Here is a 227,971-nt window from a genome sequence, read left to right on the forward strand (position 1 = left end):
TTGTATGTTAGCCTCCACATATCAGAGAGAACATTCAACCTATGGTTTTTGGGGATTGGCTTATTTCACATAGTGTGATGGTCTCCAGTTCCATCCGTTTACCTGAAAATGCCATAATTTCATTCTTCTTTTTCGCTGAATTATATTCATTGAGTATGTATACCGTATTTTTAATCCATTTATCTGTTGAAGAGCACCTAGGTTGGTTCCATAGCTTAGCTATTACGAATTGAACTGCTATAAACACTGGTGTGGCTGCATCACTGTAGCATGCTGATTTTAAGTCCTTGGGGTATATACTGAGGAGTGGGATAACTGGATCAAATGGCAGTTCCATTCCAAGTTTTCTGAAGAATCTCCATTCTGCTTTCCAGTGTGGTTGCACCAATTTGCAGGCGCTCCAGCAACGTATAAGGAGTGTTCCTTTTCCCCCACATTTTCACCAACATTTATTGTTATTTGTATTCTTGATAATTGCCATTCTGACTGGAGTGAGATGAAGTCTTAGTTTTAATTTCCATTTCTCTAATTGCTAGAGATGATGAACATTTTTTTCATATATTTATTCACTGATCATATTTCTTCTGTGAAGTGCCTATTCAGTTCCTTTGCCCATTTATTAATTGGGTTATTTCGGGGTTTGGGTGTTAATTTTTTTGAGTTATTTATCATGGAGATTAATGCTCTATCTGAGGTGTAGGTAGCAAAGATTTTGTCTCAGTCTGAAGGGTCTCTTTTCACATTCTTGATTGTGTTCAGGTAACTCTTAATTTACTTAATAATAGCTTCAAAGCTCCAGAGTAGTGATGCTGAAAATTTCATTATGCCAAAGAGAAGTCATAAAGTGCTTCAAGTGAAAAGGTAAAATTCTTGCCTTACAACAACATTAAAAAAATCATATATTAAGGTTTCTGAGATCTACAGTAAGAACAAATTTTCTATCTGTGAATGAAATTGTGAAGAAGGAAAAGGAAATTGGTGCCAGTTTTGCAATCACACCTCACACTGCAAGAGTTATGGCTAAAGTATGTAAAAAAATGGAAAGGAGTTAAATTTGTGTATGTATATATAGGAAAAAGCATAATGCATAGTTTCGGTACTGGAGGTGGTTTCAGGCATTCATTGAGGGTCTTGAAGCATATCCCCAGAGATAAAAGGGACTGTTTCACTATTCTCTCCATTTTTGTGAAAATAGAAATTGTTCCATAAATAAGAGTTTAAAGAAAAAAAAGAATGATGAATTAAAAGCTACTTGGAAATTCAGAAGACATGAGTTCTGGATTAATAAATAGTCTTCAGACCATCAGTGAGTCATTAGGTTGAGGAACCTTTGGGTCTTCCCACTGGCTGGGCGGGTGGAGCAATCTAAATAGTTTAGGAGCTAAGCAGGTGTAAAGGAATTAGGGGCCTCAGAGTCTGGGATATAAATTGAACATTTGCAATGTGGTACCTTTACCCTCAGTTCTGGTATTGTCAATCCTAAGACCTATTTTTATTTCCTCAAGGGAATAAATAAAGCCTCTTTTGCCTGATGAAGAAGGGGCAGCGGAAAGCTGAGTTGGGATAGGATCTAGGAGTCCTGCTTTTTTGGGGGGTGGCCGGAGGGATCGTACCAGGGATTGAACTTAGGGGCACTTAACCACTGAGCCACATCCCCAGCTCTCTTTTATACTTTTTATTTTGAGACATAATCTCACTAAGTTGCTTAGGGCCTTGCTAAGTTGCTGAGGTTGGCTTTGAACTCGCCCTCCTCCTGCCTCAGCCTCCTGAGCAGCTGGGATTACAGGTGTGCGCCACCACACCCTGCCCTGTACTTCTTAAACTTTCAACCAAATTTTCTTACCTTTAAGCTGTTTCTTTACCCCTACTTCTAGAAATATCTGGCACCAATGGTTCTGAGCCTTTTGGGGACTCTTCTGTGTAAAACAGGCTGCCTCTCAGCTTTCCACACTGCCAATTTACCATCCATTCTCTTACATCTAAGCCATTTCCCACTCAAATAGGTTCCTAACTTCCAAGCATTTCTTGCTGTTGCATTTCCCCCTGTTATCCCTCTCCGTATGTTTTAAATAAAAGTCCTTTTACACACTTTTTCTGAGGTTTCAGGAGGAAGAAAATGCAAAAACTTGTGTTCAATCCACTATTTGTGCTTATACTTTTATGTACTTTTATATACTTTGTGGGGGATGAGGGGTGGCTACAGGGGATTTAACCCAGAGTTAACCACTAAACTACATCCTTAGACCTTTTTCCTCTTTTTTTGAGACAGGATCTCGCTAAGTTGCCAAGGGCCTCGCTAAATTGCTGAGGTTGGCCTACAACTTGCAATCCTCCTGTCTCAGCCTCCCAAGTTGCTGGGATTAAAGGGATCCCATCACTCCTGGCCTAAATGGTTGGAAGGCCTATTTTTGGAGAATGTGTTTTGTAGTGCCGTTCTTCCCATCCACACTTCCACTTCCATGCCCAGCTAAGCTTTTGTACAGTGACACCTATCCCTTTTTTATGGTCTTGGATTGCAGAGCCCGATCAAGGGGTGATTCACCTGGGCAACTGTTATTCACCTCTAGAGAGCCCCCAAAACATTGCTAGAAAACTAAGAAGATGGAGAAGATTTTATCTACCAAAACTCTGGGGGAGTTTTACACAGGATTGGAAAGGGTATTTGGGCATACTAATTGGTTTGGGGGGTGGAAGTAGAAAGGGTGGAGAGCTGCTCCAAAGAACAATGTCACTAACAACAGATGGTGTGTTCAACTGCTTTCTAAGGAAGGAGGGTCCTGTTAGGTGAGGGCTCTGCTCAAGCACAGCACAGCATGTGAGTAAAGTCAGAGATCAGTTCTCTGAACCACAGAAGAGAGACTGCCATTCCAGCAGCATCTTCCTCCTCTGCCTCTGCCCATGTACTGCTCTGCCCCTTCTCTGTGAACATATTAAAGACAGATTTAACGAATACGGTGTCCATGGGTTTCTGTTCTCTGAGTCCGTGGCCCTGCCTGACATACCCTTCTGCTTCTCCCATGTGGTTGGTTGGTTCAAAGAGTGGTAAGCTATTCTGCCTTGAAAATGTCCAAGGACCCATTTTATAGCCTTGAATAACTGAAACTGGTAGTCTTGAAGACATGGGCAGGCCAGAATCATTGACAAAAACATTAATAAAACAAATGACTATTGAGATATGCCAAAATGACCACTATGCCAAATGAAGACTGCAGACCTATGTGCCCAGATAGGTCACCAAGTAAAAAGAAAGACAAATATTCAGATGATAAAGAACATTTTGTCATACACCATATGATGGCATTTCAATCAACGGTGGACTGAATGTACAAATGATGGCTCCTTAAGTTTATAATGGTGCTGAAAAGTTTTTATTGCCAAGTGACAGCATATCAGTCATAATATCATAGTTCAATGCATTAGTACTCAACTGTTTGTAGTGATGCTGGTATGAACAGACCTACTATGCTGCCTAGTATCTAGAAATGTAACACATAAAATTGTATATTATACATAATACTTGATATTTTGGCGGGGGATACTGAAGATTGAACTCAGGGGCACTAGACCATGAGCCACATCTCCAGCCCTATTTGTATTTTATTTAGAGACAGGGTCTCACTGAGTTCCTTAGCACCTCACTGTTGCTGAGCCTGGCTTTGAACTCGTGATCCTCCTGCCTCAGCCTCCTGAGCTGCTGGGATTACAAGCACACTCCACCACACCCAGCTCATGATGCTTGATATTAATAAGTGACTGTGTTACTGGATTATGTGTTTACTATACTATGCATTATATCATTATTTTATTTATTTTGGGGGCGGGTGTTACTGAGGATTAAATCCAAGGGCACTTAACCTCTGAGCCACTTCCCTTGCCCTTTTCATTTTCTATTTAGAGACAGGGTCTCACTAGGTTGCTTACAGCCTTGCTAAATTGCTGAGGCTGGCTTTGAATCTGCAATCCTCCTGCCTCAGCCTCCTAAGCCACTGGGATTGCAGGCCTGTGCCACTGTACCTGACTTATCATTATTTTAGAATGCACTCCTTCTACTTACTAAAAAAAAATTACTGTGAAATGATATACCATAATCATACTGACAGCAGCCCCAAACATCTCTTGATTATTGTGTCTCTTGATTGCATCACAAGACAATGTCAGGTAATGACCTATAGCATCTAGGTTTGTGTACTCTGTGATGTTTGCACAGTGACAATATTGCCTAATGATACATTTCTTGGAACATGTCCCGTTGTTAAGAAATGCATGACTGTACATAAATAAATATGAGTTAACTTTCTTTAAAAGAAAGAGCTTACATAATGCCATGTATATGAGGAAGTACAATTTATTTTTTTCAACATTTGTATAGCAATATTTCTTAAGTTCTTAAGATAATGTATGTAAGTTATTTTCAAAACAGTCCTCTATCAAAACAGTCCTCTAAGAAGGGTATTAATCATATCCATTTTACATAAAAGACAAGTAAAGAAATGAAAGATTAAGCAGTTTACTATACAATCAGTTGGTCAAATTGCTGAGACTAGAACAAAGAAACAAGCTCAGAACGGGCTTGAACTCTGAGCTCAGTCTATCCTGTACTCTGATGTTGAAGAAGGGTGTCACTGGAGATCACTGGGGACATTGTATTTTACATTACATATTACATATGCCTAGCATATGCCGGGAGGTAGACAGGTCTATACAACAGAAAGAAAACAGAAAGCAAATTCTTCCAGCTTCAGTGAAACTGATTCTTACTCCGTGTAACTTTCTGTGAATATCAGTTGTGTCATAGATTAAGCTAATTTATCCTGATAACAAAGGACATGCAATATGGGTTATGTACCTCAAGACATATGAATATTTATGCTCTCACACAGATACTGTAGGCATCCAGCTTGATATTAACTACAGCCATCTTGCCTACAGCATGCATTCAAAACCCTTCAGAAAAACAAAGTCAATAAGATAGTCAGCTGAGCATTGTACATACCAGTCACTGATTCCCAATTTTTTTTTTTAAAGATGGGGTCTCCGGGCTGGGGTTGTGGCTCAGCAGTAGAGTGCTCACATAACACGTGTGAGGCCTGGGTTCGATCCTCAGCATCACATAAAAATAAAAATAAAAAATAAGTTCAACTACTTCTAAAAAATAAATTTAAAAAAAAAAGGTGACTCAGGCTGGCTGAGTTCAAGTGATCCTCCTGCCTCAGTGTCCCAAGTAGCTGGGATGACAGGCACATGCCACTGTACCTTGTTCATACTGTTTCATAACTGAAATTTGCCATATGAATAGTTTTAAAGAAAAACCAGGTACATCCTGGTTGGCCACAGCCCTCTTTGTCTAGCTTAGCCTTTGCTCCTTCATTGGACTGTGGGAATCCTCCTGTTCTGCTGCCACCAAAGATATTTCTGTCTAATATTAGTCCCTAGTAGGCTGAACTTTCTACAATCCTGATCTATCTGGTTTTTCCTTCAGTTTTTCAGTGCCTTCTGCCTTTGGCAGTAATTTCTCTTACACAAAGACCAGGTTTTTCTGAAACAGATACCTACACCCACACAGAGAATGGCACATTCTCAAAAACGTATATGCAGAGAGTAAACCCATGATCATCTCATTCAAATCCATGCAGGTTCCCCCACCCAGCCACCCCCACACTGGATACTCTGTTTTTCTCTCCTTGTTTTGAATGAATGCAGCTATTCATATGGCACTCACCATACTCCATTCAACTCCTTGCTCATAGCAGGAGCTGCCCCTCTCAGTCTCTGGTCCAACCCTGAAGAGACAGTTATATTATTTTTAGTCTTCACACTCCCAGTACTTACTACATGCACCTGATGCCTTCCATTCCCCTAGAATCAGGGGTGGTTCTCAACCAGGGGTGATTTACCCCTGGTGAACATTTGGCAATGTCTGGAAACATTTTCAGTTGTCATAACTTTTCAGGAGAGGTCAGTGCTGGAATTTGCCAGGTAGAGGCCAAGGATGCTGCTAAACATCCTGCAATGCACAAGTTGATCTCCTATAGAACAGAATCATCCATCCCAAGATGTCAATGTTGGGAAAACTTATCTTTGAAGAACCACTGGACCATTGTCCTGCCTTTAGTCACCTACTAATAAACTACATGGTGATGCTTTCACCAAAGTAACTAACCATGGTTTGTACCATGAGAACCCACACTGGATACTTGGGCCAGAACGGGCAGGCGCTTATTCTAGGGTCACCAGTGTGCAGGCTAGCCAGTTCCTCCTGAGTCAAACTGGCAAGAAAGCTATTCCAACAGAGACTTGCTGACCGGGCCATCTCTTGATTATTTGAACTGGAGATTAGAATGGAGAACCATGCAAATGGTAGTGATAGCAAAAGTTGAAAAACAATGAGAGAAGGCAGCTAGAGGGGACCATTAGGACTAGAGACAGTGAAAGCCACCAGGTAAAGAAAGATACACAGAATGAAGGCAGTTGATTGGGAAAGGTAAAGGAGAGATGGAGGGGGCAATGGAAGCAGAGGCAGAGGGACTGGGGCATCACGACGTTAGATGATAGCAAGAGTTGATTGTTAGCAAGAGTTAATGAGAACATATTGATCTTGAGGAAGCAATTCACCTTGTTCCCAATCTGCAGGAGCCTGGAGAAAAAGTGGGTTTTGTGAACATGAGACTTACCTCTCTTGTCACCACCTATGACTCGTTGATATATTCTGTGGTAGGCTGAATTGTTTCCCTCAATAAATATATGTTGAAGTCCTCACCCCCAGCACCTCAGAATGTGACCTTGTTTGGAGATACAATCATGAGTTACTTAACATTGGTAAGATGTTCTGAGAGATAATTGAACAATTTTGTCCCATTTAAACATCATATACTTAAACAGTCCTAGATGGCATAGCCCATTACACACCTAGGATGTGTAGCATATATATGGTGTCTGTATACACACACACACACACACACACACATACACACACACGCGTATTATTTATATAATGATATATGGTATATATATAAGATGTAATCAAGCAATACAGTAAACACAAGATGTATGAGGATACTATCAGTATAATACAGCACTGTCCTACAGTACACTAAAACAACAACAAAAAGTATAGTAAATACATAAACCAGTAACAGTATTATCAAGTGTTATGTACTATACATAATTGTGTATGCTATAGTTTCATCCAACTGGCAGAGTAGTAAATTTGTTTACACCAGCATCACCAAAAACATGTAATACCTTGTACTATGACATTATGATGGATATAATATCATCAAGTGACTAGAAATTTTCAGCTCCATTATAATTTCATGGGACTACTGTTATATATAACATCCAATGTTGACCAAAATGTTGTTGCCATGCATGATTATACTGTTATCACAGGTATAATGTTACAATGAGATCATCCTAGAGTAGTGCAGGCCCCTAATGCAATGTGATTGGTGTCCTTATAAGAAGACGGCCATGTGAAAAACACAGACATACAGGGAGAACACCATATGAAGACAGAATTGGAGTGAGGTATACACAAGCCAAGGAATGCCAAGGATTCTCAGCCGCACCAGAAACTATAGAATAGATCCTCCCTCAGAACCCTCAGAAGGAACCAATCCTACTGATGTTTTGATTGTGACCTTCTACCATCCAGAACTGTGAGAAAATAAGTTTTTGTCATTTTTTTTGCATACAAAAAGAATATTGTGTATTTGAGAACTATAGTTAACAGTACTGCATCAAATTCTGAAAATCCCAAAGACAGTAGAATTTTAGGTGTTCTTAATACAGAATAAAGTAATTATGTGGGATGATGGATTTTATTAACATAAAAGTATACATATTAATGTGATTCAGTGTAATATTTTATACATACATTCACATATATTAACAATATCAATATACACTTATTACATCTTTGATACCTTATTACCCACCCTAGCTATAGTAATCAATATTCTATTTTAACAAAATTTTATTTTAGTTATCATGAATAAAAGATGTAATAGTTTTCTGTGTCTTTCTTTACTTACAACACATCATCCAATTTATTTTTATTTATGTCTGGGTAATACTGCATTATGAATATATATTATACTTTCTGATAGATATATTAAGTTGTTCAGATAAAACTGATTTTTCTCTTTACATGTATTGTTAAGCACAGTTATACAACTTAAACTTATACAACAAAAGAAAGAAACAACAACAACTTAAAAAATAGAAAACTTCTTTTTGGCCTATTTTTATCAAACTTAAAAGAAATAATCCAAAACATAGAAATAAATAAATAAATAAATACAGTTTCTTTTACTTTAAATTTATCTGTAAACAAGATATCAATATGTTAATTCTCTTTGTGCCTGTCACACACAAAACTAATTTTAGAGTGTTCAGTAGATTTTATTATATTACACAGAAAACCTACTCTAGGGCAAACAATGAAATAAAACATCAGTGTGATAGGGAATGTATGATTCATACTCTTTCTGCACATGTATACTTTCAGGGTTACAATTATTTGGCTCAATACTCCCAAGTTTACATCATCCATCAATATATCTATAATTGAAATCTTCAGTTATTTGTGTATGTGTGCATGCATGCATGCACAAGAGACAGAGATAGAAAGAAGAGAGAAAGAGAGATAGAGAGACAGAGAGAGAGAGAGAGAGAGAGAGAGTTGGTTCTGAACTTTGTCATTCTATTCTGATAACTACCACAGTCTAGGCAAGGAGTTCTGCCCATGGTGATCCCCAAGTACCACTGCCACGCACATTTCTCTTCAAGCAAGGTTTTCTTGAGCAGAGTTTGTGTGGATGGTGGAAGGAGAGAGGGTCATCATTATACAAAATACATGTATGAAGATGTGAATTTGGTGTTAACATACCTTATATACAAACAGAGATATGATAAATGGTGGTATAAAGGTGTATTAAGAATTGTATGCAAAAAAAAATAAGAGCACTCATGTATAATGGCATAATTTGGCGTGAACATACTTTATATAGAGTTACAAAAAATGTGCTGTGAATTGATAATTATGAATGTAATGCCCTCCACTATTGTCATCTATGTGATAAATAAATAAATAGGAAAAAATGTAGACAATGCAGTGGATGCATTTAAAAAAATTATTATTGATAGGACTTGGTCAAATATCTTAAGTTTTTGTCACTTTAAGCCATGCATTTGTGGCACTTTGATACAATCAATCTAGAAAATTAATTCAGGCCTCCTTACCTACAGTAACCCAAGTGCACCCCTGTGCCTGTCAACACTTCAGACCTGATCCTGGACTTTATGAGATTCCAGAATTCTGGATGTCCTCTCATCATACCTATCCCTAGTGGGTGAAGAGTCTACTGCTCTCTGAGGCTATGCCACTGAGACTATACTTTCCTTCTAGACCATGTTGTCAGTACCTAGAACCCCATAATTCCCTGAAAAAGTAGCTCTGAGACAGCAGTAAGTCTGTCCTCCTGAAAGTGGACCAAGTACCATTATGATATTCTTTGGTCCAAAGGGTGCCTCAGGGGCAGCTGTGAGTTAGCCAGGGACTTGGGAAACCTTTGTCTATTTGTACTCTGTGCTCCCAGGACAGTCAGATTAACCTAAATTCTCACCCTCACAGATCAGGATCAAGTTTCAAGAAATGGGCCCTGAGGGTGTTTATTCATCATTCTTCCTTGTGTGCTGCTGCCTCATTTCTCTCCCTGAGTTCCTACCCACCCCCCTCTGAGTCACACTGTACCCAACCAACCTCAGCATCTGGGCCAGCTCCAGCTCCCGGGCCCTCTTTCCACTTCCTCACCACTCTAGGAAAGGGATCTGCATTGGGCTTCTTAAGAATCCCAGCCAACTCTCATAACTGGAGCCCCTAAATGTGTCAAAATGGAGGTCACAAATTCAGCTGCCTCAGGGTCCAGGTAAGTATCACAACTGAGTATATCTGGCCAGGTATAAGTACCAGAAAGAGGAAAAGTATTCAGTAAACTGCAATAAGAGTCTAAGAGTCAGCTAGGCTCCTACTAAAGTGGCTCTGGCTAATTGCTGTCATGGAGATGGTGGACTTGATGTTAAAAAAAAAAAAAATCTTTTTTTTTTTAAAGAGAGAGAGAGAGAATTTTTTTAATATTTATTTTTTAGTTTTTGGCGGACACAACATCTTTGTTTGTATGTGGTGCTGAGGATCGAACCTGGGCCGCACGCATGCCAGGCCTGCGCACTACCTCTTGAGCCACATCCTCAGCCCCCCAAAAAATCTTTAGATATTTTTTATAGTCTGGAAAAGTTAATTGTATTATGTGAAAATTCCTATCCAACTAATTTAATACTAATACAATATACACCAAATAACACCCAATCACAGAAAAGCCAGATAAGGTGGAAAGTTTATTACCACTAACGAAAGCAAATACCTAGACTAGGTCTAGTTGATAAGCTGAGTCAAACACGGAGCTTTCCTCCATTTGGTTGAACCTGACCTCACTGAACCCCAGAGAGTTTGAGGAACTAATGGATTTTCACAAGTTGTTATTTTTATAGCCTGATATGACCTTCCCGCCCACTTCTATCTGGCAAACTCCAAAACCCCTGTTATGACTGACTCATCTCTGTCATCTCCTCCCAAATGTAAACCTGGACTGACCCATCCACCCCAGTCCAGCCTCTCCACTGACACCACTTCCTGCTCAGTGCTCCTTATTTAGCCTCTGTTATAGCTCTTGTCACATTGCTTTATAACTATTTGTCATCTATGCAGTGAGCACCTCAAAGTCTAGGAGTTTATCATAATCATCCTATGTTCCCAGCCCCCTGGCACTCAGCTGACACAATGCCGGTGGAATGAATGAATAAAGAAACTCGATGTATAAGTAATGAGACCAACGTCATGAAACTACTAGCTAAATTCCAAATTAGTATTCATGACAGTCAGTTTATCATCATATGAAATTAGTGCCAGGGCCAAAAAATGTTGAGCAGGATGGCTAAGAAATTTGCATTCAAACTGGGAAACTGATTCTCATGGGAAGGCAAAGGAACAAAGGAAGTACACTTCGGGAATGAAACCAGAAGACTCAAAGGACAGAAAGTATGGGGTGAGCTCTGAAAGGGAAGATGCTGGAGTGGTAAGAAAATCAATAAATGAAATAAAGTGATTGAAAGAGAGGGTTCTTGGAGGGAAGGAGTGGGAAGAGGACTGAGTAGGTACAACTGAAGTGGAGGGGAAAATAAGAACAAGAAAGTGCTGCCAGGATTCTGCTGTCGGCCATCTTGAACAGTGCCACACTGTACCAGGGGTCTACGTCACCTTTTTAATATAGTCCTTGCTGCTTATTTTAAGAGACACGTGTTTTTCTTTTCCTCTTCTCCCTCTCCCCCTCCCTAACCTGGGGGTGGGGTATAAGATCACCTTGAATTATCTGTCCTTGAGCATGTACCTGCCACAGGAAGGAGATGTCACCTGAAAATCTAGGAGGTGACTATCTCCCAAATGAATGAGTAAATTTCAACACACCATTAGGGAACACCTGGAATCCCCTCTCAGGGTAACCTGGATGTAGCATCTGAAGAGTTTCTTTAAAAGCCCTCTGTTGGGGCCAGGGCTGTGGCTCAGTGGTACAGTACTTGCCTAGCATGAGACTTGAGTTTGATCCCTGGAACCATATAAAAATAAAAACAAATAAAATAAAGGTATTGTGTCCATCTACAACTAAAAAAAAAAAGGGAATATTTAAAAAATAAAAGCCCTCTGTTTGCCCTGATGGGCAGAATCTTAGCCCGTTCTTCTCCTTTGCTAACAAAGCATTAAGTTTCTTTTTACTTTTTCTTAAAATCATGTCCTTATTATTGGATTGGCATCTGAGAAAAGGATGAGCTTTTGGTAACAAAATTGGCATGCCAGATAGGACCCTGCTCCAGCTTTCTTTTGGACAAGGCCTGGCACTCTAAGCAACCCACTTCCATGTTGAAGATGTAAGGTAAATTTGTTGAGAGCTGACTACCAGAGAGTTAGGGGATGGGCAAGTTTGAGTATGCCTCAGGTGGAAACAGAGGAGCCATTCCTGAGAGTAAAGGGAGGGACTGAGGTGGCTTAGGAACCAAATTCCTCAACAAGACTCCTAAAGCACCGAAGTAAAATCAAGAATCAATCAATAAATGGGATGGTCTCAAACTAAAAATCTTCTTCACAGCAAAGGACACAATCAAGAATGTGAGGAGCCTACAGAATGGATAAAATCTTTGCCATCTGTACCTCGGATGGAGCATTAATCTCCAGGATATAAAAACTCAGAAAACTTAACACCAAAAAAACAAATAACCCAATCAATAAATGGGCAAAGGAACTGAACAGGCACTTGGCAGAAGAAGAAATATGAAAGGTTAACAAATATATGAAAAAAAAATCAATACCTCTATTAGTTAGCCTCACAGAGTTGCCTTCACATTTGAAAAAATCTTATTTGGGGTCCATTACACTCACTGTCTGATGATCAACTAGCTTTTCTCAGGGGGCTCGGGGTGAAAGCAGCCAGTCACAAAGAACATAGCAATGGGCTCCAATGCTCTTAAATTATAACCTGGGACAAAATAGTCTCCCATTTTTAGATCTGACAGGATGCCCCATTTGACCAGGGGGCTCTTCTGGGTGAAACCCTGCCTTTTGCCCACAGATCTAAAATACAAGGACCTCCCAGAGTCTCCATATATGGCCCTGATGATTTCTCTAGAGAGAGGTCCCTAACAGTCTCCATATGATCAATGTGACCTTCAAAATGTGTGTGTCTCTCTGTGTTTGTGGGTGTGGGTGTGTGTGACATATGGAAATGGGGGGGAATATCTCAGGGTATAATTGACAGTAGGGAACCTACTTAAAGCTTAAAGGTGATACATTATGATGGTGATGAGGGAGACTAGTCAATGATATCCTGTGCTCCAACCCCCAGAATTCAAACTAGGGGAAAAATAAGATAAAGTCACAGTTTTTTGTATATGCCAGATTGTCCTGATCCCTCTCCTAAGATAAAATTTGTTATGTAAATTCAATGTATAGATAACAGTCTCACTCCAAAGGCAACAACTTCATTTGTAAGTGCCTCCCAGGAAAAGAAAAAGGTCTATAGGTCTGCTAAAACTAAGTAAGCTCTTTTCATCCTGAGAAAGGGACCCTGAGAAAGTTGATCAATGTTATCTGAACTAAGATTCTGTTTTAGGAGAAAATAACTTGCAGGGGTCAGGGGTCAGGGGTCACCCCTTAAGAGAGAGGCATTAATGGGGATTCATTCGCTTCTGGACAAATTTTTAAAATGTGAATTGAGTCAGCTTTGCCTGATACCCTACAATAGGCCTATTCTGCCTGTTTAAAAACAAACAAAACCCTCATACTGATGAGAACCAATTTCTGCAAGTCTTGAGAGATAAAAAATATTTCAAGTGTAATGTTCATTGCTTTTAGAATTTTTCTTTGTCAGAGAAACTGATGACTTCCAATTTTAACCAGGCTTGACTTTCATGAATAACCTAAATATATGTGACTCAAAATATGTATGCGTCTGAAACTAAATAGGTTTGTGTGAGCCCTATCTAAATGTTCTGTAAGATTATAAATGAAAGTTCATGTAGGTTTAACCAACAAGTGCTCTATTTTTTACATTGCATCTGGCATAAAAGGGCCATACTGCCATTTGAAAAAATGGTTTATACATGTCTGCTTTGACTAAGTCTACATCTGATCATTAACACCGTTCTCTAAATGTATAAGAGGTTTAAGGCTATCCTTGATTTTTGCTAGTACTGCTAAACTCTGTATAAAGTGGCACCCCCTTTCTCCACAGAAAATCCCTCTTCACCATGGCTGATTTTAGGACTATCAGCAAAAGAGTCTCTGAGAAATAGTCCAATGTAAATAAACTTCCTATTTTCGTGTTGCCCTGTTTTACTTGGCCACTGGCCGGGAAGATACCAGCATTCCAGGTGCTGGACACCCCCTACTAGTTTTTCACAAACGTATCCAATATAGTATTTTGTTGAAATGTGCAAACAAGGCCTCTGGCCTTGAGCTGGACGTCCACTCACAGAGATGTCTACATTTTTTAAGATAAATTACAAATGGGCCCATGGTAACAGCTGGCAGGGGGAGGAAAGAAAGGGGAGATGAAGCTCTCCCCTTCTCAGGTGTTGTCCTTGAAGAGTTAACTTGCTCAGAACAGTGAAAGAAAAAGCTGCTTTTATGTGAACTTCTGTAGACTGTGAACTTCTGAGCCCCTCCCCTTACACGCTGGGTATAAAACTCTGAAACTCCCTGAACTCAGGGTTCAGGGGATTGATTGATTACAGCAAAGGCTGTACCCTCTGAACCTGTCTGCAGTCAAATAAAACTGTTTCCTGCTGTCTTCGGTGCCTTGCCTCGTTTGTCCCTACAACATGTAAACCTGTAATTATCTGTGGATTCTGAATTTTGCTATGAAAATTAAACCTAGTTAATATAAGGACATTGTGCAATTGTGACGCTATTACTTCTTCATGTATTAAATATATTCATGTCCTTCTAGTATCCAAGTTTTAAAATATAAAGCTTAGGAGAACACTTTACCAAGCTAGGATCCTCCTGTAATGCCAGATTCGTGGGACCCCAATAGACCTCCAGGAGCCGAATCCGATGCAATCACACAAGAGTCTTTATTGCAAGCTGGAGCCTGGATTCAACCATTTCTGACGCAGCAGTCCCAGGGAGAGAGTCCAGGTCCTTTGTTCAGTGAGATTTTATAGGTTTTGGGGGATACTCTATACGTCACAACATCACACAGCAAATCATTCCATACCACAGGAAAATCAAATAACAAACTCTTAACATTCACTGGTGGGAACAAGTTGGGTAGGGGTGATTGGTTAGTACAAGAGGGGGATTCCTTTGAACTGATTGGTTTAAGCCATGAGTGGTGTATGTGCTAAACTACATGGTTTCCCAACGTGTTATTAACCATCATAAACTAGTGGGGGGTCATCTGGCATCCCAAGTATTTTCCCTGTCTCATGCTGATTGGTGATTGCTAGGGGGTTGTTATGGATCCTCACCTAGCCTAACTGAGTCAGGGACACCTGGCACCACAGATCTCTCCTATTATTTGTAGACAAACAACTCATCAGGGTGGGTATGTGCTTAGGAGTGCTCTGTGCGTTTGTCCAAGGACAAGGGTCACGCCCCCTTCCTTGGACAGGCTTTGCTCTGAGGTAGATGCTGGTTTCTCAAAAATGGAGTCACATCAGTTCCTCCCTCCAAACTAAAGTTGTCTGCAATGGCAATTTTGGATTTATGGAAATAGCCAATTTAATTGGCTACTTATGTCATTTAATGTTCTATAACTGGATAAAAGTAACCTGTTATCAACAAGATGTATATAAAATTTTGTGTTACTTTTTACACTGGGGTGGAAAATTGAATGTATTTTTGAATGATGAGAGTCCAATCTGTTTAAAGGTTAACATTGCGAAAAATGAAAACATTTTGCCACTCTCCCACAAAAAGGGGTTAGAAGCTTGTTTGATTCATGTCTCAGATGTAATACTGTATTTTGTTAACAGACATTCATATAGACTCAGGAACCAATATGTGAGAACTTTGTAAAATGCTATTTAAGAAAGAAGCAAAGATCAGCTTCAGAAATAAAATAAACTTTATCTAAGGAATACAATAAACTTTATCTAAGATTTGTCAAGAACCCCACCTCACCATAGTTAGGACTCTGCCTCTCGCCTTACTCCATGTTAGAATGGTTCCAAAATAGGCTAGACTTATATTCATTTAAAGTTATGTTCAAAGGATAATTTTTATTGTAAAGACTACTGTGGTCTTGAAATAAACAGGGGCTATAATATATAATTAAGTGAGGTTTGGGATTATGAAAATTATGTTTCTTGGATCATAGCTATTATACAAACTGAATATGTTTTTGCTATTATGAATTTTATTTTATATTTTTCTTATAAACTGTATAACTGTTACCTGTTGGTGTTTTGCAGAGGTACTCCTTTTTTTCAGATATAAAGAATATTTTAATAATTAAATATTGAAATTGACTATCATACATATCCATCAATTCTTACATTTTATTGCCCATATCTCAGGAGATATTTAAAGTAAGATTAATTTGGTGAAGCATTCTCAGTAAATCTAGAACATATTTCATATCCAAATTTAGTCGGGCCCTTTAATAATATTCGCTGTTTTGTAGTATACATGAAATAAGTTAGTGCGATACATCACTGGGGTATCATTTAAGAGGTAAATACCTTATAGATTTGGATTTCTCATTCCAATTCCTTGGAATTCAATAATATAAGTGTCTTTAGAGTAATCTTAATCTTCTTATTTCTTCACAGTAAATTTAGCCTTTGCTAGTTGTTCAGCAAAATGTATAGCAGTTTGTGTATGGAGCGTAACTGGTCCTGTTTTTATTCTGGAAACTCCATTGGCTAATGCCATGAAAATAATCAGCTGGTCTTGCAGAAACTCATCCACAGTTCCACCAAGTCTAAGATTAGCTAACAGCATTTCAGCAGCATCAATTCCAACCTTGTCTGCATTTACACCTCGTTTCCCAAGCAATGATCCAGCAAACAAACAGCCTGTGGATGTCTCAGCAATAATTATTATTCCATTTCCATTGCCAAATGCTTGGTCTTTGGGTTCCTGAACAGGCTGGATGTTAACATATAGATCTCTGATCTCCTTTCTGATGGATGCATCTCACAGCCACTGCCGCCATATATTTTGCTACTTTAAATGGCAGAACACCAGCAACAAAAGCTCTTCCATATGTCTTAGTCACAGAGCCACAATCAGTCAAATTTATTGGGTTCAACTGTGTAACTGGTGACATTCGAACAATCACTTCATCACCACCTTTAGGATAACAGCCCCTCATTTTGATGTCACAATTAAAATTAAAACCAAGTTTTTCAACAATTGGCTTGAAGGCCATCACTGTGTAAACGATCTGTGGTGCCATTTCAACATTAGTTCCAACTTTCAAACGAAGTTCTGATGGAGAAGCACAAACAGAACACATGGCATTGAAACCTGCATCAAGAGGCACACACTCCTTGCTGTCTTGGTATCTGCTGTGTGGATTCCACCTTTGATCTTCTCTGGTGTGAAGGTTACTTCAGTTGAACCAATTTCTGGCCCCTCCAGTTGCCCATCACACAAATCTCCAAACATTTCCCGTCCAGATAAATGTTGAGGCCTTCAGGTCATAATACTCAGGCCCGGTGTGCTGCAGCCTGCCCGGATCTTCTGCACCTGCAAGTGGAGGCCCAGGACACAGCTGGGGGTGGGGGCGGTGGAGACCCTGAGGATCTGGCTGCCCCCTTCCATGATCCCACCATCCATCTCCACCTGCTGCCCCGACATGAGGGGCACCCTGGGGCCTAGCCTTTGTAGCAGAAAGAATAAATGCCACGCAGCTCTGAAACTTCTATCCAGGCCTGGGCTGCGGTGTCTTGCGCATAGGCAGAAGAAGCAAGAAGCAGAGCCTCCTGCGAACCCAATCTGCCTGAATAAAGGTACTCCTTCTAATAGAACAACCTGAGTTAATTGGAAATAATAAGTCATCATCTGTAAGACACACCGAATATAAGACTGACTTCCAGTGCTAATACTGACCCAAATTAAATGGAAGGAACTGTAAAATTAAAACCCATTACTCCCACTTTAAGACTGGTGAAACCGGCTTACACCAAAAACTTGGAGACTACAGTCAAGGGAAGTAAAAGGGTCAAGGAGAAAAACAGCCAATATTTGGCCCTTGCCCTCTAGGGTTAGCCAGGATCCAAGGAAAGACAGGAACCCTCTCTGTGTCCTACAAGTCTGGTGAGTCACCCAATCTGCCCATCAAGAAGATCAAGAGGACCCTAGAAAACAGGAAGCCAACCAGTGCACATTCTGCAAAGAGGAAAGTTACTGGAGATGGAAATGTCTATAATGTTTCTAAGGGAAGCCACATGTAGTCAGCAAGATTCTGACCCATCCTAGCAGATGGCACAATTGGTAGAGGAAGACAAAAGAAGTCAAGAGGCTTCACACATGTTCCCAAGAGTGATCTCTAAGGAATCTCAGCTGACTCTTAATAGTAGATAGAAACAAGGTCAGTCAAAACTGAGCCATAGCCAAAGCAGAGCCATACATGAACATTTAGAAAAAAAGAAAAAAATTTTAAATGCAACTAAAGATGTACACTTGTATCAGCCCTACCAAAAATAAGTAAAGCTGGAGACTACATAGAAGAGTTCTTATGTGAGAGTACCTAATAATAACCATCATCAAAGGACTCCAGAGTCACAGGTTTGTCCTGAGTCAATTTGAAGCCTGATCTCACAGACCTACAAATCTTCTTAACACCCTAACACAGAGAAACTCAGTCTGTTTTTCACTGTAATAATTATGAGCTACTATGTTCATCAACTCTAGTAATTAGAGAAATGCAAATCAAAACTGGTCTAAGATTTCATCTCACTCCAACCAGAATGGCAATTATCAAGAATACAAGCAATAATAAATAAGTGTTGGCAAGGATGTGGAGGAAAAGATACACTCATTCATTGCTGGTGGGACTTCAAATTGGTGCAAACACTCTGGAAAGTAATATGGAGATAACTCAGAAAACTTGAAAAGGAACTCTCCCACTCCTTGGTTTATACCCAAAGGACTTAAAATCAGCATACTACAGGGACACAGTTACATCAAGGTTTATAGCAGCAATTCACAATAGCTAAAATATGGAACCAAACTAGATGCCCTTCAAAAGATGAATGGATAAAGAAAATGTGGTATGTATATATATATTTTTCTCAGTAAAATATTTATATGGATAATTAGCTCACATGATAATATTTTAAATATATTGGATTGAATAAAATACATTACTACTAAACTTGATTTCACCTTTCTTGGTGTGGCTACTAGAAAATTTAAAATGACCTCTGTGGCTGGCATTATGGTTCTCTTGGCCAGTGCTGCTGCAGTGGGGAGTGAATTTCAATAAGGATTTTTTAAAATTTGTTTTAATTAGTTATACATGACAATAGAATGCATTTATGCACTTTGATATATCTTACATAAATGGGGTATAATTTCTCATTTTTCTGAGTGTACATGTTGCAGAATCATATTGGTCATGTAGTCACATATATACATACAATAATCATGTCTATTTCATTCTACTATCTCTCCTATCCCCACATCCCCTAACCTACCCTTCCATCACTTCCATCTACCTAATCTAAGGTAATGCTATTCTTCCCTAGTGCCCCCGCCTTGTTGTGAATTAGCATCCGCATATTAGAGAAAACATTCGGCCTTTGGTTTTGTGGGATTGGTTTATTTCGCTTAGCATGATATTTTCCAACTCCAACCATTTACTAGAAAATGCCATAATTTCACTCTTCTTTAAAGCTGAGTAATATTCCATTGAGTATATATACCACATTTTTCTTTATCCATTCATATATTGAGGGATAAATAGGTTGATTTCATAGTTTAGCTATTGTGAATTGAGCTGCTATAAACGTTGATGTGGCTGCATCACTATAGTATGCTTATTTTAAGTCCTTTGGGTATAAACCAAGGAGTGGAATCGCTGGGTCAAATGATGGTTCCATTCCCAATTTTCTGAGGAATCTCCATACTGCTTTCCATATTGGTTGCACCAATTTGCAGTCCCACCAGCAATGTATGAGTTTACCTTTTTTACCACATCCTCACCAACATTTATTGTTGCCTGTATTCTTGATAATTGCCATTCTGAAAGAAGTGAGATGAAATCTTAGAGTAGTTTTGATTTGCATTTCTCTAATTGCTAGAGATCTTGAACACTTTTTCATATATTTGTTGATTAACATTAGCCCATGACCCACGCCAGCTTCATGAAAGAAGGTTCGAGAAACCACTAAGGAGTTTTGAATTAAAGAGACAAGACTCTAATTACTTTTAAACCAGCTCCAGGACGGCTCCTCCTAGCTCCAGCCTCTAGCCACCTATTGTTGTAGCAAGGTTTACTGAAGAGGCTAGCAAGAGAGAGAGAATCCACCAGGGAGTGGACTTTTATTGGGGAACAAAAAATTCTGGGGAAAATCCCATCCAATGAAGATTAAGGGGGACAGCATCCCAAGGTCAGAGGCAACGATTGGGTCTTTGGGATAGTGGCCAGACACGCCTCTGGACGGACAAGCCCTAGGACTTGGAGAAGGGTGGGGAAAGCTCTGACACAGCTGTGCCTAAGCACCTCTTGCCCAGCCAGGGAGGTAACTCAAATCATATGCAAGGATGGCCTCCCACAATCAACTATATTTCTTCTTTTGTGAAGTGTTTGTTTAGTTCCATCGCCCATTTATCAATTGGGTTATTTATTTTTTGGTTTTGGGGTGTTCCTTCTTTTACAATGTTGAGGTATGTTCCTACTATCCCTAGTTTTACTAGTGTTTTGAACATGAAGGTGTGTTCTTCTTTACCTATCTGTAACTCTTCAAAGTTTTTTGAGTTCTTAATATCTTAATATATCCTAGAGATTAATGCTTTATTGGAGGTGCATGTGGTAAAGATTTTCTCCCAATCTTTAGGCTCTCTTCTCATGTTATTAACTGTTTCCTTTGATGAGAAGAAGCTTTTTAATTTGAATCCACCCCATTTATTGATTCTTGATTTTACTTCTTGTGCTTTAGGAGTCTTGTTAAGGAAGTCAGATCCTAGGCCAATGTGGTGAAGATTTGGGCCTATTTTTACTTCTAGTAGGTACAGGGTCTCTGTTCTAGTGCCTAAGTCTTTGATCCACTTTGAGTCGATTTTTGTGCAGAGAGGTAGAGGTTTAATTTCAGTTTGCTACATATGAATTTCCAGTTTTTCCAGCACCATTTGTTGAATAGGCTATCTTTTCTCCACTGAATGTTATTGGCACCCTTGTCTAGTATGAGATAACTGTATTTATGTGGGTTTATCTCTGTGTCCTCTATTCTGTATCATTGATCTACAAGTCTATTTTGGTGCCAACACCATGCCATTTTTTGTTACTATAGCCCTGTAGTATAGTCTAAGGTCTGGTATTTTGATGCCTCCTGTTTCACTTTTCTTGCTAAGGATGCTTTAGCTATTCTGGGTTTCTTATTTTTCCAAGTAGATTTCATGGTTGCTTTTTCTATTTCTATGAAGAATGTCATTGGGATTTTAATAGGAATTGCATTAAAGCTGTATAACACTTTTGGTAGTATGGCCATTTTGACAATATTAATTCTGCCTATCCAGGAGTCTAGAAGATCTTTCCATCTTTTGAGGTTTTCTTCAATTTCTTTCATTAGTGTTCTGTAGTTTTTATTGTAGAGGTCTTTCACCTCTTTTGTTAGATTGAATCCCAGGTATTTTATTTTTCTGAGGCTATTGTGAATGGAGTAGTTTTCCTAATTTCTCTTTCAGTGGATTTATCTCTGATGTATAGGGATGTGTTTTATTTATGGGTGTTGAGTTTATATCCAGCTACTTTGCTGAATTAATTTATTAGTTCTAGTGGTAAAAGAGGACATCCTTTTCTTGTTTGTTTTTAGTGAGAATTCTTTCAAATTTTCTCCATTTAGAATGATGCTGGCCTTGGATTTAGCATATATAGCTTTTACAATGTTGAGGTATGTTCCTACTATCCCTAGTTTTTCCAGTGTTTTGAACATGAAGATGTGCTGTATTTTGTCAAATGCTTTTTCTGCATCTATTGAGATGATCATATGATTCTTGTTTTTAAGTCTATTAATATGATGAATTACATTTGTTGATCTGTATATTGAACCAACCCTGCATCCCTGGGATGAATTCCACTTGATTGTGGTGCACTATCTTTTTAATGTGTTTTTGTATGCAATTTGCCATAATTTTATTGAGAATTTTTGCATCTATGTTCAATCAGGGATATTGGTCTGAAGTTTTATTTCCTTGATGTGACTTTGTTTGGTTCTGGTATCAGGGTGATATTAGCCTCATAGAAATGAGTTAGGAAGAATTCCTCCTTTTCTATTTCATGGAATACTTTGAGGAGTATTGGTGTTAATTCTTCTTTGAAAGTCTTGTAGAACTTGGCTGAGAATTCACCTGGTCCTGGGCATTTCTTTATTGGTAGGTTTTTGATGGCATTTTCTATTACATTACTTGAAATTGTTTTGTTTAAAGTTTGAGTAGGTCATGTGACTCTAGAAATTTGTTGATGTCTTTGATATTTTCTATTTTATTAGAGTATAAATTCTCAAAATAGTTTCTAATATCTTCTGTATTTCAGACGTGTCCATTGTGATATTTCCTTCTTCATCTTGTATTTTAATAATTCACGTTTTCTCTTCACTAACATGGTCAGGGGTTTATCTATTTTATTTATTTTTTCAAAGAACCAATTTTTTGTTATGTCATTTTTTTTCAATTGTTTCTTTGTTTCAATTTCATTAATTTTAGCTCTGATTTTAATTATCTCCTGTCTTCTACTGCTTTTGGTGTTGATTTGTTCTTCTTTTTCTAGGGCTTTGAGATTTAGTGTTAGGGCATTTATTTGTTTACTTTTTTATTCTTTTAGTGAATGCTTCAATGCATTTCCTCTTTGTAATGCCTTCATAGAGTTCCAGAGATTTTGATATCTTGTACTGGAGTTCTCATTTAACTCTAAGAATTTTTTTATTTCATCCTTGATTTCTTCTACTATCCATTCATCATTCATTTGTGTATATTTAGTCTCCATTTGTTAGTAGTTTTTATTTTTTATTTTGTCATTGACTTCTAATTTCATTCCATTGTGTTCTGATAGAATGCAGGGTAGTATATCTGGTTTTTGTTTTGTTTTGTTTTGTTTGTATTTACTAAGAGTTGCTTTGTGGCATAAGATATGGTCTATTTTAGAGAAGGAGCCATGTGCTGCTGAGAAAAAAGTATATTTGCTCATTGGTGGATGAAATATTCTATATATGTCTGTTAAGTCTAAATTATTAATTGTATTATTTAGTTCTATAGTTTTATTTAGTTTTTGTTTGGAAGATCTGTGCAGTGAGAGAGGTGTGTTACAATCACCCAGTATTATTGTATTGTGGTCTATTTGACTCTTGAAATTCAGAAGGGTTTGTTTGTTGTACAAAAATGCTCCATTGTTTGGGGCATAAATATGAATAATTGTTATGTCCTGCTTATATATATATTTCCCTTAAGAAGTATTTCCCTTCTTTGTCTCTTCTGATTAACTTTGGTCCGAAGTCTACTTTACCTGAAATGAGAATGAAAAAGCCCTGCTTGTTTAAACAATCCATATAAATAATAAGTTTTTTCCCATCCTTTCACCTTCAGCCTGAGGATGTCTTTGCCCATGAAGTGAGTCTCTTGAAGACAGCATATTGTTGGGTCTTGCTTCTTAATCCAATCTGCCAGTCTATGTCTTTTGATTGATGAGTTTAACCCATTAACATTCAAGGTTATTGTTTAGATATGATTTGTATTCTCTGTCATTTTGATTTATTTCTGTTTTTTATTTGTCATAGTTTCTCATTTGGTTGAATGTCCCTTTAATGTAGATCTTCCCTTTGCTGGTTTTTCACTTTTTTTTTTTTTTTTTTAGAGACAGAGAGAGAATTTTTAGTTTTCGGTGGACACAACATCTTTATTTTATTTGTATGTGGTGCTGAGGATCGAACCCAGCGCCCCGCGCATGCCAGGTGAGCACGCTACCACTTAAGCCACATCCCCAGCCCCCCACTCTTTTTTTCCACTTCATCCTCATGGAATATTTTGTTGAGAATGTTCTGTAGAGTAGGTTTTCTAATTGTGAATTCTTTTAATTTTTGTTTATTATGGAATATTTTAATTTCATCTTCAAATCTGAAACAATTTTGCTGGATATAAAAGTCTTGGTTGGCATCCGTTTTCTTTCAGGGCTTGAAATATATTAGTTCAGGACCTCCCAGCTTTGAGGATCTGGGCTGAAAAATCAGTTGAGATTCAAATTGGTTTCCCCCTATATGTAATTTGATTTTTTTTTCTCTCACAGACTTTAAGATTTTATTTTTATTCTCTGTGTTAGTCATTCTCATTATAATGTGTCTTGGTGGGGTCTGCTGTAATTTTGTACATTTGGGGTCCTGTAAACCTCTTGTATTTTATTTTTCATTCCATTCTTTAGGTTTGGGAAATTTTCTCTATTATATCATTGAAAAGATTGTGTATTTCTTTGGTTTAATCTCTGCTCCTTCACCTATTCCAATAACTCTTAAATTTGGTCTTTTCATGTTATCCCATAATTCTTGGATGTTCTTTTCTTGGTTTCTTACCATCTTCACTTCATGTTCAGCTCTACTTTCAAGATTTTATATTTTGTCTTCATTATCTGAGGTTCTGTCTTCCAAGTGGTCTAGTCTGTTGGTGATGCTTTCTATTGAATTTATACTTGGTTTACTAATTCCTTAATTTTAAAGATTTCTATTTTTCCCCCACATCTCTCTTTATTGAAGTGGTCTTTCACTTCCTGTATTTTTTCTTTGATTTCACTCCTTATACTACCCTTTACTTCACATATCAATTGAACTACATACAATCTGAACTCCTTATTGAACATTTCTTCTACTGTGTTATCAGTGGCTTCTGTTGTTGAAGAATTTTGTTTTGTTTGGGGAGCTTTATTCCTTTATTTCTTCATGTTGTTAGTGTGTTTTCCCATCTAAAAGTAAGAAAATTGTATATATACACAATGGAATATCACTCAGTCATAAAGAAGAATAAAATTATGGCATTTGCAGGTAAATTGATGGAACTAATGAATATCATGATAAGTGAAGTAAGCCAATCTCAAAAAATCAAAGGTCAAGTGTTTTCTCTGATAAGCAGATGCTGATCCATAGTGGAACAGGGGAGTAGGGAAGAATGAAGGAAATTTGGTTTGTGTAGAAAGGGAGTGAGGGAAGGAATGGGGCTATGGGGATGAGAAGAAAGGTAGAATGAGATAGACATTATTACCCTATATACATGTAATATTACACCACTTGTGTGACTCTACACCATGTACAGCCAGAGGAATGAGAATTTTTGCTCCATTTGTGTACAATATGTCAAAATGCATTTTACTATAACAAATTTTTAAAAATAATAATTATGAGTTACTATCTTTATGGTTTTCAGAGACTGGCTGAAATACTAATTGCTTTTGTATTGTTTATGAAACAAAGTAATGCTTTGCTATCTTGTTTATTATTGTCCATGCCCCACCTGAAAGAGAACAAGGATTTGTGTCACTTCCCCTCAACTTCACCCTCTCTCAGCAGGAAGCAGCTTAGAGATGTCATATTCATTTTTCTATAGAAATGGCACGTGGACATTGACAGCAGGGTAAATGTAACAGTGGTCCACTTCACCTTTTGAATTTGTCCTTGCTGCTGAATTTAAAAGGCACATGTTTTTCTTTTCCTCTTCTCCCTCTCCCCCTCCCTAATTTGGGGGTGGGGATAAGATTACCTTGAGTTATCTGTCCTGGAGCACATGCCTATCACAGGAAGGAGATGCCACCAGAAGATCTAGGAAGTGACTATCTCCCAAATTAACAAGTGAATTTCAACACACCATTAGGGAACACCTGGGACTCCCCTGTCAGGCCATGCTTGGAATATAGCCTTTCAAGAGCTTCTTTAAAAGCCCTGTTTTCCCTGATGGGCAGAATCACAGCTTCTGAGACAGGAGTCCCCTGTTCTTCTCCTTTGCTAGCAAGGCAATAAACCTTCCTTTTCCTTTGTCTCAGAACTGTGTCCTCGTTTTTTTTGGGTTGGCATTGGGCCAAGAACCGAGCTTTCTGTAGCATTTGTAGAGGTGTCTGTTTCCTCCAGCGATACGATCTGAAAGGACTTGTGACACCAGCAGCTGCTCTTTTCTTTTAGGTATGCTGCCACCGGGAGGTGGGAGTGTGTAGCTGCAGGACACACTGACAGCTCATGGTTACCTCAATGCAAGTGATGGAAACGGTACAGTTTCAACTTTAATGACATTTAAATATTATACATTAGCTGAAATCAAGCAAAAGAGAGACCAAGTGCCACCCATTTTACAATCAGGCCCTCACTCCCTAATGTTTACTTTTTTTTTTCTTTGCTGGTTTGTAAAACTTTTCAAGAACAGAGGTTTCATTCATCCTTCCAAAGAGCCTTGCACATTGCAGGTGCTTTAAAAATTTCTGCATTAGGTATGGTAGTGCCCACCTGTCATCCCAATGACTTGGGAGGCTGAGGCAGGAGGATTGCCAAGTTCTAGGCCAGCCTCAGCAACTTAGTGAGGCCCTAAAGCAATTTAGTCAGACTCTGTCTCAAAATAAAGAATAAAAAGGGCTGAGGATGTGGCTCAGTGGTTGAGAACTAGAGTACACCTGGGTTCAATCCCCAGTACCAAAAAAAAAAAAAAAGAAAGAAAGAAAGAAAGAAAGGTAAAATAAAAGTGGATATATATGAAGATTATATTTTATAACAAGTTGGTTTTGTTTTAACCTAGGGGTGCTTAACCACTGAGAAAGCCCCAGTCTTTTAAAATTATTTATTTTAACTGCTTAGGGCCTTGCTAAATTGCTGGGGCTGGCCTCAACCTTGAAAACCTTCTGCTTCAGCCTCCTGAGTCTCTGGGATGATAGATACCACACCTGGCTAACAAGCATATTTTTAAGATCCAAAAACATTTTTTGCAAAAAAGTGAGAGTAAAAATGTCTCACACATAATCCTATCACCCAGAAACAGTCATTGATGATTAACAATCAATTCAAAAGAATTAGATGTGTTCATACTCTCTGAGGACTGTTAGACCTATAAAGTTGTTGGACCACATATATAAAAATATAGAAAGAGGTTTATTTCAGTTTAAGTGAAAAACAATTTTGGTTAGAATGCTATTCACTTTAACAGAGAACCCAAATGAAAATTAGTTTAAATAGAGATGCATTGGCACATGTGCTCATAAGTTCAGAGATCCAATGGGATTCAGTTATAGTGTGTTCAGTGCTTCACTCTCAGGAAGAGTCAAGCTTCCTGGTGAGAAAATATCAGCTCCAGAAGATATAGACGTCTCAGATATAAGAATGTAAGGCCTCCTCTTGATGACATTTGGCCCTTTTCCCATTTCTTACCAATTAAACCAGCCAACTAGCCTAGGATATGTAGAGTCAGCTCGGGCAACCTTCCTAGTTGTTCATTATTAGATATGGCTCCATACAGTTGAGGTAATCCTATACATAAAAGATGGAAGTGAAAAGGGAAAAAATGACACCCCAGGGAATAAGGATGATTGAGGAAATAGGAAAAATTTTTAAAAACTGTCCATACACATCATCATTTACAGTCAGTCACTTCAAGGAAAACAAGAATCTTAGATATATACTTCATTTGGTATGAATGTTTGTATCTCTCCAAAACTCATACTGAAGGGCTGGAGTTTTAGCTCAGTGGTGGTGCACTTGCCTAGCATGTGTGAGGCACTGGGTTCGATTCTCAGCACCACATATAAATAATTAAAATAAAGGTCCAGAAAGAAAGCTTCATCAGACACCAAATATGCTGGTACCTTGATCACTAAAAATAGATATCTAAAAAATTCATATTGAAACTTAATCCCTGCTACAGTGTGGATCTGGAATGTCCCCCAAAGGCTTATGTGTTGGAAGTGTGGTTCCCAGTGCAGCAATCACTGCAATAGCCCCTGGAATCACACTGAAGATCAGAAACAGATTTTTAAAGGTCTCAGTTCTTTTCTACTCCTTTAATTATCAAAGAGGTGGTAGATTAATCCATTGATGGATTCATAGCTGAAGGGACTATTGGAGGTTGGGCCTAACTGAAGGGAGAGCCTTGGAGGCATGTTCTGGGAGAATATGTCTTGTCCCTGGCCATTTTCTCTAAATTTCTGCCTCATGTTTGCCATGAACTGAGATGTTTTCTCCATCATATGCTCCCTGCCCTGGTGTTCTACCTCATCATGGGCCCAGAAGTAATGGAGCCAGGTGACCATGAACTAAAGTCTCTGAAACTATGACCCCAAATAAATCTTTCCTCCTTTGTTTTCCTCAGGTATTTTGTCACAGTGACAGAAAGCTAACAATCCTAGTGCAAAACATTAAAGATGGTGCTTTTAGGAGGTGACTAGGACTTGAGGACTCATCTTCATAAATGGGATTAGCACCATTATAAAAAATTTTAAGGAAATCTGTTAGTCCCTTTTTACCTTCTACCCTTCTACCTGTGAGGATGCAGCAAGAAGGCACCATCTCTGAAGCAGAAAGAAAGCTTCATCAGACACCAAATCTGCTGGTACCTTGATCACAGATGTCCCAGCTTCCAGAACTGTGAGAAGTGAATTTCTACTATTTCTACTATAATTACTCAGTCTAAGATTTTTTGTTATAGCAGCCCAAATGGATTAAGATGTTTTAAAAATAATTTATTGAGATGAATTTACATAACTTAAAATTTAATATTGTAAAGCAAAATAATTAAGTGGCATTTAGTACCTTCATCATGTTGTGTAACTACCACATACTATATTCCATAGGAATGGTAAAGAAGCAAGAAAGAGACCATCTCTTTGATAGTAAAAGGAGTAGAAAGTAAATGAGACCCTCAAAATCTGTTTCTGATCTTCAGTGCGATTCTAGGGGCTTCTGCAGTGATAGAACAAGAATAGGTTGTATTTCTCAAAAAAAAAAAAGTAATCTAACAAAAAGAATAACAGCTATACTTAAAAATGCAAAGAGATAATGAGTTTAAAATAAACATTGCTTGAAACCAAAATTGGCAAGTTCAGAAACTAAACTTCATAAAATTAAAAACGAAAATTAAGACATGCTTTACCTATCATTTCATATTACTATTATGCAAAGAGATAATATTTTCTGCCTTGTAAATTGGTACAATATTTAAACTCTCAACAGCCCAAATGTCAATCAATTAAAACACACACACACACACACACACATACAAAAAGGAAACTGTTTTGTAAAATCAGAATTATAACCAGGCGTAGTGGTTATAGGGAGGCTGAGGCAGGAAGATCACAAGTTCAAAGCCTGTCTCAGCAACAGCGAGGCACTAAGCAACTGAGATCCTGTCTCTAAACAAAATTAAAAAGGGCTGGGGATATGGCTCAGTGGTTGAGTGCCTCTGAGTTCAATTCTGATACCAAAAAGAAAAAGAAAAATCAGAATTATGGGTATTTCTAGGAGGGAACAGGAAACTTATGGTTAGAAAAAGACGAGGGGAGGGGGGAATGAGAGTTTGATGTAGATGTATAGGACTTTATAGGAATTTATAATAATTCATTAAGATATGAATTTGTATTTGTTTTTTGTTCATATGTATTCAATTTCATAATTTTAAGAGTGTTTAATGAATTATTGAAGCAGAACTTTAAATTTCTATAAAAATAATTTTGAAACTAGAAAGCCATACCTACCAAGCCAGCTATCAAGACTAAGGGCAAACTAAAACCATTGTTTATACCTATAAGGATTCGGAGAGTTTATTTACTATTTACCTGTCCTGAAGGAGATAATGAAAGATATTGGCCAGGAATTCAAGTGTGAGGAGTATGTAGACAAAAAGAAATGATAGAACTAACCATGTTAATTTAATGAAAAGAAACCTCAGATACCTTGCAGTGAGTTTTTAAAGAAATTTGTCCAAATTGAAATAAGAGATAAATAACCGCCCCGATGTCCTTAAGAAGAATTCTAGAACAAATCCTGAGCAGTTTTAGAATAAGAAAAAAAAAGCAATTGATATACATGTGATTTGATGAAGGTTTTTACTTCCCCAATTGGGAGAAAATGTTTAAATTCCAAGAAAGTGGGAAAAGCATGAGGTAAATTTGAAGTAAACTAAAATGTGTTATGAATTTGAGCAATGGTGGTAGTTTGAGAAAAGAAAATCCACTTTACAATTTCTAGGAACAGTTATTGTCCTTTGAGCAGTCCTAGGGCTATGACATTAGAAGTATACAAGAAAATGTAATAATATGTCATAACAACTGAATATCATTTAGTGATTTTTAACTTGTGCCATCAACTCATAAACCAAGTATGGGGGTTCAGTTATGATTTCTGTGAAGAATATAAATATTTTTCAACCTTGACCATATAAATATAAAAGTGGAGTTCACCAAAACTTGGGGGTAGAAAAGGGAGGAGAGATGGAGGCAAGGATAGGGGAAAACCAAGGGATACTGATGAAATTTAATGGAATAAAAAAAATTAGTTAAGAAAAAAATCTAAATTTGTAAAAGTAACCAATAGAAAGAAAACCAATGATACAACTATAAAAAAAAGTCATGTTAAGAATAAGAATAGGAGGACTGGGGTTGTGGCTCAGAGGTAGAGCACTTGCCTACCATGCGTGAGGCACTGGGTTTGATCCTCAGCACCACGTGAAAATAAAATAAAGATATTGTGTCCACCTATATAACTAAAAAATAAAAATAAAATTTTAAAAAAAGAATAAGAATAGGGGCTGGGGCTCAGCAGTAGTAAATTGCCTGGTGTGTGTGAGGCACTGGGTTCGATTCTCAGCACCACAGATAAATACATAAATAAAATAAAGGTCTATCAACAACTAAAAAAAAATTTAAAAAGAATAAGAATAAATATGATAGTATAAGTTATCTATATCCTTATTAATAATAGGCAATAGATGTGTCTAGAATTGATAAGCTGAGAATTAGTAATATTTAGAGATATGTATGGGCCAAAAGAACTAATATAAGAAAAGGTCATAAATGGTTGTTACTAAAGGGAACGAATGAGGGAGGAGAGGAGAAAATAAGGGCACTGATGCTTTTTATTTTTTGTTTTTAACCGTCAATGGACTTGAGTGTATAGTCTAAAGAGAAGCATTTGGTAAAGAGGACTTCTTTTTCAATGTATACTTGCTACAGACATTTCATGCCTGTTGCCTGGCACCAGGCATTAAGAAGACCCTGTTGCCAGGGAAACCAGCTCTTTGCTGATAATGAAGATGACGCTGAGGGCTGCTGTTCACAAAGCAACCTTCTTTGTGAGCTGTGACACATCCCTAAACTATCTCTTGCCTAGGCATGATGCTGTACAGCTACAGGCAGTTTACAGTGTCATCTATTTTACTAGCTAAAGGGATTATACCAGTCAGCAATAATGTGCTGTCCTTGTTTGTTACAAGTAAACCTGCTTATAAAGAAATGAATAATGGTTGTTTTATAAGTGATATGCATCAAAGCACATAGATAACAGAAAAACTACAGTACTTTTTCCATACTTGCCTCATTGTCCCCAGGGGGAGAAGAATAGCAGGGGAAAGACTTTCTATTCATTTTTTTCTTTTTCCTCTCTCTTTCAGTGCTTTTATGCATGTTAAACAAGTGCTCTATCACTGAGTTACACCTCTAATCTCCCTTTTAAAAATACTAATTATGTTGATTTATAAATAATATACAGTAAAATTCACAGATCTCAATTCACAAATCTTAAGTTTACAGTTTGATGGGTTATGACAAATATATATACCTGTAGAACCAAAACCCCAGTCAATGAGAAACACTAAACAATCTTGAGCAAAAGGAATAAAGCAGGATGCATTATACTACCTGGCTCAAAAATACAGTACATACTGTCGTAATTAAAACAGCATGGTATTGGCATAAAAATAGACCCACAGACCAATGGAAAAGAATAGGGAACCTAGAAGTAAACTCATGCATCTATAGCCAACTGATTTTCAACAAAAGTGCCAGAACTCACAGTGAAGAGAGCACAGTTTTTTCAATAAATAATGCAGGGGAAATCGGATATCCACATGTGGAAGAATGAAACTACACCCCTATCTCTCACTAGTTATAAAAATCAATTCAAAGTGAATCAACAATGTAAATGTAAAACTGAAACTATAAAATTACTAGAAGAAAACAGGGAAATGCTACAGAATGTTGGAATGGACAACAATTTTGGGGGCAAGACCCCAAATTCTTAGGAAACAAAAGCAAAAATAGACAAATTGGATTACCTTAAACTAAAAAGTTAAACAAAACAAAAAAAATGATCAACAGAATGAAGGAGGTACACTGAGAAGAATGGGTGGGGATTGGTTTGTGGCTCAGTGGTAGAGTGCTTGCCTAGCATGTGTGAGGCATTAGGTTTAATCCTCAGTATCACATTAATAAAAAATAAATAAAGTTGTAAAAAAAAGAATGGGAGAAAACATGTCAGCTATACATCTAACAAAGGATTAATATGAAGATTACATAAGAACTCTAACAACTCAATAGCAAACAAAAAACTTGATTAAAAAATTAACAATGGGCCTAAATAGACATTTCTCAAAAGAAGAAATACAAATAGCCAACAAGTATATGAAAAAATGTTCAATGTTACTAATACTCAAGGAAATTCACATCAAAACCACAATGAGATATCACCTCACTCCAGTTAGAATCGACTATTATAAAAAAGACAAAAAGATAACATGTACCAGTGTTGGTAAGAAACAAAGGAGTCCCTTGCACACTGTTGATAGAATGTCAATTAGTTCAACCATCATGGAAAACAGTATGAAACTTTTCGCAAAAAATTAAAAATGGTACTACCATGATTCAGCAATCCCATTACTGGGTATATATCCAAAAGAAATGATGTTTGTATGTTAAAGAGCCATCTGCACTCCCATGTCCACTGCAACACTATTCTCAATAGCCAAAAAATCGAAACAACCTAAGTGTCAATTAATTGATGAATGGATAAAGACAATGTAATACATACACACAATAGAATACTATTCAGCTGTAAAAACAAGAATGAAATCCTGCTATTTGTGACAGCATGGATGTACCTGGAGATCACTATGATAAATGAAGTAAGCCAGGCACAGAAAGTACATGATCTTTCTCACGTAGAATCTAAAAGGGTTGATTTTAATAGAATTTGAAAGTACAATGGTGGTTTACCAGATGCCAGGGAGAGGAGAGGGCAAAGAAGGGACAGAGAGAGGTCAAATGATGAGTACTAAGCTATAGTTAGAGTAAGAAATTATGTTGTGCTATTGCACAGGAGGGTGACTAGAAATAACAATAACGTACAATATATTTCCAAAAGCTAGAAGCATTTTAAATGTTTCCACGATAAAGAAATGATGTGTGAGGAGGTGGATATATAAAATGATTTTAAATACAATGTATACATGTATTGAAATGACATATGGTATCCCATTAATATGTAAAATTTTTTTTGTTCTTATCTGTCAATTTAAAAAATAAATTTAGCTTAAGGGCTGGGGATATAGCTCAGTTGGTAGAGTGCTTGCCTTGCATGCACAAGGCCCTGGGTTCTAATCCCCAGCACCACAAAAATAAATAAACAAGTAATTAATTAATTAAGCTTAAAATTTAAAAATAAATATTCTTTTCCAACTCCCCCAAGATATAAATACTTTCACCAACTCAGAAAGTTCCTTCTTAAAACTATCTAAGAAGTAACACCCATATATCCCCAATATCTGCACCTTCCCTTTTCCTGTCCCCCCTCCCACTCCCTCCCACTCCTAGCAACCACTGATGCTCTGATTTCTACTACAGTTTAGATTCTTCTGTTGTTGATCTTCATAAAAACAGTGTTTCCTTTCGTTTCTTTGGCTTAGGATGTTCTTGACATTCATATTGTTATGTGCATTTGTTCCAGTCTAGTATTCCATTGTATGGATATAACACATTTTATTTATCCATTTCTTGTTGGTGGATGTTTGGTTTGTTCCTAGTTTTTTGTTATTACAGATAAAGCTACCATGAACATTCTTGACCAAATAATTTTTTGTGACATCATTATCCAAAGTACATGTATGAAGACATGAATTGATGTGTGAACATACTTTATATACAGAGATATGAAAAATTGTTTTCTATATGTGTAATAAGAATTGTGATGAATTCCGCTATCATGTATTTAAAAAATAAAAGCAATTTTTAAAAAAAGAACTTTTTGTGGACATTTTTCATTTACCTTGGGAAAACAGGAATGAAATTGCTAGAGCATAGGAAAGGTTTATGTTTAATTTTATGGAGTACTTATACTTGATTATTATTAAAATTTATTCTTTATTAGTAATATTGGGATTGAACCCAGGGTCTTATGCATACTAGAGAAGTACTCTACCACTGATCTATACCCTTTGATTCTTTTTTAAAAAACATATTGTGGTAAAATACACATAAAATTTACTATCGTAACCACTTTTAACTGTACTGTTTAGTGGTACTCAGTACATTCAAAATGTTATACAACCATTACCACCATCCATCTCCAGAACTCTTTTTATTTTGCAAAACTTTAAAACTCTGTACCATTAGATAATAAGACTCACATTCCCTTACACTTTCTGTCTCTATAAATTTGACTAGGTAATCCTTCTCCTTACCTGCAGTTTGGCTTTCCATATCTTCACTTTCAGACCTTTTAGTTACCCATAGTCAACTCCAGTCCAAAAATATTAAATTGAAAATTCCAGAAATAAACAATTCATAAGTTTTAAATTGTGCTCTGTTTTAAGTAGTATAATGAAATCTTGCACTGTACTGCTCTGCCCTGGTAGGACATGAATCATGTCTTTGTCCGGCATATCCACACTATATAAGCTACCCATCCATTAATAATGTAGTGGACATCTTGGTTATCAGACTATCACAGTATCACAGTGCTTGTATTCACATAACTTTTATTTTACTTAATAATGTCAAGGATATAGAAAAATAATCTAATGGAAAAAAGAATAAGAAAACAGAAAAAAAATTAAAGAAAATAAAAGCAGAAATCAACGAATTAAGACATAACACTAATATATAAATGAAGAAGCAAGCTCTTTGAAAAAGATTAAAAAAAATCTAGTGAGGCTAAGAAAAAGAAAAGCTCAAACATTAGGAATGGGAGGAAAACATAAGCAGAGATACAGAGGAGAAAAGAGAAAATGCCACGAATAACTTAATACATTGAAAACTTAAATGGAAAATATTCAAAGAAAACTCAAAGATATTAAAATTAGTTTGATATGTAAAAAACAAAGATGAAATGGAAAAGTTGTCAAAGAACATCTAAAGTGACATTAGTCTCTTTCTTTTCAGATAAAATTTTTTAAACCCTCTCTAGATACAGGTAATATTTGTGCTTTTAAAAGCCTTTCAAAATACATATCACAATATGAAAATTTTCTAATTTTTATCTAACATATTGATATCTCAAAGAATTCTAGACCCCTAAAGTATAAAGAGAGATACCCAGTCTCATCCATTAATGACGGGCTAGAAACAAAGGTCAAGACTATGAGGATTCTGAGGTCTTCCACAAAGAAAAGAGGTGATCCCATAAAAGAAATAGAGGCATAGGCCAGTATGGTCATTACAGAAATGACACAAGGGGGAAAGCACTGAAATAGTTCAGGAAAGGGCTGTTGTCCTGGTCCCGCTGAATAATTCAAGATAACCATAACGTCTTCTGTAGGATCCACTTTCTTTACATTGTAAAGAAGTTGGAATAAATGATCTTTCTATGAACCATTTTTCTCTTTTTTAGTTCTTACTTCTATGGACCTTTTTAACAAATCCATAAATTCTGTTTCAGAGGGGTCATGGAAAACTTGGACTACAGTAGGTAATAAATTCTTTGGGATTGCTTTGAGTGTCCACCTGGCTCAAAACCTTCCAGAAAGTTTCCTCCTCTTAGGATTCCTTCCTTAGGATTGAGGGTCTAAGGCTATGGTATTATTCATCCCTTAAGAAGAATCATTCAGTCACAACTATGTTTTCCCATAAAGAAAATGAGTAATCAAAACTAGGACAAAGTAGATATACAAAAAGGACAGTCAAGATTCATGTGAGAAAATTTATTTGGATTTACTGCTGAATCTCCACTGCGCTAGTAGGCCTTCAATAAACAATTGTCAATTGATTGTTGAATTCAATACCCTCACATGGCTTCCAGGGGATTTTTTTCCCCTCCTGCAGTCCCTAATCATTCCTTCATTTTTCCCCTTTAAGTTAGTACAAGTTGGTTTCTTACAACCAGGAAGCCCCATCAAATACATTATTGGACTCTCCCCTTCATAACCACCACTCACTTCACTATGGGTATATGCCTGGCCTCTGAAAGGCATCATTAAGATTGGACTTCCATGGGGTCCTGCCCAGGAATATGTAATTGACACATTAAGAGAATGTGGCAGTGGCAGTGAAGTGTGGTAGTGATAGAAGCGAGGGAAATGTATGAAGGCTGACTAGTGATAAAAAGAAAGGCTGACTAGCAAAGTGGTAAAAAGAAAGGCAGGTGCAGAGAGAGAAGACAATGGTAGTCCTGAAAGGTATCCCAGTATTTTCTTACTACATACAAAACATCCACCACCAAATTTGTGTGGCAAAATCCTGATTCTCAATGTGATGACATTAAGAGGTGAGGTCTTGGGAAGCATTTAGGTCAAAAGGATGGAGTCCCCACAATGGGATTAGTGCTCTTATAAAGACTTGAGAGCTTTTTAAAAACATTTCTTTAGTTGTAGATGGACAATGCCTTTATTTATTTTTATGTGGTGCTGAGAATTGAACTCAGTACCTCACACATGCTAGGCAAACACTCTACAACTGACCCACAACCTGGGCTGACAACAGCTTATTTTCTCTTTTCCTGCTCTCCACCACGTGAGAATACAATGCAAAGATGTATCTTTGGTCATCTGTACACCAGAGGAAGTATTCACTCACCAGACATGGATCAGAGGGCACCTTGATCTTTAACTTCCCACTCTTCAGAACTGTGAGATGTTACTTAAGCCACCTATACCATGGTAATTTTTTACAATATGAACTGAGACATCTCTTTTTAACAAAGTCTCCCCACCGCCCCCTTAATTTTCCCTTCCCTTGGTCAAAACAAATGCAAACTTTTGAGTGACATTCATTATTATTATTATTATTACCTCCACTTTGTTTATCCATTTTTATGCAGTGCTGAGGATCAAACCCAGTGGCTCCCAGACAAGTGCTCCACCGCTGAGCCACAACCCCAGCCTCACATTCATTATTTTGATTATGGTGATTTTATGCACTTTTGTGTATGTCAAACCTAATCAAATTTTAAACGTGTGGCTTCTTATATTTCAATTGCACATCAAAAAAGTTGTAAAAATATGAGAATTTAATAACCAAATTTCATCAGTAACGTTATAACTACCAGTAATGTACCAACAATGGTAAATTTAAAGAAGCCCCTTTTATGAATGCTATTTTGGATTTAACTAGTAGTACTTATTTATTCTATTGCCTTCCTCCCTCCTCTATCCCCAATTCCCATGCCCCACCTAGCCCTTGAGCAAGCAAATAACTATAATAGTGTCATAGTCAAGTTGATGAATTCTAATTCACAATAACTAAAATATATCAAAGTTCATACTTCTTTAAATTTATCCAGGTTTTTATCCAATGTGTTACTTGGAGAAATTAATTTACCACAAACCAGTGTTATTGCTTGTGTCAAAACTGTTGGGGTAAGGAGTATAGTTCAAGGGTAGGATCTATTCTTAGTATGCACATGGTCCTGGATTCAGTACCCAGCAATTAAAAGAAACAATTATCTACTTAGATTACAACCTCTTTTGAGGACAGAGCTAAATCATTTATCTTGATTCCCAAGTTGACAAGCAATGTCTGGTATAGAGCATAGTGAGGAGAGGGATAAAGAGTAAGATGTAACACAAGAGTAGGAAGAAAAAGGATGTGTGTGGGTACTGATTGTGCAGGAACTTGTAGGCCCTGATTAAGACTTTGGACATTTTTTTTTTAAACAAAGATGGGGTCTCTATGTTGTCCAAAGCTGGTCTTTTTCTATCTTTCTTTCTTTTGGGGGGATGTGGATTTAATCCAGGGGCATTTTAACTCTGAGCTACATCCCCAGCCTTTTTAATTTTTTAAATTTTGAGACAGGGTCTTACAAAGTTGCTGAGGTTGTCCTTGAACCTATTATCCTTTCTCAGCCACCCTGCCCCACCCAAATCGCTGAGATTATAGGTGCACCTGGCCTAAAGCTGGTCTTGAACTCCTGGACTGAAGCTATCGCTATCCCCCACTTCAGCCTCCAGAGCAGCTGAGATTACAGGCATGTGCCACTATGCCCAGTTAAGACCTTGGATTTTATGGGTTGTGATATGAAGTCAAGAAGAGGGTTTTAAGCATTGAATGGATATTGTCGAACTTCTATTTTAAAATAAGATCATTCTGGTGGCTGTGGTGAAGAACCTGTATGAAGGAAATATGGAAGCCGAATAGCTACCAATGAATATACCAAAAGGAACATGTTCACTAAAAGACACAAAAATTTTCATAGCAACTTTATTCATAATAACCACAAATTGGAAACAATCCAAATTTCCATCAGCATTAGAATAGATAAATTGTAGTAGAGTCATACAATGGAATACAACACAAAGTAAAAATGAATTGCTTCTACTACATCCACATGGATTACCCTCACAAACATGTTGAACAAAGACACGAAAGAGTGCATATAATTATTCCACTTATATAGTTTTTAAACAGGTAAAGCTAACTGATGGTGATACAGGTCAGAATAGCAGTTATCTGTATGTGAGAAAGGCATAAGGACACCTACTGGGGTGACAGAAATATTTTCTATCATGATCTGGGTGGTACATTCAAACATACACTTAATTTTTGTCAACTTTCAAGTTTTACATCAATAAAAAGGCAAAATTATATTGAAAAAATTGTATAAATGGAGAAATATAATCATGTTAATCAGTAGTGTTATCTTCCAAATATTTCTGGCTTTCCTCCCTTGTTGGGGAAGGATTATGCTCCTAGGACTGAGGTGTGGCTGTGTTACTTTAAGGGTCTACAAGTTATTTGCCAAACTTTTTTCACTTCCCAAATTGAGCAGCCACATCCCTGATGGTAACTGCTTTGTCAGCCTGAGTCCCAGAATGAGGAAAATAAAGAACAAGGATTAAGAAACTTTTTCTGTAAAGGGCCACAAAGTAAATATTTTAGGCTTTGTGGGACATATACTTGCTGTTGAAACTTTTCAACTCTGCCACTGTAAAACACAATCAGCCATAGAAAATATATAAATGGACAAGGCTGTACTCCAATAAAACTTTTAAAAAATAAATAAAACTATTAAAAAATAGTAAAAAAAAAAAAAAAAAAAAAAAGAGAGAGAGAGAGAGAAACATAAATCAGGATGGATTTTGACTATGTGCTGTAGTTTGCCAATCCCTTACCTAGAACAAAGTCCCTAGACAAGTTATTTGCAAGAGACAAGTTATTTGAAACCCTAAGATTTTGTAGCGGTTACTGAATACTGAACCCAATGGCCTAGTGATTAGTTGGCAGGCATTCAGGAAATTACTACTGGAGGATGAAAGAAATAACTTACACAGGGACAATTGCTATTAAGGAGAGGCCAAACTATTCCTGGAGATAAACTAGAAGGCTGATAATCTACCCTTTACTAAATAAAAAGAAAAACAAATTATTTTGTGGTTGATTTTGGCTGCATCTGACAAAATGTAGAGAAGAAATAACTCAGAAAAGAACTTGTCAGTTTACAGGCAGAAATGGAAAGAAATAGAATCATAAACTCAAATACTTACTGGGTAGAATGAAGCAACTTTTCAATTATAAGACAAAAGTGAAAAATCCTTTCACTTAAAGGTTGATTAAATAGTTCTACAGCAAGGATCAAATCACTGGATGACTGCCATATCTACTGTTAAGATCTCTGAATGAATTAATGTGACTCAGATTAAAAATCCAACTAAGAGTATAATGGTAGTTAATCCTGTAAATTAGAACAGTTTAAGGAAAAAGACTAAGGGTATGGCTCCCCTATTTAAGACTGAAGTCCTGTTACCCAGAAATTAAGTTCAGAGAGGCATGGAAATATGAAAGCAAAGAAATATAGCATATCTAAAAGTATGAATTAACTATACAGCACTTTTGGGTTATCTTCCTTGCAGAGGTGATAAGAACCTTATGCAGGTGGGAAAGCAAATGAACTGAATAACTAGTGACCAGAGGATGAAGTCATTCTTCTATTTTGTTAAATTTACTTACTTTTAAATTCCAGAAGAGCCAGAAATCATCTGTAAAGGAAAGTAGCAAAATAAATAGCATGCCATTTTCTCCTAGGGTTGATGCCTACAAAAGGAAAAATGGATATTAACTCTTATGTGGCATTATCTTTCTCTAATACTGAATGTAACTTTTTAATTACCGAAATTTAATCTTAGGTCAATCTAAAAAGCTGTCCAATCTTTTCTCTCTATATGTAGGTTCCTTTGGAAATCTGCCTTTAGAATAAAAGAAAAATAAGACTATATCATGAATGGATGTGATATTACACAGTGGATTTATGTGAGTACAGCTGGGTTTGAATCCTAATACTCACTGTTTACTAGGGAAAATTGCAATCTCAGTTTGTTTCCTTGACAACATTCACATTGTGAACCACATGCTAAGCACTGCACTAAATTCTAGGAATACAATAATGAGGTCCCTAGTCACAAAGAACTTAGTTTTATTGTTAATTTGCAATGTGTTTTACAACTACCTAGTGAACAGGTAGGGTGACTGTGAAGGTCAAATGCGACTGTGCTAGAGCTTCAAAGATTGTAAAACACTACACAAATATTTATTTATTCAAACATTTCTTAAAATGCCAGGCATTGTGCTAACTGCTAAAGATAAAATAGTGAGCAAGGTTTATATGGTCCCTGCCCTTGTAAAGCTTAGTCTAGCAGTGATCAATAACCAGTAATAAGAACTAAGTGTATGTAGGGAATTTAGTTCAGGGGAACTAGTCTAGAGGCATCAACAAAGGCTACCTAGATGAAGGTACATATAAACTGAGACCTGAAAGATAAATAAAAATTTATATTATATTCTAAGGGCAATGATTAAAGCATAGGACTGGCATGAACAGAATGACTCAGTTTTTGGCTTGGGTAAGGGCAATTGGATGGTTGGTAGTAGTAATTCTGTTTACTGAAGAAAAGAGGAACAATGAGCAGGAGGTTTGGGGTCAAGATCAATGATGTGTTTTGGTGCCTGTGAGGCAGCAAGGTGGATTTGTTAGCAATTAAATATATGACTTGGGAAAAATCCAGAAAAGAAATATGAATTTGGGAGTATTTGCATACAGGTGGTAACTGAAGCCATGGAAGGAGATGAGATTGGCTAGGGAGATGGAAGGGAGATAAGGCAAGGGAGAGTAGGTAGCCTTGAAAAAAACAATAAGAACAGATATTTAAGGGAAGAGGTGCCTACAAAGAAGACTAAGAAAGCATACCTGGAACTAAAATCTCCTCAATCTAAAGTAACAGTTCAAGGATGGTAAGGATATTGACAAGGACTTAGTGAGCTTGATAGAACAGTCTGAGTGGCAAAACAGAAAACAAGGAGAGCAAATTTTTCAAGAAACAAGTGGGAATGGGAGATATGGGGAAGTAATTGGTAAGGACACAAAGTTGTTTTTTTTTTTTTTTTTTTTAAATGGTACTTATTTCATCTATATGCACTGATACAACAGGAACAATAACAGCTATATATTTATAAAAGAAAAGACTGCCATGCAGCTACAGAATTACTTAATACAGAAAACAGTAAAATACACTTTTTTTTTTTTTAAATAAACAAGACTAGTTATAGCAAATTCTTTTTTGCTGAGGATCAATGTTAAAATCCTTGCTTTTATCTCTCCCCACTCAGTTACTATATGGTGCAAACTAATTTTAGTTATCACGTTAAGCAAAACATACTAGAACTTCACAAAATATACAAGATTTCAATATGTGAGGAACTGGGATTAGAAAGCAGAAGCGGCCTTCAAGTCTTACAAACTTTCTCACAAGTAATAAAGCATTTGCTGTGAAAGCAACACTCAAAAACTATCGGGAAATTACCGGTAGACTTATTTTTTTCAGTTTTTCACTGTCATCTTTTCAGATATTTGAGCTTATTCTTTGCTAATCAAAATCTCAACTTGATGTTATTAATATATAAGAGGTTTATCTGCCCTAAACTAATTGTGTATACTAGGAGAGAGCCCTTTAATCTGATTCAGAATTAATTACTGATTTACAAATGCTATTATGTGAGCTACTGGAACCTTTATTGCACCTTACCAGCTAACCTTGGAATACTGAAATTAGTCTCCCCATCAAGTATTCCATCAGTTTACCCAACTTGCCTGTCTAATTTTGCTTCTACCGGTAATTTGCCCTGTTTCTTGACATAAGATAATATGTACACTGGGGGTTTACGGGCAGGGAGAGATAATTCTTCATAATGCCAGGCTGTTGTATATACTGCAGGAGGGAGCGGTCTTTAGGTTGAAATGCCAGCAGAAACCCCCCCAGCAAATAAGACAACCAAAAAGGTGTCCCTTCACATTTCGTAGCATCCTCTAGAAGGGAGGGTTACTGCCTCTGATTGAGAAGCACTGAAACAATTTTGCTTCCTAGGCTCTAACAGCATCCATTAAGATAGCTTGTGCATCACTTCCTTCTAAATTCTTGGTTGTTTCCTGGTTCCTTAAATTTGCTGGATTAGAGACCACAGCATAAAGTGCTGCAATAGTTAAAGACTTAGTAGCACAAGTTTTCAAACTGTACTTGGGAATCTATGATATACAAGTTAAGTCCCGTTTTTAAATTAGTTTTATATATTGGACTTCAATGTGAGATTGCCTTGTCACAATTAACATAAGTTTAAAGTAACTATTTTAGCACAAGACAGATGTCTTACTAGAAATGAGGCAATACTATAATCTGTGAATAAGACCAATTCTTGAAATTTAAATATTTCTATTTGTGCACTGTCTTTACCAAACGTGTGAGATAGTCTTAAATTTTAGAATAAATCAATTTCCAGCAACTAGCAAAATCTGATATCATTTTAAAAGTTTCCTTTAAATAGGATTTCTTTATAAAGCGGTAACACGCACATAAAATAAGCTAAAATATCTCACACCTCCTCATCATGAAGTGCAAAAAGCTGTTTTTTTCCTCACCCTTTTGATAGGGCCAAACTGCTGTCTAGAGTAGGAAAAAGAATTGCTAACTAGCAATGGTTAAGATTCTATACTTACCAAAGTCCTTTGATAGGCAAGCTGATAAAACATCCCCCAGTTGTGAAAAATTCAGGGAAAACCCCCAGAAATTGGTTAAGTCTTATCTCCAAATTGCAGGAAGCCTCCTGAAATCAGCAACCTAAAAACAATTCTTGCTCCTTTGACTAAATTTTTTATTACTTCCTCTGTTAGTAATATCAGATTCACTGGGGTGAATGGGGGAAGGTAAGAGGAAGGAAATCTGGCAATATTTATTTCAGACTCAGAAATGTTTTAAAAATATAGTCTCAAAACATTTTGTTAGACAAAATACCTCCACTGTATGTTATGTTTTTCCTTTTTTGAACTCATGAACTTGCTATGTGAGTTTTTGCAAATTAGTTTAAACACTTAAGGGGTTGCTAACTTCAGACTACAGGAATCAAAATTTTAAAACTTCATTAAAATAAAAGTTAAATTTTTGGCATATATTCTCAGAACACCTTAAAAACAGACTTCTAATTCAACTAATGTTGTCAATATTAAACTCCTTAAAATCAATTATACCATAAAAGTAAAAGACAATGACTTTGCCATTAAACAAAGTTTTTTTAAAAAAGGTGGTATTCTATTGTTTCAGTCCCATGCTGCCATATGAAAAAAAAGGCAACTGTCAGGAGGTTCTGAATTGTGATTGATTTGGATGTCTTGTTTAGTAAGCTTGGTGTTTTCCAACAATCCAAATTAGAAAACTTGGGGGGAAAAAAAAAATCAAAACAGATTTTTGCTTCTGGTATTCTTTCAATGTTGTACTACAAAGGCTTATAGATTAGCTTCATTTATTCCTCTCACAAGATCATCCCAACTGGGAACCATTTCAGTTGTGGCAACCCGAAACAGGGCTTGAAGATGCTCATCTGTCAGTGGCTGGCTCAAAGTGTGTTGGTTTCGAGTCAGATAAGAAAAAGCCTTTTCACAGATTTGGTTACTATCGAACAAGGATGCCACCTTATAGGCAACCCCTTTGATAATTGGGTAAGATTCAGCAGGCAATCCAGCATAGAACTGTCCCAGGGTTTTGACTCTATATTCATTCCAAAGGCTAGTATTTGCCTGAAGTTTTGTCAGCTCCACTCTTACTGAAATAGGTGCATATTCGGGTTTAAAGTTAAATGGATTTGAAAAAAGTTCTAAGTCCTTTTTGATGAATCTTAGGTCCTTAAAATGTCTCTCAAAATCTTTCTGCAGACGAGAGATCACCATTTGATATCTGTCGGGATCAAATATTTTTTGATCTTCCTTATATTGCTGTTTAAGCTCATCAACAACTTCTTTGAAAGCAGGAAAGTCTGTTAGATTTTTTTCTTCAATATGTCTCTGAAATAAATTCAGCTTACTTTCAAAAGTACAAATATGGTCAAAGGCAGAAGCAGCAAAGACTTTACTAGTTTGCAATTCTTCACTGAGTTCTTGAAGGTAGTTCATAACATCCACCAAAAAGCCAAAGTCACAAAGCCATTGCTTGTCTGTGAAATGGACTGTTGTTGCCCCTACTGAAACCAAGAATGCTTCTATTTCTTTTCGTAATGAAAATATTAATTTTAAAGATTTCCCTCTTCTAAGCCAGTTGTTCAGACATCGTCCGTTAATCCTTTCACCATGCTCTGACTCAGATTCAGTTAGTAAAGACTGAAACTCCGGTCGCCTAACGCCTCTGGTCTTAATTAAAACTATCCATTCTGATATGGTATTTACGATCTGATTAATATCTATGTCATAAGAGCTCAACAGTTCCAAGTGAAGAAATCCTGAATAGTGGATAACATTCCAACAGTTGGGACTCACGGCCTTTTCTCTCATGTATGAGACCAGTCCTGAGTTCTCACCAATCATTCTCAAAGTGTGCGTCGTGGTCAGTCCAACCATTCGCTGCAAGCTAAGCCCTGCTCTCTGCAAAGACTCTAGAATGGCCGACATGAGTGCACCAACACTGAAGTGATGAGTCAGGTTGATTATGGTCAGAAGGTCTTCCTGCACCTCCAAATCATGGCCCACGCCACGAATAAAGACCAGGAGATAGTTCTCATAGGCCACAAAAGCCTGGTCGTCCAAGGCAAGAGAATAGGCTTTAAATTGTCTGGCTCGGTTAAAAAGCTGACAACGTAGATTACTGTCAATGCTCAGAATCCTCTGCCTTGTGATCTCTGGAGACAAATTAATTCTTTGCAAGACGCCTACATGCTCCGGCAGTACCTCTTTTAGCAATATCTCCATGCACTGGTGTACAAAGTCCCCCTCAGCCCAGCCGCGACCCTTCAAGGCCAACAGGCGACAGAGCCCGAGGCCTGCACGAGCAGCTTTCTCCTCTGGAGTGAGCAAGGTGCTCAACGACATGTCGCCCTGACGCAGACGCTCCACCAAGGCCGCGCGATCGCCCTCCGCCACATACCGCTCATAGTATTCGTGTTCCGCCTCGTAGTGGCGCCTGACGTCACGTTCGCGGGTAGAAGCGACAAGGCGGCGACAGACCAAGCACAGGGCCCCATCGCCCTCTGGAGGTTCCACCACCAAGTAACGCTGGGTCCATTCGGGCCGGAAAACAAGAGCCTCGTCGACTTCCATCTTGCTCCTTTTGGGCGTCATCCACATTCTGCCAGAGTACACAAGAACGGGATCAACCTCAGAGAGGCCGCAAAGTGAGGGGAGGAGCCCGACTAGCGGCAAGCAGCTCCAGCGCTCTGCGCCAGATCACCTCAGCAGCCGCACACCAGCCTTTGCCATGGAATCTCCGTTCCTATTGGCTGGAGATTTCGTAGTCCCTGTAGCTACGACCAACAAACCAATTGGAAGAGCGGACAGTGATTTCTAACGCGCAAGCGCACATCCTTCTAAGCGAGTGCGAGGCAGCCTTAGGAACAGACGAAGAGGCCCAGCAGCCCACGCAGTTGAGAAACTTGATTGGCATTCAAGCTGCCCAATCAACAGCTGCCACTACAGGGTGGTACAGGATGGTGTAAACCATAATTGAAGGAAGACCAAGGGCTTGAGGGACTGAAGTGATTGGCTGAAGGTACTTCCGGCGAGCATCTAGACGCGACTTGGGCCTCTCTGGCGCCAAAATGTCGCTTGTGGCGGGGGTTATTCGGCGGCTAGACGAGACAGTGGTGAATCGCATCGCGGCGGGGGAAGTTATTCAGCGTCCAGCAAATGCGATCAAAGAGATGATTGAAAACTGGTATGGAGGGAGTCGAGCCTGGTTCACTTAGATTCTACGACCTAACGGGCCGCTTCTCTGAATGGCGCGGACACGCCTCCGTGACGAGGGCGGAGGCGCATCCGTCGCAGGCCGGTGTCATTGGAAGCCGCTGAAATCCTGGGCGCGCGTGGGTCCCGCCTTTTCCTTTCCCGGGAACCGAGAATTTGTCCACTGCTCTCGCGATACCTAGATTCTAGGGCGTGTGGGGCGCCTGTAGCAGGGGTGTGTTCGGCATAGCTTTAGTGGTACCGTTAACTCAGAGAGCTACTTAAAATTATGCAGAAGATGCGAAATTAAGGATGTATAAAAATTTATCGTGGGAGAAAAAAATCTTCTTTCAGTGTATACCATGTTATCAGTTTCTTATTCAAGAAATCAAACGTGTTCAAAGGCACAATTGTTGAGTTTTATTAAAAATAAATCGTTGGGGGCTAAGGCTGTAGCTCGGTGGAGAGCTCGCAAGCACGTGTGAGGCACTGGGTTCGATCCTCAGCGCCATGTAAAATTCAGTGAATAAAACGCATTGTGTCCATCTACAGCTAAAAAATATTTTAAAAAAATAATAAATCATTGGAGTTTTAAGACAGGCTAATGGACGTTGGGCTTAACTTTGAATTCCCTTATTACCAAGTCAGTGGCCTCACTGCCTTTGACTTTTTGGAGAGGTGCTTTGAAGATGTCTGACTTATTAGGGCATCTGTTGATTCTAATGCTTAGCCCTGTCGCAAACATGGAGCAAAGATGTTAAAAAAATATGTGGAAAGAAAATTGGGCGTGAATTGTAAACCTTGCAAAAGACAAGGACCCAAAGACTATGTCATGTCCTTTGTATTAAAATCACTTGATGTTAATAAAGTCCATACATTATTAGAAAAGAAAAATCTTCTTTCTGGTGAAGAATGACAGATTTGTAGAGAGATTCATTGTAAAAACATAAATCATTCAGAGCGATGGGACTGAAAGAGCAGTGGGTCAGAAAGGACCTCAGAGGGAAAATAAGAAAATTGGTAGAAGAGACACACACAAAAAGAAACATGGAAGCTGGGGACGTGTTTTCATTTGATTTGTGGTGGTAGTATAAGTCGTTGTCTGGCTTTTGTTTCTATAGTGTTAGAATAAACAGAATAACTTAAAACCAATTATTGTACCTTGCCCAAATTCTGTATAACAAAACTAAACATACTAGTTCAGTGGCTTATAATTAATTCTGTAAGCAGAGATTTTATATGGAGTCCAGTTAGACTCTTTTTAATATATGTCATGATGGCTGATACAACGTCAATAAAGGGGCTCCTGAGAGAGGTCTTTAATGTTTAAATAACTTATTTTATTATTTCTGAATAAAGAATTTTCTGTGAGCAAGTCAATAACTTCTTTCTCATGCAGCTCCAGGCTGAATTTATTTTCTCTAATAGGTGCTTTGTGTGTATAAGCTACTCTCTGAAAGCGCGAAAGATTTATTGACTTCTTAAAGAACTTTCTGCCTTACCATTTTTTTCTTTACCATAGGTATGTTTTTCTTTTGTTTTGTTTTTGGTGGTACTGGGGATTGAACTCAGAGGCACCCTGCTACTAAGCTACATCCCTAACCTTTTTTGAGAGAGGGTCTCCCTAGTTACTCAGGCTGGCTTCAAACTTATGACCCCTCTGCCTTAACTTCTAAAGGAGTTGGGATTATGTGCCATCACACCTGACTATATGTTCTTAAAGAGAAGGGATAATGGAGAAAAACATTTAGAATTTTTAAAAATGACATTAGAATCACTTAGAAATCTGAATAAAATCGATAGTAAAATTAGTTGAGAAGAGAGAAAGATGTGTTTGCTGAAAGGTTCCTACTTCTGAATTTGACTTTTTCCCTAAAAGAATAGAAATAGTTCTGAATGACCTATTAGAAATGATGTTGTTCTTCTTTCTATCTTACACAGTATTTAAATTCATATGATGTAGACATGGAGTGTGTAAAACAAATGAAAAAACACATCACAAGCACTCTTTATTTGGAGTTCATTGTTATTGCTTGACATATATTGAAATATATGCAATAGAATAGTTGCAGACTGATAATCTATTTTCTGTTTGATTTGCCAGTTTAGATGCAAAATCCACGAGTATTCAAGTGGTTGTTAAAGAGGGGGGTCTGAAGTTGATTCAGATCCAAGACAATGGCACTGGAATCAGGGTAAGTAAGACCTCAGAAAAGCAGGATGTTTGTGTGCTTCGTGTCATATCTCTGCAGGAAAATGCAGAACCTTTCCCCTTACTGGAAACTTTAGGCTTTTGTAATTAGAAATTTTTGACTGAAGAATTCAATACAAACAATAATTATGTGTTCTATTTTGTGTTGTATATTGTTCAGTGGATACAGCAGTGAATAAAATAGACAAAAATCCTTTCTCATACTACAATGGGTATTTCCATTATAGTAATGGGAAACAAGCAGGTATAATAAGTAGTATGTCATATGGCATTAACTAAAGCAAGGGAAAGATAATGGGGGAGTGGGTAGGAATGCAACTTAAATAATTCAGGAAGGCTTTAGTATGCATATGATATTTAAGGAGAGATGTGGGTAGAGATCAAGGAATAAATCATGAAGTTATTCAAAGGATAAATCTTCTGGGCAGAAAGAACAGAAAAGACAAAGATCATGAGAGGAAGAATGCCTGGCATGTTTAAGGACCCACAAGGAAGCAAGTGTGTCTAAAGTAGGTTGAGCAAGGAGCTGAAGTCAGAGAGAGAACATGCTGGACCTTGTGGTACATAGTAAAATCTTTGGCTTTTTTTAGTGACTGTGGTATGATACTACTAGAGGTTTTAAGCAAAGTGTTATATGACTTGGTGGTTTTATAAAAAGTTCTTTGTTTGCCATGTGGGAAAATAGACTGCAGAAAGACAGGGCAGGAACAAGGAGGAGGCTCTTGCAACAATTCAGGAGGGTATATTAGTGCCTTGGATCAATTTGGCTATAGAAGAGATATAAGAAGCAATGTGATCCTGAGTTAATTATGAAGGCAAAGCTCTCAGAATTTGTGATTTTGGGTGTAAGAGAAAAATCAGGATTGAGTTAGGTTTTGGCCTGTATAAATGGTGAAAAAAATTGCCATTTACTGAATGGGAAAGATTATGGAAGAAACAGGTTTGGAGAAGATGGGAAGTTCATTTTGGCACACATTAAATTTAAGATTTTTCGGGCTGGGGATGTGGCTCAAGCGGTAGCGTGTTCGCCTGGCTTGCATGCGGCCCGGGTTCGATCCTCAGCACCACATACAAATAAAGATGTTGTGTCGGCCAAAAACTAAAAAATAAATATTAAAAAAAAAATTAAGATTTTTCTTTGTGTGAGGGTCTGAAATGCAGTGTATAGTTTGCAGGTAAAAATTTGGGAGTCGTCTGCATTTTGATACTGTTAAAAAGCATAAGACTAGGGGCTGGGGTTGTGGCTCAGCAGTAGCGCGCTCACCTAGCACGTGCAAGGTGCTGGGTTTGATCCTCAGCACCACATAAAAATAAATAAATAAATAAAACAAAGGTATTGTGTTCAACTACAACTAAAAAGATATTTTTTTAAAAAAGCATAAGACTCACCTAAAAAGGTGCTCAGCGTTAGTGAGAAGGAAGTGCAAATACAAGCCACAGTGAGATACCATATCACACCCATTAGGATGACTGTTATCAAAATAATAATAAAATTATTGGCAAGAAGGTAGAGAAATTGGACTCCTTGTGGATTGCTGATGGAAATGTAAAATAGTGTAGCCACTATGAAAAATAGTATGGTGATTCCTCAAAAAATTAAACAGAATTGCCATATGTTTCAACAATTCCACTTCTGTTACACACAGAAAGTGAAAGCAAGAACTTGAACAAATATTTGTATGATCATGTTCATTGCAGCACTATTCACGATAGTTAACTGGTAAAAATTCAAGTGTCTATCAACAGACGAATGGATAAACAAGATGTGATACATATATACACACAATGGGATGATATTTAGCCTTAAATAAGAATAAAATTTTGACAAATGCTACAGTATGGATGAACCTTAAAGACACTATGTTAAGTGAAATAAATCAGTCATAAAAGAGCAAATATGTGATTCCTATTATAAGAGGTTTCTAGAATAGTCAAATGCATTAAACTCAAAGTAGAATGGTGGTTTCCAGGGATTGGGGGAAGATGAAGAATGGAGAGTTATTGATGATTGAGTACAGAGATTCAATTTGGGGAAGATGAAAAAGTTCTGGAGAGGTTTCTTAACACTGTGAATGAATCTATCACCACTGAACTGGATAATTAAAAATGGTTAAGATGAAAGTTTTATGTTAACATTTATTTAATTACAATTTAAAAAGTTGTAGATATTTAAAAGTTTTTCTAATTAAAAAAGTAGGCTATGAGACCGAATGAGATCATCAAGATAGTGAGTATAGATAAGGATGAGGTCCACGATTGAAATCCTGTGTTACTCCAGGGGTAGGAGGTGGAAAGAGCAAATGACACTGAAAAGGAACAGCCTAGTAAGAAAGTAGGAATGCCAAGACAATGTGGTATTCTGAATACAAAGTGAGGAAATCACCACTAATTTAAAAATACTTCTAAGAGAAATTTATTTCTAAATTGATAAAATGGAAATTCAGGAAGATTTAGAAAAATGGATAACATAATTATTTGCTTTTTTTTAAAAATTTTCTAGAAGGAAGATCTGGATATTGTGTGTGAGAGGTTCACTACAAGTAAACTGCAGACCTTTGAGGACTTAACCAGTATTTCTACCTATGGCTTTCGGGGTGAGGTAAGTTAAGGTTTAAAGAAATGTGTAAAATATCCTCACATGATGACATTGCTGTCATTTCAGGATATATTTCTCAATATGAGAGGTAATAAGATTTGGTATTTTTTACTTGTTAAATATATGCAAATTTGAACCAACTTAATTAAATTTAGTTTCCAGGACTGAAAAGTATTCATAAATATTTAATATTACTATGAACTCCCCAGATGTTATGTGTCACTTGATAGAAATACCCAAAACCACTTATAAAGTTTTCTTATCAAAAACTGAAATGTGGAGCTGGGTGTGGCAGTGCATGCCTGGAATCACAGCTACTAGAGAGGCTGAGACAAGAGGGTTACAAATACAAGTATAGCTTGGGCAATGTAGTGAGACCCTGTCTCAAAATACAAAAATTAAAGAAGATTGGGGGTGTAGCTGAGTGGTAATGCATTTGCCTAACATGTCAGGTCCTGGGTTCACTCTCCAGGACCACCAAAAAAAGAAAGAAACAAAAAAGTGAATCTGGGGGCTGGGGTTGTGGCTCAGTGGTAGAGCACTTGCCTAGCACTTGTGAGGCACTGGGTTCGATCCTCAGCACATAAAAATAAAAATAAAATAAAGGTATTGTGTCCAACTACAACTAATATATATATTATGTATATAATATATATATTTCATTCATATATATATGAATGAAAGTGAATCTGCTCAATATTTGAATCTAAGTAGCAATATAGGAAAAACATAGAAGTCAAGCAATAGTAGAGAAGGATAACAATCACCTCTAGATTAAGAGAGATTTAAAAGGCCTTATGAATCAACTTCATTTACTAGAGCTTATTGAATCCTAATGTGAGCAAAGTGTGGAAAAAAAATGAGACATATTTGAGATGTATTTGAACTATTTGATAGCATTAAGGAGAAATTATTAAGTCTCTTGTTATAAAATATCATGAGGTTCATTTGAGCTTGTGTTTTTTAAGATACACTCTAAATTATATGTGGGTAAAATTATAGGAATGTATGATATGGAAAATAGACAAAAATATTTTTAAGACTGAATGGGGTCTCTATTTTTTAACTTAATTCCTATGGATACCTTTTCATCCAATAAGTATAGGCCTACATAATTTTTAATGGGTACACATTATTTTATTATGTATGTATACTATAGGTTGTTTGAGTGACTTCCTGTTAAGATGCTGCTGTTTTTTCCAGTGTAAAGCTTTGATGAAATACTGCATTTTGTTTAGTTATTTTCTTAGAATAAATTTATAGAAGTAACATTCCTGGGTAAAAGTAGACATACTTTTAAGACAATTGGTAGTGTTTTCTTATTGCTGACTGCCCAAAATTACCACAAACTTAGTGGCATAAAACAACACAAATTTATTATCCTGTACTTCTGGAGGTCAGAAGACTTGGAGCTTACTTGGTCATTTTCTTTCTGGAGGCTATAGAGAACCAGAGAAACTGTCATGAGTAGTTATTTTGGGAAAACAAGAGTGGAGGTAGAGAAGAGGAAAAGAGCCTATTACTTTTCATTTCAGGGCTTTCTGTAGCTTCTGAACTTTTTATCATCATGGGCATGTATTACTTTTACTTAATTTTTAAAAATTAAAAAGTGTCTCTGATCTAATCTGTGTAATGTTGTTCTATTTACTTCAAACCAGAGTGTTCTCAAGCATCCTTGTGCTCATAGTGATAGTGACCCGAGGCTGCCTCAGGTCAAGCTCCAGAGACACAGTTTCATTCTGGCTTTGAAATTCCCTGGGTCAATTTCCAAGCCCTTGGTCTCTGGAGCGTTGCCCTAGCTGTGGAACATCTTCAGGGCTATTATCTCACTGCAGTTAAATAGGGAAGATTTATTGAAGGTTTGTGCCGGTCATGGTTCTCAGCAGATGTATGTATTAACTCTTAATTCTGACAGTAGCCCCACAGAGTAGGTTTTTCAGAAGCCCTGTTTTATACAGGGAGAAGTATACAGAGTGATGAAGAATGTAGTCAGGGCACACAGCTAGAAAGTGACAGAGTGGGAAACTGAACCAGGCCCTTGACTCCACAATCTGAGCTCCTGTCTGCCTGTTTCCCTGTCAGCAACAATGCCTCTTTGAAGCAGCAAGACCATCTGCTGGACCATGTGTAGTGTCACTCTCTCTTCCAGATGTTGTATAGTACTGTACTACTGTACATATGTAATGTTCTTCCTTACATAGGTCTCCAAATAATTTGCTTTTTTTAATGATGAAAATTACATAAACCAAGGATTCTTGACAAAGTAATCTCTGAGCCCGATCCATGTTGCTTTTTTTTGTTTTTGCCCAGGCTAGTCACAAACTCCTGAATGCAGGTGATCTTCCTGCCTCAGCCTGCCAAGTAGAGCTATGTTCCTTTTAATGAACTGAACCTCCTTCAAGTGTGTAGAAGCTGTTATGAAGACCCCATTATAGCACAGTTTCTGGGTGGCATCTTTATATACTATGTGGTCCTTGTGAAGAGATTCAGATCTCAAAGGACCAGGAAACCAGTATGAGTTATAAGGGGAAAGAAATGGTCATGGGTTTCTAAAATATATTTTGATTTAATTATATCATTTAAATTTTATATTTGTAAACATGTAATTGCTTATTAAAAAAATAGCTTTGCTGGGCACAGTGGCGCGGCACACCTATAATCCTAGCAGCTCAGGAGGCTGAGGCAGGAAGATTGTGAATTCAGAGCTGGCCTTGGCAAAAGTGAGGTAATAAACAACTCATTGAGACCCTGTCTCTAAATAAAATACAAAATAGGGCTGGGGATGTGGCTCAGTGGTCAAATGCCTGTGAGTTCAAACCCTGGTACCTCCCTCCCAAGTTTTGAGTAACAATTTATAGCATCATCTATTTGGAGTGATTTCATTATCCATTTCTGAAGGCAAGTTTTAAAATTTATTGAAGGGGTTACAGGTATGACTTAGTGGTAGCATGCTTTCCTAGCATGCATGAGGCCTTGGGTCTTCAAAAGACAATGTGTTAAGGTCTTGTCCCCAGCTTGGCATTATTGAAAACTTTAAGAGGTGGGCCTAGTAGGAGGTCTTCAGATCATTGGGGGTGTGCCCTTTAAGGAGGTAATGGGCCCCTTCCTCTCCTTCATTTCTTTTGGCATTCCACAGCCATGAGGTGAGTGACTTTGCTTCCCCTATCCCCACCCATGCTCTTCACCATTATTGTGCCTTGCTATAGGCTCAAAAGCACAGAGGCTAACTCACCATGGACTAAGTCTCTGACTGAGCCACAGTAAGACTTTTCTCTTTATAAGTTGTTTATTTCACATATTTGTTCTGTAGTAATAGAAAGCTAACTAATACAATGGCTATAGTTCTACCGCCTGAATATAATTGTTGTTAGCACATTAATGCTTTGATGGGTTTCCTTTTGGATTTTTTAAGAAATTTATTTTCATGTTCTAGTGATTATGTTACTGATTCAATTTTATATCCTCTCTTTAAATGTCATCAAAGTGCTGGTTGTTATCACAGGTGAATACAGAATGAAAGAGGCAATTTAGATAAGCTTTCCCTTTTGACGAGGTGAGAGATTGAGCAGTGTATTATTATCTTATTCTATTTCCTTTTCTTTCCTAGGCATTGGCCAGCATAAGCCATGTGGCTCATGTTACTATTACAACCAAGACAGCTGATGGAAAGTGTGCATACAGGTATAGTGCTGACTTATTTTACTCCTGTATGTTCATCTTGTACTTTTTGCCTGGATCTCAGAGTAATCATAACTAAATACCAAGCGTGATCTTTTTTTTGGCTGAGATCTTGGGTAAGTTTTCTTTCCTCTCTGTGGTTAAATTGATAGTCCACAGGGATGATTACTAGATGATATTCTTACTTCTTGGATTCTTAAAATATAAAATGTAACATATTAAGTATCCAGCAAGGTGTGTATCTTACCCATAAATATTCTGAGTAAATGGTGGTTGCTGATGTTAATTCTGCTTCTTTATCCTTTAGTAGGATATCATTTGGGGCTGATTACAGGGCTGTGACTGGGATGCTGAAGGCTCATAGTACCGTTGCTGGCTCCTGAGCCACCAGCTCATGCTATCCTTATGTTCCTGGACTGTCTTGCCTTCTCATGAGTGGCTGCTTGCTGGCTGTTCTGCTGACACAACTTCCAGAGGCTGATGAATGGCCTTGGAACAGAACAAAATGGAATTCAGGAAATCAAAATTGCACTTTGTTTTTATAAGCCCTAGCTATTTACTAGATGAAGACAGGAGTACCCAATTCATGCCAAATTTTTTTTTGAAAATTAGACATACAGATTATTTGTCAATCAAAATAAAAAATTTCAAGTTCTAATGGTTATGTTATTGTTTTAATTTTATATCCTCTCTTTAAATATGTCATCAAAGTGCTGGTTGTTATCACAGGTTAATACAGAATGAAAGAGGCAATTTAGATAACCTTTCCCTTTTGATGAAGTAGGAGATTGAGCAGTGTGTTTTTATTTCATTCTATATCCATTTCTTAGTCTTCTTCAGCAAACAAATGTGCAAAGTAATGAGCACTTCAGAGTATACAGCGTGTAAGCTAGGGGAGTTGACTAGGTGTGAATTATAATTGCCCCAGCATCTGGGTGGACTGGTATGATTTGAATCATATAAAAAAAACTTGGAGATCGTTGCGAATTAATGTGTCCCAAATTAATTCTTGACCTCTGGGATCATGTTTTCCCCTGCCTAGGATCTAGTGTCTCCCCTTTTGTGACCGCATGAAATCTGGAGTCATCATCTTGGCAACCAGTACCTTCCCAGTGTGTCTTTAGTCTGCCCTTCCAGCCTCTTCTCGAGACACATTCTCAGCTGCCATGTATTCAGAAGCCTCTATGCTTTTGTTTGTTTTCCCCTTCTTAGATGGTCTTTCTTGGTTTCTCCACCTGAAACCTTCTTCCCTGAAGCCCAGATGAACTGTCCTCTCTTCTTTGATGCCTTTACCAGCCCTCACTCCCACCCAGGCCATATGGCTCCTTCTCTAGATCACTTAGCACATTCTTCTGTCCTTTAGGTAAAACTGTCCCCTCTCTAGGTCAAGTGTTTTCTAAGACCTTTCTTTATCATCAGTGCTTCCATAGGCTTGGTACATGGTTGCTCCTCAATCAGTGATTGCAGAATTGTATCAGACGTTTACTATTGTCTTAGGCAATGGCAAAACTATAGTAGCTCAGAATTTAGCAGCTAAAAAAAAATCAAAATTTGCTCGAACAGGGACCATTTTTTAAATTTTAATTTGGTTAGAATTAATATGAAAGTAATAGAAAAAGTAAGTAATAAAGAGAATATATAATATGCCTGTATTTTAATTTGTTGGTATAATTTTTTTACAGTTTGGATAAGTATCTCATTTTCTTTTTTTATTTTATTTTTTTTTTATTAGCTACACATGACATTACAATGATCTTGGCAATTCATACATTTGAATCATTGGGGTATCTCATTTTTCTGATTGTGCAGATTGCAGAATGACACTGGTCATAGAATCACCTATATACATACCGCAATCATAATGTCTATTCTATCTGCTGAGTATCTCATTTTCTATTAGATATTAATAATCTTGCATATTTTCTGATTAGAGCAACTTACTCCGATGGAAAGCTGAAAGCTCCTCCTAAACCATGTGCTGGCAATCAAGGGACTCAGATCACGGTAAGAATGTAAATTGTTGAAAAAGAGCTTTGTATAAATATTGAAAAATAAATGTCTTGGAGTTTTTAGGCTAATAATAAAATTAATTTTTGCTAGTTAATAGAAGACCAAAGATATCACCCTGTAAGCAAGAAAAATGATTCTTGGGTTTTGTGGCATGGCAGCCTGCCCACCCTTTTATCTTTTGTAAGGAGTTGGGATGGCAAAAATCAATGGCAGGGTAGTTAGAACTGAAAAAACATTAAGGTTGGCTCCAGACAACATGATTTGGAGTCCCAGCCTGATCAGTCAATGGTTGTGTCTAGAGGCAAGTCACTTAACAAGTTTTCTCATCTATTAAATGGAACAAAGAATATGTGCACAGCTGCCTCAAAGTGTATTTGGTAGATCATATGACTATATCATTAGTCAGGAGGAAGTCCATCATGCTGCCTTATTTCTAGAATGCCTTGGTTAGTCTCTTTCCATTTTCTGACCCCACAAAACATCTGCTGTCATGTTATACACACTTTCCCGCACCACAAATCCCAACTAGAGCACATCTCCTTGAAGGTCATTCTAACATTTTAACTCCTGGGCATGATGAAGCAGGCAATAGGCATAAATGAATGTGGTATACTTGTTAGTGCATGTTAACAAGGAGCCTTGACAGGGTGACTACAGCATGATTTCCAGAAAGTCCAAATGATCTCGGAAATTTTGTGATTATCCTTAGTTTGAAAAATATCTTTAAATGCCATGTAATATTGTCATTTTTTATAAATTTACATGTATGACCCCCTAAATTATGATTTCTCCTGAGTAAGACTACACTTTAAAATTTGTATTCATATTTTGAGTAGAAAGCAAAGAGCCTAGAGCCAGGGATGTAGCTCAGTGATAGAGCACTTCTCTAGCATGCACAAGGCTCTGGTTTGATCCCCAGCACCACAAATTAAAAAAAAAAAAAAAAAAAAAGCAAAGCAAAAAGGCTAACATACAGATAGCTCTCATAGTTGAGAAATCAGTGAATGAATGTGAGAGGCAGAAAAAAATATTCTTCAATTCCTTTGTCAGTGTTGCCTACTTCCCCAATCAATTCTTATAAGTATATTGTTGGTAAATATCTTTGGATTCACTACTTTAAAACTCAGGTTTAAGTGAACAATGTGAGCCTTTCTTTCCATGTTCTTCTATAAATTTACAAGAAAAATCAATCTTCCTTTCAGGTGGAGGATCTTTTTTACAACATAACCACAAGGAGAAAAGCTTTAAAAAATCCAAGTGAAGAGTATGGAAAAATTTTGGAAGTTGTTGGCAGGTACAGTCGAAAATGTGGGAGAAAGTCTCTGAGATATTTCATCAAAGGAATGTGTTGGTGCTAGCAAATTGGAAACCATTGCTGAGCTAAATAGTAAACAGCAATACTAGCATACATATTGTTCTGATCAAAGCTTAGTCACCAATTCTGAGCTTTTTCTCATCTCCTCAGCAAAGAACAATTGGTCTTTATTATATCAGTGAGGCTGCTTTGGTGGAAACCAAAACAAACTGACCTTAGCTACCTTGAGTTGAACATAAATGTATTGGAAGACTAGAAGTGGAAAAAGGTGTGGACAGCTGCTTCTTGGAGATGACAAAAAGCAGGGTGCCTTCAGGATTTTAGCATTATAATTCTGTTTCAGTTGTTTTTATTCTTTTCCTGACCCTGCTCGAGTATCTTGTTTCCTGGAGAGTATATCTGAAATTGGCATAATTTGGGTCATATGAGCTGCACCCATGACTATGGAATGAACACTTCTTGATTGGTAGTCTTACTGAGAATGCATCAGGTGGAATGGGAACAGGATAGAGGTGATTTCCCAAGGGAAGCTTAGAGACTGTTACCAGAAGTAGAAGAGGGAATTCAGAGTAGGTGAAAGCAACATTATGATCTTGACTGACTTAATCTGCTACTACAGATAGCTCCAGCATGGGCTTTCCAAACCCACATGTTCTTGCATTGTAATAGATATGTTAATTATTTTTCAGTATTTCTAAAGAAACCTAAAGTGAATTAGACTTTTGCCCATAATAAACTGGTACAGATTTATACATTAAGTTTCTTGGATGTGAGGGCGATCTGGCTGCAACATCTGTCACCCAGTTGATCAACAGAGTTGATTTGGCTGATCTGGCTGACTATGCAGGTGTCCCCTTTCTCCCTTTCCACTCCATGTGCAAACCTCCCAAAGCTGCATGCTTAGTGGAAGAGGATAACCTTCCCCAATAGAGGAGGATGTTCTTAGATCAAGGGTATATGAGTAGCTGTACTCCCTGCTAGAACCTCCAAACAAGCTCTCTATTTTTTTTTTGTTCCCCCTTTAAATTTATAAATCAGTGTCAGAATATTCATTATCTCCTGAAAATAAAGGAAGTTGGGAGTTTGGGTTCTAGGTGTGATAAAGTGAATTTTTTTTTAACTTAAATGCATTGTGCTAGATTCAGTATTTCAGTTCATGGGGAGTATAGAGAGAGGAGTAATAAATAATGGTCAACCAAGCAAAGGCTGGGAGATACTGGAACAGGATGTAGGGGCAGGGGAGAAGCCCGGAAGGAGGGTCTATTGAGGGATCTGAGAGAGAATAAAAGTGTGCAGGGTTTAAAGTTAGCTTTTTAAGATATTCTGGAGGCCCCCAGGCCCTTCTGGACACTATGAAAATAAAACTGCAAGTAAAGAAGAGACTGTGTTGAAAGATCCTTGAGTCCAGTCAGCAACTTATAAAAACAGAAAGAAACCCTGTATTTTGTTTGATTTAGTCCCATTTTAGCATTGAGATCTCTCTAAAGTCTCTGCTGGTTTATTTTTCTGAGGGTAAAATAGGGTGTATTGAGATATTTTTGTTTGTGTGTGTTTGCTTCTGTCCTTTAGCTCTATTGATTTCGCTGGTTTACTTAACTAGAGGGGCTCTAACATCTATTTTGTATTCGGCCTTTTTTTTTTTTTTTGTACCGGGGATTGAACTCAGGGGCACTCAACCACTGAAACACAACCTTAGCCCTTTTTTGTATTTTCTTTAAAGACAGGGTCTCATTGAGTTGCTTAGTACCTCACTTTTGCTGAGGCTGGCTTTGAACTCTCGATCTTCTTGCCTCAGCCTCCCGCTGGGATTACAAGTGTGAGCCACTGTGCCTGGCTTTGTATTCTGCTATTTTTTGCTTATCATTTATTTTGTTTTTATTTCCAGGTATGCAATACACAATTCAGGCATTAGCTTCTCAGTTAAAAAAGTAAGTTCTTGAATTATGAGGGATGGTTTTGTATTATAACAAAAGGGAATTTTCAATAGTTTGCCTGTGGAGATAAGGTTATGATGTTTTGGTTACAACTATGAGACAGTAAGTCATTGTATCTTCTATTTGTTTATTAGCAAGGCGAGACAGTAGCTGACGTCAGAACACTACCCAGTGCCACAACAGTGGACAATATTCGCTCCATCTTTGGAAATGCTGTTAGTCGGTACGTTGATAACATATATAAAAAGTCTTTTATATTTCTTATCTTAGTTTTCCAATCAATCACACTATTTTGTAATCTCAAGATAGCACCTGACTTAAGAGTTTGTTTTAGTCAAATATACAGGCTTGACTTTATGCTTCAAGTTTGCTAATAGAATTATTATTTCATGTAATGGACATTTCCAGGGTATGCGTTGCCTCTTAGATGCTATGACTGAAATCAGTGTGTTCTCTCCTGGTCTTTGTGTTTAGGATATTCATAGCATAGTAGAATTCTGTCATTCTTTACTGCTTTCTCTTTTCCTTGAACTTACTTTAGAATTCCATTTATTTATTATTCAATATTTATTAATCTCCTCCCATATTCCAGGCTAGAAGTTAAGTGTAAACATGAATAAAATATTTCTTGCCCTTAAAGACTTGTTTTCAAGTGTTACCAAATCTGCATTGTCAGGAAAGCCTAAGAGGAGAGCTTACTTGTGTTGCAGATTCTTCCTGGTGCTCCCATCTGCTTGTAAAGACCACCATTGCCTTTGTAGATTTCTCAGTGAATCTCAGGTATTCAGAAAGTCCAGATTGGCCATGTTATAATCTGAGGGGAAGAATACTGAAACCCTTCCATATGCCACACATGCAGGAGGTGCTGTGGATACATAGATGCATGGAGAATCTGACAGCCCCTGGTTCACTTTTCTCAGAAATCTTAAAAGCAGCAGCAGTTGTCCAAGTACCAGATTTCTACTTTGAAAGACAAGTTATTCATTCTTTTTACCCTTTTATTTCTAATTAAGTATAAATGAGTTACTATTTTTAAACTGTGCTCCCAGAACAGAGAGAGCTCTTTTACAGCATAACTTTTTAGATTATTGACTAAATTTTAAAACTCATAATTAGGGAAATTCCTAGAGACTATAAGAGATTAGAAATCCCACAGAGCAGCATTTTCCAAAGCAGGTTTCCAGAACACCAGCCTCTTGAGACATTTTGGGAAGAAATGGTTTATAGGTTCAGTGTGTACAGTGTGTACAGGAAACACTATGCTGTCCAACTAGCAAATCCTTAGTGAATGCCAGCTATTCCCCTGGTGCTGGGCTAGAATATATGGTGGGGATACTGTAGTAAACAAAACAGAAACAATTCTTGCCCTCTTAGAACTCTCCAGGTTGAAAGACACATGAGACTATTATGTCATTCATAAGCAGATTGTGCTTGTTGCCTCAATTAAAAATTCAGGACATAATGGAAAAATCTTGTGTCAGATAGTCAGAGAAGGACTTTGAAGAAGTATTCCTTGAGGTGTGAAGAATAAATAGGAATTATTTAACTGCCAGTAAGTTAGCCCTCCAGGCAGAAGGTTCAGTCCTAGGGAAGGCCTTCAGGCAGAGATAAGTGTGGCATATCCAAGAACCAGTCTTTCACATCAACTTACCCTCCCCAATAAACACAATCTGGGGAACAACACATTGGAGCTCCATTGTGGTGCCAAGCTTTACAGTAAGTTGTTAAGCAGAAATAAGTTCCTGGAATTTTAACTCTGGGATTTAGTTACTAAGATGCATAAAACTTTCAGCAAAACAAGGTCTCAGAGCTTGCACCCATCTTTATACCCCAGCAATTAGAGCAGTCCCTCATGTATAGACTAAGTGCTTCACAACACTGACTGTGTGTTGGGTGGGTGATGTGTGTGGGTATGGATGCGTGAATGGACAGATGGACAGATGGACGGGTAGGTCCAGAGGACCTCAATGAACCAAGTCTCTGAGGTCCTCATTTGGCTGGGTTAGTTTATGGGAAGGAGCTGTGTGTTTTCTAATTCTGATTATTTTATAATGTTTGAGTTCTCCAGTATTTTCAGAGGCCTCAAAATTTATCTTTTCTAACCAGAGAACTGATAGAAGTTGGGTGTGAGGATAAAACCCTAGCTTTCAAAATGAATGGCTACATATCCAATGCAAACTACTCAGTGAAGAAGTGCATTTTCTTACTCTTCATCAACCGTAAGTGAAAAAGAACTACTTGGGGATATATGTTCACAGAGAATTTTATGGAACCCTGCAAAAATTCCTAACTCAGAGGTTTGATTATATGTGGGGAACTCTGTGCCAAAAATTGTTTAATTAGAAAGCATTTATACTTTTTATCCTAAATCAGTGCTTGGCCCTCTCATTCGTGCTTATTGCTGTCATGGTCTGTGCCGCAGTCTGGCTGGGCACAAAATCACAAGCCACTCAAGCAGGAACAAACTTTATTTTTTGAAACTGCTGCCAATGCCCCGTAAGCTCCCGGGAAGATTGCCATGCACACGGCCATTCTCCCAGCCCCCCGCCCTCCCCCCCCAACCCAAGAGAGGAAGTTCCTCCTCCAGAATTCCTTCCTACCACACTTCCCCAACCAATGGGAACTCTCCAGGAGTCCCGTAGCAGGCCGAGGTGGACAGCAGGAGTCCAATATCCATATGAATGCAAATCTTAACATAATCATATCATCTCAATGGCTTGCTGGCATCACCTTTCAACCAAAAATGCCATGCATCATATTACTTGGCTGTGGCTCTTAGCAGGTCTGGTTCTTGCTTATAAGAGGGTCTTAGGAGAAAGCATCACAGGCCCTATAATCCAGCACCTTACCCTCTGGAAGTGAATCCTCTACAGCATGCCCTAGATCAAGGGCTGTTGTTTGATATTACACAATAGAACACACTGGGAGTGAGACAAAGACAGAAACAGACACCTTAGCTATTTTTACTGCCATTACAGTAAAAGTTACTGTAACTTAAAAGTTAATATAACTTTTACTGTAATGGCAGTAAAAATACCAAGTTTTAATAACCTTAAGATTTTTCTTTTTAAAGAATGAAATCTGTAATACAAAGAGCATTTCTAGAAATGAGAGAGAAAATTAAGTGCATTTGATTTTTCCCAAATTCCTTTTCAATCCTTATCTTTCTGCTGACATTGTTTATGTAATTCTTATTAAGTAATACTATTTTATGTTCTGCTTTTGTAAACTTAATTGTATGTTACAAGGTTGTTTTTTTTAAATAACTTTATTTTATTTATTTATCTTTATGTTGCATGGAGAATCAAACTCAGGGCCTCACACATGCCAGACAAGCACTGTACCGCTGAGCCACAAGCCCAGCCCCTGTTACAAGGTTTTGATAAAGAAAAAACAACACATAATCCAGACAGTCTGACTCAGTTATCTATCCAAAAATAACATGCATCTTTCTATGTGTTCATTTTCTTATGGCTTGTTTACCTTTATTATTTTTAAGTATTTCATGATAACTTTATAATTTTTGTTTTGTTTGCTGTTAGAAATGTTATATTTCCCTCTTCCACTTACAGGAATAATAATAATAATAAAAGTCTCAAAGTATGCATGTTTTGCAGCAGTTATTCAAAGCAATATAGAAACAGTGATGGGAGAGTCAATCCTTTTATAGACAGATTGTGTTAAACTCATATATTAGCAAGGTTTTTTCCTGATAGAAAACAAAGCTGGGTGCATGTAACTCACAAAATGATTTTCATTGGGTTTTTTTCTAACTATGAAGAAGAACTGCTTTATAACACACTTGTTGGCTCCAGAATAGACAAGCAGAAATCAGTGTAAGTACCATCTGGCTGTCATGTGTCTGTTTCTGCTGGAGCTGCTCACCATAGTCTCTGTATTATAGCAAATCCTTTCATAATGCCAGGTTCTCGGTAGCAAAGAAAGGTCAGATTCTTACAGTTATACACTATGAAGGCTCACCTAGGTGGCAGAGACAAAGACAACTTGGCTAGTCTCAAGTTTAGAAATTTCAGCAAAAGGGCTCCAGCTGTCCTTTTTGTCAGGTTCCCATTCCAGCTTCAGGCCTGTATGATCCGGGCATGTGTTAAAGAGTACAAGCTCATTATTGCAGAGGCTTTGGATATGGTGAGTAAAAATTATGGTTTCACTTCTTGTTGGAAATACAAAGATGTGCAACATCCTTGGCTACAGTTGGGACAACAGATCATCAGCAAGTTTTCTAAAATCTGCCTCAGAAGAAAGAGCTGTTTTCTGAAAACAGATCTTTCCTCTGATTTTAGTCTTCTTTCTCCCAGTCTTGTTATATACCCAACTCCAAACCTGCATCATTTTCTGAATTACATTAAACATGCAGTCAGACATTTGTACTGCCTTAAATTCTAGAAAACTTATTTTTATCTTTCATTACTTGGTATGGAAACCCCACTGTTGGAACCCCCTGAGAGAGTTAGCTGCTCTCACATACCACGTAGCACACACCTCTGTAAGATAGTGCTGACCACTTGGGGTTGGATTAGTCATTCACTAGCATAGTTTCTCCCAGTACTTGGCACGTATGATAGGTAGCCAGTATGTTTTTGCCCAATGAAAATCTGAGAGCTAAGGTCATATTTGTAGCTGGGCCCAACAAGGACACAGCTAGTTAATCCACATGGGCTGATTGAAGGAAGGCAAGGGAGGTGGAGAGACATAATTTATTGCCTCTTATCTCTTCTGCTTTTGGATGAGAAGAGCAAGTCCCATGCCCATAATGTGATGCTGGGAAGTGATAACAGGTATAGGGGCCTTTCTCCATGAGAATCCGATATGGCTCTTGCTCTGGAGGTATTCTTCCTGGGAAAATTTCATGGCTTGGTGGGAGTACATACCTGTGACCTCCCTATAAAGACAGTTTCAAGCATGTTGCTTTCCTTTTCCTTTTTTAGATCGACTGGTGGAATCAACTTCCTTAAGGAAAGCCATAGAAACGGTATATGCAGCATATTTGCCCAAAAACACACACCCATTCCTGTACCTCAGGTATGTAGCACCAAACTCCTCACTCAAGTCTCACAGGAACAGAAATTCTGAGAAAGATGTAGGCTTGCCAATTGGCCAATCAGTGAATCCTATCATGGCTGGCGGAAGGATGCTCTGTCCCTTCTCATAGAGAAAAGGCACAGTTTTCCCTTATGTATTTACTAACTTAGAGAATCTCACAGAGAGCCACTGCCAAGTTGGTGGCAGGAAAGTGAGTAACATGTCTTTCCCCTTCAGGAGGATTGGATAGCTTGTAGGCAGAATAGACAGATGTGCTCAAGAAACTCTGAATACTCCTTCTGCTGAGGTCAGTCTGAAAAACTGAAACAGCTACAGTTTTCCTTCCATCAGTGTCTTCTGCTCTATGGAGGTTCTTGTCTTGGCATGTCCATTGTTGATTGTTCACTTAAATAATTTAGCCACTTAAATAATTATTTAAGTTCATTTAAATAATTTTAATGATTATAAATAATTTGGCACTGGCATTTATACAGACCAAATCCTATGGTAGGTGTTTGAAATACAGAATAAATGTGAAGCGCCCTACCCTAGAGAAAATTATAGTATGGAGAATCTTTTTTCATTGTTTCTTGCTCTACTACTAGCTTGTTTATTTCACAGCCTTGGCATTTTTATCACAACATTACAGAAGACTGCTCTCTTAAGAACAGGGCCCTCCCAGCAGCTCAGGAGGTTGAGGCAAGAGGATTGAGTTCAGAATCAGCCTTAGCAAAAGCAAGGCACTAAGCAACTCAGTGAGACCCTGTCTCTAAATAAAATACAAAATAGGGCTGGGGATGTGGCTCAGTGGTCGAATGCCCTGAGTTCAGTCCCTGATTGTGGGTGCAACTCCCCCACTCCCCCCCCAAAAAAAAAGAACAATAGGGCCATATTTGTACAGGGTACGGGTTCATTCTGAAACATCTTAGGTCTGAAATCTTTTCACTCTGAGCAGAAATTGTGTTAGAAAGAAAGTGATTTTCTCTTCGTTCTAGTTTTGATTGAAGTGGGAAGGGGTGGGAATCATGGCCAAAACTAATTTTTAAACTAAATGTAGAGTTATTGATTCCCGTTTGTATTCCCTTGCTAGGTGATAAATTGGTCCATTTATCACCTTCTTCTATCTCCGTATCAGTCCATGTCTAAACAGGAGATAGAAACCACATAACAATTAGAACATGGGAAGTTTAAAAAAAGAATTACAAACAGGATTAGAGTAAAGGGAGATCAGGTAGTAAGAGGTGAAGTGACAGGGAGCAGCCATTCCACCAAGGGCTAAGATAGAGTCCCTTTTGCACAACCTCCCCCAACACTGGGGGTTGAGGTGCTGATCTTGTTGAGGAGAATGGAAGTGATTCACTGCATGATGGAAAAGTCAATAAGGCATTCCCCTGCCACTCTGAGAGGCTCTAGTGATAGCTGCCTACAGGAAGGGGCCACATGCTGCTTGAGTATGGAGACAACTCACAAATGCACCCTAACCTGGCAGAGAAACCCTTCTTCCTCCTTTGTCCCTCTGGTGCCCTCTACTGACAAAGTTTCACATTGTAAAGCTTCATTATCATAGAACAAGCAATGAAAGATGATGGACTTGGAGCACAGACAATAAACTGATAGCTGACACAGTCTCTGAACTGATTCTTTTGTTACATTTTACTGATGGAAAGTTCTCTTGCATATGTTCTAGTTTTGATCCTCACATAATACTGAAAAGTAAGTAGGGGACAGATTTCTGGTTACCTTATTGTTACAAATGAGAAAATATCCAGAGAAATTAAGTGACTTTCTTGAGGTCACATAATAAAAAATTCTACTAATTCTAGAATGATGTTGATAATAGCTAACATATTTTAAATATGTTGAGTATGCAAAGTGCTTTACATGAATTTAATTCTGACCACAAACCTGAGACATAAGTAATGCTGTTATGTCTACTTTGCAAATAAAGAAACAAGGGGCAAAGAAATATATTGTAACTTATCTAAAGCTATACAGCTCTTCAGTAGTAAAACCAACATTTGACCACTCACTTGATCTTGAGATTTTAACCACTGCTATTTGGCTTCCCAAGTCATCTAGTCACCATATACACCATGTGTGGATTCCACCCTCCCTCCACAATCTGTGGTAATTGTCCTCTTTTTTTCCTGGCAGTTTGGAAATCAGCCCTCAGAATGTGGATGTCAATGTGCACCCTACAAAGCACGAAGTCCACTTCCTCCACGAAGAGAGCATTCTGGAGCGGGTGCAGCAGCACATTGAGGGCAAGCTCCTGGGCTCCAATTCCTCCAGGATGTACTTTACCCAGGTGAGGGTGTTTCTTTTCCACCTTTGTGCTTTTGTCACCTGGTAGAGTGCCCTGTCAGATATGAGAGCCCAAATTTTTGCCTTGTGCCTTAGAACTTTCTTTGTAATATAACTTTGATAGGTTTCTTTTAGCAGCATTTCTTTCTTTGGGTCTAATTGTGAAGCTGTTACACTATCATCCTGGGACCTAGAGTCATAGGACTGAGTTATTTTCTTCATCTGCCTCTGTCTGGGACCTTGGACTTCCTAGGAAAATGAGCTATCTGAAAATGGAATAGGTAGCTCCTTCAGTGCATTCTTTTGCCCTTGAGATGCTCAGGAAGAGACCAGTTCTACTCATGCAGGGCTGAATGGAGGGGTTTGGCCCCGGGAGGCAGTAGGTAGAGTGGAAAGAACTTTAATATTATACAGACCTAAGTTACCAGCCATTGCCTAGCCTTGCCTCCTGGTCTCCCTCAGTAATGATGGAACTGGTCACCCGTATATCTAAGGACAGTTACAGGCAGTAGGTTAACAGTGAACAGAAGATGTCTGGTCTAGGGGCTGGCACTATGTGTCTTGTTAGAATTATACAGGTTCAATTCTAAGTTACTTTCTTTCTTTGGAGCCTCAGTTTTCCTATCTGTAAAATAAGCAATTTGGACAATATATTCTTTAGTGTCCCCTCCCATTTCTGAAATGATGTGATTCTGGGCAGCCCTCCTATTCATGGCAAGGATGTGTTCATTATAAACACAACAGACACTGAAATTAAAATGGAAATATTTTCTCTATTGTATTATACTGTATTCTGCAAACAGACTTTTGTGAGAGCAAGTTTCAAAGAAAGCTTTAAAAATTACTCAGTGGATGATTGCTTCCCATAAGAACATTCATTCTGTAGAGTCCTGACCCAGTATGTCTTCAGAAGGAAAGTGTATTTCTACATCAGAGAGCCTTACTCTGATGATGCAGTAACACCGACCTTATAGACTCCTGCTGTCATGGAGCATGAGGTCCAACCCAGAGTCCTCCCTGGTCTATAGGGTGATCAGAATACCTTCCTCTTCATCAACAGCAGCTGACCTCTAACTGACCTCTAACTCTTCAGCTATAGAAATGCCATCTTCCTGCTCCCCTGCTTGTGCCTTGTGCCCCACCACCCAGGGCTAGGAAATCAAAGTCCCTGGTTTGCAGTAAAGCCATTTGGTTTGGGAATCAGGAACCCTGGGCCCTCTTGCAGATTTGTTACAATTATGTCATATTGCATAAAGTATTCCATTTTTTTAGACTTTAAAATTCCTACCTGCAAAGTGGTTTTGTTAACTTTTGCTTCCCCAAACCCACCTTTGAATGCTGCAAAAGCAAATGAAGTAAATACATTATAGTGGCTTTAATTGTCCTACAAGAAAGGTTGTACTTTTTTTCATTTTTTAAGTTTGTTCGAATTAGTTATACATGACAGTAGAATGCATTTTGAGACATTATACATAAATGGAGCATAACTTCTCATTTCTCTGGCTCTATATGGTGCAGAGTCCATGTACAAAGTAACGTACTCATACATTTATATAGGGTAATAATGTCTCTCATTCTACCTTCCTTCCCATCCGCACAGCCCCATCCCTCCCCTCACTCCCCTCTGCCCAATCCAAAGTTCCTTCATTCTTCCCTACATATCCCCACACTATGGATCAGCATCCACTTATCAGAGAAAACATTTGGCCTTTGGTTTTTTGGAATTGGCTTGTTTCACTTAGCATGATTTTCTCTAATTCCATCTATTTATCTGCAAGTGCCATAATTTCATTCTTCTTTCAAGCCAAGTAATATTGCATTGTGTATATATGCCACAATTTCTTTATCCATTCATCTGTTGAAGGACATCTAGTTGGTTCCACAATTTAGCTATTGTGAATTGAGCTGCTATAAACATTGACGTGGCTGTGTCACTGTAGTATGCTGATTTTAAGTCCTTTGGGTAAAAACTGAGGAGTAAGATAGCTGGGTCAAATGGTGGTTCCATTCTGAGTTTTCTGAGGAATCTCTATATTGCTTTCCAGACTGGTTACACAAATTTGCAGTCCTAGCAATGAACGAGTGTCTTTTTCCCCACATCCTCACCAACAGTTATTATTACTTGTATTCTTAATAATTGCCATTCTGACTGGAGTGAGATGGAATCTTAGAGCAGTTTTGATTTGCATTTCTCTAGTTGCTAGAGATAATGAACAATTTTTCATATGTTTGTTGGTTGTTGATTTGTTGACTGATTGTCTTTTCCTTTCTTTTTTTTTTTTTTTTTTTTTTTGGTACCGGGGATTGAACTCAGAGGCACTCAACCACTGAACTACATCAACAGTCCTATTTTGTATTTTATTTAGAGACAGGGTTTCACTGAGTTGCTTAGCGCCTTGCTTTTGCTGAGGCTGGTTTTGAACTCTTGATCCTCCTGCCTCAGCCTCCTGAGCCACTGGGATTATAGGCATATACCACCACACCCAGCAATCGATTGTATTACTTCTTCTGTGAGATGTCTGTTCAGTTCCTTAGCCCATTTATTGATTGGGTATGTTGAACTTTTTTGAACAGAGTTGCTACTTTATGTAATTTTATTATTATTGTTATTATCATTTTTTTGAGGCACTGAGATTGAATGTACGGTTCTCTACCACTGAGCTAGAGCCCCAGAATTTTTTATTTTGAGATAGGATCTCTCTGAGCTGCCCTAGCTTGCCTCAAATTTGATCCTCCTGCCTTAGTCTCCTGCATCACTGGGATTATGGGCATTTACCATGTGCCCAACTATTATGAATATTTCTAAAAATAGAACGTAATCAGTACAACCAATATCTGTGTACCTGTCACTCAGGTTCTACAACTATCAACATTTTGCCCTATTAGTTTTATCTATCCCTGTCTTGCTTAGGGATGGGGAAAGGAGTAATTTAAAGTGCAATCCAGACATGTCTCCCCTAGTACCTTTTCTGCATCTAAAATTTTTTTCTTATGTGATCACATAAGAAAATGTAATTTTACACTTAATAAAATTAATAGCAATATCATTTAATTACCAATCTGTATTCAAATGTCCCAGTTGTCCAAAATATTTTTATAGCAGCTTTGTTCAAATCTGTATCCAGTCAAGTTCTATTCATAGTATTTGGTTGTTTTTGTTTAATTCTCTTTGAAACTAGAAAAGTTTTCTTTTTCATTGTTGTTCCATTGGCTTGTTGTAAAGATTTCCTAAAGAATAATGCACAGTTTGGATAGTCTGATTGCTTCTTCTTAGTGTCACTTAACTTGTTCTGATCCTCCATATTTTCTTTGAATCTCAAATTAGATCCAGAGGCATGATTATATTCAGAGTCAAATTTTTTTGTGGCAAGAATTCTTCTTTTTAATAATTTTTATTCACTTTATTTTACTTTTTGCAGTGCTGGGGATCAAACCTAGTGCCTCACACATAGCTAGGCAAATATTCTACCACTGAGACTCATCCCAGCACTCATGCACATTTTTGATCCCTTGAAAGAAGAAAATATTCCAAATTGCTAAACCTTGGTTTTCCAGACTGCCAATGGCCCACTCCAATGAAGTCAGAAACTTCCTTACTCCAGTCAAGGAGGTGGCATTCGGTTTTCTTTTAAATTGTGGTAAAAGAGATATATATCTCACTCACACACACACACACACACAAATGATTATTTGAATGTACAGTTAAGCAGCATTAAATACATTTATGTCACTGTTGAGTTCACTAGTCTAATTTTCAAAACAACCTTGGATCATGACCTAGGGTCACAGTTTCACAAATGATAGCCACCTCACCCCTACTCATTTTGTCAGAGCAGCTCTTTATTCAAAGATGCTGTCTGTGGGCTTCATTCATGTTTGTCCATTTTCCTCTCTTTGGTGATGAGGAGACACATGAAATCAGTCAGACTGTTGTAGGGATGCAGAACAGGAGTGAGGAGTTCCAGCAGGAAGCAGCTCAGGGTACGTGAACATGTTGTGAAACTTGAAGATGAATGAGAGAATCCTCTACCTAGAGCAGTACTGGCATAGGAGTGTGCTGGGCCCATAACCCAGGTGGTTGTCTCAGATCCATCCCCTGCCAATCCACTCCTGCCTTTGAACAATGGACTCCAAGACACCGATAGAATCTGCTTAGTGGCCCTTTTGACTCATCCATATTCTAAGGAAGACATAAAGTAAGGTATCAGCACTGATACTCAATGAGTTTAGTGGGGTTTCCTGGGGTAGGAAAAGTAGGGGATTAATTTTTGCCCCAGACTGAGGAGTTTTTCACACATCCTCCTGCAATGGGGAGTGGAAAGCACTTTGGCAAGGACTCTGGTTAAGTGGTACCCTGTGCTTCCTATCATGTCCCAGTAGGAGGCGCAGAGTGACTAGTTGTGTCATTTTGGTGGTAGGTTCATCAGTGAGGTCTTGTGGTGACAGCCTGATTCCCTTTTTGTCAAATTGCCCATCAACACCTAGCTCAGTGATTTCACCATTTGATGACCACTACCTGAACCAGTTATTTTATTAAATTAAAGATTATGATATTTTTGGTTTTATCTGTTTTTTCCCTCTATCAATTGATTATAATTCTTTTATACAAAAGAATGTTGTCTCATTTGTTAAAGCTGTTTGGTTATCCTGAAATATAGTTCATACTAGAAAGTAAGGCCAAATGCTGAACTCTGTTCCTTTAACTATATGAATTTTCAAAGGAATTAGTTGGTATCCTGGCATTTTCCAGTAGTGCTTAATGTTTTTTTCCCTTTCCTCCTTTCTTACCCTCTTTCCTTCTTCTCCCTCCTCTCTCTCTCTCTCTCTCTCTCTCTCTCTCTCTCTCTCTCTGTATTTTGTCATAACTATTAACAAAACAACCTATTTTAATCAATTATAATTACTTTTCTTATTGATGTTCGAATGATCCTGTCTTAATCCACTGGAAGCCCCTTCTAGCTGGTGCCCTCTGTTTTTGACCCAGTTCCATTAGGCAGGATCTTGTAGGCATATTCTGTACTTTCCCAGCCTAAGCCCTGGATTAGAAATGGCTACATTTCTCTGAGGGGCTCTAGTTCATTTTATTGGGGATTGGTATTTAGGGACCATAATCTGGGATCTGGGGTCCTCATGGCTTCTGGGAAGCCATTACTTTTTGGCCTTTTAAGTGTGCAGAGCTAGGAAATATGTAAATTTAAAAATAGGGGTGGGGATATAGAGAGCTTAAGGCCATGGGTTCAGCTCCCAGCACTGCAAAAAATAATTAAGTCAAATAAAATAAAAATAGGCTGGGAGGAGGAAGGAATGGGAAGTTACTGTTAAACACATAGAGAGTTTCATTTTGGGAGGATAAAAAAGTTCTGGAGGTGGATGGTGGAGATGGCTGCACACAGTGTGAATGTGCTTAATGCCACTTAACTCTCATTTAAACATGGTTAAAATGGTAAATTTCATGTTATATATATTTCACTTCAACAGAAAAACAAAATAATAGCAAAGAAAGGATGAAAATATGAAAACTTTACAGTGGTATTTTAAGTTAATTTTAATATTATACAGACTGTTGAATTCCTGAATTTTATAGTTGTAAACCTATTTTATTGAATTTTGGTCAAAATTGCTTATAATAATAATTGTGTAATGCTAATCATATCTAGTTCTAACTTCTTTCTCTAAGACTGCTCCATTTTGGCCCATGGGCTTCTATAATTTATATTCTGAGTCTTTCCACTGTCTTCTTTTTTGATACAGACTTTGCTACCAGGACTTCCAGGTCCTTCTGGGGAGGTGGTTAAATCCACAACAGGTGTGACCTCCTCATCTACTTCTGGAAGTGGTGACAAGGTCTATGCTTACCAAATGGTCCGAACAGATTCCCGGGAACAGAAACTTGATGCCTTTCTGCAGCCCATGAGCAAGGCCCTGTCCAGTCAGCCCCAGGCCACTATCCCAGGGGATAGGACAGATGGTTCTAGTGGTGAGGCCAGGCAGCAAGATGAGGAGATGATTGAACTTCCATCTCCTGCTGAGGTGGCTGCCAAAAATCAGAGCTTGGAGGAGGATGCAACAAAGGAGGCTTCGGAAACAGCAGAGAAGAGAGCACCCAGTCCCAGCCCAAGCAACCCCAGGTATGGCTTTTTGAGGAAAGTGAAGCTTACCTGTTTGTTCTGTAATAAAACTACCTTCTAAGTTTGGATTTTCACGAACCACTTGCATTTTTCTTTTGCCTGACTTGTCCTCTCCCTCCACTGTGGCAGTGCTGTGACTATGTCCACTGTCTGTCTTTGACCATGTGTTCTCTGAGGTACGTTAAACATCTATGGTTTCCAAGTATTAGTTAAAAACACATCAGAAAAAAAGCAGGTGTATCCTTTGTTTTTAGTAAAGCATTATGATAAAGCTTCAACACCAGAGGTTGCTAAAGACAGAAGCCTAAAATAGCTCTTCTATCCTACAAAGCTGCTATCACTCTGTTTAGAAGAAGCCCACTTTCTGAATCCAGTTCACAAAACTCCTGAAGTATATGAGTGAGTGGTAAAAGAGAGCTAGGAAAAAGGGACAGGAATGATACTAGAATAATACTAGATTCATTTTGTTTGAGCATTTCCTGTGTACACTATACATATTCTCTAAAAACTGTACCTCACTGAAATCTGTGAAGTGGGTATTCCTTTTTTTTTTTTTTTATTGTCAATGAACCTTTGTTTTATTTACTTATATTCAGTGCTGAGAATTGAACCCAGTGCCTCACACATGCTGAGCAAGTGCTCTACCACTGAGCCACAACCCCAGCCCCAGTATTATTTATTTAATATGTATACATGCTGAACCTGGAGCTCAGATAAAGTCATTTGCCCCATACTGCACATTTACGTGGTGGCTGACTACCAAAAGCCATAGCACTAAATGTCCACTTCAACTTGGACAAATTACTTAACTCCAGTTTACTTATTTCTGAGACATCCTATCATGACAGTTTCTAAGGATTTTTTTCTAGACAATATTGAAAGATGCTGGTATGTATCAAACATTTATTGTGTGTTAGATATTTTGTATACATTGTCTCATTTAATGCTCTAAACCCTACAAAGGAAGTATTGCATTTTATTTTGGAGGAACTAAGTAATATTTACCACAGAACAGTTAAAGCAAAAGTCATTGCATCACTTCTCTGCCAAAAACCTCTCAGTGGTTTCCCATTGCATTGGGCTAAAACCTAAATCCCTGCCTGCCTTCCCTTTAAACCTCCACTTTCCCTCTTCCTCATGCTGCTTTAGCCACATGGCTCATGTGGTTAATCTGAATTGACTGAGCTTCTTACCCTCTGGTTGCACTTGCTGTTCCCTTAACCTAGAAGGCACTGACTTCTTGCCACTCAGGTCTCATGTCAAGTGTCCCCTCTTGCCAGAGGCCTTCTTTGTTCATTTAGACTAAAGCTTCCTTTCCTCTCACCTTCCCATCATTTTAGTATGTTTCCTTGTTTTATTTTCTTCCTAGCATTTATTGCTACTAAAAACAATCTTTTTATTTTTTCTATTGTCTTTTGACTCTCCCACTGGAAAGTAAGCACCAGGAGGGCAGGTACTGTGTCTGCTATGTTTGTTGCTGTTTGTAATTAGTGTATAACAGTGTCAGATAGATGGATGGGTATATGGAGGAATGAATGAATCAGGCTTGACAAGATCAGTTCACTTGCTCAGAACCCTATGGCTTTATGGGCCAAGCTAGATTCCAAATCCTGGTTACATAGCCTGCTGCTAGGATCTAAGGATTGTCAGATAAGGAGTGCACTAGAGAGTAGACATCTTGGAAAGGCCTACCACCAGTAGGGATCTCTCTGCAGCTGTGTAGAAGCTGCTCTCTTTTCCAAAATGCAACATGAAAAACTTGGCTAAGTCCAAAAATTAAAAGGAAAAGCAATGACCTGTTTCCTTTTTTCATTGCAGAAAAAGACATCGGGAAGACTCCGATGTGGAAATGATAGAAAGTGATTCCCGGAAGGAAATGACCGCAGCCTGTATGCCCCGGAGAAGGATCATTAACCTCACTAGTGTTTTGAGTCTGCAGGAAGAAATTAATGAGCGGGGACATGAGAGTACGTAAGTGCTGAAATCTGCCTGCTAACATTAATAGGTTTGAGAAATGCAGAAAGCATATATGGTGTCAGGGTACCCACTGCATGTACTGGGCAAACCTCTCTTCCCTCCCTTAAAGACACTTTTCAGAAGAAGAGAAGGGGGGAAATAGTTGGTTTGTTTTAATTAGAATTAATCGGTTATCTCATTAAACCATAGGAGTCAGAGTAGAGCAGTCATTTCAGCAATTTCTAGTTTGTTTTTGTTACTGTTTTTAGTTAAAAGCAGTTTGACAGTCAGCAAAATTCTTATCCTGTAGCCTGAATGGGATATGCTGTTGCTGAAAGTTCACAGGCTTTGGAGGTTCCTGGCACAACCACTTCTACCATGTGACCTCATACTTGGGACTTGATCTTTCTATGCCTCGGTTTTTCCTCATCTATAAAGTGAGATTAATTTTACCCTGTAAGATCATTGTGCTGATTAGAGATTAAATATAAATAAAATACTTATTATAGTATAAGGAGTCAGTAGGTATTTTTATAACTTGAAGAGAAAGTAATAAACTATTATCATCTTCCTCAGAAATAGCTTTTGAGAATACCAAAGTATAGAACTCCATCTTGGTCCCTATTACTTCAAAACTAACTTAATGGTTATAGGAATTAAAAGTGGGGGCTGATCCAGGGATTGGAGTGAGTAACAGCAAACTGGCCTTCACATCATCCTGACCCCACCATCTGAGACAAGAACACCCCAAGTATAGGCTTTATTGAGCAGTGTTCCAGGTGGCAACTGTGCACTTGCATCTGCATAAAATTTAACCATGACCTTTTCATTTTTCATCTACTATATATCTTGATTTAAATAAATTTCAACACTATTTTTCAATGTATTTTAAAATATGAACATCTGGATTAATTTTTAAAAGGAATGAATAGCTAAGGAGCAAGTTGGTACTTTCCCACTAATCCTTAACCTTTTGAAACAGTTGCTGTGACTCAGCTGCCTCTTAAGGTTTTCCTAGGCTTAGTCACCACTTAGCTGATCTAATTTAGGAAGGCCTCAAGTTGCCTTTCCCTGTTCATTCTCTTTTCTTAGCACTCTGGACCTTTGTTTATGTGTAGGAAGAGATACATAGAGTGTCTCTACACTTGGGCAGGGTAAAAACTTCCTATGACTGACTTTTTGCCATTTGTATGGAAACGATTGCCATTTGGATTCTAATTGTTATTTCCATCAAGATTTGCTCCAGTTGCTCTTTCCCCTGTTATTAGCTTTCAAGCTGGGAGCTCTTAAAACAGTTTTTAGTAACGTAATGCGACTTGTTACTTGATTTATTTAGCAGTCCTCTTCACAACAGTCTTAGTTGACAGAGTCTCTCAGACTTGGAATTTACTGAGTTTGTCTCCCTCATGCAAAGACTATTAAAGATCATTTCAATAAATGTTTTAATAGTGTCAGACTGCTTCAGTGCAATATAATACCACCCTATCTCAAGCATGGTCAGGTTTGGAGTCTTGCTGAAGCCAAGATGATAAATCTACATGGTGTAAAATTATATACACACATTATCTCATTTAATTCTCAAATACTTTTATGAGGGAGGCAGAGCAGGTGTTGTCATTTCCTGTTTTTTGGCAGCAGGTACCGGGGATTGAACTCATGGGCACTCTACCACTGAGCTGCATCCCCAGCCCTATTTTTGTATTTTATTTAGAGACAGAGTCTCACTGAGTTGCTTAGTGCCTTGCTTTTGCTGAGGCTGGTTTTGAACTCACCATCCTCCTGTCTTAGCTTCCTGAGCCACTGGGATCACAGGTGTGCACCACCACACTCGGCTCCTGTTTTAATGACAGAGAAATAGAAGAGGAAGAGGATAAACTAGTTGGAACAGCCCAATGATCCAAAACTGTCTGAGAGTCAGGTGTGACAGTGTATGCCTATAATCCCAGCTACTTGGGGGCTGAGGCAGGAGGATTGCTTGAGTCTAGGAGTTCTAGGCCATCCAGGGCACCACTGTGGGCACCTGTCTTGAGGGGAAAAAAGGCCCAGGTACTTACCTTGTAGATGGTGGGTTGTTGCTTGTCTTGGCAGTTACCCAGGAAGTCTCACCCAGTATTTAATTGCAAAACCAGGTTATTGGCTTGTACAGGACAAGCACACCCTGTGATTCTGACACCATAGGGCAAGGCCAGTATTTTTAGACATGGGAGGTCTGTAGCATGTAGGGTCTCACAGCAGGAGTAGCTGTAATATGGGAAGTGGGGTGAGCAAAGCTAGAACTCTTATGAAGCGCCTGCCAGCTACACCTTTCATTGGCCAGGCAGAAATTCACTCAGCTATTAGGGCTTTGTTGTGCTGCTCTGTAAAATGTGCCACTATGACAGGCCTTACTGGGCTGTTGTGAATACCTGAGATACTGTGTGCATGCTTTGGAAGCTCCAAGGCACTGTTCCAGGCATCTCATTTATACCTACGGGGGAAAACTGGCTGTCTTTGAGTGGAATGCTGCACCAGGATTTCTCTGAGGGTCACTGACCTTATGATCCTGTTTGAAGAGATAAGAGCTGCTTTTCTCAAGACAGCCTTCTGAACTCCAGTTGGCTGTTTCATCATTCATGTTGCCCGTCATAGTGCCTGGCATGTAGACTCAGGAGATACTTGCTATAGGAGAGGTCAAGTGGTTGAGAGGAACAGCTGGGAGGTGAAGACCTAGGATCTGCTCTAGAGAGGTATCCAAGTTGAACACTCAGACAAGTTTCTTAAGCCTGGTGGGTTTACCCATCCGTGGTGAGCACATGTTCAGTTAACAAATGAGGTTAATTTTGGAAGGCCCAGTATCCAGTCAGGTGTTCCATGACATTAGGGATTAGTAATGATTGGATTTATTGCTAGTCCCATAATTTTGATCTAATTAAATGGGGATTATGAATGTCATAGCTGTTTGGTTTTGGTTTGGGGTTTTGTTTTGTTTTGTTTTTGCCCCAAGACAACCACGATTTTATTTTCTTGGTCCTTGTGAATAGACTCAGGTCTAAATATATATACTCTTAACATGGTTTGTCACAGTTGACAGTTTCTTTTGGTATATGAAATCAGTCCAGCAAGCATTTGTCGTGTATCTTCTCTATAAAATTCTTTGTGCCAAGCTCAGAGGTAGAGGATGAGATGAATAGGTCATGAACACTGCCTTCTAGAATACCATGGTATTGTGTGGCGATTGTGTAGTAAATAATTGGCTACCATTGCTATAGAATGAAAGAAATTCTGTGGTAGAGAGAAGGGCAGTTCAGCAGGAATTCACAGTCAGAGCTCCCCAGAGGGCTGGGTAGGCCAGTTGATCATCTCAGGCAATAGCAGAGGTCCTGGCACACAGGGCTCTAGAAGGCAGCAGCAGGGCACTAGCCTTCACCTGCAGATGGACATCAGAAACTAAAGAACTGGTTCCTTTCTTCTGGTGCTTGCTCCTGGGCCCTTCCTTAGGCTTGGTTTTACTTGCTGGCCTCAGTTGTGAATCAGATGTGCATGCAGTTTGGCTTTAAAGCCCAGAAAGGTTTTGTCCCATGTTGCTCTTTGCAAAATAGCGGGAAAATAACACTGGTGGACTTCTAGGGTTGTGGGGAGTTTAGAGTAGGAATGACCTAGAGATGCTGTGACAAGCTGTGAAGAGGCCCAGGGAAGCAGAGCCCTGTGCATGGTGAACACATGCTGCCCTTCCCTGCCCTGCTGGTGGGGCTGTGTGTCAGCAGCTATGGGTGCAGCAGAGCGGGCCATGAATATTCTGCACAGAAAAATCTCTGACCCATTTTTAGTAGATTACGCTGCTTTCTCTTTCCTCCAGTGCCTCATTATTCAAGATTATTTAATGTTCTCCAGCTTTTAAAATAATCATTCTCCGCCCACGCAGAACATCCTGTAGAGACATTGAATTTTCAGTGGGAACAGAGGGAAACACTTATTCTAAAAATGAATAAGTCTGTTTTTATGGGGGTGGAGGGGTCATCACAGAACTTATATAACACTATGAAAATTTTCTTGTGATGGCCAAGCTTAAAGAAAAAATATAGTAAAAATACAACATATAGGCCTGTTGCTGAGCCTAGATCTTTGCCCTGTTTTCTCCCTTCTTCCTTTTTGGTGGAGATTGATGTCTTTCATTAAAAATAATAACTCGTGGACTGGGAAGATTGGCACACACCTATAATCTCAACTATTTGGGAGACTAAGGCAGGAGAATTTAAAGTTTGAGGCCAGCCTGGGCAACTTAGTAAGAGCTTGACTCAAAATTATAAAGGCCTTAGAGGTGTATCTCAGTGGTGGAATGCTTGCCCAGCATGCACTAGGCCCTGTGCTCTATCTCAGCACTGCCAAGATAATAATAATACACGCACACACGCACACACGCACGCACACTAGCATATCCAAAATCATATTACAAAATAATGTAGCATCTACAGAGAAACAAATACCCTTAGAAATAACTGTTGTCCCAAATTGTGCAATTATTTCCTTTAATTTTATTATATTTTTACCACCTATGTTTGTATTCCTTAAAAAACTATTCAGTTTTCCAAGCTTTATGTGAACATACACATGCATATTATGTTCCTAAAATTCATCCATTTGTTACATACAGCTCTGGTTTACTTTTTCTGTATAATGGATTCTACCTCATGAATATGCATTCATTCGTTCTGTGGAAGGACATTTGAAAGATTCGTATGGCTTCAGTCCCTGGCTGCTCAAATCTTACCCAGCTTCCCCCCCATGAGTTGATCAGTGGCTTGGTACACTGATTGGGAAGCTCTGCTCTAAGGTGTTTACTTATAAGAGTTTCTGCTGGGTCATAAAATGACAAACTATTTTCTAATTTTCCTTTATACTCCCATCAACAATGTACAGAAGTGTATTTGTACCCAAGGAGTATTCTCTCCAATATTTGATACTGTCAGACTTTTTACCAGTTTGGTAATCATGAAACAGTAATCTGATGATGGTTTTTGTTTGCATTTCATTGGTGACTAGTAAAGCTCAGTTAAATGTATTTCCTCTAATGCTAAGTGCCTCTCCAAGTTTTATGCCCATTTTTCTGTTGGGTTTTTTTTTATCTTTTCTGATTTTAGTAGCTCTTTATATATATATTCTAGATAGTAATCAGTTATGTGAAAATACCTTCAGTTTAGGGCTTATCCAGGAACTTCTTTTTATGAACACTAGTTTCATCTCAATTTTGTGTGTACTGCAGTGGTTTCCTATTAGAATTCCCATTTCAAACCATTCTTAGACTTTTGTCCTCCTTTCTCACTCTAAAAGTTTGTGATTCCTGAGGTTCATCTAGAATCTTTGTATAAAATTGACTTCAGAGCTCTCATTCTTTCTCTGGGTTCCTGCTTTGTCTTTGATTAAACCTTGAGTATTCCTTAATCTTTTAGCAATTCCTCATTACATTTAAAAAATATTTTTATTAGTTGTTGATAGATCTTTATTTATTCATATGCAGTGCTGAGAATCAAATCCAGTGCCTCACACATGGTAGGCAAGCACTCTACCACTGAGCCACAACACCAGCTCCCTCACTGCATTTTAAAAGATGAGTCTATAAATTCCTCATGTGTGTGTGTTTTCAGCAGGAGGTTCAGTCATGGCATGTTTATCTGTTTGGTGTGTTTAGTGCTGGTTCTTGGTACCTTGGAGTATGAAAAAGTGTTGGTAGGATTTCATTACTTACCTGTTTTACATTTCTCTTTTTTGTTTTCCAGCTCTCCGAGAGATGCTACATAACCACTCTTTTGTGGGCTGCGTAAACCCTCAGTGGGCCCTGGCACAGCATCAGACCAAGTTATACCTCCTCAATACCACCAAACTTAGGTAAGTTAATGAGCATATATAAAAAGTAGAGCCACTTGGGTGGGGTTGTGGCTCAGTGGCAGAGTACATGCCTCGCACATGTGAGGCCCTGGGTTCAATCCTTAGCATCACATAAAAATATATAAAGATATTGTGTCCATGTATAACTAAAAACATATTTAAAAAATTAAAAAGTAGAGCCACTAGATGAATGGTCCAGGGTGTAAAGCTGGAGAGGGCTGTTTGAGGTAGTTGGAAAGGTTTGGGAATCGGCAATTATGATTCCAAATCCATGTTTAACCATTTCCCATTCTGTGAGCCAGTTACTTTCCTAAACTATGTCTCATCTGTAAATTAGGATATTACTATTTAACTTGAAGGATTTTTTGTGAGGAAAATAACCCGGGAAGCCTAGTCCTCACAATGGGCTTAGTGCTCACTGTTGAACTGAGTTAGTTCAGTGTTGTTGGCTGTGAACCAGATATTGAGGAATTGGTGCTAGTAGAGAATTCTGGTATTACTGTGTGCAACAGGGTACTGTGGGGGAGGCAAGAAGATCTTCTGCCATCTGGCTTTGGGGATGTACCAAAGGCATACTGTAACCGCCAAAAAAGCCAGGGGGTATTGATCAGCACAGGAAGATGGACCTCAACAGGGCCATTTGCCTAGCAGCATTTCTATTGATGGTTTCCTGGGACTTTGGTCAATGAGCTGTTGTCTAGAACCATTGCTAAATATGTTCTCAAATAGGTAATAGACATGGGATGCTGCTGCTACCTTACATATATTAAACACCATTCACTAACTATGGAACTACCCCTTTCCAAAACCTGCTGTGTGGCTTCAAGTGGTTCTCAGCCATGTTGAGTGCAACAGCCAGTATACATTGCTTAGAGTTGGCACATGACATAAAATCTTGTTTCCATCTTTTACTGAGTAACTGCCCCAGTCCAGAAATATACCATTGCCTCCATAGCTCAGATATTTAGAACTCCTTCCTAGGCTTGGAAACCTTTTTGGTGCAGCTCTTTTCCAGTTCCATTGACTTCTTTGAGAATCCTTGGGTTTGTATAGTGAGCTGCCATTTACTAATTTGTTGGTAATTCTACTTTGCTTGCTCTTTCCTTTGTGGCATATCTAAGTACATAACTTTCAAGGCTTCAAATCACACTTGCATTCAGGTTCTTTCAAGTCACAGATAGAAATCCAGGCCAGTTCCAGAATTGCAGCTACAGTTTGAGCATCCCTAATCCGAAAGCCAAAATTCTCCAAAGTCTGACACTTTTTGAGTGCCAGCATAATATTACAAGTGGAAAATTCTGCACTGTGAAACTTTGTTTCATGCACAAAATTCTTAAAAATATTGTATAAGATTACTTTCAGGATATATGTATAAGGTGTAAAACATAAATGGATTTTGTGTTTAGACATATCTCATTATGTATACGCAAACATTCCAAAATTTGGAAAAAGTTCAGAATACTTCTGGTCCTAAACATTTTGGATAAGGGATACCAACTTGTATTACTAAATGTGAATGGCTTCCAGTAAGAAGATAAAAGTCACAAGGAGAGAACTGGGTTCAGTCTAATATCTAGATTCACCTCCTTCCTTTGTCACTTTATTAAGTGACATGGGACACATTAGTTACTCACTTGATGCCTCAGTTTCCCCACTATAATGCAGGTATAGAGGATTCTTTGTCTGCTTTGACTGATAATGAAGTCTTTCAGCAAGATCTCCAAGGTTCAGTTGTTTTAAGAATTGTAAAGGGCAGATCTGTAGTAACCAAAACAGCATGATATTGGCATCAAAATAGACATGAAGACCAATGGAGTAGAATAGAAGAGAGAGACAAACCTATAGAGATGCAGGTATCTGATTCTTGACAAAGGTGCCAAAAGCATATGCTGGAGAAAAGAGCCTTTTTTTTTTTTTAATATTTTAATTTTTTTAAATTTTTTAAACCAGCACTGCAAAGCATTTTGGGCATTTTGGGCAAAATTCTACAAGAAGAGGAATGGAAAAATAGTGCCCAAAACCAACAGCGGGAGGTATCTCAGTAAAGGGGGAGGAAAACAACCAAAAAGTAAAAACTAGCCAAACTAAAATAAATAAATAAATAAACATGACTGGAAGTACAAATCATATTTCAATTGTAACCTTAAATGTTAATGGACTAAACTCACCAATCAAGAGACACAGGCTGGTAACCTGGATCAAAAAAACAAATCCAACAATATGCTGCCTTCAGGAGACTCATATGATAGGAAAAGACATACACAGGCTGAAGGTGAAAGGTTGGGAAAAATCATACCACTCACATGGCCCTCGGAAGCAAGCAGGAGTGGCCATACTCATATCGAATAAAATCAACTTCAAACCTAAGTTAATCAAAAGGGATAAAGAAGGACACTATATCCTGTTAAAAGGAACCATCCACCAACAAGCCATAACAATTATCAATTTATATGCACCAAATAATGGTGCAGCAACGTTCATAAAACAAACTCTCCTCAAGTTCAAGAGTCAAATTGACCACAACACAATAATTATGGGTGACTTCAACACACCGCTCTCGCCATTAGACAGATCCTCCAGACAAAAGCTGAATAAAGAAACTATAGAACTCAATGACACAATCAATAACCTAGAGTTAACCGACATATATAGAATATATCAACCATCATCAAGTGGATACACGTTCTTCTCAGCAGCACATGGATCTTACTCAAAGATAGATCATATATTATGCCATAGGGCAACTCTTAGTAAATATAAAGGAGTGGAGATAATACCATGCACCATATCTGATCATAATGGAATGAAACTGGAAATCAATGAAAAAAGAAGGAAGGAAAAATCCTGCATCACATGGAAAATAAACAATATGTTACTGAATGATCAATGGGTTACAGAAGACATAAAGGAGGAAATCAAAAAAATCTTAGAGATAAACGACAATTCAGACACAACATACCGGAATCTATGGGACACAATGAAAGCAGTTTTAAGAGGGAAATTCATTTCCTGGAGTTCATTCCTCTCCTCAAAAAAAGAAAAAACCAACAAATAAATGAACTCACACTACATCTCAAAACCCTAGAAAAGGAAGAGCAAAACAACAGCAAATATAGCAGAAGACAAGAAATAATTAAAATCAGAGCGGAAATCAACGAAATTGAAACAAAAAAAACCATTGAAAAAATTGATAAAACTAAAAGTTGGTTCTTTGAAAAAATAAATAAGATCAACAGACCCTTAGCCATGCTAACGAAGAGAAGAAGAGAGAAAACTCAAATCACTAACATACGGGATGAAAAAGGCAATATCACAATGGACACTACAGAAATACAGAAGATAATTAGAAAGTATTTTGAAACCCTATATTCTAATAAAATAGAAGACAGTGAAGACATCGATAAATTTCTTAAGTCATATGAGCTGCCCAGATTGAGTCAGGAAGACACACACAATTTAAACAGACCAATAACAAAGGAAGAAATAGAAGAAGCCATCAAAAGACTACCAACCAAGAAAAGCCCTGGACCAGATGGGTATACAGCGGAGTTTTACAAAACCTTCAAAGAAGAATTAATACCAATACTTTTCAAGCTATTTCAAGAAATAGAAAAAGAAGGAGCTCTTCCAAATTCGTTCTATGAGGCCAACATCACCCTGATCCCGAAACCAGACAAAGACACTTCAAAGAAAGAAAACTACAGACCAATATCTCTAATGAACATAGATGCAAAAATTCTCAATAAAATCCTGGTGAATCGAATACAAAAGCATATCAAAAAAATTGTGCACCATGATCAAGTAGGATTCATCCCTGGGATGCAAGGTTGGTTCAATATACAGAAATCAATAAATATTATTCACCACATCAATAGACTTAAAGATAAGAACCATATGATCGTCTCGATAGATGCAGAAAAAGCATTCGACAAAGTACAGCATCCTTTTATGTTCAAAACACTAGAAAAACTGGGGATAGCAGGAACTTACCTCAACATTGTAAAAGCTATATATGCTAAGCCTCAGGCTAGCATCATTCTAAATGGAGAAAAACTGAAGGCATTCCCGCTAAAACCTGGAACAAGACAGGGATGCCCTCTCTCACCACTTCTATTTAATTTAGTCCTTGAAATACTAGCCAGAGCAATTAGACAGACAAAAGAAATTAAAGGCATAAAAATAGGAAAAGAAGAACTTAAAATATCACTATTTGCAGGTGACATGATTCTATACCTAGCAGACCCAAAAGGGTCTACAAAGAAACTACTAGAACTAATAAATGAATTCAGCAAAGTGGCAGGATATAAAATCAACACGCATAAATCAAAGGCATTCCTGTATATCAGCAACAAAACTTCTGAAATGGAAATGAGGAAAACCACCCCATTCACAATATCCTCAAAAAAAAAAAAAAATACTTGGGAATCAACCTAACAAAAGAGGTGAAAGATTTATACAATGAAAACTACAGAACCCTAAAGAGAGAGATAGAAGAAGATCTTAGAAGATGGAAAAATGTACCCTGTTCATGGATAGGCAGAACCAACATCATCAAAATGGCGATATTACCCAATGTTCTCTACAGGTTCAACGCAATGCCAATCAAAATCCCAACGGCATTTCTGGTAGAAATAGATAAAGCTATCATGAAATTCATATGGAAAAACAAAAGACCCAGAATAGCAAAAGCAATTCTAAGCAGGAAGTGTGAATCGGGAGGTATAGCGATACCAGATTTCAAACTGTACTACAGAGCAATAGTAACAAAAACAGCATGGTACTGGTACCAAAACAGGCAGGTGGACCAATGGTACAGAATAGAGGACACAGAGACCAATCCACAAAATTACAACTTTCTTATATTTGATAAAGGCGCTAAAAGCATGCAATGGAGAAAGGATAGCATCTTCAACAAATGGTGCTGGGAAAACTGGAAATCCATATGCAACAAAATGAAGCGGAACCCCTTTCTCTCGCCATGCACAAAAGTTAATTCAAAATGGATCAAGGAGCTAGATATCAAATCAGAGACTCTGCACCTGATAGAAGAAAAAGTTGGCTCCGATCTACACATTGTGGGGTCGGGCTCCAAATTCCTTAATAGGACGTCCATAGCCCAAGAGTTAAATACAAGAATAAACAAATGGGACTTACTTAAACTAAAAAGTTTTTTCTCAGCAAGAGAAACAGTAAGAGAGGTAAATAGGGAACCTACATCCTGGGAACAAATTTTTACTCCTCACACTTCAGATAGAGCCCTAATATCCAGAATATACAAAGAACTCAAAAAATTAAACAATAAGATAACAAACAACCCTATCAACAAATGGGCCAAGGACCTGAACAAACACTTCTCAGAGGAGGACATACAATCAATCAACAAGTACATGAAAAAATGCTCACCATCTCTAGCAGTCAGAGAAATGCAAATCAAAACCACCCTAAGATACCATCTCACTCCAGTAAGATTGGCAGCCATTATGAAGTCAAGCAACAATAAGTGCTGGCGAGGATGTGGGGAAAAGGGTACACTTGTACATTGCTGGTGGAACTGCAAATTGGTGCTGCCAATATGGAAAGCAGTATGGAGATTCCTAGGAAAGCTGGGAATGGAACCACCATTTGACCCAGCTATCGCCCTTCTTGGTCTATTCCCTGAGGACCTTAAAAGAGCATACTATAGGGATACTGCCACATCAATGATCATAGCAGCACAATTCACAATAGCTAGACTTTGGAATCAACCTAGATGCCCTTCAATAGATGAATGGATTAAAAAACTGTGGCATCTATACACAATGGAGTTACGCAGCACTAAAAAATGACAAAATCATGGATTTTGCAGGGAAATGGATGGCATTAGAGCAGATTATGCTAAGTGAAGCTAGCTAATCCTTAAAAAACAAATGCCAAATGTCTTCTTTGATATAAAGAGAGCAACTAAGATCAGAACAGGGAAGAAGAACATGAGGAAAAGATTAACATTAAACAGAGACGAGTGGGGGGAGAGAAAGGGAGAGAGAAGGGAAACTATGGAAATGGAAGGAGACCCTCATTGTTACACAAAATTGCATATAAGAGTTTGTGAGGGGAAAGGGGGAAAAAAAAACAAGGGAGAGAATTAAACAACAGCAGATGGGGTAGAGAGGGAAGATGAGAGGGAAGGGGAGGGGGGATAGTAGGGGATAGGAAAGGTAGCAGAATACAACAGTCATTAATATGGTATTATGTAAAAATGTGGATGAGTAACCGATGTGATTGTGCAACTTGTATTTGAGGTAAAAAATGGGAGTTCATAACCCACTTGAATCAAATGTATGGAAGATGATATGTCATGAGCTTTGTAATATTTTGAACAACCAATAAAAAAAAAAAGAAAAAAAAAATTTTTTGTAGTTGTAGTGGATAGAATGCCTTTATTTTATTTGTTGATTTTTATGTGGTGCTGAGGATCAAACCCAGTGCCTCATGCATGCGAAGCAAGTGCCCTGCCACTGAGCTACAGCCCCAGCCCAAAAAAAGACCATTAAAAAAAAAAAAAATGTTGATGGAAAAACTGGATATCCACATGCAGAGGAATGACACTATACAGCCCTGTCTCTTACCCTGCAAAAATTCAAATCAAGGGATCAAAGATGACCAGAAACTTTGCAACTACTGGAAGAAAACATAGGGTCAACACCAGTTTCCTTACTGAGACCCCAAAAACTCAAGAAATAAAATGGGACAACATCAAATTAAAAAGTTTTGAACAATTAAGAATGTGAAGAGAGGTCCTACAGAATGGAAAAAAAATCTTTGCTAGCTATTCCTCTGACAGGTGATTAATGTTCAGAATACATAAAGAACTCAAAAAACTTAACATCCAAAAAAAAATAATAACCCAATCAATAAATGGGCAAAAGAACTAGCAAAACAAAACAAAACAATGTAGTAAATAAATGGGCAAAAGAAATTTCTCAAAAGAAGTAGTATAAATGACCAAAAAATACATGAAAAAATGTTCAACAATTGCTAGCAATTGGGGAAATGGAAATCAAAACTACACTGAGATTTCATCTCAATCCAGTGAGAATGGCAATCTTCAAGAATACAAGTAATAATAAATATTAGAATGTGGGGAAAAGGTAACTGGGACTGCTAATTAGTATAACCACTCTGGAAAGCAGTAGGTGCTTCCTTAAGACTAGCCACATCAACAAAAGAATTAAAATCAGCATACTATCAAAATACAGGCACATCAGTATTTATAGTATGAAATTCACAATTATAGCATTTGCTGGTAAAGAGAACTGGAAAACATCTTGCCAAGTGAAATAAGAAGAAAATCAAGAAAAACAGAAAATCAAGGGTTGGATCATATGGAAGCTAGGGCAAAAGAAGGGGAAAAAATGGAAGGCGAGGATTGGATAGTATAAATATATAGGGAAGACCAGTGGAGTGGAAGGAGATGGAGAGGGAGGAGGGAAAGGAAAGGGGAGGAAATACAGGGCATTTTTGACAAGATTATGCGGTGTACATGTATAAATATACCACAGCGAATTCTACCTTTATGTATATCTATAAAGCACCAATTAAAAATAAATAAATGAGTGGAAGGAAGTCCAGTAGAGGAAAGAGAATGGGGGGGGGGAGGTGAAGAGGTGAAGGGAAGGGAAAGGGGGGACACTGGAAACTGAAACAGAATAAATCAAATTCCATGCATGTATGTTTATGTCGAAAAACCTACTTGTTATGTATAACTATAATGCACGAATAAAAGCATAAAAAAGAACTAGAAAGTATCATATAAATGTGACATTTATTCCAAGTCTTTGTTTCTGTAAATAATTCAGTATGTTCTATATTTAACAACTGCTCTTGGATTGTTGCCAGCCAGTGCACCATCCTAAGCCATATATCAGTGTAGTATAATTCTGCCTTATATCCTCTTTCAATTACTTAGGAAGATTCCCTGTCTTGCCTATACATTCCATGTAATTTTTTCCTATGTAATTTTTGATGTTGAGTTGTCAAAAAGTTGTTATAGGATTCTTTGTTAAGTGGGAAAGGCAAACAAAAAACTTAAATTTCACTACAGGGTGTCAGAAATCTTTTATAGCACCCTAAGGCTGGGAACAGCATGGGTGATAGCAAGCCAGACATAGTAAGCTGGACATAGAAAATATTCTGTTAAATTAATCCCTGCCTGTGGAGGCTGGCTACCCAATGCCTTGGTAGAACAAATGTTGGTACTCCCAGCTCTTTGAAGGAAGAAGAAATCTTGTTAGACTGTAAACCAGATTCCACAGCCAGGCAGAACCATCTCTGTCCATGTTTCAGAGGTTACTTCTCCCATTTTGTGCCCACTGTTCAGCCCACAAGCATGGATTCAGCTCTTCATTAAAATTACTTCATTTTTGTTTTCAGTGAAGAACTGTTCTACCAGATACTCATTTATGATTTTGCCAATTTTGGTGTTCTGAAGTTATCGGTAAGTTTATATTCTCATTTCTGGAACTTAAATAGCTGGTCATTTCTGAAAATAGGAGCTCTACACAAATATCTTCTTTGTAGTATATTAAATTTTTCTAAATATGCATAGGATAGTTTGTGTATTGTATCATTTGCTATATAGGAAGTATCTAATTGCCATAAGATGTTTTTTAGCCAAATAGTCATTTAGTGGCCAACTTGAACAAATGTTTATTATAATAGAAATTAATACATATCTATTTAAGAAAGCTTGGAAAGAGATGAAAATAAATATTTTATAAAACTAGTTAATACACAACCCCAACAATTAATTTTAGTCCATTTCTTCCAAGACTTTCAGTACCTAATTTTAATTCAGAGTTAAAACCATACTACCCATCCAGGTAGCTTTCTTTTTCATTTGACATACTCTATGAAAAACCCTGCTGAGATTTTGATTAGGGTATGTTAAATATATAGTTTAACTTGGGGAGAAAATATTCTGTTAAATTAATCCCTTAATATTTCATATTTTTAATGCTGTGATAAATGGTGATTCAAATCTATCAGATTTTATACATAAATGATCATGTCATCAAAGAATAAGAAGTTTCCTTCCTATCCAGTCTGGATGCCTTTTCTCTTTCTCTTGACTGATGGCACTGGCTAGAATGTCCAGAACAAAGTTGAGTAGAAGTACTGTTATCTATGGTTTGGGTATCAGGGTATGCTGATCCCATACTGTCCTCTCCTTTGATAAATATCCTCTCATTTTCTATTTTCTGAAAGGGTTTTTATAGAGTTTCTTCCTTAATGTTTGATAAAATTCATGAGTAATTTCATCTGGGCCTGGAGAATTTGTTTATGAGAAAATTTTAAACTATAAACTTAATTTCTTTACTGGATAAGGAGCTATTCAAATTACCTGTTTCTTCTTGGGTAACACTGGGCATTTTGTTTCTTCCAAGAAATTTGTTCCTTTAACCTGTTTTTTCCAAATGTATTGGCCTAAAGTTGTTCGTAATATTACTTATTCTTTTAATATCTATAGATCTGTAGTGATATAACTACTCTCAATCCTAATATTGGTAATTTGTCTTCTTTTTTAGCTTGATTAATCTACTTAAAGGTTTGCTGATTTATTGATCATATCATAAGAACTAACTTTGGTTTTATCCCTTTCTCTTGCTTTTTGTGTTCTATTTCATTGACATGTGCTCTGACCTTTATTTTTTTTTCTGCTTATTTTGTTTTGTCTTCTATATTATATTCCTTAAGGTAGAAGCTGAGGTCACTAATTTGAGAGCTTTTTTCTTTGCTATAGATGTAAAATACTATAAATTTTCCCTAAAAACTGCATTAGCACAAATTTTGATATTGTTGTCATTTTCATTCAGAACAGAATTCTTTCTAATTTTCTTTTTTATTTGTTCTTTGACCTTAGAATTGTGTCATGTAGTTTCTAATCTCTTGGGGATTTTTCAGAGATTTGTTACTGATTTTTAACTGAATTCCGTTTGGTCAGAGAACACATGTGAATTCTTATACATTTATTGAGATTTATGTCATGGCCCAGAATATGGTCTTTGTTGGTAAATACCCTGTTTGTACTTAACAGAATTAGTCTTCTGATCTTGTTGAGTTCGTTCTATAATATCAGATGTATCAAATTGATATTTATGCTTAAGTCTTCAATATCCTTGCCAATCTTCTATTTTTTCTATTAGTTATTGAGAAATAGGCATTGAAACTTCAAGCTATAAATACAAATTTATCTATTTCTCTTTGCAGTTATCTTATTTTTTTCCTTTAAATAATTTAAAGCACTGTTATTAGGTACTAAAGTGTTTAAAGTTGTTACATCCTTTTTTTAATCCTATTATTATGAAAAAATAACAGCAAAATAATAGTAACTACATCAGAAGGGAAAAAATGGAGAATAGCTTTATGTATCTCCTTTTTGACCATAGATTGCCATCCTCTTCCTCACCAGATAGATGATTTACCTGAAATGTTGCTCTATTTGATTTATTCTCCCTCCTCCCTGATTTGGTTATGGGTGAATCAGTGTAAAGAAATGATCTGCCTAGTAGTTTTCTAGAACTGTGTTAGTTGAATTCCTAGGGCTACATAAAAGAAAAGTACCTGCTGGTAGCCTCAGCCCTTCTGCTGTTCAGCAGGCCTCTTGTCTGTCACAGCCTGTCTGTTGAAACACCCATTGACAAAGAGGAAAGAGGTTTTGTGTGGACTCTTCAGGCACTTCCTTGGAGGGAAATGTTAACATTTGTTGTATCTCACCTGCTCTTCTGGCAGTGGTTTGGTGGGAATTTGGGCTTTGTAATTTGATGTCCTTTTAATGCTTGCTCCTTGATGTTCTCACTCCTTCCTAGGAGCCAGCACCACTCTTTGACCTTGCCATGCTTGCCTTAGACAGTCCTGAGAGTGGCTGGACGGAGGAAGATGGCCCCAAAGAAGGACTTGCAGAATATATTGTTGAGTTTCTGAAGAAGAAGGCTGAGATGCTTGCAGACTATTTCTCTCTGGAAATTGATATGGTATGATGGCCATTCGTTGTATATAGCCCCTGCCATATTCTTCAGATTCCTAGATCAAGATGAAAAGTCTGGGCTCCCCCTCAGAAGCAGCATGTGACAGAAATGAAATCTTCTCTGTTCCCTGTTTGCATTTCTTGGATATACAACTGTTTATGCCACTCCTGTTCTCATGGTAAAGGATCCAGACAGGAGGAAGAGCTGAATTCCATGCCCTGCAGGCTTCAATACATGAGATTATGCCACTTGCTTCTGTTTCTTTCTCTTACCTCTTAATCTTAGGGAGTTTCTGTCTCGATGTGTTGATTAGTAAGCAGAGCCAAATAAAAGGTTGTTTTGCTGTACACTGGGACCAAAAGCTTTTTAACTGCTTGGATCTTCCTCCCATGCCCAGTCCAGTCAAGTAACCAGAAACCTTTGAGGATGAGAACTGGGGAAGCACTAATGAAATTTGTTTATACTTTGTTTAAATAAGTTTGTTAAATATTGTCCCCTTTTCTGTCCTTTTTCCCACAAGCAGGAAGGGAACCTGATTGGATTACCCCTTCTAATTGACAATTATGTGCCCCCCTTGGAGGGATTGCCTATCTTCATCCTTCGATTAGCTACAGAGGTGAGTGATAAGCAGGTACTAAGCATATGGGTACATGCATGGATTCTGGGTAAAGGGGGCATGTGACCGCACCTTTGTTTGGAACTGTCAAGATGACAAGGGTAGAACAGCATGAAGATTCTGTCAGCCACACCAATATTTGTCCCCAGCCATACTTATCAGTCAACTATTTCAATGCCTAAGAGTCACATTTCATTTTTTAGCTATAAGTGGTTCATGATCCCCATTTACAAATGAAATTGTTTAAAGCATGTACCTATCCTAAGTTTTTTAATTCTTTCAACCAGGTGAATTGGGATGAAGAAAAGGAATGTTTTGAAAGCTTAAGTAAAGAATGTGCTATGTTTTATTCCATCCGGAAGCAGTACATATCGGAGGAGTCGACCCTCTCAGGCCAACAGGTACTGTGGCCTAGCACACTAGCACTCCAGGACAGGGACGGGCCCTTATACAACCTTTAAGAGATGAAACTTGCCCATCTCTAAAATCTTGAGTTCTCATATATCTAAAAGGGTATGTTCTCCCGTATCAAACACAGTGGTCAGCTTTATTTACGAGTTTTTTTTTCCTTCTGCTGCTCTAGAACTTAGACCTCTAGAATGATCTCAGAAACTGTCCACTGTAGAAGCACAAGCCATCACATTGAGACAGATTGTCCGAGGCTGGTGGGTCCCTGAGTCCCATTGTCAGCCCAAGTCCTCAGATTCTGGATGTGTCCCTGGTCACCCTTTATTTCTGCCATGTCTACTGCTGCACAGCCAGGAAATAAGACTCTGGAATTCCACTTATAGGTCAATCTGACACAAATAACAACCAGTCAGATAATAATCCCTTTCAATCAGCAAGTATTTCGGGGGAGTGGGGGTCAGAGGAGTGGAAGTAGTACACAAATTAAAGGATAGCCATTTTACTGCATAGCCATCTTAGTGATTGTTCATGGTCACCCTGAGATGAAGTGGTCTGCGTGCTTCACAGGTCAGAAAGCTGCAGGACAGTTGGCATACTCAGGGATCCCCAGGGCCTTATAGGTGTAGGAGATTCAGTCCCAGGTCTTTCTGGCTAAAGCCGTGGGAATTTCTCCCTCTGGTGGAAAAGGCAAGGCAGCACACTTACCATACAGTGCTGAGAGTTATCTTATTTGATTGGGAATATGTACCTCAAGGAAAGGAACTACAGATGATAACGAACATTTTCTCATAGGAACAATAAAGCAAAATTACCATTTTTTTTTTCATTTCTTATCTGTGGAGGTTTTGGAAAAACAGCTACTTTCAGACCCCCAAATTTGAAGGTGAGTTAGATACTTCAAATGTTGCCATCCAGATACCAGTCAGGATCAGACATTATGTTAGATCCTGCAATAATAAACACATTCCTTCCTGAGTGGATACAGAAATTCCATAGGAGATGGCCCTGCAAGAGCAATAGCTACTTTGCCCTCTCAAAGACCTCATCTCTTATGTTCAAGCCTCTGGGATTACTGAGAGGCTAGGCTTTAGATAACACAGTCCATCGCAAGCCATCAGGACTGTCTAGGCCCAGTGCCCACCCCACTGCCAGGAAGGCAGTATGTACGGGGAGGCTTATGACATCTAACATGTGTTTTTCAGAGCGAGGTACCTGGCTCCACACCAAACCCCTGGAAGTGGACTGTGGAACACATTGTCTATAAAGCATTCCGCTCACACCTTCTGCCTCCTAAACATTTCACAGAAGATGGGAATGTCCTGCAGCTTGCTAACCTGCCTGATCTGTACAAAGTCTTTGAGAGGTGTTAAATATGATCATTTATGAACTCTGGAGTATTCTATTCTTCCTTTGTATCCCAATGTGGTTGGAAAGACAGGATTGAAAATTTGCATTTGCCTGTCAACTTGTGGCACTTTTTCTTGCATGGTGGACTGTCTATAAATAAATTTTCTGATGTGTCTTAACGGTTTCTTATTTAACATCACACTTGAAAAGTTTCCTAGATCAGTTTTTTCCTAGTATATACCAGGTTGTGTTGAAGAATCACCAAAGTTTGAAAGCCCCTGATATCTAATAAGGTGTTCTACAAGCACCGTGAGGAATTCTAAAATGGTCTTGAAGACTTGGCAGATTATGCTTTGATTTGATTCTTTCTGTATTTTGGCAAATTTTTATCCTCTGATACCATGTATTGTGTCAGTCCAGCTGCCTTTTAAAATAAGTCCTGAACACCTAAGTCTCTACTGATCAACTATGGAAAAAGTTTGATTTGAGAATCTATCAATATCTTCAGTAGCCAAAGCTAATTTATTCTTAGGGTAAATGTCTTCATGTGTTCTATAACTGGTGTGAGTTTTTAACTTATCCCACCTTGTTAATGGCTATGAGTACTAGCAACTTAAGTTTCTAGGGCTGGGGGGCAGGAGACCCTAGGTTCAATCCCTAGTACTAAGGAAGGAAGGGAGAGAGGAAGGGAGGGAACAGAAGGAAAAAGAGGTTTCTAAATATTTGTTTTGCAGTACTGGGGATTGAACCCACAGTGCCCTACCACTGAGCTACACCCTCAGTCCTAGGTATGAAGAAATGAAAAATAAAAGTGAAGCCCATCATAGGGAGGAACTACACTAGAAGAAACTTATTCTCTAAGGAGAAACTAATTCAAAGTAAACACCAGAAATAAAGTAAAATGACAGAGAAAAGATCATTTCTTGCATGGTGGATTGACTATAAATAAATTTTCAAATGTGTCTTAACAGTATTCTTTTTGAAGGATAATGTGAGTGCACACTTAAACTATAAGTGCCAAAATAAGATACCTTAATATTAGCTTGCATTTACAAAAACTGAGCATTCAGCACAGGGAGGAAGAATGCCTATAGTTTTAAGGTAAAATTCAGATTTACAGGCTTCTGTGAAGAAAGTTCAGTGGAAAAGAACAGAGTATCTCATGAAGAAATGAAACCATTCCATTTAGAAAAGACTAGGACAAAAGAGTGGAAGGGATATGTTTGTTGTGTCATAAAAGGGGCAAGATCAGTTTCTGACAACTAAAACTCGGAACATTGGATTGGGGCATTTCAGAAGTGAGGTTTCATGAGCCCAGAAGAGTGCCAGCTGAGTGATCTCTGGTGGAGAGGAAAGGGGCTTCCCAGGCCCTTCAGAGCTAGATTGCTGGAGGATTCGTAGATAAATCTGCATTTTAGAACATCCTCCTGCCCATGTCCAACCTCAAAACTATAGAAAGATGATTTATAGGAAATTGTCTCAATCCAGGAGATTGGTTTCCATATATTAAAAATGAAGGGCTAATTACTCTAAAGAAGGGAACAATTATTAAAGATTTTATTCACTTTTGAGTTTATTATCTAGTTTTAAATCTAGTTTTATTATCTTAAGTGGCCTTGATTCATTAGATTTTCCCCCACATCTTTTCTGTGTAAACTTTGAAGCTACAGTAATCATGTCCATAAACACCACCTTGATTCCAATAGTGAAAGAAAATCACAAATCCTGCAAAGTATCTACACTCGGTTAATTAAAAAAAAAACAAAACAAAACAACAAAAAAAAAACCCTTGAACTGGATGCCTTTAAAGATGAAATTAAAGTTTGTAGAAGAAAAAGTTCTATATTCCAGATAATTTTTCCTTGAGGAGAGAAAAGAGGAGGAAGCAAGATAGAGGAGAGACGTGGCTGCCATGATTTGTTTCACAGTCTCCTATAATAAAATGAATGTGTCAACAGCCACTTGAGGTTGGCAAGAAGGGTATTTTTAATAGAATTCACAGGCAGATTTCCCACCTGCCTGCCCTGCCCTTCCCTCCACCTTCGGGCTTGTCTGAGGTTCATTCCACAAATAAGCAGCTGATGAAAATACTTTAGAAGGTACAGCATAGTTGATATGGAAGAATAAGAACCCTGCTCTTACTCTAAGAGAATAGGCCTTGGACTTCCACTACCCCCTGCAATAAAGCAAGTTTTATATACATTCCCCATATCTTTTTCTAACATTTTCTTATATAAATTTAAATATTTTACAAAAAAAGGGGTTTTCCTCCAAACATATAAATTTGAGTGAAACACATTGATTCCCCATGCTTGAACTTATTTCTTCACTAAAATATAAACACTATCTCATATGACGGGTAGATGTCTTTTGACCACGGGATACCAGTGAAGTCTGAATTGCTCTGTGGAGAAGGCACTTGTGTTTTCTGAGGTCTCCAGCAAGTATCTCAGCGCAATAGAACTGCTGTCCTCCAGACCCCGTGCCAAGGCCTCCAAGTGCCCAGCCACTGAGGGAGCTGGGGGAAAATGTTGAGTAAACATGATTCTAAAATTATGGAAACAAAACATGAATAGCACAGACCAGTTCTTAGTCTAGAATCAAACTACACACAAAATCCAAAGTGTTCGTTCATGAAGATTCAAACCTGCTTCATTCTCATAAATTATAAAATACAAAGGTGGATGTTTTAATGACAAAACTCAAAACAGTACTGAAAGGGTTTGTGTCAATGTACAAAAAGAGTCAGTCCCTCTGGGCAGGGCCCCACAGAGCAGCACCCACGTCAAAGGGCAGCTGCCCTATTGCTGGGCCAGAAGTGCTGTCCTGTTGGCCTTCATCTTCTCTAGCCGCTTGGCCAGGTGACTGTTGGTCATTTCCATCTCCTCAATCTTGTCCAGTGCTGTTCGTAACTGGAGACAGGGAGAGAGCACAGTGACTTCATGTGGCCAAAACCTCAGAAACAAAACTCAGCGCTACTTTATTTTCAATTTTCTGGGAAACAAAGCATTGCAAGTTGTGATGGCCTCACACATGATCCCAAAACAGCCTATTTTTTTTTTTTTTTAGTCACCTAAAGGTATTAAACAATGATTACATGTATTATTTGTTTAAATCACAGAAAGGGTCGGGTGTGGTGGCAAATGCTTGTAATCCCAGCTGCTCAGGAGGCTGAGGCAGGAGGATCACAAGTTCAAAAAAGCTAGCCTCAGCAAAAGTGAGGCACTCAGCAACTCAGTGAGATCCTGTCTCTAAATAAAATACAAAATATTACTGGGGATGTGGCTCAGTGGTTGAGTGCTCCTGAGTTCAATCCCTGGTACCTTCCCCTGCAAAAATCACAGAAAGGATATAGAGAAGATGCAGAAATAGACCTGATCTGAAACACAAATGAAAATCACCTTTTTAACTTATTAAGTCTAACTGACCAAGACAAAAAAGTAAGTGGCAGTCAACATGCAGGTAACAAGAATAAGTGACATTCAACTGCTGTTTCCTTAAGATTTGACCCAGTGTCAAGTTTCTTAGGCAGTAAAGAATTTATTTCCAAAGGATTTTTTCTTTTTAGGAATGTATTCTCCAAGAGGTATATTAAAATAAGTACCTCTCGTTGTAGCTTCCTCTTTTCTGCCTTCAGTTCATCTTCAACTTTCTCAGCATTCTCAGCAGCAGTTTTGTATCTCAGCACCTGCCCCTCAAGCCGATTAATCTGTGAATATGAGAATACAGGCGTCTAGTATTCACTACCACTATTTGGTAGCCACAATGGAAATATAACATCATTACTATTTCTAAATAATCTAACACTAATGAGTCCCCCTAGGATGAGTCATAGGTCTTCTCAGACCCAGCTACTATTTATAAACCAAGAAGAATCCCCAGAGAGGATTACAGATATAGAGTCATTGGGCCAATTTCCCAAGTTTTATGATAAAATATTGTTTAAGTGCCACAGTAGCATTGTAAGAGGAAACTCACTGGAGAAGTTTCTAGACTTTTTAAAATGTACACTAAGGGATTTTGTTAGATGTTATGATCTTGAATTCTTCTGAAATATCTACAAAAAAAAAACAATTATTAGGTATATTTTTTTATGTTTTTAGAGAAAACAGAAGGCTAAAGCACCCTGCCAGGTGCTCTCTGCTGGCTTCTCTATTTTAAAGAGCTTTTTTGGAGACCCAAATAGGGTCTCCAAAACCCCAAATAGGCTGGGTATGTTGATGCATGCCTATAATCCCAGCAACTTGGGAGGCTGAGGCAGGAGGATTACAAGTTCTAGACCAGCCTTGGCAACTTTTAGCAAAAACCCTGTCTCAAACTTAAAAATAAAAAGGGCTGAAAATACAGCTTAGTGGTAGAACACTGCTGGATTGAATTCTCAGTACCACCACCAAAAAAAAAAAAAAAAAACAAATAAAAAACCTCACAGTAACTCTTGCACTCATATGGTTAGCCACTTAGATGCAGGAAGTGGAGATGTTTTAAAAAAAATTTAAATCACAAAGTACCATACAGAAGAAGTACTTACACTTTGCTCCAAGGTGGTTATATCCTGTTCTGCTTTTGAAAGCTTAAATTTGTATTCACTAATTTGTCTATTGGCATCTCCTAGAACAGAATATAATGATGAATAATCTTCATCTTTTGGATATGCAGCATGCAGAGAAATGTGCCCTCCAAGACTATGAAACACAAAACACAGCAATTGCCACATCTCCAGCAGCCAGGTGATGGGCTTCTGAATCTCCAGCACTTACGTTGCAACAGCCTTCCCTTGAACTAGAAATTCAGAGAAAAGTCTTTCTTCACCCCTTGATCTTTGTGAGCAAAACCTGAAGAAAGAAACCCTGCCAAGGAAGCAACTTCATCTGCAGCCCTGTATCCCACATGCTCACAGAACTGGGCCTTCAGGTTCCCCAAACCTAACCCTTCACCTCCCACCTTCCAGGTTTTGCTTCTGCTCCCCCAAACCTCAAGTGCCCTTTCATCTCCTGCATGACTCTCTTTAGTTAACTGTATCTTCTCCTTCCCTTATGGCATTAAAATTTGATTTTTATGACATTGATCATGTTTTCAAATTGTGTGTGTGTGAGAGAGAGAGTATATGTTCGTGTATGTGTGTGTGTGTGTGTGTGTGTGTGTGTGTGTAAGGTAAGGTAAGGGGCTCTGTCTTAGCCTTGGATGTTTCAGTATTTGCTAGAAGAAATGCTTTTTAATAAACTGTGATAATGTTTGCAAAGAGCTATGAATCATTAGATGTGCATCTGACCTAAGAAATAAATCACTTAAAATGAGAAACTGAGAAATGAATGGGGCACGGAATAAAAATTCCCTCCAGGAACCCAAATTTAACAAAAATTTCCCTATACAATGATTATAGAATCATCTTAGCTTGAAGGAGATAAACTAAATCTAACTTTTAAACAAAAAGAAATATTCAAATAACCTAAGAACTTTTCTATATTTCCACATGGTCAAGATTATAACTACTTAATTATCTTCAATGCAAGAGATGTTTGGAATAGTACAGCTGCTATCACCTTTCATGGGGTTATAAAGCCACCCTGGAAGTGAAGAGAGCTATTCCATTCACAAGCTCTGTAACAGAAGGGTCTTGTTTTTCAATTTTAGGGTCTTATTTTTCAATTCTTATCCCTAGCAACCTATTGATTATCAAAATATGCTGCTTCCTTCTCACTTTTCAACCCACCCATTCCTTCCTGTTTACAAAAGTATAAGTCCCTTGTCTCAGTCATTTCATGTGTCATTTCATTCCAAAGCCCCATGTCTGCCAAGGTGCTTTTCAAAGCCAAGAGTTGCCTGGGCCCCTTTCCTGGCCTTCTGGTCCAAGGGAGCTGCTTGCTTTTGTCTTCACCAGCTGGGCCTGGCATTCCCACAGTCGTCCTGCTCAGCTCACTTTGTTTTATCCCCCCCACCCCACCCTGCCCCCCCATCCCTGGAGACTTTTTCCTTCTGCAAAAACCAGCTCTACAATACCCACTTGGCTCTAGAAAGTAGCCACGCATAAATGCCAGCCCATTTCTCTTCAATTCCTTCTGAATTTCTCCTGTCAGAAGTCCCTGTACTGATTCAGGCTCACCATCATATCTTCCTAACTAGCCAGCCCCCTCTAATCCTGTCCCTGTTTTCATCAACCCTCCACAGTGAAATGATATTCTGTAACAAAACATTCACCAGGAAACATTATTAGCATTTTAGCTGACTCCAAAAGTAGAAGTAATACTAACTTCAAAAGTTGGTACTAATAAACCCTAATTCAAAAAGTCTTATCTATTTGACCTAATTCAGATTATTTACCTGAAAAGGTCATAGAATAGCCAAGATTTTAAAATCAGTTATCAGGAAAGCTATTCAAATTGGAAAAATCAGTCTTTCCCTGTCTATAAATTATGCCACCACCAACAAAACCAACTATATACCAATGGCTGCTGAAATCTCTGAGCTAGGGATTTAATATGAATGCTATATGTGTGTAAAAATAATATGGGGTCAAAAGTAGAAAGGGCTAAACACTGGAATAATCTGGATAAACAGTACACTAGACTTGTGATCTTTTTAAAATTCCATCTAGAGACTAATTTGGGTTAAAAAATACTTCCAGAAAATGAAAAGCTGTGCTGCAATTGTGTACAATGACTCAAAATTCATTCTGATGTCATACATACCTAATTAAAATAAATTAATAAAAAAGTACTTCTAGAAAAAAATTTGAAACTACTTAACATTAGTATTAGTCCCAAATCTCCAATTATCCAAGATAAATTCTACAAAACTTTAATCGGGGAAGGGTGCTGCATGGGAGCTTAAAGTTACACCTGGGAGTGACAAAGGACAGTATCAGGTTGTCAAAGGCATTTCACAACTTGCAAAAAGCTCCAAGAAACCCCTTTGCCCAGAAACAGCAGGAGAGCAAGATGGTGTCCTCTCACATACCTATAGGCCACAGACCAATGCAGCCTCTGCTCAGCTGCTTTACTGACTGCTGTCTAGACTAACCAATGACCAAAACAAGTGAGTATGAGAACCCAACAACCTGCTCACAATCCCACTCTGGGGACACACCTGTATACAAATGGAGACTGGCCTGTCCCCTAGTACCTACTCTGCATTTCAATAAACTGCAAGTCTGAGCCATTCTGAAGTCCTGCCAGGTCACCCGCTGTGCCATCATTCCTGGAGCACTTCTGCCGTTCTTCTTCTAACTGCAGTTTCAGTTTTCTAATCTGAAATGGAAATAAATGTCACTGGCAAAATCCACTCTCTCAAATGAAGCAGATGCTTGGCCGAGTGGCCACATCACAGAACAAAGCAGATTCTCATCATATTGGCCATACAAATCATTCCATTCAGAAATGATTTTCTTGAGTGCCTACTAAGGGACACATGATTCTAGGTACTAGAGAGGTAAGCTCTAAACAAATATAAAAAGAAGTGAGCCCTAGGACCAGGTGTCCCAATAAAAACAGCCATATTTTATTATTTGTGTATATTTATGGAACAGTACATCTTATGGGTATATTACTTTTATTAAAAATGGAAAGTTTCACAAGCAGTTACAATTTATTCTTATCACCAGTAATGTTTAATTTAGAGATAAGTGAAATATTTAGAAAGCTTTCTATATACAAAAATGATTGGAAATGTCCAAGTGGCTTCCCAACTGTCCTCAACTCTATCCACAGTAGTCAAGAGGAAGTTTGCCACGAACCTCATGGGGAAAGGGTGAGCTCTGCACTGGACTAAACCCACGCTTCCCAGACACCTCTGACTTCTGAACATTCATGGGGTTGCCAGTATTCTCTGCCTTGAGGAAATCATTACAACCATTTCGAAAAGGGACGTCCTTCCTCTTCTGCACTCTTCCCCCACAAGACTATACAGCCCATAACCTTCATCTCCTAACCATTCCCAGTGCCTGGAACTCTTCTGCTGTGCCCTCTGGAAGTGTCAGTCCATCAGTAGCAAGCCCCTGCCTCCTTCAGCATCTTCTCTGAGCTCTTCCTTTACCTCAGTGCTCATCTACATTCTTCTGCAGTCCCACCAAGTATTGGGTGTTTTGTTTTTGTTTTTCTTCCACAGCCTCCTACCACTGAACCTGGAAATTAATAGGTGTCCTCTTGTTTTCCTTGCTGGTACTGAATTATTCTACACCCCATCCTCCTTTAAAGGCACAGTTCTTAATTTCATCTCTTCAAATTACACACACTACCTCCCTCTCCTCACCTCCATCATCCCACTCCATCAGCATTTTAGTTCCTCAAGACCACCCATCTTCATTCTCAGTAATTTCAAGAAACATCTACAGAGAGGCTCTTGGACTCATCTCTCAGTTTCTGGAATACTTCCTCTCCAAGGATCTTGCTATCCACCCATTCTTGTCCCCAGCCACTCATGCTATAGTCATAGATTAGGATCTCAACATCAGAGAACAGTTCCTATACAATTCAGCTCCATGCATCCTCCCTCACCACGAATCCTAATCTTTCCAACTCATTATCTATAGACCCTAACATACTTCAACTCCACTATACTTCTAGTCCACTAATTCTATTGTATTTTCACAGTGCCTTGATGTTTTCTTGGATGTCCTCTCAATCCTCCTTATCCAGATTAATTTCTAGGTCCAGTAGACTCATCATTCTCTTCTATACTCCCTCACCTCCCTTGCCCCATTATACTTGCCTAGTAAAATATAACTCTACTCAGTCACGACCTCTACCCATGGAGCTGACTGTAGCTAGTGAAACACTTATAATAAATGCATTCACATAAACTTTTAACATAGCATATAATTTACTTCTTAATTACATTCACTATTTATTATCTCTGATCTCTTCTCTCTACAATGTAAGATCCACTGGGACAGAAGCAGTTTCTGAATTGATTTATTCACTTAAATGTCCCAAGTGCATAGAAAAGTAACTGTTAAATAGTGGTATCTCTCTCAACACTTGATGAATGACTGAGTAGGAGGAGTAAGGGAAAAGTCAACAAAATAATTTAAGAAATTTTCCCAGAACTAAAAACAGAAGTTCCTAGAATTGACAGGGTCCAGTGTCATGCAATAAAACTTCAAAACACATCACTGAAATTTTAAAACACTAATGAGAAAGAGAATAGGACATGAGCTTTCAGAAGCAGGGTAAAATATGTCACCTAAAAAAGATTTAAAAATCAAAATGTCCTCAAACACTCTTAACTACACTGGAAGACAGAGAAGTTTGTTTAAAATCCAAAGGGAAATGCTGCAGACCAGAAGAATTAGATACCAATAATCAAGCAAGAGAGTAAAATAAAAGACACTTTAGGCCCAGAACATCATGAAAAGTTAACAGCCCACATACCCTTTCCTCAGGAAGTTATGGAAGATACACCAAAATAAAAGAATAAATAAAGGAAGAAGGCATCAGACTAGGAAAAGGGAACTGAGCCCAAATCATAGGCAGAGAAAAGTCCCACGTGCCAAGACAGCATGATCACATCTGCATGTGCAAGGAGAGAGCCACTAGTTTAGAATGGGTCAAGTCAGAGCCAAGACTTCTGAAGATGAAACAAGAGAATACTTGATGTATGTGAAAACAACAAGAATGGGTTTAAACTACTGCTTAAAACTCTGTGGCTAAATTAATGATAAACACAAAGAAAACCAGGAAAATGAAACGAAAAGAAAAACCATAGTATTAACAAATGGTTGTGAAAGAGATGAAAGTCAAGCCTAGAATGTCACATGGCTTCCTTGTGAGTAATACTCAGAAGTCCTGATGACATAAACAGACTAGAATTACACTGTTCCTTCATTAGGAGGATATGAGGATGGGTAAGTATGCACGTCCAAGACAGGGACAGAGGACGAAAGACAGCTAAGTTCTCATCTTCCACAGAGGAATGTCAACAGAGAATGCCTAAAACAGAACGATCAAGAAGCAACATAAGCAGGTTACAAACCAAAAGAGTCAGCTGTAAACTAAATAGAAATGGTCAGGGCTGATAGAGGAGTCAGGCAAAGGACTGCTGTCTCCACTCACTTTGCGGAACTCAATGACTCACTAGAGATTGTGTCCTATAGTTTTTTAAGAGTAAGAAACAACAAAGACACAAAATATGCACTATCTTTTTTATCTTTTAAATTTCACTTGAGTACTGAGGTTTAAAATAAGCACATTTCCAATTTCCAATGAATAGTTTATTAACAGTCTGCCATGTAACTTAGGTAAAGTTAACAATATCTTCTAAAAAGAAGAAAGTCTTTACCTGTGATAGTAGCTCTTCCTTTTCTCCTGCAAGTTTCTGTAGCCTTACGTCTGAAACAAATGAAAAAGGCTATAAACTAAATTTGTAATGAAGTAGTATATAAACAATTAATTTCTCAAATAGCAAACATCTGATAAGTTACATTACCTACAGCTCCAAGTATGAAAAGAAATAGAAACTTTCATACTATTACTTAATTATCCCAAATGTATTTCCACACATTGATGTTTATCAGGGCACCAAATACAACATTTGCTCCTAAAGCAGTGATTTTTTCCAGTTAAGGGGCAAACTGAAGCACAAAGGAGACTACTTCCTTGTTTCTAAAATTTACAAACTTTCACCAGTAGACAGAAAAACTCAAATGCCAATGGGAGTCCCACAGGCTTCTACTCTTAGCAGGAGAGCTCAAAAGTTGTGAAAGACAGGGACTGGGCAAGGGCAAGCTAGAGCCAAGAAAACAGAGGACCACAATGCTAGAAGGAGCAAATTCCCACAAAAGTTAGTGAGTGAGAGTCGAAAAACTCTTAAGATGGGGGCAGCCATGGGCAAATCTGGTGCTGGGAAGCAGCGTCATTAGGGCTTGCTCCCAGCCTGTGGAGTATGTTGCTTCTTCCTAAGCAGGCACCAATATAAGCCCTGTTATAGTTTGGATATGAAGTGTCCCCTGAAAAGCTCCTGTGTTAGAAACACAATCCTCAATGTAGCAAGATTCCAAGGAAAAAATATTGGATTATGAGAGCTATAACTTCATCAGTGGACTAATCCGTTTGGTGGATTAATAATATGAATGAACTACTGGGTGGGAACTGTAAATAGGTGGGGCATAGATGAAGAAACTAAGTCACCAGGGGCATGCCTCTGGAGACTGTATCTTATTCCTGCCTCCTTGCTTACTCTTCTTTCCTTTCTACTTCCTGACTGAGAGGAGCTGAGAAGCTTTCCTCCACTACACCCCTTCCACTATGATGTTCTGTCTCACCATAGCACAACAGAGCTAGCAGACCACAGGCTGAAATTTCTGAAACCATAAGCCAAAATAAGTCTTTCCTCTTCCAAATTGTTCTTTTCAGGTTATTTTGTTCACACTGATGAAAAGCTAAGTAACATAGGCCCCTGGGTCTGAGGAGACTACAATAGTTCAGTTAAAGAAGCACATTCCACAATTAATAAGGGTCACAGCCAAATATAAGTTCTGTTTTCTTCAGCACTTTCCAAACAGGCAGAAGAAATACTCTGAGCTACCCTAGACTCTACTTATTCCGTTCTCTAGATCTTCCCTCTCACCCACCCAGCATCTTCTACTTTATCAAAGTGCCCTATAACTACATTTCAGAAATTCTGCACATTGAAGAACCTGCTTACTAACTTTTAAAATACTATCAGCTTGTGCCACTTTTCCAGCACCTCCTGCTCCTTTAGGAAACCTTGGCATATATAAAAACAAGATGAAAAATGTAAAAGGATTGTTTCTTAATAGGTAAAAGTGAGCTGATGATACAGTAACTATCTGTGTTATTCTTCTTCCTTTAGTAGGACTGTTAGGGACAATGGATGGGCACCATGGTGGTTTCCTTGGGAGAGGTGCCACTAGGTTCTCAGAGTGACATTTAAGAGGTCCAGATTTTAAGAGGCTTAGAAGCCCTGCTCTAGAAATCTCGGGCCTCTGATACCCATCGTTCCTGATCATCTATTTCTTGCCTTAAGAAATGTGATGGCAAAGAGCTATCCCTGAACTAAGTAGTGAAACACAAAACCAGATGTTCCAGGAAGAAAAAACTAAAAATACACTTGGAAAGTTGCTGCCAACCCACAGCCTCCCTGGGATGGGCATGCTTGACTTTTTTCGTGAAAAGCACTGGGTAGAGACCCATGGTGCTTCCATCCAGGGACCTTGTAGTTACACTTAACTGCCTCACAATGACTCCGATGCTGGTTACCCAATGTCAAAAGATGTCTAAAGATAATACATCCAGATCTTCCTGTTAGGGAGCTAGATGAGTTTCAGATGGCCCTTATCCTGTTTTTATTTTCCAAGCTGGATTATGAACAAGCTAGAAGTCCAACAACATTGATCCAAGATAAAATAGCAACCAGTCTTACCTAGTGGCCCTTCTCCCGCTGACTCCAGGACCTGAGCAGCTTTCTGAGACACAACAGTAATGGCACCAACCACTGGTTCATGATTGACATCACCATTGGGAGTGCCGTCAGGAATTATAACTAAACCATGTTTCTGTGGGAAAGGGAAAAAAAACACAACCCACCATCACAAAAGATGGCTCATATGGAAGCAGGAAGCTCTGTGAGGTAACTCTGCAACAATGTATGTTTGCCACGGGGAAACCTAGTTAGAATCAATTACATGGAATATATAGACACCTCTGTGAAGAAAATGACTTAATCAAACCAGATCAAATTGTCGTTTGTATTCAGGCTAGGAAAGATGACAGGATAAGAGAAAGACAGAGTAAAGCAGTGGGGAAACTGAGCTCTAGCTCATGCTCACATACCTCTCCTGTCACTGTCTCCTGCAGGTCAGCCAGCTCCTCTCTGAGCGTATCTCGCTCATTCCTAAGGCAGGCAATGTATTCTTTCTGTTTCTCTAGGGCCTGGTTTTAGGAAGGGTAGCAAGGGAAAAAAATGGCACAGAAAAAGAGCAAGTGAAAGGTAACTAATTCAAATAAGCAAAGATAAAGGCATAAAAAGCAAGGAGGCCATTAAAAGCTGGGAAACAAGCAGTCAGGGGAGGAAATGGTTATATGGGTATACATCTGCAGAAGAGAGCTTTAGTAGAAACTGGTTCTCATGCATAAATTTAGCAAAACATGCTTATCACAGTAAGCAGGAAAAAAAATCTTTCTTTTCCAGTCAAAGAAGAAAATAGGAAAAGGAAGATGAAGACAGCAGCAAGAGTTAAAATTTTCCTCACTGACCTCCTTAGTACATTTTCATTTGGTCAACAACAACAAGAAGTATTTCATGTTTAACTAAAACAATTTATTCAAGAATATATCTGATCTCTTTAAAATAAAAAGTTGGTTTTGGAAGAAAAATAACCAGTATACGTAAGTTATTTTAATTAAATATTGGCTGTATGATTGTTCTCCAAATAGTGTGGCAAAATACTCAAATACCACTTAGTCCAAAATAGCAAGTCTCCAAAGGGATTTTCCAGGATTTCTGTTAATTTAATAAAATACAATTAAGATTCATTTGGTTTTCTGATGTACTTTCAAAATGTGAAAAGCAAAAATAAAACATTGACAAAATAAATATAGCCCACCTATGGAGGCTGACAGATTATGGGTTCCAGGATAAAGCTTTTAGGTCCTGGCATGTATTTAATTTACCTATGCCTCAATTCCCTCATCTGATAAACAGTAGAGATAGCAACAGTGCTCACCCCAAGGGTAGAGGTTTAAAGGGGTACTCAGCAAAGAGCACTACCTGCAGTAGCCAAGGCCACAGGAGAGGTTCAGAGAAAGCAGACTGGTGTTTCCACTGGGAACTCCCTGAATCTCAGAACTATCAAAGGTAAGGAGGACAATGCAAAAGCAGAAAAAAATCAAATCTACTATGTAGTAACCCAGACTTTAAAACATTACTACCTTAAGTAATCTATGCAGGGACCTCACAACTGAGCTACTTCAAAAAGTCTCTCTATATACTTATTCTTGTATTTAATGTTTTCTTCCAGCATTCCCATAAACCCAAGAAGTTAAATTACAACAGGTAAACTTATCTCTTAGTTGACTAGGTTTCAAAGTGGGCCAACTGCTTAGTTACTATACAATCGAACAATTTTTAAAAATTATTATAATTCTATTCTGCAGCCAAATTGGGACTAAAAAGGAATCATAGCAATGACCATTTGTGGAACACAAATTATATAGCAGGAGCTATTTTATGTACCCATAATTTCTCCCTTATATGTAATTTTATATATGAAATATCTCCTTTATGTACTCTGCAATGTACTACTTGTCTTATCCTCATTTTATAGATCAGAAAATTGAGGCTCAGAGAAGTATTTTTTTGTATGTGTGTGTGGTGGTGGTGGTGGTGGGGTCTTCCTTTTGTTGATTGGTTGGTTGGTTTTCCCCCAAAGTCACAGTAAGTGGCAAGACCAGAAAATGAATCTAGTTCTTTTTGGTTCCAAAGACCTTGCATACAGTTTTTTTTATATCACAGTTCTATAGAGGTTGCATTATGTTACTTGATTATCATCCCAAATGATGATAGAAAAGTAGGTCACAGGGCAAGTCTGCTCTTATCCAATTGCAATGTCAATATCTAACTTCCTCTTTTTTTTTTTTTTTTGGCAGGGGCCAGTGAGAGTAACTGGGGATTGAACTCAGGGGCATTCAACCACTGAGTCACATCCCCAGCCCTATTTTGTATTTTATTTAGAGACAGGTTTTCACTGAATTGCTTAGTGCCTCACTCTTACTGAGACTGGCTTTGAACTTGATCCTCCTGCCTCAGCCTCCAGAGCTGCTGGGATTACAGCAGGATTATGCACTAACCACAGTTGAGCTAACTTCCTTTTATAGTTTATATTTGTATTATACGATCTACCTGTAAATTAATTTGAGTTTCTAGTACCATATGGTCTTTACTCCAACACTTGGGGATAGCATTAACACTCTATTAGATTATTAACAAATGAAACATCAGGAGAACAAAGCACAGTGATATCTTCCCATCAGCGGATAGCCACACTTTAATTTCTGCTGGGTTAGGTACTTTTAGTTATTGGTATCTGCATGCATAATTATGCCATGCATCACCACATGTAACTGAGTAAATGATCACTGTCACAACATGCTCTATAGAAACAATACCACTGAATATAAAAGACCGCTTAGGAACAGACCAATTTGAAACAAAGAATTCTAGCAAATGCTAGTATATGACATTTTCTCTTCTTTCCACATTTGTACTGCTGGGTTTTAATTTTTACTTTTAGACTTTTTAATTTCATCCTCCCACAATTGTAGATGGGAAAATAAAATATATCCTGTATATCTGTCCATTTCACCACAAAGTTTGAAAACTACCAAAATACCTTCTAATTGGATAAAACGTATTCATGCTGGATTTGCAATCCTGTGGCATTACCTGACCATATATAACAACTACCCTTGTGTTTGCATGCAATAATAGTTCCTACAGTTGATTTTTTTTTTTTAGAGAAAGAGTACATGTTTGTGGAGATCTAAATAATTTTTTATCCCTAACCTAACCTCAAATTCTGGTCAAAAGGCCAAACAGAGATATATGCAATATATATGGCTGAACTTTGAGGCAACAGGTTAAATCACCATATAATTGTTCTGGGCCTCAAATATCTTACTCAGAATGGGAACAAATGTATGATGGGTTAGCCAAGCACACAGGGCCTTTGTATACACTTACTCTACACATGGGCATTTGGGGAGAACTGCAGTGGAACTAGAGGCAAGACCATTGAGCTCATTGAAGGAACAACTAGAAAAACTGAACTCTAACCTGGGAATAACAGACATATTTCAGCAGGAAGTCACAAAATCTGAATCTTGGAAATGATGCTAGAGACAAATGATGTATTAAGTAGTCACTGACCATAACTGAAATGTGTCTTCAAAGTTAAAAGAGGATTACCTTGAATCTATTAGAACGGCTAATAATAATAATAATGGCTACTTACAGTAAGAAAATAACACGTATTGGAGAAACTGTGGAGGAATTGGAATATTTGTGCACTACTAATGGGAATGTAAGAGAACATAGTCACTATGGAAAATGGAATGACTGTTCCTCAAAAATTTACATAGAATTACTATATGATTCAGCAAATCCACTGCTGAGTATTTCAAGACAATTGAAAGCATGATCTCAAAGAGTTAACTGTATACCATGTTCACAGAAGAATTATTCAAAACTTCCAAAAGGGAAAAGCAACCCAAGTGTACATCAATGGATAAATGTGGTATACAATGGAATATTAGTCAACTTTAAAAATTAAGGACATTCATTAAGGACATTCATTCTGACATATGCTACAATACTGATTATTGTAGAGATTATGCTTAATGAAATAAGCCACTTATAAAAGGACAAATACTATATACTATACGATTATACTCATACAGTACAGTACCTACAGATAGAGTAAAAAGATGGCTGGCAGGGATGGCAGCTGTTTGATGGGAACAAAGTATTAGCTGGGGAAGATGAAAAATTCTGGCGGTGGATGGCGGTGACAGTAGCACAACACTGTGAATATACTTAAATGCCACTGAACTATACACTTAAGAAATGGTTAAGATGGTAAATTGTATGTTGTTTGTATTTTAGAACAATTTTTCATAAAACATTCTTAAATGGCAGCAGTATAGAAATAGAAAACAGAGCTTGGGGTGGGAGGGACAGGGGTAGTAGATGTGGCCAAAAGGGAGGAGTGATCTGCTAGGCACAATGGTGCATGCCTGTAATCCCAAAGACTTAGAACGATGAGGCTGGAGGATTACAAGTTCAAGGCCAGCCTTAGCAATTTAGCAAGACCATCGTCTCAAAATAAAAACTAAAAAGGGCTGGGGATATGGCTCAGTGGTAGAATGTTCCTGGGTACCAGAGTCGGGACAGGGAATAGAGATCCCTTTTGGGAATGGAAAACTTCTGTATCTCAACTTATTATATACAGTATCCTGGTTGTGATATTTATTATACTAGTTTTGCAATGTGGGAACATTTGGGAAGACAGAATAAAAGGCATACAGGATCTTTCTGTATTATTTCTTATAGTTGCATGTGACTCTAAAATGTTCTCAAAATTAAAAATGTTTAATTTTAAGAAGTCAAAGGAATGCATAATTGTACAGCCACAGAATAAAGACTTCCAGTTATTCATTCAAAAAATGTCCAGACAATTAAAAAGCCAAGTTTATAACTTAACCATCAGCCTGCCCGTTTGGTAGCAAAGAACATTTTATTGAACTAAATGTTTTAAGAGTTTCTAAGACTGGTCCACAATACTCAGTCTCAAAAACTGAGACAACTATACAAATTAGAAACCCCGGATCTGTAGATTTGTGCTAAAGGAAATTATGTAAAGTCCTAAAAGAAGCCCACTGTAGACAATGACTAGATTTTTAATTATACTTTACAAATTGCCTAATTTGTAACATAAATTTTTCATATCTCATTTTATAGTTCCCAAGTAAAAGTTTAAATAAAATCAGTAGTTCACAACCACAATTTCAAAATGCCTAATAGAGTTGCTCATTCATCCCTCAGAAAGCTTTCCTAGGTTTGGATGAAGTTTCAGAAACTCAGTAACTTAAGCATCAGAAAATTATCTAAAAGTAGTTTAGTTCTTTAAATTCTTGATCTATGAACTCCTTTGTGTTTATTAACTGAAGATGAGGTACCTGGAATGGTGAAAAGAATGGGGTACAGCTGACCACCAGCTGGGCATCAGAATGGCCCTAAAAGGGAAGGATCTATTGCAGAGCATTCACATCTGAGCATGTCTGTCACATCCACAAGTGCTTTTGTGGATCTCTGCCAACATTTCACTGCCCTATCTAATCTTAAACAAAACAAAACAAAACAAAAAAATAAAAACAAGACTTTCCTCATTTGTTTTTTGTTTCCTTTCCCTAAAAAGGTAAGCCTCTGGCAACTACGAAGGACCCACGGACCCAGGGCAGAACAGAAAGCTCATGCCAAAAGACAGGATTGTCAGTTGAAGGACACCTGAGGTGAACTGGTGGGAAATTTTCAGTTTCCAGAGTACTTGGAATCTACCTGCAAGACTAAGCAAAAAAGCAATGAGGAATTTTTCCCTTATCTGGGCTCTGCTTTAGGGAGTTCTGGATTTATAATTAAAGATGATGTCACAGTTTGGCAACTCACCCTAGTCTAACATTCCTATCAACTTCCATAATTGAACTGATTTTAATCTCTTCCCATTTTATTCACTGAGAATTTATAGGAGGCTCATAACTTTTTCCCTATCCCCACTCCCTGTCTTTCTGCTTCTTATTCAGATTCTTGTAAACATATCAAACTACCCACAAACTTTGAATTAAATGCCTGTGGCTGCTTCTGGATATGGTTCCTAGGAGCAAGAAGAACACCTTCTTTTAAAGTTCTACTCATAGGTTTCACAAGCTCCAAGTCGGCTGGAAAGATGAATTCTTTCCAGGCACAGTATCAGGTTTTCCCATGGAAGACCCTCTGTCTTCTGCTAATCATATTTCACTCAAGAACAATCGAAAGGCCAGATTTTTAGGAGTCCCTAAGTTAAATTCTATTGGTCTATTCCTCATCAATGATGAGCTTCTAATCAAAGCCCAACTTCATCTCATACCCCAATTTTTTTATCTTTCCAAAGAAGTGTCTCCTGGAGGTCAAACACTTCTTTTGTCATGGTGTCTAGTTTCTGCTGCATGCGCTGATTCTCCTGCAGAGGAAGAGGGGAAGAGAAGTAATAAAAGAGCAGAAGAAAAAAGGGAAGGAATCAAAGGGAGGAAAACAGATAAAAAATAAAGCTGATAAACTTTTTAAAAGTGTGGGATAAACAGAAAAGGCAAGAGTGGTTTGCTAAAAGGAAAGATGACATCCAGGGTCTTGCAACAGGAGTCTCACTGGCTTGCCCCTACAAAAGTTGGGGTGGGGCTTCTAGGGGTGCAGTTCACTGGCAGAGTACATGTTTAGTATGCACCAGGCTCTGGGCTTGATCCTCAGCATCGCCAAAAAAAAAAAAAAAAAGCAAAACCAAGCAAGGGGACTGGGAATAACTGTTCCAACCACAGTTATGTGGCAGCAAGCCAGCTAGATTTCTGTGTACATGTGGCTCCATATGTGTACTCTTTCTTTGATAACTGCTTTTCCCAAACATGGAACAACTTACATTTCTAGAATTGTTTATGAACAAATGATCCTTTTTCACAGAGAATAAGTAGGATTTTTGAATTTTATATTTTAAAACAGAACTAAAAAAAATAAGACATGTATTAGCTTGATAACTGATTTTCTGTTAGCAGAATCTATAATAGTAGGAACATCATGAATTATAAAGGAAACATCAGTTAGAAAAACCAGAATTTAACATTTAGCAATTCTCAAAGAATTCTTTTAATTAGGCAATGATACTTACTTGATATCCTCTTGTACTTAAGTTGCTTTGTTATACATTATTGGTAAATTATCACTGCCAACTTTCCCTACTCATACTGTAATTTGTGATCCTCCTGACTTAGCCTCCTGATTATCCTGTAATCCGAGATAATCAGGAGGCTAAGGCAGGAGGATCACAAATTTGAAGTAAGCCTTGGCAACTTATGGAGACCACCTCAAAATAAAATAAAAAAGCCAACAAATGTAACTCAGTGGAGTGCCAAAGGGTTTAATACCAGGTATAAAAATAAAGACGAAAAAGTTCAGGAGATCTCATATACAACAATGTGAATACACTTAACACTACTCAACCATATCTTTTAAAATGTTTAAAATACTGGGCTATTGAAGGGGGAATGTTTATAGGGTTCATAGTCATAATTTGTTTTAAATCTGCCTTTATGTTTCATATTTAAAATTTTTTAGGAGACAGCCAAATGTGAAGACACAATGAATTCTGTAGCATTTTACCTTTCTTCTCCCAGCACACATACCTGCATCCTAATCAACTCATGTTCTATCAAAATTGAGTATTCCCACAGTTCATGGACATACCTCAATAAGCTCATCTCTTTGCCGAAGGCCTTCTTTAAGTTCATCCATCTTATGCTGCAGCACACTATACATATGTTTCTGCCTTTCTAGCTCCTGTTATTAAACAAAAGATATCATCATTTATACGGGTCATGGCAGAGAACATATGTGAGAAAACACAGAGGCCAAGTGTGAGTTTCAGACACATGTCTGGACTGCCGGTTTGTAGGAACCTAGAAAACTGTAAATTCCACAGAAAGATTTGAAAATCTTAAAAAGTTTCATCTCATATGAGAAAGCAAGTAAGAGAGAACCAATTAACTACACAGAAATTTAATGGAAAAAAAGTAACCAAAGGTAGGGAAACTTTACCTAAAATGATTCAAAAATCTGAAAGCAATAAGGGAAAATGAAGCAATAAATTAAACTACATAAAAATCAAAACTTTTTAGGTTGGCATGGTAGTGCACATCTGTAATCCTAGTAACTCAGAAGGCCAAGGCAGAAGGATTTCAAATTCAAGGACAGCCTGAGCAACTTACAAGGCCCTGTCTCAAAATAAAAAAATAAAAAAGGGTTAGGATTTGGCTCAGTGGCAGCATGTTCTGGGTTCAATACCCAATACTGGAGGAAAAAAAATGATGAAAAAGTTCTAGAGATCTGATGCGCAACAATGTGAATGAATACACTTAACATCACTCAACCATACTCTTTAAAATGCCAGGCATGGGGTCATGTGCCTGTAAACCCAGCTACCAAGGGGCTCAGGCAGAAGAATCACAAGTTCTAGGTCAGCCTAGGCAATTAAGTGAGATCTTATTGCAAAAAACAAAAATAAGACAGGGTGGGACTGTAGCTCAGTGGTGATACTACTATGTTCAATCTCTAGTACTACAAAAATAAATAAGAAAATATAGTAAAATAAAATGATTAAAATAATAAATTTTATGTTGTGCTTTTTACAATAAAAATATAAATTAAAACCCAAAAGCAACACCTACATACATACTGAATATAAAATGCAATGAACCTAACTATATATTCATAGAGAAGATAGAGTAACCTAAGCACAGAGAGAGAAAACTATTTCAAGTAACTTTTTAAAACAATAATTTGGCTATACATAGCCTAGCAAAAATAAAGGCCATACCAAACCAAACATGTTTCACTCCTTTCAGTAATTATGTATGTGTTGATGTTGGTATTGCTATTCTGAGTAATATGGAATAAAGCAGTGAGAATAAAATGTAACATAACTGCTGTCATCCCCAGTGACTTTGAGAAATAGAAATTGCAGTGTGGGAAAAAGGAGATACAGATATTAAGACAGAAGAAGTTAAGTAAAATCCCTAAGGTCCTGAATATAAACTGGGACTACCAGCATGAACTCATAATAAACAAACAGGGGCTGGGGATATGGCTCAAGCAGTAGCACGCTCGCCTGGCATGCACGGGGCGCTGGGTTCGATCCTCAGCACCACATAAAAATAAAGATGTTGTGTCCACCAAAAACTAAAAAATAAATATTAAAAAAAAACTCTCTCTTTAAAAAACAAACAGAAGCCCCACATACATATTTCCCTGATATATCCAATAAATGTCTATACACAGTGAGCAACTCAGGGACAAGAAGCACCCCTATCATCCATACTGCTCCACTGAAAGAGGACGAGGATTCATTGGGGAAATGGCTGATTCCAAGCCTAGGCCAGAAAATATACAAAATGAGGCAAGAACATCTTCTTCTGTCAGAAAGCAAAGATAGCTTCTTTAGACTTCTTTAGACTTTAGACAAACAATTAGACTCATCAAAAATAGTGGGGAATCAACCTGAAGAGGCTCACACTAGCCAAAAGTGGGACAATTTGAGCATCAATAAGAATAAAAGCTGCAATGCACTGAAAAAAATTCAAATGTTTGAATTCATGACTTCATAATGATAATTCCTTGTTTTGAAAACTTGTAAATAAAGGCAAAGAATTAAGCCTTTATCTTACCTTCCTTATGTAAACCCATTCCCTATGTAAACCATCTCATCTGAATAATAAGAAATAAGGAAGTTTCTCTTTAAAGTGGACTTAAGCTAATAAAGCAAAAGAAAGTAAAACGTCTACAGGAGAAGATACTTGCCACTCATGTATCTGATAAGTGACTTGTATTCAGAACTTATAAAAATTCGTATAGCTCAATAATAGACAAATAATCCAAGTTTAAAAAATGGACAAAGGATCTGAATAGACATTTCTCAAAGGAAAATATACCAATAAGCCCATGAAAATCTACTCCAAAGCATCAGACTATCAGGGAAATGCAAATCAAAATCATATCCACTAGGATGGCAAGAATTAAAGCCAGACAATAATAAGTGTTGGTGAGGATGCAAAGAAATCAGAACCTGCATAAACTGCTGGTAAGGAATGTAAATCAGTGAAGCTGCTTTGGAAAACAGTCTGTCATTCCTCAACTGATCAGAGAGTTACTCTATGGCCCAGCAAATTCACTCCTAAGGGTATACTTAAGAGAAAGGAAAACGTGTTCACACAAAACAGTTTTGCAAAAATGTTTCTTGGAAAAAATAAAAAATAAAAAATAAAAAAAGAGCACATGCTGAACAAATGTGCTAAAATAAAAATAGGGAAAATAAAAAATTAAAAAAAAAATTGTTTTAATGTTTCTTGGACCATTAAGTTTTGGCTAACACATCATTCTTTAGGCTGGATTTGGAGATCACAGGGAAAAAAAACCTCCAAATCCCTATTGACCTCATCACTTTTTAAATGGCTGGATCTTATTGTCTGATCCAATAAAATGGTATGATACAAGATAGGCAATTACCTTTGATTTTTCTTCATTTTCTCTATAAAATTCCGCCATCTGTTCCTCCTGTTCTTCAATAACATCCTTAAGGGTGTCCACTTGATAGATCAAATTGTTCTTTTCATTGTCTAATTGTGCATTGGAAACCATGGCTTTCTTGTATTTTTCTTCCACTTCAGACAAAGACTCCTAAATGATAAAGTCATCAGCTTGGTATCTTAAATATGTTCATTGTATAGTACATAAGAAATATCACAGGAAATTATAGCACTGGCACAAACATATAAAGATACATTTTCACAAAATAAAAGCAGTCTGGGAACTCCATGTTTAGTAACATGCACATAAAACAGGAAGACGATAATAAGCCAATAGAGCCTTTCTAAGAAATATATTTCCTCTCTGCTCACCAAGAAAACAAATGAAGCAGCAATATAGCTTCTGAAAGGTGTACACGTATGTGGAAAACATATTTGTAAGAGTCACAAAATAATGAATCATTAATATTTTCAGAAATGTTACTCCTGGTAGTGTTCAAAATACAGTATAACAATAACAACAGAATTTTGCCACTTCCTGAACATCTGTTTTCCATACTTTCCTACTGTGTGTGATAATGCTAATGTAAATATGTAAACTTTCTTCTAGCAATTATTCAAATTTTAATCATTTTTTATAAGTGAGCAATACAAAAACAAATATTTAAAAGAGAGCTACCACAAAATGCCTGATATTTTATATACCTCAAAACTTCTACCTAAAATTGCTTATAAATGTTTTTCTAATAATTATATTTAATTTGGTAATTACTTGTACCTATTGATTTTTTAAAAGCAAAACTGAAAAACATTTCACCTAGAAAAAGAAATTAAGCTCTAGAAATAAATTTTTAAAAATACTTGCACAAATTTTTACAAACCAAGGTTCAAGGGGAAAAGGTCTCCAAATCCTAAATCCTTACATTTATAATCAGTTAATTTTTGGCAAGTATGGCCATATATTTCAATGGGAAAAGAATAAATGATAGATTAAACTGAACACTCACATATGAAAAGGATTAATTTAGGCCCCTATCTTAAACCACACAGAAAATTACTCAAAATGAACAATACAGCTAAAACTATAAAATTCTTCAGAGAAAAAATATAAGTAAATCTTCAGGACATTGGGGTACATAGTGGTTTCTTAGGTACAACAATGAAAGCTTATGAACCCCCTACAAATAAAATTAAAAGATAGACTTCTTCAAAATTAAAACTTTTATGCTTTAAATGACCATCAAGAAAATGAAAAGACAACCCACAGAATGCGAGGAAATATTTGTAAATCCTATAACTGATAAAGAACTTATAGCTAGAATACATGAAGAAATCCTACAACTCAACAATAAAAGACAATATAACTCAATTTAAAAATGGGCACGGACTCAGAAATATCTCCAACCAAGATACACAAACAGCCAGTAAACACATGAAAACCATATTATTAGACTTCAGGGAAATGCACATTAAAACCAAAAAATGAGGCTGGGTGTAGTGGCTCATGCCTATAATTGCAGCAACTTTGGGAGGCTGAGGAAGGAAGATCACCAGTGCAAGGCCAGCATGGGCAATTTAGGGAGACCCTCAGCAACTTAGCATGACCCTGTCTCAAAATAAAAAATAAAAAGGACGGGGATGTAGCTCAGTGTGAAAGGATCCCTGGGTTCATTCCCTAGTTCCCCCAAAAACAATGAGATATCACCTCACATTCACTAGAATGGCTATAATCTATAATCAAAAAGAAAAAAACAAGGTATCAAGTTTTAGGGAAGATGTGGAGAAACTGGATCCCTTATAATTGCTAATAGGAATGTAAAATGGTATAGCTACTTTGGAAAACAGTTTGGCAGTTCCTCAAACTGTTAAATATAGAGTTACCATATGATCCAGTAATTCTATTCCTACTTATGTACCCAAGAAAAATGAAGATAGGTCTACATAAAAACTGTACACAAATGTTCACAGCAGTATTATTCATAATAGCAAAAATAGTAAATGATATGTAGTAAGTAAATCTATATATGAAATATTATCCAGTCATTAAAAAAAATACCAATACATGTTATAACATGGATGAATCTTATAAACATTATGTTAAATGAAAAAACAACCAAAAAAGATCACATACTGTATGATTCTATTTATATGAAATCTCCAGAATGGGCAAATCTATAAAGACAAAGCTAGCAGCTGCTCAGGCTGAGGATGGGAGTGGGAGCGGAAGAATGGGGAATGACTGTTAATAGGTACAGAGCCTCTGTGTCTGGGGTGATGAAATGTTCTAAAGCTAGGGTTGTAGCGGTAGGTGCACAACTCTGTGATTATGCTGAAAACCACTAACTATGCACTTAAATGGGAAAATATTATAGTGTGTGAATTATACCTTAATAAGAATACACACAAATACATTTCTCTCTTTCTCTCTCCAAAATCATGCTTCACAAAAGATTTAAACTAGTATTAGAAACATTCAGTCTAAATAAAGATTATAAGCAAAGTCAACTGTATAATAGTACATATGTAATAGAATATTAATGTAATGCAGAATTTAGTATGATTTTTGTTCATTTGACAAGCTAATAGTTAAAAAAAAAAAAAAAAGTTCTTAACACAATTCGGTAGGGTAAAAATGCAAATTTTCAATTTCCTCCCAGACCCACTGAATCAGAAAAACTGGAGGTAGAGCCCAGCAATATCAATATATATATTTTAAAAGGCTCCAGGTAATTCTTGTGCACCCTAAAGTTTTGAAGTCACTGGGTAAAGGCTTAAAATCTGACTGTATATACCTATGTATTCTTTTCTCTAATAAAATGACAACACTAATTTATTTATTATGTATATTAATATTTATTCACGCCTAAGATTTCATCAATCAGTTGTCCATTCTAAAAAGATGTTTCTGGAAACAACAGTGGAAAAATGCCAAGTTCTAAAAGTAATGTTGTAAAGGGCAGCAGGTCTAGTATTCCAGGCACATATTTAACTAAATTATAGTCCATAACCCTGTGGCTCCAAGTATAAATTCATATTCTTTCTTTTATTTTTAAATGCCCATATAACTCTTAGGACAAACTTTCAGAGCCCTATGACCAAAACCCTCAACTAGTTTGTGTGCTACTTGATTTAATGGACATGATACCTTAATCATTTTATTCTCAGTGTGTGCCCACAGTAGACACACACTGAGAATAAAATGATGATGATGTATTTTATTTAGACAGGGTCTCAACTGAGTTGCTTAGCGACTCAGTTTTTGCTGAGGCTAGTATATAACTGAACTGGCCAAGTTATAATGTAATACTTATACCCATAGTCTATTAACTCCTCTAGTTCTTCCTGGGATTACTTAAGTCAAACTCATTTCTCTCTTTATTCCTACACTTCTTCTAAGAAGTAAAGGCATGGGAAATATTTGGAAGAACATTTTCTAAAAGGTCTTAATTACAAAATGATCAATAAAAATGAACCAAGTACCTATGTACTTTTACAAAGATGCATGAGTTTTGTTCTTGTCCTCTACATCTCAAAACCTAGTTAATAACCTATGAAACTATACAAATTGATTAACATTTCCAAATTTATGAAAAGACCGAGATAGCGAATATGAAATCCATAAATATTATCAACTATTTGTCATTATATGTCAAGTGTTAGTAAAGGTGATACACACTTAAAGTGTTTGGGAGAGTGGAAGATGATCCATCCATTCAGGCTAAGATCATCAAGGAAGTGGAGTGTGAACCGTTTCTTACCAAAAAACATTTACCAAAGATGGACTTTTTTTGGCTAAATCAAGATTATGTTGGACCCAAGTGATCGAAAAGATAAGCTGGTATCGCCCCTTCCTCTTGGCCTGCTGTGAAGGTAAGCTGGTGTCCTTCCTCATGGCCTGAAAAAATCACAGAATACTCTACTGCTAAAAGTTTGAGGGAGATACATCGAATATCTTAGTACCAGTCCTGCCTCTCAAATTATCAAGAGGAAGTTTTGCATTCAACATTTTTAGAAATATACAGGGTCAAACCCTGGCCTCTAAGATTAGGGGTGTTGGGTGGGGATGGAGATTAACTGGATATTCAACCAGGAGTACTCCACAATAGAACTACACCCCCATCCCTTTTTAATTTTTTTGAGACAAGGTCCCACTAAGTTGCCAAGACTGATCTTGAACTTGTGTTCCTCCTGTCTTATCCTCTGGAAAAGCTGGGATTACAGGTATGTGCCACCATACCCAGCTTCAGGTAGGTTCTTGACTAATGTTATGACAATAATACCTAATAATAATTGCAAGGTATTATAAAGTATTTACATGTTCTTTATATGCCTTACTGAATATAATCTATGAGTAACTCCATCAGATATTTACCATCATCCCCATTGTGTAGATAACAGATGACAGGGAGGCTAAGTAATTTAAGTTTGGTCAGACAGTAAGCCAAGATTTTAAGAATATTTTTAGTAATTCTGAAATGTTATCTACCAGTTAAAAAAACAACTGCTCCTAAAAGTACCTAAGCAAAACATGATAAGATTTTCACTGCAAGAAAAACAATACAGATAAAGCAAATTTCTTCCTTGACCATGTGCCTTCCAGAGACATCAGTGTTTGGTGGAGAACCTATCAGGCATTTCTTATTCATTCATATGCAGTTATTGCTTGCCTCTGTTTATGTTTTTAAACATAAATTATATACTATACATTGTATGCTACAGGTTGCCTTTTTTTAATGTCTTGGAAAGTTTTCAGTTGCTAGAAACAAGATTTACTACATTCCTTTATTTACTGCTGTCATTTCACATTAAAATTTAGTTAGGTATCAATTTTAATAGTTTTTAAAACTAACTTAGTTCTTTAATTTATAAAAATCATTAAAAATCTTTTAGTTCACTTGTTTTTCAAAAATATTTTACTGCATTTTATGGGTAAGTACACACTAAACAGTACTATGGAATGTGATAAACACTGTATTGCTGAAGGCTCAACTTTCCTGATTAAAGAAAGGATAAAGGGAAGAAGACTTGAGGAAAACACTCCAAAGGCAAACATAATAATCAAGAATAATGTTGCTGGACTTGGTGGCACATGTCTGTAATCCCAGCAGCTCGGGAGACTGAGGCAGGAGGATCACAAGTTCAAAGCCAGCCTCAGCAAAAACCGAGTCACTAAGCAACTCAGTTGAGACCCTGTCTAAATAAAATACAAAAAACAGCTAGGGATGTGGGTCAGTGGTCGAGTGCCCCTGAGTTCAATCCTGGCACCCACCCTCCCCACAAAAAAAGAATAATGGCATTTGCAGTGAACCAACATACTTTTTAAAATAGAATATATCACAACACAATGCTTCATCACCAGATAGACTTTCCTCCCAAGGATAAACATAATCTGAAGTCAAGTTCAGTTATATACTAGCATGAACTAAAAAAAAAGGGCGGGGGGGATCATAACTGTTCATGTCTCAAATCTAAGCTGTTCTTTTGTATACTTCAAAGAATGCAATAAATACAAGAGAAAACATCTTTTAAAAATTAAAACAAGACTGCCTCTGAATCACTTGTTTGCTTTCCTGATGATACACTGTTAGGTATGAGACTTTAATATGCACATATTTATTTAATGTACCGAATTTGCTTCCTGAACCCAAGATTTTTCTACAAATCATGTTTTTAAAAGTTTAAATCAGGATTAAATCCTGAAGACTAGACCAATAAGATTATATGAGAAGAGTAACTAACTAAATTTTCCTGATGTTTACTCAACCTCACATGGTCTTTTTTTTTGGTGGCGGGGGGGGTGGGTGGGTAGCAGAAATTGAACTCAGAAGCACTCTACCACTGAGCCACAACCCCAGCTCTATTTTATATTTTTTATTTAGAGACAGGGTCTCACTGAGTTGCTTAGTGCCTCGCGATTGCTGAGGCTGGCTTTTAACTTTTAACTTTTAACTCCTATCTCAGCCTCCCTAGTCACTGGGATTACAGGCATACATGGTCTTATTAGCAGCTTTCAGGCCTCCTTCATGGATACTCCCTATAGGACTTCCCACCCTTTGTGGTCCTGAATTTGAACTTCATTTAAGTTTCTTATGGACCAAAGCACCGGCATGAAAGTGGTGGCTGGGAGCGCAGCTACTTCAAATCATGTCCTGCTCATGAGGTTCATGCTTTGTCCTTTGAGCATATCCTAAGTCACCTTTCTGAATGTCTTGCTTTTGCTTTTTTAGAGACTTGGTGTATATTTTTATTGCAAATCAGGATACTATATGCAGACCTAAACTTTGGGTTTCTTCATAAAACTAGGCTTGACCCTTCATAATGAAACATGGGTGGGGAAAGAACATGGTAACAAATGCTATTTACAACCCACATGCTAGGCAAGCACACTATCACTGAGCTATACTCCATACCCCTTATCTCATATATTTATATTGAAAGCTACTAGTCATCCTTGTTGAGAAAAGATAAAGCCCACTTAAATTTACCTCCAAATTCTTTAAGGCACTAGAGATCTTTTTGGCCTAAGTAAAAACAAAAAGAAAATATAGGCCTCATATCTTCTGATTCCTTCCTCCAAAGGGGATATTTATAATAATACTTTCTCATTTGTTTTTTTTTATATATATATATATATATATATATATATATATATATATATATATATATATATATTTTTTTTTTTTTTAGTTTTCGGCGGACACATCATCTTTATTTGTATGTGGTGTTGAGGACTGCGTGCATGCCAGGAGAGCGCTCTAAGGCTTGAGCCACATCCCCAGCCCCTCTCATTTGCTTCTTATGCTTGCTTTTAATACTGACTGAATTTGATGATAGAAATAAATAAAATCCTTTCATTTAGCTTGGAAGAATTTTAAGGTTCAATTCTCAATTTAAAAAAAAAAATTCTTGAAATATTTTTAGGTGTTTGCCCAATTAAAATTTTTATGGCTAAAACACAAGAGATGTGCGACTATTTTACAAGTCTTCAGAACTGTAAGGTATAATTATTTGCTGAATATTCCAAAAATTATACTCAACATCTAAACAAGCAGAGATTGAAAGTTTGCCTTTCCTATGCTTTGCAGGTTAAGCACATGCTTGAAAGACAAACACTGTTAGTAAAGCTATGTGCAGTGGGTTAACAGAAGTTGTGAAGTCACCATAACCAACACTTCTGCATACAGAGCATGCTTGGGCTGCAAAATGGACCCTGATACCTTTAGTTCTTTAAGCCCCTGCATGTATCTCCCTTCTACATCCTGTATCTGGTCCTTAAGTTCATAGATATCCTGCAGGACATAGGAATGAACCATTGCATAAAACCAGGCACAAACATATCTTAAGTCTTAAAAGAGTCAGATGAAAATACGACTTATTTTTGTACATTCCAAACTAAAAGAAACCAAAGCTATTACCCCAAACCACTAAAAGGGCAAATAGGTTAAATTGATAGTGGGGCTGGTGTAAGGTCTGGAGAAATCAAGCTAATGTTAAATATTTTCTTGGCACTAATTCTACTGAAAACAACATTAGTAAATGGGGGTAGGGCTGTATACAGAAAAAAGGTATATAAATTATAAAATTTTTAATTTAATAAATCACTTAAATAATTTTTAGCCTGCAACTAGTAAAATATAGAGTAAAATCAATTATTAGCAACTTTGATTCATGTGTAAGCTTCAAAAATATTATGAACAAAGTTATCTTTCAATGACTTGGTTGCTGACCACAATTAATTTGGGAAAAAGAGAGGGAAGTTAAACATATTTTGAATACAATGTTAAATGAGACATTTTAACCTGATGATACCACAAAAATGATAAGAAAAGCATTTGCTCTGAATATTACCACTGAATTATTAAAAAAACTAAAATAGGTCAAATTTTAAATGGAAAATATTATTTCCCTTGTGCCTGACCCTGTTATATAAGGTCTATTTTGGATACTCAATTCAGGTGGGACATAACTGCCAGAGGGCCCCAAATGCAACTCTGCTATTATAGGCAGGATCAACTGCTGAAGGCCAATCATACACATTTTGGGTATTATGCTTCCCCTGCCCACTTCATTCCCTCCCTGGGAGATTTGTCTTTTACTCATTGATTCATTCAACAAACATTTACTAAGGATCTATCAGAAACCAGGTGCTAGGGCACAAAATCTCATTCCTTCAAGGTGGTCATTTAAAGAGAGAGTTCAGTCTGAGAATGGAAGACCTTATTCTCATGTCCTTTTGTCCCACTAGAATGTAGCATCCAAAGGCAGGAAATTGTCTTATTCAAAAATGCACCATCAGCACTCAACATCTTATAAATAGTAAAAGCTCAATAAATACTGACATTTTCAATGCCACAGCTATGCTGGACTGATCAACTCTTCTTTTGTGTCCAGCCCATTTCTCAAACCAGACTCCTGTTCCAACCTTACCTACAATCTTACTTGGTCACCACCTGTTCTACCTCCTCCACTGCTGTGTCAGTGGAAGGGACTTTCAGACTAGGCAAGATCATCTGAACCCTGGACTTTGCTCAGCATTTTGCTCTGTCATCCTCTTCTCTTTCTCAATCTTCAACCTTACTCTCTACTGGCTCAATCCAATCCATGAAAACAATAAACACTCCCACTTTTTTTTTTTTTTTTTGGTGCTGGGGATGAATCCAAGGCCTTATGCATGTAAGACAAGCACTCTACCAACTGAGCTATATCCCTAGCCCAACACTCCCACTTTTAAAAGAAGGTTAAAACCTCTTAATCTCTTCTCGCCCACCTCCACTTACTGCCCAACAAATTTCCAGCCTCACATATTCACTTCAGATTATGTTTCTTACATTTTCTCCCTTCCATTTTGACTTGCCCATCTGATGATCTTTATTGTTCAACCACAGGGTTATTATTTTTCTCTATTGTGATGCTTCCTTTGAACTATAGCCAAATTTATTTTTAATAATTCAAATCAGAGAATATTGGTCCCCTACTTAATATAACAGAATTGTCAAGGGAAAACTGAATTCCTGGGCTGGGGCTGTAGCTCAGTGGCAGAACGTTTGCCTTGCATATGTGAAGCATTGGTTCAATCCTCAGCACCACATAAAAATAAACAAATAAAATAAAGGCATGCTATCTATCCAGAATTACAAAAAAAAAAAAAAAAACTGAATTCTTTTCAGGCTGGCATAGAAGATGCTTTGTGATTGGGCCCTCATTTCTTCCCAGACTTCCCTCTCACCCACCACTGCTTCTTACTTCTCAGTCTATCCTGTGGCAACTTCGCTATAACATTCTGGTCCTCTGCATGCATCTAAGAAAATCCTCCCTCTTCAACTTCTTTGCTTAATTAATATTTATTCTCCCTTCAAACTCTGGCTCAAATTTGTTCTTCTCTGAAAAGACTTTTATTATCTCTTCTCCTAGTCTAATTTAGATGATGCCTTTCTCAATTAACTTAGCCTATTCTTGGTATTACTATAGTATCACACAATCTGGATTTATTGCTTTGAATCAGTTTGTCTTCTCTATGAAACAGTGTGGCCTCTTGAAGGCCAGAATTTGTTTCCTTTCTCCAGGACCAAGTGTTCAATAAATTTTGAATGAAGAAAGGAAGAGAGGAAGGCAATTTCTTTCAGTATCCTTCTCTGTTCCTCACAAATTTCAGATTGAGCAAGTAGACTTTCAAGTATATTTTTTTTAAGTTTTCATTTTATAAATTAAAAGGTTAAAAAGACAAGAGACACAACTAACGAGTCAAATAAGTGTTTCATTATCTCATGTATTTTGGTTGCCAAAATATTATTATTACTTCAAATATTATTATGAAAAAAAAAGATAACTATATTCAAGTAGCCAAATACTACTACAATGGCTCAAAAGACGAATATTTCCCAGTCTGTTTCTTTGTAAACCCACATATTTTCCATTTAAAATATGGCCAGTTAATTCCGATAGAATTGCTTTTATACACGTAACAAAGTTAGTTTTTTTTTTTGTTTTTTGTTTTTTTTTTTTTTGCATTTGTAGAACTTATTCTAATACCATCAAAATTTCAGGAAAGAGAACAAAAAAAGGAATAATCTAATCTCTTTCCCTGCAGGCTCTGAAATATCCAAGTCAAATTTTTAAACTGTATTATTAATTATTTTTAAGGCATTTATAGTCACTTCTTTCTAATAAGTCACGTTAAATATTAAAAGTTCCAGTACACTACAAAGAAACCAGAAGACTTTTTAAAAAGCAAACCAAAAATTGCGGTTTACCCGCAATTCACTTAAAGAGGTGTCTGGATCTATTAAACTGCTGGTGTCCCCACTTCCTCGTCTGGATGAGTTTCCACTTAGAGGAGTTGTTGCTGAGGCAGAATTTCGAGATGAAGGCTAGAAAGAGAGAAATATGATACTTGAATCTTATTTCTTTAAAAATATATTTGCTATGGAAACTAAAAATGGGGTGGTAGAAGGGTGGTAGAAGCAGATGTGCACTTCAGATGGATATACTAAAACAGTGTAGTCAGGAAGTTACCAAGTACCATCACAATGGGCAATTTAAGTTGTTCTGGGAGAGAGCCATCAGAGAAGGGTACAGGCCTACTAAGCATAATTTTCTTAACTCAAACACCTTATTAGAATCTAGAATTAAATAACCAAGAAGGAAATTGTTTTTAATGGGAGGTGGTTCTTTTCTTTCTTCCTTCCTTCCTCTCACAATCTTTTTTGAGCCCCTACCACCCAAGCTACATCCTCCCCCAACCTAGTTTGTTTATTCTCTAAGTTAATCATTGCTATATTCAAATAGCACTTGTGTGATCACAATATACTAATTTAAGGCAGTTTTAGACCTTTATAACTGATATGCTAATTGGCACTTCCCCTATTTACTTCCTAAAACTGCTTTAAGAATCTCTTCTTTTTCTAATACTTTGCTGATAAAGACAGAGATTCTATTTGCAGCTGAAAGCAACAACACTGCCTATCAATAGGAATTCAGATTGCTCTTTCCAAAATTAATTTCATGTGAGTATGCTACTGATTAATAAACGATATAGATCTGTGTTGTCCAATATGCTAGCTACTAGCCACATGTGGCTTTTGAGCATTTGAAATGTGGTTAGACCAAACTGAGATTAAATATAAAATATATACCAGATTTCAAAAGCTTAGTGTGGAAAAAAGGAAGAAGTATATATATCATTAATTTTTCACATTGACTCTATGTTGAAATATTTTGGATATTTGTATTAAATATAACATAACTTTGCCTCTTTTAATTTTTTAATGTGACTACAAGAAAATTTAGGCTAATGTATATACTTAAAACAGTGGCTTACATTGTATGTCTTCTGGACAAAGCTGATATAACTTTCTTGGATATAATATAAAATTATTCCTAAAAAGTGATTTCCTTAACCAACTTTCTAAAGCTACTTTTAGAAGAAAAGTTAAAGTTAGAAACTAACACAAAAAAGTTACTTTATTTAAAGAAATAACTTATACATAAAGAAATCAAATCCTCAGTTTGTCACCACCACTCCTAAACACATTTTAATTCCAGTGTTTAATGGCTTCTCAGGATAAATTTCTAGAGGAATGAAAACCAAAAGAACAACCAAAAGCTAAAGAGGTGACATTCAATGAAATAAAATGCAGTCTTTTCTCTTCCCAGGGTTTCACATGATTTAACTAAAGAGGAATTCTGAGGGGTCAAGGACAGGAAATAGATGAAGGGAGCAAGAGTAGCTCCATCAGGCCAATTGTAGTAAAATAATGAACAAGTCATAGAAAAGTTTAATTGACCTTGAGAACATAATTCCCTTAGGAATTTATATACTCACCCTTGTATAATTTTCAGCATACTGTTTGTCAGATTTTTCATCCAACTATAAAAGAACAGAGATAAAAATCAGAAAAGATGCTTAGTATGTTGATTTTTCTTTTAGGAGCCAAAAGAAGTGATCTCATTTGAGTTTCCCAAGTTCAGTGATGTTTAAAACCTAAAAGTAAATATACTAAAACCAATATAAAAGTTAAGACATATAAGACAAAATGTCAAGAACTTTATTTCTTATCCTAAGAAAGACATGCATTAAGCAAGCAATATTCATTAAAAGGATAGATTTTTGGATAGATTTTCTTTTCATGGTATTTAAAATGCATTAAAGAAAACTATATATAAAATTAGGTTTTAGTACTGCAAATGTTAATACCAAAAGTGTATACATATCAAAAGAAAAGTCCTGATAAACCAAAAGCCAAAAAAAATTTCTAAACATTAAGACACAAATAGATAAAGACTAGTATACTTAGCCAAAGAAGTTCAGATTAAACTAAAGCACATTAAATATAATCATCAAATATTTTTTCCTCACATCATTAAGAATGTTTTTGTTCTGTTTTAAGTAATATTTGCATACATGGCCAAAGAAAATGGGGATAGTGATATCAGAAATAGGTCTTTCTCCCTAACATACCATATTCTGACCTCCAATCACCAACGGCAACCAATCCGTAAATCATTAAAAATTCTGATACTAGTGTCCCAGATATATTCTGTTTCTTCTATTCCCTTACCAAATTCTCAATGTTTTGAGAAAGTATTTCATTTTTCTTCATAACATTTATCACTCTGATACTATATTTATTCACTTACTTAGGGTCTGATCTCTCTACAGAAGTCCTGTTTTTCTCTGTATACCTAGTACCAATAATAACATCTAATATATAGTATTTAGTATAAAATTTGTTGGATATATGAATAAGTACATCCTATACTCCATCTGTACTTATATATTTATTTACCTCATTTATTTGAACAGCTTTATAGTAGTCTGTTATCCTGATATATCATAAGTGAATCAACCCATCTCTGCTGAAAGGCTTTGGGGTTGTTTTGGACAATGTTTCAAGAAGGGAAGAACCTCAAAGTTCTAGTCTAAATTTCTGATTTTAGAGCTAAGGGGGAAAATTCAGAGGTGAAAGATTTTGCTGAAGGTTGAACAATTACTAAATGTCAGAGTTGGGTCCAAACCTCAGTTTTATGAAATGCAGTGTTCATGTTATTTACTTGCATATACTATCCCAATTACCGCTAGGGGGAAAAGGCACATAAGGGTTTAACTAAAGAAACATAAAATATACCCAGACTCCAAACCCTACATCAGCCTTCCCAGTTCAAACTAGAGAAGAAATCTGAAAACCTTCATCAGTTAATTATTAAAATACAAAACATTATTATTACTGGTTCTACTCAGAACACTTTAACTTCCTCATATTTTTTTAAAAAGTTTTTAGTGTTCTTTTTATTACTCACATTCATCATGTTTATAAACACCTTTTATTATACCAGTAACTGAAATATTAGACATTTAACTCTAAATGTTACTTCTTGCTACATTACTCTCAAAAAACAGTTTTATATGGATTTTTTTAAAACAATATATAAAATGTTTTGCAACAAACAAGTAATAACAGTAAGCAAAAGTTGTTTTTTAATGTTGTCAATTATTGCCTTAAAAGGTAATAGTCCTTCCTCAAATCTGTACTAGTAAAATGCACTACCTGATATTTAACCAGTTATTCTTCAAGGAAAAGAATTACTATATCTGAATAAACTGCCTTATTTTTCTCAGAGTGTTTTCGAACTCATTTCTGCTAACAAGCTAAGGAGAAAAGCAAGAAATATTCAAAATAAAAATATTCGTCTAAGTCTATTTAAATCCTTCTTCCTATTTGCTGTTTACAAAAATTACCCCCAAACTCACCCATTTTGTAGCAGAAGGTATCACCTTGGAATAATCTTACATTTCAGAAGTTGGCATCACCAAACTGGGCCATCACAACATTGAATCTTACCACTTTCTCTATCTTCTGACAGATCCCAACTGTCGCAACTCAAAAGAGATCATGCGCCAAACCTCAGGGATTGTTAAGCCAGCAAAAAATGCCCAGAGCAGTCATGCTGCAGTCCAGTTATTGTGGCTGCAGTGACTTGGCCAGAGATGCTTTGGCTCTCACTTCTGAGACTTTTACTGTAAAGCTAGGTGAAATCTGGTATTCTAAAGCCCCAGGGGATTCAATAGCCAGGATGTCTAACTAGCAGCAGTGCAATGACAAGTTAATATTTATAATGAGACCCAAAGAGTCTGCCAAGATCCTGAAAAAGCTTTTCAAGTTTAATAAAATGTAATCATGTTTAAGATATAAAACTATAATCTACAAAGGTATTCATAGTGTATTTGTTAAATGTAGTCAGTAGATCAGAAAGAATCCTCTGTTTAGTGTGTGTGTGTGTATAAAACCTGTTTACATATATTTAAATATGTATATTTACATATACAGGTTAAGTATCCCTTTTTAAATGTTTAAGTGTTAAGATTTTGGATTTTTTCAGATTTTAGAATATTGGTATATACATAATGAGATATGTTGGGCACGGGATCCAGTCTGAATATGAAATTCACTTATTGTTCATGTACACCTTATATACATAGACTGAAGATGATTCTACACTTTATTTTTAGTGTTCCAGAGTACTGACTGTGACCTCTCACAAAGTCAAGAGTGGGATTCTTCATTTGTGACACTATTTTGGTTCTCCAAAAATGTCAGTTTTTGGAGAATTTCTGATTTCTGATTTTTTGGATTAGAGATGCTCAACCTGTATTGGCTTGTTATTGCTATTCAAATATTGTTTGAAAAAAGAAAAAACAAAATGGAAGATCTGATTCCCCAGCCAAAGAAGGGAAGAAAACAATCATTTTTAATAAGTTCCTAAAGCAAAACTGGCTGACAATTCCAATCAGAAATGGATTTAATTATTAGCAATCATCAAAATTTTAGTTAGCACACTTACATTATTTTCCTTTATTCCAGTTAAACCTTTAGAACAAAAATGAAGCCAATAAAGAAAAAAAAAAATGCCACAGAGCTAAGGTGACCATAAATAGTATACAGACTTGCAGAATCAGGACCTGACTTTCAACACCTCTTAGCTCAGAAGTTATAAAACTATTAGCTATAAAAACATATTTGGTACACACAATGGAGCAGTCAGAAAGTATCTTCTAGGGGCTGGGGCCGTGGCTCAGCGGTAGAGCGCTTGCCTAGCATGTGCGAGGCCCTAGGTTCAATCTTCAGCACCACATAAAAATAAATAAAGTAAAGGTATTGTGTCCATCTATAACTAAAAAAAAAAAGAGAGAAACAAATATTTTTAAAAGTATCTTCTAAAAATTTGAATTTATTGTCAGCATTTTAAAATCAGAATATTTCACAGTGAAATTGCAGATTTCCAACTTATCTTTAAAAATGGGTGAGGGGCCTACCAATATCAAGTCAGCCTTTTATTTGTCTACAATGAAGTGAATCATAGCATGCTCTGTGAAATAAATACTATTAGGAAAAATTACTTGCTCTAGATGGAGAAACAGCAAATGTTTTAGGCTTTTCAAAGAGATAATATTAAAAATATCACATAAGTCCTTATATAGTCATTAATAAAAGCCAGTGAATTGAAGACTGTAAAATAACAAGATTTGCAAGCTCTACTCTAAGACATTTTTTTTCCCTTTCATTAGAGTTACATGTAATTGGTAGAGATAGGGAGAGATTTAAATAACTGTCAACTTTTTCATTTCTGTGTAATTACTAAGTAAATTTCCAAGAAATAAATGTAAGAAGGACATAACCATTAACTCAGACACCCTAAATTGAAGAATAACAGAAACAAAATCTGTATGAGAACAAGTATACAAAATAAATGTAACTGTCCATATCTTGGGGGGCGGGGGGGAAGAGGCTACTAAGCAAATTAATATTTCAAAATGACTTGGGAGGTAATCGTCTAATTTTATATGTAGAGAGAGTCCTTGATTCAACCCACAGCAAGCTGATACTATTGCATAGGCAGGTTTGAAAGCCAACAATCAGGAATATTTAAAAGGCCACATTTGAAATTATTTTCTAGGATTAAAATAGTTCAGAAATAGCTATTTGAAATAATCCCTGAATTGCTAATTATAATTAGACATTAGAAAACTAATGTCTAACTTTTCTAGAAGGAAATGCTGCCATTCATCCCCTCCAAAGTGCTTGATAATCAGGACAGCACTGGTCAGTGGGCAAAACAACACTAATACCAGCAACAAAGGGCAAATGTCACAAAGATGAGATCAGCAGGTAGATCCTAATCTGATGGTTAGAGCTCCTTTAATAAGACAAATGACCCAAGTTATCTCTGCTGGACAATCTTTCCTTAATTCAGTTCCTAATGAATGTGAAAACAATGGATAGACACATTTCTTCAAAACAACACCATAATCCACATGTTTAAAATCTATTCAGATTCATGGGGCTGGGGATATAGTTTAATTGGTAAAGTGCTTGCCTCACATGCACAAGGCCCTGGATTCAACCCTAGCACCATGGGGGAAAAAAAAAATCTATTCAGATTCTTCCCAGTTGTTATCAACTAATGACATTTTACTAAGTAGTATACTTTCTTATTCAACTTTTAAGTCTACTTATCACTTTATAGATTCAGCAAAGCCAAAAGGGGAAATTTTTTAAAAATTTTTTTACATTGAGATAGTCACAAAGTTGCCCAGGCTGGCACTGAATTTTCAATCGTCCTGCCTTAGCCTTCCAAGTCTCTAGGATTACAGGCACGCGCCAATACTTCAAAAAGGGGGAAAATTTGTAAGATCAATCAGGAATATCTGGATATAGGGTAAGAATTGGATGGCATTAAGGAATTGCTTTTTTATTTTATTAGGTATGATAATGGTATAATAGATCTGAAAAGATTTTGAATTAATGGAAAATGACAAAATGTGTAGAATTTGCTCTAAAATAATTCAGGAAAAAGAGTAAAAAAACAGATGAGACAAATTGGCAAAATAGTGATAATTGCCTGAAGCTCCTGATGGGTTCTATGAGCAAAAATAATCACAGGAAAAATAATTTTTTCAAAAGGACATAATAATAAATACAGTCCAAAACAAATAGCTATAGTTTATGTTAGTAGATTCAAATAAATATTTCCCAGGCAGTAAATTAAAGTTCCTAATTTTTAAAAAGTTACCATATTAACTGTTAGTTACAAGTGTAAGACAGAATCATTGTGACATGCGATACACTCACACTGGTCGTATCTGGGATACTGATGTTATCAACCTCAGAGACAACACTTCCCCTACGATTGGAGCGACTAAAATAATCAGCAGCAGAAACCTTTCAGTCAGAAAAAAAATGAGATGCTTTAAAAGTTAAGAAAAAAGAGAAGAAAAAGATAAAAACATTAGCCAATAAGGAGAAAGTTTGTTTAAATTTTGGTGTGTGATAAAATACCATGAAATGAAATAAGAAAATTTCACAATTAATACTCAAAAAAGTAAAAAGAAAAGAGAAGGGGTTCCTAAGTGGAATCACAGTTCCCTAAAATAAACTATTTTATTCATTTTAACTTGAATTCTATACTATAGATTGTTTACTGCCCGAGGGCAAGAAAATGTATGCTTAAGACATCTGTTACCATCAACAGGGGGTCTCTAGAACACTACTGAAAGCCTTTACTGTATTTCACAAAATTTATAATTCATTATAATACTCACTCTGTTGAGTACATACATGTTGAATACTATAGTATTTTCAAGGTACTTGCCAAAAATTTGACTCAATTTCCACAATACTCTTTTTCGTATTCCCCACGACAGGGATTATAGGACAAAATAATGAAGGAAGGGAATCACACTGGTCTTTTTTGGGTTCCTCAAATTCACCAAGTTCTTTCCCATATAAATCCTCAGCACTGGCCTAGAAAGTTCTTCTCCCAGCCCACTGAGCAGCTGACTTGTCCAATTTCAGGTGTCAGCTCAGAAGTCACTTCCTCGAGAGCTTTCTCTTACCACTCCATCCAAAGGACTACTCACATACAAACCTACACTTGTATGTTCCCTATCATATTGCCTGCTTTTTCTCTTTATAGTCACTATAATTTCTTTTCTTTTTGTTCCTTTCTTAAAAGCTTATTTCCTAATTTTTTTCACTAGCACATAAATTCCAATCATGTCAGAGGCTGACAACATTATTTGTAGCACTTAACACACTGCCTCAAATTCAAAAGATACTCCATTAACACTGAATTAATAATTTTTAACCTTGATCAGCTATTTCTTACCTCAGCTGACCATTGACCTTGCTTTAAAACTATTCTCCTTAAAGGAATTCAGAAGCCCAATCACAGAGACAAAACAGGCTTAACGGTATAAAGTTTTGCTAAGGATTAATACAATTAAGCAATGCTATTTTTATTCAAAACAATAGCATACTTGGACTCACATGTAGTAATTATCGGCACGTACTATTTCAGAATCTTGATAGGTATTTTCCACCTTGTCATTCATTTAATCCATATTAAGCCTGACTACAAAGATAGCCATTAACATCTCCATTGTAAATATTTAAAAACTGCTATCGGCACAACTATTAAGTAGCGAAGTGCATATGAGACCAAGCATCATTACATCAAAGCCCCTGCCTTTTCCACTCCATTGCCTTCTGAGGTGCTTTCAGATGTTTCGGTTTCTTCTTTCTCCTTTAGCTGTATGCATGAGCATTAATTAGTTGGCTAAGGTATCACAACTACTTTAATTAGGTAAATCAAATTTTGGCAACAAGTCTCAAAAACATTTGGTGTTCCCTTTCTTTATGAAAACTTTGGATTTATAATCTTTCACATAACATACTTGCATTAAATGTCCTTGGTTTTTTTCTAAAGAAATCATAGCTTCCTAGGGCTCTTTATTCTAGCTCCAAGCTAACACACATCCTCAACAATGTAATTTCCAAATCAGTTCCTTAAATATCACAAAAATGTCATTAATTCTATAAATTTTCCTGCTTCATAAAATAACTTCAACTATATCATTTGTATTCTAAAACAGATATCTGTTGCCTCTACAATTAATAATTAGTTGAATGTGTCAGACAAGAATTTTTAAAATTTGTGGTATTGGTAACTTTAAAAAGGTCTATTCATAGTCTCAAGAGCACACATTATTTGGCAAATTATTCATACAAACTAAATTTAAGGAAAATGTTCTTTCTGTCAAATGCAAATTTTACCAATAGATTTCATGTGATCACACACTGTTGTCATTTTAAAATTCATCATATTTGTTTGCATGCAAACCATGCTCACCACACTCTCCCTTCGCCCATGACTGGCACGATCAGAAGATAGAGAAGATACAATGCTTGCGGTGTCATCGTTGACCAACTATAGATATTAAATGCAGATAATGAAAAAGATTGAGTTTCACTACAGGTCTTACCTGATTGTAAGCATGATAGGGAAGGTTTGAGAAGCATACAAACACTCCATATAATTGGCACAATCTGTTGTGTGTCATTAAATAGAAAAGCTATTGCAAAGCGTAATGAACTATCATTAAAAATCAAAAGCTATTTCCAAAAAGCATAAAAAATAAAGCAGAATTTTATACTGAAATTAAACAAAGTGGAAGATATGAGTAAAAGCCAAAACTAGCTAGGGATTTCATGCTTTTTAAACCTCCAGATCCTTTGGGATCCTATCACAGAGCCAATAATTATATTCAATGTTTTAGTTTGAGAAAGGGGAAAAAAAATTTCAACATTCAATAATATGTATCAAAGACAGAATTTCCTACCAGCAAGGACACTGAAGTGATGAATCGTTTTTCCTTTTATTCATCCCTATGTAATTTGTAGAGATATATCCAGTATTACCCTACATGGATGGGGCAATCTTCTTCCTGCTTCCCCATTCTGACATCACTAGGAAACCTTTCTGGCATCACAAAGTAACTCTGAATCCAAGTTGCAAATGAAATAGGATATAGCCAGCTCACAAGGGCAAGGTCCTACACTTGTGACTGAAACTACATTATCAAGTTCTATTTGCAAGGTGCCACCAGTCCTGGAACATTAAAAAAATGTTACCAGGCCCAAAAATTGACAAGCAGAATTTTATTACTAAATGGGTTAAAAATAAACTTCCTCCTTATGTGGAAAGTCTTTATATCCTTAAACATCTATGTATAATTTTTTATAAATATAGGAATGGCATTTTTGAGAACTGCCACTTGGACATGGAAGAAATGAACCAAAGATAATTTTAAAAGAAAGCCCACAGAGCTCATCTATTCCATTCCACAAAGTAAATCTTTGATAATAAACTGATTAAATAATTTCCCCAGTTTTGACATTATTGAGAATAATAAGGTAGATTCTAAAGTCATCATTTACCTTTGGGAATGTGAATGAATATAGCCTTTTATTGACGATATGGTAATATGCATCATAATTAAAAGCATATACTCTTTAATCCTATTATTTCATGATGTGCAGATTACCTTGAAGATCCATTCATAGAAGTACTTAATAATATAAATGGAAAAATGTATATTTATAGATAGCACATTTATTTACATGTATTATATAAAGTGTACATAGCACATTTATTTACATGTACTACATATAGTGAACACAGAAGTCCACAATAATACACATAGATAAGTATATATATAGTTCATTATAAAACTGTTATAGGAGCAAAAATCTGACAACCTTAATTGCCTATGAATAGGGAATGATTTTTAAAATGTATACCTATGCATTAATGGAATAAAACTGCCATTAAAAATAATATGCTAATATGAAACTATCTCTAAGAGGCATTAAGTGAAACAAGTAAGGGACATGGCTTACTTGTTAAAAAAAATTTAATGTCAAAAAAAGAGTGAAATAAATCTCTATGTTCTGATATACAAAGATACTTTAGAGAAAACGTCAAGGAGCAGTATGTGGTATATAGGAATCTATTTGTGTTCAAAATAAAAAGCACTCATGTGTGCAGAAAATACCCTGAAAGGTATTATAAAAACAGAGGCTCCTTTTGGGTATTGGAAATGGGGAGGAAAGGACCTGGGGAATTTTACTTCAGACTTTCCTTAACTGATATTATTTTTGTAAAGTCTGATATTCCACAAAGACTAGGTAACTAGATTTATTCCAGTTTTATTTTCCATAAATATATGAAAAATTATATATATATATATATATATATATATATATATATATATATATATATATGGGCTTGTTTTATTTCTTTTCCTTCTCCTCTACTTACAAAAGTGCTGGTGAGCAAGTGAAATGGCACAAGACAGAAGTTCAGATAGAAATGAAAAACAAAAGGTAACCAACCAAACACTGAATTATCCCCACTTAGAAGATAAGAAGTTTCACAGAAATGAGAAATACACAATCTTAAAATTTTCTTAATGACCATGATTCAAGACTCACTTGAGAAATTATGTGCTAAGGAGAAATTAGTGCTTCATTTTGTGCAGTGAGGGAGCATCATAATCCATGCTCAAAGCAGTGAAACACACCACATTCTTAATATTCTAAACTGTGAATGCAGGTTAATGTAACAACCAAAAGTTTCTATAAAACATGCAAAGAAACTGGACAGCTCACCACAGGACTGCTTCGGGCTGAACTTGTTCTTGATGAGTAAGAACTGTATTCAGATGGCTATAAAGTTTCCAAGAAGAAAGGTTTTATAATAATGATCAGGTCCTATTTCTGCTGAGAATACATTAATGGCCCCAGACCTAACTTGACCATGATCCCCAAGGCAAAAGGTAACTATTACTCTCCGGTCTGAAACAAACAGCCCATAGAAAGAGAGAGAGGAGAGAAAGGGGATGCCCTGAGAAGTGCTGCTCAGAACTTCAGGAAGAATTAATGAGCAAGAAAAGAGGTTTCACTACTTATTTCCCTCATATTTCAAGTCATGACTGCTAGCAGGCACCTTCTCACAGCGTGGGTGAGAGTCACGAATGGCTAACTGAGTGATCACAGCTTGTTAAGTAATTACAGGTCAGATTGAGTGATTTTTTCTTTGTAAGTCAATAGTACCCTCCTACATCTCCCTGCTCTTCACGACTTCCCCATTTAGACTTACAGTTCGAGAACTATAAGGGTTATATAATCCACCATCGTAGAATGATGCCTAAAGAACAAAAGAAATACCATTTATCTATTGTACATCAAAGTTATTTTGAAAATGTCTTAACTTTTTTTTTTTTGAGTACTCAGTTCCCAAAAAAGTTTTTAAAAATGACATAAGGGTATAACTTTCCCAAGTAAAGACTAAAGGCTACCAAAACATTCATTGATATACACACAACAATCTCATCATAACTTTAAATTTGTACTTCATTAAAAAAAAAAAACACTGACTTTAGCATTTTCTTTCATCATCATGTAATAAAACTAGAAGAACCAATATTTAGTTATTTATTCTCTCTAAAGAGGAAATAGAGCAGAAAAGGGAAATGAAGTACAGAGAACATTTTGCCCACTATCACAATAAAATTAAGTTTTCCCAGTCCACTAGCATAGGCCATAACACAACAAACCACAGCTTAAAAGCCACCAACCAACAATTCACATATTACAGAGAGCTACTGCTTTTGTTTTTCTAGCCAGCTTGCTTTATCAGATCCTAGATTAATATGGCAAAGGTTGTAGCTGTTCAAACTAAAATATGAGATCCCTTGCATAGGCAGCCATCTCACACTGTGAGTACATGGAACCCATGCAAATCTATCTTCTCAGTAGAAAATGGATTCTAAAAAAGACTACCAACTATCAGCAGTACCTACCTCTGAGAAGGGAATATGCTTATTTTTAATGCCCTACAGTTTTGTACTTTAAACACAGGCAGCACATTATGCAGTACACATATCATTAAAGCCATGTGTTCTTGACTATTTTGGAGGAAGGCTATCAAGCCACAGAGTTAGCCCATGCCAGCTGCCCCACCAGCACTGCACACACTGGAATAAGAAAATACCAACCAGGCTGGCACTTCTCAGCAGACCAGAATTTGCAGTAGGGGAGGCCTATGAAAAAAGTGCATTATTAAACCTAAAGAAAAGCTACTGGTAACTTGCAGGTAACACACTCCCCCAATAGTACTAACCCTGTGACTCTTAGATGTTGCCAGAGGGTCACTGCATAGGGAAGAAGACTGTTGAGAAAGAAAGACAAAATAGATAAACAAAAACAAAAACAAACTGGTCCCACCATTATGAAAGCAAAAGATTTCAGTTTATGATTTTATACTCCATAATTCATTAGCGATTCCTGAGTGGTTAGGGTAGTTTAGGAACACATGAATTAAAAAACTTTAGTCATTAGAAATCTTCTTGAACACCACTGTAAATGATAAGAAAGAAAAACACTTGGACCAGTCTTTTATAAATGTGTCTATGTCCTTTAAACACTATTGTTAGGATATGAGATAGGAATCTAAGGAACCATTGAGAAACAGAGAGCACTGCAAGTGGTAACCACATCCGGTCATTAGCAGCTCCTGTGATATTTTCAGTGATTTCATAACAAGACTCCTAATGGGCTTAGGCTGTTTTGCAAGGAAGCAGATAAATGAGTTTTGAGTTATCACTACACACATTCTTTTTCAAATACATTAGAGAACCTATATTTCAAAACATGCTGTGGACAAAGTGCCTTAGTTTAATCAGCTATAAATTATACCAGTCACAATGAATCCATGCACTACAAGGGCACAATATTTTTTTTTAAAGGAACTAAATCTCTCTTTTCTGATGTCATCTGAGGATACAAGTTCTCAGTTCTTTTCACCAAAACCAATGAAGTTTTGTATGCAGGTTTATAAATTATTCTTTTTCCAGTACTGACTTGCATACACTAAGCAAGCTCTCTACCACTGAACTAGACCCTCAGCCCTGAATTATTTTCAATGTACTGTGTGTCATATATTTAACGTGTTTCAAATGTGTGATCTGTTAAATACATTGGGAAAAAACAAGATTCAACACTGGAAACCTAATTACATTCTTCTCATCTCGTGTAATTTATTCTTTCACATGCAAACTTTACTAAAAGGGCACCCATTGTGAAGCACATTGATGCCTACAACTTATTTTGAAATGCTTCAAAAAATAAGATGAATCAATGGATAGATACAGGAATGGAGAAATAAATAATTATGTGATAAAGGAAATATAATAAATTTTATAATCTAAGTGACAGGTATGGGATGTTTACTATATAATTCTTTGAACTTTTTGTACATTTAAAATTTTCACTTAAAATTTTTTTTTTGGGGGGGGGGGGAATGGAACTGATTTATAAACAGGGTGATTCAATAATCCCCACTGTTTGAAAGCACACTCACATGGACTACATGAAGTCAGTTACCAAAAATGGATTCAAACACAGTCATTCCCAGATTAGTTACAACTAGTCAAAATGCAAATGAGGAATTAGAAAGTTAAAAGTGGATAAAACACAAGAAGCCAAAAAACTTTAGACAGACCCGAGTGTAGTAAGCAGAGGTGGGTTTGCTATGTCTAAGACTGCTATAGTTTCTCTGATCAAAGTAGAGGCCACTCTGAAAAAAGCAAAATGAAACACATTTTTCTTAGATTAAATGCTGTTGACCAAACAACACACAGGGGCAAAACCTGACATTGCCAACTTCCTTCTCCAAAACAATGTCTTTAAAGCATTGGATCATGCTAAAAAAAAGTCAAAGCAATAATTATTTCAAGTCTCTCAAAAGAGATTGGTATTAGGGCTGGGGTTGTGACTCAGTGGTAGAGCATTTGCCCAGCATGTGTAGGCATTGGGTTCAATACTCAGCACTGCATACAAATAAATGAATAAAATAAAGGTCCATCAACATGTAAAAAAATATATAAAAAAAGAGATTGGTATTAAAACATAACTATTTTCAAACTAAGTCATTACTAATTTTTTTTGAGAGAGAGAGAGAATTTTTTTAATATTTATTTTTTAGTTTTCGGTGGATATAACATCTTTCTTTGTATGTGGTGCTGAGGATTGAACCCGGGCCGCACGCATGCCAGGCGAGCACGCTACTGCTTGAGCCACATCCCCAGCCCCATTACTAATTTTTATTACTTAAAAAAACAAGAACTACCTCTGAAAAAAATGAAATAAAAATAAGCGATTTATTCTCATGTCATACTTAAGAATGTCCTTGAAAACCTAGGACAACTGAATAATTACCACTTTTATAATCCATTTGGCAAAGCCACAGAAATGATTAAAGAGTTATTTGGTTCCAAACTTTTCCTCATCCCATTATTTGTCAAAATAAATTGATCAAATTAAATTACAAGAAAGAGAGTGCAATATGGTTTGGCCTAAAACATCAATGGCAAATTCATTTTTAATACACTATACAATAGTTTTATACAACACAGTTACTTGAGAAGAGAAATCATCTATAAAATTTCCTCTAGTCATCTTTTTTACTCAAGGTTAAGAAAATATATGCAATCTCTGACTTAAACGACTTCCCTCTCTACTGTTGACACTGCAATCAGGGATATCCCTACTCTTACCCAAACCCTACCCCTCCTGCACCACTCCCAGCTCACACCCCCAAGGAAGTGCCATCGCTCACCTTTCCCCAGAGTTCCCAATACCCAACCATCCAAGGCCTCTCTTAAATCTCTCATCCATAACATTCTCACTCCCACTAGACAAAGCCAGCCACCCACCTCCCCACGGTAACCCTAAAATAGCAGGGAGCTTGGGAACTGTGCTTCTTTTACCAGTACAACATCAGCAAAACAGGAAAAAGGCATTCCTAGTGTCTCAGGTGGGCATTCTGAAGATGATTCCCCACTAAACTAGATATTTAGCAAAGGTGGCTAGCATGGAAAAAAAAGGTAGTTTGCAGCTTAGTTACATTACAGGTTAAGAAGTTTTCTGTGAACTAGGGAAACTGTCATTACATACTTTATTGTTTCCACCAGAAAATTCATTCCAAGTTTCAAAACAAAACAAATTTTCATAATGAAACCTACCATAATTCCATAATCAAATCAATTATAAGTTCTAAAATAAGGATGAAAAACCTCACTATTCTTGAGGCATACTTCAAAAGATAATTCATAAATGAAAACACCTCATTCATTAGCTCCTTGTGATACCTTACTAACCTAATTCTAGCCCCAAAGGTTGGCATATGCTAATCCGATATTAAATCTTACAAGTAAAAACAAAATCACTTCAAAAGTTTCTGATAACTCATCTTTCAGCATATTTTCAAGTTCCAATTATGCCTTAAGGGCATACCAAAACAAAACCAAAAACACCAAAGCAGTCATAATTCTTACTTAAAGTAATCAGTAAATTATGATATGTGACACAACAGAACTAACCAGTGGGTCTTTATGAAAATGAGAAGATCGCTTCTTCGTTCCATAAGAGTGACTGTAAGAATGATTCTGGAAGTAAATATTTTAAGTTAATGTCAATGATCACATAGTCAAGTTTTTTAAACAATTTTTAAAAATTTGTCTTAAAATCATATGAGATGCATAGTAGTAGTATTCATGCAATCCATTTCCCATCCATTAATAAATGATTCATTGCACTTGGCATGGCTAAGATACCTGGCCTCTCTACACATCTACATCCACCCTCACTTTCCAGCATCCAGCTTAGTGTCTAGTCAGCTATAAAAAAAACTTGATTAGGGCTTAGAGCTAGTCAGGATGATGGTGGGTACCTTTACCCCACATCTCAATTGAGTCCCTTCATCTTCTTTATAAAAGTATAGATAACAAAAGACTCCAACTCCTTCTATAGTCCTCTTTCCTAAAGCCAAAAGCAATCCTTTATATAAACCAAATCAAATTGAAAAACAAACAATGTAACATTTCACTGCCCAGGACAATACTCATTAACTCAGTTAGTGGTCCTACAGCATGTACTGCTCAGGAGGAATAAAGCCAAAATGGTACAGACTGCCCCAAGTAGCAGCAGCATTACTAAATGATCACATTATACAAGGATCCTCAGAAATGAAGGCTGTTTTAATATATAACTTCTCCAAGAAGCATAGAGCCAAGTGTAGAGAGGGGAATACTAAGAAGTCTACTGGCAGACAAAGAAATCCAATACAGGGAGCCAGGCACAGTGGTGTATGCCCATAATCCCAGCAACTCAGGAGGCTACTAAGGCAGGGGATTACAATTTCAAGGTCAGCCTGGGCCAGACTATCTAAAAATAAAATAAATTTAAAAGTCTGGGGATGTAGTTCAGTGGTAGAGCACTCCTGAGTTCAAGTCCCAGTGCCTTAAAAAAAATGTATATGTGTGTGTATATAGAGAGAGATACATATACATATATAAATGTACATATATAAATATACACATAAAATAAATATATAAATATATAGGTATGTAAAGTGTGTTTATCTATCAACAGCCAACAACTATGTAACTATAAATAGCAAATAAAAAATAAAATGAAGATATTGTGTCCAACAACTAAAAAATATATATTAAAAAATTAAAATTAAAAAAAGTCAACAACAGACTGCTCTAGAAAAACTATTTGACATGCACAGCTAGATCCTGAATCAATAATTATAAACCCAGCTTTCTTTCATTATTGAACATGCACCTTTCCTTCTATACATTAGTGTGACTATTTTAAGAGATGTCTAGGTAATCTAGAAACTCGAGCAACCTGCTTACCTAATATTAACCCCAGGAAAACAATCTATAGCTTAACTACTTAACTAATATGACATTACCAAATCAAGCCAAAATGCCTGAACATCATTAATGCCTAAAATATCATCTATCACTGTTGGATACTTTCTATTCACCAACCTCATGCCCGCTAGCTTGTGACACATAACATGAAACAGGCCTGGGGAGCAGAATGTGAATCAAACACTGTTAGAAACATGTCCTCCAGGACAATGAGTGTTATTAAGGGAGTGGTTCACTATTTTAAGAAATAATATTACTACCAATCTTAATCTTGAATAGGGAATCAAAACATTTTTATATATACTAGAAATTCTAAAGAAAAAAATTACTATTTACATAATAAATTATGCCACCATTACAATAATTTTTGCTTGTTAATCACACATTTTCCCCAGAAAATCATAAGAAAACCATGAAAGTTAGTCAATCTATGCTTACTAATAATTGGTGTTTATGAAGCAAAACTCCACACTTAACACAAAGTCATGCACTACATACTAATGATGAAAGTCTTGATGATCTATCCTTGAGAGTATCATACTTGATTTCAGGAAAAGATGAAAGAATGGTTGTATTTCCAAAGTAAAGAATATAAAAAAGAAGGTGGGGGAAAAGTAACATTTGCAGGTTAAATTCCAGCATTATTTTAGAGACAAAAAAAAAAATCATCAAATACAAAAGCTATTACATTTGAATTAAAGAATTTTCTTCCCCTTAATCGTTCCTAGTATAAGTTATTGCTGAACTGTATGTGTAATTACAAATGTATGTTCAAAGATGGGCATAGTGGATCACATTTATAGGCCCAGCTATGCAGGAGGCTCAATAAAGGAATGCTTACGCCCAGGAGTTCAAGGCCAGCCTGGGCAATAGAGCAAATATCTTAAAATCCCCACCTCTTAAAAACTATCAAAAAGAAACAATTTATTTTTCTTTCAAATATCAAATTCATAATCAGTAATGGTGAGATGATTCAATCTCAGTATATTATAACACAAAACCTAAGGGAGCCTTCAAAAGTAAGGATTACATATACTGAAGTCAATGATACTTTTAGTTACATGACTATCACTATCACTTCCCACTATTTGAAAAATGGCAAAAGCAGGGAATGAACAGGCAATGAGGCAAGACCAGGCTTACAAAAGAACCACTGCAGCAACAAAATGCAGAGCATTCCCTTGGATCTACTCTAAACACACACCTGATAAACTTATTTCCTCAAGAAAATGCTAAACAATATGAGAAACTTGGTCATAGCAAAATATGGAATGCACAGAATACAATACAAATGTGACATTAAATATAAATCAAAGAAAATATACAAAATTCATGATAAAAACCACAAAATCCACAATTAATCTAGGGTCCTTTAAAAAAGTAAGGGTTGAGGAAGTAACTTAATGGTAGAGTGCTTGCCAAACTACACGCAAAACACTGGGTTCAATCCTCAGCACTACACAAAATAAATAAATAAATGTTTAAAAAAAATAAAAACCACTAATATAAAAATAAGATAGTATGTGTGATACCAAAATTTCAAATCCAAGAAAATGAAGTAAATAGTAACTACACAAAATGGTGGTTTCCTAACATTTTTTAAGCCTTCTAGCTTACATGTTTAAAGTCATCTTACCCAGCATGTCAATGTATAAAATAAATAACAGCAATGAACAAGTTCTTCAATTATTTTAAGCACTAATTGTTTGTTTAAAAAAAAAAAAAAAAACCTTTATGACTCTTACATCCATTTAGGATTTTATAGAATGCTAATCAAAAATCTGATCTAAAGTAATGTTTTCCTAATTACAGGTTACAAGCCAGTCATGAAATCAATTTAGTGGTTTCAACTACCATTTTAGAAGATAAAATATTAGAAAGCATTGAGCACATTAAAAGTTAACATTATTTTGTGAAACTTTTGTTTCAATAATATTTTTCATATATTTGTGTATTCATATACACACATCCAGGGATCTGCATTATATACTAGATCATGATATAAAAAATATTTCTTATTATAACAGCCGCAAGTCTAAAAAGCTTAAAATATATTAGAAGACCAGACTATACAATCTACTTCTTATAGCATTAATAGTATGAACAGAACAAAGTCACGCCCTTCGTGCATAATAAATTGGTCATTTACAACGCAGATGGCAGAAACATCAAAAAATGCAATTCATAAAGTATTAGGTTAGGAGAACAATTTTACCATTGGTTTAAAATTATTAAAAATGTTATTGCTATATCAAAAAATACTTGAGCAAATTTCTACATGTGTGTGCTTTTTCTTTTTCTTGCAGAAAAGCAAACAATAAGGAGTGTTATTGTTGCATATGTAACAAAATTTTCTAAAATGCATACAGGTGTGCATTTGGTAAATGATGTACAATGGTAAAATATGACTTCATGGTGAGAGCTGTTTCTCAGAAAATAAAGTTCCTTTTCTACAGAAGTTTCATTTACTTTTTTTTCTCAATTAAAATATCTTAAGTTAAAAAGATATACCTTTAGTATAACTAAAATACCTTTAGTTTAAAAAAAAATCCATGGCTCAAAAAACATTACTCAAGTCACACCTCTAACATATAAATGATTCTATCTCATCAATAAGATAAATTCAGCAAAGAGAAAGAACATATCTTCTTATACTCTTTGTTGTACCAATTGCATTTTGCATAGGAATAGATTTTTAACAAACTGAACTGAAAAATTTATCTGTTATAATTCTTTCTCCAAAATATAATGCAAAAGTTCAGCTGGTTTTAAAACTGCTCAGTCTATCTGGTACGGGTATACATCATAACTGCCACCAGAACAACTGGGCAAACGAAAAGAGTTTTGCTTAATAAGTGAAAGTTGCTATTTATGTTGCTTAAAAACAAATGATGTATCAAAGGAAGGAAAATTGGGGATATTAAGGGTGCTAGCTAAAACATTTCCAAATTTGCTATTACAATCTATTTAAAAGAGGAAAAAAAAAAAACCTCCAACTTTCAAGAGAAACCTGCCTGAAAATTTTCACATGGAAACAAAATGAAGTAGAGCAAAAGGTTGTAGAAACAAAGTTCAGCAAGTGTCAGTTTTTATCAGAATGCACCTATTACTCAAACCCTAGGACACTGAAAATCAATGAATGTACAGAACTCTATCACCACACATTTCTGGATTACACACCATGATGTCTCTCCTCTTCAGTGTACTGGTTCTGCTCCAAAGTGTCCCAGTAATATCCTTTGATGGGTTCTTTAGTAATATTAGACAGTATAGCAGTAAATGACAAAAAATAAGTTATAAGGATATTTTAAAAACTAAATTCATTGAAATTATATCAAGGCTATTAACATATAAATAGAAACTAAAAGTAAAAATCTTTACCCAGGAGAAATGGCAATTATTCCTCCCAGTGTAATTCAAGATCATATCATTTTCTAATTTTGGATCTCTACCTTATTGCCCTCTAGTATTTCAATACACAAACCAATAACCAAGCATTTCTACCCCATCTTCAATACTGGAACTGAACTCAAGGATACTTGAACACTTAACTGTATCTCCAGCCTTTTTAATTTTTAATTTGGAAACAAGGTCTAAGTTGTAGAAGCTGGCTTCAAACTTGTGATCCAGCTACCTCAGCCTCCTGAGTTGCTGAGATTACAGGCATGCACCACTGAGCTGATCATAACCAAGCATTTTTAAGATTAATTTTAAGGCAGCCTTTAATATTCCACACTGCTAATGATCTCATCATTACACATAACTAATAGATACAGATTGTCTCAATAATAAATTGAGGTTTTGATTTATTCTCCCTCCCCTAGCCCTACCATTCACAGTCTTGAACTAATTTTGCTTTTTTAAAAATACTAAATCTATAACATTAACACCAACATTTCGAGCTCAAATAGCTTCTGGCAAGTCACCTTTCAAAAGGGTAATATCTGCGAGGTAACTGAACAAAAGGATAAAATCATAAATGCAGCTGCCTCACATCCAGATCCTATTAAGGTTCTCACACCAAATATGAGGTTCAAAAAAGTATTAGACCTCCTAATACATAGCTTGTAAGTAAAGTTTTTTTAAAAAAATAAGGGGCAGAGGGCTAGAGTTGTGGCTCAGTGGCAGAGTGCTTGCCTCGCACATGTGCAGCACTGGGTTCGATCCTCAGCACCACATAAAAATAAATAAATAAAGATATTGTGTTCATCTACAACTAAAAAAAATATTTTAAAAAATTATATGGTAAAGCAGAAGAAAATTCTGGCCATCATTTATTACATTTATTTACACAGAGGACAAAAGTTGTCTAACATATTCAGCTTAGCAGATAGCTATTTTAAAAAGCAAATAACCAGAGACTAAAGGTGTAGCTCAGTGGTAGAATGTATGTTTAACATGTTCAATCCACACCCAGCACCCTGTCCCCCCAAAAAGCAAACAATCTTATGAAAACTTAGAACTCCCAATATTATCTAGTTAAAACAGGAAAAAACTCAATTGTATTTCTTTTAAACAATGTAATGAGTGAGCATTCTGACTTCTGGGAATGTCCACATATCTCCAGTGTGTTTAATGTATACACTTAGAGATAACAGAGTACCATAGTCTCCTCTAGGGTGTAAAACTTCTATTACTCTTCAAGTTCACACATTGATTTTTTTTTTTTAAATATTGAGAACTTTATCCCATAGTAACAGATTTTCATTAATTATTATGGTGGGGGAAAAAACTGACCCAGAACAATGGCACACCTATAATCCTAGCAATTCTGTAGGTTGAGGCAGGCACAAGTTTGAGGCCAGCCTTAACAATTTAGCAAGAACCTCAGTAACTCATTAAGACCCTGTCTCAAAATTAAAAATAATAAGGGTTGTGGGTGTCACTCAGTGGTAAAGCACTTCAGGGTTTAATCCTTAGTACCACAAAAACTGGTAAGTTAAAATTATCCTTACGTTTGTTTACTAATACAACTTACACACACACACACACACAAAATCAACTTCATTAGTCTACAGACACTCTAGGTAAATACCACCCTAGAAGCTTAATGGTAGATTTCTTTTTTGTTTATTTGTTATTTGTTTATTTAAGTCAAACTTGGTAGATTTTGCCATTTAAGTTATACTAACATAATCAAGTTTCACTAATGTCATACAAATTTACAAAGAAAAAGCCTGATACCAAATATGTGAAAAATCACGCTATGAACATAATAGAAAACAAAGTAAAAAGTTATACATTAAAAACAAGGAGTGGGGGCTTAGGCTGCAGCTCAGTGGTAGAGCACTCGCCTAGCATGCGTGAGGCACCGGGTTCGATCCTCAGCACCACACAAAAAGAAAATAAAGGTGTGTGTCCATATACAACTAAAAATACCTACATTTTAAAAAGGGGGGGGATTATTTTCATAGCCCCTGACATTCAACTTTGAAGCGTTTGTTAACTCACTACATGATTCTTTTCAAAGTATTTTAAAAAAAAGTATCTCCTGAGGAAAGCATTAAGAAAGCATTTTCTTTCTGAAAAACAATCCACTTTTTTTTGGACTAGGGATTGAACCCAGCGGCACTCTACCACTGAGCCACATTCCCGGCCCTATTTTGTATTTTATTTAGAGACAGGGCCTAATTGAGTTGCTTAGCACCTCACTAAGTTACTATGGCTGGCTTCAAACTTGAGATTCTCCTACCTTAGCCTCCCAAGCCGCTGGGATTACAGGCATGCACCACCACACCCAGCCTTGAAAAACCACTTTAAGCCACTGATTATCTTGGACTTTCTTGAAGATTTGTTAATATTCTTAAAATTCTAAAAAATATGTAACTAACCAAAATATTCATGATTCAAAAATTATCCTATGCACTTACTCTAAAAAGAAAAAGATTACATTCATAAACAAAAACAACCAGCATGATAAACTATTTATGAGTACAAAGATGTAAATAACTAACATGTCAGAACACACTTATCATTATCACACATTATAAAAAAATAGGAAGAAAAATTAAGAGTTGGGGGAAAGTAATGAGAAAAAATCATTTTACTAATGAAAAATCTACATGTAAAAAAATATATTATATATGGCATTATCACTGTAAAAATTAAAAGCATTGATTTACTATAAAGCATAATTCCCTAAGAAAAGAGAGATGAGTGTTTAAGCACAATATGCAAGTATTTAAGGAGCAAATTCTCATTTCTTTTGATTTTTAATAACTTATGCTAAAACACCAGAACATTCTATAAACTATTAATCAAAATGTCAAAGCATAATTCCTATACATATGAAAAGCAAAGAATTTTTTAAATCAACAGCTCAAATTTTCCATGTAATAAAATTGTAATTAGCCACCCAAGCCTCAAAGCTACTTCCCATTTAATAAACCGTCACTTTTTAAAATATGAAAGTAGGCCATGCACAGTGGCACATGCCTGAAATCTCGAAGTTGGGGAGGCTGAGGCAGGAGGATTATGAGTTCAAAGCCAGCCTCAGCAAAAAGTGAGGGGCTAAGCAACTCTTTGAGACCCTGTCTCTAAATAAAATATAAATTAGGGCTGGGATATGGCTCAGTGGTCGAGTGCCCCTGGATTCAACCCCCCGATTCAGAAAAAAAAAAAAAAGAAGAAAATATGAAAGTAGGAGAAATCTAAAAGTCATACCCAAGCAGATATTATTCTATAAAATCAATCTTATTATTTTGTGATAATTTTCTGAAATCAAAGGGCCTTGTATAGAAAAATAGAATAGATATGTTAATAGATGAAAATATTCAAGATTTTAAAAATGATTTACTTATAGCAATAATTTGAGAGAAAGCATCTTTTTTTTCCAGTGAAATAACTTTGACAATATTTCCACTTTAAAAAAAAAAAAAGGAAAAAGAACATATGAACACTATCTGATTGTTTATATAACCACTGATTCTGAAGCAAGCTCACATACAAAAGCTTTGCTACTATGGTATGTAAACAACTTAAAATACCAACCCTGTGACTGCCAGGACTTCGGAAGGACAATGTATCCTCAACTCCCTGATAAAAATAAAAATAAACAGTACAAACTTGTGAGTGACTACATTAAATTAATGAAGAAAAGCATTAGGGACAAGTTTATATGTTATTACAAACCAGATAAGAACGGTGATGACTGGACCGGTGAGAATACCTGGCCCTTTCGGAATCTTCCTGGGAAAGGAGAAAGTACATGGAAGGTTATTCAATGAACAGACAGGTGTTTATCAGAAAAATGGAGCAAAAATCAGTAAATTAACAGTACAACATCTTAGCGCAGGCAGGTTTGGACAACTTCACTTTAAAAGCTGAGTTTGTGGCAATAACATGCTTTGGTTAGAAAGCAGAAATAATGTTGGCAATTTTTATCATATGTATGTACAACTAACCACATGTAAGGTACTTTCTACATCTGACCAAAAGAGCTCAAGACACCAAGATAAATATACACAGTTATACTTAACAAACAGATGTCGAGCTCAACATTAAAAATAGATGTTTAGCCGGGTGTGATGGCACACACCTATAGTCCCAGTGATTAAGGAGGCTAAGATAGAAGTACCACAAGTTTGAAGCCAGCCTTGGGAACTTAGTAAGACTCTAACCCAAATATAAAAATGGGCTGGGGATATAGCTCAGTGGTAGAGGCTTCAAACCCTAGTACCAAAAAATAAAAACAAAAACAAAGTAAAAGAAAAAAAAAACTACTTATGCTTAGAAAAACATCACATATTTTAAAGTTGATTAAATTATCTCAAGAGTCATACCTGATGTGGTTTATAAAGATTGACTATAGCTTAACATTAGTTGACTAAAGCATATATAATTCTAAATTTTTCCATATTCTGTTATTAGCAATGGAGCACTTTTAGCCTGACACATGTGAAATCAAATGGCTAGCCCTAAGAACATTGTCACCTAAAACCAAAAGGAATTTCTGATATTTCATAATTTCAAAGTATTAAAGTAATTTACACTAAAAGTCTACACAAAATGTCTTAAGTAGATTCACTTCTGTCAATATTCACAATATCTTTTCCAAAAACAATCAATGCCACAACACCTCATGGCAATCCAGCATGATCATTTCATAAGTAGAACAAATACATGGGGGTATATATGACTGTTCATTTCAAAATAGAAACAGTAATTCAACCAAAACATAATAGTATATTATCTCTTTTTGGTCATGATCTTTGAGTATAATTCCAAAAATATCCTGGTTGACATCTGCTATGTACATTGCCAAATTGATCAAATTTGCTCTGACATGTATTGATAAGCACCATTATGATTCAATGTTTCAATTTCCAATCGGGTGTTCTGATCGTTTAGATTCACATTTTCTGCTATATAACAGTCACATACAGGAACCAAGCATATTTCTTCATTTTCTTTATCCAGTTACACCACAAAAGTTTTCGGAGTATATGCATTAGCCTGGCAGGGTATACAGCTTAAACAATAACCAATGCCAGTCTGGTTAACTTGGTTAGTTTAACCAACCAGGAGGCAAATTTATTCTACATGCTCCTCTCAGCGAAATTAATTCTACATGCACCTCTCAATGTTATTTTGGGTATTAGAGTAATATTCAAGGTTTAATGTTCAAGCTTCACTTTATGTTAGCCTTTCTTCTCACTGTACCAACCACATAGGAGTATTTGTTTAAAAAAATCTAAAAAAGCATATTCCATCAAAGATGCAGCAAAGACAGTTGAATTCATATTTATTTTCAATTATTATTATAATTCTAAATTAATTTAAATACCTTATGAAGTTCAGATATACCTCTATATTTAAACAGTTTTTGGGCTGGGGGTGTGGCTCAGCAATAGAATACTTGCCTAGCAAGCAAGCACCAGGCCCCAGATCCAATCCCAGCACCATACACACACAAAAAAAATGAACAGCTTTTCATTTAGCTCCATTTGAAAGCCTTGCTTAAAGAGACATCAGAAGACTGAAAAGAAAACATAACTCCCATATAGGCCAGGCAATTTGAAGAGAGAATACAGTTTATTCCCATAATCATAAACTATACCTTAAATAAGCACTATCCAACAGCCCTTTCTGAGAGAATGAAAGTGTTCTTTATTTGTGCTCTCATTACATGATAGCTAGTAGCCACATGTGTCTACTGAGCACTTGAAACTAAATTTTAAGTTGTATTTATTTTTGGTCAATTTAAATTGAAATTTAACACCTACACATGACTAGTGGCTACCACACTGAACAGAAGAACTTCTCTAAACCTAACTAAAAAATAAATGTTCAGGTAAAATAGTAAGGCAAGCTCAAAGAAACTTATTATACCAAAAACATTCAAAACACATGTTCTACCCAGAGTCTACCAAGAATCTACCAAGAGTCTGCCAAGTATCACCTCTCTTATATTAGGCAAAGAAAGCACGCGGGAAAATTTTAATTACTCCTCATACTTTGAAAACTTTTGCATAGTAGCAAACAGAAGGAAACCCTTGTATAAAAGACTCTAGTAACAACTCTATAATTATTTTTAAGAGTTCAAAGGGTCCTTAGAGACCACCTAGTCTGATCCCTTCATTTTACAGGAAGGAAAGTTATATCACAGAAAGATTAAGTAAGAGGGCTGGAGCTGTGGCTCAGCAGAAGCACACTTGCCTGGCGTGTGTGAGACATTGGGTTTGAGTCTCAGTACTGCATATAAATAAATAAAGTAAAGATCTATCAACAACTAAAAAGAAATATATTTAAAAAACAAAAAGAAAGATTAAGTAAGTATCTGCAAAGTCATAAACCTGGGACAGGCATACAGATCCTCAGGCTCACCAGACCACTGAATCTTAAAGATACCATCCTACACTAGCTAATTCTTCATTAATTACAAGGAGCCAGGTGGTGGTGGTAAGGTATTCTGGTTTTTACTCAAGACTCCTCCTTCTCTGGAAGAACAAAAAGCTTCATCTCCCAGGTATTTCTAGAGTAGGATTTAACTGCCAATGGCTTTTCTTGAATTAACAGCACCACTGGCCAAATATAAATTACAGTAAACCCTGTTTTTAGGAACGAATTACAAGGCAGAGTATCCCTTTCTTGCATAGTCAAGGAAAGCAACACACATTGTCATTACTCCAGGAATCCTCCTTATGATTAAAGAAACCTGAGTTAATAGAATGATGTTGTAAAAGATGGATGTATATTTGTTCCAAACGATCTGGTAAATAATGTTTTAATAAATTTAAATTCAACTTATAAAAATAAAACATACTGTTTTGGAAAAGTTCACTTGAAGTGAGTATGAAATGGTTTCATTAAAAGAAAACCACAAACCAGGCCATGATGGCACACAACTATAATCCCAGTGGCTTGGGAGGCTCAGGAAGGAGGATCATAAGTTCAAAGCCAGCCTCGGCAAAAGCAAGGTGCTAAGCAACTCAGTGAGACCCTGTCTCTAAATAAAATACAAAATAGGGCTGGGGATGTGGCTCAGCAGTTGAGTGCCCCTGAGTTCAATCCCTTGTACCGCCCCCCCCCCAAAAAAAAAGAAAGAAAACCACGGCCCCCTTGACTATCTTCTCTATCAACAAATTAAATTTTCTAAGTTCAGGCTAGAGTCACTCCTTCAGTTTCAAATTGGAAAACATTAGAAACTGCATCTACTCCTCCAGACATACACCAACATGTTACTGATTAAAGACAACAGATTTAAAATCAGAATGATTAGGTTCAATGAAAGTTGGCTAAACTAACATTATCTGGAGGCCCAGGAAAATGTAGGCTCCACCTGGTTGTGTCACTTTGCAAACTATTGGCAGCTGTGGCACTCTCTACCTTGAAAATTCCAACTCTGCCAAGAACTATACAGCAAGTTATCTACTTTAACAATCCTTTATCTTCTCATCTATAAAATGGAAATAGTGTTACCTGTCTTAAAATGTGAAATGGAACCTAGGTAAAAAGCACTAATACAGCACACTGATCGATGCACAGGAGTTTCTTAAGTTAGCTTCATTGCTGAGTCCCTGAGCCCCATGTCCTTCTGTTCCCTAATTCATGTTCCAACAAATCAGTCTCACACAAAAAAGTATTAAAGTTAGGGGAGATTTTCATGGTCCTTGAATATACAAATCAAATATTAGATTTCTAATAATATATGCTTTTCTATTTTTATTTTATTTTATTTTATTTTATTTTTGGTTTGCTCTATAACATTAAAAGCTTTGGCCATTTAACTTTGGAATGATAATACACAATTTAAACAACAAATAAAGCTAATTTTCCTGGGAAAATGTGCAATTAAGTGATTTGTTTTATTTACATGAAGCATTTTTAATGCATCAACAATAATACTAACCCACAGAAGGCACATTAAATAAATTAATTAATTAGGCTAGCTTTAGTTACATCAGGAACAAACTCCACTCCAAAATAACAAACACATCCATAGGGAATCATGCAATTTAAAGTTACCAAGCATCTTTTTTCTTTCTTTTATAAAACAATATCTCAATGAGAATTATGATAAAGGTTTAAGTTCAAGGGTCATTACATTATAAATATTTTAATTCTGGTTATACCTTAAAATGCTGCTATAGGAGAAATTTGCTTATGGAAGCTGCTTGTTTATCAGCAATCAGACAATGTTTTTTAACCCTGCAGGAGTCATAGACTTTCTCTTATGATAAAAATACCTGTGAGCACTTCCCATAAAAATACACATACTTCTGGTCTTGGGGTATTCAGTGAAAAGAGTACTTGCCTAGCACACACTCAAAGCCCCTGAGTTCAATCCCCAGCACTGTCAAAAAAAAAAAAAAAAAAAAAAAAAAAACAACTATACGTACTTTCAATGTCTACACATACTTCCAAAAGTCTGCATGAGATTTTAAGGTTTTATATTCTACCTCCCAAGTTCAGTCACATACCAAGTTCAGAACCCTTACAAAAAGAGACAGAAAACTAATAAACTTTGAAAAACATTCAAATTTAGGAGTGATTCACAATAACTTTTACTGATTTACGAATTGCTTTTAGAGCTAACAAACCTGGAAGCTGTGGTAAAGGACTTGGAAAGGAGCTGAGAGAGCTGAGCTAAAAAGAATCGTTTTCAGGGAACATGGAAGAATGACTTATGTCATCTCTTCACGGAGACCCAAGGGACTCAGTTTTCTTAATGAGGATGGGGGAAAGGAAGGATATGAAGAAGAAAAGGACAAACCCATAAGAAGAAAACAAGCATTCATTTTCTCAATCTTTCTTTTTCAGGGGCACTCATGAAACGAAAGTGAAGTTGCTGATCACAACAGAAAATAGTTGGATTCCAAGTACACATTTGGTCCACTTCAGCCAGAACAGATATTTCATGACCTTTAGGTTCACACAGGCCAAACAGTTCTACTTTGCAAACCATTAGTCAATGTTTTACTTCAAAACTGCATTATGTCAGCAACTTATCACAACATGCAGGACAGGCAATTCTAGCCTACCAGCCACTTGTGAATCTGTCCCCATTTCTTGTCAAAGGAATGATGAGAGTGCTACAAATGCAAAAGTTTCATAACTGAACAGTTTCCAAAACACTATATTCTCCAAAAAATTCTTATTCATACATATTTGCCCTAAAGAACATGATAGGTGACTAAAAATTACATTCACCTATACAAAACTACGAAGCTAAATATGTTCAATAATAGAAAGATGCATGGTTCTCTGAAGTTTAGAAGATCATAAATTGAACTTATATGTAATAACTGTCTCCTGTTTATATTTTAGTAAAATCCTATGAATATAAAAGACAATACATTGTAACATTTCCATTTTCAGTCAAAATTTCTATTTGATATTTGAAACTTTATGAGGTTAAAAAAATTAGCAACATCAACTATTTTTGTTTTTGAACTATGATAAAACATAGAATACATAAATTTCTTTTTAACTCACTAGCAGAAAATCCACCACTAACATAAAACAAAAGTGCTTAATATTTCCCCAGAGGTGTTTCCCCCTTATACTAATACAATATCAAAAATATTTTTATGGGGATTTTTAGGGCCAAGTCAATGTCAGAAGGAAAGCATAAAAAGTATTTCATTTTAGTCAGTTCAATTTCCATAAGCCTTTTCCTGCTTTTCTGATGATAATAGCGTATCAAAAATTTGTAAGCTAGGAAACAAAAGTATGTAAAATCAATCATAACTCCCAACACAGTCAAACCAAAGTGTTGACAGTAATCAATATTCTTTCTAGAAGGTTGACCCTATAGATGGGTACTAATTTTTGTAACACAAAATTGGGTCCTACCAGTTTTACAGTTTCACTTGTTTTTCTTTTCATTTTTTTACATGAATACTTTTAATGATTATTAAATATGTCTCAAAATTATAAGACTGATCTGTCACTGTTTTACTATACAGATATCACAATTAATCCAAATACTAGGACATTTAGGGGTATACTAAATAGTTTTATCATCTCCACACCTACTTTAGTGAACATAAGTAAAGCACTTATTATAAGAACTTCTAACAATGCATACACAAAAAACAAAATCATTTATTATTTAAAACAAATATTACATTTCATTGATTAACACAGAATGGCTTATTAAAACACATATAGCAAGTTAGACTATTCCCAGTGTTTCAAAAGGAATCAGAATTAAACGGGCCAAGTATTGATTTTTTGGGGGGGAGGGGGGTAAGCATGAAATTATGGTTCTATTTCCCCAAATTACCTCTTTTTGTTGTCGTTCCAGTTCTCTCATGCGTATATCTCTTGCTTCTGCCCGGGCAGCGCGTTTTGCTGCTAGCCTTGCCTCTGCCTGAAAAGTAACATAAAACTCAGCTTTACAAAACAAAAACAACTTGTATACCACATTTGAGGATACAAAGCAAAAGGAACATGACTTTCTAAAGGAGGGTTGGAAGATGTCAGCAAGTTTGACTGGCCTCTTCAGTCAACTTCTATACATCTGTTTCTCTCTCTAGTTCCAAAGTCTCTCCTCACAGCTAGATTATTATCTTTAATGGCTTACCTTGCTTACACATTTAACATATTTCAAACAGTTCACTACATATGTCTCCAAAATGATCTTTTTCTAGCATTTCTTTCCCCATCAATTCAATCACACAAAACTAGAAATTTCAGAACCAGCTACTATTTCATTTTGAATATTGACAATATTCGGTCTCTAAATGATACCAATTCTCCATCACTGAATATCTCTCAAACCTTACTTTTTTCAGGAACTCTACATACATTCTATATAGTCTCTTTCTGTCTCTTTTTCCAGCCTTGCCTTTTCTTAAATTAGGATATACTTTGCATGTTATCAAATTCGCCATTTAAACAAGCATACCAGCACCTCTTTGTAATTCCAGCTGTTCAAGAGGGTAAGCAGGATGACAACAAGTTCAAGAGCAGGATCCTATCTCAGAAGAAAATAAAAAGGGTTGGGAGACTAGGATGTAGCTTAGTGGTAGAGCACTTGCCTAGCATGTGCAAGACCCTGGGTTCAGACCCCAGTACAACCACAAATTTCAAAAAATCACTATTTAAAAGTATACATTCAGTGGTTTTTAATATAATATTATATAAGGACATACAATAATCACTACCGTGATAGGATATTGTCATCACCCCCCCAAAAAAACCCTTTATTTATTAGTAGCCACTTCCTATCACACCTTACCTCCAGTTCCTGGCAACCACCAAACTACTTTCCAATTTATCTACCTTCTAAATTTGCCTATGCACATCTCATATAAATGGAAGCATACAACAGGAACACATCTCTTGCTTGGACTTACTCCAACTGCCTCCAAAACCATCTTCTTACCTCCAGAATCTGCCCTCTAATGCATACTAACATACTTCTGTTTATGTCACTCAGCCATGTAAAATACCTCCCTTGCTCCCCACTATTAATAAAAAACTATTAAAGCAAAAACTCCAAGAAACAATACAAAAAGAAGATAAAAGAGGCAAATACAGAAATAAGTCTACTCATAGTAAGGTCCCCACGTTATTTCCCAGAACTTGTTACATATGGACCAAGTGCATCCCATCTCTCTCTCTCTCTCTCTCTCTCTCTGCCTGGACTCTATAACTGTGTTTGGCTAAGCCTCTCAGACTATCTGCTTGGCAGGAAGTACTCTCCCTTCTCCGATTTAGCTAAAATATTAAAATCTTCTATGAAGATTTCCCCGCATTCCCTCTTTCATAGAGCAATATAATATACCCATGCCTCTGTTGTGCTATATTAATTGTAAGCTTCCATCATCCCACGACTTCATGCTTTAATGTCTGCTAAATAAACAAATAAATTTCAGGCCATAGGCCAGAGTCACAGTTAGGAAATGAGATAAGGAAATAACTTGAGGCATCCCATGAAACCTTAAAATCTGCTCTCTGGTTTCTATCTTACGGGTTTCCTCTGTCCTTGGCCACATCCTAACTCTGATTTAGATTATTACTTTTGATAACTACAGTAGTTGCTTCTTCCCATTTTATTATATTTGTGCAAGTCTCATAATAAAAGACTCAAACAATGTTTAAAAGGATCTACTATGTATAAGCAATTATGTGAGATGATTAAAATACACAGTAGGATATGACATTTCTGCCCTAAAGCAGCTCACAATCAAAGTTAATGGAGATAAGCACAAGGATTATGGGGAACAAAGCAGGCTGGAGGAAGAAATTCCTTTTACCCAGCAAGGTCACAGAGGGCTTTAAGGAGAGAAGATAGTTTAACAGTTAACTTCTATTTAACTCCCTCAATTTTGTCAATTTCCCATTCTACTTAACTGGCCTTTTAATAGCAAAAACCATGCAAAATAAATTATAATTTACATACCCTTATGTGATAACCACTAACATATCCATAACAATTAGTATTCTCACATAAATTTTACATTGACTTCTATCTTTTAAAAATCTTATATTCTGGGGCTGGGGTTATGACTCAGTGGTAAAGCACTTGCCTTGCACATGTGAGGCACTGGGTTTGATCCTCAGCACCACATAAAGATACACAAAGAAAATAAAGATGTTGTGTCCATGTATAACTAAAAAATATTTTTTAAAAATCTTATATTCTGCTTCAAGATGTCTTCTTTACACCTCTGGACTATGAGTAGACAACATTCTTCCTAGCCTTTGTATTTTATAGAAAAAGACTTAGAGGCTAAGTTATACATCAATACATAGCAAAATATATATATATATATATATATACATATATACACACACACACACACACACACACACACACACACATATATATATATTTTTTTAAACTACACAGTAACAAAACTTGCAAATCCTTTCTAACATAGAACCATGGCAATAAGCAGGAATTTTCATTGCCATGTGTATTAGCTTTGTACCTCTTTTAGAAATTCAACTCGAAAATGCCTAGTCTACCTTCTAGGATCTGTCTATGGCCAATTCTGCACATTATACTAAAATGAGACTTCCTAACAAAACATAAGTTATAGATCAACAGAATCTATTCTTTAATAAGACTTCTTTCACAACAAAAGAGAACAAAATTAAATAAATAAATAAATAAAAACAAAGAAACCTTGGGCTCCAAAGACAAACTTTCTTTCCTTGGTTAGTTAGCCAACTTTATCTAAAACTCAGGAATTACCCCCTTTGGAGATGGTACTGAAGAAAGACCACTAACTACACACTTTAAAAGAAGTAAACAGAATTTAATATTCCCTTATCTGTTTCTTTCTATACATTGTTACCACATAGTAAGCACAGCAAGGAGTAAAGGTTGATTCCTACCTTCTAGAGACAAACATACTTTATAACTGACACATTTTTAAGTAGAATATTTTGAGTACATAAATTATACTTCTAGGAAGTACTACTAACATTTTTACCTCAGAATATAGTGGCATAAAACAAGTGCTTTAGATTCATTTACCATGTACCTCACACACATAAAACAAACGGAACAAAGTTAAAAAACCAAACACACAATGACCATGAGCCAATATTCCACTTGTGGATATACATACAAAAGAATTAAAAGCAAAGACTCAAGATAATTTAAACAACAAGGTTCATAGCAGCATTATTCACAATAGCCAAAAGGTAGAAACAATCTAAATGTTCATCAATGGATAAATAGATAAAATTGTGATTTATACATACAATGGATTATTATTTGGCCTTTAAAAGAAAGTTTTAATACATGCTAACATGTATGAATCTTAAAAACATGATAAATGACTTAAGCCAGACACAAGAGAACAACTATTGTATAACTCCACTTTAATGAGGTACCTAAAGTAATCAAATTTATAGAGACCAAAAGTAGGTGGTAGTTGCCAAAGACTGAGGGGAAAGGGGAACAGGGAATTATTAATTACTGGGTACAGAGTTTCAGTACAAGAAGAATATTTCTAAGAAATATAAAGGTCATCATTATCAATGGGAAAAATTCTACAAAATCTGATTAGTCCAGCACTGTTCTCTTTGCATTTATTATTCTACCCCTTATGCTTTTAGGATTTCCTTTCCTGTGCCAATACCTTTTCATGACAAAAGGAATCTTGAGGCATAAAGGAGGCATTCTATCTACACCTTCCCTAGCTTCTAACAGATCTCCCAATCTTGGAACACTTCCTTTTTACTTTGTCATTCCACCAGAAGAAATGCCCCGCCTCCTGTCATTTCAGGTCAAACATGCCCAACCCACACACATACTCTTGAACACATCTTCTCCATGATGTGAGCCTCACCTTCCTCAGGGACCTTACCCTATCATCTATCTCCTTAATCTTTACTTTCTCCTTCTATTGGTTTCTTCTCAAAGGTAGGTTCAAAGACTATGCCATCTTTAAAAAGCAGAACACAACAAAAAATCCCACCATACTTCAGTTCTACCCTGTGTTCTATTTACAGCTAAGTTTTCTCACACCTTCCTCCTCTCTTCTCACTCTCTTCAAATGATAGCAGTCTGGCTTCTGCCAAAGTCACTTAACTGAAGCTGTTCAAGGAAAGCTCATGAATGACCTGTACCAAACTCAGTGGAATTTTTAAAATTCTTATCTCAATTTTCCTTTCTGGACTTTCAATGCCATAATCACTCATTGCTTCTTAAAATTCTCATCTCTTGACATTCTGCAAGAGTTTTTGTCTGCTGGTTTTCCCCTTTACTCTGACCACTCTTCCCAGGAATCCTTCATGGGCACATTCTTCTCTGTTAGATCCTTAAATCTGTAATATAACTAAAGCTTCCAGGCTTGATCTACTCTTTTCATTTTAGGTTCTCTCCTGGGAGATAGAGATAGTCTGCAAATCTTTGTATCCAAGCCAAACCTTTCCCCCAACAATTCTGCTCTAACTGGCTATCAAACACTAGAGCTGTCCCTCTACCCACTAGAACCTTGAACTCACTATACCCCAATTTAATTTATAATCCTTCCTTTAAACTTCGTCTTCCTCTTTATATTTGTCCTTCAAATGTTTCATTAGCCAAAATATGAAATAAGAATCATGAGGCTTCTTCCTTTTTTTTTTTATCTTCCCACCATATTTATTTAGTCTCAATGACCTCACTCCCATTAAGTTCCCATCTCTTGATTATTTCTTCTATCCCAACTTCCCATTCCACTGTCTCTGCCTAAATTCACACTCTCATCACCTCTCACCAAGGTCAGAACAGCCGCTTTCTGTTTTCTGCCTTCTACTAGTCCTTCCCAACAAGGTAGATAAGGTAATTATAGTAATATAATTCAAATCTGATAAGTTATGTATCCTTTAAGTGGCCCCCACAGTATTCAAAATCAAATGCATAAATACTTTCCTGATTGGTCCCTCCTTCCTCCCCAGCATCACCTCCTCCCACTCCAACTCCTTTCTAGCAGCATGAGATTCTCCTATTCTGGGAGTCTTCCACAGTATTCACACACATCCATACAGAGCAGTTACAAACCAATACACAAAAATCCACAAAACAATACTGTTTATGCAGATAAATGTTAGAACTTCAAAAACAGCGACACTTTCTGATTTTGTTAGTGATTCCCCATGATGGGGAGAAAGGGTGAATAAGCCTGGAAAATGAAACAAAGGGCCTTAAACTTGGTTTGTAATTTCATCTTTTCCCTTTCTTCCCTCCTATCTTTTTAAAGAAAAGATCTGAAGTAATTGTAACGAATCGACATTTGTTCATATTGGGAGTGCTGAATTCGGGAATATTTATATCATTATCAAAACCTTTCTGTATTGAATAAGAATACTACATTGAGCCACTCATTCAAATGCCTTTAGAAGAAGAAAATCCTCCAATTTAAAAACTTCTGTGACACTGCAATCATGTAACAGTTTTAAAAGCAGGCAAATTTAAAATTCATAATTTAACAGAAATGTACTGAACTGAGTCAACAGAGTCTGGAATTGTCAGCCTGCGCTTATATTTATAATATAAAACCTATAAAATTGGCTGGAATAAAAGAGGTAAGGTATAATCTGGGCTTTTACAGACTATGCTTTAACTTCAAGGAATGTTAACTATAGAATTTTAGAAAGTGATACATTCAAAGAAAATGACTAACTCAGGTAACTAAGACTCAGACTTTGCTGTGTTTAATTTGTTTATTCTTCCATGACACTCATGCCAAAAGAACACTGAAAGACAAATTAAGAGACATAATATTTATTGTGTTGCCATGGTTACCAAATTAACAAATAAAAATTATTACTCCATTTCCTAGCAACTTCCTTTTAGTACAAAATCTTAGATACAATTGTCCTTAATTAGATCTTCCAATATATTTAACCATTTTCTAAAAAACTTTTGGTAATTGACAAATATTTAAATTTTTCTGAACATGAACATCAACATGTGTTACATAAAAACCTAGGAATTTTAACTCATCTTTTTTCTGGTGTCAAACAAATATATCTTTCTTTTATTCAGAGGCCTTTTGACAGTGAAAATATTCTTTTGGAATGATAGAGGAAATCTAAGGTTAAGGACTTTATTACTGAGGTCTGAATACAAGCTAATAGAGCAGAAAAAGTGAAACTTTTTATCTACAATGACATATCTAACCAAAATGAATCCTGGTTCTCGTAAAAATGCTTCTGGAGTGGAAAAAGGTGTTGCCAGCACCACCTTCACGTTTAGGTTAATGCTACTGTACTATCTGAATTTTTTTCCCCTCTAAATCCTTGTAAATCACAGATTATGGCAAAGATTATGACACTGAAAGTTTCAGTCTGAGACAAAATTAAATCTTAGATCACAAAAATCCTCCTTTAATTCTGAATAGAGAAACAAATCAAGGAACAGTGAGATACTGAGACTAACACTTGCAATGACAGAAAAACTGACCAAGGCCATGCTGCGCATGAGGGTAAGGCAAAGGACAAGAGAGTGCTACCCTAACCACACATCCTACTGTCCTTAACTTTAGTTCAGTAAGTGGGAAAAACATGGAGGAAGGTCTACACTCACCAGGAATTGGCTAAATTCATGCATTAATACCACTTGAAGGAATTCTAAATGACTAAAACCACAACAACTTAAATTTGCTCTTTTCAAAAGAATTAACCAAAGGGATGGAAATACGGCTCAGGGGAGAGCACTTGCCTAGCATATACAAGACCCTGGGTTCAATCTCCAGTACCTGCCCAAATAAATAAAAGATCTTCCTAATAAAAACAGGAAAGGGGAGAATTTTGATTTTTTTTTTTAAAACTGGCTAGAAATGGAAAAAACTTCACTTTCTATATGGATGAATTTTTATGTACTAATACTGAAAACACGTTTAAGTTTTAAGTAACAGTAATTCTCAGTAATTCTGCCTCCTGCGGAGTTTTTTTTTTTTTTTTTTTCCAGACAAATCCAGTTTACATAGGATAATCTGGACCAAGCACATAAGATAATTTAAAACATGTCAGAGGGCTGGGGATGTAGCTCAGGAATAGAGAGAGCACTTGCCTAGCATGTACAAGGCCCTGGGTGGATGCCTAGCACATGTCCAAAAAAAAAAGTAAGTGTGTGTGTGTGTGTGTGTGTGTGTGTGTGTATGGCAGAACTAAGAAAACCTCTAGACTTGATTTTGAAAATTCTGTAGCATTTTAAGGCTGAGACCAAAGAGGGATCTTCTTGAACGCTATACGTTCTCACTAAATGATCTCATTCACATTTATGGGTTCAATTACTTCTATATACTCACAACTCTTAAATGTTAATCTACAGCCCGAACCTCTTCATTGAGCTCTCGACCTATATTCTCAAACCACTTCTTTATAATGTCCATGTAGGTGTCTAACAGGCACCTTAAACACAACATATATTCATAGTCCCTCCCCACTCCACCATTCATCCAGATAAAAAAGCAAAACGTCTCTCTCTGCCATTCAACTATAATTATTCATTGAGCACTGACTATTTAACTTCTCCTTCCAACCACCTTTCACCAACTCCACTGTCACCATTCTAAGCTGGCCATCATCATCTCTATAGTCTCAGGCTTCATTTCCTTGAATGCACTAAAGACCCTCTGATAACAATTTCCAACCTTCAGTAAGTCATTCTTTTAAAGCTCAAATATGATCATGTCATAACCCTACAAAAAATTTCCAAAGCTTTCCCTTGCTTTTAGTACAAAGAGCAAAATACTAAATACAGGCTGTAAGAACCTATGTAGGATTCTCAATTTCCTCCCTATTGACCTTTGGGCCAGATATTACCTTGATATAGGAAGCTGAACTGTACACTAGGATATTTAGCACCATTCCTGGCCTCTATCCACAAATGCCAGTAACACATCTTCCCTACTCTAATCTCTTTTATTGAGACAGGCAAAAATTTCTCCGTACATTGCCAAACATCTCCCAGAGAGCAGTGAGTAGAACCATTGACCTAACTCTGGCTTCTCTATCCTCCTTGCTTCCAGGTTGATGCTATGGGACGGACCACAGTTAAGAGTGCAGAAGCCAAGTGCAATTTTCGGCTCTAGCCATTCTTAAGGCAAGTTACTTCACTTCTCCATACCAAGGATTCATCACTGATAAAATAATAATAGTAGACTAACTCACAGGATTGTTGTGAGGATTAAATTCATTTAAAGTCCTTAGCCCATGCCCTCAATATTTACTGAGCAATGACATCAAAAAATTTGTTTTTTAAAAAGCAACTATATTCTAAAATGAAAGATGGCATTAATGCTCATAATTATTACTGATTATGATAATTCTCTACATTTTAAAAAAGCTTTTATCCCTGCCAAAAGTTTACCAGAGCCTACAAATGAATAAATTACTAAAAGTAGTGAAATTACTGTGAGAAGACCATTCCATAAAGCAGTTAACACTGGAAAGTATTTTAAAGTAAGCAAAATTCTCCCCTGTGTATCTTTCTCCTGAAGCTGTTAATCTAGAATCATAAACCACAAACTTCAGATTCTCCAAGATGCCTAATCTGGCCATTAACTTTCTTAGGCAACAAAATGAAATCCAACCAAGGATGCATCAATAGATAAACATATATAAACAAAAGGTAGTACATACACACAATGAAATATTATTTGGCCTAAAAAGGAATAAAGTTATTTAAAAGAAGAAAAAAGGAATGAGATCTGGTATATGTTACAACAAACATGAATCCTTAAGATATTATGCTAAGTGAAATAAGATACACATAGAAGACAAATATTGCATAATTTCATTCACATGAAACATCTAGAAGAGACAAACTAATAGAGGCATAAAGTAGATTAAAGGTTACCAGGAGTTGAAAAAGTGAATACTAGGGAGTTATTGCTTAATAGTTAAGAGTTTCTGTCTGCAGTGATGAAAAAGTTTTGGAAATCAATAATGGTGATGGGGTGATAGTTGCATAATACTGTGAATGTGAATGTCATTAATGCCACTGAATTATATACTTAAAAAAAAAAAAAAAGGGAAACCAGAACATTCCAGCAGCCACATGAGTTATATAACCATAGAGCTACCATTCTTCCTTATTATCACAAGTACTTTTGTATTCCAAATGTATTTACATGTATCTTCTGGTCAATGTAAAAATCTCTGGACACTATCAACTACACTCCAGTTCTTATAGATTATAATCAGTTCCTATGTCCAACATTCATTCTTTAGATTTAAAAGAACTATGCATATGAACATAAATTTCTTTTTCTTGGGGGGGGGGGGGGGGGGAATCAAACTCAGAAGCACTCAATCACTGAGCCACATTCCCAGCCCTATTTTGTATTTTATTTAGAGACAAGGTCTCTTTGAACTTGAGATCCTCCTGCCTTAGCCTCCTGAGCCACTGGGATTACAGGTGTGCACCATTGCACCTAGCGTCGGTTTTTTTTGTAAGTCATACATCTTAAAAGAAATCTCAGAATTTTAGAGCCAAAAGAAATCTCAGATCATCAGTTCAAAAACTAAACAACATTCTGATGAATTCCATTGGAAGAAGTGTGCATAAAACACGTTTTCTTCATAATTTCAGCTCAAAACAAGGAAAGCAATAATATTCCAGGCTTTAGTGACACCTTCAAATGACTGTTTGCAGGGTTGGGGTGTAGCTCAGTTTGGAGCACTGGCCTAGAATACACAAAGCCCTGGGTTCCATCCCCAGCACTGCAAAAAAAAAAAAAAAAAAAAAAGGAGGGGGAAGAGGAGGAGGAGGAGAAGAAGAAAAGATTGTTTGCAAACACTTAAAGAGGCTTCAATTTCTTCTCATATAAACATTCATCAAACTGAATATGGGAAGGCAGCAGAACTGGCTTTCATTCCACCCTTATCTTTCTCCTCTTGAGACAGAGGCTAGCTGCCTAGAGGTCCCCAATTCAATACACTAGATACATTCTTTCAGATTTTCACTAAAAGCCAATAAGCCTTCAGATTGGTCTTCTGATAATTCTAGTGACCTTGCTGACAACTTCTGACACCTCCAAAAACTGTAAAAGACTGAGCAATGTTCCCATCACAGACATGCAAGGCTCCTAAATCCACCCACGTTCCTACTTCCATGGAACAGACTTCAAACATTTCAACATCTTTTTTAAATGCATTCAGGTTTTGCAATATAAAAAGGGTTCTAGAGATGGACGGTGGTGATGGTTGCACAACAGCATAAACTTACTTCATACCACAGAACTATACGTACACTTAGTGGCTAAGATGGTAAATTTTATGTGTGTTTTACCACATATTTTAGCATAAAAGTTATCCAGATATGGAACACATTTATATTCTTTGTTTCCTTTCCTTCTCATCCTCTCTGGTTGTCTGCTTTCTTGCTAACTGAGAAGCATGGAAACTTGAACAGATACTAGTTAAGATGGAAAAAAAAAAAAAAAGGTTATTTTGCTTTATTTATGGTCTTCCCTATCTACTTCAAAAAACAATCTGAAGTGAGGAAAGACAAACTAAACTCTTAAGATTTAACTGAAGAAAAAAAAGAATAAGCTGTCGTTTTTATTGTTGTAGAGGTTTTGTTCATTTTTATTTGTTTCTAACGCAAGTCAATATTTTTTGGTGAAAGGGATGATCACACTGGAGAAAATAAGGATCAAGGACTATCCATGAATGCCAACCATCCAGTGTATGAGTGGAAGCATATGAATGGCTATGAAAGTGTTAAAGAAAAGAGAAAGAATTGACTAAAGGAGTTATTTTAGAATTATAGGAATGAAGAGGAAACAATTTTCTATACCTAATTCAAGGCAAAGGGGTATTTAAAGTGTCTCAAGACATAAAGCATGGTTATAGTGGGGGGTTTTTGGTACTGGAGACTGAACTCAGCAGTGCTTAAAAACTGAGCTACATTCCCTCCCCTTTTTATGTTTTATCTTGAAACAGGGTCTGGCTAAGTTGCTGATGTCCTCACAAGTTTCTGAGGCTGGCTTTAAACTCACAAGTTCTTGCCTCAGCCTCCTGAGCCACTGGGATTATAGGCACACACCACCAAACCCAGCTTTCACTATTTCTTTTTAATAAGCAAAAAAAAATAGCCTCCACAAGCCTAACAATGAAGGTTCACAGGCATTATCTCCTTTAATCATCACAATAGCCTACAAGACAGGAAGACAGTATTATTTCCATTTTACAGATGAGAAAACTGAGGTCAAGAGAAGTGACTTCACAAAATTACTCAACCAATTATTAGCCAGAGCCAGAATTCAAAACCATGTTTACAAGTCTGCAAAGTCCACTTCTCTTGGAAGCAGTATGGTAGAGTAGAATAAACAACAGCTTTAAATGGCTGAATCGGAGACCAGATTCTAATACCTTTTAGGTAGTTAGCTCTCTCCTTCAGATGATCCCTCAACTGTAAATAACACTAATAATAATACCTATCTTACCTAGATCAAGATTTTTGTGAGAATCAAGATGCATAAATGCTTTCAAAGTCATGAAAAAACAAGCTATGGGGGAGCTGGAGAAGATTAATTAAATAGTGTAGTATAGGAAGTGGTTAAATGCACAGACTGGAGCCAAAATTCATGTACCTAAACCTAAGTTCTTCTATTTCCCAGTTATGTAACCTTGGGAAAGTTATTTAACTTTTCTGTGCAATGGTTTCCTCATCTGTAAAACGGAGATAAAAATAAAACCAATCTCAGAATTTTGCGAGGGTTAAATAAAATAATGTGTGAATAATGCTTAGGTTAATATTTGTCATAAAGTAAGGACTCACCAATATTGGATATTAGACTCCAACCCAACTTTTAAAAGAAAGGATCACATCAAAAAAGGGGAAGAAGGGAGGCTGAGGTGTAACTCAGTGGTAATGCACTTGACTTGCATGCATGAAGCCATGAGTTTGATTCTCAGCACCAGCCAAAAAAAAAAGGGGGGGGGGTTCAAATACTTAGTAAAAATACAAAAGAAGCCTAGAGGACGCTGGCATTTTCTTCTCATTTAGCCCTCCAAATTTGGAAGTAAATATTTTGAGAAGTTTCAATTTTTAAGTAAAACAATGTGGCTTCCAAAATGTTTCATTTGTGCAGATACTTAAGATTATTGAAACATAATATCTACTTTTTCACTTTTAAATGTCTTTTGTATTTTTATCTAAAAACATGTCATCAGACTGGGGCATAGTTCAGTGATAAAGCTTGTGTGCATGAATAAGGTCCTGGTTTCATCCCCAGCACAACACACACACACACACACACACACACACACACAAAAGCTAAGAATGTCTCATTTAAGTTTTTTTTAAAGTAATTTTGTTAAAGTAGTATCATGAACTTCTTTAACTAGTTTTGTTAAAGTAATATCATGGGGATTGAAATGAAGAAAATCATGTTACATGAATTTATGAATATGTTAAAATTAGTCCCACTATGGGCTTATTGTACAACTATAATGTAATTTTTAAAAGTATATTTAAAATTTAAGGCTAAACATTAGCATTTAAATATACAATTTTAGAGTATTAAAGGAAAAAGTAACATCACAAATTTGTTATCAGTTTTTAAATAACTTTTGTTTCATATACTCTTCAAGATTTGGTTTTTGGTTTTGGTTTTTTTGGAGAATCCTTTATTTTTTATTTACTATATATGACTGCAGAAAATTTGGTTTCTAATTCAAAAGCAAACTAAACAGCTTTTAAGAGGAAAAATATAGATCAATTAAAAAAAAGAAAACAGCATTAATAATAAATAAGTTATTTACTAAGAACAAAGAAGTGATATGGGAATAACTCTCACAAAAAGAATATAATTTAATGCTAATCTAAGCAATTCTTGTACCAGATTGGTTTACGGTCAGTTTGTAACTGAAGACAGAGTTGAGGTCTGAATCAAGTTGGTATCTTGCTAAGAAATCCAAGGTGGAAGTTATCTTAAATATCCATTATATAAGGAATTGCTGCTAGTAATTTAACAGGTGACACCGCTTCTTATTTTATTTTTCTGAATTATTAACAAACAAACAATGCTCCAGAAGCTCTGCTACTATAAGAATTAAACAAAAAATTTTACCACAGGGCTGAGAATGTAGCTCAGTGGTAGAGCGCTTGCCTGGCATATGTGATGCCTTGCCTGAATTTAATATCCAGTACCACCACCAAAAAAAAAAGACTTGGAAAAAAAATTCCACTGCAGTATTTCAAAAAAATAACTTAAAGGGGTTGGGGTTGTTTCTCAGTGGTAGAGTGCTCACCTAGCATGTATGAGCACCACATAAAAATAAAATAAAAACATTGTGTCCATCCACCTAAAACTAAAAAATAAATATTTTTTTTAAAAAATAAGTAACTTAGAAACTCTGAATAGGCACCAAATAAGAACTATTTCTGTCAAAATTCACATAGCACCTCTTGGAACTACAGTCAAATGAGCATTTCAATAGTTACATCTCCAACATTCTAATTAATTACCCTAAGTTTAAATCCTGAAGATTAATTATAAATTTAAATACATTAGGACAATACCTTGAACTCAAAATATAATGAAAAATTAACGCAGGTGAGGTGAATAGCTATCTAAGTATATTTTATTCTAATACAGTATTTTAGAGGCTAACAATATCTTATTCATAGTAAACATTCTGAAACTAGCTCAATGAATGAGTATCTATATGTCACCCCCACATTTTTACAATACTCTCATCTGTGTAACTTGGTGTTGAGAAGGAGTTTACCAGACACACCTCTCTGGCAATGTTACTCAAAGCTTCATCTTCTGCAGAAAATCGATCTTTCACAGGTGTTCGTTTCCTTCCAGAACCAGGAGTCCCCATCTTGTGTTCTTAATAGCCTTCCAACTCTGTAAGTGATTTCACTGTGTTCAGCCCTGAAATAAAATAAATGCAGTAAGTTAGGATGTTTCCCTTTATTCGGTTTTAATGCCCATTTATACATTCAACTTTAACAGAAGATTTATATTTGTCTTTGGAAAAATTAGTCAATAACTACTTTTGCACACAATCAATTATTCCAGTAAATTTTAGAATATTTAAACTTAAATTAATTACTAAACCTCCTAACTTCACTATGATATTCACAACAACTATGAGAGTATATTAGCCTCAGAAAACGGAAGTCAGCAGCAATTCTGCCTAACAGTTTAAAATTAATACAACTATTTCTAAAATCTATTTCCATTCCTGAGTGAAAGGCATTTCAGAAAAGTCATTCAGCCTAAAGTTTCAGAAGAACATGTTCAAGAGGTTTTAATACCTTAAAATTACATAAAGATAACTTCTTATCTTTATGTAATCTAAGAAATTCTTGTACCAGATTGGTTTACGGTCATTTGTAACTGAAGACAGAGTTAAGGTCTGAATCAAAGTTGGTACCTTGCTAAGAAGGTAGCAAGGTGTAATTTAAGAAACAATGCCAATTAAATCATGACCACATAAAAAAACAAATGAAGGCTTGTTATTCAGTAATTAATAATAACCAACACTGTCCATGCAAAAAATATGTATCTGTTATTTTCAGTTACTATAGGGACTGAAGATAGAGCAGTGAACAAAACTGATGTAAACAAATGACTAAGTATACATATGTGGGCCAGGAACAATGGTCCACACCTGTAATATCAGTGACTCAGGAAGCTGAGACAGGAGAATCAAAAGTTTGAGGCCAGGCCAGGCAATTTATGGAGCCCCTATCTCAAAATAAAAACTAAAAAGAGCTGGGGCTGTAACTCAGTGGTGCAGCACCCAGGGTTTGATCCCAGGATCACCAAAAATCATCCTCATCATCATCGTCATCATCACCACCTATAACTCTATCATAATTATCATTATTAAATAGACCCATTTTTACAGTTTTGCCATGTATATTTAAGTCTATGATCCATTTTCAGTTAACTTTGGTATTATGGTGTGAGTCAGGGATCCAACTTCATATTTCTGCATGTGAACATGTATTTATCCTGGCACTATTTTTTGAAGACTTTATTCTTGCCCTATTGAATTGTCTTGCCATCTTTTTTGACAATACTGGAGACTGAACCCAGGGGCACTGTACCCCTGAGCTAAATCCAGCCCTTTCTATTTTTCATTTTGAGACAGAGTCTCCATAAGTTACCTGGGCTGGCCTTGAATTTACAGTCTTTCCTGCCTCAGCCACAAGTAACTGGGATTATAGCTATGCACCACATGCCCAGCTTGTCCTGCCACCCTTATTGAAAATCAGCTGACCAGAGAAGTAAGGGCTTATAATTCAGCAGAATGGCACACACCTGTAATCCCAGCTACTCAGGAGGCTCAGGCAGTAGAAGCACAAATTTGGGACCAGCAACTTAGAGGCACCCTGTGTCAAAATACAAAATAAAGAAAAGGGTTGGGATACAGCTCAGTGGTAGAGTACCCCTTGGTTCAAACCCCAGTACTTTAAAAAAAGGGGGGGCAGATATTTTTTATTTGTAGACATCTTTTTTTGTGTGTGTACCAGTTTTGTACTCAGGTCACTTAACCACTGAGCCATATCCACAGCCCTTTTTTGTATTTTATTTACAGACAAGGTCTAACTAAGTTGCTGAGGTTGGCTTTGAACTCAGAATCCTCCTGCCTCAGCCTCCCAAGCCACTGGAATTATGCATTACTGTGCCTGGCTAAGACACCAATTTTTATTTTATTAATCTGTATGTGTATTTTTATGCCATATCACATCATCTTGATTACTGTGGCTTTGCAATAAGTTTTAAAATTGGAAAAAGGAGTCCTCAACTTTTTCTTGTTTAAGACTGACTGATTATTTTGGATCCCTTACATTTCCATATAAATTTTGAATCAGTTTGTCATTTTATTTGCGGGGGGTAAATGGTTGAAAAAGAAAAAAGAAGGTAATCAGGATTACAAAGCAGTTACACTGAATCAATAGACCAATCTGAAGACAACTGCCATCTTAATAATATTAAGACTCCAATTCATAAAAATAGGATTCTTTCCAATTATTTAGGTCTTCTTTAATTTCATTCCACCATATTTCATGTTTTCAATGTGCAGGTATCTCATACATGGAAACTGGAGCAGAAAAAGGGAAAGAAGGCTGTAGGTGGGGGGGGAAGTGGTGGAGTAGGAGAATGAGGAGGAGGGAGGGAGGAAGGAAGGGAAAGGGGAAGAAATATGAAATGAATTTAATAAAAATCATGTTATATAACATATAAATGTGCCAAAAGGAATTTCACCTTTATGTATATGTAGAAAGTACCAATGAAAAATAAATAAAGGAGCTAGGTGTGGTGATGCACATCTGTAATCCCAACAGCTCAGGAGGCTGAGGCGGGAGGATTTCGAGTTCAAAGCCAGTCTCAGCAACTTATGGAAGCCCTAAGTAACTCAATGAGATCCTATTTCTAAAATATAAATAAGGGCTGGGGATGTGACTCAGTGGTTAAGTGCCCCTGGGTCCAATCCCCAGTACCATAAATAAATAAATAAATGGAAGATCAGTAGATAGAAGAGGAAGAAAAAGAGGAGGGAAGAGGGTAAAAGGGGACGGTGACTGAAATCAAATTCCTTGCAAGTATGATTTTGTCAAAATGAATCCAACTATAATTATAATACTCTAATAAAAATTTAAAAATTTAAAAAATAAAAATAACCATAAACATTTAAAAAAAATTTTAAATAAAGGTTGGGGATGTAGCTCTGTGGTAGCATGCTTGTCTAGCAAGTATAAAGCTCTGAGTTCAATCCCCAGTAATGCAAAAAATGTTTTTGTTTTTGTTTTTTGTTTTGGGGCAAGGTAAAGCTTTACTTGTGCCAGAAGGGCGTGCTAGGGAGCAAAAAATGTTTAAAAGTAAAAAAAAAAGTCTCTGGGAATGGTGGTACATGCCCATGATTCCAGCAACCCAGGAGGCTGAGGCAGGAAGATCAAAAATTCAAGGACAGCCTCAGCAACTAAGTGATTCCAACAGCAACTCAAAGAGACCCTGTCTCAAAATACAACATAAAAACGGCTGAGGATGTAGCTCAGTGGTAGAGCACCCCTGGGTGCAATCTCTAGTACCAAAAAACAAAACAAACTTGTAGATCACAAAAAATGAAATTGGCAAGACCAGGAGGGCAATGACTAGACAGATAAATAGACAGACAGATAGATAGATAAAAAGATAAATATAGATATCATTATTCATGACAAGAAAAAAAACACATCTAAAACTTAAATTTTTTCTATCTTTAGTCCTATAGTGCTTGAATCACTTAGACCAAATACTTAATTAAAAAAAAAAAAAATAGCTACAACACATATGCTTGCTAAACATATTGTTTGTTATCAGATATAGATGATTTAAACCATTCACAGGAAAATAAGTGTGCCTCTGCAGAAAGTATACTCTTTAACTTTAAAATAGTCAAGATTGCTCCAAGCTGTTAAAATGTTTCTATTTGAAAAGTGGGACTGTAGAAAGAATAACAAAGTGTTCAGAGCAATTTAAAAAATTAAACGTATTTCCTAAAGCAGTAAAAATATATAAAAACTAGTTAAAATTCTGATGTTCATAATAAAGGTATATATAGGTTTCAAAGTAAAAACAACAGAAAAAGTTGAGCTATGATTCTTTAATTGGGGTAGGGTGGGAGGTGGATAATATTCTACCTCTGAAAAAATAAAAACATTTTGATATGCACCCTAAGGCTTTTCCCAACTGCTTAACCTCTTCTTCTAGGAGGGAAAAGCTGAGACAGGGAAAGAATAATAGGAATAAACCAAATAATAGCATTAAGGAAGAAAAGAAAAACACTACTATTTTATTTTTTCTCCTCACATTGAATCCTAAATATACCATCATCATAAAATGCTACAATACCAATTTCTGAGGACAAGGAGAAACTATATTTCCTGGAGCCACAACCTAATCTTAAACAAAAGAAAGGGAAACCATCTGCAGGCTTGTGTCTATAAATTAAGTCTGCATGCTGAATTCTTCAAACAACTTTGACTGTAATATAGCAGTTAAATACACTGATGTGAACCTTGGTCAAAGGGTGGAACACTAAGTTCCTTAACAGCTTTCTAGTTTAAGAAGTGACATAGCTAAAGAACTATAAACTCAAGTGTTTCATTCACTAAATATAGAAAACATCAAGGTTTTCATGAGGCATCACATGACCCAGGGACACAACTATGCTAGGAGACAGCATCTGGTAACAACTAAGAGTTTAAAGCAAAAACTACATGGTACTCTATACTTTTGTGGAAAAAACAGAATGAAAATTTGAGAAGAAGCTAATTTATCTGAACTCAAAATAATCCTGTAAAACAATCTATCATTCCAAAAGTCCAAGAGTTCACATTTGTGATCCCAGTGACAAGTGTGAAGGTGTCTGAATTGGAAGGCTATTTCATATTATGGTATGGCCTCCCTGTGTCAGTAAGAGTAATGATTTTTCCCTTGTTGTAAAACATTCCACTGATCCCTGGCAAACACTCTCAAATAACTAGAATATAACATCAGTGCTGTGACAATTCTTTGCTCTCCTTGTACATCTCTTTATAAAAACTTGCTCAGTTTTCCCTAATCATCCTCTTTCCAAAACAATAAATAAATAAAATAGCCAAAAACCTAGATCCTGGGATACACCCTAAGCAGATTTCCAGCCCCAAAAGAGCCTTAATCTTATGAAGACAAATGTCCTTTATAATCCCCTCTTCTGTGGTTGCCACTTTTCCTAAACCACAAGCCTTCCTGACTTGCAGCAGGGCCAGGCCAGATTACAGATATGTGGTAGGTTCTGTCAGATGAGCTTTGACAAGGCCTCAAAATAGATCCCGGGCACCAGCCAGGGAAACTGCCACTCACAAGTTCCAACTTCATCATACTTGAACTTCTCAGCACTTAACTTTTTTTCTCTAGTCTCTCTCATTTAAGAGGACAAAGGATCTTAAACCTCCTCCTGGCCATTAGTGAACTTTTATGTTAATCAAAATTTAAAAACTGGACCTCCCTTATTCTGCTTACAAACGCTTTGCAGAATAAAAACTGAATCTGAAGGTCTGGGGATGCAGCTCAGTAGTAGAACACTTGCCTAGCATGTGTGAAGCCCCAGGTTCAACTCCTAGCACCACCACAACAAAAGAATCTGTACCCTCTTCCTGCCGTGAAAAATCAATCCATCAAAAACACTATGAATTACAAAGAGATTTTTCAGATCCCAAGCTCCAAAGAAGTTGGTTTTTTTGTTTGTTTTGGTTTGGTTTGGGTTTTTTGATACTGGGGATTGAATTCAGGGGCACTCAACCACTGAGACATCTCCCCATCCCTATTTTGTATTTTATTTAGAGACAGGGTCTCACTGAGTGGTTGAGAACCTCACTTAGCTGAGATTGGCTTTGAACTCGTGATCCTCCTGCCTCAGCCTCCCAAGCTGCTGAGATTACAGGCAATGTGCCACCGAGCCCAGCTTCCACAGAATCTATTTGTATTTTTATTACAAACAGATTAGGATGCAGAATGTAAAGGAAGAAGTCAAACTATTTATTTCTCTATTAATATTAATTATTATTATTTATTAACTATTATAATTATTAATAATTATAATTATTAACTATTAATATTAACTGTTAATAATTATAATTATTAACTATTAATATTAGCAGACTTCAACAGTACAAAAAATTAAATAGACTATATACTTTTTTTTTTCAGTACTGGTGTTTGAACCCAGGGGCGGTCTACTACTGAGCTACATTCCCAGTCCATTTTAAATTTTGTTTTGAGACAGGGTCTTCCTAAATTGTTGAGACTGGCCTTGAACTTGCAAGCCTCCTGCCTCAGCTCCCAGAGTGGCTCAGATTATAGGCTTGGGCTTGCAATAAGTCCAGCATACATACAATGTTATTAATTGACATAAAACATAAAATTCTGAAACAACTGAAGAAGATGTAGCCACTTAACTATTACCAAATATAAATGGTTTGTATGTGAAAATACCAGTCTTCAAACTACCGTGTTTCTAATTGAAACAAATGAAATTAAGCATCTGATACTCTAATATGTCTTAAATCACCTTATAAAATACATTTGCAATTTTTTTAATGAAAAAATGGGTAGAGAATACAAAGTAATTAAGAAGTCTTTTCTTCTACAAGCCTATATAGTCCAATATAGGATTTAAATAAATTTTTAAATTTTCACAACTTAAGTCCCAAACTCCCAGTCATACATTCAAATATACACTATATATACATACTTAAACACTAGAGCCAAGACTTGTTTTACAAGTTTTTCATTATAGTAGTGCTTGTAGTAGTCTAAAAACAATCTAAATGTCTGTTAGTAGGGAATGGTAAATTATGGAAAATGAATAAATCAGGATCCATCTACACTAAGCAGGACATCCAATCTTTAGAAAAAATGAGGTGAATATATACGTTCATCATATAAATATATATGTATGGGAGGGTTCCAAGATACATCAAGGGTTAGAATGAAAGGTACAGGATATTTCTCCTAAACGTATGCTTGTGTACATATAATAAAAAATTGAGAAGACACACAATAACCATTAGCAATGCTTCCTTGGATTAGGAGGCAGGGGTAAGGAAAACCTAGGAGTTTGTGGCAGAAAGGAAACTTACATTTTCTTTTTAAATATTTTATCAATTTTTAAAAATCCCCACAAGTTCTACTAAGCCCATGAAATCAGCATTATCCTATATATGCCATTTTCCCTCTTCCTAACCATCTCTACTTTTACCTATTGCTTTTGTATCACTAGAGTAAAACAAATGTATACATATGTAGCAAGTATCAGAGACTATCCAAGAAGTAGAATTCTCTTGGTTCCCCTAACTCCACCAAAATCAATAAATAATAGAACAAATGAAAGAGTATAGCATACAATAAACCCAGTTTTTATCCTAGTATCGCATTCCTTTTAAGTCTAGCCTAATTTATTTCAAGTTTTTAAAAGTGGAAGTGCAAAGTGCAACACTAAAAAAAAAAAAAAAAAATCACTTCCAAAGATATCCTATCTATTATCTTAGAAGGGAAAATGGAGAAAAGAATGAAGTAGATTACTCACAAGGTAAATTTTGCTCAATTCCTTCCTTTAAAAGTTTTAAAAGCTCAGTTTTGAAAGATGGTCATAGAGCCTAATCTTTATTTGCAAACTGGAAAAGTATATTACATTTTTTTTTAGTCATGGAATCATCCCTCTATTCAGATTCTCCAGAGAGAAAGTGACTACCTAAAAGGAAAAGGCTATGAAATGGTTTCTATTTTGTAGGTGCAATAGATAGTGCTCCTATGTTAAGGACAAGAATTTTACTTCCTTCTCAATGATCCTCATCAACATTCCCAGCACATTGCAAGAAGAATTTTTTTCCCTCTACACCATGAACTGTGTTCTTTACACTAGGACCAGGATAAACAATTCATAGAGCTTTGCAAGAAAGTGCTCCCTTCCTCTTGCTAAATTCATTTCTAGTAATAATTTGTTTTTAAGAGATACATTGCCAAATATATTTTGCATATCTCTTTTTTCCTTCATTATTGAGATGCTTAAATTTTGACCTAAGAAGATTTCAATTGCATATTTGCCCACCAAGGCTGTCAGTTATGGTGGTTTCCACAAGGGATTTTCCAAAAGGGAATCTCTATTCGAAAGGAACTGAAACTCTTAAGTCACTTTCAGCTGGACAAAAATCAAAAGCAACATTAGAGAATACTGAAAATAAGAATACGTAAAGGGGGGCTGGGGATGTGGCTCAAGCGGTAGCACGCTCGCCTGGCATGCGTGTGGCCCGGATACAAAACAAAGATGTTGTGTCCACTGAAAACTAAAAAAAATAAATAAATATTAAAATTCTCAAAAAAAAAATACATAAAGGTAAAAAAGGATGCCAAAGAATTAAAGAAATTTTGTAAGTAAGACCAATTAGATAAGTTTGGTATTACTTTAAAAAAATAACTAATTGAAGGTCTTCATGAGTGAAAAATAAAACAAGCTGAATCCCCCCTCCCAAAAAAAGGAAAAGAAAAACATGGTTAAAAGTATCAAGACCTCTGTGATTCAAAGTTATTTTGCTTAACAACATTTTAAAAGCCAAAAATGATCAAATTACATTTCAGCAATAAAAAGTTATTTCTAGTTTAATATCAATCCATTCCAAAAATAAATCACAAATTCAATACACACTTTCTTCTGTAACAAAACTTAGTTAACAGTATAGTCTCATTCTATATTTTTAAGGATAGAATGGCAAAATGGGTAAGGCATTCCACTCAAAAGACTATTTTGTATAATGCAAATTCTTTCAGTTAACTTTTTCATACCTTAGTGATGGTAGTTCTCCTTGCCAGGGTCATTTATTTTGCTTCTACACCCCTTCATTTATCTTGCCACATCTAGTCCAAAAAGAAAAAAAAAATGGGCAAAATCACAACAATCCACTTAGTAATTAAAGCATTTTGCAAAATTTCAATTGTCATTTTCTTAGCATACTTTATGACAAAAACCATTCAGCAACAAACCTAACACTTCCTATAAAATAAGTAAAGGCATCTAATTAAACAAGCAGAAACAAACTTAGTTTTCCTCTATTTCACTGTTAAGATCCATCAGTGATTCACAAGGTGAGTGATCTAACTTCCTATATGAATCACACTTTCCAAAATTCTTATTCTATACAAGTATACTAGGTCATCACCTCTGTATTTGTTAAACAGAGCATGACATTGGTGAAACGGGGTTTTACTTCAAGAATTTCAAACCGTGGCATACTTGGAAGTTCCTGCCAACTAACTTTACCTGCAACATTTTGCACTCTCCAACAACTACAGCTTTTCATATAGATTATCACCAAATAAAGTATTATTTTGAAAAAAAAATATTTCTTTAAACACTGATTAAGAACTTACTCATCCCTACCCTCCTCTCCATCTCTCAGTTCCACTACTACATCCACATTCTCTTCTCAATGTGATGACATAAAAATTAACAGCAATTCTGTCATCCTTACATACTGCTTTTAGTCGATTAAATTACAGTTTTTCTGTTTGTGGCAGAAATGCTGAGTCATTAAAAGAAAACAAGCTATAAACAATTAAAATTTAGGCTACAGCTTTCCCCCAGCCGTGTCTCAGAAAGCTGATATTTGTAACTCCCACGGTATAAAAAATACTGCAAACACTTGAATCTTTTTCTCCCCAAGAAAAGGAAGGGGGCTTCTTCTGGCTGGATATCCACAGAAAAAGGAAGCCAGGACTGACTGCAACTGTATAACTCAACAATCTGGGTGTGAATAATGCCCCATATTAGTCAAGCATTAACCCTGACCCACCTAGCTAGCTCCTGTTAGCCCGCGCTTCAGTTCAGGTCAAAAGAGCAAAGAGAAAAAAAATTCCATAAAAATGCTACGCCGTCCATCGGCCTGACACGGTTCCCGGGAGTGCTTCTCCCGGGACCGAAACCCTGAGTGTGACGTCGGGAACAGAAGGAGCCGCGGACTCCCGTGTCAGAGGAGCAGCCGTCCAATTTAATTTCTCCCACAACTGGAATAACACCTTCCCTCCCCGCGGAGGGAGGGTGCGCGACAGAAGATGCCCGAGATCTCGGCAGTCAAGCGGCGACCGGGCCCAGGAGCTGGGCAGTCCCAAGGTAGCCCGGCCCCCAACAGGGGTCGGCGGCGGCGCGGATCCTCTGGGCTGCGGAGGCCGGGAAGAGGGGCCTCCCAGCTCCCTGCTCACACTGAGCGGGCGGGAGGAGCGGCCCTTACCTGCCTCTTGGACGGACTGTGGCTGCGGCGCCGCCTGGGAAGGGCCGGAGCGCGGCTGGCCGGCCCGGCACCCGCCCGGCACAGCGACGAAGGGCGAGGGGCGCTGCGGCCAGAGTCGGTCCCGGGTTCCCAGCCAGGAGGGCCGAGCTGAAAGCGGTGGCTCCCAGCACCGGCGGCCGATCTATCAAGCTGGTGCGCCCTCAGCGCGGCGGCTGAGACAGCGGGAACCGGCCCCGGGATGAGCGGCAGGCGGAGGCGGCCAAGGAGGGGCGGGGCCACGGGGTCACCGACCCGCTCACCCGGAAGTAGTTGTGGCCAGGACGGCCCGCGAGCGCCGCGCGCTGCGGCCGGACTAAGCCTCAGCGAGCCAAGTACCCGAGGCTGACGGTAGAGATGTCCCAGGCAGCAGTGTGCCTGCTTCCCCACTCCGCCACCGCGAGCCACTGGGGTGGCGCGGGAGGGAAGAAGGAAGGGCGGGGATCGCGGCCTCCGGTAAGGCGGGGCCTGAGCCACCGGTGGGGCGGAGGCCCAGGGCTCTTCGAGGCAGGCGTATCCCTGACTCCGGACAGGGACTGACTGATATGCGAATTGATACGTGTGCTGGCTCACGGTTGCACCTGCCGGGGTCGCCTCTAAACCGCCTGACTTTGTGGGCTTGGGTAAGTGGGCGGGAGTGGCGCTCTGGCTGTAGGAAGCCAAAGAGTGCGGATGGGCGTGGTTGAAACGCTGCAAGCCATATTTACAAAATGGAATTGCATTATTTTAAAATGATTTCTAGAGAAGAATGCTTGGCGGAGTGAGGTGAAAGGAAGAGTTTAGAGTCTGTTAAAAATCGGATAACCGGACGCGATGGTGCGCACCTGTAGTCCCGGAGCCTGTGAATTTCAGGCCAGCTTGGGAATCAACAAGACCCAGTATTAAGGTGGAAAAAATAAAATAAAATGTGACAGACGCGGACCTGTCAGTCATTCATTCCAGAAGTATCTGTCGAGGCACACCAGGTCGAAAGCACTGGGAAAGACCAGGCTCTGCTCTTGGGAATCTTGCTTTCTAGTGAGATAGATACACTGATGTAGATAAACCAGGTGATGACAGCTTGTAAATACGACTCTGCAAGAAACTGTGATGAGAAACATTTTATGGACAAGGCCTTTGGCTGGAGAAGATGGCTAGAGAAGATCCTCTGAGAGGAAGTGATGGTTTAGCAGCCTCCTGATGAAAAAGGCAGGAAATGCGCATACACATAACATATATAGGGACTGCAGGTTCCAGAACTCTCCGAATAAGCTCAAAGATTCCACGTGAAGATCCTAATTGTAGCCCGTGCAGTGGTGCACTCCTGTAATCCCAGCAGCTGGGAGACTGAGGCAATAGGATCACAAGTTCAAAGCCAACTTCAGCAATTTAGTGAGGCCCTAAGCAATTCAGTGAGACCCGTTTCTATATATTAAAAAGGGCTGGGGATGTTTAGTGGTTGAGTGCCCCTGAGTTCAATCCCAGTACCCGCCCTCCAAAACAAAACAAAACCCTCTGCAATTAGAAAGCTTGCGCACCCTTACAGTTCTTGGGTGCTGCCACTATGACACTAATATTGGAGGTTCAAGAGACACAGAAAAATATATCCATCAGCCTTGGGAGACAAATTCTATAACCTTTCGCTGATTCCGTTCCATGTCATTCTTTTTATTGGACTCATGAGTAAACATGAAAACTGATTTTTACCTGCTCTCTGTAACAGGCTGTACTGTTATCTGAATAAAAGGATTAATGACATGTCATCTTTTGTTAAATCAGTTGAAGACAAAATAAAAACCCTACTTGCAAGGAAGAGGGTCTAATCAAATATTAATGTGGTTCCAAAATAATACCAATAAATCCAAATATGAACTGTATGATTAATGGAAAGATTGAATAATATTAGAGTTAGATTCTCTTGCCCTTTTCATTTTACTGCTTAGCCAATTATTTTGACTCATGACAAACTAAATATTTTGCAGTGTCATTTTGGAAAAACTGAGGGAGCTAAACTTATTGAGTATACACTTCTTACACAGAATTGTGTAAGTTGCTTAAATATCTTCTCCAGTACTAGGACTAACCTTGAGATATAGGTATTATTATATCCATTTTAGTTACAAAGACATTGAGGTTCAGAGACATTGTGACTTCCCTAAGGTAACAAAACTAATATCTGGAAAAGCCAGAATTTGAGCTCAGGTTTTTCTTGCCCTAATTTCCCCCTTTCTTCACACCATACTGCTTTGCTGCTTTAATTGTTTGTTTGTTTCAAAAAAGGATCTTGCTCTGTTGTTTAGATTAGCCCCGAATTCCTGGGATCTATCATTTCTGACTTCTGAGTACCTGGGACTACAGGCCACCAAACCTGGCTTATTTTAATAGTTAAAAGGGAAAGATAAGTGTCCAGCCAAGCAGAATTCTATATTGGTTCGGGGATTTTTACTATGAAAATGTACTTTAAGGTAGAGTGTTATGGAGGAACTTCTCTGTGTTTTTACTTCTCCCTCACAATTTACTGTCTGTTTGGCAACAAGAAAATGAAAACTGTTCCACTTGTTGTAAGAGTTCATCATGTCATATATGATTTGAGTGCTGCCAAGAATGCTGTAAAGTGTGACACTAACATTTTGTCATTGCAAGGGGATTCTGACTAAATGTATAACTCTGAATTATATCATGGGCAGTCTCTCCCTGCGTGTTAACCATTTCACCAGAAAATATGTGCTCTCAGATCTTTATGGAATAGTCTGAGATGTGTATACCCCCAGGAGTGTATGGGCTGGCTGCTCCGAGGACTTATTAACAGATAAAGGAAATTTTTGAAAGTGTCTATGTAGTTCTGGGAATGAGGTGGTAGAATTTGTATATTTTTCTTCCTTTATAACCAATCTTTTATATTTTTCTTTGATGGCAATAAATGTTTCCTTTCTTAAGAGCAAATAATCATTGTTGTGGTTTTCACAAAATTGTCTTTCACAAACAATATTTTTGTCTCTCTAGACATCTTTGGAAACTTTGGTTTAAACATTAAAAATAGGATGCCAGGGGCTGGGGTTGTGGCTCGGTGGTACAGAGCTTGCCACACGTGTGGGAGACACTGGTTTTGATTCTCTGCCCTGCGTATAAATAAATGAATAAAATAAAGGTCCATTAACACCTAAAAAAAATTTTTTTAAATAGGTTGCTACTTTTGCAAGTATAATTTTATGTGTCTGTGTATACATGTATGTTAATGTGTTGGGAGCACTTATTAATTTTGGATAGCTCCTTAAAAGGCTATCTGAACTTGGCAATATAACTGCCTTACACTATGTGTAAGTTCTCTTTCTAAAATTTCCTGTCTATATTTACTATTTTCTCTTGCTGTCATATCTCTCTCTCTCTCTCTCTCTCTCTCTCTCTCTCTCTCTCTCTCTCTCTCTTTCTTCTATGTACCATTCACCCAATTGTCCCTGTTGGTACCATCTTACATAACTATAATGATCTGGGCGTTTGGTGGTTGTTGTATTTGTTTTGTCTTCTTGCTGTATTGGAGACTGAACCCAGGAGCACTCTATCACTGAGTTACATTCCCAACCCTTTTTTTTATTTTGAGACAGTCTCTCTAAGTTGCTGAGAATGGTGTTAAATTTTTGTTTCTCCTTCCTCAGCTTTCCAAATTAAAACTTAGGAAACTGACATCTTACTATCTTCTTCAGGTGTTTAGTTTCTTTTTATGTTTCATAACATCAAAAGGTTGCCATTCTGGAAACAACTCTTTTATTATTTGATTTGGTTCTTCTCCTATTTCTTAATTATCAAATATTAATACTTAATAAGTTTGCTAAGGTGCTCAACTCAAATTACAAGTTTATTTGAAAAGTCTGTGGGACAACACAATTGAAAGTGATTGATTTGTAAGGCTTACTGTTTCATATCACCCTGACCTAAACCCATTTATACAACTGTGTATGTATGTATTTTAGTACAATCTCTGACCACTGAAATATTTTCAAAGAGATTCTTATTAAAATTTTTTACAGGAAAAAGAAAACTCCTCACTTGACTGGGAGAAAAATATTTCTAAACACCTAACTATCCAAATGAGAATAATCTGTTCGGTTAGGATTCAGAATCTCACTTGTAGCTAATTCTGGCTCTGCATGGATTATCCTAGCCAGGGCAGCTCACTCTTCACTCAGAGCAGGGGGAAAAAAAAAAACGTGTAAATTACTTTCTTTGGTCTTGGCAGTAGATTGATGAGAGGGGAGAATTTATATTTTAGGTATCAGTTATGTATGCATGCTTCATCAGAGATAATCAAGTGAGGGCTCCTCTGCATTATATACTTATAAATGAGTAATAAAACATCCTTTATATTATGGCTCATTTATAGCAAACTATTATTCATTTGCTATATACTGGCACCTAGTTAGGCACTAGAAACACAGGGACAAAATAGGATTTCTGCCTTAAGGAGGTAGAATTCCCAAGTTTTGTTTCTTTCTGACAGAAATTGGAGATCAAGGTGTTGCAGGGTTGGTTTCTCCTGAGGCCTCTCTCCTTGGCTTGCAGTTTAGCCACCTTCTGTGTCCTCTGTCTTCCCTTCATACCCTGAATCCTTGGTATCTGTGTTTTCACTATATATATATATAAAATATTTATATATTATATATAATATATTTAATATTTTATATATATATATATATATATTAAATAAGCTCTTATTGTGTACCAGACACTTCCTAAATGTTAGGGATACAATGGGAAGAAAAAAGAGTGGGATTCTTTCTCTCAAGAGACTTTCTGATAAGGGAATCAATCTCACAGGAGTAACTTCATAATACACCAGGTATTACTAAGGATGATATGTACTGCCATAAGGACACAAAAGATGTGGGACTTAACCCAATATGGGGTGTCAGAAATAGTCCTTAGAATAGATACGTCCCATCAGGATTTAAAAGTGCCTGAGAGTAAATTAGAGACAGATGTGGGATTATGCTGAAAAGAGCATGTAGACATCATGATGGAACCAGCAGAATCCCAGGGATCAAAAGAAAGACAGGGCTGGGATTGTGGCTCAGCAGTGGAGTGCTCACCTAGCATGTTCGAGGCCCTGGGTTTGATCCTCAGCTCCACATAAAAATAAAATAAAAGATATTGTGTCCAACTACAACTAAAAAAAATAAATATTTTTTTAAAAAAAGAAAGAGACAATGTGATATTTCATGGCTTACAGGCTAAGTTATCCTGCTGAACATGGTGGTACACACCTTTAATCCCAGCAACTCAAGAGGCTGAGGCAGGAGGATTGCAAGTTTAGGGTAGCAAGACTGGGGGTGGAGGGGGGAGGAAGCATCTAAGTAAAGGTCTACCAGGCAGGATGTTAGAGGCTGTGGTAAAGATTCTTATCTTCTGAACTCAATGCAAACCAGTTGAAGAATTTTTAGTGAGAGTGGCATGATCTGATCATGTGTATTTTCAAAAGATTACTCTGGCTTCAGAACAATAAAAAAGAATTCAGTCTTTAAATAAATGTGTCCTGAAGATCTACTTTGAGCCAGAAACTATTCTGCATACTAAGAATACATGCAGTGGACAACAAATTTCCTATCTTTGAGCACCTTATGTACAGATAATATATAAAAAGTACATAAGATGATAGTGTTATAAAGAATATTAGAAAAGGGTGAGAATGAAATAATGGGGTGGGCTTGCTATTTTATTAGCTTGAGCCATATGAAATTTTTGTGTTTTTTTGTATTGTTTTGTTTTTGAAAAGGAATCCCACTACATTGCCCAAACTGTTCTCAAACTCCTGGGCTCAAGTGATACTACCATCTCAGCTTCTCAAATGGTACTATAGGTACATGCCACCCTTCCCAGCTTAATTTTTAAATTATTTTTAACTCAAAATAACAGAGTTGTATTATCCAACCCTGTGTGTGGCATGAGGATCATATGATTCAACATAATACTTGAAGAGTCAGAGAAGACCTCTAACGAGGTGATGTAAAGAGAGGCAAGCCATGTGAATAATTGGAGGACAGAGCATCCCAAGCAAAGGAACAGTAAATGCAAAGGTCCTAAAGCAAAAATGTGCATGCCATATTTGAGGAGCAACAAGGAGGCCAATGTGGCTGAAAAGTGATGGACAAGAAAGAAGAATGATGATTAGGACCCAATCATGCCATCACAGGAACTTGGCTTTCCTCTTTGAATAATGTAAGCCATTTTGAGCAGTAGTAGAATCTTAAGTGATGTTTAGAGGTTATCACTGTACAATTCTTTCAACTTTACTGCACTCTTGAAATTTTTACCAATAAAATGATGTGAGTGTTTTAACCTCTGTGCTGTAAGTAGACTTTTGGGGGAGGAAGAATGAGAGTAGGAAGACCAGTTAGGCTATTGCAATGATTCAGGTAGCAATAGAGAAGTGGTTAGACTTTGAATAAATTTTGAGTAGAGAACCAACAAAATTTGGTTATAGAATGGATGTGAGATGTGAGAAAAGAATAATAGATAGCATAGGTTTTAGATTTAAGCAACTGGAAGAATTACTTGCCATCAACTGAAGTTTGGAAAATAGGGCAGCTCTAGAAGATTTGGAAGAAGACTTGAACAAGGTGAGTTTGAGATGCCTATTAGACATCTAAACAGAGATACAAGTCAGTAATTCAGAGAAACCAGGTAGGAAATACAAATGTATGAATCATCCACCTAAGGATTAGGAGTGCAAGCACCAATGGCTTGACAATAAACCCCTGAAAGAGTTTGGTCTAAAGTCTTTTATTCATGTTTTTGTTATAAGTTGGTTTTGTTTGCAAATATCAATTACTTTATATTGCCATTCAGAATTTTTTGTATTCATTATTGTCTGCAGTTCACTTGTGTTCTAAAGGGCTTCTGTTTTTTGAGATTTTTTTCAATGTTGGTCTTGCCTTCCCAAGCAGATTCCATGCTTTTAAGGGAAAAAAAAATATTTTATGTCATACACTCCACAATACCATGTCCCTAGAAGACATTTATATTGTTCATAGAATAAAATAAACTATTTGAATATAGAGGTTTACATTTGTTTTCATAAAGTATCAATTTTCTTATAAATATTTAGACACTGCTAACTGTCTTATGAAAATAAGGATAGAATTAGAACTTTCAATCTCTTGCAGCTCATGCTCATCTCAAGTCAGACAAATAAAAGCTAGCCTTTTGCAACTAATAAATGGCCAGCTCTCCTCCATATTGGCTTTATTCTTAGACTTCATGTGATAGCAAGACAGTTCTTTTTTTTTTAAGTTTTGAAAAGGAATCCCACTACATTTTTATTTATTTGTATGTGTGGGGCTGAGAATCAAAGTTCCTCACACATGCTAGGTGAGTGCTCCACCACTGAGCCACAACCCCAGCCCAGCAAGACAGTTCTTAATAATGAATTTTACCTGTACTCTGAGTTCAGCAATAAGGAGATCCTTCCCAGTGGATTTGCTGAACCAGTATGGGTTAACCCACCCCACTCCCTCCTTTAGCAAGTTATCCTGGCTATAAAATTCTGTGCTGTGACTGGTCAAATCTGACTCATATGCTTCTTCTCCAGGTCACCCAAGAAGCATGAACTATTATAGGACAGGAGTGGCTCCCCAGGGGGTACAAAAGGGTTACTGTCACTCAAATGAGAAAATAAATACTGAAGGGCAAAAAACAATACCTACCTACTATGCCAAGTAACTCAAAACCTAAGCACTGTTTCTTCCTTAGTCTTTTAGAAGAAACTAGTAATGCCATGGCACTCATGTTGAATTTCTCCCAATTTCATGCCCAATACTGCAGTTTTCCCTGAATCATCAGGCTGTCACAGATTCCATTGTCATTAATGAATGAACATCACAAAAAGTAAATGCACAAGTATAAAAGTTACCCAGCTGGAAGGGTCAGAATTTCAGCACATTGCTTTTCTGGATACTCCCAGCTGGTATTACAGGTTGTTTCTTGTCCTTATAATTCTTTCCTATTATCAGTTTGCCTGAAACATATTCTTTGCCCTCAGTGCCTTGGGGGCAAGGTGGCTGCTAACTAACAGGCCTGGGAAAGACTGCAAAAGCAAAAGACTGTGAATCAGCTCAAGTACATCTTCTGCTAGAAGGACATTTACAGTGTAAAATCTGTAAATGAAAATGTACAGATGTGTCTGTTTTTTCTTCCACCTCTTTTCAGTTTCACTATTTCCTTCCCTTTTTATACTAAGATATTTTTTCCACATGACCTTTGACCTACTTAATATAACATTTTTTAACATTTAAATTAAATATTTGCCGCAGAATATGGATAGCTTTGGTATACAGAGGATGTTTATATTTCTGGAATTTGGGATGGCTCCTCTAGTTTGCTGCTTCCCTGGACACCAAACATTACACTCTCTGTTCTAGTATGTGCTTCAAATCAGTCATAAGATTGGCAGAATATCAAACCAAACTAAATGAGTAGTTGTTGAAATTACTCTCACATCCTGGAGCCGTACACGCCATGGAGTAGCCAGCTTTTATTAGCAAACACAATTCTGTCGAGAGTCGCTGCACTGTGGTCCTGTTCATCAGAATTAAGTGTTATGGAAATTAGGTTTGGGTATGGTTACTTTAGACCACTACTGGATTCAATCCCCAATATCTTAAAAAATAAAGTTATAATAATGAAATGATCATGAAATATAACAAAATCTTTATTAAAGGAGATGGATTCATTTGTAAATGAAAAATGGTTTGGGGTTGGGGTTGTAGTTCAGTGGTAGAGCACTTGCCCAGCATGTGGAGGCACTGGGTTCAATTCTCAACACTGCATATAAATAAATACAATAAAGCTCCATCGAAAACTAAAAAAATCTCTTAAATATGGTTTATATCACTGCTATGGTCTATTTGTATCCCTTCAAAACTCATATGTTGAAACCCTAACACCAACCAACAGATGTTATTAAATGGAGCCTTTGGGAGGTGATTAGCAGGAAACCCCTTTGGGGGTGGGAAGGAACCTATAAAAGAGACCTAAAACAGACCTCTTACCATGTAAGATTAGAGTAAGAAAACAGTTGTTTTATTAGGAAGTGGATCCTCACCAGACACCTAATTTGCTGACACCTCGATCTTGGACATCCCTGCTTCCAGAATTGTGAAAAATAAATTTATTTTCTCTATAAACCACTCAGTCGATCATATTTTGCAATAACAGCCCAAATGGACTAACACAATTACCAACACTACCAGAGTCTAACTATGCAAATAATATAACTTTAAAAATAGGTCTAATTATTGTCCTCACTGCTTAAAGCCATTGTCAATTTTTCTCTTGTCTTACATAGATCATTTACTTGTTCATTTAAAAAAAAATCATGTACTGGATGCTGGGAGTAAATGAATGGATGTGACTCCTTCCCTCCTAGAACTATCTTAACTGTCTAGTGGAGACATAGCAAGTAAGCTGACAAACAGTCCGGTGTATCACAATCAGTAACTGAGTTTAATACATTCTCCTTGAAAACACCTAACTGTCCTTTTACACATCAAATGCTGACTTTGATGCATAAGCTGACAAATATGTTGAACCCATGCTGCATGAATCATACAGCAGCACTGATCCCTAGTCATTGCTTCAGTTTGAGCAGGATCCCCATTGTTGTCCACATAGTAGTGTTCAATTATTTGAGCATGTGTTTGTTCTTATGTTATGAAAATGAAAATACCATTAGTTATAAGAAAATGGGTCTTATAATTTGAATTATAGCTGGGCTCCGTGGTGCACACCTATAATCCCAGCAACTCTGGAGGCTGAGTCAGGAGGATAGCGAGTTCAAAGCCAGCCTCAACTTAGCAAGGCTCTAAGCAACTCAGCAAGACTCTGTCTTTAAAAATAAAATACAAAAAAGGGCTGGGGATGTGGCTCAGTGATTGAGTTCTCATGGGTTTGATTCCTGGTACAAACAAAATTAAATAAAAATAATTTTAATTATATACATATAGAAATCATTATTAGGTGTACCAAAAGAACAGTATCTTTAGCTTCAATCACACAACCAGATAGATATACATTAGATAAAGCCCAACAGCTGAGTAGTCCAATCCCACCTACTCAAGAGGCTGAGTCAGGAAGATTGCAAGTGCAAGACCAGCCTCAGCAATTTAGCAAGAACTTGTCTCAAAATTAAAAAGTCTGGGATGCAGCTCAGTGTTTAATTCCAGGTTTTTTTGTTTTTTTTTTTTTTTTTAATGAAGTCCAGTAAACTGAAGAGAAGAAGGAAGTAAGAAAACAAGTAAGAATCCATTATTAAAGGTGAGTCTATAAGTTTAGGTATGTTTAGAGACTTGGGGCTTAGAATTTAGTTCTTTGGGAAAGGATTCCTCCTTAAGACAAGTAAGGTTTTTTGTTTGTTTGTTTGTTTTTAGATAGTTTTCAGGTATGCTTTATGTTGAAGAGTTAGAAACTGCCTGTGGTAGTTCACCATTGCCTACAGAATATATTCTAAATCACTTGTCACATAAATTATGTTTAAATCCACGGTCTATAATGACTAAGAAAATATTTACTTGTCACCTATAGAAGTTTCTGTGCCAAGGTGTTTATTATATGGTAAAGGTAGTCGGTAAATAAATAAAGAATCAAAAGTTCATTCTCCCTTTATTGTACGAATTATATTTCATTGTAGTCAATGAGTTTCTGAAAAATTAGTTTTTATATAGAATATTTTCCATTAATAAATAATATTAATGTTTTAATAATAATATTAATATTTTACATTAATAAAAGGAATAATACAATTACAGTATCATTTCAGAAACCTCTAGTGAAATAATAGATTTAAGTAATAATTATAAATAACTGCTAAAGCCATCAAATGAAAGATTGGTGGGCAGAGTTATAATGGATGGATCAGGTTGACAACACCTGGACTCACTGATCAATTTTAAAAACACTAAAACCAAACAGCCATAAATCATAAGCATCCTGATTAGCATACTCCAAAATTCACGAGCTGCTTATGAAATATTTTTGTCACTCTCCCAAAATATTGTTTAATTTGAATGCAATCAAACCTCTAAATAGGAGAACAGTAGAGATGTCAAACAACACCAAGAGAATACAGCCAACTCCAGAATGTGGAAAATTCTACAGGACCAATGACAAGATTTCTTTAACAAATAAATTACCTTAATGAATTAAGAGACTTAAGAAACATAATAATCAAATATAATATGTAGATCCTAATTTGATACATCAACTATAAAGACATTATTGAGATGATGGGGAAATCTTTCTGTATACTGTGTATTAGATGATAAAGGCTCAATAATATTGTTGGTATTATTCAAATACTATGGTTGTATTTTTTAAAACAGTCTTTGTTGTTAGAAATGTACACTGAAGCCAGGAGTGGTGCTGCATGCCTGTAATCCCAGCAGCTCAGGAGGCCGAGGCAAGAGGATCACAAGTTCAAAACCAGCCTCAGCAAAAGCGAGGTGCTAAGCAACTCTGTGAGATAAATAAAATACAAAATAGGGCTGGGGATGTGGCTCAGTGGTCGAGTGTCCCTGAGTTCAGTCCCTAGTACACACCCCCCCAACAAACTGTACACTGAATTAATTAGGAATGAAATTAGTTGATCTTCAGTATTTCCTTCAAAATACTTCAGAAGGGTGGGGGAAGAGGCAGGACAGAAGCAGCAAGATTAGATGAGAGCTGATAAGAATGAAAGCTCGGTGATAGGTACATGGGGAGAGAAGAGGAAAACAGTATAAAATCATATCTCTACTTTTTTGTATGCTTGAAAAAGCCCGTAACAGTAAGTTAAATTTTAAGTAAGTAAAGGCTTTAGGAAAATGTATTTCCACATTTGACTTGTGCCCTGGGGAAGCATCTGAGTGAAAAGTCTAGAGAACTTTAACATTGAGATCCCTGAGCTAGTTGGCATTGGATGCACCACCTAAATGTGTAATCATAGAAGAACTGAGGGGACAATCACCAGTATCAGCCACAGTGAGGACACAAGCTCTGACCAAGTCACTTCCTGCATATTCCTATGGCTCAGCAAGCCATCAAAGTAGTGGTAGCTGACCTTGGGTCTGACATGGGCTATGATTGTTTCAGACAGGGCCTTTATTAGCTATAAGGACACTATGCTCAAACCCCATGGGCAGCAGTGAAGTCTGACAAGTGTATTGCCTCTCAAGGGCATAACTGATGAGGGTATTGCTTTGGAATATTCTGGACTCAGTAGTGACACCTAGTTCCCAACTTCTACAGCAGCTCTTCCAGAGCAATCAGCCATGGATGATGGATGAGATCATTCTGATTCCTAGACATACGGGGAAGGAGGGAAGGAGAAGGTAATGTCTGGATTTCCCATAATTAGGCACGTGGAACACAAGTTGATAAACCAAAGGCATCTCTGTGGAGGGACACTGTGTATTCCTCAAGTGGTGAGGCAGGATTTACTCATTACCCATTTCTTTAATTGCATGATTGTATCATTAAGTTTTATGGAAACAACTCTTGACTATGATTCAGAGGTGTGACCGGAGTGTTCCTCCCACTCCCCTGTCCCTTGTGTAATCTTGGGCCAGTTGCTTGTCTTTAAATTAGGATAATAATACCTTGACTGTGTACCTCCAGGGTTGTTGTAAGGATCCTGAGAGAAATATAGGAAACTACAGTTTTTGTGAACTATCCAATGCTATATAATTGTAAGGCATTGTTATTATACATCGTAATTTATACATCATAAAACTCCTTATTTTCCTTATTCTGTGTTAACAATCAATGTTCAATTAATATACTATGCAATTAGATAGTCAAGAAAACAAGTACATAGACAGTCGCTTATAGTAAGCTCATTCTGCAATTCTATTACATTTCATAGGAATTCTTGTGAACAAGGAAATTTTACCTGTTTAATGTTTTATAGGTATATACTTGACTATATGCTCATAACTTTAGGAGACAATAAGTTACTATATACTCTAGAACTAATGCTTATTATTTTATAATCTCAATTTCATAAACCAATATTTCTTTTGATGAATAATATACAATCAATTGGAGGATTAGGGCAGGAGTTGGCACGCTATGGCCCTTAGAACAAATCCGGCCACCACCTGTTTTTGTATGGCCTGCAAACCAAGAATAATTTTGATATTTTTAAATGTTTTTTTAAAAAAATCAGAAGAAGAATATTTTATGACACATGGTAATATTAAATTCAAACTTCAGCATCCATTTATTGGAACATGGCCATGTGGCCATTTCTTTGTATACTGTCCATGGCTACAACAGCAGTTGAATAGTTGTAAGAGACACCGTATGGCCCAATATTTACTATGAGGTCCTTCAGAGAAAAGTTTGCATATTTAGGTTAGATAATTCAAAGGGACAGAGTTTTTTTAAATCCTAAATTGGTAGCCATCTCTTAATATAAATAAACCTGGAGCATATGGACTCAAACCATGGATATGTAATAAGAGAAATTCACAGTTATGGTTTTAATATGGCAATGACTTGTTTTAAGCCAATTGAGGAAATTTTATTTATAAAATACAAATACGTAGAATACTGTTAAATCCTTCAAAAATGCTCCATTTTGCTCAATGATTGTGGCAGAATAAGAATAGGGAGATAGTAGGCAATACCAAGTATTTACATAAATTTCCTTTTGGGGGGCATTAAACCCAGGGCCTTGCACATGCTAGGCAATTGCTCTTCCCCTGAGCCACATCCCTAGCCCCATACATTTTACTTGAACTTTATATCATCCGTAAAATAAATAAATAAATATGTATCTTATTGCTGTGCTGGCAAACAACCAAGTCTCCAGAGAGATAAATTTACAAAATTTTTACTGATTTAAAGCATGTTTAGCATACACCTTAGACAAAACAAATATACTTCTCTTTTGAATACCATAATTCCACAGCCAATTGATTCCACATACTTTCAGTGATTTTTTCTTGATTGAATGCTTGATTGAATAGCCAACTTATGTTTGCAATTCAATGTTTGATAACTCCAATTTGCTGAAATTTTTTCAACATTTTTCTTGTCATTGAAGTCTGATATGTAGTCTACTATTAAACTATCATTGCTCATCCTCAAACCAAAACCAAAAGAAAAGAATACGGGAGAATATAAATTTTCTATTAGCACTAGAAACTGGCTCTGTCTAAGGAGTTTATTGGAAAGACTGTTCTTGGATTGTTCCAGTACTAAGGGAAGAGAAAGACCATGGCCTTTTGAAAGACAGAAAGCTGGGGAGCTCCAGGTTCTTACCAGCAGGAGATCCTTGGTCTGTTTTCAGGGCACTTCTTAAAGACTCCAGAAGCCTTCCATGTGAGCTTCAAATTTGGAGGAGGATGGGATTGATTGACCCCGTTTATACCCTGAAACCAAAAGGATGGAATGATATGATGGGAATCTCACCGTAGAAAAGGAACAAAGAAGTAAGAATGGCGCATGCCTGGAACCCCAGCAGCTCAGGAGGTTGAGACAGGAGGATCATAAGTTCAAGGCGAGCCTGAGAAACTTAGTGAAGCCCTAAACAACTTAGTGAGACCAGAACAGCATCCTTGGGTTCAATCCTCAGTACCAAAATAAAATAAAAAGGAATGGAAACGTAGCTCAGTGGTAGAGTGTCTTAGGGTTCAGTCCTCAATACCAGTAGGAATAAAAAAAAATCCCTAAGAAGTAAAGAATAAGGGATGCCAGGCAGATGAAAACCAAGAAAGGGGAGATAATGCTGTAGTGCTATTCACTCTCCAGATCCCACTAGAGAATAAGGCTGAGACAGGCTTCTTAGCTCTGTCTCCTGCTCTATCCTGTTTTCCTCATTCCCTTACAGGTTTCTCTTGAGAGTACTTCCCCAATAAATCACTTGCCCCAGACTCCCTCTGCTTCTAGGGAACTGAGTTAAGTCATAGGACCCATAAGATCCTTTTATCCCAAAGAGCCAGAGAACTTAGGCCTACAGAAACAGAAGCATAGCACTGGCAATGCAACCATGAGCTCCTGGTACTAATTTTCTTGTGAGTTCTGATTATTAAGCTATCAGCTCTCTTTGGATTTCATAAAAGCCCCCAGAAGCTTTCCAAAAACCCTTATTTTTGTTTAAGCCAGGCAAAATCCATTTCTCTTCCTTGAAACTAATATAACCTCAACTAATGTGATGGGTGATCCAGGCCTGACCTAACATGACTTTGGAAATGTAACCCAGTGCTTTGTGGGATAACATCAGTTGGAATCCTGAGGGGAAAATTAATTGATTGCCCTTCCTATTCCCTTGGCATCAGTAACTAGAAGCTAGAAGCATTGCTGAGAACACTCCCCAACCTCTAATCCTCCAGGAATGTGCCTTGCTGGGGAGCTAATTTGTTACCCAGGAGTGAGTTTCCCTGAGACCTTGATTCCCAGGAGGTAGAAAGCACTAAATTCCTTCCATTGGCCATCATCCTCTCACATCTTTCTCTTTTTCCAGTCCTGTCCAAGAAGGCTCTAGCATCCCTCTGAGCCTTCCTCTTCCCTTCTGTCCTGTATTGCTCTCCAAATGCGCATGTGTGTGCACGCATATGTAGTCTATTTCCATGTATGCCAGGAAAGCCAGGAGAAAGAGGAGGAGGAAGGGAAGTCAAAGGAGGGTGGTCAAATTTCGAATCAGTGAACTATGGATTATAGAGGAAGGGTGACATGCACAAGCCTGATTAGTTCCAGTCAGAATTATTCACTGATTCATCAGAAAATTGATCCTTCTGACCCAGACTGTCCCCTGTCAGTAGTCAAAGGCAGCTTTTGTTTGAGCCTGTAATTGTGCCTCTATAGCAATTTTGTGTAGTTTAACCCAAGACAAGTCTTCTCCCCAGCCAAATGTGGATATACTATAGTAGGGTATTACCGAAGTTATCAACCTACAGTTTTCCATTGGGGATGGCCTCTCTCCCTTCCCTTCATCCAATTGGTCACATAATCTCAGGGGAGGGACTACAGAATAATGAAGTTAGAAGTTCTTAAGTCTTTCTGGCTTATTTCTAGTGATCAATGATGCCATAAACAAGAAGTCCCCCAGCTTAGCGCACCCACAGATGAGGTTTGTTTGGCCCACACAGTACTTTTAGAAGTCTGAGTTTGGACACATAGGACTCAGCTGTCCAGTTACAGTCCCTAGCACTTCCTGTTGTGTCACCGTGGACTCTTCCTGCCTGCACTGGAATCTCTGACCCCAGGCTCAAATTCTTTAAGGAAGATGTGTTGCATGCCTAGGAAGCAAATGTTCTCCTCCATTAAGAATAAACAGGAAGATTAGGAGAGGGAAAGTTTGGGGCTGGGGCTGTAGCTCAGTGGCAGAGCACTTGCCTAGCATGTGTGAGGCACTGGATTCGATCCTTAGCAACACAAAGAAATGAAACAAATAAAATAAAGGCATGGTGTCCATCTACAACTACAAAAAAAAAAAGAGAGAGAGAGAGAGAGAGTGGGGGGGGGGTTTCCTCAGAAGAGGAGAAACCCTAGGGTTATTTAGTCAATAATGAGCCAGGACTTTGTCTTAGCATCATAGAGAGCGGGAAGAATCAGATTCCACAGTTCACCTCTGGATTCAGGCCTGGACTCTGCTTTGGTTCAAATGCCTGAGGGGATGGGGGAGTTGCAGAAAAAGCAGTAGTATTCCCAAGACAAGGGAGAGGGGAAAAGGTACATGGGAGGAACTAGAGTCAACATAGGAAATTCTCCCCCTACTCTTCAGACCTACCTGTTAAGTCCTCTTCCCCTTTCCCACACGGTTCACCCACTGAACAGATGGTATTTAGTAAGGGTTTGTGGTGTGTCCATCATTATTCTAGAATTCTAGAACTGGGGACACAACATTGAATCAATTTTGTGAAATTTAAATTTCATTCTCATATTCTCTCTCTCTCTCTCTCTCTCTCTCTCTCTCTCTCTCTCTCTCTCTCTCTCTCTCTCTCTCTCTCTCTCCACTCAGATTCCAAACTCCTTCCAAATACTATCACTATGTCCGGGAGTGGTGGCAAGTATCTCTAATCCCAGTGACTCAGAAGACTGAGGCAGGAGGATCACAGGTTCAAAGGCTTGCTCAGCAATTTAGCGAGGCCCTGAGGAACTTATCGAGACCCTATCTCAAAATAAAAAGTAAAAAGGGCTGGGGATGTGGTGCAGTGATTAAGCACCCCTGAGTTTAATCTCCACTACCAAACAAATTTTTAAAAACCCACTATCAGGGGCTGGGGTTGTGGCTCAGTGGTAGAGCACTTGCCTGGCATGTGTGAGTCACTGGGTTCAATTCTCAGCCCTGCATATAAATAAATAAAATAAAGGTCCTTTGACAACTAAAAACATTTAAAAAAAATGTGGGTTGGCCAAGGAAGTGGTTTGTGCTGGCTAATTATGAAAATCTGTCTAGTGATTTGAGGGAACAAAGAGTTTGGAACCATAACTGAAGAAAAACAAGAGCTGGGGAGAAGGGGAGAATAAGAGGATGCTATAATTTTAAATAAAAGAATGGACTCTTGAGCCCAGTTCTATCACTGACTGCATGTGACCGATTTTGTTACACTTAAGTGGTCCCTGCCTAAATTTAATATAGTGGCTGGGAAATAACAAGCACTCAATAAATGATGCCCACTGTTATTATTTTAATCAATAAAATTTTATTATATTCATCCACGTTGTTAATTATTAATTATCATTATTATTATTACCAGTTAAACTGCAGATTCAAAGATACAGACCATGCCTGCATGCACATCTACCCACACATAAAGCACACAGTTATATTTCAGAAATGCCCCGGTACCTAGCCTGAAATTGCACAGTAGTAAACCTGAGATAAAGCCAATAAGGTATAAAAGCAAAGATTCAACAAGATAGAAACTCCTATCATTATATAGAAGGAAAAGGTGGTCTAAGAACTACGGAAGTGGCAAGAACTCAGGTGACTGGCAGAATTGGGGCAATAACCTCCGATTGCCTCCTGTTCTGATAGGATGCTTGAAAAGTGGATGCAGATGCAATACATAGTGCTTAAACAGGAGTGTGATGGTCCATGGAGTATCCAGTGAGCCAAGGAACTGAGCCTGAAAACGTAACCATATTATGAAAATGATTACATTTATCACTCTTGGAGAACATGGAGTGATGAAAAAAGTAGTGTAAGAATCAGAAGTCCTGGAGTCCACAGAGGGTCTAGTAGGGACTTCCTGGGAAGTGGTTGATCTTTTCCAACCCTGAGTTTCCCATATCAGTAGTCCCTGATCAGGCATGCATGCCCCTCCTCTACCTTTGTTCCCTGTGTCTGGAACACTGTAATCCACATCTCATTTAGTGACTTGCTAGATCTCTGAGTTTTAAACACAAATGTGTCCTTCCCAAAGCTGGTATTTTATCACAAAGACCAGTTGGTAAACCTGAAGATAGACATTTCCTTGGGTCATTGAGGTGTAAGAATTTAAGTTCAAAGGCCATGCTTCCTACCACACTTCTGCAAGGCAGAAGAGACAAACACTACTAATTTCATCACTATAGGCAAGGAAACTGAATCTCAACGAGCGGGGATGACTTGCCCAGGATCACACACCTAGGGAGTGGTCAGTCAACCCTCATCTGCCTCAAATGCAGGGTATTCTTTCTCATATTCAACTGTATCTTCAGCAATCTTATCATATCAATGTTATATGGGCTCTGAGGGGTCTTCTGGGCTCAGATTCTGGAAAACAGTCCCCTCCAGGTAGAGGGGAACACTTGGAGAAAACCTCAAGGCTATGTTGCGAATCATCCTAAGAAATACTTGGATTATATCAGTAAACAAAACACAAAAGATTCCCTCCTTGTAGGTGGAATAATCATTCTAGTATGAAGAAAGAGACATACAGAGAGAGAATAAGCATAAATAAATAGATTATATTAGATGATAAAATGTTATAAGGGCTACAAAAAAGAAAGAAAGAAAAACGGGGAGTGGGAAATGAGTATCGAAATGTCAGGAAGTATTGCAATTTTAAATGGAGTGGTCCAGGCAGGTATCACTGAAAAGGTGACATTTGAACAAAGACTTGAACAAAACCAGAGACTCAACCCTGGGGTATATGAGCAAAGAGGATTCCAGGCAGAAAGAAGAGCCAGAGCAAAGCCCCTGAAGGGAGGACAGCAACCAGAGTGTGGACAGGAATGTGAGAAGAGAACAGATAAGGCCAAGGAGGCTAGTATTTGGGGGTGTTGTTTTAGTTACATACTGCTGCATAACAAATTACCCCAAAACTTAGTAGCTTAACACTATAAGCATGATTGTACAGCTACTGAGGGAAAGGAAATCAGCAACACTGGTGGTTCAGACCGGGGTCTTTCATGAGACTGCAGTTAAAATATTTCATAGAGTTGTTGTTCCAGAGGAACTAGGTTGTTCCAACCCTATGAAGACTGGCCTCAAAGTGCCTGGAGGCCAAAGAAAGAAAAGCAGACAGGAATAGCATTGCAGAGTGCAACTTATCACAAGACTTAGTGACGGAAGGATGGTCCAGAGTGGCACTAAGGCCAGTAGAATCCCTGCAATTTGGGTTGGAAAGAAGGGCATATTTCTGGGTTAAGATGAACGTGAACTGATCCTGGCTGGAACATATCTGCTTTATCTTAAGATAATATTGAAGCATCAAGTGCATTCCTGGAGCCAGGATTCAATTGTAAACCCCTAATGGATTTATCTCTTTATGGTTTATTGGGAAACTATGTGGAAAAAAACAACAAGGGTTAATTAGGGGCAATCATGGCAGTTACGACTCAAGATTATTGTAATTATGTTGCGCTGTATCCATTCAACTGGGGTCATCTGAAGGCTTGACTAGGGCTAGAAGACCTGTTTCCAAGGTGGCTCACATATGTGGCTGGCAAGTTACTGCAAGATGTCAATGGGAAGCCTCAGTTCTTCTCCACATTGACCTCTACATAGGGCTGCTTGAGCATCTTCAAAATATGGCAGCTCGTCTCCTCTAGCATGGGTGATCCAAGAGAGAGCAAGGCAGAACCTGCAAGTGTCTTTAATGACCTAGTCTCAGTGGACATATGTTGTTTCTTCTACATATTATATCAGTCACATAGACCAGTATGGACAAGAACATTACAAGAGAATAGATACCAGGAGAAAAGAATTTTCGGGTGGCCATCTTGGCGACTGGCTACCACAGATTGGAGCCAAGCATGGCTGGGTATTGAGACCTGATAGAATTAATTGGCCTCAGAGTTGTGAACAGAGCGCTGATACAAATACCTCTTTTTCATGAAATCACAGGTCTATTTGGGTTCCTCAGTAGAGTTGTTCCTCAGCATCTCAGTGCTGGGACATCTTATGTAGACTTTGAGGTTGGTACAAAAAGAAGTCTACCAGTGGGCTGGGGTTATAGCTCAGTGGTAGAGCACTTGCCTAGCCTCGATGAGGCACTGGGTTCAATTCTCAACACCACATATAAACAAATAATTAAATAAATAAATATCCACCAACAACTAAAAAAATATTTTTAAAAAATATTAAAAAAGAAGTCTACTAGTATGGATCATTTATTTTTCCTTTGAGAACCATAAATCAGCCTAGGCTGAGACCTGTCATGTAAACGCGTCATTGAGGCTATTTTAAACACAGACTCCCTACCTTGGAAGATACAGTACACAATAGTCGGACCTGGAAACCTATGTAATCATATGGAAGAAGCACCATGATCAACATATTCAAAAAATATGTGTACACTAATTCAGGGTGAACTTCATACATAGTAAATTCATCTCCTTCTGAGGTTCCTTTTTTATTTTACGATAGTAAAAACTATGACTTCAGGAAAATTTTTTTACTTTCAAAAATGTGTGGCCATCAATCAATAAAGGCTAATATTGGTAGACACAACACCTATTTTGACAGCTAAAGGTCTGGATAAATCTGTGAAAACAACTAGAATTTTCTAGTCACTGGTTGAGAATTCTCTGCTGATGCCATCTTGTGGCCACTTAGAATAATGACAATTAGAGTGTTGGTTTTGGTTCAGGGAATCACCACTGTAAAGTGTCCCCTGGATTCTGGGTGAATATTTCCAGTTAATTATTTTGCAAGACTATACAGATGCTGTAAAACTTTGATTATTAGAAAGTTCTTTTTGATACTAAGCCAAATTCTTCCTTGGTCTAATTTCTACCCACCCCCCTTTTTCTTTTAGTATTTGAAGGAAGCTACTTATCATATTTCCTCAAATCCTTTCTTCCCCCCTTGACTAAATAGTCCAGCTCTTTCTCTCTCCTTGAATGATATATAAATAGAACCCTTATCCAGAGTCACACAGGCATTCTGGTGCAAGTGATTTACTAGGGAGTGGTCACATGGAAACCTGTAGGGAAGCAGGGTGGGACAAAGGACACAGCTAAGCAAGGATGTGATTTCGGCTAGAGACCAGCTTCAGCAGGGGATTCCTTGGGGAGCTCTGGGGAATGAATAGCATCAATAAGTTAGTCCCACCTAGAGGCAAAGGGTTCTGTCTTTTGCATTCTGTCACTCAGTCATTAGCTCTGCTGATGGGAGTTAGGGGTAGCTTTCCTGAATGAAGAGGTCCCTGTTTGGACAAGGGCAATTCTCAGGCATATTAGCAGCCAACACAACACTGGAGGAAGGGGGCCCAGAAAAGGGAATCTGCATACTTTCTTCTAATATCCCATCTCAGTCCTTTTACCCAGACCAGGATCCAAATGGCCCAGCTGTAGTCTAATGTATAGCATTCCAGAGGACCACTGAGTCACATTATCTTTAGCACAGGATTAATAGTCTGGGCTCACACTTATCAACATAAGTGATGATCTAAATCCCAAGATGTTTTTCACATAAAATTGTTCCTATGACAAGTATCTTCCATTAGTGTTTATGACACAGTGATACCAAATACAAAAGCATTTCTATTCCCTTCAAACTTTTTTTTTTTTTTTTTGAGACTGACAACCTCAAACCATAATCTTAAAAATGCGCCAAGCACATACATGATGAGCTCTCTGGGATCTGGCTGCTCAACTTTCCCTCTCCCTTCTTCAGGTAATCATACCTTTTTATTTCTGTGAGGAACGACCCTCCCCTAACCTCAGGAAACACTATGAGGGACACTCCTGCACCTGAAGCAGCTATTTACAGTTTTTACCATCAGCATATTCCTTACCTATGCCCACAGTGATTAGTGCAGAGGGGAGCACATGACCCACTCTGACTCTGATTATCAAGCCCAGAAGTTCTTGGTTGAGCTAAACAGGAACCCAGAAGGACACAAACCTGAAGTCACTATGGACCATCATAAAAGGGAACATCTGTGAGTGAAGCCATCAAAAGAGTAAGTGAAGAGTAAGACTGAGTACAGATGAATTTGAACTCCAGAATCCAGCCATGCCTCAAATCAAAATTTTGCATAGCTTTTAAAAAGTGTAATATAATCTATTTTAAATCTTTCTTTTAAATTAATATCAGCTTAGAGGTAGGTCCTTTATAACCAAGATGACCCTGAGTAGTATACTTCAAAAGAATGAATGTGAACCATAGTGGGACTGCGAATGTAAAATCTGAGTCTATTGTTCTGGTAGGCAACACAGAAGAACTCCCATCTGTGCCCCAGATGAGCTGAGACCCTTTACTCATTGAGTCTATGTGCCAAACACAGAGTCAGTCAGAGGCACAAGGACACTAAAAAAGATCACAATGGTGATGCTGGGAACGTCTCCAGGCTGAGAGGATTTGACACAATTGAACTGAAGTATGAGATGACACAGGTAAACTCTAGTTTATCTGCTACCAACACCAAATGAAGACAGGAGAAGACATAAAATGGAGACCAGCTGGTGAACATAGTTTGGATTTGCAAAGCATCAGCACAGTCTGCAGTGAGGGAGCAGGATGCATTGTAGAGCTTCCATGTCTGCTCTTTATAAAGTTTTGCAAAAAATATTTTATTTCTTGTTCTTCTGAAAATTCTTGGTTTGGATTAGAAGTCATACCAATAAAGAGTAGGTATCTACAGATCTCTAACATCACATCTCCATATAAAGTCTGCTGAGAAGGGTCCAGGCATTTCCATTCCTCTTCTGAAAAATCAATGACCACATCCCTTAATGTCAATGGTTCCATTTTCTGAATTTCAGGATTCTTAGTGTTCCACTTATATTTTTTTTCAGCTCCAGTATAGCACAGAAACCTGTCCCGTTCTTCTTGCCAGGGGCTTGGGTCTCTGCCGCTTTCACCCTTTTCAGCCCCCAATAGCCGCCGCCGGCGCCGCCACCGCCACCGCCACCGCCACCGCCACCTCCGCGCAAAGCAAGCTGCTCACCTCTCCGACTGTCTCCTCTGCAACCAGCGCTGTGAGATCTCCCCTTCAAACTTTATATTGCTATTACCAGCTCATTTCTAGTCACCTTGGTTCTCTTTGAATCTAATCCAACACTCTCTGGTCTGTCATTTGCAGCCTAGTTGAGTGTATTTATTTATTTATTGGTGGCCTTTAACATCCTTGTGTGTTCTTTACAATGGATGACCAGTCATCTCTTTTTCTTGTGAGGGTGGGTAGGTGGGTGGGGGAGTACCAGGGATTGAACTCAGGGGTACTCGACCACATCCTCAGCACTATTTTGTATTTTACTTAGAGACAGGGTCTCACTGAGTTTCTTAGTGCCTCACCATTGCTGAGGCTGGCTTTGAACTCTCCATCCTCCTGTCTCAGCCTCCCGAGCTGCTGGGGTTACAGGTATGTGCCACTGTGTGCAGCGTCAGTCACTTCTTAATATCTGTGCTTATTACCTCTGTCTGATGATTTCTATTTTGTTGCTGTCCTCCTTTCAGCACCATAGACAGAATTTGCTTGAAAATGACCAATGGCAGGCCTGAGATCAGGGCTGGAGAGAGTCAGCCACATTTCAACAGAAACATGAGTCTGAAATAAGTAAACAGCCTAGAACCGAGGTGTTTAAGTAGGCAGTGTGGGTGATCCAGATAGAAAATTCAAAAATACCAGCACAGTAGCCCTGAGCCTTCTGATAGCTTGGTAGGAAGTAGGGAGGTATCTAAAAATAATTTAGAGAATGTATTCAGCCAATGTTCAACTCATTTAAATGGGTGGCAGAGTGGCATATGATTACCTTGAACTTGATAATCATACAGAATTACCTTTGATAGTTGTCTCCACGAATCCTCTCAGATAATGTATCTATGTATCCAACTGCAGCATCACTTTCAACATTATACCCAGGGGAAGTAGGAATCATGGTGTTTTTTTCCCTCCATCAGCTCCAGGGCTCACACATCTAACAGGCCTTGGAATGCAGAGGTCACCTCTCCTCTCAGACCCTGATGGAGATATTGAGCATGGCCTTCTCTCCCCAGGACCCCATCACCAGAAGGAGACATTAATGTGAGCAGTCCTGCAAGCATGTTTTTCCCATCCCTGTTCAGAACTAGAAAACCCTTTTCCTCAAAGGGCAGTGGGTGACAAGGGTCACCATGAAAGGCAGATCATACTTAGGAAAGACTAGGAACCACCTAAAATCACCTCATGTACCTCCAGAAATGTATGTGTCCTGCCTACCTTTAGGAAACAACCACTTGTAGCATATATGGTGGGGTAAAGAATAATCTAGTTTTTCTACTAATTTCAGCCTCCCATCTTCTTGGTCACTCCCCTGAGATTTAAATCCTGAGAGCAGTGAGACTGCAAAGTGGAAACCATGATAGAAAACTATTGTCTTCATCACCTCTGGACCATGAAGTAGATTTCACCCCCACCCCCACCCCAGTCCAAGTAGAACCATAGAGCTTTGTGTATGAGTCTGCTCTCTTTTGTTACTCTGCCACCAATTTCTGTAGGTCCTTACATGATTGTGTTTTCCTTACTAAGCAGGAATTCTAGAGATGAGGGACAAATGGTATTGAATTCCTCCCCAAAATGCAGGCATAAGGCAAATTCCTTACTGGGATGATTCAACCTGAGTACCTGATTTCAAAGTCACCATGCCAGGCACAGTGGCTGTAATCCCATCGATTTGGGAGACTGAGGCAGGAGAATAGCAAGTTTAAGGCCAGCAGAATCACAAGTTTGGGGCCAGCCTCAGTAACTTTGTGAGGGACCCTATTAAAAAAATAAAAAAGACTGGGGATGTAACTCTGTGGTAAAGTGTGTCTTAGCTCAATCCCCAGTACCAAAGAATGAAAAAGCAAAACAAAAACAGGTAATTATTTTTTTTAACTAGGCCAAAACATTCAAATTACAAAAGGTCACGGTGAAAAGTAACCCTCCCCCCTCGTTTCCAGTTCTTTTCCTCAGTGGTAAATTGTGTTGTTGATTTCTTTGCATATTTTCTTTCTTTGTTTTTAAATTTTATTTAATTTTGTGTGCTGGAGATTAAATCTAGGGCCTTGTGCATGCAAGGCAAGCACTCCCAACTGAGTTAGCTCCTCAGCCTTTCTTGTGCATCTTTAATAATGGTTAACCTTCAAAGTAGACATCAACTGTGCTGTATTAAACTGTACTCATAATTTCTTTGCAGATTTTCTAATGATAGTTTAAGAAATCTTTGTTACTTTCATGCCCCCTGTTTTAGTGGTGCAAGTAATATATTTGAGAGGTGATCCAGGGAGCAGAAATGAAGGAGTGACAAGGAATTGAGAGAAATCAAGACAGGAACACAAGCATAGATACTTACTCCATCAAAAATTTGATTTTGGACATATTAAGTTTGAAATATATTTGATTTATTTATTCAAAAAATTATTAGACATTCAGTAAAGAAGTTAAAATGGCAATTGGCAAAAAGTCAAATTATTCATTATCAGTAAAATGTAACTGATTACTGTTTGGTTTCTCTAGCAACGAGTTTCCTCACTTGGCATAACATCTGCAAAACTGCCCAGGCTTTCAGCCCTGGTGACTGATGTTAGTTAACAGGAAAGTGAGCAATCTATCAGGATCCATTTAGAGTCCAGAACATAAACAACTCGTCTTTCCTCTTGGGGTCAGCTGCTTTCCAGATGCTAAAGTCACTCCCAAGATCTTTTATTGTATTAAAAAATGGTCTCAGATGACACTTCCCACAAATTTCATGCTCATGTCTATCTTCTATAGGTTTTTGACATTTTACTCCACAAAGAGAAAGCCATTATCATGCTCATTTATTTTTCATGAAGTGCTGTAACAGGAATGGTGGTTCAGCCAGTGAAGCTGAAAGCCATATTAATAATGCATGTTAAGTAGGACTGATAGGAACTCTTGTCATCTTAACATCACCGAGAGTGTTAGAGCGAAGAGGCAGGTGTGTGGCAATATGGTCACACACAGCATCCCTCTGCATTGAGACTGGTAAGGAAGGCATTGACAGGGAATCTTTAAGTTTCAGCTTAAGTTAGTGATTAATGAGCAGAAAAGCCATCAGAGGGTACTTCTAACTTAAGAAGTCTTTCCAAAAAATCTCTCTAAAACTTTTGCATGTATCAGACAGTGCCTTAGGTCTTAGAACCTCCATAATAACTAACCCTCTAAAAGGTTTTCGGAGAACATGTGGTAGCAGAAGCTGGCTTAAAGAAACCTGTAATTGATACTGTAGTGAACTTTATCCAGTTCCCTATTCTGTTCACAGATGCTATGCTGTGTTCGGGTTTCTACCCTTCTTCGCCAGCCACCTGCAGCAAAGGCTGGCCACAGGCCCAGCAGGCAGGTCCCCACTGTTCTCAGGCAGTAGCAGTGGTTCTCCCATTTCCCTTTGCAGAGATTGGTTTGACATGGCCATGTGATGTCATTCTGACCAATAAAACAGAAATCTGCAGGGGGATTCCAGGAAAGACTGTCTTGCTTCTAATAAAAGACACACAGGAAAAGATGGTCTTTTTTTTCTTCTAGACATAACTGCAACCAGATGTGAAAGCTGGCACTAGGGGCAGTCAGCCATCTTGTAGCAGAAAGCCAACACCCTAAACTGAATTTGGACCTAAAGCACTCTCCTTCCCCTCCCTGCTCTGCACCACCACCTCCTCCTTCTTCTTGTAGTTCCAAGGACTGAGCCCAGGGCCCTGCCCATGTTAGGCAAATCCTCTACCACTGAGCTACATCCCAACCCCTTCCCTTTCTTTTATGAGACTGGGCCTCACTAAATTGCCCATTCTGACCTGGAACTTGCAATCCTCCTGCCTCAGCTTCTGCAGTAACTGGGATTACAGGCATGCACCTCCATACCCAGCTGGAGCACTTCCTCTAAAAATTTTTTTTTTTCAAATTATGTTTGTTTGTTTATTTCAGTGCTAGGAATTGAAGCCAGGGGCACTCCACCAGTGAGTTACATCTTCAGCCCTTAAAAAAATATATATTTTTAAAAAAAATTTTAAGAAAGGATCTTGCAAAATTGCCCAGGCTGTTCCAGAACATGTGATCCTCCTGCCTCAGCCTCTCAAGTAGCTAAGATTTACAGGCCTGGGCCACCATGCCTGGCTAAAAAAAATGTTTACCAGAACAGCAGGATAGGAAATAACTTGGTCCTTGACAATGTCATTGAACCACTGAATTATCCAACCTTGGAGCTGTCCTGTCCTTGGGCTTCCAGCTGGAGGATAATAAATTTCCTTGCCTCAGCTAGATGAGCCCAGGATTTTTTCAAAGTTTGTGCTAAAAACATTCTGACTGCTAATAGCCCAGTGCAGTGACGCATGCCTGTAATCCCAGCAGCCTTGGGAGGCTGAGGCAGGAGGATGGAGAGTTCAAAGCCAACCTCAGCAAAAGCGAGGCACTAAGCAACTCAGTGAGACCCTGTCTCTAAATAAAACACAAAATAGGGCTAGAGATGTGGCTTAGTGGTCAAGTGCCCCTGAGTTCAATCCCAAGTAGCCCCCCACCCCCCAAAAAAAACCATTCTGACTGATATTGAATTTATATGTGCCCTTTTGATTCAGAGTCTAAGCTCTCTGGCTACTGGGGAGGCTGAGGCAGGAGGATCGCAAATTTGGGGCCAGCTTGGACAACTTTATGAGACCCGATCTCAGAATAAAACTTTTTATTAAAAAGGGTGGGGGATGTAGCTCACTGGTAGAGTGCTAGCCTAAGCATGCATGAGGCCTTGGGTTCAATCCCTAGTACCACAAAAAGAATTATAACAGTGCTTCAGATGGGTTCTTTAGATGCTGAGCCAGAGACAGGGGGTAAGGTACACATGATTTCTTGAGGTTATGCTCTCAGGAGAAACCAGTACAGGAGGGAGTGAAGCAGAAAAGGAAAGGGGGATAGCGATGAGCAAGGTTGTAGTCTCAGGGTAAAGTCTAGCTTTGGCCGGATCCATGGGAGGCAGGCTCTGGAATGTTGTCCAACATGGTATCAACTAGCTACTACATGTAGCCACTTAAGTTTAAATTAACTCAAGGGAAATAAAATGTAAAGTTCAGTTCTTTAGTCATAGGCCAAGTGCCCAAAGGTCACAGGAGAAGTTCACAGGTAAAGTCATCAACCACAGCACTCACAGTGACTCCAAACTTACAGCTCTGGAAAGGCATCCAGGTTGAGTACCAACAATGACCACTGACCACTGCATCTAAGCAGGCACAAGCTGGGCATACAGTGCTTCTGGAAGAGTAATTAGGCAACACGCCTTCCCTGTGATCTGCACTGGGAATTAATTCTCCAGGGATTGCTTCTAAGGAGCACCTTTAATTCCTGTCCATCTTAAGGGTTCAGACATATGCCAACTATATAAACATATCTGATGAGCAGGTTCCTCCAGTGGTGCTCTTATTGAAGGAGGGACAATGGAGGCTCAAAGTACAGACTCCAAGGGAGAAAGAGATCTGACCCAGTGAGTAAGACCCAGAAAAAATTGCCTGAATATTAGGAGAGGGCTGAGCACTCTAAACAGAACTTGCAGCTTCTGCTGGAACTATCTCAACCAGCCACTGTGTCATACAATAGAAGAGGGCATACTTTTATTTTTTAAATTAGGTACTAATTAAGCTACGTAGATTTTCCTATATTTTATGTCTATTTGTCTATTTTTTGGTTGCCTCTTCATTTGACACCAGTTTTGTAATCCCATCTTCTGTAAACAGAATAAAGTATTTAGTCTTTTGCATGGTTGATGAAAAGTCATTGCTATTGTCATTATAATTACTACTTTAGAAGCATTTCTTTTTGCTTCATAACTTGTTATGGGAGATGCCACATTTCTACCTTTCTCCTTGGTTCCTCGATCAAGTGTTACTTCTTGTCTGGGGGACAGTCCTCAGAAACACAGCCATGTGATCTCACACTCCACAGCCTCCCACAAGCTGCTGCCGGGGCAGTTGGTCTAGCTCAAGTCAGATCCTCACTGCCCATTGGTTGAGTCCCAGTCAGGGAAGGGATAGGAGATGAGAGTTTGTAGGAGAAAATGGTCATGAGTCTGAGTCATAATCACCCCTAAGCAGGAAGTCCTTGGTGTCAAAGATAGAATCCAGAAGCTAAATGACACTGATGGCATTATACCTGCCCAACTTCCAACAGCAGTTGGCACCTGCAACTCTGCCTAGGGGCTGTTCTCTGGCCCCCGAGACCCACTTTGCTCAGTCTGTGTGGCAAGCTGCAGATGTCCAGGAATTATTGTGCTCCTTCCCCATCCTTCAACCAACCATTAGTGGAAGTTAGTGTATGAACACCAAAGAGCCTCATTCCTTGGATGGGATACCTGAGCATTAGTCCACACTGGCTCCCCAGCTTCCCATCATAATTGAGCTCCAATCGTACCCCTGCTACCTGGCCGATAGTGCCCAGGTGTCCTTTATTTGGCTGCCTTTCCTATCTTGTCTTACTTCTGCTCCTGCTGGGTTTCTCTGTCTCCTTGCCCTAGAGTTGTTGTCTCAGCATTTGGTTCTGGGGATACCCAACTAAGGTACTAGATGAAGTTCACTAGAGCCAGTTGTCACTGGGGACTGTGTGATGTGGACATAGTGCTGGCAGCCAGCATCTGGGGGATGTTGAGGATGGAATCCTATTGATGTGACTAGAGTTCATTTATCAGAACTGGATCACTGCAACCAGAATCCAGTAACATCCATGCTGACACATAGCTCTGGGCAAGAGCTAATGGAATGCCTCCTTGATCAGGCTGATTGGGCCTGGGGGCAGGAGGCTGGGCTGTGGCTTAGGACACAGTAAACTCAGCTGTGGTCAGAATCTGAGGAAACAGCCTGATACTGATGATTAATCCTCCAATCCAGCTTCAGAAGACTGGCACAATTTTGTCTTTCTGGTTTGCAAAAGGGCAACACTGTGCTTTGTCAAGCCACAGCAAGGAAAAGTTGCTTCTTTAGAACCTCTTTTCAGATTTGGCAGACATTAGTTTAAAAAATCTTTCTGCCTGGATTCTCTCTTTCATCTTCTCTGCTCATGAATCACGAGGGAATACAGGCTGCTCTAAAAGACTTCACATTTGTCCTGACCCAGCTAAATTGCATGCCAGGTATACAGGTCAGGACTCTGTCTCTTACAAGTGACAGAAACCCAACTAAAACCAGACTAGGCAGAAAGAGAATTTATCACTTCAGATAAGTGGGAATAGTCCCAGGTTAGTTTAGAGAGTGGGAAGAATAGGAATAGCCAAAAAATCCAGGGACTCATAGCCTGGATACCATTCTTGACACAGGCTATCTCTACTCTTCTTTGTGTATTCATCTTATTCTCTCTCACTGCCCAAGGCACCTTGAATCCCCGCAGCAGTCCAAGAGTCACTGACATGCTCTCAGCTTTCTTTTTTCAGCTCTCCAGCAGAAAGAGATCTGTGTTATCACTTCCCTGGGAAGACACTGATTAGCACTGCCTGGGTCTTACATCTGTTTCATGGCCCATATAATAGACAATCAATAAATACTCTTGAATGAATGAATAAGGTTATAATGGCCTATGTATCTGACATAGCACTTATTGCTGCTAATTAATATATTTTAGTTTATGCTTCTATATTGAGATTCTGGTTTATATGCACTTGTTTCTAGGAGATGCCTGCTTCCAGGGTGTTGAGGAGATAGTTTCTGAACCTGCAAGACTAAGAGCTTTGCTAGATTCAATAAGGTAATCAAATGCTACCTTCGGGGTCCCTGAATGGCAGTCTGTTCTACTGCTTCAGATAACCACCTGGACTATAGGGCTGATGGAGCCAGCTTTATCTAATTGAATCTCTACACTGAAAACTTATCTGTGACTTATTGCATATATTTTTGAAACTTATATTTACAATATCAGTATGAAGTGATTATTGTCTCCATTTAATAACAGAGTCTCCAAGCACATATTGGGTAAGTCAGTGTTGCCCAAGATATGCTTTCCAGAACACAAGCCCCTTGGAGATCCATGAAAAGGGGTCCTGTGGTCAGTGATGATTGGGAAGCCTTTGATTGATTCACTATGCATGTTAGTATGTTAAATGTTCTGAAAGAAACTGCAGTTAAGAAATCTATATGATCTGAAATCTGCTTAAAGTTGATCAAAAGGATTTTGCAAAGTTATTGAACATTAAATCTCTTGTTTCTGCATGTGACTTCAGTGTTTCCTGTTGTTTTCACAGAGGATCTATCTCTTTCCACTCTAAGGCTAATTACTGAGTCATCAGTGCCTGTGATTCTACCTTTACCCATTCTCAGGTATCTTCCCTCTTTTTTATTTCATGGTGGATCAACATCCTCTCCCTCCAGGATCTTCCCCATCAACATTTACATAAACTTAATAGTCTTACCAAGTCCTTGTTTTGAATTTGGCCCATGGATCAGGAACATCTACATCATTTAAAAATGCAGATTCTAGCTGGGCACAGTGTAGCATGCCTGTAATCCCAGAGGCTCAGGAGGCTGAGGCAGGAGGATCTCATGTTCAAAGCCAGTCTCAGCAATTTAGCGAGGCCCTAAGGAACTCTGTCTCAGAAAGGGAGGGGGTGAAGCTGGGGATGTGGCTTAGTGTTTAAGTGCACCTGGGTTCAATCTCTGGTACCCCCCTCCCCCCAAAATTGCAGATTCTGAGGTCTCAATCTAGACCCACTGGATTATCTGTATTTTAACAAAAGCCCCTAGAGATCTGTATGCACATTAAAGTTTGGAAGTCCTCCTCTAAACTACAGCCAGATTTCTCTGGTAAAAATGCAAATCAGATCTTATTTAACCTCTGTTAAAAATACCCCTGTTTTCCAAGATTCTTTCCTCCCTCCCTTCTATAACTCCTAACATTTTCTGAAATGAGGTGAAAGTCATCAATGAGCTGGGTAGTCATTGGTTCTACCTTGGTGATAGTGTCTGACTTCTTTGCTCTGAGATTTTTTTTCCCAGTGCTGGCAGTAGAATCCAGGGCCTCATGCATGCTAGGCAAGTGCTCTACCACTGAGCTACACCCACAACCTCTGCTTTGTGAATTTTGCACTATGTAACACAGTCAGATCACAATGCACAGTCTACTTGTAGAGGACTTTTATTTTTATTTGTTGCATAAATAAGATCCTCAGAGTGCCCTGATCAACCCTGCCTGATGTATGAAAGTATTAGAAGATGGGTGATGGAGGTAGGGAAAACACTTGAGAAATAAATTCTACCTCAATGTAAAGTCAACTCAAGAAAAGTAATGGAGACCAGGAGAGGCAATGGCAGTTCATTGATGTTTATTTGTTTTGGCACTGGGGATTGAACCCAGGGACACTTTACCACTAAGTTAGATTCCCAGCCCTTTTTATTGTTTATTTTGAGACAGGTCCTAACTAAGTTGCCAAGGCTGGCCTTGAATTTGTGATCATCCTGCCTCAGCTTCCCAAGTGACTTGGATTACAGGTGCATGCCACCAGGCCCAGCTGACACTGATGTCTATAAGTTTGTACCCAGACAGCACCCTAACAGAAGTTTCCTTTGATAGCTTATATCCTCCACCCTAGGAGTAGGGGTGGGTAGGTTTCATGAATAGAGAAAAGGGCAGGTTACAGAGGACAGCATCTCCCAGCACGTGAGTGATACTCTGGTGGTTGTCAGTAAGCCACAGTCCATCAGGGCTGTCGTCTAGCTGTCTGGGGTGAAGTCCAGAGTAGTTGCCTCACAACAGAAACATCTTTATCTGGAAACAGGTTGGGGACAATTCCTTTGGACTGCATCCATAACCTATCTGGGTTGGGCCAGCTGCTGAGTTGTCAGAGTTGGTGGCTGGGGCCTATTGTTAAATGTCAGTATTTTCACAGTCATCCCACACTGCTGAGCTGTGGCATCTATCCCATGGCCCTGGGAAAACAGGCAATTCTTCCATACCCAGTAGGAAAAGATACAAGAAAGACTGTCTTTTTCTTTCAAAGATTGTTCAAATCAGTATCAGGTCAGGGTACTCTGCATCATGCCCTCTCAAATGGAGAAAGGAGAATTCTGGAATCATACACTTTTCATAACATTAGAGTTGCAGTTTGCTAAGTATGATTTTTGCAAAGATGATTCTGTAATGAAATGAAAGCTTCAAAATGTAGAATAAATAATACATTTATTCAGGATATTGCATGAGTGTTTGTATATGTGGATTAAAATATACCACCCTGAAAGTGTCTCATGATCAAGACAGGATATGAGAATTATATCATGTTTGAAATATAGAAAATGGGAGGCTGAGAGTGCTGAGCAGATGGGAAATTCTATAAGTAAAGATGCCCATCAATGCTGGTGTCTTGATTTCTCCGGAAGTTGAATCTGGAACTGCTTGTCTTTGGGTGTGACTCCTTGGGAGCTGTTGAACTGGTGTATGTAGAAAGATCTGGGTTGAGAGCACTCTTCAGGGGAAGGAATGCTGAAAAACGGCTTGGACTGGAGGTGGGGCAGTTGGAGCTTTTGGCTGACACCAAAGGCCCCAACTGCCCAGTGTGAGGATAGGGTGACCCGACACTCTTCCCCTGGCTGCCAAGAGAACTGTCAAGGGCAGTGTTACCCTGATAGAAGGAGGGCACACATGCTCCTTCTCTGAAGGTCTGAAAGATCAGCTAAGCTCATCCCAGAATGCCTCCAAATGAAAACCACTTGTTCTTTCCTTCCCGGGTGGAAAAGTCAAGCCTGGCTGTCACAGTGGCACATGCCTGTAATCCCATCAATTTGGGAGGTAAGGCAAGAGGATTACAAATTCAGGTTCAGCCTGGGTAACTTAGCAAGATCCTGTCTGAAAGTGAAAAATAAAAAGGATTGAGGATGTGGCTCAGTGGTAGAGTGACCCTCAGCTCAATCTTCAATACTGCAAAACAACAGTAAAAAGGCAAGCTTGATTCTTTGATATTGCCTCAATGACTTGAATTTTCTTCATCTATTCTTAGAGGAGCCTAGCACCCAGAAACCCTGTTTTAGATAAGAAAATCCTTAGCTTAGGTGTTGAAAATAAAAGTCCATGGTTAGGAAAAAGTCAGTGAAAAAGTCTTTGTCCTTTTATTTTTAATTTTCTTGAATTACATGTGTGACCCTTTAAAAATTGGTGGCAGAATAAAAAGATTATTTACAATAACAGGTTCTTTCGTTTGCTGAGGGCAAAATCAATCTTCCTTATTACTTTTGAAGATTGCCTCACCTGCACAAGAAGACAGAGGTGATAAAAGTAGGAATGCAAGATTGGAGAGGTGGAACAAAGAAAGTGCTGTTTCAGGAAAGGAAAGGCAGAGGTGGCCAAAGTCCCTGGACTGGGTGGAGAAGGCAGAGCCAAACAAGGCTGGAGTCGACCTGGAGGATTAAGACAGCAACCCAGAGGGCAGTGATAGGGCTTCTTGGGAGAGAAAAGGTAAGTTTAATGCTAGTATTAGGGCTGGGAATGCAGCTCAGTGGCAGAGCTCTTGCCTCGCATGTGCAAGGAGTGGAATAGTGGGTGCTATGCATGCCCTTTGTTCTCCATAGGAAATCTACCTCTCTAGAAACCTAGATTCCAGAGTAAAATATCAATTTCTCAATATGATGTGAAAGAGTCTGTTTTCTTTGGAAGATTTGTTTCCATTTCAGAAATTCCTGATTTAGCTCCTGTTCCGAGATTGAGGTAGGAAGGGGACATTGCCTACCCCTTGGAGCTCAGCTACATGTTGGCTGTATAAAAATAGTAATTCCCAATATAAATATTCAAAATTTACAGAAATGCACAAAATAAAGAGTGAAAATTTCACTTCTCCTATTCCGATTAATTATACTGTTTTGAGGTTAACCTATCCTTCAATATTTGGTATAGATCCTTCAATATTTTTCCTAAGCAGTATAGACACATAAAAAATTGATTGATTATTTGGCTCAAAATGAATTCTAGGTTGAAAGGACTTTAGCATTTCAGGGTAATAAAATAAACTTATCTTTTTCCCCCTAGTATTTTAATACCTTACTTGGGGAGGAGTTGGGGAATGAATCCTTCAAGATATCAACCTATTATATAAATATTCATTCACACCTCATAGGAACTTGGTGATGGTCTTTACAGATAAACAGAAAAAGCTAGGCACTAGTGCATGGGACTGTGGTCCCAAGTACTTGGGAGGCTGAGCAGGGAGGATCGCTTGAGTGTGTAAGTCTGACATCAGCATGGGCAACATAGCAAGAGCTGTCTCAAAAACAAAACAAAGAGAGAGAGAGAGAGAGAGAGAGAGAGAGAGAGAGAGAGAGAGAGAGAGAGAGAGAGAGAGAGAAACATACAGAAATTAAACACTTTTCTCCCATCATAGGCAATAAATGGCAAAACTGGGATTTGAATTCAGCCAGTCGATTTTAATGTCAATATGGTTATTCATTTTGCTACTCAGCCTTTCTACATAGAGCCCAATATCAATATGTGGCAAGTAATTCTTTTTCTTCTTCTTTTAAACCATGACATAAATACAATATCCAAATATTTGCAAGAGTGAATTTGTTTACTTAGAAGTCTGATTGACAAGTAGTTATTTAGTAAGGAACAGGGAATTTGACACCTTCCTACTTGCACTGCACCAACCCTTCTCTTTGTTACCAAGAGACCTCATTCCTGAAATGAGATTTATTTCTCAGTCTATTGTTGGGTTTCCCTTCATACGATTGTACTTGTTTAATTATTGAGTTATTGGCTGTGTAAATATTTTTAGGATGTGACATGTAAACAGAACTGATTAAATAGAACAGCTTTAAAAAGTTTAGTAGGGTGTGTCTTAGACAAGTGAAGGAAGGATTAAACATACTACAGTTCAAGACCACAAGAAAATACAAAAAAATTGTGGTCACTTTCCAATTCTGTAGCTGAGATCATATGACTCTGGGCAAATGTTATTTTCTGTTTGTTTTGCTTTGTTTGCTTATGTTTTGTGCCTATTTGCCAAACAGGGGCAGTAACATTAACAATTGTCCCATAGCTTACTTCCTTTTGGTCTCTGATGTGAGTTAAATCAAAAACAAACATACAAAAACAACCAAACAAACAAAAAAATCCTAACCCTCTAAAGATAAGTTATTCCAGGCTGAAAAGTTGGTTAAATTCCAAGGAGAGTCACTGTCTAAGTTTAGACTCTGATGGGTAGATATTTCCTCCAGGGAAGATTTTCCAACAGTTTTATAACTGTAATTTATATTGCCTTAAAATATTCTCTTGCAAAAGTAAATATTAAAAACATATTTCAAAGAATCACAACAAAATTCATCAGAACAGTATAGTACAAGTATTTTTAATTTCAAGATCTTTGTTACTTGCTTAACAAAAGTTATGCTTTCTCCATTCTCTCTCTCCCTCTCCATATAATATATATATATATATATATATATATATATATATATATATATATATATATATTTGTATCTGTATATAAATATGTATATGTATGTGCATGTGTGCGTGTGTGTGTGTGTGTGTGTGTGTGTGATTTCTTCCCTTAGACAAGTGCTAGGAAATCTGGTATGTAACGAAAAACACAGCCATTACACTTTCACATTTGAGGATAGAGTTCTGAATGTACAAAATAAAGTATTATCTTTTTAATTTTTTTTGCAACCAAGAAAATATATACTGACAAGGGAACTGGAATATCAGTCATTAAATCATTTTGGATCAAAGACAGATCAGAGATCTGTCGGGAGGAGACTAAGTCACCATAGTAAGTGATTCAGAGGCAGCATGAGTGGTGGCCTGGGCATGGACTTTAGAGCCATGAAAGCCCTGAGTTCAAATGCTGCCTCTACCATGTCTAAGCTGTGTTACTGTGGGTAAGATTTTTAATCTCTCTGAGATTTTATATTTTTATTTTAAAATTTTCATACAGTAAAATTTGGTGTTTGTGGTGTAAAGTTTTCTTTCTTTTCTTTTCATTTTTTTTTTTTTTTGGTTTTGACAAGTGACTAGATTTGCACATCTACTACCACAGTTGTTGAGAGCCACAGCCAAAGGGGCCCCAGCAAACTTCCAGCTGCCAGCAAACTTCCAGCTGCTGGCTGATGATTGGCTCACAGCGGCCCCAGCAACATCTAGCTGATTGGCTCCTCGGCCCCAGCAACATCTAGCTGATTGGCTCCTCTGCGGTGATGCTCATTGGACTGTTTCCCTGCCCTTTCAGACCACGGAGCTGCTCATTGGGGGACTTTTTTGGCTCCGACCCAGCCAATCGGCCTCAAGAGCAGGAGGATTGTGGGAGGTGGAGAGAAGCTGGTGGGGGAGAGAGAGGCTTGTGGGAAGCCGGTGGTGGCAGTTGAGGCTCTGAGGGTTTTTCCTGAGAGGCTGTTTTGTTTGGCGTGTGTGGTTCTAAAAATAAAGTTAGTTTCTTTTGACAAGTGGCTCCTGATTGTGCCCAGCCAGACTGCGGCATTTGGTGGCTCGCACGGGAAGCGACTGAGGGTAAGTGAAACTGCTCGCCCCTGAGGGCAGGGCGAGAGGATGGGTAGCCATTTTAAGATTCCTCTTTTATTTTGCTTCACTTTTGTTTTAAGTTGCCTGTCCCTAGAGATGAGTGAGACGGAAGAAAAACCGCTCACATCTGAGGAAAAACTATTTACGTCTGAGGAACAGATAGGGAGAAAGGACGGATGCCCATGTCAGGAGGATAGAAAGGCTATAATGACTTTTTGTTGTTCCCTTTTTATTTCATTCTGTCTCGGTTTTGTTTGGCGTCATCTTGTTGGGTTGTATTATAGTAGAAATATGGGATCAGAAATTAGTAAAAAACAAACTGAAAGAGTGTTAAGTAAATTGTTAGAGGAAGGAGGCATCCCAGTAAAATCAAGAGCAGTCAGGGCATACGTTGATACAATACAAAAATGTAGCCCATGGCTTTTTAAGGAGGAGTTGTTAAATATATCACAATGGAACCATCATGGTGAAGATTTAAAAAGAGTAGAAAAGAAAAGCCCAGGGACTCTGCCAGTTGGCACATTGCCATTGTGGACATTCGTATCTTGTTTGCTTAGTCCAAAGCCTTCAGTTCAGACAATGGTAGAGGAAGGAGAAGACATAATGATTCAAGTAAAAGAGAAGGTCTCTCAAGTTAGTCTGACAGAGGAAAAGATTCAAGTAAAAGAGAAGGCCTCTCAAGCTAGTCAGACAGAGAAAGAAAGTGTAAAACAGAAAAAGCCATCAGGGGGAAAGTTACAACAGGAGACTGCTACTAACACCTTTCTATCACCAGAGGGTGTAAGTGTCCAACCAACAGCACCACCTCTACAGGAGACTGCTACTAACACCTTTCTATCACCAGAGGGCGTAAGTGTCCAACCAACAGCGCCACCTCCATATGCTGGGAGGCCCCCAACCCCCGCAGTTGATAGTTGGGATCCTGAGACAAGATCTCAAATATTAACATGCCCTGTATTTGAGGCAGGAGGGCAGCGATTTTACCAAGTTTTAAATTTCAAAACAGTGAAGCAGCTAAAAGAGGCTGTAACAACCTATGGTCCTCAAGCACCCTTCACTGTAAGCATGGTCGAATCCATTAACAACTTGAACATGACGCCAGCAGATTGGGCTAATATGTGTAAAGCTGTGCTAAATGGAGGACAATACCTGTTCTGGAAGGTAGCCAATGAGGAATTTTGCAAGGAGACAGCTAGGCGAAATGCAGCAGCTGGTTATCCTCAGAGAAATCTAGATATGTTGTTAGGAAAGGGACCTTATGAGGATCAGCAGCAACAAATTGCATATGATCCTGGCGTATACGCACAAATTGCTGCAGATGCAATTAAGGCATGGAAGACTTTACAAGGACATGGAGGTTTACAAGGTCAATTATCTAAGGTAATACAAGGAGCTAATGAACCTTATGCTGAATTTGTAGATAGGCTTATTCAAACAGCTACCAGAGTTTTTGGGAATACAGAACAAGCAATGCCATTACTAAAACACCTGGCTTATGAGCAAGCGAATCGTTGGTGCAGAGATATCATTAGACCATGGAAACATGAAGATTTAAACACATATATTAAATTATGTAGAGACATTAATGAACAAGAGCAAGTCGTGGCAGCTGCAGTAAAACAGGCTTTAGATGCCAGAGACATTAATGAACAAGGGCAAATTGTGGCAGCTGCAGTAAAACAGGCTTTAGATGCCAGGCCAAGAACATGCTACAATTGTGAACAAGCAGGACATTTTAAAAGGAATTGCCCCATTGGAGGAGGGTTTAACAAAACTAGGTATCAAAGGAGTAGAATACCAGGTATTTGCCCACGATGCCGTAGAGGGAGACATTGGGCTAATGAATGCCGTTCTCAAACCACCATAGAGGGTACTCCATTATCAAAAAACGAACAAGGACCAGGTGTTTATCCACGATACATTGGAGAAAGGCATCGGGCTCCATTGCCAAAAAATGGACAGGGGGGCCCAATGCTCTGGGGCCCAAAACCACAAATATACGGAGCACTGGAGGAACCCAGCAACCCCATCAGGGTAGTGCCCAGGACACATTGTCCATCAGATCCCTCATCAGACAAACCAGAGGGAGCGCAGGGTTGGACATCTGCGCCTCCGCCAGAGCAGTACTAACTCCAGAGATGGGAGTTCAAATCATTCCCACAGGGGTGAAAGGACCTCTTCCCAAAGGAACAGTAGGCTTATTATTGGGACGCAGCTCTTCTACTCTAAAAGGACTTATGATAAGTCCTGGGGTAATTGATCCCGATTATGAAGGTGAAATAAAAATTATAGCCAGTTCTCCAAAGGGTATATCAGTAATTTCACCAGGAGATAGAATAGCACAGTTACTAATAATACCCAGCCTACATGATAAATTTTCCAGTCGTACTGTAGAAAGAGGTTCCAAGGGATTAGGCTCCACAGGTGTAGATTGGGCTATGCTTTCTTTAAATTTAGATTCTCGCCCCATGCTAAAACTAAATATTCAAGGACATGAATTTAATGGGCTACTGGATACAGGTGCAGACCTTAGCATCATCTCTCGTCAAGAATGGCCAAAACATTGGCCATTACAACAAGCCACTCAAACGCTTCGAGGCCTAGGAGTGGCGACTAATCCCCATAGAAGTGCAATGGTATTAGATTGGAAGGATCCTGAAGGATGTGAAGGAACTATACAGCCATATGTATTGGATCATCTTCCTATAAATTTATGGGGACGAGATGTCCTAGATCAATTAGGTTTGACATTAACAAATAACATCAACCAAAATGCACCCACTATTATGACTAGACAAGGTTTTAGGAAAGGAAAAAGATTAGAAAAACAAGAACAAGGTATAGCAGCACCAATACAAATAGATCAAGGAACAGACAGACATGGGTTGGATTTTCAGAAAGGGCCACTGAGACAATAAAAATTACTTGGAAATCAGAAAGACCAGTATGGGTTCCTCAGTGGCCCCTGACTAAAGAAAAGATACAAGCAGCCCATGACCTGGTCAAACAACAATTAGCAGAAGGACATATACAACCTTCTGTATCTCCCCATAATACTCCCATTTTTGTCATCAAAAAGAAATCTGGTAAATGGAGATTATTGCAAGATTTAAGAGCCATTAATAATGAGATGGTTATTATGGGACCTGCTCAATCAGGGATTCCTCAGTTGTCTGCTTTGCCAAAAACCTGGTATGTTTTAGTTATAGATATTAAAGATTGTTTTTTTTCAATTCCAATTCATCCTGAGGATAGTCCACGTTTTGCATTTACTATCCCTGCACTGAATCATGAAGGTCCTGATCAGAGATATGAATGGAAAGTACTCCCTCAAGGGATGGCTAACAGCCCAACTATGTGTCAAATTTATGTTAACAAAGTAATCCAGCCACTTAGAAATCAAAATCCTGAACTACAAATATTTCACTATATGGATGATGTATTATTAGCACACAAAGATAAAAACACATTGCTAGAATGTTATGCCACACTTACAAACTTATTAAAAAATTATAGTCTAGAGATAGCAATAGATAAAGTACAATTAAATTTTCCAATTAATTATTTAGGAGTTCTATTATCCTCAACCATGGTCCGTCCACCAAAAATTCAAATACGAGTAGATCAACTCAAATCACTTAATGACTTTCAAAAGTTATTAGGAGACATAAATTGGATAAGGCCTTATTTAGGTATACCAACAGGAGAGTTGGGACCTTTATTTGATATCCTAAAAGGTCCATCAGATCCAAATTCACCCCGAATGTTAACGCCTGAAGCAAGAAAGGCATTAAAAATCATTGAAACATATATGGAAAATATGCATTTGGATAGAATTGATATAAGTTTGCCTTTATTATTTATTGTACTACCAACAAAAAATATTCCTACAGGAGTATTTTGGCAAGAAGGTCCATTATTATGGATACATTTATCTTATTCTCCTAACACTATTCTTACTAGGTATCCTGAGGCTGTAGGACAATTAATACTCAAAGGAATAAAAGCAGCAAAGGGAGTGTTTGGAATTTCTCCCAATAAAATTATTACTCCATATACTATGAATCAAATTGATGAGTTAGCTAATGAGTTAAATACTTGGGCAATAATCATGTGCAAATCTAATGTTTCATTTGATAACCACTTACCATCTAATCCTTTATTGTCTTTTTGGTCATTGCATCCTGTAATTTTTCCAAAAATGACAAGAAAAACACCTATCATGAATGCTCCAAATATATTCACTGATGGGTCAAATAATGGTACAGCAGCAGTAGTTACCCCTGATCAAACTTTTACATTTTTAGTACCCAAACAATCAGCTCAAAAGGTAGAGCTTAATGCAGTTTTACAAGCTTTTGTGATGTTTAAAGATTCTGTATTTAATTTATTTTCTGATAGTCAGTATGTAGTTAATGCTATAGTATCTCTTGAAGATGCTGGTAGGATTTCCCCTTCTTCTACTGTTTTCTCTTTGCTTTCCACTATACAAAGTCTAATCTGGGACAGAAAAGATACATTCTTTATAGGACATATCAGGGCACATACAGGATTGCCTGGAGCCCTTAGTTTGGGCAATGATTTAGCAGATAAAACTACACATGACATACATATTTTTTCTACACTAGAAGAAGCTATAAATTTTCATAAAAAGTTCCATGTCAATGCTAATACTTTACAAAAGCGTTTTAAAATAACTAAGGAACAAGCTAGACAAATAATAAAACAATGTCAAAATTGTGTGACCTTTTTACCACAAGTTAATCTTGGAGTCAATCCTAGAGGATTGATACCTAACCATATTTGGCAGATGGACGTCACACACTTGCCAGAATTTGGAAAATTAAAATATTTGCATGTTACAGTTGATACTTCTTCTGGATTTTTGATGGGCTCCCTTCATGCAGGAGAAAAAACTAAAGATGTTATAGCTCATTGCTTACAAATTTTTGCCACTGTGGGTGTTCCAAAACAGTTAAAAACAGATAATGCCCCTGGTTATACTTCTACCTCTTTTAAACAATTTTGCTCAACATTTGGCATTACTCATATAACAGGAATCCCATACAATCCACAGGGACAAGGCATAGTTGAAAGAGCTCATCAAACTATTAAAATGTACTTATTAAAGCAAAAAGAAGGAATTGGGAAGGGGTATATATTCCCCAAAGATAAACTTAAAATAACCCTTTTTACTCTAAACTTTTTAAATTTGGATTCATCAGGACTTAGTGCTGCGGAAAGGCATATGTGTCCAAAAAATGTACATAAGCCCAAGGTACTTTGGAAGGATATTCTAACAGGACAATGGAAAGGTCCTGACCCAGTAATTGTCTGGAGTCGGGGGTCTGTTTGTGTGTTTCCACAGGGAGAACAGCAGCCGATTTGGATTCCAGAGAGATTAACCAAGGTCCTGACCCAGTGATTGTCTGGAGTCGGGGGTCTGTTTATGTGTTTCCACAGGGAGAACAGCAGCCGATTTGGATTCCAGAAAGATTAACTAAAGCGATTTCTACAGACCAAAAAGAAGATGATTTGGCTCAAATCCATAACAACTGATATCCAAAACTCCAGTTTGGCTATTCTTACATCTGCAACAGAACCAGGATGCTTTTTTCAATATCTATTTTATTATTGCCCTTTGCCATATCATGAAGTTCTATTTTGTTTTTTGAGCTCATACAGACCTAGGTTAATGTTTTGCTGATCAGTTCTATTTTTTGACTATAGAGTTTTTAAACATTGCAATGGAGATTTCACCTGTAAAAAGTTATAAGGCCTTTACTATAATGTTATGTGTTGTATGTATTATATTATGTGTGCACACTTGTGTTTTGTGTTATATGTTTGAATGTACGTATGTCCATATATCATATATGATGAGCGCTCATGATAAAATGGATCCAAATATTTTTTTTTCACGTGATTTATATGGTTTAATTTAAATTGGGTAAACAACTGTTGAGGATTGTTTTAATATGTAAATAAAAAAGAAGGTTAACAGATCTGTTTGTTTACTTTCACCTTTCCTTTTCATTATATTTAATAATTCTCTTAAAGATAATGTAAATTGTTAAGAAAATTGTTTTCTTTTAGTGCCTTCTGTAATGTTACATAATTTTTTCTTTAGCCATTATTGCCAGAATTCCTATCTTCATCCCAGTGCCGGTGAAGACAATGTAAATTGTTAAGAAAATTGTTTTCTTTTAGTGCCTTCTGTAATGTTACATAATTTTTTCTTTAGCCATTATTGCCAGAATTCCTATCTTCATCCCAGTGCTGGTGAAGTCAAAGATAAAACCAATCTACAGCTTCTACAATAGCCATCACTGAACTGCTTGCAGAACTTGCCTGGACACATTGTGAGCTCACCTGTATGCATTGTGAACTATCTGTTGGTGCAGCGAATTGTGGTAGTGCTGGAGTATTTTTGCTGATGGTGTCACCGGTGGTACAATTTTTCAAAGGAGCCCTCAATTGGCTTAATGTCATGGCATTTTGCATCCTCCTCTACTAGTGATGGTCTAAAATTTGGGGGCCAACAGAGGTGAGGCAAAGAACCTCACCCCCCCACTGGTGCAAAGGCCTATCCACAAGTATGGCTGTATGCTGGACCGGTAGTCAGTGACGGGTATGATCCAATTGCAGTGGTACCAACCTAAGACAGGAGGCTGACGCCTAGAGGTCAGTTCATCCGATGACGGGTAAGGACCATATGTTGAATTGGACTGCCTAACAGACATGGTCCCTAAGCCACATGCTTGTTGTTTAAACAGAGAGGGGGAGATGTTGAGAGCCACAGCCAAAGGGGCCCCAGCAAACTTCCAGCTGCCAGCAAACTTCCAGCTGCTGGCTGATGATTGGCTCACAGCGGCCCCAGCAACATCTAGCTGATTGGCTCCTCGGCCCCAGCAACATCTAGCTGATTGGCTCCTCTGCGGTGATGCTCATTGGACTGTTTCCCTGCCCTTTCAGACCACGGAGCTGCTCATTGGGGGACTTTTTTGGCTCCGACCCAGCCAATCGGCCTCAAGAGCAGGAGGATTGTGGGAGGTGGAGAGAAGCTGGTGGGGGAGAGAGAGGCTTGTGGGAAGCCGGTGGTGGCAGTTGAGGCTCTGAGGGTTTTTCCTGAGAGGCTGTTTTGTTTGGCGTGTGTGGTTCTAAAAATAAAGTTAGTTTCTTTTGACAAGT

At 37.4% G+C, this 227,971-nt stretch overlaps 3 protein-coding genes and 1 pseudogene across 43 annotated transcripts; 1 reads left to right on the forward strand and 3 right to left on the reverse strand.

Moving 5' to 3' along the window:
* Nucleotides 1–16,043: 16,043 nt before the first annotated feature.
* Nucleotides 16,044–17,481, reverse strand: LOC124087994 (RNA 3'-terminal phosphate cyclase-like; annotated as a pseudogene).
* Nucleotides 17,482–38,376: 20,895 nt separating this feature from the next.
* Nucleotides 38,377–45,936, reverse strand: Epm2aip1 (EPM2A interacting protein 1). Of its 2 annotated transcripts, XM_058576558.1 has the most exons (3): nucleotides 43,186–45,936; nucleotides 40,152–40,180; nucleotides 38,377–39,209 (listed from the first exon to the last, which is right to left on the reverse strand). In XM_058576558.1, exon 1 carries the CDS (start codon nucleotides 45,793–45,795, stop codon nucleotides 43,969–43,971), a length of 1,827 nt encoding a protein of 608 aa, XP_058432541.1. In that variant the 5' UTR covers nucleotides 45,796–45,936; the 3' UTR covers nucleotides 38,377–39,209; nucleotides 40,152–40,180; nucleotides 43,186–43,968. The 2 variants fall into 2 exon arrangements, with proteins under 2 accessions (XP_058432541.1, XP_058432540.1); XM_058576557.1 differs by having other exon boundaries at nucleotides 40,152–45,936.
* A 286-nt stretch (nucleotides 45,937–46,222) lies between these two features.
* On the forward strand, nucleotides 46,223–94,973 carry Mlh1 (mutL homolog 1). The gene is made up of 19 exons (XM_046436752.1): nucleotides 46,223–46,381; nucleotides 48,494–48,584; nucleotides 51,102–51,200; nucleotides 54,805–54,878; nucleotides 56,807–56,879; nucleotides 58,088–58,179; nucleotides 60,086–60,128; nucleotides 60,269–60,357; nucleotides 62,241–62,353; nucleotides 65,081–65,174; nucleotides 67,329–67,482; nucleotides 73,230–73,606; nucleotides 75,425–75,573; nucleotides 81,316–81,424; nucleotides 89,834–89,897; nucleotides 92,269–92,433; nucleotides 92,951–93,043; nucleotides 93,331–93,444; nucleotides 94,654–94,973. Exons 1-19 carry the CDS (start codon nucleotides 46,266–46,268, stop codon nucleotides 94,819–94,821), a joined length of 2,277 nt encoding a protein of 758 aa, XP_046292708.1. The 5' UTR covers nucleotides 46,223–46,265; the 3' UTR covers nucleotides 94,822–94,973.
* A 1,787-nt stretch (nucleotides 94,974–96,760) lies between these two features.
* Nucleotides 96,761–183,154, reverse strand: Lrrfip2 (LRR binding FLII interacting protein 2). 40 transcript variants are annotated; one of them, XM_046437704.2, is made up of 31 exons: nucleotides 182,925–183,154; nucleotides 181,483–181,554; nucleotides 174,439–174,509; nucleotides 172,898–173,040; nucleotides 158,979–159,065; nucleotides 157,732–157,782; nucleotides 152,381–152,437; nucleotides 152,240–152,284; nucleotides 148,430–148,498; nucleotides 145,748–145,789; nucleotides 143,906–143,971; nucleotides 142,027–142,101; nucleotides 140,647–140,694; nucleotides 140,522–140,566; nucleotides 139,624–139,671; nucleotides 139,134–139,190; nucleotides 136,813–136,890; nucleotides 134,754–134,843; nucleotides 129,449–129,493; nucleotides 127,878–127,994; nucleotides 124,845–124,916; nucleotides 117,608–117,778; nucleotides 114,794–114,886; nucleotides 113,430–113,522; nucleotides 107,584–107,682; nucleotides 107,174–107,306; nucleotides 105,071–105,120; nucleotides 101,922–102,042; nucleotides 99,327–99,406; nucleotides 98,403–98,507; nucleotides 96,761–97,710 (listed from the first exon to the last, which is right to left on the reverse strand). In XM_046437704.2, exons 4-31 carry the CDS (start codon nucleotides 172,985–172,987, stop codon nucleotides 97,600–97,602), a joined length of 2,238 nt encoding a protein of 745 aa, XP_046293660.1. In that variant the 5' UTR covers nucleotides 172,988–173,040; nucleotides 174,439–174,509; nucleotides 181,483–181,554; nucleotides 182,925–183,154; the 3' UTR covers nucleotides 96,761–97,599. The 40 variants fall into 40 exon arrangements, with proteins under 40 accessions (XP_046293660.1, XP_046293662.1, XP_046293659.1 ...); XM_046437706.2 differs by lacking the exon at nucleotides 182,925–183,154 and adding an exon at nucleotides 182,490–182,821; XM_046437703.2 differs by lacking the exon at nucleotides 174,439–174,509 and having other exon boundaries at nucleotides 182,925–183,153.
* Between the last annotated feature and the right edge of the window lie 44,817 nt (nucleotides 183,155–227,971).

This window comes from Marmota monax, unplaced genomic scaffold, assembly GCF_021218885.2.
Source record: "Marmota monax isolate L192 unplaced genomic scaffold, Marmota_monax_Labrador192_F-V1.1 WCK01_AAM20220418_F8-fsc00021, whole genome shotgun sequence".
NCBI classification, from domain to species: Eukaryota; Metazoa; Chordata; class Mammalia; order Rodentia; family Sciuridae; genus Marmota; species Marmota monax.

Coding starts and splice junctions, on each gene's coding strand:
- Mlh1 (XM_046436752.1), top strand. CDS start 46,266: ATGTCGCTTGTGGCGGGGGTTATTCGGCGGCTAGACGAGACAGTGGTG. Junction 75,574..81,315: donor TAATGAGCGGGGACATGAGA/GTACGTAAGTGC, acceptor TTTGTTTTCCAG/CTCTCCGAGAGATGCTACAT. Junction 93,445..94,653: donor CGACCCTCTCAGGCCAACAG/GTACTGTGGCCT, acceptor TGTGTTTTTCAG/AGCGAGGTACCTGGCTCCAC.
- Lrrfip2 (XM_046437704.2), bottom strand. CDS start 172,987: ATGGGGACTCCTGGTTCTGGAAGGAAACGAACACCTGTGAAAGATCGA. Junction 139,191..139,623: donor ACCCTTATAGTTCTCGAACT/GTAAGTCTAAAT, acceptor GAAACTTTATAG/CCATCTGAATACAGTTCTTA. Junction 102,043..105,070: donor AGGAAGAGCTACTATCACAG/GTAAAGACTTTC, acceptor TTTCCATTTCAG/ATTAGAAAACTGAAACTGCA.
- Epm2aip1 (XM_058576558.1), bottom strand. CDS start 45,795: ATGTGGATGACGCCCAAAAGGAGCAAGATGGAAGTCGACGAGGCTCTT.